Source organism: Callithrix jacchus, chromosome 2 (assembly GCF_049354715.1).
Source record: "Callithrix jacchus isolate 240 chromosome 2, calJac240_pri, whole genome shotgun sequence".
NCBI lineage: Eukaryota > Metazoa > Chordata > Mammalia > Primates > Cebidae > Callithrix > Callithrix jacchus.
In genome coordinates this window covers 48,791,790-49,065,043 of record NC_133503.1, presented here as the reverse complement: position 1 = coordinate 49,065,043, position 273,254 = coordinate 48,791,790, and the positions used below count along the sequence as shown (strand labels likewise).

Here is a 273,254-nt window from a genome sequence, read left to right as displayed (position 1 = left end):
CATGATCTTGGCTCACTGCGACCTCGGCCTCCCAGATTCAAGCGATTCTCCTGCCTCAGCCCCCAAGGAGCTGGGATTACAGGTATGTGTCACCATGTCTGCCTAATTTTGTATTTTTAGTAGAGATGGGGTTTCACCATGTTAGCCAGGCAGTCACAAACCTCTGATCTCAGGTGATCCAAATGCCTCAGCTTCCCAAAGTGCTGGGATTACAGGCATGGAACCACCATGCTCGGCCTAGATTTCTTTTCTTAAATTTTTTTTTTTCTTTTTAGAGACAAGTGTTTTGTTCTGCTATCTTCCTCCAGATTAACTGGGACTACAGGCACACACTACCATGCCCAGCTAATTTTTAGAAACTTTTTGTAGAAACAGGATCTTGCTTTGTTGTCCAGGCTAGTCTCTATCTCCTGACTTCCAGTAATCCCCCATCTGCCTTGGCCTCCTAAAGTGCTGGGATAAAAGGTGTGAGCCACAGAAGCCGGCCTAGATTGTGAAATAAGACATTTCAAATAAATAAGAGCATCTCAGTTCATTTTCCTTCCCTTTGCCCAGAGATAGTCACCAGCTCATTCCCTGAAGTTGGCATGAGTTGTTTCTAAACATGTTTATGCATATAGGCTATACATGTATTCATTCAGAAAACATGGAAAGTGTTGCTTTGTAGCTTTAAACTTTTTGTAAATGACATAATATTGTGCATAGCCTTCTGTAACTTGCTTGTTTTCATTCAACGTTGTGTTTGAAATTTATCCACATTTGATGTGCAGAGCACCAGTATACATATATCCACTGTTCAATCAATTTCATTGTAGGCATGTACTACAGTTGATCAATCCATTCTCCTGTTGATGGGCAGTTGGGTGATGTCCAGTTTTCCACAATAAAAACTGCACTGCCGTGACCATCCGCTTGTGTGTCTTGCATATGCCTGGGGAGGAATGGCCGGGTGTGTGAGCATCTTGGGGCTCCCTGCCATTGCCTGGCTATATCTGAAAGGGCGAGTTTCTGTGGCTCCACATCCAGACTCGAGCTGGCAATAGTCAGATTTTGGAATGTTTGTCACTCTGATGGGGACCAAATGTCTCTCATTCTTGTTTTTAAGTTCTCTTTCTCTGATCAGTGGAGTTAAACCTTTTTCATAATTGTGCTGGTGGTTTGGATTTTTATCCTCTTCTGTGGATTGCCTCTTTACCCTCTGTCCGTGTTTCCATGGTGCTGTTTGTGTCTTTCTTATTGATTTGCAGGAGCTCTAATCCTGTGGTTTGCTGTGACTATCTTTTGCCAGTGTGTGGATTGTTTTCACTTTATTTATGCAGCCTTGCGATGCACAAAGGCTTTAGGCTTGAATATAATGAACTGCGTCAATGTCTTCCTCTATGGTTTGGGGTTCTGCAGTCCACAGCAAGCTGAGGCCATTTCTTGGCTTGGCACCCTCCTCAGGAGGCTTTGATTTCGGGTGGAATGTTAGGAGCGTGGGCTTTAGAGCAGGGCCCACTAGGGTTGAAATTCAGGCTGGGTGATTTACAGGCTGGTGAATTTGGGGTAAAAACACATTTTACCTTTGGGTTTCAGCTTCTTTACTTGTAAAATAAAGATGAGAACTGTCTTGAGCTCTCAAGGATGCTATGAGGCTGGAGGGAGCAGGCCAATGCACAGTGGGGCATCTTGAAATCCCCTAGGGAGAGGGGGAATTCACTGAGAAAAGCCTCAGAAGACACTGCTCCCTAAGAGCTACCCAGTGTGGTTGTCCTAATCTTGCCTGGCCCCAAGAGCTCAAAGCAATGTCTCCAAATCTAACTTTGCATCTGCAAGTGGAGCTGGGTCTCTGGAGGAGCTGAGGCATGCGAGACACAAGACACCAGTCCCCCTCCTCTCCCTCCCACCCATGGCCCTGGGTTCTGAGCTGTTCCTGGGGCCATGGTTGGTGACTCCGGAGGCAGGAACTTATGGAAGTAGCATTTGTGATGTCTCAAGAAAACCAGAAGATGACAGGGAATGTATTCCATGGCCTCCATATACCACGGCCACTCAAAGCTGCCCAGTCATCCTGGCAGCAGGGTTGGGAGGACATCTGGAGCCTCCAAGGAAAACATTTGTCTGGAGAAAGAAAAGGACACACGTGCCTGGTCACTTTCACTCATATGTGACCACATATCAGCCCACACAAGCAAGTCACTTGAGGCCATGGCAGGGGGGTACTCAATCACCTCTGAGCAGTTCATCCTGGGCACAGAATACACAGGAACAGGTTTGGGGGTAGGTGGGCAGAGGCCTCTGGGACCAGCAGCCTCTTGGACAAGGCCACAGAGCCCATGGCCAATAGGGCTGGACGATGCCTCCTTCCTCCTTCCACTTACTGACCTCGAGTCACCCTTCCATCACCACTTCTGATGGGTCAGCCTGCTCATAGGGCCAGAGCACTGGATGCCAGTGAAGAATGTAGTTCAAAATTGAAGCCTATTTTTGGAGTAGACGAGGCATACTCATGATACAAACATGTAAAGGTATGCAAAGGGTACAGAGAAAAGGCCTCCCACCCTCTGTTTCCCAGCTTCTCAGTTATCTTCCCAGGAGGAAGCAATATTACCAGAGCTTAGATATGACTGTGCACGCGCGTGCGCACACACACACACACACACAGACACACACACACAATATTGATAGTAGTACATTATATACACCAAGGTAAACCTTGCTTATTTTTTCACCCCATCTTCTCTCCCACAAATTTAGGGCCTGGAACATAACAGGCGAGAGTGAATGCAGAACAGATGGATTAGTGGACGAGGTGGAGGAAGGATGAACAACATCCATCCAGGTGCAGGCTTTTTCTACTCTGTGCTTTGAGACTTACCCGTCCCTGGGAGGATCCCTCTCCTTTGGTATGTTGCTGCAGGTGGGTAAATTCAGGGCTTCTTGACCCTGGCACAGAGCCACAATGGGGGAACTAAGTGAACCAGGCAGCTGAACAGCTTAATTGTCATTTCCACCAGCAGATGGTTACCAGGGAAACTCAAAGAATGTTAGAACCGGGAGGGGTTTTCAGGCAATGTAGAGGCAGTGTGATAGAATCTCAGAATGGGAAGGGGGACGGTTCCAACAAGTTCTTCAAGAGTTTAATTTTTAATTTTCATTTCAATGATAATCTAAAATAATTAAACACTTTAGCTGGACACAGTGGCTCACACCTGTAATCCTAGCACTTTGGGAGCCTGTGGTGGATGAATTGCCTGAGCTCAGGAGTTCGAGACCAGCCTGGGTAACACAGTGAAACCCCGTCTCTACTAAAATACAAAAAATTAGTCAGGCATGGCAGCATGCGCCTGTAATCCCAGCTATTCAGGAGGCCGACACAGGAGAATTGCTTGAACTTGGGAGGTAGAGGTAGTGAGCCGAGATTGTGCCACTGCACTCCAGCCTGGGTGACAGAGCAAGACTCCATCTCTAAAAAAAAAAAAAAAAAATTTTAGGCCAGGCAGGGTGCCTCACACATGTAATCCGAGGCCGAGGTGGTGGATCACCTGAGGTTGGGGTCAGGAATTCAAGAGCAACCTGACAAACATGGTGAAACCTGCCTCTACTGAAAATACAAAATTAGCCTGGTTTGGTGATACAAAATTAGCCAGGTGTAGTGGTGGGCGCCTGTAATCCCAGCTACTTGGGAGGCTGAGGCAGGAGAATTGCTCCAACCCAGGAGGCAGAGGTTGCAGTAAGCAGAGATCGCATCATTGCACTCCAGCCTGGGCAACAAGAGTGAAACTCGGTCTCAGAAAAAAGTTGTATTTATGGATCATTTGAGCATCTGCTTTATAACATTGTATGGACATGTGATTTCAGTGCTGTGTTGATGCTTGTATTTGTGATCACATTGACGCTGGGAACATCAATGACTTCACAGCCACCTGAATAAACCAAGATTTTGCTGTAGATTAAATTTCTTTATCTTCAGACTCCTAAGATTTCTGGACATGTTCTTAGGGCCAGTGAGAATGGTTTTGGAGGCATCTGTACGTTACGCAACTATGAGAAACCCTGCTGAGGACAAAAGGACCCCACGTAAGTGTTAGGAGCCTGCCTTCGGCTCCTATCTCTGCCTTTTATGGGTTGGGTCACTTGAACTCTTCTGTCTCCTCTGCTTTAATTTCTCCTCCAATAAAATAGGATCAAAATGCCATCTTCACAGCATATTATGAACAAAAAACGCGACAGTGAAAGTTCTGACTTTATAAGCATCAAGCATTTCATGTTATAAAGGAGGGAAGCAAGACTTGAAGAGGTGAAAGGACTTTTCCAATATCATTGGCAGAGCTGGGCTGGGAGCTCGGGCTGCTAACCCTCCGTTGCTCTGGGCACATTGGCCACTAGCAGTAATGGCATGACTAATTCTGGAAAGCATAATAACATCTCAGGTGGGGCCTGTTGCTATTTGGGCAAATATGCTATCTTTATTTTTATTCGTTAAGGAGATTAAATTAGGGAAGCCAAACAAATAAATAAGCACATTGAATTTCCCACAGCTATACCTCTCTTCCCAGAGCAAAAACAAACTCTTTCCTCAGGCAGAAGGTCAGACAGGAGGCATGTGGGGACAAAACACCCAGACGCTATAGTGCCAGCCTCCTGGATTTGCTGTTTTGCTGGGTTGAAGGGCCACTGAGCCAGGCGTGTGTGCTTCATGTCAGCACCCGGCTGCTCTGAGGAATGTGTTTCAGGGTTGGGGGTGCCCAGGGCAGGCTGAGAGATCCAGAAAGCAGGGACTGTGTCTGGCTACTGCTATTTCTCCCAAACTCAGCTCAGTGCCTTGCACATATGGGTGTGCAATCAATATAAAGAATAAGGTCAGGTGCGGTGGCTCATGTCTGTAATCCTAGCACTTTGGGAGTCCAGGCAGGTAGATTGCCTGAGCTCAGGAGTTTGAGACCAGCCTGGGCAACATGTTGAAAACCCATCTCTACTAAAAATACAAAAAAAATTAGCCAGGCGTAGTGGCACATGCCTGTAATCCCAGTTACTCAGGAGGCTGAGGCAGGAGAATCGCTTTAACCCAGGAGGCAGAGATTGCAATGAGCCAAGATCATGCCACTGCACTCCAGCACAGGGGACAGAGCAAGACTCCATCTCAAAAAAAAAAATTTTTTTTTAAAGAATCATAGAAGGAAGGAAGCAATGACTAGAGTTGCAGTGTTTGTGTTTAAATATTTGGAGTGGTCTCTGAGATGTACCTTACAAGTCCAGGTTCAAAATCAGGAAATCAGGAAACAAGGAATCTCAGGGCAAAATGCTCTTCTGGTCTGGATTTCAGGAATCGGGGAGATAAGCAGGAAGTGAGGCCTAGTGCAGAGGCTGAAGTCAGTCACAACAGATTGATCGACTGCTTTGCTGTATCACAGTCTGTTCACTGAGCATCTTCCTGTTTGTCAGGTGACACAGGAAGACAACTTGGTGCTAGCTGCAGGGCATCCCAAGTGGAAAAAAGTCCCACAAGCCAAGATATGGTAATGTGCCCATAGTGATGAAGAAGAGTCTAGGCTTTGAAATCACATAGACATGAGCTCAAACCCTAGTTCTACAGTATTGACGCTGGGCAAGTTACATTACTTCTCTATGTTTCATTTTCCTTACTCGTAAAATGGGATGAAGAATGCTAACTGCTACCTTGGATGGTAAGTAAGACACAACCTAAGGCACAGAGTGAGCATGACCAGCTGCCTGGGCCTGGATCCTACTAGAAGATGATCCCATTTTGGATCACGATGTCAGGAGTTCAAGATAACCCTGGTCAACATGGTGAAACCCTGTCTCTACTAAAAATACAAAAATTAGTCAGGTGTGGTGGCAGCACCTGTAGTCCCAGCTACTTGGGAGGCTGAGACAGGAGAATTGCTTGAACTTGGGAGGCAGAGGTTGCAGTGAGCTGAGACCCTGCCATCGCACTCCAGCCTGAGTAACAGAGTGAGTCTCTGTCAAAAAAAAAAAGGAAGGAAGGAAGGAAGGAAGGGAAGGAGGGAAGGTGGAAGGGAGGGAGGGAAAGAAAGAAAAGAAAGAAAGGAAGGAAAGGAGGGAGGGAGGGAGGGTGGGAGAGAGGCAGGGAAAGAAAGAAGGAAGGAAGGAAGGAAGGAAGGAAGGAAGGAAGGAAGGAAGGAAGGAAGGAAGGAAGGAAGGAAGGAAATGAGCCCATCTCTTCTGTCTGCCCTGAACCTGCAGGAGCTTCTCTAAGCTGACAGAAGGAAGCAGCTTGGATGGGCATCTCCCTTCCGTGGACCTGAGGTTATTTATATTTGTTTGGTTATTGTGGTTGTTGTGGTTATTGTTGTTTCTATTAAGAATGTTGATTCTATGAATAACCTTGTGCATTCCTCTTGGTGCATGTGAGGAAGGGTTTCTCTAGAGTGGACACAATAACAATAAACAACCAGAGAGGTGAGGGCACTGAGCAGTCAGAACGGATGCTGTGGAGCTGGAATGTGGTCCTGGGAGTAGTCGATGCTGTGTTAACCTTTTAGTTGCTGGATCGTAGGGAGTTTGGGTGGGTACCTAAGGGAAAGACTAGGGGCAGTTGGATCACAGGGGGTTACATGGTAAAAGGATGGGGGAGACTTGGAGTAGTAGCTATTTACCAACTGGCATGGAAGTATTTCAAGATTCTAACAACCCGTGTGGTCACAATAGTAAGCATGGGTGTGTATGTTCCTGGGAGTATATGTTGTTGCCTAGGAGTGGAACTGTGAGGCTGCCGGGAAAATGATCGTTCAGTGTTACAAGATCATACTGGATGATTTTCCAAGTCCCTTATTCGCATAGACATTCCTTCTAGCAGTGTATAAGCATCTAGTTGATCCACATCCTTGACCACGCTTGGTATTGTCAGGGTCCTTAATTTCTTGCCAATCCAGTGGGTGTAAAAGGATCTCATAATGGTCTCAATTTGCATCTCTCTGAATTCTAATGAAGTTGAACCTCTTTTCATACATTTATGGGCCTAGAGCTGTTTGCTTAAAAGTCCTGTGTCCTGTATGTATTAAATATGTGCAGTTTTTATATATAATCTACACCTTAATAAAGCCATTAAAACACACACACACACACATACACACCCCAAAAGCCTATAATTTTGTCCCTAATACTACGGCTAACAGTAGGTGCTCAATAATATTGAATTTTATAAAAAAGGGGAGCCTATTCCCTCATACCGCAGTGAACATTCCACTACATGCCTTGGACAGCAGCCAGGTAGAGCGGTAAGAGCACTGGACAGGGAGCTAGGATACCTGGGTTCTTGCCTCAGGATGGCCACATCATTACTCTGTGGCCTTAGGCAAGGCGCATTGTGTTTTCTGACCCTCACATTTATAATTGGTCCAATTTATAATTGGGGAGAGGCTTAGTCTGCTCACAGGGAGGGCAGTTAAGGGATAAAGTGAGATCATGAAAATGGATGTGTTTTGGGGACTCAAAAGTCCTGCAGCAGTCAGGGATTAGTGTTCCCTCTTTGAACACAATTTAAGAAGGCTCTGGAGCCCAGGGTAGCAGGAGCAGCCAGCCAACCTCCAGCAGGCAGAGAGCATCAGCACCAAGGCTTAAATGTATACATCTTCTTCCTTTACACAGCCCTCATCTCCAGGTACCCAGCAAGCAGGGAAGGAACAAAACTCCATTAACTCCTAGCCTAAGTCTGCCTTGGGCTATCCAGAGGATCCATGGGAACCAAAACTTGTGCCAGCCTGCTCTAATATGAAGACAGTGACCCCTTGGTACCTGGACCTTTCCTGGGAGACCCGACACTGCAGGCTGTTGGACCCACAGGCGGCCACAAGCTTAGCTCCTTAGGCCAAGATGCAGCAATGTGGCCAAGCCATGAGGCCTAATATGTAGGCACATGGCTCTGTCCTCTGTTCCTCTGGCCCCACATGCCTCACTTGTTCAATGGCAGGAGTGTTAACGACAGAGACATTTCTGAAGGCATGTGTTGTGGGACACTCCCCACTGTGGATGACGGTTAAATGGGGCTGGAGGAGGCATGGATAGGGGAAGTTTCTGTGGTCAGATGGAAACATTGAGTAAAATTATTTATGCAGCTAATATTTACTGATTGTGTCACATGCTGGGCTAGGCATTTAATAAACATTGTCCCTTGACTTTTTTTTTTTTTCTGAGACGCAGTTTTGCTCTGGCCTGGGCTCAGTTTTGCCCAGGCCAGAGTACAGTGGCTCATCACAAACCTCCGCCTCCCGGGTTCAAGCCTTACTCCTGCTTCAGCCTCCTGAGTAGCTGGGATTACAGGAGCATGCCACATACCCAGCCAATTTTTTGATTTTTAGTAAAGATGGGGTTTTACCATGTTGGCCAGGCTGGTCTTGAACTCCTGATGTCAAGTGTTCCACCCTCCTCAGCCTCCCGAAGTGCTGGGATTACAGGCATGTGGCTCTGTGCTGGCCATTCCTTGACTTCTTATGTAACTTTAGGAAGCAGAAACTATGACTGGCTCCATTTTACAGGTAAGGAAACAAGCTCTGCAGGTTAATGATTTACCCAAGGATCACTCAACTGATAAGTGGCAGAGCCATGATTTAAACCTAGGCAGCCTGTTTCTAGATCTCTCATTCTTTACCAGGTTGAATGAACAGGACTTGCTGACTGGTCAGAGCATGGGGGCTTGGAGAAGGAGAGGGAAGCATTCATGTATCTTTCTTTGATTCAGCTCAGCGTCAGTGTCCTGGCAGCTGGTAGAGGCAAGTAAGAGAAGAAAAAGGCCCCATCTCTACCCTCCCAGAAAGAATTTCAGGTAAGGAGGTAAGTTCAGAAGAGCATGGAGGCACACCGAGGTGCATTTTGGGAGACAAGTCTTTCTAGTGTGGTCTCTTCCAAGCCAAGACTTAAGGGACCATCAACCACATGAATATCTGGAGAAAGGGAGTATCAGGCAGAGAAAATGGCATGTGCAAAGGCCAGGAGGTAAGGGAGAGCATGTCAAGTCACATACTTAGCTAATTGAGGGACGGGACATGGGAGGTGAGGCCAAATGTCAGAAGAGGCCTTAACTTTTTTTTTTTTCTGAGAGAGGGTCATGCTCTGTCACCCCGGCTGGAGTGCAATGGCATGATCATAGCTTGCTGCAGCCTAGAACTCCCAGGCTCAGGTGATTCTCCTACCTCAGCCTCCCAAGTAGCTGGAACTACAGGCACGCTCTCCATACCCAGCCAACTTTTATATTTTTGTAGAGATGGGGTCTTGTCATGTTGCTCAGGGCTGGTCTCTAATTCCTGGGCTTAAGTGATCCACCCACCTCGTCCTCCCAAAGTGCTGAGATTACTTGTGTGAGTCACTGCGCCGGCCCAAGGCCTCACCTTTGAGGTTTCTAGATTGGCATGGAACAAAGGAGGGATGAGAATTTGTGAAAGTACCGGGAACAGTGGAGCTGCTGGCTGAAACTGGAAACCTGAGTGGAGGAGCGAGTGAGGGGCTGAGGAGGTGGCAATAATGAGCTTGGCATTGGCCCTGATTTTCAGGGGGTCTCTGCTAAGGTCTGTCCCAGTGCTGATCTTCTCAATGTCCCTGGAAGGAAGGATCATCTCACTGTGGCCCCTCCACCCCCAAATATTCTGGGCAGGAAGGAGCAGGATCTGTTTTGTCAACGCGGCTTGCAATAAAGAGTCTCATTCAGAGAGGCAAACAGCTGCTTGACTATTAATAGGCAGGGCGGCAGCCACAGCCTGCTGGGAGGGCCTCCGCATGCAGTTCTGAAAAGGTGAATCGGTTCCTTCTGCCTGTCTGGGTTTTGCACCCCGTGGTGGGACAATTGGCCAGGTGCATATTCCTCAGAAGGTCAGTCACCCCCAGTCATTTCCTGGGGCAGCTTGGGAGCTTCGTGGCCTAACCTTGATGGGATGCTGACTCCCCCTCAGACCAAGGGAGAAGGGGTCCAGAGTCCCCAGAGCTGACCAGAGCAGCAGGAATCCAGGGTTCTGGGGTTGGGGGTGATGTTTGGGTGCGGTCTCACAGCTGCTCCTGTGGAAAATCAGGCGCCCACCCTTAAGGGGATTATGAAAGGTCAGAGTTGGGTGGCTGGAAGGGAAAGGGGTCAGTCAAGAAACAGGAGGATTGATAGAGGAACTGGGGATAGACAGGATGGAGGTAGAGCCTGGGCTCAGGGAGAACCATGAGGCATCTCTGATCATGAGCCAGGCCAGGCCAACGGGAGCCTGGGAGTCCAGACGTGAGAGGGTGAGGCCTAGGAAAGGCCACAGTCTCCTTCCAACCACCGCCATCATGATGCATGACCTCATTGTGGCCTGGCCAGCCAGATCGCCCATCTCAATGGGCCTGCAGAGAGGGTGGCTGGGAGTGAGCTAACAGCAACCTGACGGGCGCCCTGGGCCCCACTAAGGCCATTCTTGCCGTCAGCTAGAGGCCCCATGGCTGCAGCACAAGGGGGCGCGGGGCTCACAGGCTCCCGTTGTTACCCGCCACTCAGGTGGCTGCTTCAGGTGGTGGCCACTTCAGAGAAGCCCCATTTAAAGCAGAGCCTCGCCTCAAGTTTCCTAAGGGCCCTGTCCAGGCTAATGAGATCATTAAGAGGCTCCTTGTTAAACGGGTTTAAATAGAGTTTGCCTGTAAGGCCTCTGGCTGAGCCCTGCACCGTGGCTGTATTTTTTTTTTTAATGTATGTGTATTTGTACCTGTGTCTGCACTTAACAGAGTGCTGGAAAGTGTAGGCTCTGGCCTCAGATGGCAGAGAATCCTGGCCTTAGAGCTTTCTAGTAGTGTGACCTCTGGCCAGTTACCTAACCACTCCTTGGTGCCTCAGTTTCCCATCTATAAAAGCAGACTAATAACGGGTACCGAATTGTACTGCAGAACCTTCAGTGGCCCCCCATTGCCCTCGGGGAGGTGTCCAGCTTCCTCAGAATGCTTAGACTTCCACAGCTTGCCCTTGGTCTCCTCAATAGGTCCATGTCTCACACCTGTCTCCGTGATCATATGGACCAGCCCTCTTGGTCCAGCCTTCAGTGTGCTGTTCATATGCTCCTTCCTTTCACCGTCCTTGGCCTCACCCTTCTCCTTCAGGTCTCAGCTGAAGTGCTCTTCCTGGGAAGCCTCTGCTGATGGGCTACACTGGTTCCAGTGTGTCTGCCGTGACGGTGTCCACCATGCTGTGCTATCACGCCCTGCTATTGTTGGCTTTCTGTGCTGGATGGTAAACTCTATAAGGGCAAGGACTATGCCCCACTCTTCACCGCATCCATAGGCCCCAGTGCTGCTTGTGACAATTTCAACAATTGTCTGCTTGCTTCAGTTGATTTTAAGATTAAGGCTCTGAGTCTCCTTCCATTAGCTGTTCCTTGAAGTTGCTTCCTACTCCTCACCTTCACACTGGCCTTGACTTAGAGCCTCACTGTCGTGAAGCCTGTACCAGGAATGGACACAGGAAGGCCCAGACCTAAGTGTCTACGCGCATCCCATCTGGAAGCACACTACCATTTCCTTATCAACACCATCCATGATCTCCAGCCTCCTGATACTCAGCCTACTGAGAATTCCAATGGAATGCAGAGCATTCCAAGTCTTTGTGATTTTCTTCCAGAGTTCCATGACATAGCAGGTGCCTAGATTGATCCATTTGTATGATCCTGGTGGGCAGGAAGGTAGTGTGATATAGCTGGCCTAGAATTAGAACCAGTACAATGCCATTTTAAAATGGGAAAACTGTTTCCATTCTCCTCACAATGACTGCTAGCCATGGCTTCTGTAAACTACTAAGATTACCTTGCAAAATGCAAAGAGAGGAAAAGCTGCATACTTTCTCTTATCTGTAACTGTCAGAATTGCTGGCCTTTGTTTACCAAAGCAAGCACCCCCAGATAATTCCATCCTGGCGCCAAGTAACCTAAAATTATGTGGACCCCACACCTGTCCAAATAATGTATAAACTAATGTTTATCTTGACCTCTGTAAACCACTTGAGCGGCAATCGGAATGACAAAAGTCCCCTGGCCCTTGGAATATCTGGAGCCCCCTCACCCTCGTCTCAGCCTAGGAGGTGATTGACAGCTTTCATTCCCATCTCCGCTCCTCACCCCCACTCCCAAGGTAGTTTTGTGGGTATAAAAAGGTCTTGTCTCTTTTCTTTCGGGGCCACGGGTTGGAGAGACATGAGTCCTCCGTGGTCGCCGGCAATAAACCCTGCAAATTTGGCATACTTTTGTTCTGGTGTTGACTTTCTGTGCTAAGTTCAATGCAACAGTAGGGAGGCCTACTGGGTGATACATAGCTTCTAGTGGGAGGTCTACAGGTTGTCCAGCCAGCAGGAGTCCGGTTACAGTCATTACTGAGGGAGTAAAGCATTTTTCAAGTCAAAGGGTAGGAAAAGGGTAAAAATGGAAGGCAGAGTCAAAAAACAAAGGTTGGGATCAGGGCAACCAAGAGAGAAGCAGGGCCAGCTTTGAGAAGCACGTGAAGGCTAGTGGTTCTGGATTAAGCCTGTGAACAGAGCAAACTCGTATCTAACTTGTGCTACACCTGGGCTAGATACACATCTCTCCAAGAAACCTGGAACTCCTCAAGAGGTGGGACCATTACCCTATACCCTTCATCTCTGTGTCCCCTTTATTACAGAACGAATCACAACTCCTTTCAGGAAGTCAGTACTTAACGGGAATAGTTCTGTCCCTGAGGTGCTTGAAATTGATGATACTATACTACTTACTACTAATAAAAGTAGATATCATCTGTTGAGCTCTTACCAGGTACCAGGCACTGTGCTAAATACTTTACATCCATCATCTCAAAGACCGTCACATCCCCCAGAGCAGGAACTGAGTCTGCTTTGTCTCACCATTGTATTCCCAGGGCCTTGCACAAGCCTGACACATAGTAGATGTTAACAGATGTTTATTGAATAAACAGATAATCCTGCCTGTTATTCCTCCTTTACAGATAAAGAGCTGAATCTCAAACGGGCTAAGTAACTAAGATTATTCAGCCAGTGGGATAAGGAAGCTGAGATTTGAACTCAGGCCTATCTGACCCCAGAGTCCATGGATTTAGCTGTGTTCTGCTGTCACTGCCATTATCTTGGCCTGGGAACCAGCATCATGGGCACTTGTTGGAAATGCAAAATCTCAGTGGCATCCCAGTCCTATTGAATCAGAATCCACATAGTAACAGGATGCTGGGTGACTCAGATATATATTAGAGTGGGAGAAGCTCTGACTCGGAGTCATTCCGGGCCCACAGTCACTCAGAGGGTCTGTGTCATTGGCTCAATCAAACTACACTTTGCTATTGTGTCCTTTGTCCTTTGCTACGAGACTGCTGAATGTCAGTGGTGTTTAAAGACCATAGCCTTTAAAATTATTACCACTTCAGGATCAAAAGCATATTTTTACCTTTTAAATCTGGTTATATGTCCATCAGGTTTCTACCACCCCAAGCAACTCATTCATGAGAACGGAGGCAGGGTTTTCTAGCCAGTGGCCTTGCCTCTGAATGGGACCATCTCAGATGAGGTCTCATTCCCACAGGGGCCCTTCTTGATTCCTTGCCTGTCTACATCTAATCATGGAGGTTGTGGATTCTCAGCCTGATCTCTATTTGTTATGAAGAGATGATTTAATTTGTAAACTATTGCCCAGTGATTTAAGAGGCTCTGCTTGTTTATGTGTTGAAGCTTGTGAGTTTGGTCTTCTGAAACAGCATAATAAATTGCTTCATCTATCAGAAAAAGCAGAGACAGTGGCTTAAGGCTTATTTCACCCAAGCGTCCCTGTGCCACCTTCTCTCTGATCAAGACCTCTCAGGTCCTGGGGCCATCGATCCCAAAGTGTCTCTAGCCTCTCTACACCAAAGCTTGTATGGTGCCCTTTTTCAAGAATTCAAGTTAGGGATTTGCTCCAGACTTGTCTAATTTCTGCTTATGGGTCTATCTCTAAATCAATAGTTCTTAACCTTGATTAAGAACTGAGCTGGGGGGGTAGGGGAGAGACAATGGGGGGTGGGGAGGGAGAGGAGGGTGGGGAAGGATAACAAGGGGAGAAATGCCAGATATAGTATGCACCTGAAGTAAATTAAATAAATTAAAAAAAAAAAGAACTGAGCTGGGTTCTGTGTGGTGAATTTGAAGGCCTGTGATCACCCAGCAATTGTATGTAAAGTTTGGTGCCTTTTGTTTGGTGGGGGTGAGGAGAGGCCAATAATTCTCTCCACTTCTCAGTGGTGTCTATGGCTTCTAAGAGAACTTTCTGGCTTTTACTGTCTCTCCTGCCTCTGAACTTTCAGGACCCACATCTGTTTCTTTCATTGTATTCAAGTTGCTTGGGTGATATGTTTTCTAGACTGTAAGCTCTGTGCAAGTCAGGATGATAGCCGGTGCCATTCACACCAGAGCTTCCACCCTTTCAAGTGTGAGGCCCATCAAGTGCAAAGTGCATTAGCCTCCTTGCTCCAACACACACAAAAGCAATTGTAATTCTGTGTATTATTTATAGATAACGCTTCATGCATAGACTACTTCCCAGACCACTTAACAAAAATTCTAGTCCCTCCGCTCTGGGAATCTGTAGCTCACAGGTTAAGATGTTGATTACAGATAATAAGAAAGGAAACATCCTCAGATATTAACAAGTCTAACCCTCCATTTTACAGATGAGGACACTAAAGCCTAGAGAAGAGAAGTGATTTGCCCAAGATCACACGAACAGTTCCTATCAGAGCTGGGCTGGAAACCAAGTATTCGGGCTCCTCTAATTCTATGCCTGTCCTTCACACTCTCTTTGTAGCTCCAGCTACACAGATATTCTCAAGTAGGAAAGTTAACTATCGGGTACTGGGCTTAATACCTGAGTGATGAAGTAATCTGTACAACAAACTCCCGTAATGCAAGTTTACCTATGCAACAGTCACATGTATCCCGGAAATGAAAGAAAAAGTTAAACAAGAAGAAGTGTTTGTGAAATCAATGCATGAATACTGGGAAGGGTGAAAAGCTATTTAAAAGCCTTAATATGCCCATAGTTTCGAAGTTTTTGGCTGGGCGCGATGGCTTACACCTGTAATCTCAGCATTTTGGGAGGCCAAGGTGGGCGGATCTCTTGAGGTCAGGAGTTCGAGACCAGCCTGGGCTAAATGTCAAAGCACATCTCTACTAAAAATATAAAAATTAGCCAGGTGTGGTGGTGTGTGCTTATAATCCCAGCTACTTGGGAGGCTAAGGCACAAGAATTGCTTGAACCCAGGAGGTGAAGGTGGCAGTGAGCTGAGATTGCACCACTGCTCTCCAGCCTGGGCGACAGCGCAAAACTCTGTCTAAAAAAAAAAAAAAGAAAGAAAGAAAGAAAGAAAGAAAATTTTCTCTAGATAGCTAAAATAAGTTAATGGAGCCTTGTTCAACTCTCTGTCCCTGGCCCCAGGCTCTGGCTGATGCTGCAGTTTGAGCCTGAAGGAAAAGAAAGAAGGGGGCTTCTCTCCTTGGAGCTTGAAGTCAAGGAGCGTTAATTTGATTGCATTTGGCTTCCACTTCAGTTTTCTAGTAAGGAGGCTTATCATACTGCCCAGTTCAAGCATATGTGCATTTATTTGATCATTATTTATTGAGCAACTTTTATGCATTGAGCACTCTACAGATGTGAGGGTGAGTAAATTACACATTACCCCTGTCCTCTGGTTGCCTACAGTTTATGGGATAAAGGCAATACACTGTACACATAGGCCATCGCGCCAACTGTCCCTATTCTTCTGATTCCAGGCATGACAGGGTCTTCATTGAGCAGTTTAGTCTAAGCAACTATGGTCATTTCCTTTCCATGGTGTGCACTACTGCATCTGCCATTGCCAACGCCAGGACTAGAAGGAGCTTGGAGGTCATGCAGTTCAATCCTTTTATTTCACATGGGGAAACTGATGCCCATAGCAGCCAATCAGAGAGTCCGGGGCTGAGCCAGGACTATCATCTGGGTTTTGGAGGTTGTTTCTGAGGGCTGGATCAAGCTATGGGAAGAGAGGAGGACATTGTAGGGGAAGGCAAGAGCAAGAGCAAAGCCTGGAGGTGGGACTCTGCATGCGGTGACGGGAGCAAGGGAAAGGCAGCCTTGGTTCCTCATATATTGTTCTTGAATCAGACAAAGAAAGTCTGTCTTTGATGTGAGGCCAATGTCACTATCACAGAGAAGCCACCAGGCCAACTACAGAAACTGAGCCCAGGCCAAGGACTTATGCTGCCCTCAGGTACCAGGGTGCCTGGGAGGAAGGAAAAAGAAATATTGTTATCAAATATATGGAGTACTTCTGTGTATGAAAACATTTCTATATGTTGCCCCTGTCAATGAGAAAATTGTTGCTCATCTCACCCCTTCTCAAAGAATCGTGAAGACCAAATAATAATTACTGGTATCATGATAATAGCAGCAGTCATTTATTTGGGTGCAAACATGTGCTGAAGATAGAGCTGTGAGCCAGCAAGCATTCTTATACCCTGCCCCTCACCGAGATAGTCAGAGCCATTGTGTGCTCCCTGATTGTACAGTGAGGATGTTGGCCTACAGAGGAAAAAGGACTTGCTCAAGGTCACACAGTGGGCCAGCAGCAGATGGGATTAAAACCTGGGTTCTCCTGCCCACAGGTCACAGCCTGGCCTGATACCACCCTGGCTCTGCAGCCAGACCCACAGAGGATGAGTCCAGCCTTGGACCTCCACAGGTATGCTGAGTTTTTCCAACAGGCTCTTCCTGCAGACAGACCCCCATTCCTGACTCTGCGGGCCAGCACCCCCGGATCTGTGTCTGCTCTCTCTGTGCCACCAGCAAAGGCATCACTTACAGGCCTAGCTGTCACCAGACCTGCACTAAAGCAAGTGCATTTCTGTCCAGTGGAGTCCTGTCGGCAGCGCCAGAACCTCTGATGTCTCTGACAGTCTCCAGGTGATGGGCCCGGGGGAGTTTCTGGTCTGCCTCTTCTCATCCAGGGGAAGACCAGCAGAGGGAATCCCCAGGCCTGAATCTGAGGGACTGCTTTTGCAATAATGCAAAGCTCTTCCAAGCTCAAAGAGAAGAAACCAACTGAACTCTCTGGACAATGTTTGTGTGGCCTGAAAGGCAAGAGTTTAGGTTCTTTTACCACGTAGCAGAACAGGGAGTTTTACACTAGGTAAACCTAGTGAGGAGACATGCCCCACAGTGAACCTAGGTGGTGCCCAGGTACAGCACTGAACAACATGGAACCACTTCATGAGAAAGAGATGAAAAGTTCAGTTATATTTTCAATCCTTCCCATTATACCTTTTCAATTTGATGCTAACATGTCTTTAAACCTCTGTAAACCTTGCACGTGTGTGTGTGTGTGTGTGTGTGTGTGTGTGTGTGTGTGTGTGTATTAAAACGTTTTTAAAGAGCAAGCCTTGGGCTTGGAGTCTTTGGCAAGCAACAGTATCTAGTTAGAATTTAATAGCATTGTTTTTATTGTATTTATTTTTACTTTTAGCTCCTATTTATGGCAGGTGAGATTGGTTTTCCATTTGCAATAGTGATATAAAGTTTCCATTTTAAAGACATTTATTTAAGTTAAAAAAGTGTCTATTTAAAGAAAAATACTAAATGAATAATAATACAGGTGGTATGCAGACACAGTCTATGTGCTAAAGGTGGAACAGGAATGAGTGAAATCTGGGAAACTCTGACATATGCAATCATGGAATGAAAAAGGTCATCTACTCTGAGAATCAAAGACCATTGAATTTTAGAAACTGGGGCTTCTGGAATCCCAGAGCACAGAATCTTAGCACCATAAATCCTAAAACGAACAGTATAATCTATAATGCCATGAAACATAGTCTCTCACAAAATATTAGCATGTGGGAGAGAAAGCCTTGAAGCCATCTGTCAGTTCAATTCCCTCATTTTGATGTGAAGAAACTGAGGCCCCAAGAGGTTCAGGACAGAATGAAATAACATATGTGAAAGAGCCTCATGAAACATAATGTGTTCTTTAAATATTAGGATATTTGTAAAGGGCCCCCCAAAGTCACAGGGCTTTCCAGCAGAGATCTGGGACTGAAATCAGCGTTCTCGATGCCTGTCCCTGCAGATGGTACTTTCTTAGGCCCCCTCAGAGATGGCGAGGCTCTCAAGGCTCAGGCCTGGCCTCTGCTGGAGCTGGGAGCAAATCTGTTGAGGGATGGCATGCTGGGCCCCCTCCAGAGAAGAGAGCAGAGGCCACGTTCAGGGGTCGTGGGCAGAGGGTCGTGTGGAGGGGTTGGGGCATATTTAGTCCTCTCCATTTTTGGAGCCATATAGTCCTCACCTGTAAAACCAGTGTGTTGCCAGGTGGCCTCCAAGGGAAAATCTGTTCTATGAGTTGAACTCAGCTTTTTTTTTTTTTTTTTGCTGAGGCCTCAGTTTCTCCTTCTGTCTAATAGACAGGCACCTAAACACTCTTCCTGTCCCTCAGGCCTGCTTGTGGATTTCTGGGGTCTTATCTGTAAAGAGAGTAGGGTTTCATTCCATGGAGTCTTGGAGAGTCTCAATGGGGTCCTTGACGTTAAGGAAGGCCAGGTCTTGAGAACCATTGATGTGGTGAAGGGAAAAGAAATCCATCACCCAGCTGGGAAAGAACCCTATCTCCCTGCTTCTGCAGGCATGGACTTCATTTCTTCATGTACATGGAATTTATGGGCCCTCTTTGGCCTGGGGGCTGCTTCCCTGGAAATTGGGACTCCAGGGTGTGGTTCTAAGTTGGGCCATGTGGTTAGGTCAGAGACACTGTTCTGATGTGGTATTTCTGGGTACCCAGCTTCTAGAAATGCCCACCTAGCCACAGGCACAAAGTGTGGCCCCATCAGGGTCCAGGCCTTCATCACACCACAAGGAGAGAGGGGCCTCTGGCAGGGGGTGGGGTTCGCGGGGCTGCGGGGGGTGGGGGGGGCAACAATTTCCTCTAACCTCAGGCACAGTGCCCTTCCTCCTGATGATCGAATTGAAGAGGATTCCTTTAATGAAGTCGCCAGGTTGTACAAGACCACAGAATTGCCCCTTTTTTGTGGCTAGCACTTTCTCTGCCAGGCCCAAATTTTCACAGCCACCTCTGAAGTGTGTTCTCTCTCTCTGTCCCCCAAGAACTGTTTCATGTGGCTGCTGGGAGGGGAAATACCAGGGGTAGTTGCTTCTCTCTAGCTGCCTGGCTGGGACTGCAGCAGCCCTCTCTTCCTGAGGTCGCCCGCAGCCCACCTTCTGGGTGCCAGGGGCCCTGGGTGTTCAGTGATGTGGATTCCTGTGCAAGTTCCAGATGGCCCCACAGCAGTCCCCACCAACACAACTGACCCTTCCCTGCCACCATTCTCCAGACAGGCGCCTGGGGAGGAGGAGAAAAAAGACCACTTCTCTTCACCGGCCCTCAAAATCGTCTAAGCCATTCTCTCCGCATTAATCATGGAAAAGACAGCGTGCCCCAGCCTGGGAGGGAGAAAGCACCTTTTTCATCTGTCTCAACACAAAGTTCAGTCCTGGCTAAGCTCTCACTCCTGACAGCTGTCCCACCTTCTCTGACCCATCTCACCTTCTTCCACCCACACCTTCAAAGGGTAACAGGATTAAGTCAATTTCACTTTTCTGAGAAGCCAATCGATAGCCTGTCTTGTCCACTGTGCCCAGCTCATGGCTCCTTGGCACCCATCTGTGGGCTCCCCGCCCTCCCTGGCCATCACCCTGGGCTGGGCCTGTTAAGTATTTCCTCATTAAAGCTCTGGCAGCTCCATTCAGGTCTGCAAGCCAACACCAATAGTTACAACTGCCCCGGAATGTTTGGACAGATTTCTGCAGTTACGAGTTTATGAAGTTGAAAGATTTTATAGATGGGAGAGCATGTTGGTGTTAAGGGAGACCATTTCTCCAGGGGCCTGGGTCTGCTGTCTTAAGATCCTAGCAGCAGGAAGAGGAGACGAGAAGGCCAGAAGGAAAACCGGGGGCCAAAGAAGGAGCAAGAATAATAGAGCCAGGCCCCTCCAGCCGAGGGGGTCGGCTGAGTTAGGGACAGGAGTGTGGGAGGGGGCACCGAGACACACTTTTGGCTCCAAAGGAGGAAATATAAACTCCACAAGGATGGAGCACCAAGTCCTGAGCACCTTTTACAATCAAAGGAACACCCATTTGATCTTTGTTGTCTTCTGCTCCCAGATCTGAAAACCTCAGAGCACGATCACGGATTCTGGGGTAGGCTTCAAAGGAGCTGGGGACCTCACTGGATGCACAATGTTATGTGTGTGCTTTCCTGAGCAGAGGATCCCTACATTTCATTATATTTTAAAGGACATCTGTGACCTGCAGCCCCCATCCCCCCGCCAGAGGCCCCTCTCTCCTTGTGGTGTGATGAAGGCCTGGACCCTGATGGGGCCACACTTTGTGCCTGTGGCTAGGTGGGCATTTCTAGAAGCTGGGTACCCAGAAATACCACATCAGAACAGAACGATTGATTCTTCTTACCCTCTAATTGTATTGCTAGGCACATTGCGACCCATTCACTCATTCATCAACTATTTGTTGACTGTCTAAGCACTGAGGGCACAGTGGGGAACCAGACAGTAGGTCGCTGGCATGGTGTTCAGTGTCATGGGGGACATGCAAAGATAATGAACATGAGAACATATAAACAGGGAATGTTAGATGATAAGTGCTGTGAAGACACTGACCTGGGCTCATGAGATAGAGGGCTGTGTAGCTAGGGAAACCTCTCTGAGAGTGTCATTTTGGCTGAGGCTCAAAATCCAGAGTCAGTTAGGTGAAGGTCTGGGGAAGAGAGTTCCAGGCAGAGGGAGCAACCAGTGCAAAGGCCCTGTTAGGGGAACGAGCTTGACACAGAAGCAGGGAGGTCAGTATGGCAGGTGGGGTGTGAGCAAGAATCAGGAATGGAAGCAGACAAGGCTGGCAGAATGGACTGTGGAGGACCATGGGAAGGAGTTGGGAGTTTATTCTGGAGGTAGTTGGAACCATGGAGAGTTTGAAGCAGAGAGGACAGGGATCTCAAGAGGGGCAGATACTGCTCACTGTATCTGAGCACCTGAGTTGATCTTCAACTTAGATTTCCTCTTCCCACTGTACAACACTGCCTCATTCCAGACTGCCCTGCTTCGCTCCCTCTCTGCTGTTTGTGGAAAAGGAGGAAACTCAGGAAAAGTTCTTGGTGGCTGGAATTGCTTCCTTGACTGTTGCAGTCATTGAGCTGTAGACCACACTGTGTTAAAGGACCCCACTGTAACATCAGGCTCAGAGAGGGAAAGGGACTTGCTCAAGGCCACACAGCATATGCCTGGCAGAGCAGGGACTATGCTCAGTTTCTCTTCCACGGCTGTGGTCTCTCTGCTGGCCCACATGCTCTGGTTGATCATAATACACTCTTGTCCTGACCATCAGTCATTGATTAGAGCCAGGATGGGAGCCTGAAGTGGGGTGGCAGGGGTCCAGAGTCAGAGAGATGATGGGCAGAGAGAAGTCAAGTGGTCCTGGAAGGGAAGCGAGGGAATGGCCAGGAAATTTATACCTTACCATGCCTCAGTTTCCTTGGATGTCTGATGGTGCTAACTGGAGTACACTCATCACAGGACTGTGGGAGAAGGATATGAGATCAGCATCTGAGGAAGCCCTTAGACACGCAGGTGTCCTCTTAGGACAGGTTCTGCTGCTGCTTCCTTCCCTCTCCCTGGAGTTCTCCTTGGTTGTAGGGGTGAGGTGGTACCTGCCTTCCACAGATGCCCAGGGATGGATTCCCGCTCTGAGAAGCCTTCCCAGGATTTGCATCTGCAGCGACTGCCCCTGAAGCACGCTCTGCACTTTGGTGGCGTCCTATGAGGCCCCTGTCTCTACTACAGGGTATGATAACGTGTGTCCACCTCTTTCCTCCTCCTCAACTGAAGAACTGAGATTTCCCTACCCAGGCACATTCCAAAAGATTAAGAACTGGGAGACTGAGGGAGGATTGCCAACTACTCTTTTTTGCTGAAGACACTTTTAAATAACTTTTGTTTACCATAGTCACAAATTCCTTAAAGAAAGGACTTTTGACATCAAACAAAGCAGGGAGGGCATAGCCTGCATAAAAGATGATTCTTTCAAAGGAGGGAATGGAGCTTTGGGAAAATCCTTTCCTACTGCCCTTTACCACACAGCTATGAACATGGTCCCTGGACCAGAGTTTGGGTCTGTCCCTCATCACATTCTGCCTAACCAGACCCTTGGCAGGGCTCCGGATGGTTTTCTTCCCCAGACCCCAGCAGCTGTGATGTTCAAGGGGTTATTTTTCTCACCTTGAAAGAGTAGCAGGGTCCATGGATTCCAAAAACTGTGATTAATCCTTAAAAACTTCCAGGTTCCAACCAAAACGTGGATATGCTTTTAAATGTTTGTAGTGCCTCCCTCTCCCTCTCAGCTTTCAAGAAGGGAGGACTTCAAAGGCCATTTCCTTGCTGAAATAAACACTGGGGCTGGAGGGAGGGAAGAGAAACATGGGCTTGTTGAGTGGAAAAGAAAATTGTATTTTTCTTCTGCAAGGGATCTAGACCCATCACTGGGTAAGTGGCCTCTAGACTGGAGGACAAATGTTCGGAAGGTTGAGGACAGGGGCTTGGGGTGTCTGTGGGATGCGATGATCCACCCTTTGTCCCTGTGTGTTCCAAGTCTTGGGTTGAAGGCAGCCTGGACAAAGTGCGATGTTAGTGACTGCCTGAGAAATGCTTCAGGGAGGAGCTTGACTCGAGAGCCTGCTGGGTTCGCTTGCAGCTCCACCACTTAGTAGCTGTGTGGATGAGTTTCCGTGCCTTGATTTCCTCATCTGTAAAGTGGAGAGGATAGTTCTTGTGAGGACTGAGCCAGTTAATGCAATTGCTTAGAACAGTGCCTCGCACAGAGTAAGCACCGGGCGAATGTCAGCTCCTGCAGTTATTAATATTTATAAGAACCTTCGGAGGACAGGATCCCTATCTAATTCCCTTCTCCTAGGTCTTGCTCAAGCTTGGAAAGTTCTATGATTCAAGTCCCCTCCCAACCTTATCCCACCCCTCTCGTTAGAGGAAGCAGCAGGAGTCTCTGGAAAAGGAGCAGGCCTTGGACCAGCCCCCACAGTGTCATGGAGTATATGGCCTCCGAGGCCACTGCCCTTCTGGAGAGGCGTGGAGTGGAGGGTTGCCCAGAAGCCTTTGGTGTGGTCCCGGTTTACTACATAGGTTAAATGCTAACTTGCATCTTCCACAGAAGATTAAGGCCAAAAAGAAGGCTGGGGCATCAGGTTCACCTTCAGATCACCTGGGCTTAGCTGGCCAACCACACATATTGGCTGAACAGACAAATACAAGCTAAAAAAGACATAGCCTAGCAACAGCAAGGGTGAGAAAGAAAAGGCATTTTACATGATCTTAGGCTAATTTCATACAGATAGGTAAAATCCTCCTCCCTTTCTCCCTCCTTCCCCACTCCCTCTTTCCTTCTTCCCTCCTTCCCTTTCTTCCTTCCAAAATACATCAAGTAGCTACTAGGTGCCCAGCTCTATGTTAGGCACTGAGGTGCCGTGTTGAATAAGTTAGAGAAGATCCCTGCCATTATGGGGCTTATATTCCATTAGGGGGCTGGCATAAAGACAGGATGCTAATAAATGTGCAGTATGATATCAGGTAATGATCAATGTTTTAGGGAAAAAGACTATCAGGGCTGTGTATATGCACGTGACTTTAGGTTGCATGGAAAGGAGAGGTTCTGCTGAGTAGCGAAGACCTGAATGAAGAAATGCACCATGTGAGCACGGCGGGGAACAGTGGTCCTGGTGGAGGGCATAGCAGGTGTTAAGACCAGGTGGCAAGGGTAACCATGCCATGTTCCAAAGGTGCTGGCTATTGGACTCCAAAAAAGCCAACCGGGAAGGGCTTTCATTCAGGGCAGACTCCTCTGTGATGGCAAGGGAAAAAGCCCTAAAGAAGGGAAGGAATTGGCTGGGCGCCATGGCTCACACCTGTAATTCCAGGACTTTGGGAGGCTGAGGCAGTCAGAACACCTGAGGTCGGGAGTTCGAGACCAGCCTGACCAACATGGAGAAACCCTGTCTCTACTAAAAATACAAAATTAGCAGGGCATGGTGGCACATGCCTGTAGTCCCAGCTATTTGGGAGGCTGATATAGGAGATGAAGGTTACGGTGAGCCGAGATCATGCCATTGCACTCTAGCCTGGACAACAAGAGTAAAACTCTGTCTCAGAAAGAAAGTAAGGAAGAAAGGAAATAAGGAAGGAAGGAAAAGAAGGAAAGAAAGAAAAAGAAAGGAAGGAAGGAAGTAAGAAAGGAAAGAAAAAAGGAAGAAAGAAAGAAAGAGGAAGGAAGGAAGGAATTGCTCAAGCATGTCAGTGGCAGAGCAGGCACAGAACCTGGCGTCCTGGCCTTTGTCTGAACTCCTGCCACTGTGCCTATCCTCAGGTCAGGAGCTAAAAGTGTCCTAAAGGACCACCCCAAGCTAAAATCACACAAAAAGAAAGGTGGCAGGGCCTCTCAGATCACTTAAAGCCCTCCCTGTACATACTGCAGACAGGAAGACTAAGGACCAGAGAGAGCGGCCATTCCCCAAGCCACACAACAAGCCACTGGTGTTTCCAAATGAGCAGAGCCCGTCCTCTCTGAAGCCTGGCAAGGAGCTAAGTAGGGCTGAAGCAAAGGCTGCTGGAAGGGTGCATCAGTGAAGGCCCCGGGGTTTAGTAGACAGGCAGTGGCTGCAATGCTTTGTATTGTATTTCCATATGTCGCATGTGCCATTTCTCTGTGGCGATGATGCGTGCTTCGATAGAAAATCAAAGTAATGAGGGCCAAGGGAATAGCATCAGAAGCCTCTAATTAGTAAGGTTGTGTAGAAAAACTGCCCTTGCAGGAACTCTCTGCCAAACTCTTGGGTAAAGCGTTAAGAGTGCAGTTGGGGCCTAGGAGAAGGTCTTCTCATCTGTGCCCGGTGTTTGGGCTGCAAAGCATTTTCCTACATTCATATTCCCTACCTTATTTGAGTTTCACAAGAACCTATCTGGTGAGGGTGGAGGACGCTTTCTCTCATCTTACCATCAAGAGGAATGAGCTGAAGGCAGAGTCCAGGTGTCCTGGTTCCCGGGCTACAGCTCCACAATTCACCCCTTCTCTCCTAGTTTCTATGGCCCCCATGGGGGAAGCCCAGAGGTCCCAGTCTCTTGACTCCTGGTGTTATGGATTGAATAGTGTTTCCCCAAAAGGTATGTTGAATGCCTAATCCCCGCACCTGCAGTCGTGAACTGCATAATGATGCTTTGGTCAGCAACAGCGCTCCTGTAAGATTATACTGAAGCTAAAAAACTGCTGTCATCTAGTCATGTCATAGCACAATGCATTATTGACGTGTTTGTGGTGACATGGCATACACAAAACTATTATGCTTCCAGTTATATAAGAGTATGACACATGCAATCATGGGCAGTTCATAATACTTGATGATAAACAGCTGGTATATCACTGGTTTATGTATTTACTATACCTTGTTATTACTATTTTATTTTTAGTTATTTATTATTATTATCATCATTATTTTAGAGTGTACTCCTTCTACTTATACATGAAATAAAAAGTTGACCTGGTGCAGTGGCTCATGCCTATAATCCCAGCACTTTGGCAGGTGGATTGCTTGAGCCTAGGAGTTTAAGACCAGCCTGGGAAATATGGCCAAATACCATCTCTACACAAAGTACAAAAATTAGCTGAATGTGGTGGCACATCCCTGTAGTACCAACTACTCAGGAGGCTGAGGTGGGAGGAGTTTGAGAGCAACCTGGGCAACACAATGAGATTCTATTTCTACAAAAAAATGAAATAAAATTAAAAGTAGCCAGGTGTGGTGACACACATCTGTAGTCCTAGCTACCCTGGAGGCTGGGGTGGAAGGATTAACTGAGTCCAGGTGTTCAAGGGTACAGTGAGCTATGATTGAGCCACTGCACTCCAGCCTGGGCAACAGAGTAAGACCCAGTCTCAAAAGAAAAGTTAGCGTAGCCAAAGTGTGAGGTGTTTATAAAGTCTACAGTAGTGTACACTAATGCCCCAGGCCTCACATTCACTCACCATTGACTCACTGATTCACCAGAGGAACTTCCAATCCTGCAGGTTCCATTCATGGTAAGTGCCCTATACAGGGGTACACCTATATAGGTGTAATTTTTTTAAATCTGTTTTGTCTTTTTTTAGAGTTAGGGTTTTGCTATGTTGCCCAGGCTGATCTTGAACTCTTAGACTCAAGGCTGAGTTCCAGCCTCAACCTCCTGTAGCTGGGATTACAGGTGCCACTGTTCCCAGCTTGTTTTTTTTTTTAATTAACGTGTACATGGTATTTTACTGTGTCTTTTCTGTTGGCTATGTTTAGTTACGCAATTACTTACCATTGTGTTCCAATTGCCTACAGTATTCAGTATAGGAATGTGTTGGACAGGTTTGTAACCTAGGAGCAACAGGCCTATCATACAGCCTAGGTGTGGAGTAGGCTATCCCACCTAGGTTTGTGTAAGTGTACTCTATGATGTTCACACATGATGAAATTGCCTAGCAATGTATTTCTCAGAACATATCCCAACAGTTAACTCGCACATGACAATATTTGGAAATAGAGTCTTACAGATTAACTCAAGATGAGTTGTACTGGATTGGTGGGGAAGGCTAATCCAATGTGATTGGTGTCCTTATAAGAAGTGAGGAGAGATACACACACACGGAATTCCACATGAAAACACAGACACACGGACACACACAGGGACGATGCCACATGACAACAGAGAGAGCGATGTGTCTACAAGCCAAGGATTCATGGTCGCTACCAGAAGCTAGGAAGAGGCAAGGCCGAATTCTGCCCAGAGCCTCAAAGGAGCATGGCCCTACTGACATCTTGATTTTGGACTTCTAGCTTCCAGGACTGAGAGAATACATTTCAGCTGTTTAAGCCACCCACTCTGTGGTTCTTTGTTATGGCAGCCGCAGGAAGTGAATCCACCTGTATTCGGTCTTGCCACCTGAAAGTTAGGGAGAGGGCCCCAGGCTTTTGATGCACTGACTTGATAAGACTAGCCCCTCTCAAGAGGCACCGCCAAGACCCAGAGCATTCTTGTCCCTGCATGAACCTCACTGATACCCAAGGTACCCCTCCCTACCCTGGACTATTCTGTTCAATGTAACCCCCACTCCTTGGTCCTACTGTGTGCTGGGCTGTGTGCTGCCACTGTGAAGGGAGGTGGGGAGATCCCGATGATGAAGATGTGACTCTATCCAAGAAGCTGAGGCCCTAGGGAGTTTGAAAGCACTAGGCAACTTGCCTTGAGAGTGGGCAGAGTGCTTCCATTTGGGGGATTGCAGAAGGCTTCATGGAAATGGTGCAATGTAAACTAGTCCTCAAAAGGTAGGCAGGATTTCAGCAAGCAGGGCTGCTACTGATAGCTTAATGCTTATAAGTATCTTACTATGTGTGAGACATTGTTCTATGTGGTTTCCAGATGTTAACACACGAAATCCTCACAATAGCTCTGTGAATAATAGAGTCACGACTATCTCATTTTACATATTAGGAAACCAAGGCCCAGAGAGGTTAAGAGCCTAGCTCACACAGCTGACAAATAACAGAGTCCACGTCTAAACATAGGCAGCCTGTCTCTTTACCATGTCGCCGACTGGGGCAGAGATGGAGGCATGTATCATTCCTGGCAGAGAGGAAAATGTAAGCAACACTCTGAGATGGGGAGAGTCAAGGACACTTTGGGGAAATGGGTAGTTTTCCAAGGTAGCAGACTTGGGGAAGGAGAAAACAGCAAAGGTAAGAGCATTCCACAAGGAACATGAAGACTTTGCTCCGGCCTCGGCTTGGTCAATGTCTAGCACAACACAGTAATTAAGACTGTGGGCTTTAAAAACGGGGGCTGCATCTTTAATGTGATTTTAGATGCCATGCTGTATGAGTCAGAATAGCTTAGATTACACTGCAGTAAATAAACAACCTGAAAGTCTTAATGACTTGTAACATCAAGCTTATTTCTGGCTTGTGTTACATAATCACTGTGGCTTAGCTGGGGGCTCTCTCTCCTCTGCACTGTCCTCACTCTGGGACCCAGGCTTTGGACAAGAGAGGGCTGGCTGGCCTCACACCAGGAATTAAAATGTTCTAAACCAGAAGTAATGTGCCATTTAGAAATGGCCAGAACTGGTCACATGGCCCCGCCCAATCACAAAGGAACCAGGAGGTGTCAACCCTCCATGTGCCTGGGAGGCAGAAAGCCAGAAATGTTTGCTGAACAGCACTAATTATGACTACGTAGCTAAACCGTATTAAATAACAGTGAGGCACACAGTGAAACACTGATTTCCTTTTCAATCTCATTTTAGCTTTCAGATGATTTCAAGAGAAACCCTGACTCAGTTCAATGCTTGTGTATCATCAACACCTTTCTAACATTTGTTCATCTCTCTTGTTCATCAGTTGAATCAAGGTTTCGGATTCAGCTCTTTGAACAGCAATAGTAACTAGCTGGAATTTACTAACATTATTTTATTTTCTTTGCTTTTATGTTTACTTTTGCCTAATATGTGTTTCCATTAATAGCAGTATTATGATAAATTCCCTTTGGGGGAAAAATTAATATAAGGAAATAAAACACAATGAAAACTAGAGTGAGCTCTAGAGTCAGAAGGCTGGGTTCAAATCTTGAGTCTCCTACTTAGCAGTTGCTTGATCTTGGGCTTGTCATTGAGTCTCTGAAGCTTCAATTTCTCCATCTGTAAAATGGCAGTAACACAAGTAACCACACCAAATGTTTGTTAGATATTGCTCAAGCTCTGACCATACTGGCCGACCCATAGTAAGTTCTTGATGTTAGCAATTGTTATTACCTAGCTGGGTAGCCCCGTCCCTCTCTGGCTTCAGGGGATGATTTGTGGCAGGCTGTCTTCCCTGCTTGGGATAGTCAAGGTAGATGCAGGTCCTTGAATGCCAGTGTGACTGAACTTTGCAGGCAGGGAGAGGACCCCAGCAAGCCTGGGCAGTCCCTCCCCTGCCAGGCCCAGGCCCTCCTTTGCAGGTGTTATGCTGAGCCTCTGGCTGACAGCTGTGTTTTCTCTGCTCAGCAAAGGCCTTAACCATAAACAGCAGAAATCAGGTGACCCTCAGCCCCTGGAAAGCCTCACCTCAGGGGCCTGGGTGAGAAAGGGCTCCTTGTGTCTGAGGTAGGGGTGGGCTCTGCATTCCTCAGGTTCAACCATTTGGGCAGATTTCCTCCTGGAATGCAGCTGGAGGGCCCGGCCGCCCACCAGAAATAGCACAGTGCAGGGTGGCTTTCTGTGGTGTCCCTGCCTGCTTTGGGGAGGGGCTCACTCCAAGGTCCCTGCTGGTGCTGAAAGGGCTAATGTTCACAGTCTGGTTGGATCATGGATGGCCCTCAGAAAGATGGTTAAGCTCTTCTCAGCTTAGTTCTCATTCAGGCATTCGGGAGTCTTATTCTGGACTCTGGCCTACAAAGGCATGGAACTGCATTTAGCAAGAAATGCACACGTTTTAACGTGGCCCACAAGGTCCTGCCACTCCTTGCGCTCATCTCACCCTGCACCGCTCCCTTCTCCTTGCAGTCTCACTGTCTCCTTGCTGTGTCTTCACAGCAAAGCCTTCTCCTGACACTGGTGCCTGCCTTGACCTTGCCCTGCCTGAGACACTCCTCCTGCCTCTTCACAAGCCCAGGCTCCCCACATGGCTCAGCCCTCCTGGCTCAGGAAATGTCACCTTCTCAGAGAGGTTGCCCCTGCCCCCTCCATCTAAAGTGGCCTCTTCCCATCACTCTTCACCATATCTGTTGTTTTCTTGTTTATTGTCCATCTGTCTGTTTCCCCTCATATAGAATATAAGTTCCATAATGGTAGAAATCATGTCTGTTGATATCTGCATTTTCTTTGCTCAACGAAGGGGTTAACCATGAACATCAGTGATATGGTTAGGCTTTCTGTCCCCATCCAAGTCTCCTCTTGAATTGTAATCCCCATAATTCCCAGTGTCAAGGGAGAGACAAGGTGGAGGTAACTGGATCATGGTGGGTGGGTGGTGATAGTGAATTCTCATGAGATCTGATGGTTTTAGCCGGGCGCGGTGGCTCAAGCCTGTAATCCCAGCACTTTGGGAGGCTGAGGCGGGTGGATCACGAGGTCAAGAGATCTAGACCATCCTGGTCAACGAGGTGAAACCCGTCTCTACTAAAAATACAAAAAATTAGCTGGGCATGGTGGTACGTGCCTGTAATCCCAGCTACTCGGGAGGCTGAGGCAGGAGAATAGCCTGAACCCAGGAGGCAGAGGTTGCAGTGAGCCGAGATCGCGCCATTGCACTCCAGCCTGGGTAAACAAGAGCGAAACTCCATCTCAAAAAAAAAAAGAAAGAAAGAAAAAAGAGATCTGATGTCTGATGGTTTTATAAGGGGCTCTTCTCTCTTTGCTCAGCACTTCTACCTGCTGCCTCGTGATGAAGGTGATTTGCTTCCCCTTCATCTTCTATCATGATTGTAGCTTTCTTGAGGCCTTCCCCAGCCATGCTGAACTGTGTGAGTCAATTAAACCTCTTTCCTTTAAAAACAATTTTTTTTTTTTTTGAAATGGAGTTTTGCTCTGTTGCCAGGCTGGAGTGTAGTGGCACGATCTTGGCTCACTGCAACCTCCCTGTTCTGGATTCCAGCAATTCTCCTGCCTCAGCCTCCCAAGTAGCTGGGACTACAGGCACGTGCCACCACGCCCAGCTAATTTTTATACTTTTAGTAGAGACAGGGTTTCACCATGTTGGTCAGGATAATCTCCGTCTTTGACCTCGTGATCCGCCTGCCTTGGGCTCCTGAAGTGCTGGGATTACAGGCATGAGCCACCGTGCCTGGCCATCTTTCCTTTATAAATTACCCAGTCTCAGGCAGTTCTTTATAGCAGTATGAAAACGGACAAATACAGTCAGCAATTGAGTGACCGTCAGTCACCAGAAAGCCTCACCTCAGGGGCCTGTCCCTGAGCTCTGCCCCTCACCCCTATTGTATTGAGTCATACTCAATACATAAATACTCATCAAATGAATGAATGAGTGAGTGAATGAATGAAAACAGAATGTGAGAAGAGACCCTGGATAATGTCTACTATAATATTATCTAAATAATAGCTACCAATTGCCAAGAGCTTTATCAGTGTCCCACACTGTGCTAAGTGCATTACATACATTGTCTCATTTAGTTTTGCAGTAGCAGGCACTGGTTTTCCCAGTTTCCCGTTTTCAGAGGCCCAGAGAGGCTAAGCAACTCCCCAAAGTCATGCTGTAAGAGACAGTGTTAGGACTCCAACCCCAACCTAGGTTTGTCTTGTGCCAAAACCCATGCTCTTAATACTCCCAGTCACCCAGATATGGAGGGTGACTTGTCCTCAAAGGAGTAAGGGAGGTTATCAGGGAAACTTCTCATTCCTCCCACCATCCCTTCCCAGCCAGACAGCTGCTGGAACTTTCTGCCCAGTGCTACTTCACAGAGAGCGCTCAGGGTCAGTGTCCAGCTTCTGGACAACATGGAGGCAGCTCTGAGTCATCTGAATGCCGGTGGACCCCAACAGGTCAGCTCTCAGGCCATGACCGGAAGCCACTCATACACTGACTCTTTTACTCCTAGCCTAGCTGGAGGATGTGCCAGGCTCACCACGGTACATGGGAAGGGCCCTGAGGCTGAGCTGCACTGCTCTCAGCTGCAAAGAATGTTGCTGACTCACAGCAGTGAGGCAGGCAAATGGTGACTCAGGCAGGGGTCACACAGGCACAGCCTCTAGGGAGGAGAGGAGAGGGTCTCGTGGTAGGATTCGGATCAGGTCCCAGTTGATGGCCTGACATACAGTGAGGCCTCTCTCCATGCCAGCGATTATTACCATCTTGCTGAATGATTCAGTCTGCCTTCCCCTCAGTGGGCCTTGACCACCCTGCCTGTGAATGGTGCAGATGCAGAGGATGCCCTATGATGGGATGCCATCTGTGATTAAGGTAATCAAAGTGGGTGAGAACCAGGTGTTGCAAAGCCGTGAAGAATCGAGATTGGACTTCCTGGAGGCCAAAGCTCAGACCGGAGAGTTAGGAGTCCTGGGTTCAAGCCCTTCCCTTTACGAGGACTCATTGTATGAACTTGGTAAACATTACCTTGCCTCTTTGAGCCCTGATTCTTGCATCTGAAAAGCCAGCTTCTCATGGATAGAGTGTCCCGTCACCAACTTGACTTTGTCCACACTCTGTCCTCTGCTGAGAACGCCCTGGCCACCATCTCAGACTCCTGATTCTTCAAGGGCCTGTTCAAATACCACTTCCTCAAAAAAGTCTTACAGAATCTCTGGTTCAAAATTAATTTCTCACTAATATTAAAATGATGACATAAAAAATGTCCAAAATATATTAAGCAGGAAAAAAGCAGGAGACAGAATAAAATGCATTTTAATCTATGTATATGTCTATGAATGGAAATGCATAGGGAAAAAACGGCCTAGAAGGATATATATAAATGTTAACTATGACAATCTCTGAGTCATGGAAATTATGTCTCGGTCTTTAATTTTCTTAATATTTTTTGAGGTTTTCTAAATGGCATGCAACAAGCATAAACAAGAGACAGTAGAGCCTCTTCCCAACTAAAAACATCATCTCCACTTTTCCTACACTAAGCCCTGAGTGTTGGTTATGGCTGCGGCCCTAAATTGTTGCGTGTGCTTATAGAGGTCACCTCACCTCTTTAGACCTCATTTTTCTTATCCATAAAATGAAGAAGTCAGCTGGGCACGGTGTGGCTCACTCCAGTAATTTAGCACTTTGGGAGGCTGAACCTGGAGTTCAAGAGCAGCCCAGCCAACATGGTAAAACCCCGTCTCTACTGAAAATACAAAAATTAGCTGGGTGTAGTGGCGGGTGCCTGTAATCCAGCTACTCAGGAGGCTGAGGCAGGAGAATCACTTGAACCCGGGAGGTGGAGTTTGCAATGAGCTGAGATTGCGCCAATGCACCCCAGTCTGAGTGACAGAGACTCCAACTCAAAAAAAAAAGTCATACTCTGCAGTCTCTAAATTAATGTTCTCCAAATAGAACTTTCTGTAATGATAGAAAATGTCTACCTCTTTGCTGCCCAGGAATTGAATTAATTTAAATCCAACTAGTGGCCAGCATATTGATGGAGCCGTTCTAAATTTTCTCCTATCTCCAATGTTTGGTCGTGCCACATCTTATTTATTAAACTATAGTTTAATAAATCATGTTTGATTGTGTCATATCTTATTCAAAATATAGTTTAACAAATAAGAACTCTTTTCCAAGAGAGTACTCTGTCTTCCACCCTGCAAGAATGTACCACCCCCAACTGCAGCCGCCTGACTCCAGTGGGAGCTGCCCTTTCTTTTGTGAGTGCCACCCTAGACCCTGTTGATTGATCATCATTTCAAAAGGAAACCCTCTCCATTCCCCTTTCCCCTAGACCCTGGCAACCACCAATCCACGTTCTGTCTCTATGAATTGACCTATTACAGATATTTCACACAAATGGAATCGCACAATAGATGAAGTTTTGCATGTGGCTTGTTTCACTTAGCGCCATGTTTCTGAAGTTCGTCTGGCCGTGGTGCGTATCAGGACTCCGTTTCTGAAGTTCGTCGGGGCCGTGGTGCGTATCAGGACTCCGTTTCTGTAGTTCGTCCGGGCCGTGGTGCGTATCAGGACTCCGTTTCTGAAGTTTGCCCGGGCCGTGGTGCGTATCAGGACTCCGTTTCTGAAGTTCGTCCGGGCCGTGGTGCGTATCAGGACTCCGTTTCTGAAGTTCGTCTGGGCCGTGGTACATGTCAGGACTCCGTTTCTGAAGTTCATCCTGGTTGTAGTATCCGGATTGTGGTATATATGAGGACTGAATTTCTTTATATGGCTGAATAATATTCTACTGTGTGTATTTACTACAGTTTGTGCATTCATCCACTCATAGGACATTTGGGCTGTCTCTACCTTTTGGCTATTGTAAATAATGCCATTAGGAACATATATTTGAGTCCTTGTTTTCAACTCTTTCAAGTATATATCTAGGTAGGGGTGGAATTGCTGGGTCATATGGCAATTCTGTGTCTAACTTTGTGAAGAATCGCCAAACTATTTTCTACCATGGCTGTACCATTTTACTTTTCTCCAGCCACGTCTAAATTCTCTAATGCATTTTTACTTGGACCTGGAGAGTGGCTTAGTCCCTTCCTGGTCATGATGAGGGCTACTTGTCTGGAAGGATAATGATGCCCAAATAAATGTAAAGGTGAAAGATGGAGACAGTTCAAGTCACCTCTGAAACTTGACTCCATCCTGTCTCCTTCTTTGTGGTTACACGAGTCAGGAAATCCCTCCTTTTGTCTAAGCTGGCAAGTTGTGCTTCTGCCACCCAAAGAGTTTAGCCTGATGTCCGCTCAGCGCTGGGTTCAGAATCTTGTATTTCAGGATGCTCTAGGTAGAACCATCTATAATGTCAGCCACCAAATGCCAACCTAGATCCTGCAACTGAATCACTTTTTGGTTCCCTCTGCTCTTCCCCAGGTCCTGAGCTGAGAGCTCCAGACAGAACCCTAAGGAAAACTTGACCCCTGGCAGGTCACCTGAATAAGAGAGCAAGCCCAAGAGGCTGGTGGCAAAGGCAGGCCCGAGGTAGGTTGGAGGAGGAGAAGCGGGCTGGGGTCCCCTGAGGACACTGTGGAATAAGGAAAACGGAAGGGAGTCTGGAGGTCTGGCCAGGAGGAGGAGGAGGAGGAGGAAAAGGTGGAAAGAAAAACCCAGCAGAATCACCAATGTTTAGATGGCCTTTCCCAGGGTAACTGAGACAGCTCGTCTGTCTGTGGCTAAACATGAAGGTAACATTTTTTTCAGGTTCTGAGAGGAAATAACTCCAATTTCATTTTCTGGCTGGGAGAAAGGAATGAAAAGTGATGAAGAAGGGCAGTTTTGGAGACAGAGTCCAGGCCACTCTGATCCCTTAATTCTCTAGAATCTCAAATCTGAGATCTGGGCCATGGGAGCAGCACCCAGCCAGTTGTTTCTCTAAATAGAATCTGGACAGCAAGCACACTCAGGCACCAGGGAAGTCCTAGCTGCAGACGACAGAAGAGGGCCCAGATGCAGGAGCAGTGCAGTGTTTGGAGGATGAGCATCGGCCACAGGTGTCACCATAGTCTTGATAGGAAAATGGTCTTGTAATCATTTTCTAAACATAGGATAAAAAGACAATCCACTCTTCCCTCTTGCATGGTTAATTTAATTTTTCTTTTTAGTATTTGGTGGTTGCAATGCATAAAACATGAGATGTAGTCACTGAGCGCAATGCTGCTGCTGGTTAGTGGCCCACAGACACAGGTTTTGTGATAAATTCTCCCTCATGTGCTATTAGCTTGCTAGGGCCGCCATAACAAAACACCACACACTCAGCAAGAGATTTAATTTATCAGTCCAGGAGGCTAAAAGTTGGAGATCAAGGTGTTGGCAGGGTTGACTCCTTCTAAGGCCGTGAAGGAATCTGTTCAAGGCCTCTCCCCAACCCGGTGGTTTGTTGGCAATCTCTGGGCTCCCTGGCTTGGAGATGTGTCGCCCTATCTCTCCTTCATCATCACTTGGTGTTCTCCTTTTGTATGTCCGCCTGTGTCCAAATTTCCCCTTTTTATAAGGACATCAGTCATATTGGATTAACGGCCTACACTAATGACCTCATTTTAATTTGATTATCTCTGCAAAGACCCAGATAAGATCCACATTCTGAGGTGGAAAAACATATCTGGTTTTTCTGTTTTGTTTTTTTTTTTTGAGGAGTGGAGACATAATTCAACCCACAACATGATATTCATCAAAAAAAGAAAAAGAAAGCAAAAGAATTCCGGATGTGTTAGCTCACGCCTGTAATCCCAGCACTTTGGGAGGCTGAGGCAGGTGGATCACTTGAGGTCAGGAGTTCAAGAACAGCCTGGCCAACATGGCAAAACCCTGTCTCTACTAAATATTCAAAAATTAGCCAGGTGTGATGGCGGGTGCCTGTAGTCTTAGCTACTTAGGAGGCTGAGGCAGGAGAATCACATGACCTGGGAGGCAGAGGTTGCAGTGAGCTGAGATCATGCCATTGCACTCCAGCCTGAGAGACAGTGAGACCTTGGTCTAAAAAAAAAGGAGGGCTAGTTAAAAAAAAAAAAAAAAAAAAAAAAAAAAGGTTTTGGTGTGTGTATTTATAATGGTATGCACTATATTGTAGAATATTCCTGACAGGAAATAATTTCCATTTTGTTTAAGCATCTTTGAGCATGAGTCTTTTGCTCAGAATTTTACAGGTCTGAGAGTTGGAAAAATATTCCACAGTCTAGCTCCTGGCTCCTTACATTTCAAAATTGTCCCTATTCTCTGACACATATACTTCTATTGCCAGGGACTGGAAGACACCTTCACACTGCCATCCAAGCTTGGGACCTGAACCTTTGTGTCATTAAACATCAGGTGAGTCAGCTCAGCAGACAGCAAGAGCCCTGGAAGACATTTCTATACTGAGACAGCTGACTTAACTATACATGTATATCCAGTTCAACTTCCCATGAGCCAGACCCCCAAAATGCCACGGCCCTTCTAAAGCCATCTGTCCTGAGGAAAAATGACAGTGAGGAGGTCAGAGGGAAGAGTCATTGATCACAATTGATTGCAGTTCAGATGATGGGCTCAACTTTCACAGATACATGATCATGTGAACACATCATTGGGGCCCCCCTTGGGGCTTGGCGAGGTCCCTGTGCCAGGGAGGGGTCTGGAAGCTTAAGCTGTACTAGTTTCATGGTCAGTCTGTCTCAGAAAGGGTGCTTCTCCTCATCTTAAAAAATCCTGTGAATGGGCTGGGCATGGAGGTTCACGCTTATAATCCCATCACTTTGGGAGGCTGAGGTGGGTGGATCACCTTAGGTCCGAGTTTGAGACCAGCCTGGCCAACATAGTGAAACCCCGTCTTCACTAAAGATGTAAAACATTAGCCAGGTGTGGTGGTGGTGCATGCCTGTAATCCCAGCTACTTGCGAGGCTGAGGCAGGAGAATCACTTGAACCCAGGAGGCGGAGGTTGCAGTAAGCCAAGATCAGGCAATTGCATTCCAGTCTGGGCGACAGAGTGAGACTCCATTTCAAAAAAAAAAAAAATCCTGCAAACATTCATGCGATACAGCTTAGTCATCTACTACAAGCCAGGGTCTGTACTAGGAACTAAGGAGGCAGAGACAAACTCAGCCAGCTGAGTGCACACCCAATTTCTAGATATCACAACCTCCATGAAGGGCCTGGCCAGGAGGGCCTGGGTTTGCCCAAGAGACTAGGCTCTCCTAAGGGTGGGTCATGGGATAAAGGGAAAAAACCTAGGTTCAGGTTAGGCTCTAACATGGGGCTTTTCCTTTTGATAAGCATATTGAAAGCTCCTATGAGAAGAAGCCTCCCTCCAGCGTAATCTTGATGCTGAAAGGCCCCTTCACAATCAGAATTCCAGACCAAAGCGAGTCTACCCATAAAGCCAGGAGCATGGGAATTGACACCTTCAAATGAGACCTCCGGGCCATGCTGCTTGCAGGAAATGATCCCCTGCCGGGAGTCCTGGATCGGGGAGACCAGGGCCTCAGCCTCCAGGTCCAACCTCCAGCCTTGGTCTGGAAGCTTCCTGCTGAGCAGAAACTCACAAATCCCTAAACCAGCCCTTCCAGCCAGTGACCAACCAATCCCCGCTGCCTGCCTCAGCTCCAACCCAGCTTTATGCAGGACTGAGGCACTCTTAATCATGTGAAAGACTCATATTTTGGGGCACTCTCCTCTCTAAGCCTCAGGGTCTTAAGTCTAAGGGAATGACAATGGACCATCAATTCCAAAAGGACCAGGTGGTTTGTCTTGTCCATATCTGAAGTCTTAGTCCCAGTGAGTGAAAGGCCCATAATAGTTGCTCAGTAAGTGCTTGTTGAGTGAATGAATTGAATAAACAGATCCTTGATTTCTGTGTGGATAAGATAGCATTCTTACAGTAAGTGGTACTCATCCAGCAGCAAGTGACAGATGTCAACACAAATTGGTGTAAGAACAAAAGGAATGTATTGTTCCCATAACTGAAGTCCAGGGGACTTCTACCTTCAGGTGGGACTGGAAAGGATCCATATACTCAAATGGTGTTATCAGGGATCTCTCTCCCTTTACCTCACATTTTCCTTTCCTCTTGGTTGCAGTGAGCTCCAGGCTGGTCCAGGCTTCCAATCCTCTTGCTCTAAGTCTAATAGCAAAGTGACAATGTGCAAGGTTAACACAATGGGCAATCTTCTCAAAAATCCAAACAAAATTCTCAGAACTGAGTCTCACTCACTGTCTTAGGTCACTTGCGCATTCCTGAACTAATCCCTTTGGCCAGGGACATTTGATGTTCTAATTGTCCAAGCCTGCTCCTGGAGTCAACCCATCAGTGGAAACCCATCAAGGAAAATCTAGGTTCTGTTTCCAAGAAATGCGAGCAGCTGCAAGGTGGACAACAGGTGCCCACCATGGTATTTGACTGAAGTCTGAACATTTAGGCAACTCTTCCCTTCTCTAGGTCTCTATCTCTTCATTTGTCATTGATAACAGTGATGACACTAACAAAATTCCTGCCCATATTTACATCCTAAAGCTTTTGTGAGGTCCAAACAAAATTATGAGTTATGAAAATAATTAACATTTATTGAGGCATCACTGGACATCTGGCCCTGTGCTAAGTAAACCCTTTACACATTTAGTCTTAGCTTTACAACAATCCACATTACTGATGAGAAGTGGGTTGAGAGGCTACAAGGCTTGTATACTAGTCACACAGCTAGGAAGGGTAGAGCTGGGGTTTACAGTAGTGCCCTCAAGCATGAAGCTATATATAAACTGTAAATAATTTTACAAGTATAAGGGATTATTAGTAATGGCATGTACCATTAATAATAGTAATGTTTTAAAACCCTGAAAGGAAATTCAAATAAATTCATACAAATGTTTGTTTAGCACCGACTATGGGCTGATCACTCACCAGGGGCTCAGAAAGAGACACATAAATAACTGTGAAACAGGCAGGTTGTGATCTAATAGAAGCATAAACATGCCTCAGGGGACCGTGGAGAGCAAGAGATTGACTCTGAATGGGGAAGGAAGGGAGGAGGAGGTCTGGAAAGATCTCTTAGAAGTGATGGGATTTGAGCTGCACTTTAAGATTAAAGGACTTCAACAAAGGAGGGGAAAGAGAAAATCAACTTTTAAGAGATCTGGAAGGATCTAAAGACTCAGAGCAGAGTTCTTGGATAAGGGTTCAGCACTTCTATGCAAAATAACTTTCGCACCAGCAGGAACTTCAAAAGTGATTGACTTAGCCGAGCACAGCAGTTGCCATGGGAACAGGCAAGCCTCATCCCTGTCATTAGTGAGCATCTCTGGCTTCGAGCAGTCTAGCCAAGGCCAGGAGGCAGTGGGGGCTGGGTTACACTATCCCTTAGAAGAAAAACCCAGAAAGATTGCTGCCTGGGGAAACCCACTCATTTCACACGGAGGTAGAGCTGACAGGTGACACCTGGGTTTGAGAAGATAGAAAGCCAGAGGAAGCCTCTCCCTTGAGGGCCTTTGGGACATCTTGAAGCTGTTTGAGCAGACAAGGGAGCCTAAAGGAGGGAATGGGAAGGCAGGGAACAGGCCTGAGAGCAGTTTCCAAGACGGATCCATTCCCACTCAGTCCTGGAAGAGGGGAGCAGTGCTGGAGGCAGCTCCACCCAGGATCCCAGAGTGGCAGGGGGTGGAGGGCGTCTCCCAGAGCATGCATCCATGTCACTTCTAGGCCCACTCGGACCTCCCAGGCCCTCTGCCAGGGCATTCCACTGCATTGGGAGTGTTGGCATCTAACCACTCAAGTACAGAGGGAACCTCATTCGCAGGCTTGGTGACAGGAGCACATATGGTAGGGAATTTAATGTAGCAGGCAATAGGTTTGATACCTAGATTCAAATCATGGCTTTGACACGTTTTTTTTTTCCTGAGATGGAGTCTTGCTCTGTCGCCAGGCTGGAGTGCAATGGCACAATCTCGGCTCACTCTAACCTCTGCCTCCTGGGTTCAAGCAATTCTCCTGCCTCAGCCTCCCAAGTAGTTGGGATGACAGGAGCGCACCACCAAGCCCAGCTAATTTTTGTATTTTTAGTAGAGATAGAGTTTCATCACGTTGGCCAGTATGGTCTCAATCTCTTGACCTTGTGATCTGCCTGCCTTGGCCTCCCAAAGTGCTGGGATTATAAGCATGAGTCATCGCACCTGGCCAGTTTTTACACTTTCTAGCTGTGTGACTTTGGGCAAATTACTTACCCTTTGTGTGTTTCTCAGTTTCTCCTCCGGTAAGATGCAAATAATGATAATAATCTTACCTGCCTTCTAGGACTATGCGAGGATTTAGCGAGATAATGGATATAAAGAGTTGTGCATGGCACTGGCACAGATTTTCAATCAATGTAAGCTATTATACTATTATTATCACTTCCGAATTTCAATTTGGTATCAAATCAAATCAGGTGGTTATTTTTTTTTTCAGGCAGAGTCTCTTATCATTTGTGCCAAAATCCAGTTTCTCCAAGTATAATAGACGATGACAATGACAGCAGTAATAGTAGTGATGGGACCCATTTACCTTCCACATATCCGGTGATGTTATCATGAAGAAGGAAGGCAAAGTTCTAGTGCCCAATGCCAGGCTAAGCGCTTGAGCTTTTTACTGCAGGCAGCTAGTGGCTATGGAACATTTTGGAGAAGAATAACTTGATCAGGGAATGTAGATTTTTGCCCTGAGGCAATACACTTGCAGAAATAGAATCTAAGTATAACAACAATAATGCTTAGTAACAAAAGCAATAATAGCTACCATTTTCAGAGAGCTAATTGTTTATCAGGCACTGTGCTAAGAGCTTCAGAAGCCTTGTATGTTGTAATCTTTACAACAATCTCATGAGATTATATATTCTTCCTCCTCTTCCTTTTCCTCTTCCTCCTCCTCCTCCTCCTTCTTCCCATTTTACAAATAAGGAAACTGGGCCAGGCGCAGTGGCTCACACCTGTAATCCCAGCACTTTGGGAGGCCAAGGGTGGTGGATCACTTGAGATCAGCAGTTTGAGACCAGCCTGGCCAACATGGAGAAACCCCGTCTCTACTAATAATACAAAAATTAGCCGGGCTTGGTGGCACACGCCTGTAGTCCCAGCTACTCGGGAGGCTGAGGCACAAGAATCACTTGAACCTGGGAGGCGGAGGTTGCAGTGAGCTGAGATGGTGCCATTGCACTCTAGCCTGTGCAACAAGAGTGAAACTCTGTCTCACAAAAAAAAAAGGAAAGGAAGGAAGGAAGGAAGGAAGGAAGGGAAAGAAAGAAAGAAAACTGGGCACAGAGAGGTTAATTCAGGTAGCTAAGTCACACAGCTAGCAAATGGCAGAGCTGGGCTGGAACACAGGGAATCTGGTTCTAGGAGCCTCACATTTAACCAGAATGTGCTTTTGTTGGGGGGCAGCTGCCATCCTCACTTTTGAGAGCCCCTCCGTTTTTCTGCATCTGAGCACTGCCACTCTGTTTGATTCTCTGGGACTTCACCTCTTTCTTTGAAAGTGTGTGTGTGTATGTGTGTGGGTGGGTGTTTGTATAAGAGAGAAACTGCAGCTGACCAGTGATGACAGAAGCCTCTGGACATCAAAGTGGGCAGAGCCCTGGATGGATGGGCTGGAGGCAGGCCTGGGTCCCATTAGGCTAATTCCTCTCAAGGCTGGAAGAGACCAGGGCGGGAACTTCTGAGAACATGGAGAACAAGTCCTTTCATACGACCTCCCTTTGAGCTGGCCTCGGGGTGGGACCGGGGTCGGGTGGGTGGAGGGTGGGGGTGTGCGGAGAGGTGAGGCCGCAGTCAGGCTGGGCAAACAGATTGGGCAGCGGCTGTGAGCACAGAGTGCCCATTGTGTACCCAGAGCTCTGCTTTCAATAATCTCTGAAGAATGTTTCATTGAGCGCCAGAGAAAGGAGCCATTGAAATGCCAGGGCTGGGTCCTCTGAAGGGTTAAAGACAAGGAGGCCATGGGTACCCGGGTTCTTGCCACTGGCTCAATGACCTGATATGGGGATCCTGATCACTAAGACAAGGGGCACTCAGTGAGACCACCCACAGGTCTGGAAGCAAGGGTCAGAGGGGCATGTATGTCTGCCGCAGAAAGGCTAAAAGGGGTGCCCTAGTAACAAGGAGGAAAACCCCTTTCTTCCCAGAACCATTTTGCCCAAGTAATAGCCAGCAAGATGTTAGATATCTCCTCAGATACCCGCTCAGCCTGCCTACTGTGGAGAGCAACTCGTCGGGCAGGTGTGTCTGTGTGTGGACTTCCTGCATGGACCCATACCAGGGCCCTGCAATCCGTTCTCCACAACACAGCCAGCGTGGCTTCCTTAAATACCTCTGGCCTTTCCATTAATCAGTAATTAATTGGCCGGGTGTGGTGGCTCACACTCCTAATCCCAGCACTTTGGGAGGCCAAGATGGGCAGATCATGAGGTCAGGAGTTCGAGACCAGCATGGCCAACATGGTGAAACCCCATCTTTACTAAAAATACAAAAATTAGCTGGGCATGGTGGCATGTGCCTGTAATCCCAGCTACTCAGGAGGCTAAGGCAGGAGAATCACTTGAACCTGGGAAGCGGAGGTTGCAGTGAGCTGAGATCATGCCATTGCACTCCAGTCCAGGCAACAAGAACAAGACTCTGTCTCAAAAAAATAAAAATCAGTAATTAATTATAATGAATGATGCTCTAGCAGAGAGTGTGGGAGTTACAGTAAGAACCAGTGGTCACTAAACTAGGTGACCAAGGGAACATACAGAGTTTTCTCTTCCAAATAAAAAGAACTACTCACTAGAAGGATATGGCCTGTCAGAGAGGGCACCAGAATGGGATTCTCTGCTCCCACGCTGACTGCCACACGTCTTTGCCAGCTACAGAAGCTCGTGGGGGTAGAAGTGTGGGTAACACCATGCTGGCCTCTGTGGGTGGCACAGAGGAAGCAGAAGGTGGATGAGAGGGGCTTGCCTTTGAGGAGAGAGGGCACTCTAGTTGGGCAGCTGAGAATGACCTCCAGCATCACCATGGAACCCGCTGAAGATGCTGCTTTCTCACTAAGCCTGTGTCTGCAGAGAGGGTGTTCTGCAACTGAAGCAGACCTTACTCTATGAACTGTTCATATTAACCATTTTGGATGGAAACCTTGAAAAAGAGATAATGCCTTTCTGGCTTTCTTAAAAAGAGGATCCTCAACTGGATCTAAACCGGAGGACGACCTATCATTCACTTCTGTGCTGGACGGTGATTTGGCCATGTTGCTGCGTCTGTTCAGGTGAATATAGCCCTTGGCTCCTGGACCAAAAAAACCGAAACTCCCAGGCTTTTGGAATTTATCAGTTTTTTTTTTTTTTTTTTTTTTTTGAGACGGAGTTTCGCTCTTGTTGCCCAGGCTGGAGTGCAATGGTGGGATCTTGGCTCACTGCAATCTCCGCCTCCCAGGTTCAAGTGATTCTCCTGCCTCAGCCTCCCAAGTAGCTGGGATTACAGGCATGCGCCACCACGCCTGGCTTATTTTATATTTTTAGTAGAGATGGGGTTTCTCCATGTTGGTCAGGCTGGTCTTGAATTCCTGACCTCAGGAGATCCACCCACCTTGGCCTCGCAAAGTGCTGGGATTACAGTCTTGAACAACCGCGCCTGGCCCATCAGTTTGATTTTTGTTTTTTTGTTTTTGTTTCTCCTTAATTTTTCACTGTGAAACATATGAACATATTTTGCTGTAAAATAGGCAAGTGTCTCAAGTCACTTTCTTATATACTCCATCTGAGCTGCTTCTAATATTCTTGGACTTGGAAAGGAAATGATTGGCCTTGTAAGAATTGTGAATGAAGTTAAGAGTCAGTAGGTTTAGACTGGGGAAGGCCTGAGGAGTTCTCCTCTGAGTTCAGTGACTGAACTCTGATATTTTGACTGTTCAGAGGCCTTCCATGTTTTCTTTTGGTCTTTATTTGATCCGGCCTAGACGAATCGACCCCTAGAGAGAGGGCGATAGCATGCATAATTTGTGCATAAGGTTTTTCCTAAGGGCAATAAATCAGAATGAAATAATATTGGTACGTAGATAATTTTAGTTCAAAGATGGCCAAACATACACATATACCTAGCCTAGCCACTAACATGCACATGTGTGCACGTGCCACACACACATACACACACACACACACACACACACACACACACACACACACACAAACGCCAATGAGAGACAAAGCCACAAAACCAACTTGCCCGGTTTTTCACTTTTATCTCAGTTCCCTAAAAAGTTGTCTGGGAACAAATAATTAAAATCACAACATTTTCAAATGGGAAAGAGCTTTCAAAGTGCTTTAGTTTTGCTCCCCCTTTTTTTAGTTCAGGAATCTCTTCTATTCCCTCCTGGATAGACGGGCACTTTAACCCCCTTCTTGCATGGATCCAGTAATGGGAAGCTCTGCTTCTGTACATATGAATGGTTATGATGATTGTTCTCTGCTTTTGAGAGGACGGACTAAGTCCTACGGGTGAAATTTACTTTCTGAAGTCTGATTTCATCAATGGAAATCTGTGACAGGAAGTAACAAAACTATACCCCCGCCACATGTGATCTGCATTTTGTATGCAGATATTAGGCTTTCTGTAGTGTTCTAATGTGGATGTCCTTTTGGAGTTAAGTGATGACAGCACATCTGTGTGAATGGGGGACAGATCCTTCCTGTGTGGGGTGGACATTCCTGGGGTCAATTGTCTTGGAAACACTGAGTTCTGAAAGAGAAACTGAAAAGGCTAGTTTAACTGGCTGGAGAGGGAACGTCTGATTCTCTGAGTCTTACTTCTTAGGCCTGAACTCGAGAAATCTTGAAGTTTTGAGAATCTGTGTGGGTGAGAGTAGGGCTGATGAACATTATCCCAGGGAAGAAGGCAGGTAAGCACCTTGTCTTGTAAAGAACACAAATGGAAGTTAAGTGAGCCGATCTTGAAAGCTATGACCATGATTAGCATTACAAGTTGTGTTTATTTCCCCCTTGTCATCCTTGAGCCTTTGGAAATGTCTGGTTTAAATGTTCCAGCCCTGCCTAGCTGTGTAATGGCATCATTGGAATTGCTGAGGGTCAGCGTTTATTTCCCTAGAACATTAGAGGGAGGATGGTGCTCTCTGAGGCCTCTGTGGGTTTTGGTGATTATGGAGACTCTCAACAAAAAAGTGAGTATTAGGGAACAAGAGTTGGACCCAAGGTCTACCCACTCCTTTCCACATGGTGATTCACCCATCGCTGCCATTCTTAAGCAGTGGCCAGATTTCCTACAAAAGCAATCCTGTAAATTGGTCTGAAATCTGTCTTCCTGTAACTCTCACTCAGAGGACTTAGTCCTTCCTCTCAAAAGCACAGAGAGCAGTCATCACAAGCATTCACATTCACCAAGTGCTTACTATGAGCTGGGCACTTTAATGAACATTGTACTATATCCCATATAAACTATTATCCCATTTTACAGATGAAGAAATTGAGGCTGAGGGAGGTAAAATAACTTGTGCAAGGCAAGACCCCAAATGAGTGGCAGGATTTGAACTCAAGCAGTCTGATATCAGAGCCCACTGTCTTGAACTCCGGAGTCCTGCTTGTCTCAATGACAGAGATCTGCCTCCTGTGATCTTGCCTCCTTGGCCTTTTTTTTTGGTCCAGGGGTAGAATCCCCACCCCAGCCCCTTGCTGTTTCTCTTTGTGCATGGAGTAGAAGGAAGGCATCCCTGCCCAGTTCCTCTTGCCCTGGGGCAATGGAAAGAACGAAAAACCCTAGTCCACCTGACCTCCAGTGACTTGTCCCACTTCGACCCCCAGGACAGCCTCGTGGAAGCCTTCGGAAGCACCGTTTTATCGGCCTTCCCTTTAGGAGGCTGTATTTTTCCTGTCTGTCCTCAACATGTCTTCTGCCAGAACAACAAGCTCAGTTTTCCCTTCTGATAAATCTGGTCACCCTAAATATGGGGCTTTGAGCAAATGGGAGCGGCTGGCCCCACGCAGCCCTCATTTCGAAATGCAGATTCACACGGGCTGCTATTTTGGAGGTCTGGTTTCTTTCCCCACACGCAGTGGTTTTAAGTAAGAGGGAAGGGATCATGACAGAATCTTGGCAGGGGAAAGATGCTAGGAGAGAAGATGCACCTGGGCAGTCTTTGCTTTCCAAAGTCCCCAAACACTGGCCCTTAAAGAAGCTGGGGGGTGGGGGAGAAAAGAGGGTCCACGGTCACATAACACTGGGATATACAGCTTACCCAGCCCCTCCTTCAGAGCAGCAGTATGCATGTTAAACAGTTGAAGTCCTAGCAGTAAAGAAGCCTAACTGGTTTTGTTTAGCCCAGTTTTTCCATTTAAAAATGTAGCCTAGTAAAATTTTGCAAAACAATGATGCAGAAAAGAGCTTGCAAACCAGTTCCGATGGTCTGATTTATTCCTAGGAGAGGTTTGATTTGGCCTATAAAGGGCTTAAATTTTGCTTTCAGTTAGTCACTAACATTTCACAACTGGAATATTTCTCTAATAAAGAGTGTATTCCTCTTGAAAAATCGGAAGATTACGGATCTGGAATCACCGGTCCGTATTCCTGCCTATGGTCAGCTGGAAACCAGGCTGTGATTTTTAACTTGCTGTAGCCCCTGTGTCTCCTTAGGGAAAGACAGCTATCTCCTGCTCTACTCATTTCTGATGCTCCTCGGGTTCCAGAGTCCCCCAAGCTTGCCTTCTCTGGTGTGGAGGTTTCCGTGGGTAGGCGTTGGCTTAGGTGACCACTGGGGCCCATTCATCCATTCATTCATGCAACAGATACTGATCGAGCTTATACTGTGTGCTGCACCCTGTGGATACAAGATGGATAAAACAGCCCCTGCCCTCTGGATTCCAGCGCTGGCGTTCTAAGATTCTAGTTGGGAATTGCAGAAGGAGGAGGAGGGAGGGGTTGAGGAGAGGGGAACTGGCAAGGCTACAACCAAGCTTCCCGACTAGCCCTGCGTGTTTGCCAAAGGCTTGCCATTCTCCATCGCTTTCTCCACTGGCTCACTGAAGGGCGCTGCCCCTCCAACAGCCACTGTGCGCCTTAGAGAAATAGCCACTAACTTGCTCTGTGACTTAGACGCGTTGCGGCTCATCTCGGGGCCTCAGTTTCTCCATCTGTAGAATGACCCGGATGGACTAGAAAATAATGGGCTTTCCTTCCAGGGCTGGCATTCAGAGAGGCTAAGACTCCGTGATCGAGGAATGTCTGACCCAGCTATTCCGGAGCTGTTCCATCGAATTCCAAGCAGCCCCACTCCCTCCTTTCCCCATCCCGGCCAGGGGCGGGCGCTGGAGCCAGCAGGCCGGGAGGGCCTGGGCTTTCCGCCCGGGGGTGGAGCCGCTGCTCTGCGTCCCGCCTCTCCACCTGGGGATCAGCCCCGGCAGATGTTACAACTTTTTCGAATTCTCTCCCGCGTTGTCCCCTCGACCCGCCCAACTCGTGCCTCCCTCCCCTTCCCTTCTGGGGTCCTGCCCACCTCTCTGCGGGGAGCTGGACTGTTCTGAGGACTCCGGGTGGGGTGAGAGGCCGGGAAAGCAGAGGCGAGAGAAATTAGGAGGCGGGAGAAATACAGGGCAAGAAGGAAGAGGGGAGTCAGAAAATGGTAGAGAGCACTTTTTGGAAGCCGCCACGCCGCGTCTCAGGCTGGCCGGGCTGAGCTGGGGAAGAGGGAGCGAAGGCGGCGCAGGGCCGGCGCTCTGGCAGCCGGAGGCAGCTCGGCGAGGGCCTGACCTTCCCAGAGCGCCCCGCTGCGGCCGCGCAGATCTGGCCCCGCCGTCCGGCAGCCGGTTCCGGACCTGACACTGGGCCGCCCCCGGGGGCGCTGAACGCCCTCGCAGCATCCAGGCCGGCTGGCGGGTGGTGCGCCCTGGGCGCGCGAGGCGGTGAGGCCCCAGGTGCTCTGCGCGCCGGGACGCGCGGGCCGGCTTGGCGATGCACGCCCTCACTGGCTTCTCCCTGGTCAGCCTTCTTAGCTTCGGCTACCTGTCCTGGGACTGGGCCAAGCCGAGCCTCGTGGCCGATGGGCCCGGGGAGGCCGGCGAGCAGCCCACGGCCTCTCCGCCCCAGCCTCCGCACATCATCTTCATCCTCACGGACGACCAAGGCTACCACGACGTGGGCTACCATGGTTCAGATATTGAGACCCCTACGCTGGACAGGCTGGCGGCCAAGGGGGTCAAGTTGGAGAATTACTACATCCAGCCCATCTGCACGCCTTCGCGGAGCCAGCTCCTCACTGGCAGGTAGGCGTAGCTTAAGACCTTGGGGCTGGGCACCTAAGCCCTAAATCAACCCCTGCCAGTACCACCCAATGCTGGGATCTGGGAAATCTCCTATTGGCTGTGTAATCATGAGTAAGTCCCTTGCCCTCTCTGGGCCTCCATTTCCCTTCCCTTACGCTGAATGGGCTTCATCATCTTTGAGGTCTTCTTGCTTTCCTGTTCCAGGACACTCACATTCCACACAATGTGGAGACATCTGGTCATCCCTTTGTTAGAGAAACATGGCAGCCTCCGACATTTACTGCTGCTTCTATTTATGGACCCTGAGCAAGTCATTTAATTTCGCTAAGCCCCAGTTTTCTTGCCCATAAAATGGAGCAAAGAACAGTTTTCATCTTGAAAAGAAGTGGCAAAGGTGGAATGAGTTGTGTGTCACCTGCTTGGTTGTCAATATATGGCAGGCTCTATGTCACCTGAGGGATTCAGGTCCCCATACTGTTTGATGAAGACATTGGGAGAAGACCAAGGAATTGATAGGTGGAAAAGAAAGACACATACGATGTCATGACCTGTGTAGTCTTAGGCTGGTTAATTCATTTCTCTGAGCCTCTGTTTTTTCATCTGCAAAATCCTCCCAGATTGGCTGGGAGCCCCAACCAGATATGCTGCTTTTTCAGTAAGGAAATGTCCACAGGTGAGGCAGCAGGATTACAGGATGAAAAAAGCAGGGAAACAGGAGGTGGGGGTATGGAAGGCAAACTCCGGCCACTCAGGAGAAAATCCTTTGACAGAGCGGAAGCTAATTCTTCTTGGATAGGGTCCAAGGCATGCTTTCTCCCAAGTTCCACCCAAGTGCCACTAGTGTGATCTCAGGAACCAGAAGCCTTAGTCTCCCTGTTTCTTAGTCTCTCTATTTTTTGGATGGGAGCAATTGAGACAAGGACTCAGGGAGGGCCCAGCTTTGGGGCCTGTGCTCAACTTCAGGGTCTGTGGGAGATGGGATTGAGAGGCCAGGTGTTTGGCAGGGGTGCTGGAGCTGGGAATCAAATGGTGCCCTTTCTTCCTTTGATCTGGCATCCGGCGTTTAGATTCAGGAACCAGAAGGAGAAGAGAAGAAAGAAGGAGGGGTGTGTATGGGTTGGGGTGGTGTTGCAGGGTGGTTGTGTAGTGGTGAAGACCCATGTTGACCTGCAGAAGAGGGAGGAATCTGCATTCCCAAGAGTTGTACACAACTTAACGTTTCTCTCCTAACAGGTGACTTTTGGTTTAAGCAGCGGAATGAACAGACAGCAACAGGGCAGTGCTCCAGTCCCCTGATCTGTGTGGTTGGCCAGTGCCTGCCCTCCACCCCCTGCAGTTGGCTCCATCTCAATGATGCTTATAGTGCTCATTAGTGTTTGTTAACACATCCAGTTGTGTTTTGTGATGCTGGAGAGAGGCAAAGTTTCTCATGTGACTCACTTGCAGATGGGCTTCGGTGACTCTTAGCTGGCCCATCCGCTTTACAAACCAGTGCTCCATGGCACTCCACCTCTATGAAGACAGGCCCAGTTGTGACTCAAGGCCCTGGGGTGCTTCTCATCTCAATTCCCATCACTTATTAGCTTGACTGAGGCTTGGAGAGGCCGTTATCACCAAAAGATTTTGAACATGAGTTGAGTAGACCCGGGTTCAAAGCTTAGCTCCACTGCTTGTCAGCTGTCTGAACTTGGCTCGTTGCTGCACTTTTGACTCAGTTTCATCATATGTAGAATGGGAATGGTAATAAACTTCCCTGCAGGTTTTTAAAATGAGATTTAAATTACATAATGTGTGTGTGTGTGGCACAATGTGTTTAAAATGGCCAGTAGCTAATTATAGTTAACAACAATATCAGCTTTAAGATAAGGAAGCCAAAACAGAGAAACTGGCTCCTGTGCTCTGGTTGAAGATGTCAAGTATTCAGGGCTTGGCTTAATTTGGATGCCTGGGGGTGAAAAAAAGGTGTGGGATTCTAACATACTTGTGAAGTTCCAGGCTTCTTATTTACTCTGGAACTTTTAAGACTTGAGGAAAGGCAAGACACCATAAGCAGATCACTTGGGGGCCTTGACCAGAGGAGGAAGCTGGGATGTGAATGAGTAAGTGAGGAATTCAGGATTTGCCTAACCATTCACTCCTGCCTCAGGATGATAGCCTGGAGCAAGGGTCATATGAGCTCACTGGCAGGCACATGGGAGCTGGTCTTGAAAAACTGGGAAACTAGTTGAGTCTTAGATCTATTTCCCATTTCAACCAACTCCTACACAGGAGCAAACTTGAGGCCCCATATGGGAAGAGACATGGCAACCCAGTTTGCTGAAAAGGAGTCCCTGCTTGGACTCTACTTGTATTTATATTCAAGTCCTGGCTCCGTTCCTGACCACTGAGTGACCTTGGGCAAGCCCCTTTCCCTTCCCTTAAAAAGACCTTAGGTCCTTTTTAAGATGAGATGAGTAAATAGGGGATGAATTGGGTCCCTTCTGGCTCTAAAACCCTCTTGAGTGTCATTCATTTATTCATTTCATAAATAATCAAGTGCTCTTTGAACATCACTTGGGTGCTAGGAATAGAAGGTTGAATAAAGGACAGTCCCATTACATGTCACTGGGCCCAGAAGCATGTGCAAATGAGTATAATCCCATGGCCAAGTAAGAAAATGACAGTGTGTACTAAATGCTAGAGCAACCCAGAAGCAAAAGTGACTAATTCTTTAGGAGAGTTATGAAAGACTTTATAGCACGGATAACATTTGGGCTGAGCTTTGAAGAGTGAGTTAGAATTTGCCTGGGAGAGCAGAGCTTGCTCTAGGCCCCAGAGCAAGTTAACAGCTTACAGCTTAGGGATTCTGGAGCCAGACTGCCTGGGTTATAAATCCCACTCCAACTACTAGCTGTGTGAATCACCAGGTAAGTAATTTAATTTACCAAGCCTCGGTTCCCTTATTTGGAAATGGGAACAATAATATGTACCTTCTAATTTGTGGTGAGGATTTGGTAAGATAATTCACGTAAGAGGCTTAGTGTAATGCCAAGCTCACACTGAGTTCTTGCTAGTAGCTGTTATTATTGTCATTATTAACCTGGGTTCAAATGTTAACTCCCCAACTTCCTAGCTGTTTGATCCTAGGTGAGTGGTTTAACCATTCTGAGCTTCAGTCTCCTCAGCTGTAAATTGACAATATGATCGACTTCCAGTGATTTTGAGGATTGGATGAGATAATGCATTTGAGGTGCTTAGCACATTAGATAATACCTGGTGGTTGCTATAATTATTTTTGCTGGTAGCGCTGGGACCAGAGCCCACCTCACAGTGGTATTGGAGACTTGGTGGCCAGAGCAATGGTCTGTAGCTCACCCGTGCCTTCTGTGCCTTCCCCTCTTCCCCACCAGGTACCAGATCCACACAGGACTCCAGCATTCCATCATCCGCCCACGACAGCCCAACTGCCTGCCCCTGGATCAGGTGACACTGCCCCAGAAGCTGCAGGAGGCGGGTTATTCAACCCATATGGTGGGCAAGTGGCACCTGGGCTTCTACCGAAAGGAGTGTCTGCCCACCCGTCGGGGCTTCGACACCTTCCTGGGCTCACTCACAGGCAACGTGGACTATTACACCTATGACAACTGTGATGGCCCAGGTGTGTGTGGCTTCGACCTGCACGAGGGTGAGAATGTGGCCTGGGGGCTCAGCGGCCAGTACTCCACTATGCTTTATGCCCAGCGTGCCAGCCATATCCTGGCCAACCACAGCCCACAGCGGCCCCTCTTCCTCTACGTGGCCTTCCAGGCAGTGCACACACCCCTGCAGTCCCCTCGTGAGTACCTATACCGCTACCGCACCATGGGCAACGTGGCCCGACGGAAGTACGCGGCCATGGTGACCTGCATGGATGAGGCTGTGCGCAACATCACCTGGGCTCTCAAGCGCTATGGTTTCTACAACAACAGTGTCATCATCTTCTCCAGTGACAACGGTGGCCAGACTTTCTCGGGGGGCAGCAACTGGCCGCTCCGAGGACGCAAGGGCACTTATTGGGAAGGTGGCGTGCGGGGCCTAGGCTTTGTCCATAGCCCCCTGCTCAAGCGAAAGCGACGGACAAGCCGGGCACTGATGCACATCACTGACTGGTACCCAACCCTGGTGGGTCTGGCAGGTGGTACCACCTCAGCAGCCGACGGGCTAGATGGCTATGATGTGTGGCCAGCCATCAGCGAGGGCCGGGCCTCGCCACGCACAGAGATCTTACACAACATTGACCCACTCTACAACCATGCTCAGCATGGCTCCCTGGAGGGGGGCTTTGGCATCTGGAACACAGCTGTGCAGGCTGCCATCCGCGTGGGTGAGTGGAAGCTGCTGACGGGAGACCCCGGCTATGGCGATTGGATTCCACCACAGACACTGGCCACCTTCCCAGGTAGCTGGTGGAACCTGGAACGAATGGCCAGTGTCCGCCAGGCTGTGTGGCTCTTCAATATCAGCGCTGACCCTTATGAACGGGAGGACCTGGCTGGCCAGCGGCCTGATGTGGTCCGCACCCTACTGGCTCGCCTGGCCGAATATAACCGCACAGCCATCCCAGTGCGCTACCCAGCTGAGAACCCCCGGGCTCATCCTGACTTTAATGGGGGTGCTTGGGGACCCTGGGCCAGTGATGAGGAAGAGGAGGAAGAGGAGGAAGAGGAAGAGAGGGCTCGAAGCTTCTCCCGGGGTCGTCGCAAGAAAAAGTGCAAGATTTGCAAGCTTCGATCCTTTTTCCGTAAACTCAACACTAGGCTGATGTCCCAGCGGATCTGACGGTGGGGAGGGAGGAAACCATCCTCTGGATGTTCTTCCTCACTCCAGCTTGGCCCTGCTCTTTCTCAGGGAGAAGCCTGTCACGTCTCCATCTATAGAGAATTGGAGAGTGTAGAGTCCCTTGGTCGAACTGGGTGGGAAACCTAGTTGGGGGTGGGAATAAACCAGACTGGGATATCTGTGTCTCAGTCCTGCCTCTTCACTGACTTGCTCTGTGACCTCAGGTGACCCGCATGAGCTTTTGGCCTTGGTTTCCTCATCTGTAAAATGAGCTTTAATGACTTTGTGACTCTGTGGTGTGGCCCTGGAGCCTGGGGCCATGGTGGAATTCCTGGCCGGCCTTGCCACCTGGCACCTCATTTAAGGCTTATCCCTTAATTCGGGATCTTTATGGTGGTGTTTGGGTGAGGGGCCACATGGTGGGGATCTCAAGGCCTGGCCCCCAGCGGAAGGAAGCATGGCAATCTGGCTGCTTTCTACAGGGACCCCCTGAGCGCTGAGGGTGGAGGCGCAGGGATCGGGGCGGGGGGGTTGAACCTGGGTCTTCACATGGCCTAGGTCAGTCCTCAGGTCAGACTGGTGTCGGGGGCTGTGGTGCAAAGCTCTTCTTTCTGCCCCTCCAGTACTCAGAGAAATCGGCTGGGCCATCAACCACTGCAGCACCGAGGGTGGTGGAAACAGCTGTGAAGAGCCCCCGCACCAGTACTCAGGACACCTGGGTTCTCCTCTTGGGCACAGTTCTTCCCTTTTAGGCCTTGATTTCCCCACCTGTAAGTGGGGGTGTTAGCCCTGGCTCTGCCTCCCTCACGAGGCTGGGGAAGACTGGCCAGAGTGAGGTTGTGGAGGAGATTGTGAACTTGATTAAAGTGTCATGAAGTGGAAGCGAGGGATGCAGTGCTGACAGTGAGCACGTGTGAGTGTGCGCAGGTGGGTCCTGGGGGCAGGTGTGAGCTCACAGTTGGCCGAGTGAACAGGAGGGGAGGTGGACATCCTGGCTAGGAGGTAGAAGGGATGGATGGGAGTCCTGCCGCAGACCCACTGTGTGACCTCAGGCAAATCTCTGACCCTCTCTGGGCCTCAACATTCCACTCTGTTCAGTGGATGAGCTAAGAGCATTTGACCATTCTGGGCTAGTGTGCATGTGTGCGCGTGCATGTGTGTGTGTGCATGTGTGTGTCTCTGTGTGTGTGTGTTGGGGTGGGGGGCAGGCTGAGTGGTGGGGAGGAGGCCACGGTGGTTGCAAAGCCCGCCTGCCGCCTAGCGCGCCTCCATCCGCACACTGCGTTCTGCATGTCTCCTTCAGGTTCCAGTCGGCGCAGTGTGTGTAGGCGAAAGCCCTGCTGTGAATTTTGAAAATAGTTATTTTTGTCACTGGCAAAGGAGGCCTGTTAGGACTCATCAGCTTGTGGATGAGCAGGATGGGTGGGGTGGGTGCGGTATGTGTGGGGGTTCAGGTATTGGTTAAAGAGCTGCATCCCCACCACAGAGATGGTTGAGTCCAGGAGTGAGGGTCTGTCCTGAGGCTGCTGGTTGGAGGTGACCATTCATGTGCTAGGCCCCTTCCTCCTGGCCCCGTTCTTTTTACCCCTTAACACCTCCCCGCAACTAGAATCCTTCCCTGCCTCCATGATGTTGATGCCTGGCTGTGGTGGGCAGGACCCAGGACAGGCAGAGGCCTCTGGATTCCAGTGAGTTTCAGTCTGCTCGGGAGGGAGGCTCTGAAGAAGTCATCTGCTAAGGCAGTGGCCCAGGCCTGACACACCCTGGGAGATGAGCTGTCCGTAGCTCGCCCACTCCTCAGGGTACTCCAGCTCTGCTGGGTGCTTGTCCAGCTGTGTGGGCAGGGCCTTTCCAGGGTGGCATGGAGCCAGGGCTTCCCTGCCACTTCAGGCTTGCACGAGTTGTATGGAGGCCTCTCCTGTGCCTGCTGAGTCAGCCCTGCCCCAGGCCTGCCCTCCAGCTTCAGTCCCCACTTCTTTCCCGAAGCCCCTGCCCTTTGGGGTCACAAGTGCCCTTTCTGCTGTCCCTTAATCACTGAGGCTTACTCCCCCTGTCACCAACCTAAACCAAGAAAGACCAGCTGAGGAGGGGCTGGCACCTCTTCCTGGTGTCCTAAGAAGGAGGCTTGGTCCCAGGTCTCGGTCCAGTCTCAAATCCAGTCCAGAACTTGGCTGGCTCAGCGTCCTACCTAACCTAGCGCCCAGAAAACAGCCTGGTGGCCCCACACAAGCTTGAGCCTGCAACCTGGTCTAGGAAAGCTGGCGGCTGGCCTAAGCCTGAGATTGGTGGAGTCTTGGGTGCCCCAGAGCATTCAAGCACTACAATGACAGGCTCAGCCTGTTGTGACTTCTGCTCTTCCCAGCAATTAGCATGGTTCCCACCGGCCTCCTCCCATCTCCTGTGGCCCAAGTTTCCTCCAGCCGGGGCACCTGGGTCTGGACTCTGCCAGGCTGCCAGTTGACACTGCCAGGCAGGTGCTCGTGCCATTTGAGCACCTGTGCTGGTGGGGAGGGAAGGGAAGGCAGATCAGAGACAGCTCCGGCCCCTCAGCCCACAGATCTGGGGAAGTGGATCCCAGAGATGCCTGGTGAGACCCCCTGTCTCTCCCTTGGCTGTACCAGATGGCAGCTGATCTGCCAGCTATAGAGGCCAGAGCCAGGGGGCAGCCTGTCTAAGCTGGGCCCTGCCAGTGGGGTCGTGGGCTCTGGTGACCCATCTCCCAAGGGCCAAGAGATAGCGCCTTACCTGGGAGGGCCGGTGCTCTGGGCTCCATCCTTCTCAGGAGAAAGTGGAGGTTCCACTGGGGAGACATCCTGCAAGCTCTTCCAGGACTCGAACTCAGGCCCTTTAACTGCAGGGCGTGCTGTGCGGCCCTTGGCCCAGGAGCCACTGTCCTCTGTCTCATGGCTGTCTGCTTCACTCTCCCCTGCACAGAGTGCCTCCTGTGTGGCGAGGCATCAGGGACAGTGCTGCTCCCTGACCCCTGACTTCCCCCACTTCTTCATGTAGGCCTAGCCTTACTGCAGTGAATGAATCCAATCACCCTCCAACCAGACCCTCAGCAGGACCATTTCTCTCTTGGCCCACTTTCTACCATTCTGCCCCCTACCCTCACTGCCCTTAGTGGGACAGGCCTGTGGGGACCCTTTGGGTGGCACGCTTTCTGTGGTGCCTACCCAGGCCCTTCAGGACCCCGAGGCATTCAAGCATATATGTGTGAGTGCGTGTGTGGGTTGTGGAAGGTGGCATTTGAACCAGCTGTCACAATGCCGCTGGGGCTACAATCACCCACCATGGAACACAGCCCTGCTCTCCTTTTGTCCCTTCTTTGTCCATTGGGCACTGCCTGTGTTCACATACCAATCCCTATTCTGGCATGTCAGGGCTGGGTTCAGCAACCTCCAGGGCTCCCACCCCTGGCCACCAGCCCATAGCATGCGGGCCTGCTCTCGAGCGCCACATGCATGTTGCAGATGGGGGCACACGTGCTGCCTCTTGTGCCTGCCTTGGCCCTGGGGAGTGGGGAGTTGGCAGGAAAAATCCCCCTGATGCAATCATCGGCTCATTCTCTCAGCACCACAGAGGCACAGCTGGCTCTTCAGTGCCCGCCACCAGCGGGCACAGCTGCTAGCTTCACGGGCTCAAGGGAGGCGTTGGATTAGCAGTCGTGCCTTCTCAGCAGAGTAGCTCTTACCCTCAGGATGGGGTGGTGCCTATCCCAGGCAGTGCCCACACCCCTGAGCTGAGCTCTGGAAGCCTCAGAGGCTCAGAGGGGCATGTCTGTGTGCTCATGTACAAGACTTTCAGAGGGGACTTCTTCCTCTTCTCCCTCCTTTTCCTCCCTCTTCTGCCTCTCCAGCCATCTCTCCACCACCAGGGTCCTGCAGCCGGCGACTTGCCCATCCCCCAGGACCACATGCATAGTTCAGGCCAGCAGGGGAGGGAAAGAAGAGTTACAGAAAGAGAGGGAGATGGAAACCAGAAAGGAAGTCAAAAGGATGAGAAGGACAGAGAACGGAGAAGGAAAGATGCAAGGGAGGGAAGAGCGAAAATGAGGGGGAGGGGAAGGCAAGAGGAGAGAAGAAAGGAGTGGCTCACATCTGTAATTACAGAACTTTGAGAGGCCCGGGTGGGTGGATCACAAGGTCAAGAGATCAAGACCATTCTGGCCAACATGGTAAAACCCCATCTCTACTAAAAATAGAAAAATTAGCTGGGTGTGGTGGTACCTGACTGTAATCCCACCTACTCGCAAGGCTGAGGCAGGAGAATCGCTTGAACCCAGGAGGCGGAAATTGCAGTGAGCCCATATCACGCCACTGCACTCCAGCCTGGTAACGGAGCAAGACTTTGTCTCAAAAAAAAAAAAAAGGAAAGTTTGAGAGTTGAAAGGAGAGATGTGGAAGTAGGGAAGAAAGACAGAGGGGACAGCAGCAACTGTGCTGGCCCTGCTCCCAGTGGCCACAGAGGCCCCCACCATGGTCCCCATCACAGACACGGAGAGAGGTGGCCATCTTCCTGCCTGCATTCCTTCACACCCTTCTCTGAGGGACCTGATGCCAGGGCTTTCCCCACATACTCTTCTCACTTCTGAGCATGCTCCATTTCATCAGGGGGAATAGGGAGAGGAAACAGGGGTCAGACCAGCACCCAGCCATGCAGGACTGTCCCTACACTTTGATTAATACAGCATCATAGTCTCACAGCATAGTTGCTTTTTTGTTTTCCTGGTGAATTTTTAAAGCAGCATCATCGTTCCTTTGGCACTCGATGAGCTGGAGAGCCTTGTGATTCCTCTCCTAGCTCTAGTCCTTTGTTCTATGGAAATTGCTGCAAACTAGGCTTAGACAAGGTGATCTCCAAACCATGAGCTAAGTTCCCAGTGCGGACTTAGGGAACAGTGCCCTGGCGTGCGGGAACTTAAGACGATGGTGTGTGCTTCCATGATTCAGGGAGGGGGGTATGAGGAGAGAGTACTTTTGAGTTTCTTGATAATAATTTCCCACTGTTGAGCATGTATAGTATCAGCCACTGTGCTTGTTTTATTGAATCCACAGAACAGCCTGGAGGTAGGGAATATTATTGACCCAATTATGCATATGAAGACACAGAGGCACAGAGAAGTTAGGATATTCATCCAAAATCACACAGCCTGTAAGTTGTGGAGTCACCCTAACTACTAAGCAACACTGCCTCTCCTGTCCCTGTGCAATGGCAGGTGACCTCAGTGGTCACTAAGGGCTCTTCCAGCACTTTCTTGTGTGGAAGCCATACCGTCCTAGGGGACAGGCTAGAGGGTCTGGGGCAGGAGAGGTAGCCCTCCCCTACCTCCCCACGGAGGCCTGTAGCTTAGCCACTGTGTTCTGTGCCCTGCCCACCGCCCACTGGCTGTGCAGCCCCCAGGCACGGGCCTCTCCTCTCTGCCTCTGAATTGCAACGTTGGCGGCAGAAGCGGGAAGCTTATTGTGCGCAGAAACAAAGCTGAGTGGTTTTCCCTTTTTCTGAAGGTGGTAATGGTGCAATTAGTGGCTAAGCCATTACCCCCCTCCTCCCTTGCTCGCTTCCCCTCTTCCCCTCTGCCGCCCTCCCTTTCCTCTCCTGGGATCAGTGGCTGAATGGGAGAGCTCGCCCATCATTCTCCCCGACTCCCCACTCCCAGGAGGAGGGGCAGAATGGAGGGGTTATCTGGATGTCTCCAGGGGCCCCTGGATGTAGGATAGTGAGTCAGGGACTTTGGGGGGTTAGAGAATCCCAACAAGCAGGTAGCAACTCCTGCAAGTGAGAGGACTAGCAAGGCGATGCGGAGGCTCAGAAGGGGTGGGCTAGAATCACTGAGGGTCTGGATGGCTGGATCCTTTTTTCCAACCCATGTTCACTGGGGGCAGGTGCTGGCATGAAGCCTCAGCCCACCAAGCTGTGAAATGAGCCAAGGCACCCTCTTTCCTGAGTGCAGAGGGGAAGGGGTATGCAGGGTCTGAGATTCCAAGTCCAAGCTTGAGTGATGGGGTGGTCATGGGCCTGCTTTAAACCTTCATTTTCCTATTCTAGAACCTAGCAGAGGCCTCCTGTTTATATAGTTCCCAAAGGACTTTACAGCCCTTAGCCCACTCCATCTCCATGGCCTTCCTCTGCAGGGCATCTTCATTTCTCTGTTGTGTAGAAAAAGAGGTGGAGGCTCAGAGAGGATGAGTGACTTGCCCATGATCACACAGCTAATAAATGTCCAAGAATCAGAGCTCAAACTCAGATCCTTAGGCTTAAATTCCAGTCTCTTTTCTTCTTAACTCCAAGACCTTGAAGCAAGATCTTGTGGCTGTGGGTATGGCTGATGACCTGAAGAGCTGAAGTTGGCAGGGAAGGTGCCCACAACATTTGGGAATGAAGATTTCAGGGCAGGTCTCCGGCCAGTGGCCTAGCCCGGGTAAGCCATGCCATGCTCACCTCCCCACAGCTGCCTCTCACCTCTTTTACCTGGAGTGGAAGCACAAGCAGAAACTGGGACATGAGCCCCAGGAGACCAGATCTCCACGATCCCCTTGGGGGCATGGAGTGGGAGAGAGGTTGTAGAGGAGGAATCTGGAGGGGAGCAACTGTCACAGGGGTGAGCAGGGCTTAGGGACAGGAGAGGCAGTGCTGCCTAGTGGCAACATTCAGGGCTGCTCCCTCCAGAATCCTGGGGTGTCCTCTGCACTTCTCTGCCAAGCTAGAGTGCTAGTGTGATAGATACGGTGGTAGAAGAGCTGAGAGAGCAGAAGCATAACAAGAAAGACAGAAGCAGAAGCCAAAAAAAAAAAAAAATACAGAGGGCAACAGAGAGACAGTTACAGAGACTACAGTGATCCACAGAGGGAGAGCCATCCCCGTGAATTAGCCATCGTTTCCCTGTAAACCTTAGAACCCAGCTGTTGCCAGGGCAACGGGGCAATACCTGTCTCTCCAGAGATGAAGTTGCCAGGGTAACTGCATCCTGTCATTCTTTCCTGGGGACCATCCGGAATGCGGCACCCACTGGCCGTTACCATGGCAACTGCCTTTTTGCCCCACTTAATCCTATCCCGTCTGCTACAAGGGCCCCACAGTTGGAGGTGGGGGAGGTGGGAAGAGAAGAGATCACTTGTGGATGAAGTTTGTTCTATTCCACCTCCTCCAGCCCCTCCTTGGGTCCATCACCCCAGGGGTGCTGGGTCCATCCACCCCCAGGCCCACACAGGCTTGCAGTATTGTGTGCAGTATGACCAGGGCGACCGAGAGCAGTTTTCGCAGTGGAAGGCAGGCAGGTGTTGGGGAGGCAGTTACCGGGGCAACGGGAACAGGGCGTTTCGGAGGTGGTTGCCATGGGGACCTGGATGCTGACGAAGGCTCGCGAGGCTGTGAGCAGCCACAGTGCCCTGCTCAGAAGCCCCAGGCTCGTCAGTCAAGCTGGTTCTCTGTTTGCACTTGGCAGCACGGGCAGGCGAGTGGTCCCTAGGTCCGGGAGTAGAGCAGCAGCGCCCCAGTCCTGGTCCCTCAGTCCCAAGCCTCGCCTGCCTGCCCAGCGCCAGGATGGCCACCATCACCTGCACCCGCTTCACGGAAGAGTACCAGCTCTTCGAGGAATTGGGCAAGTGAGTTGTGCCTCAGGGAGTTCTGGAGGGCATGGTCGGGCGGAGGTCAGTGTCTTGAGCAAGGTGCGTGTGCCTGCCGTGCTTGGGGAGCATTCCTGTGTAGACAGAGGAAGGCAGACTACATGAGTTTGGGGGTACCTGCCTGTGCACAGAGCATCCAGAGTCGGGCATGGGTATGTTTGTGGGTGCATAGATGTGCCAAGCCAGGCGAGTGTGTATGTAGGGATGAAGGGTTGACAGTGTATGCCAGAACACACGCACACACATACACACACATGCACACAAGTACACACAACCTGGATACACACAGATTCTTAGAGACTCAGGGTTAAAAAGGGATTTTCCTAGTTATCTGGGACCAAAGCTGGAATTCCTTCTCCAGTTTTGCTTGAGGTGGCCATTTGGCTTCCACTTAGATACCTCCAGTGACAGAGAATTCACCAGCACCCGGTAGTTCTTCCTGACTTTAGACACCTACAGTGACTGTACAGAGTGGCCAACTTCTCCTTCCCCACCTCCCCCTTCTCAGCTCCTGCCAAGAGTGAAGGCATCAGTACAGTAGGGGTTAATATCTGAACACGACAGGCTTCCTGGGTGTTGGGAGGTGGGGAGGGGCAATCAGGCAAGCTGTAGCGGGGGCACTGCTGTTTCAGGGGCTGGGGGTATGAGCTGCAACGGCTCTGGATCTTTGGCAAAGTTGCCCAGCCCAGAGCTCATTTTCTGTCCTGATGACTGCTGTGGAGAGAAGGGAGGGAGGATGAGAAAACGGGGGAGCCCCTTGTGGGTGGCCCAGTAGGCTGTGGAGTGGCAGGGAAGGGTTCCTGGATGTCCCAGCTGGGTTTCTGGAGGATCCTGGGATGGGTCAAGGGTTGGGTGCATTTTGGAGGCAGAATTTGCCTTGTGGGCAAAGAAGCAGCGATGCCCTGTTGGTTTCTGCGGTGGCAGCAGGAGCACGGGGGGAGGGGCCCTGGAGGCAGGTGTGTGCTGGTGTGAGTTCTGAATGTGTTTGCACCAGTGTGCATTTTGAGGAGGAGTGATGTGTGTTGCTGTAAAAGGACTTTTGAGGGAAATTGACTGTGACACTGGGGTACACTGGTGTGGCCCGAAAGGGTGTGCAAGCATTCATGCCTGTGCACCAGGAAGAGGTGCTTCATGTTTAAGGCCTGAAAATGCAAGTGCCTGGAAAGGATGCATGTGTCCTGTGAGTATCACAGGAGTGCTGTTGGTTGGGTCGAATGAGAACAAGGGTGTGGACGTGACTCATTATATGTGCACATGTATGGTAGGTTAGAGCTCTGTGCACATAGGAGAACACATGTGTATGAGGTCTGAGGGTGTGTGAGGATGCTCATGTGAGATGCGGACACAATGGTGTTCCTATGAGGTCTTGACATGCACATCTTTGAAAGCTGGGGTCATGCACACAGGAAGATGTACGGGAGTGTGCACACGCATGTGTGTGCATGTGTGAGGCCTGGGCTCACAGGCTTGTGTGGGAGTATGGGTGTTATAGGCATGTGTGAGCTCATGCTGGTGTCTGCATGTGTAGGAAGGAGGTGGCCCTGTGACTGTATACAAGAAGACTGCTTGCACACACACACGCACACGCACGCACACACACACACAGACTATCCTACAGGCATATACCGCCTCCCATGAGCACACATACCCATGTGTAGGTGTGTGTTCACTCTTACCTGCAGACTTTCTGCTTTTCTGAATGTGTTTTTATTGGGGGTAGGGGCAGAAACAAAATGTTCCTTCTCTAGAGGACTGAGGCTGTCTACAAACTTGTGCAGGGACCCCTCTCCAGGTGTTTTCCAGTGCACGCCTAGAATCCAAGAATTCCCTGATTAGCGACGATACTGCCTTTCAGGGAGTGACCAAGACTGGGTTCCGGCAGGACTGCGTCATGAGTACAGTGAGATGGAGTAGAGATGTGACTCAAGCACTCAGAGTGAAAATAAAAGTGATGTTTTGCCCCGAGAGGAGATGGATATCATTAAGACTGGGTTTTGTGGGGACAACTTGGCATAGAGACCCTTCGTGAGCCTTCACAAGGAATTTCAGGGGCAAGGGAGTCCTGGTGTGGTCATGGCAGGACAACCGAGGGTAAAAGGCATGGCTAGGCCTTCTTTAATCAATTTCAGGCTTCTTCCTTCCAGAACCATCGGTGCTCTTAACCTTTTTTAGGTCACATATTTCTCCAGGAATCTGATGAAAGTCTAAATCTACGTTCCCCAGAAAAACGCACAAAGCTACGAAATGTTGCATGCAATGTCAGGAGCTTGCAGGACGTCGGGAAGGCTGTGTATGAGCCGAAGGCTGCGGAAGCTTGTATTGGAGAAAAGGGGATGAAGTGGCCTGGTTCCACACCTCTGATGTCTGTGTTAAAAAGGCCAGAGCGCATCACTGAGGAGGCTGGGGTTCCTGCTCTGCACAGCAGCTTCGGTCTGAGCATCCAGTGGTGCAGGGAGGGGCAGTGCTCTGCATGGCCATTAAAGACACAGGCTCTGTCACTCACCACCCATAGCTCTGTGACACCGGGCAGGCTGTGCTACCTCTTCCCCCCTACTTGTAGTCTAGAGATAAAAAGGGCTGTGAGGACTCAATGAGATGGTGCATGTAGAGACACAGGCTTGAGCCTGGTGCATGATGGGCCCCCAGGGCAGATTGCTACCGGGGTGACTGTTGTTGTTCTCAAAGGCTGGGCAAGGCTAAAAAGCGAGGAACGGGACCCACTTCTGCCTTTTGTCTGGAGTCGGTCCATCCAGGGCTGGGAGGAGATTGACAAAACCATGCTTCCCTGGTGGCTGGCTGGGAGGCAAATACTCCTCTTCTGTGGAAGGAAGCCGTGAGGGTACCTGCAGGGCCTGTCCTTCAATTGATGACCCATGGTTCCTGCCAGCTGGGACACTGCAGTCACCACTCAAAAGCTGAGTCCCCATCCCAGAACCCACTTCAGATCACTTGCAGGGTGACTGAAAGAGGCAGGCAGGTTGGCCCTCAAAGGGCACATGGGAGCCTTTGGGTCTCCCTCTTCAAGGCCTTGGGCTGCCCAGCTGGAGAGGCAGGCAAAGCCCTCTGGAGGGCTTCTGACATCCTGCCCAGTGAGGTCTGGCTCAGGACTGCAGGCCTTTGCAGAGACCCAGGTAGGGCTGGCTATGGATGTGAGAGGAGCTGCTCTTCTCAAGCCCTGGTGGGCAGCCCTCTGGGAACCTGTGACTGGGGTGGGTGCCGGAGCCCTGGGCAGGGCTTCTGGAGCCTCTTGATGCTACTGGACTACAGGTTCCACTGAAGCATATGAATTCAGATAAGTCAAGAACTTGATTCAGGTCCCCTAGAAGGTTGGGGTGGGGCTGTCTCCTGGGATCCAGGATGAGCTCATCCTTCCTCCTTTGACCCAATCCTCTTCTCTCCTGAGGATGAGAGAAATAAAAGCCCAGACCCTAGAGGCACAGAAGCCTGCAGGAAGCATGCTGGACCAGCTCCAGGGTTCAGTGTGGACTGAAGTGGCCAGGCTCGAGCTCCCAGCATACCCAGTGTCCTCCAAAGACCTCTCTGAGAAAGGGAAGAATGCTGGTTATTGGGAGAAGGGGTGGACACAGATGCGCCAAAGGGCCCAGGGAAGGGGTCACATTCAAGGAAGTGGAAAATGAACCTTTTCCAGACTTTGGCATTCTCTGGGCTTCTGATCCTTCCCCCAGGAGGGGTTAGAAAGGCAGAAAATTGCCCTGCAGGCTGTGTCATCACTGGGCTGTATGGGAAGAGTCTCCGAAGGAGATTTTACTTGAGAGAAGGAGAGGGAGGGAGGAAGACAGACTGGAGAGAGAGCTTAGCCCACTCTTTTCTCTCTAGAAACAGAGATTTAAAACTGACTCAAGAAAGAGCTGGGGTTGGAGATAGGGTTGTCGGGGCTGCAGTTGGCCAGCCTGGTGGACAGGGAGGAGAGGACACCTTCCTCAACCTGGGCTTCTTCTCACCTGGGCTGATCCATGGGTGGCAGTGTGGCCCAGAGGCAGCTCCCTACACTGAGGTTCTGGGGCCTGGGTGCTCAAGTCTTCTCGTGGGACCCGAGCTCTAACATCTGTAGAATGTGCTTAGTAATCCTGCCTTTCCCAGGCAGATCCGATGGGGGGATGGACAATGTCATGTTGGAGCGAGAACACTGGGCATCCATGCACCCGAAAACTGGGGGCCGTACTTTTCCTCCACCTCTTATACCCTCTCCTATCCACTTTGGGGCCGGTGAGGCTCTTCATCCATGAGCTCATCTCTGGAGGAGGTAGGCAGGGCTTACTCATCCATCTTACAGATGAGGAGACCGCAGCTTGAGGAGGTGGAGAGACTGGCTCAGGGGATTGTGTCCAGGCCTCCAGCACCCTGGCATATGGGGAAGACTGCTGAGAGGGATTGCAACTGGTGCCATAGCTGGAGAACATCTTTCCTCTTGCCCACTAACAAGGGAAGAGGAGCAGTGGCCGCATGGGCAGGGGAACTTTGATGTTGCTGATTTTCCAATCATGATTCCGTCTCTAATATACTGGGCCATCCTGGGTGAATCATTTGCCCTTTGGGTGCTTCAGCTTTACAATCTGTAAAATGGACAACATAATACCTCTGGAGATGCCTGTGATGCCCCATTAGAGATGCCACCCTCTGTAGCCTCCCTCTGTGGAGGACACACATGGGAAATTGCAGACCCCCAGAACATCAGAATTGTGAGGACCATGGAGATGCTCTGCCCATTGCATAGATGATCCTTGCCTTGTTCTCTGGGATCCAACACTTAGAAGTGGCTTGGTTGGTCCAAGGCCACAGGAAAGACAGGGCCTGGGCTTGGGGACTAGATGATGTGCAGCGACCAGAGGCCAAAGGATAGGAAATTGAGGGGCAAGACCTCAAGGAAGGGGTGGCAGGAACAGGGAAGGGACAAGCTTTCCTCCCTCTCCTTCAAGCCATCAGAGCCTCAGGCACGCACATGTTCTGGTGCACGCTGCAGCCCTCCACCCCCGCGCAGCCGCCCCCACACAGGCTGAGACACACTGACACTCTGCTGAGCCTCCCTCCCTCCCTCCCTCCCTCCCTTCCTCCCCACCTCCCTCCACAAGCACACAGTGACACTGCCGCCAGCATCCCCTGCAGTCCAGGCCATGGCGGTCTCTGTGGGTGTGGGCAGAGCCTCAGAGTGCAGCACCTGCATCCTGTTGCTGATGTCTGCGTGCTCACACACACCTGTGCATCTTCACACAGCTCACAGGAGCACACACATGCACATGGACACACATACACACTGGCTGTGACAGGGCATAGAGCATCGGTCCAACTCCCAGTGCAGGGAGAGCAAGATGGCGCTGGCTGGGTTTCTGGGCTCTCTCTGACTCTGTTTGTCTCCCTCTATGCTCGTCTCTCCATCTCTCTGGTCTCACTGTCTCTGTCTCTCTGCCTCTGCCTCTGTCTCTGTCCGCCTTTGCCTCAGTCCCCTTTCTGCATGTGAACTGCCTGTGGTCCTCTCTCCCAGCTTCTCCATGGCACTGTAAGAAGCCTCCCACCCCAGGCAAGCCTGGTGCAGCTCACCCTGCTGAGACCCAGTCCCGGTCCTCTAGGTCCTCGTGTGGCATGGCTGTCCACTACGGAGTCAGTGGGGGCTCTAAGGCCAGTGAGACTCTCTGTGCTGGAGAAGGTTGAGGGCCTTGGTGTCTTGGGGTCATATAAAAGGAGGAACACACTGGGCACCGTGGCACATACCTGTAGTCCCAGCTACTTGGGAGGCTGAGGCTAGAGGATCACTTGAGTCCAGGAGTTCTGGGCTGTAGTGCACTATGCTGATCAGGTGTCTGCACTAAGTTTGGCATCAATATGATGACCTCCTGGGAGTGGGGGACCACCAGGTTGCCTAAGGAGGGGTGAACTGGCCCAGGTCGGAAACGGAGCAGGTCAAAATTCCCATGCTGATCAGTAGTGGGATTGCACCTGTGAATAGCCACTGCACTCCAGCCTGGGCAACATAGTGAGAACCTATCTCTAAAATAATAATAATAATAATAAATAAAAGAAAAAAAATAAAATAATAAAAATAAAGAAAAAAATTAAAAATAAAGAAATAAAAAAAAAAAAAAAAAGGAGGAGCACATCCAGGATCCTTGCATCCTTTCAACAGATAGTTTCTGAGCATGGACTGTTCCCAGCCCTAGGTTGAGCCCAGCATGTACCACATGCAAAACTTATGTGATCTCTGCCCTGGCGGGGCTCACAATGCGGTGCAAAGCCAACATTAATTAAATCACTTCCGAAATCATTACTTAAATGCAACTGGATAAGGGCTTTGGCCACACGCATGGAATTGTGAGCTGCAAAGAGACCTCAATTAGTTGGGGTGAGGGAGGTATCAGGGCAAGTTCCCTGAGGCTGTGACATTAGGGAGCCGGAGGCTGAATAAGAGTTACCTGGAGGTTAGCTGGGTGTGGTGGCTCATGCCTGTAGTCCCAGCTACTGGGGAGGCTGAGGTGGGAGGATTGCTTGAGCCCAGGAGGCCGAGCCTGCAGTGAGCTTTGATCATGCCATTGCACTCCAGCCTGGATGACAGAGCAAGACCTTATCTCTGTTTTAAAAAGAGAGAGAATGTGAGAGGAGGGAAGAAGAGCTAACCAGAGGGAAGAGGGTGGAATAGTGTTCCTAAGAGTGGGAACAACTCAGACAAAAGCTCTGAGGTATGTATTTCAGTGCAGCATGCAGCCCTAGGGGAATCTGGGGTCCTACTCTTTTCTGGCCTGTTCAGCCTGACCCGAATTTCTAGATGCTGGGTCCTAGCAGGACTATTAAAAACCTGTAGATTGTCCAGAACAGGGGACCAGGCAGGGTGGTGAAGGTCTGGAAGCGGAATCAAGTGAGAGAACACCGACGAACTGGGGGGCTTTAGCAGACAGAAGAGACCTCTTGGGGGCTACCTCTTCCTCCTCCCCAACCAATCATTTCTGCAGAGATGTCCTGGGGCTTGAGAGGCCATAGAGGCAGAGCTGCCTACTTTCTAGAGTAAGGGAGGTAGCTTTCAGCTCCACAGAGGGAAGACATTCTTATGGTCAGAACTGCTCCTGCATCCCAGAGCTGGCTGTGGCCTCAGGAGCGAGTGCTCTGGCAGCAGAGATGTGCAAATTCCCACCCTCATTCACTTACCTTCCTTGCATGCCTCCTGCCCAAATCCCTACCCTCACCTGGGGAGATGCTTTGCTACAGGAATGAAGTGGGAGACGGTTTAGGGCCAGGGTATTCCATTTATCATATTGGAGGGAAGAGGGCTCCGTTGTCTTACAGATAGCAAGCTAAGGCCCAGAGGGGTCGAGGGCCTTGCCCATAGTGACACAAGCCAGTGACACAGGAGAACTGGACACTCCAGCCTCTGTCCACTCCAGTGCTTGGCTATCCTACCCCTGGAAGCCTCTCTCTCTCTGATGCTTGGACCTCTAAAAGCCTTTGTGGTGTATACTCTGGACAGGGTCAGGCCATCAAAGACTGAGGAGAAAGTCACGCCTTGGCATGTCCCCTGCCTTGCTGGGCTGTAGCTCTGCCTTTAAGCACTGTAAAAAGAAAATTGAGGCTGGGTAAGGTGGCTCACACCTGTAATCCCAGCACCTTGGGAGGCTGAGGCTGGTGGATCTCCTGAGATTCAGAGTTCAAGACCAGCCTGACCAACATGGAGAAACCCCGTCTCTACTAAAAATATGAAATTAGCTGGGCATGGTGGCACATGTCTGTAGTCCCAGCTACTTGGGAGGCTGAGTCAGGAGAATTGCTTGAACCCAGGAGGTGGAGGTTTCGGTGAGCCAAGATTGCACCATTGCACTCCAGCCTAGGCAACAAGAACGAAACTCCATCTCAAAAAACAAAACAAACAAACACCCAAAAAACCCAAGAACAACGAAAGAAAATAGAAATTTTTCTGTTTTTCTTTTTGTGACCCATTCAAAAAAACCCTTGCGCAGCCAAAACAAGGAATCTGTTGGAACTTCTGTTGGTTCAGTGTTCCCTGCAGCAAACAGATTCTTCCGGTTCCCAGCCCTTCTGTGTCCCCCACGAGACTTCTGCTGAGTTGGTGTTTGGGGGTGGGGGGCAGTGTGGGATAGCTCGAACACACTGCGTCCCTGCAGCATCTTCTAGAGTCTGGGAGTGGGTGGCTGCAGGCGGTCGAGAGGATGGAAGGGGTGTGGTTTCAGTAACAGGTCCTGGGATTTTCTGGCTGTATATATAATGCTTTGGTCTGTGGAGTTCCGCTCACAGAGCTGGGAAGAAGTGGGGAGAGTCAAGCAAAGGGGATGGTGAGCACCCAGCCCCATCTTCCCAGAGCTGTTTGCCATTTGACAACTTGCATAGCTGTGTTTTGTTTGTTGATTATTAAGAAAAGGTACTAATGCCTCAATAGGAATAAAAGAAAAAGAAAGAGAAGGCTTAAAAATTACTTACCAAAAAAGGTTAAAAAAAGAAAAAAATAGAAAAGATAAAAACGAAAGAAAAAAAAACTAAAAGAAAAAAAAAACAAAAAAGATTATTTATCAACAGTTGATTTCAACTTCAGCTGGATAAGCTGAGGCCTAACAGCTTCTCATTGTTTCTGAATGAATTAGACCCCAGCTTTTTAACTGTGTTGGAAATTAGGAGCCTTCAGAGAATCTCACCTAAGCTATGGGTACTCTCCCCCTCCCAAAATGCACACTCACTGTGACACGCAGAATGCTGTTATTTTCCACAGGTCCTCCTACTCTAAAGCCCAACTGTGGACCTTGAGGTCAGAACCCCTCTGATCTGAGAGTACTGCATATTGGAAAAAGCAATGGACTATGAATCAGCAGTCCTGGGTTCAAAGTCTTGGCTCCAGTTTCTTCAGCTTTGGAATGGGAGGGGGTGGACTGCAACATGATGGGCTATACCAGGTTCTGATGCAGCCACATGTGGCCCACACTCTAGGCCAGTGCATGGTGCTGCCTCTGTGGCCAACCGCAGCTCTTTCCCTTTCCCCAGGCATTCTAACCCTGTCTATTCTGGGTTCCACGTCCTGGGTGATCAAATCAACCAGCCTGGGCTATGTGTTACTGACCACCAAGGGGTTTTGGATGCAGATTCTCTCACATATAACAGATCTATCTGCAATTGACCAGGAACTTTCTGAAATCCTCCCCAGTTCATCTCAGAGAAGTGAAATGCATAAGTATCTTAACCGAAAATGGGGAAATTTTGGGGAGGAGACTGGGATTTGATTATGAGGTGCCTGCCATGTAGCATCTAGGCAAGATAATGAGTAGCTAAAAATACGGGGCTAGAATTCCAAAGACAGGAGAGGGTTCTGCATGTGGATTTCAGTCTTGGGCGATGGTCAACAGCTTTAACTATTTGGGGAGTCATGGACTCCTTTGTGGAGCTGATGACTACGCATCCATTTTCCAGAACAATGCACAGACACAGAATCATTTAAATACAGTTTTAAGTGGGTTCTCAAATGCCCAGAGCCTCCCCAGAGATCACAGCTAATGGCCCCTGGTAAAGGGGACGGGCGGGAGTGGTAAGAGGGCGGGCAGAGAGAGGCCGGGGAGCAGCAATACTAAGGGAAGGTGGGGCAGGGAAGGCATTGTCAGTGATGGGGGAGGCCGGGAAAGCACTGCAATCTAGAAACAAAAGGAAGGGTGAGCTCAAAGCTGTGTTCCCTGGGGCCAAATGCTACCTGGGGTGGGGCAGGCAAGGTGCATTAGGCTCCCCAGGGCACTGCAAGGGATAGTGGTGAGGGTGGGAGGAGGAATGGGTGGGCGAACCTGGCGCCGGCATTTCTTCCATGGGGCCCTGGGGGCGGCAGCCAGATTGTGGTGGGTTCATGGAGTGTGGGAGGTGGGAAGAGGAGGCGGCGGATGTCGGACATTTGTTCTGGAAGTTTGGCAGCAAAGAAAAAGGGAGGAAGGAAACAGCCCAGGCTGCTGGGTCGAGAGAAAGGTTCTTGGTGGTTTGTTTTATTTGAGGGGGGTGTTTTATTTTTCTGGAAGGAGGGAGACCTGAGCATGTTTGAAGAAACAGTCAATGAAGGGCAGATAGTAAAGATTACCCTAAGAGGCCCAGACAATCAGACCCCCACGGAGCCCAGAGTGGAGGGAAGTGTGTGCGGTGAGTGTGCTGTCCCCAGAAGGCCGCAACAGATAAAAAGTGCTCCTGTCTGCTGAGACTCACAGGTATACCATGGGCTCTGAGTGGCTTGGGGTGAAGGTGAAGAGGCTTCCTTTCGAGAAAGTGGCAGCAACCAGTCTTTGGTGGCACAGACCCCTCACAAGTGGCCCCAGAAGGGAGGCGGGGCTGGTGTTCCTCACCCTGTCTTTCAACTGAGGAAACTGAGGTCCAGAAGAATAAGCAAACTGGTAGCCAAGCTGCGTGAGGCTCAGGGCTTCTGACTTCCCATCTAGTGCTCCCGGAGCCGCACTTCGCTGCATGTCAACTCTTCCTGCTGTTTCAGGCCAGGGAGGGCAGTGGGCCCCTGTGCACTGCCAGCCAGCTACACCCAGGACACCTTGCCTGCCAGGCAGCCAGAAAGCAATTCCCCAGCGTGAATCTTGCTTTTCACAGCCCATTAGCACGTTCCCACATTCTCAGCCGCGCACCGGACCCACTGTCACTGTGCCCTCTCGTCTGTCTGCTGGAGTGCCGGAGCAGGGCCTCCCTGCCTGCCCACACTCCTGCTCGTCTACCCTCAGGGGCAGGCTGCTCAGCCACCTCACTGTGGCTCCCACAACACCTCCACCTTGGCTTTCTTCTTCCCCAAGCTTGGCAAACAATGTCTGTTTTGTTTCGAATGATGCCAGCTGTCCCCCTCCCTTTGTGGATAATGATGCCTACACTAGGTATTGTTCCTTGAGCATTTACTATACCCTAGGGACACTGCCAAACTCATTGCCTACCTTATTATCTCATTGAATCCTTGAAACAACTGCATAGGATTGGTGCTATTATTGTCCACATTTTGCAGGGGGAGGAGACAGGCTTACTGAGGTGAAGTAGCTTGCTAGGAAGTAGCTGACCCATGATGTGAACTCTGCTCTTCTCTATGTAGAACCACACTCTCCATCACCCACATACTGTTATTTAAATTAAATCAAATAAGAAATTGGGTGCCTAGTTCCACTGGTCCCATTTCAAGTGCTCTGTAGCATCTGTGGCTAGTGACTGCCGCATTGGACAGCTCGGAGTGTTTCCATCCTCGCAGGAAGTTCTCCTGGAACTGGTATCAAACACTAGAGCTGGAAGGCCACTGCATTCCTGAGCCTCATCCCTACCCCAGCCTCCACATTGCAGTTGAAGAGACTGTGGCCCTTACTGGGGCCAGTTCTTGCCTAAGTCCTCCCAGCAGGGCTGAGGGCTGAGGGCTGAGACTCGGTTCCTCCAGTGTCTGACTGTCTGTCTCTCCCCCACACACTCCTCCCTGCCTACATTCTGTGACCCTCTGGCTCGCATGGATGCATCATACTTAGGGTGATATATGTGTGCTTTGTCTCACCTACAGCCCCATAGCATCATACGCTTAGGGGCTAGACCAGGTTGCCAATACATGCCTATGGCTAGACACCCACCCCTTGCACCCGGGAACACTTCTACCACCCCTCCTCCTTTGTACCCAGGGCCACTCCCCCACACCCCTCCAGGAATTCAGAAACACTTTCACAGACACTTCTAGGACTGCCCATGGCCATCCCCCACAGCCCTCACACCCTTGCCCTCCCCACCTTGGCCTCCTTGCCTCTCCAGCCCTGTCTGGTTCTGAAACTCCAGCCTACCCACCCATCTGCTGGCCACCTGCTCAGCTCAGGGCCACAAGAGGAGTGGGCTGGCTCTTCTGTTTGCCAAGGTTTCTGGGCTATGGCCACTTTTTCATGCAGGACAAGAATATAGAAATATGGTTTTTTAAAAAACAGAAGATAAAAAGAGAGTTTAGGGCTGCCGACTCACTGCCTTCACTCTCATTTTTGCTATGACTTTCCTCTGATCCCCACAGCCATGGCAGGCAGGGATGGAGCCTGAGGCTGCCTAGGTAGCAGCCCAGCCCCTTTCCTTGCCTCATTCAGCCCTCCTTTCTCCCCCCGCCATGTCCCATGTGCTTGGTACTGTGCCAAGTGTTTCATGCCAGTTACCTTACTTGATCTCCTGAAAAACCCGGGAGGTAAAGGCTATTGTTGCCCTCTAATAGGAAGACACAGAAAGGTGATGTGTCAAGTTCAGCGTCACATATTTAGGGATGAGCTAGGATTGGCCCTCAGGTCTTTGTGACCCCAGAGCCTCTGCTCTTGAAGACCATTGTCCTGTCTTTGGTTGAGTCAAAGGAAAAAATGCAAGTGACCTGGATTCTCTTTACAGCCTCAATTTAGAACATGTCTGCTCATGTGAGGCCTCAGTTTCCTGATCTGTTAAATGGGAGATTAGAATTCCAACTTCACAGGATTGCTGTGAGGGCCCAAAGGGTGCTTAATGGTGAATGTACATTTGAAGGGAGGAAGACTTCTGGGCTTGTGAGGGGCTGGTACTCTCTGGATCAGCGACTCTAAACTTGTTTTGAGAAACTCCTCCCTCTGAGCATCTGATAAAAGCTATGCACCTTTATCTCCCCTCCAAAAAATGCACTTGCTTATACTTGGATGCACCGGGTGTCCTTCAAGGGTTCAGGGTTCCCACACTGCCCGACCTATGGCATGGACCCCTGGTGAGGAGCCTCTAATTTGCACAAAAGCTTGTTGTTGTTCTGAAGAGGAAGTTCAGCAAGTGTAGCTTTTCTTGTTTTATAGACGTGGCTCTTACGGCCTCTGCTCACTGAGCCAGGGCCCAGGCTCATGGGGCCCATCAGGCCTCCCTGCACAGAGCGCTCACTGGCCCCCACCTGGGCTGATTTCCAAGGGAGGCAGGATATGCAGCAAGACTTCCCCAAAAGGCATCGGGCAGTGCTGGGCTCCCTGGGAAAGAATCACCCCTAGATGTAGTTAAAATGAAATTGCAGATTTCCTGGGCCTACACCCAGATGTACTGATTTAGGAGGTCTGGGTGGGGCCTTGGAATTTGCTTACTTTTTCTTTTGAGACGGAGTCTTGCTCTGTCACTCAGGCTGGAATGCAGTGATGCAATCTCAGCTCACTGTAACCTCCACCTCCAGCACTTAAGTGATCCTCCTACGTCAGCCTCCTGAATGGCTGGGACCACAGACGTGCACCACCACGCCCAGCAGTAGAGATGGGGTTTTATCACATTGCCCAGGCTGGTCTCAAACTCCTGGACTCAAGTGATCCTCTCAGCTTGGCCTCCCAAAGTGTGTGGATTGCAGACATGGGCCACCACTCCCCAGAATCTTTTTTTTTTTTTTAAAGATCCAGCTGGGCCTGGTGGCTCATGCCTGTATTCCCAGCACTTTGGGAGGCTGAGGCAGGCAGATCACAAAGTCAGGAGATTGAGACCATCCTGGCCAACATGGTGAAACCCATCTCTACTAAAAATACAAAAAACTAACGAGGAGTGGTGGCATGCACCTGGAGTCTCAACTACTTGGGAGGCTGAGGCAGAAGAATCGCTTGAACCCAGGAGGCGAAGGTTGCAGTGAGCCAAGATCATGCCACTGCACTCCAGCCTGGGTGACAGAGCAAGACTCTGTCTCAAAAAAAGAAAAAAAGGAAGAATATAAATAAAAGATCCTCCAGGGGAGTCTGAGGCAGCCAGTTTGATAACTACTGATGTAAGGTCTTTACTTAGAAGGGCGTTTTGCTTCTCTAATGGAGAAATTATCTTCATCCCTCCCTCCCTCTGTCCAACCATCCCTCCCTCTATTCCCTCATCCACCCAACACATATTAATTGAGCTCTAGCTTTGGACCAAGCTTTGGCAGTTGCTGCTGAGCAGGACGAGACCCAGCTCCTGCACTCTGGCGCTTATAACCTTCCTTGCCTTCCTCCCTTCTCTTCCTGGAGTTCTCAGAACCTTACCCAGACATGGCCACTTTCAACACTTTTTCTCAAAGGGCTTTTGAGGATCATAGACCCCAGCTAGACGGGGACCTAAAGGTCTTTGGGTCCATCCCCATGCCTGGGTAGGGTGGGCACCTTTGAGAGACCAGTTGTCCCCGACTTTCCTCAGATGCCTTTTCCTGTTCCTAACATGCCATCTGAAAATTTCCTCTCCTGTCTCATGTCGGTTTCTCATTCTTGCTGAAATCCACCTCCTGCTCCTGCAGGTAACACTCATGGAGGCTCTACTGGCACCAGACACTGGGGGCAGAGAGAAGAAAGTGAAAGTCCTGGCCCTCAGATACTCACTGTCAGGGTGGGAGAGGTAAACAGGAGGAAGAGCCGCCACCAATCTGAGCTAGATGGAGATGTAGGGTTATGATATTATGATGTAATAAGAAATATAGAAATATATATTTGGTCATTTTCCCTGGTTCTTGACATAGAGCTCCCCAAACTCTTCAGGGCACTAATAGTGTCTTTTGTTCTAATATTTGGTCTCAGAACCCAGTTCCTGCCTTGGAACTTCCTGGGTGATGAGAACATCTTTTGTTCTAATGAGGCAGCTTTGGGTGGGTGCCTGTATGGGAGCTGGTCACAGAAAGACCAAACCATGATCAGAAGCTTGGAACTTTCAGCCCCTTCCCCCATTCTCAGGGAGAGGCAAGGGGCTGGGGATTGTGTTAATAATCAATCGTGCCTAGTGATGAGGCCTCCATAAAGGACTCTTAAATATGGAGCTGGAAGACCTTCTGGGTTGGTGAACACATCCACATGACTCGAGGGTGACACACCCCAACTCCATGGGGACAGAAGTTCCTGTGTTCAAGATCCTTCCAGACCTTGCTCTGTGCCCCTGTTCATCTCGCTGTTCATCTACTCTTTATCATAACCTTCATTGTAAACACACACACACACACACACACACACGAGTAAAAGTAAGTGTTTCTCTGAGTTTTGTGAGCCATCACAGAAAATTATAAAAGGAGGGGGATGTGGGTAACCTGATAACCCACTCTTTGTGATTGACATCTGAAGCAAGGGGACTGTCTTATGGGACTTAGCCCTTAGCATGTGAGATCTGGACTAACTCTAGGTAGTTAGTTTTGTAATTGAATTATAGGATACCCAACTGGTGTCCAGAGAATCAGTTGGTGTAAAAAAAAAACTCTCCATAGCTGGTGGCCAGAAGTGTGGGAATGATGGAAGAAAAGTGAATTTTTTTCTAAGCAGGGGTGCTCTGGAAGCACAGACGAGGGGCCGCATAGCAGAGGAGAGTCTCTGGGAAGAGCTCAGGGTCTTGCTACTTTCTTCCTGGTAACATATGGGCAGACTGCACACCCCAAGAAGGACCCACAGCTGCATGAGGCCCTTTGTGTGCCCATGAATTCTGGCCCTCTCTAGCTTTCATACAAGGTTATATTTCTTGGTCTCTAGTCTGTATCCTGGCTCCTTCCTTCTCATCCTTCTGCAGTTTCCCAGCCGCTCATTTCCTGCTGCCCAGACATGAAGCCAGTGCTCAGGGCGGTGTGCAGAGCAGGCATCTGTGCTAGCCTGCAGGCTTCCTCGGTGCCTGCCAGCATCCTCCTCTATCTTGTCAGCCTCATCTTTTTGTGTGCTCAGAGGTGCCCATAAGCTTGGGATGGGGGATCCAAGTTTGGAGGATGTGATGGGCAAAGTCATGTCAAAAACCTGGGCATGGCCCTGCATGCCAGGAAGTGGAAGCCTTACTTGGTGTGGAAGTCACATGGAGTGCTAACATCTGAGTTCTAGACACAGCTCTGCCTGTTAGGAACCATGTGATCTTGAGCAATCTACACTGAGCTGCACTGGAGCTCAAAGTCTCAAGGAATCAGAATCTGCATTTTAACAAGGTGCCTGGGTGATTTCCATGGACATTTAGGTTTGGGAAACCTGCCCAGGAGACTCTTCTTGCCACTAGCATGGTGTTAGGGTGGCAATAGTGGTGACCCTGGTCAGTATCAGGCCCTTGAGAACTCTTCTCTGTATACAAAGGGGTTGGACCACATGGCTTTTGTGGCAAAGGGTGCAAAATGGCCTCTAGACTCCAGATCTAGCCTTAGACAAGTTTTGTTTGGCCTAATACCATCCTCAAATTCTTTTGGAACAGGTGGCAGTGTTTAAAAATTGGGCAATTTCTCATCAGTATCTAAACTTGTAGTTTTTCCTGAAAAATCAAATGAGGTAGGAAATAGGCCACATTCTACATGGCAACAGTATTTTCCCCTGTGAGCTGGAAAACTCACAGCCCTTACCCCAAGTTCTCTTCTAATTACTAACAGTTTGAGGATAAAATCCCAAGGGCCTCTTAAAACATGAAAAGATGCTCAGCCTAACTCTTAATATGACAACTGCAAATTAAATTATAGCAAATTGCCATTTTCCACCTGTCTCTCTAGCAAAAAATGTTGGGTAATACACTGTGTCAACGAGGGTAAAGGAACTGGTCCCCTCGAATGCTAGTGGGAAATTAGGTTGGTACAATCTTTAGTATGGACAGTCTCTCAGTATCCATCAAAATCAGCAAACAACACCTACCCCTTGACCAGATAACACAAATTCTGGAAATGTATTCCACACAGGCACAGGCATACAAAGGAGATATAATTCAAATGCACACATACTCAGCTAATCTTTGTAGCATTGTTTGTGATGGCTATAGATGGAAGTTAATCTGAGCGCCCATCAGTAGGGGACTGGCTGAATAAAGGATTGGACAGCCATACAATTACAGACTAAGTAACAAGGAACTCTTAGGTTACGATATGGAATGAGGATCTCCAAAAATATATTATCTACTGAAAAAAGGAAGGTGGCGAACAGTATACAAAGTCCAGTACCATTCATGGGTGGGATACCATCTGTGGAAAGAGACTAAGGACATGGTGACCGTGGTCATCCCGGGGAAGGGGATGTCAGAGGCTGCAGTACAGTCGTGGGAGGGAGTCAGTTTACTACCTATACCTTTATATCTTCTAAACTTGGAACCGTGTCCATGTATTACCTACTCAGAGAATAAAAAACTAAAAACTTTCAGAGACATGGATTCTGCAGTTCTAACACTACATGATTCTAATGTTTTATAGCACGGTGACCCCAACTTTCATAACATTGGCAGCTCCTCTCACTGGAGTCCAAGCTTCTAATCTTCTGCTTCTGGGGCCATCTTCTGGGTCTCTCTGGCCTCTGTCCCTGAGTTGGGCCACAGAAGCCCCTGTGAGCTTGAGCAGCTCTGATGAAGCGCTCCCTTTAGCTTGGGGCAGCCATGTGAACGCCAGCATCTCCTAGGGACATAGCGTTGGGGGTTTCCTCACCCTTTCCACCTTCTCCGTCCTCCTAGGGGAGCCTTCTCGGTGGTGCGAAGGTGTGTGAAGGTGCTGGCTGGCCAAGAGTACGCTGCCAAGATCATCAACACCAAGAAGCTGTCAGCCAGAGGTAGGTGTCTGATCTCTACCCTGCCTGCCCTCTGGGACTCTCCTCTCTCCTACTCCCTGTACTGTTTGGTTTAGAACCCGGACCCGGGGCTGAGCCCCTGGATGATACTGATGGCAGGGATGGGGGCTGCACTTCCTGGGGGTGTCATGAGAATACACCTTCCCTTTTTCTTTCTTTTCCTTTTTTCGAGGCTGGAGACCACAGCCTCACCCAGACAGGCCAAGTTCTGTGCCCCGACAGGTGAGGGCTGAGGCACCAGATGGGCCCTCCTTTCCTTGCTCTCCTGCCACTCCCCTTCACTTCTTCCCTCCAGACTTCTACTCTTGCCTCTGCCTGAACGCCATCTCCTGGCTCCTTTCATGAATGGCTGTTTCTCAGTCCTCTGGTCTCAGCTCAAGGTCACATCCTTTGAGAGGTTTTCCTGACCCCCCAATCTGAAGTGGTCTCCTCCTCCATATCTGGCTCTCCCTCTCTCTCTCTCTCTCTCTTTTTTTTTAATGAGATGGAGTTTCACTCTTGTCGCCCAGGCTGGAGTGCAGTGGCGCCATCTCGGCTCACTGCCACTTCTGCCCATCCCCCGCCCCGCCCTGCCGCCAAGTTCAAGTGATTCTCCTGCCTCGGCCTCCTCAGTAGCTGGGATTACAGGTGCCCACCACCAAACCCAGTTAAGTTTTTTCTTTGTATTTTTAGTAGATATGGGGTTTCACCATGTTGCCCAGGCTGGTCTCAAACTCTTGATCTCAGATGATCCGCCTGCCTCGGTCTCCCAAAGGGCGGAATTACAGGCATGAGCCACCATGCCAGGCCCATTTCTCTCTCTTATTACTGTTTATTTCCTCTATAGTTTTTCCTGACCTAGACTCTAGACTCATCCTGTTTTCTGATTAGGCCCCTTTAATATCCACCTCCCTTTTTGGGCTGTAAACTCCAAGAGGATGGGCTACTCTGCACCCAGCACCTGGGGCAGCACCTGTACTCAGAGAGTGGCCAGTGAACTCCAAGTGTATTTGGCTTCAGCTGCGCCACTCTCTGGCCCTCCAGATAGTTGATCTGGGGTGTGATCTGGGTTTTGGAAAAGATGTCCAGCTAACTCTAATTTGCAGATGAGTTTGAGAACCACTGTCCTAGGACCTGAGAAGTGGTCCTGGGCCAGTGGCATCAGCATCACCAGCAGCTTGTTAGAAAGGCAAAGTCTTGGCTGGGTGCAGTGGCTCATGCCTGTAATCCCAGTAATTTGGGAGACTGAGTCTGGTGGTTCATGAGATCAGGAGTTCTAGACCATCCTGGCCAAAATGGTGAAACCCCATCTCTACTAAAAATGCAAAAAATTAGCCGGGCATGGTGGTGGGTGCCTGTAGTCCCAGCTACTTAGGAGACTGAGGTGGGGGAATCCCTTGAACCCAGAGGTGGAGATTGCAGTGAGTCAAAATTGCGCCCCTGTATTCTAGCCTGGTGACAGAGCGAGACTCTCTCAAAAAAAAAAAAAAGAAAAGAAAAAAAAGAAAGGCAAAGTCTTCAGCTCCATTCCAGACTCGAAGAATCTGAATCTGCATTTTAACAAGATGCCTGGGTGATTGTGGACATTAAAATTTGGGAAGCCCACCCAGGAGACTCACTTCTTGCCATTACTGTGTGTTTGAGACAGTGATGGTGACAACAACGGTCAGTGTGTTGGAGAGGGTTATCTTCAAAGATCGCAGCCCCCACCCTGAATGAAATGGTATATAAGCTTCCCTAGGGACCGCCTGGTGGTGGAAGGAATTTTGTTGGGTGAGGTGGGTGCAGGTGTGGGCTGTACAATCCACCATTTGTACAGCGCAGGAGGTGTTGTGTGAGGGGCTGGTAGTGTCCAGGTGCTTGACGGGCGCAGCTGTGTGGGGCCAGCGCCCGGCAGTCCTCACAGCGGCTGGTACAGGAGGCTCATGCTGCTCCCTGCAGGCCTCCCAGCAGGCCCCGTGTTGGCCTGTGTGTTTCTTCTTTGCTGTCTTTCTTCTCCGGCTGTGTTGCTGGGAGCTCAGCAGTTTCTTTCAGTTACCAACCTCCCCCCATGTCTTGAAGGTCAAAGAGGATCAGCAGAGGGGTGACTAGGGGTAGGGTGGGGGTCTCTGAAGGACCAGGAGCCCCACATGGACCACGGTCAGTGTGAAAAGTCCAAGCTTATGGAAGGTTGGAAGCCATAGACAGGGTGGGCAGGAATGCTGGCAGGGGTGCTGCCTCATGGCCAGATGCCTGGATTGGCCTTGTCATTGCTGTGTGACTAGCAGCAGTCTGGTGCCCTTTCTGTGCATTGGGTGTCGAGTGACCAAGGGAGATGTCCCAATCCCTGAGGTACTGCAGGGACAGGTGGTGATGCGTTAAGGTTGTTTCAGTGAGAGAGAGGGTCAGGCACCAAGGTCGTCCTGGATGCTGGGGATCTCGGGTTAGTTCACCGCACTCTTGGGGCACATCCGCACACACACTTGCAGAGTGACCAAAAGAGACAGATGTGTATGGGAGAGTGGAAGGGCCACGGCTCCTGTTCAGCAGGTGACTAAGCTCCCCTGGGACAGTGCAGACCCTGGGCTATGCAGACAGTCACTACCCAAGCCACCTCTCTTTGGCAACTTGTTGAGTCCTTGACCTCTTGGAAGGCCCCGGCCTAGGTGAATGTGGATGGTGGGGGTGGGGAGGTTATCAGAGAACCTTCTGGCAAAGTCTGCTAACTGCCAGGCACTTTTCTTCCCAGCGGGAGAGGAGGAACAGAGCTTCTTTTAGCAGATTCTTTGTTTGCCACTCGTGGTGCCTCGGGGGCGGGGAGGGGGTTTAATGCTGAGTATTTGGCAACACACTCTAAGCGTCTCCTGCTGGTGCTCCTGTGTGACTTTTGGCAGCACCCTGCAGGGGCTGTGCCCACCCTCCAGGGAGCTGTGGCTTTCTTTTGCCCACCCTGCCCAGCCTCTTCTAGCGAGTGGTTCCCAAACCCAGAAGATATTTTTATATGTATTTTTAATCTAGTCTTTAAAAAATATTCATAGTGTAAACAAGTCAAAGAAACTATGAAGAAATGAAATGAAAAGTAAAATTTTTGCCTGGTCCAATCCCTGCCAAATATCTTTGGGAGCTTTTTAAAAAACGCAGCTGCCTGAGTTCCACTCATGAGGGTTGGATTGAGTAGGGGAGGCCCAAGTCCCTGCATTAGAAAATTCTATCATCGGTAGCAGCAGCTATTAACACCAACTTAATACAATGATACAGGCTCAGCGCTAACTCCCAGCAGGTTCTCTACAGCCTCCTAGCTCGTCCTCCTGACGACATACACAGAGGTAGCATGCTAAGGGTGCATTGGGCACATGGAGGAGGCTGGTGCAGCCAGAGATGACTGGCCTGGGCACTGTGACCTCCACAGGCCCCACTCTCCAGCTTGAGTATGAGGGGGTCACTTTCTCGGCTCCCCAGTGACTGGTCTTGGGGCACCAGCTGGGGAGCATGGCATGAGCTCATCCAGGCTGCACTAGACTGTCATTCAGGTCCCTGCAAGGAAGCCTCTGAGGGGACAGTAAGACACGTGCTTCCCATCTCTGCTGTCCTCCTCCCCACCCCTTGCCTGGCTCTCTTCGTTCTTGGGATGATTGCTCTGGCCTCCCAGGATTGGGATGTCCTTTGCAGGGGGCGGGTACTCCCTGATCCCAGACTTGAGGTCTCTTTTTCTCCTGGCTTGTGTGCCTCTTGCTGGAATCTCAGGCTGCCTGCCTGCTGGAATCCACTCCCCTCTGGAGGCAGAGCCCTGCCCATCTGCGTGATTGCACATCCTGTCAGGCCTGCAGTGACTGTCAGGCCTGCCCTGTCCTGTCCCAAGCTGCTGGAACTGTCTGGCCCCAGGGACCTCACCCCAGAATGTCCATCCTCCCCTGTCTGCTGAGCTCTGCTGAGCCTTAACTCCCACACCCTGAAGGTGATCCCACCATCCAGGAAGGAAGGGAGAAGTTTCCTAAGATACTATCATGGGCATTGGGGAAGCTCCCCCAGGTACCCAGGCAGGAGGCTGAAGACTTCTAGCTTCCCTCAGTCCTCTCACCATTGTGGAACTCTGATGAGCTGATGGATCAATTCATCAATTAATTAATTATTAGAATGGGGCTGGGCTTGGTGGCTTATGCTTTTAATCCCAGCACTTTGGGAGGCCAAGGGGGGAGGATTCCTTGAGGCTAGGAGTTCAAGACCAGTCTAGGAAACATGGCAAGACACTGTCTCTATTAAAAATACAAAAAATTAGCAGGGCATGGTGGCAGCACCTGTAGTCCCAGCTATTTGAGAGGGAGGCTGATGTGGGAGAATCACCTGAGCCCAGGAAGTGGAGGCCGCAGTGAGCCATGATCCTGCCACTGTACTCCAGCCTGGGCAATGAGAGTGCGACCAAAAGTTTCTTAGAATGGGAAGCAATATAGTATAGTAACTATGTACATGGGCTGGAATCCCAGCTCTGCCACTTGTTTACTGAGGGACCTTGGACTAACTGCTTAGCAGCTCTATGTCCCGCCCTGGGAACGTGGCAGTGACCAGCAGAAAAGGTCTTGCTCTCATGGTGCCCGTTTTCTAGGGAGTGAGACTGAAAAAAACACTGAACACATCCATCAGCTGGGTAGCTTCAGGTAATGACAAATGTCAACCAAGAAAATAAGACAGGGTATGGGGAGGTGATGCGGCAGGAGGGACACACTTAGAAAAGGCAGCCAGGGAAGCTCTCCAAGGAGGTGACATTGTGCAGGACCTGCCTGGTGAGAAGACCCAGGGAAGAGCTTTCTGGGCAGAAGGCACAGCAGGTGCAGAGGCTGTGAGGTGGGAAGGAGCTTGGTGTGTCAGGCTACAGAGGAGGCCAGTGTGGCTGGAGCTTCCTAGCCGAGGCAAGGCTGGACCCGGCGAGGAGCTTGGATTGCGCTCTAAGTACATTGGGAAGCTGTTGGAGAGTTGGAAGCCAAGGAATGACAGGATTTAATTGATGTTTTAAAAAGAGCTCTTTCATGGGGCCGGGCCTGGTGGCTCACACCTGTAATACCAGCACTTTGAGAGTCCTAGGCAGGCAGATAACAAGGTCAGAAGTTCAAGACGAACCTGGCCAGCATGGAGAAATCCCATCTGTACTAAAAATTCAAAAAATTAGCTGGGCATGGTACTGCGCGCCTGTAATTCCAGCTACTCGAGAGGCAGGAGAATTGCTTGAACCTGGCAGGTGGAGGTAGCAGTGAGCTGAGATCGAGCCACTGCACTCCAGCCTGGGTGACAGAGCAAGACTCTGTCTCAAGAAAACGATAAAAATAAAAAGGAGCGCCTTGGCTACATGGACAATTGGCTGAGGGGAGGAGTGGGAGGAAGGTGCAGGGGTAGAGGCTTCAGAGCTCTGAGTTTTCAGAGTGATTTTGGTGAGCGATTTTTTTTTTTTTTTGAGACAGAGTTTCGCTCTTGTTACCCAGGCTGGAGTGCAATGGCGCGATCTCGGCTCATCACAACCTCCGCCCCCTGGGTTCAGGCAATTCTCCTGCCTCAACCTCCCGAGTAGCTGGGATTACAGGCACGCGCCACCATGCCCAGCTAATTTTTTGTATTTTTAGTAGAGACGGGGTTTTACCATGTTGACCAGGATGGTCTCGATCTCTTGACCTCGTGATCCACCCGCCTCAGCCTCCCAAAGTGCTGGGATTGCAGGCTTGAGCCGCTGCGCCCGGCCCTGGTGAGCGATTTTCATAAAGGGACTGCTCCTTTGTCAACTGGCCTCGGTTTCTCCATCTGTGTAACAGAGCACAGCCTCTGAGGTCAAAAGAAACATTGTCTCCATATGTCTTGAGGTTCTCTGTATCTTAGAAAATGAAAACGTTGCAAACAGGGTTATAAGAAATATTGTATAATGTATATGTTTACACTCAATAAGATGAACACTTTACAAAGTGACAACGCAGCTTAATTGCACTATGCACAGGATGATGATGAGATTTACACAATTAGTTCCTAGCATTTCCAGCAGTGAGGTCTGCTAACCAGACACAAGCTGGAAGTTCCTTCTTTCAATTCTGTCAATGTTCTCTGCTCCTGGGTAACCTCACAGGGAGAAAACAACAAAATTCCGGATATGGGGCTCCCACCCCTGAATGTATAGCCTAGGCCAGAAGCCCTCTTTCCCCTCTGACAGGCCTGACCTTGACCTGCCTGAGTTCTGGTTCTGCTGTGGGTGGATTGGGGGGGTAGGGCATAGGGCGTGGAGCAGGGGGAGGGCCCCGCCTGGTCAGCTCTGGATGGGCATCCACTCCTCTGCCCAGGAGTCAGCCTCCCCTACCCTGGAGGTTATGAAAGGAGCCCACTTAGGGAGGGGGAACAAGGGATGCCCCCACAACTTGGTCACACCTCCTCATCCCCAGCTTGCAGCCGGTCTTCACCTGGAGAGTTGAGCCATGGAAACTGAATTGGACTTAATTGCTTTGCTAGTGGAAAAGCCACCTTTCAGTATTGATTTTGGCTTCTGCAGCCCTTGGAGGACAGCCAGTGATTGCTGTAGTGAAGGGGGCAGGGGGAAGGGGAGCTGGGTTCCTGGGGACAAGGGCTGGGACTTTCTCCATTCTCACCACCCCCACCCACATACCTGCCTACTCTGAGAGGCCAGGGTTCTAGTGTGGGCTCGGCATCTGGGTGCTGGCATGAGTTTCCTTTTGTGGGCTTTAATTTTCCTGCTTGGGAGTTGGGGGCAAAGGGAGGTAGTGATTATGAGTTGGGGCACAGAGAACAGTATAGCCCAGGATTGAAGGCCCAGCTCTGGAGTCTGACTTTCTGGGTACAAAGCATGGCTCCACTGCTCACTGAGGGATTGAGTTTGGGCAGGTACTTAGCCCCTCTGAAGCTCTATCTCCTCTGGAAAGCCAGAAAAATGATAATAACTCCCTCAAGGATTGCAGTGAGGGCTGGAAAGGCATATAAAGCCCTCTGCACAGTTTTGGCACAGAGAATTTCAAAAGGGGTTTCTTTTTTACGGTTTTGTTTGTTAAATTAAGGTGTTAACTACCCAATTGTGAAAAAAGGACCAAAAAGGAAAATGAGAAATGCATTTTCAGTTCCAGCTCTGCCACCATGGAGGCTTCATCTTGTTCAGGCTGTGGTTTCCTCATCTTTAAAAGGAGGAGAGTGGTGCCCCAGCCCGGGATTGTTTGGGGGCACCGGGTAGAGTCATGTGGCCTACTGTTCCCAGCAGCAGAAGAATCAGAAGCCACAGTGGCAGACCCCGAGCAAGGCTTCTCCCCCGGGTGTGTGGGGAGCCCCAGGGGACTCACACAACAGCTCAGAAGGCAGGTGGGGGAGCTCTGGGTCAGCCCCTGCAGATTCTTTGGGGGTCTCTGTGTCCCGGTCCCAGAGTCTCCTGAAAGGGAGTTGACTTCTGGGAATTAACACAGCCCTCTGGAGGAACAGCCACTCCCTTAGAAAGGTGCATTCATTTAATCATTTATTTTTTCATTTGGTTCCTTCTTTTTTTTTTTTTTGAGATAAAGTCTCACTCTGTCGCCTAGGGTGGAATGCAGTGGCATGATCTCAGCTCACAGCAACCTCCACCTTCAAGTGATTCTCCTGCCTCAGCCTCCTGAGCAGCTGGGATTACAAGCAACCACCATCATGCCCAGCTAATTTGTGTATTTTTAGTTGAAATGGGGTTTCACCATGTTGCCCAGGCTGGTCTTGGACACCTGAGCTCAAGTGATCCACCTGCCTCGGTGTCCCAGTGTATTGGTATTATAGGCATGAGCTATCGTGCCCAGCTTCATTCAGTTATTTATTGAACACCTACTAAGTGCCAGGTGTTTGGGTAGATGTCAGGGGTACAACGGAGACCAAGTCCCTGCCCTCAAGGAACTAGATGTCCATGGGACTGAGTGGGACATGCTGTTTGGGGGCTCTGAAAGCACAGAGGATGGGCACCTGCCTGCCTGGTAGTCGGGACCTGCTGCCAGGGGCCTGAGACATCTAAGGGTTGGTAGGAGTGAGTGATGCCCAGTGAGCAGCAGGTGGGAGGTAGAGGAAGTGTTTCAAGCTGAGAGAATTGCATGTGCGATTCCCAGCTGCTCAGGAGACTGAGGCAGGAGAATTACATGTGCATGTCCCGACGTGAGAGGGCCCAGTGGGGTCTCCCTGTAGAGGTGAAGTTCAGCCATTCAGTCTGGCCATAGCTTAGGGCCTGAGAAACAGACCTAGAGGTGTCCTGGAGAAGCCCCTTATTTAAGAGCTGTGGAAATGGAGGCCAGAGAGGGCGAGGAATGTGCTTGAGTCACTGCAGCCCAGGCCTCTTCCTCTTTCCCCTGCACCCCACCGTCTTCCTGGAGAATCCAGAGGCCCTGGCCAGAAGGTGAGCTTTCCCAGAACCCAGGGGTTGCCCTGGGAGGTGGAGATAATACTAGGCTGTGAGGAGGGAGAGATGGAGGGTGGTGGTTCCTCCCTCACTGGGGACTCACCTGAGCCTCTGTGTTTCAGACCATCAGAAGCTGGAGCGTGAAGCCCGCATCTGCCGCCTGCTGAAGCACCCCAACATCGGTGAGCCTTGCGGGATGAGAGGGGCGCGGTGGGGGGACAGGCCCTGCTCCTTGCCCACCCTGGCAAGTGGGTGTTTTTGGGTTGGGTGGAGAGCAGCTGCTCTCTTCTCCGGGAATGGAGGCAGCAGAGATGGGAAAGGGGGCGTCTTTAATGGTTTCCACATTCCTCAGAGCCAGCTTGTTTCGGGGGAAGGTGAAGAAAGGCCCTTCCTCCCATCCCACACTGCCGGCAGCCTCCTTCGGAAAAGCTGTTTCAGGAAAACTTCTAAAGCTCTGGGAGAGATGAAAATAGGCCAGGGGGAAGCGCATGGCCTTGACCGCTGTGGCCCATTCCCCAAACACATCCCCATGTTGATTCAGCCTGGCAGCGTGGCCCTGCCCTCCTCCCTTGACCTGGCACCTGCCTGCCTACAGGGGCAAGCTCCAACTCAGGCCCTGGCCCACAGGCCGGGCATGGGCTGTGTGGAGAGGCTGGGCCACCGTGGGCTGGGACAGAGCGAGAGCAGCAGCACCCATGGGGGTGGGCTCTGAAACAACATCTCGTTGCCTGGCCCCCTCCCCTAGCCCTTGTACAATTGCAGGGCTGATCCCCGCCTGTCAGGGTCCTGAGTCATGAGGGCAGGAAGTGTGGCTTTGAGAGCTAATTCTGTCAGGGAATGGCTGTGTGACCTTGGGCAGGAGCACTGCCCTCTCTTAGTCTCTTTTCCCCATCCTCATGAGGGAAGAGCTGTTTGAAGCAGCATCTTGGACACCTAGTGAAAAGGTGGACTTGGACTTAGTGGGCCGGGTATGGGGCTGGAATTTTGCAGTGCTAACACGCCTCGAGGAGATGTCAAGCCTGACTCACAGACCACACGGAGGAGCAGGGCCTGGGTAACCCCTATGGACTCTTCCAGCTCTGACAGCCAACACGCCTTACCCACAGGCAGGGAAGCCTCTCCCCGTGCCCAGGGCCCCAAGGGTTAACTCTCCTGCCAGAGAGAAGCGCTCCATCTGCTATTTATACCCAGAAGGCACCTCCCCTTCCCTGTTCAAACAGCAGCCAGAGGCTCCCCAGCCAGCATCAGAGAAGACGCAGCACGCAGCACAGGGCTGGCTGGAGCAGCCCTGGTTGAACCCTGGTCCCTGACCTACTAATGTCCTCACTGTGTGGCTTTAGGCAGCCCCTGCCCATTCCAGGCCTCCAACCCCCCAGCTGTGTGATGGAGAGGGTTGGGAGTGACCTCTGACTGTAAGAGTCTATGGTTCTTAGGCGGTCAGCTCTGGTGGAAGGAGGAGAGTGTGTGTAAGTGTGTGAGTGTGTGTGAGTGAATGTGAGAATGTGTGTATATGAGTGTATGTGAATGTATGTGTATGTGACAGTGTGGAGTGTGTGTACATGAGTGTGAATGCTTGTGTGTATGAGTGTGTGTAAATGTGTGTATGTGTAAGTGTGTGAGTGGTTGTGAACGCCTGTATGTGAGGGTGTGTTGAGTGTGTGTGAATGCATGTGAGTCTGTGTAGGTGTGTGTGAATGCGTGTATGAGTGTGAAGTATGTGTGAATGCATATATATGAGTGTGTGTGGAGTGTGTGAAGGTCTGTGAATGCATGTGTATGTGTGAATGTGTGCATGTGTGAATGTGTGTGTGAATGTGTGTCTGTGTGTGAATGCATGTATGTGTGTGTGCATGTGAGTGTGGAGTGTGAATACATGATGTGACTGAATGTGTGTGAATGTGTGTAAATGTGTGTGAGGGCATATGCAAGTATGTAGTGTATGAATGCATGTATGTGTGTGAATGTGTGTCTGGTCTAGTGTATGTATGTGAGTCTGTGTGTGTGAATGTGTGTATGTGAGTGTGTGTGAATGTGTGTATGTGAGTCTGTGTGTGTGAATGTGTGTATGTGAGTCTGTGTAAGTGTGTGTGTGTGAATGTGTGTATGTGAGTCTAAGTGTGTGTGTGTGAATGTGTGTATGTGAGTCTGTGTGTGAATGTGTGTATGTGAGTGTGTGTGAATGTGTGTATGTGAGTCTGTGTGTGTGAATGTGTGTATGTGAGTCTGTGTAAGTGTGTGTGTGTGAATGTGTGTATGTGAATCTGTGTAAGTGTGTGTGTGTGAATGTGTGTATGTGAGTCTGTGTGTGAATGTTTGTATGTGAGTGTGTGTGAATGTGTGTATGTGAGTCTGTGTGTGTGTGAATGTGTGTATGTGAGTCTGTGTAAGTGTGTGTGTGAATGTGTGTATGTGAGTCTGTGTAAGTGTGTGTGTGTGAATGTGTGTGTGTTGCTGTGCAACTGCAACTGTCTCAGGTCAACACTGCCTCCTCCTGTTCACACCTCCCTCTCCCTCTCATTCCCAGCTATAAAATGGGGGGGCAGTGTGTTTTGGCTTTGGACTGACTACCGCTCAAATCCTTGATTTGCTGCTTCATTGCTGTGTGACCCTGGACATGTTGCTCAACCACTTTGAAGCTCCATTTTATCTGGAAAATGGAAAGGACACCTACCTCCTAGGATTGTGATGATGAAATAGAGCGTAGCATCATGAGAGTCATTATCATTAACCTGTCCCCTTTCCCCCAGTCAACACCTTCCCTCAGAACAATCTTGTCTAAAGACATCCTCTTGCCTGAAATTCCATAAGACTGTCATTCCTCGGGGCCATCAAGGTTTTTAGTTATCTTTGGAGGCACTGCATACAACATGGTGGTTAGGAGAATGGCATTTGCAGTCAGGTGCCCGGTTTCAGTCTCAGCTCTGCTGTTAACAAAGGGTTTGAGCTTGGGCAGGCTGCGAACCTCTCAGCCTCAGTATCCTCCTCTGTGAAGTGGGGATAATCACAGCAGCCACCTCCTAGGACTGTTGGAGGGTAAAATGAGATAGCGCGAGTAAAGCACTTGGCACAAAGCCTAGCATGCGGTAAAAGCTCAGAAATGGTAGCCATCATCACCATCATCATCGTCATCGGGTCATTTACTCCTCCTTCATTCCCCTGATGTCAGGTGCATTATAGACCCACCACAGGCCAAGGTCTCTGCAAGGCCCTGAGAATGTGCAGGAGAAGTGCAGATGGGAGATGGGAGCGGGAGTGGTGGCTGATGCACAGGGGATTAGAAAGCAGAGCTGAGCATCCGGCACAGGAAGACCCCAGAAGAGCTTTGAGCTGCTGTCAGGGCTGGAAGGGCCCTTGGAGGGTGCACTTTCCTGTTTTTCCAGGCATCTTCCTTCAAAGTAGGTTGTAATCTTCCCAAAGCTGTGCAAAGAGGTACAGATGTGGGCTCAAAACCCGAAAGGCGAGCCTGTGCCTAGAGAAACTGGACTGAGTCCTGTTCGGCCTGCTTGGCCAATCTAGACAAGGTTACTGGTCACTGCTTCCTTGTGGCCACTGTCCAGTCCCCACGGGACCATGTCAGTGAGGTCCCTGGCTCAGCACTGGTCAGTCCAACTGTGCTGTGCACAAAGTGTTTACTTCCCAGATCCTTCTTGGGAGAGGTTGGTAACCTGCTGTCTGTGCCATCACCACCTGAAGATGGGACAGACCCCAGAAGGCCACTCTGAAGCACAGTCCTCCGAAGGACTGTGCTAGCGACAACCTGAAAGCTTAGTAGGTGATTTGCAGTGGGGAAGGGAAGTATGGTAAGTCAGTGATGAAGACGATAATGTCTCCATTTATTGAAATCTTCCTAGTGCCAGGTACTGTGCTAAGTGGTTTACAGGAATCATCACATTCATGACCACAACAGTCCAAAAGTATTGGCACTACTGTTTGGAATGGAGGCTCAGAGAGGTTAAGTCCTTTGCTCATAGCTACACAGCTTGTAAGAAGTGGATCTGGGAGGCAAACTCAGCAAGTCTGATTCCAGAGCCCTCGTTCCCAGTCCTTCTATTTAGCTTCCTGAGTGGATATCACAAATGTGGTGTCAGGGGACACGAAAATAAGGGAACAAGTACTATCCTTCAACTGCCAAGAAAAAAATGCACTGTTGGAAAATCACAGGAATGCCAGAAGTGCATGAATCAAGCTACATAAATAAAAAGCTGGGTTGCAGATTTGTTTGTTCTATGACAATATTTTAAACAGTCAAAAGTGACAGCATGACTCAATGGGCACAGACATGTCAGTCATTCCACCAGGAGACAGGACCGTGATGAGAGCCTGTGGCCCTTGAATCTTGGGCTCTGGCTGAGTCGTTTCTCAGGGCAGCCTCCACTGATGGGAGGGGAAGCTTTGTGTGGGAAAATGGCCCTGGCACAAGAAATCCTGTCTCCTGGGCTCCGAGGTGTGACTCGATGCCCCTCAGGGACTGAAGCCAACTCTAGTACCATCACGCAGGTGGTGCACTGCAAAAGTGGGGGCTGAATTCCAGACCGTGTGCCCCTCGCCCAGCTGCTCAGAGGGATGGCTTCTTATCATCAGCACAAAGCCGTCATCTGAGTGACAGTCAGCTCTGGAGAAAACCTCCCTCAATTCTGTCAATTTCCTTGAGACCCAGGGACTTTCTCTAAAGGAGCTGAGGCCCCAGGTCGGAGGGTAGATCTGCGACCCCAGTCTTCTTGGGGCTCCTTCTAAAGCCTGTGGCTGTGGTTCTAAAAGTCCCTTCTGAGATGATTCCAGCTGCAGCTTGGCTTCTCAGAGCGTCTGAGATTCAGGAAAGGGAAGCCAGAGACCATGGTTCACCAGAAAGAATAGGAAAGGGGTCACTCCCCAGAGACCACCTGGAGGAAGGCAGGGAGAGGGAAGAGTCTTTTGCAAAACTTTACCTTGATACACTAACAATGCAAGTTTATTGCAGATAAATGAGAAGACATATACTTTTTAAAGTATCTCCTATAACCTCACATTTAGAACTAACATTTAATGATATGTGCTTCCATATGATATATGACATATGTGCCTTCTCAAGTACTGTGTACACATATCATCTGAGGTCAGGTTCCCTGGAAGCAGAGCCTGAGTCAGGGATTCAGGTGCTATTAGCATCCCACACTCCAGCACCTGGGGTTTGGATGCACTGACTTACCAAAGGGATTCTGGGCAATGTTCAGATGTAGAATTGTCAGATTCTACACACCAAAAATGCAGTTAAATACACATTTACACTTTAAAAATTCAGCCTGCACTTACTTAGAAATGTACTATAAATTAAATAAATCAATGGACAGAGGAATGGTTAGAAATGTAGTAATGCAAGTATAGGAAACATTAATGATAGAATCTAGATAGTGGGCATCTGGGTGTTCACTTAACTGTATATTTGATTTTTTGTTGTTGTTGTTGTTTGAGATGGTGTCTTGCTCTGTCCCTAGACTGGAGTGCAGTTGTGTGATCTTGGCTCAGTGCAACCTCTGTCTCCTGGGTTCAAGCGATTCTCCTGCCTCAGCCTCCTGAGTAGCTGGGACTACAGGTGCCTGCCACCACACCCAGCTAATTTTTTTATTTTTAGTAGAGACAGGGTTTTGCCATGTTGGCTAGGCTGGTCTCGAACTCCTGACCTCAGGTGATCTGCCCGCCTCAGCCTCCCGAGTAGCTGGTATTACAGCCATGTGCCATCACACCTGGCCTGAATTTTTTATAATAAAATTTTGAAAGGAATTAAAGCAGAATTATATATGCCTTTAAGATTTTGTTTTAGAATATATTTTAACATCTTTCAGTTATTGTTTATAAATGTGTCATCATTGAGGAATATTTTAAATTTGCATTTTATTATCATTATCATTATTATTTTGAGACATTCTCACTCTGTTACTCAGGCTGGAGTGCAGTGGGGTGGTCTTGGCTCACTGCAACCTCCGCCTCCTGGGCATAAACAATCCTTCCACCTTAGCTTCCCAAGTAGCTGGGACAACAAGAGTCTGCCACCCTGTCTAGCTAATTTTTGTATTTTTTGTAAAAATGGGGTTTCACCATGTTGCCCAGGTTGGTCTTGAACTCTTGAGCTCAAGTGATCCACCTGCCTCAGCCTCCCATAGTGCTGGGATTACAGGGTGAGCCACTGTACCTGGCCTAAATTTTTATTTTATCTTATTTATATCTTATCTTATTTATTATTATTATTTTTTTGAGATGGAGACTTGCTCTGTTGCCCAGGCTGGAGTGCAGTGGCGCGATCTCGGCTCACTGCAACCTCTGCCTCCCGGGTTTTGTCACATTGGCCAGGCTGGTCTCAAACACCTGGCCTCAGGTGATCCACCTGCCTCAGCCTCCTAACGTGCTGGGATTACAGATGTGAGCCACTGTGCGTGGCCTAAATTTTCATTTTTATTTGTGCCCCTTCATTCTCCATCTCTGGTGCCCATCCCCCTCTTTCTACAGGCACCAGCTCCTGGGTATCTGATGCCTGCCTCTCTCCAAACTTTATGTGCAAACATGTGAGCCATGAACAATTCATACTGAGTCAGAAATATATGCACATGGCAAACATTCAGATGGCACTTGGATTCATAGAGAAAAGTGGGTCTCCTCTCATGACCCAGCTCCCCCAGTTTCCCTCCCGAGAGGCGCTCCCAGCGCCTGCTTCTCTTTATTCTTCCAGAGAGACTTATGCCATATATAAACGTAAATGCATCCTTATAAAAAAGCACTATGCATACTGTTTTGTGCTTGGCTTTTTCACCGAACGACATAATTTGGAGATGACTCTGAACTGGTAGATACATAACTGCTGCATTATTTTAGCAGCTGTGCCATTTTCCATTGTGCGGACGAATCGTCATTCACTGAGCCAGCACACCCCTGCATGGACATTTTTAGGCTGTGGCGCAGGGAAGGATGTGAGCTCTGTCCTGTGAGAACTTGCTCTTGACTGACAGGATGCGGCCCCGGAGTCAGCCCCAAGACTCAGGCCCTGCCTTCTAATAGCTCAGGGGTGCATGCTGGGAGCTCCAGGCTCATGGGAGCTTTGCCTCTGTTCTGGGTAAATGGAGTGTGAAGAGATGCCAGCTCCTCAGTACGCCACAATGCAGGGACCCTGTCACTCCTGCCTCTGGCCTCCATGCTCCATTATCTCCTCAGGCTAGGGGGCAGAGCAGGATATTAGCTCCCGCAGCACTGAGTGAGCACCAACTGTGTGCCTCCTGGAACTCTCATGACAAACCTGCAAGTCTGGAAGTTTCATTTCCGTTGTCCAGGCAAGGAAAGAGAGGCTCAGAAAGGCCTAGCAACTTGCCAGAAGTCACACAGCTGAGAAGTGGTAGACATTGGAGCCACAGGCTTTCCATGACTTGGGCCTGGCCAGCAAAGAAACAGGGTTTTGGAGAGGGGAGGGGACTAAACTTTGACCTAAACAGGTATTTTTCGCTTTTAAGCCCAGGCCTCTCTCAGTAATGCTTGAGGTCTATGCGGACTCAATACAGTGAACCTTTGTTCACTGGTGCTTGCCAAAGCACCTGGCACCTGGTATGTACGCAGTGGCTGTCTGGGAGCATGGGATGTTGGATATAAGCGGGAGGGGAGGAAGGGAGGGGGCCTGGGCAGCAGTGTGTCCCGGTGTAACAAACTGCCTCATCCTGCCCACAGTCCGACTCCATGACAGCATCTCGGAGGAGGGACACCACTACCTGATCTTCGACCTGTGAGTTTGGCCCCATCTTGAGATGTGCCAAGGGTGTCGGGGCAGCCTAATCAGGGCTGACCTCGTTGGACCTCTTGGGCTGAATTCCTTCCTGTGGTCCAGAGTTTCCCCAAAGTGTCGGGCCTGCTACCCAAGCAGTGCAAGCTGACTTTCCTAAAACACCAACAAACGCTTTTAGCTTTCATCCTATATTTATTTTTGTTTCTCCTCTATTTGTGGCCAGTGATGCTGGTTTTCCATTTTCAGTGGCAATATAAAGTTTCCTTCTGGAATATGTTTAATTATTTTTTGAAGAATGTTGATTCAAAGAAAAGCAATAATGAAATGATAGGCCTCAGTAGTTCCTGGGATGGCAGCGAAAATCAGTGCTGGGGCCAGCCTCATTGATAAAAAATAGCCCTTGAGATATTGATCACAGGAGATGCCATAGGCTTCCTAATGAGCCTAGTGATGTGCTCTGAATGTTCCTAACCTCCGGACTCCAGCCTGGCCCAGGTTGGGAGGAAGGGCCAGGGATGGCAGAGGAGAGGGGACTGGAGTCAGTGAAGGGTGCAATGGAAGATGGGAAGGGGACTGCAGCAGGGGACACCCCAGTAGTCCTGGGGCCCCTCCTTTTGTGACTGAGGTCCTGAGGTCCCTGAACCCTATCCTTAGCTTCCTGGAGACTCCTCCAGATGAGGCAGCACCTGGGGTTGCCTCTACTGGAGGGTAATTCCATACCTGTCTCCCCAGGGTCACTGGTGGGGAATTGTTTGAAGACATCGTGGCCCGGGAGTATTACAGTGAGGCAGATGCCAGGTGAGTGTCAGGAGCTGCCTGGCAGTGGTGCCCAGGGACAGGGCATTCTTGCCTCCTGTCAGCTTCCCAGGGGAGGCCTGTGCTCACACCACTGTGACCCCTTCCTCTCTCTCTCCCTAGTCACTGTATCCAGCAGATCCTGGAGGCTGTGCTGCATTGCCACCAGATGGGGGTGGTGCACCGGGACCTGAAGGTGAGCAACCCACCGTGGGTGCGGCTTACCCAGGAGCCCCTCTCCCCTCTGCACATCCCTTCTCCTGCAGAGCTGGACATGATCAGAATCCCTTTAATTTCTCTGAGTTAGGCTGGAAGCGTGTGTTGGGGGGGGAGTGGCAAGATTATTTTCCTCACTGTTCAGATGAGGAAACTGAGCTTAGGAAGGTAGAGCTGGAGGGGCTTTGCCCTGAACCCAAGTTCTGCCATTTGGAGCCACATACAGACCAAGCCTCCAGCTTGGAAGATCCCTAGAGGGACTCTGGCAGCTTTGTTGTAGCTGCTGAGCCCCTGCAGTGTGTAACCCATCCCTGCCACACTCCCACTGGAATGTGATTTCCAGGCCAGCCTCACCCTGGGCATCCTCCCTGGGCATGCTCCCCTGGGTCTAGGTCCCTCTTGGGGGCACAGTGCTCTGAAGATGGCCCTGCCCCTCTCTGACCATCCTGGGCAGGCCATGGCTTCTCTTCTGAGCCCCAGGCAAGCTTCCTGTGGCTCATTCTAGATGAGGCAAGTGTGCACTTGAAGAGGGTCTCCAGCCAGACTGCAGTCGGCTCTCCCAGAGGGCCTGTTCCCATTATAGCTGCAGCCCCTGCACTGGAAGAGGAAGGAGGAGAGGCAGCCCAAATTTAGGCCACTCTGGATACAATAATTAGTGACACATTCATCAAATCAGGGCAGGACGGCTACTGAGACCCAGGACATGTTAGGAACATTGTCCCTAGAGAACAAAGGATGCCTTTGAGCCAGGCAGGCGGAGGAAGCTATATTTGTTTGGGTCCAGCCTACCTTCAGACAGTGAAAGGTCAGAGATGGGACCCTTCAGAAGTCCCACTGGGAAGGGGGTCAGAGGAGGACTGGAAACCAACAGTCTTCAGAGACTCTGAGCCCCTCTCCAAGCAGAAAATAGGAGTACTAACATTTACCAAGCACTTACTGTAGGCCACAATGAAGTGCTTATATCAACTCTCTCAGTCAATCCTTGCACCACCCCATAAGGTAGGCATTTTTCTCACAGGAAACTAAAGCTCAGAGAAGTGAAATAATTTGCCCACATGTCATGGCATAGAGGTGGCAGCATTGGGATCAGAAACTGGGACTATCTAAGTCAGCCCACACTCTTAGCTCCCCTCCATCCTCAGTCCCAAAGTGCAGGGATCAGCAGGAGGTGGAGAAATTCTGGAGGCTGAGCCAGTGCAAAGCAGCAGCCTCAATGCCCCAGAGGCCAGGTACGGGACCTTCCCAAGTCAACTGCTGGCCCCTTATATAAGCCCCACCATCTTTCAGCCTAGAGCAGTTAAGATGGGATCAGACTTTGCCTCCTGGCTCTTTCCCCTGCTAGCTGCGTGATCTTGGCCAAGTCACTTAACCTCTCTGAGCCTCAGTTTTCTTGTCTTGATATACGTGATGAATACTTATTAAGTGCCTGCTGTGTGGCCCTGCAGCCTAGGTGCTGGTGATAAAGTGGTGAACAGCGCAGAGAAGGAACTCACATTCCACAGGGCTGACAGATAATGAATGAGCACATAGACAGATGGGGGAAACATTGCAAATTGCGATGAGATCTATGAAGGTACAAAGAGGAGTAAAGACGGGGGCATCTGAGGGCTTCTCCTCTAGAGGTTAACCGTGGAGGGCCTCCTTGTCAGGGTGACATGAGAGTGAGGGCTGGACAAAGTAAAGGGGCCCGCCTTGTGAAGCTCAGGGGAGAAAAAATTAGAGGAGGGAAACAGGAAGTGCAAAGGCCCTGAGGTTGAAACAAGATGGACTGTTTCAAGGGGCATAAGGCGGCCACTGGGAAACATAGGTAATAATACCTACCCGAAAGGGTCATTGAGATGATACATGAGATGACGCATGCAGAACACTTCACCCAGTGGCTGGCACGTAGTAGGGGCACAATCAATGCTGCTGCTGCTTTATTGCCATGGTGACCGTATCACCCCGCCCTCACCTCAGCCCAGCTCCAGACCATGAAATGGGGAGGGAGGGGTGGCTGATGGAGAAAGGGTCATTCGGTTGTAGCAGATGGATGTCTTGCCATAGGATAGTCCCTCTCGGGGAACTGAGACTCAGGAGCCTGAGGCAGGGCTGGAGGTGGGGGCAGAGGCCCTGGGAGGCCACTGGGCTGCTCTTCCTATAAGCCCTGGCCCCCAGAGATGAGGCTCTGAATCTGCTGACGGTCTCTTGGTGCTTTTCTCCCCTTCCTCCCTCTTCTCTGGTCCTGACAAGCCTGAGAATCTGTTGCTGGCCTCCAAGCTCAAGGGCGCTGCAGTGAAGCTGGCAGACTTTGGCCTGGCCATAGAGGTGGAGGGGGAACAGCAGGCATGGTTTGGTAAGTGGGGTGTGCTGGCAGGAGTGTAGGGGGTCAACATTCCTTTGTGTTTACACATTAGCTTCTGGGAACCCCCTGCCCGAGTGGGTATGGCTGGAGATGCTGTTGGGCCAGCCAGCACTGTTAGAGCAGAGGCCCTGCCCTACCCAGCCTCTGAGCCAGTGGGCAACATCCATCTGTGTCCCTGGGGGCCAGGCACGGGACCCCACGGCCTTCCACAGGGCTCCCTGGGGCCCCCTCTCTCCTTTCCTGTCACTCCCCTCTGCCATCTCTCCTCCCTATGGTTGAAGGGCTTAGGGAAGTTTCCACAGAGCTGCCCTAATAGTCTAGGTGCTTGAGATCATCATCCTGATTTTATAGATGAGGAAAAAACTGGCAAGAAACTTGCAGAAGGTCAAGAAAGTTTAAAAGGGGTACACTAGGACTTAAACTTAGATGATCCAGCCTGCTTTGTGATTTTGGTATAACTGGGTCTCTTTCAGCTACCTGGGAGTACTTTTTAGTGGGCAATGGTTAAGAACCAGAGTTTTGGGGTCAAATCCTGACTCTGCTACTTATAAGGTATGTGACTTTGGCTAAGTCACTTCACCTCTCTGTGCCTTCGTTCCTCATCTGTAAAATGGGAATAAGAATTGTATGTTCCTGCCAGGCCCTCAGTGGCTCACACCTGTAATCCCAGCACTTTGGGAAGCCGAGATGGGCAGATCACCTGAGGTTGAGAGTTTGAGACCAGCCTAACCAACATGGAGAAACCCCATCTTTACTAAAAATACAAAATTAGCCGGTTATGGTAGCGCATGCCTGTAATCCCAGCTACTGGGGAGGCTGAGGCAGGAGAATTGCTTGAACCTGGGAGGCGGAGGTTTCGGTGAGCCGAGATTGCACCACTGTACTCCAGCCTGGGCAAAAAGAATGAGACCCTGTCTCAAACAACAACAACAACAACCACACACACACACACACACACACACACACACGAATTGGATGTTCCTCAAGAGTGGTGTGAGGATTAAATATGACCAAGCATATAAAGTGCTCAGCCCAATGCTCAGAATATACGTGCAGTAACTCGTAGCTATTAAGATTACTTGTTAGAATACCTTGGGTCTTCATTATTTCAATTAACCCTCTCAGTAACACTGGGAGGCACTTAAGACAGGAATCCTTAATCCCTCATTTGACAGATGAGGAAACAAGGACTAGACGTTAAAGAGACCTACCCAAGGGGCAAAGTCAGAGTTAAGACAGGCCTCCCAATGTCCCATGACCAACTCCAACAAGGGGGTGCAGAGTGGGCCAGGGCCGACCTCTCAGCCTGGGGCTGACACGGCAAGTACATTTCGTCTTGAGGCCACCAGCAATGGATCACTAGTGGCTCCCGGAAGAGTGGTGCTGAGAAGTTGATGATCCTGAGTCAGGACTCAGTGGGAAGGAGCTCTGTGACTGATGACTGCTATCTACCACTGGCTCTGGAGTGGGAAGTGGTGACAGGTGTGCTAGTTGTCGATCTGATCTAGAGGCTTTGCTGGCTCATCAGGCTTATGTCTTGGGCCCACTGGGGTTGCACAAGATAAGCCCAAGTGCACCTGAGGGGCAGGGGCTGTTTTCCTCCACTCCAGAGCAACCCTCATCCCCTCTTCCAGCAGGATCTTGCTGCAGGTTACTTATGAGACAACCTCTGTGTATGTGTCTGCCTGTCTGTGTGTCTGGGAGCAGGGTTTGCAGGGACTCCTGGATACCTCTCCCCAGAAGTGCTGCGGAAGGACCCATACGGGAAGCCTGTTGACTTGTGGGCTTGTGGTGAGTTCATCCTAAGGCCCTTTTGTGCCCCTGGCTGCCCCCTGGCATCTGGGACCCCTCTTTCCTTTCCCATTGCCCCCCTCCCCCTATGTCTTTGCCCCACAGGGGGTTGAAGTTTCTCTGGTCCTCTCTCCAGGGGTCATCCTGTACATCCTGCTGGTTGGGTACCCCCCATTCTGGGATGAGGACCAGCACCGCCTGTACCAGCAGATCAAAGCCGGCGCCTATGATGTGAGTGTCGCTCCCCTCTTCAGCCCCCATCATCCTCTGGTGTCCTTTCAATGAAAGCCGGCGCCAAGCCACTGTCTAGTCCTAGCACAGGGGTGAACCCCAGGGGAGCATGAAGACTGACCAGGGCCAGGTGGTTATCACGCTGTGCCTAATGATTGGAGTATCCTGTGAGACCCCGGAAGGCAAGAAGTGGCAGCAAAATGGAGTGAGGAGTAGGGGAGAGGCAGCCTCCCAAGCCAGGTTTTCTCTTTCTCTCTCATCTATACAAATAATCATAATAGCTAACACTTCTATAGCACTCTTCTGAATGTTTTACACATAGTATTACATTGAATCCCCACACCAATCTATGACATAGGTACTGTTATTATTCCTGTTTTACATATAGAGAAGCTGAGATACAGAGAGGTCAAGTAACTGTCCAGATCACATAGCTAAGAAATGGTGGAGCTGGGATTTGAACCCCGGCAGTCTGGCTCTACCATTAATGCTTCTAACTACTAAGCTATATTGCTTTCATGCAGATAGCTATTAAGCTATGTGCTGTATGTTTCATATTGTATTTAATTCTCAGAACATCTCTAGGGATAGCTCAAGGGGTCATGTGACTTGCCCAGGTGACACAGCCCAGGAGGCAGAGCCAGGACTTCAACCCAGACCTTTTCATTCTGAAGTCTGGCTAAAGCCCCTGGCTGGCTGCTCTCCAAATAAGGCACAGTCTCAGAATGACAGATGGAGGGAGGCCTCCTTTCCCTTTGCCGTATTCTGATTTGTATGGGGTCAGGACGCCCTGCCCCTCCCCTGCAATGAGGAGCCCCAACTCCTTCTGGTGTGGATGCCTGAGTGGATGGGCAGTAGGACCCCTGCCTGCTCCCCTGCCAGACAGGGGCTGGGGGATCGCAGGGGTGGCCTGGGGCAGGCTGGGCAAACCTGGCCCCTCTGCCCCTTCCAGTTCCCGTCACCGGAATGGGACACCGTCACCCCAGAAGCCAAGGACCTGATCAATAAGATGCTAACCATTAACCCATCTAAACGCATCACAGCTGCCGAAGCCCTTAAGCACCCCTGGATCTCGGTGAGCCTCCCTCAGCAGGACCTCTCCCAGGAGCCCCTCCAGACCTCATGGTCCAGGCCCCCACAGAGTTCTGGCCCTGTCCTTGGCCCATGGGGGCCGAGAAGACTTAATCCAAGACACTACCCCTCCCGTCGTTCTCAGGGGTAGTGTTGAAATGAGGAGTGTTAGTTGGCTTACAACTGAGGGTGCTACTGGCATTGAATGCCTGGCTCCAGGATGCTAAGCACCCCGAAACATCCCCTAAGACACCCTGCTGAGGGGTACCCTTGGGTGGGCCTGTCTTCCAGCCTGCCTTCCACTTACAGCCCTCTCCCCAACTTCCCCCAGCACCGCTCCACCGTGGCGTCCTGTATGCATAGACAGGAGACCGTGGACTGCCTGAAGAAGTTCAACGCCAGGAGGAAACTGAAGGTAACAGGTCCCCACCCTTCGCAATCCCAGACGTGGGACTAGCTCTGCCTGGGTCTCCACCGAAGCCAGGAGACTTGCTCACTAGTTCTTTCCTTCATTGATTCAATAAGCATTTATTGAACACCTACTACATGCTGGATGGTGGGCTGGACTTGGGGAATGAGCAGTGTGTGACTGAGCCCTTGCTCTAGAGGAGAGGACGACAAGAACCTGGGACGTTACAGGGCAGTAGTGAGTGTTGTGCCTGGGCAAGCCTCAAGGTGGTGGAGTACACAGCTGGGCAATGGCATTCTGGGTCTAGAGCCAGGGGCATTTAAGTGAAGACCTTGAAGGATAAGCAGATATTAGCCAAAGTTAGAGTCAGAATGGGAAAGTGTGGCCAGGTGCGGTGGCTCATGCCTGTAATCCCAGCACTCTGGGAGGCTGAGGTAGGCAGATCACTTGAGGTCAGGAGCTCTCCGAGACCAACGTGACGAAACCCTGTCTCTACTAGAAATACAAAAATTAGCTGGGCACAGTGGTGCATGCCTGTAATCCCAGCTACTCAGGAGACTGAGGCAGGAGAATTGCTTGAACCTGGGAGGTGGAGGTTGCAGTGAGCCGAGATCATGCCATTGCACTCCAGCCTGGGCAATAAGAGTAAGACTCTGTCTCAAAAAAAAAAAAAAAAAAAAAAAAAAAAAAAAGGGAACGTGTTCCAGACAGAGGGAACAGCCTGTGCAGAAGTCTGGAAGTGCACATTACCCCTTAAGGGTGCCACAGTGGTTCAGAGTGCCTGGGGAGAGTTTTTGGGAATGAGATGTGACTGGACATGAGATCCTGGTGTGGGAAGGTGCCCCAGCTGCCAGGTACTGCGGAGGAATGCCTGAGGCACTCACACAGTGATCATGGCCCCGAGGAGGCTCAGTGGGACCCAGGTGGGTCCAGAGCTTCACATGCTTGAAGGTTCTATGCGCTCTCAGGGCGGTGAGGGGCCCCTGGCCAGTGGAACAGAAGAGCCGTCAGCACACTGAGTATGTGAGGAAGAGGTGGAGGCCCCAGTGCATGTAGAACCTCCTTATCTGCTGCCTCTAGGCTTGGAGTGGAGGCTCAGGATGGGGACACACACCAAGGGGTGGTGGCTGGCATGATGCCAGGAGAACAGAGTCCCACCCCCATCCTGCAGTGGAAGCCATGTCACAGAGGAAGTCTCAAAATACCAGAATCAGGAACTCTTAACATCATACACAGTGGGATTCAGACAGTGTCAAGTCAGGTCTGAATCAGATGGCTCTGGAACCAGAGGGACCATCAGCCCCCAGCCTACTTATGGATGGAAGAGAGTTTCTCTACATTAAGAAACCTCCCAGGGTTCTCTGAGCCCAGGGGCCGTGGAGGGATGAACTAGTCCTGGAGCTGGTTGCTTTCAGCACGGGGCAGAGGGCTAAGAGGTGGAGGGGTCAGGGGAGGCAAGGTCTGCTGTTGCTGCCCAAGCAAGGGAAGTCGCTGGTCTTCAGGAGCCTCTGCTGGTAGGTGTCCCTCAAGTTCATCAGCTTGGGCCAGGCTGAGGGACCTATTAATATCTGCTCCTAGGATGGCCTTGTCCCAGGAGCTGTGCTGGCTAAAGCCTAGCTCACCCCAACTTCTCAGCGGGCAAGGAATGGGCTCTGGGCCAGGGTTGGGGTTGGGACAAATGGAGGGCAGGGCGGAGGCTTTGGCTTCCTCTCAGAATGCAGCACCTGCCTCTCCTTCCCATGGTCCTCCCGTCTCTCTGTCCCTCCTGTGTCCCCTTCCTCTGGCCTCCTCTCCCACTGCCCTCCTCTTATCTCTTGCAGGGAGCCATTCTCACCACAATGCTGGCCACCAGGAACTTCTCTGGTAGGTGGCAGGACCTTAGGGTCCCTAGTAAGCCCTGCACCAGTTCCCTGGGGGCACTGTCCTGTCGGATATCTGGGTGCCCCCAGGCTACGGGGCCTGGGGAGAGTGGGAGTTACAGAGGACTCTGTAACTGGGGGCTTAGCTCACCTGCCACAGCCTGTACCCAGAAATGAAGAGAGGTAAAAAGTCAGCAAGCCCAGGGCCCACCAGGACAGGTTAGGGGGTTAGTCTGGCTCCCCACTCCTCCAGCAATGCTGGGTGGCCAGGAGGGGACAGCTTCCGACTGCAGGGGTTGAGGTCTCGGCGGGGTGGAGCCAGGCTTAGGGAGTGACAATATTGCCCACCATGATTGGAGCCCTGTGCTAAGCAGTCCCATGCGTCCCCTCAGGTGGCCTTCATGACAAGGCAGCAGAGGGGGTGCCGGGGGTGCTGCCATCCCTATTTCTGGGATGAGGAAGCAGAAGCGCAGGAAGGTGAGCTCTGACTTGCCCCAAGTTGCATGGCTAGAGAGGCAGAGCCTGCATTCAGCACAGGTTTAACCAACCCCAGAGCAAGTGCCCTTACGTGGGCTAGGTCACCAGGGAGTCCAGGGCAGGAGCCTCCCAGACCCTTGGCCACAGTGGGCTGGTAAGGCAGGGAGTGCCCAATTACCTGAGGCATGTGGCCTCGCAGAGAGGAGGGAAGGGATTATTGTCAGGGTTTAGCAAGAAGCTCCTCTTGGCACGTCAGAGAGAGCTGGGCCAGTGCCAGCCAGAGGCTTCCTTGTGGGGAGCGCAGGCCGCTGGCGGGCTGCAGAGCAGATATAGATAGCAGATAGGGCAGAGCTCACCCGGAGGGCCCTCTGACTGGGGCTGGGGCCAGCCGAGAAGGCTTGTGGCCAGCGCCACGGCAAGACGGCAGCTCTGAGAAAAGGGCAGCCCGGCTGCATTGAGTAGGTCCACCTGCCCATGTAACTGGTTAGGAGAAGTGAGACCCAGAGGTGGGCAGATACTGGAACTTCTGACTGGGCTTTTCCCACCTCATTAAACTGCCTTCTCACCCTCTCCCTGGACAAGGATCCTGCCATTCGGTAAACTGAAAGATGAGCTCCCAGACAGTCAGAGTCTTTTTTTAACAACCGAAGCACCCTGGAGAACCCTGGTCCTGAGCTCGCAAAATGGCGGGCTGTGAGCTGGATTCAATCTTTTGATATGCTTTGTGGAGGGAGGGGTGTTTAAAAAATTTTTTTCTTGAATGAGTTTCTAACACTTAAAAATTAGGAGATTTCATAGAAAACCCCAGATTTCTGTCATCTTTTGAAAATCAGACACTGTGGCCTCACTGGACTCCCAATCCTGTGACAGTGGGCTGGGGCTGAGAGAGGCGTCCGCCTTGAGGCTGGAGGAGAAAGCACCCCCCTTGCCCCACTACCCATCCTAGTCCAACCTCCCAAAGCCTGTGGCAAATGGATGGCCATTCCCATCAGCTTTGGGATCCAGAGGTGGCCCCTGCCTTGGTTTCCAAGTAGGGAACTTTGAATGGGAGCCTTGAAGGGGTCATAGGTAGAAATATGGGGGTGACTGGGAAGGTAACCTGCCATGAGCCCCATCTTTCAGAGCCCCTGGGACATCAGTGACTCATACGGCCCTCCTCTCAGCTCCCCGTCTCAAGGCATCCAGGAGAAGCCTTATCATGGCTATCATTTCCTGAGCATCTACTGCACATGGGTCAAGTGCTGTGCTAAGTACTTCACAGATGCCCTGTTTCATTGAAGGTGTTTGCTTAAGTCAGAAGCAGACAGATGCCAGTGGGCAGGGCTGGACATTTAGGCTATTTCCTGGCTGATGCCCACTTCCAGGGCTCTGGCCGAGAGGTAAGGAGGGAGGTAAGGGGAAATGACAGCAGAGGAGGCCCCCCAGGGAGCTGTAGCTCTGCTTGTCCCTGTCGCCTGGGCTGTAGTCGGCGGCAGCATGGGGAGGCCTGTGTGGCCTGAGGAGAGAGGCAGGGGATGGGTGCTTTGGCAGAGTGGGCCCCAGTGGGGGCATCTGCTTCTTGTCACCGGCAAGACACAGCCTGCAGCTGTCCGGAGTGAGTAGGCAGGGTTGACACATGACCTCCGCAGCAGCATGGGGCTAAAATTAGAGAGGGCCAGGGCGGGGAGGGCGTGTCTAGCCTGGGGCCAGGCAGCCGGGCCTCTGGGTTGGCCGCCAGCACGGTGGGGACCAGGATTCAGAGGGAATCCCCAGGCTGAAACAGCAGCCTGCGGTCCTGGGACATGTTGGACACCTCCCTCAAACCATGAAGCCAGAGGGTTACGCTTGAGATTGCTGAAAAGTCCGGGAACCCAGGCCCACCCAGCGGGCAACTGGCAGTCCCTGGGTCGCCAAGGAGGGAGCTGGACGAGGAGGAGGCCTCCCCCAGGATCGCTGGGCCAGCTCTGCTCCCCGCGGTCTGCCTTCTGGCTGCGTGTGGATGCTGCTCTTCCTCGCCCTCTGGGCCCTGGTGCCCTGCCTGGTGTTGTTAACCCTCTACTTTTTCTCCTCCGCAGGAGGGAAGAGTGGGGGAAACAAGAAGAGCGATGGTGTGAAGGTAAGCCCCTCCGGGACCTGGCAGGGCCTGGTTCTGGCAGCGTTTCTGCCAATGGAGACAGGCTTTCAGGCCTGGAGCAAGACCTGGGCCTTGCTGATGGTGTCCTGGGCAGACATGGGTCACATTCGTGGCCAGCCTGTCTCCAGACCCATGACAGGGGCTTCGGTGGCCACCATCGCGCCGTGACTGTTGGGGGCAGATGGGAGAGGGGGGACTGGAGGAGGGTGGAAGTGACAGGTGTCCTGGGGCTGGGGCAGGTGCAAGGCAAGGGGCAGGTCAGAAGATTTCTGTGGTTCTCTAGGGCTGGAGAGCTGGTGTGCAAGAGATGGTGCAAGGAGGGGGCAGAAATGGTCATGGGGGTGACCTCCGTCCTGCCTATGCGTGGGCTGGGTGGAGCCCCTGCCCCGCTGCACACCCTAGTCCCACCCAGAAAGCCCATGGCGGATGGACAGCCATTCCTCCAGGCTTTGGGTTCCAAGAGATGCCCCCTCCCTCCAAGGCCGACTGGTGCCGGTTCAGTGCCAGAATCCCCTCCCCGCTCCACGGGCCTGCCCCAGCCCATCCCCAGAGCCCGAGTTACTTCCCTCCACTCCCTGCTGTCCTCCTTCCCATCTCTTCTCTCTTCTTCCTCTGCTCTCCAGGGCCTGGTCCCCTGCTCTCTGTAGTTCCCTCCTCCTTTGCCACTTGATCTTATCCGCTCTTGAGACCCTGCCTTTTTCTGGGCTCAGAGCCCTGCCTGGCTAGGGCCCCAGGGGTGGGGTGTGCCCAGGACACTGGAAGGTGTGGGCTGCTGTGTGGATACAGCCAGGTGTGCTGGTGGCTTGAGGGAGGGCTTTGTCTAAAGAGGGATTTGTGGTCTCCGGCTGCTGGTTTTGGTCTGTTAAGGTTGCATGGGAGGAAGTCTGGGCTGGATGTCCATGGCCAGGACTGGGTCTCTGCTCTGCCCTTAGCTTTCTCCCAGCTTGAATTTTCCATAACTACAATGAGTGGGGTGTGGATTTGATGATCATTTCCAAGATTACAGCTTTAATAAAAACAAAAAAGGCAACAAAATTCTATCTAATCACTCACCTTTCTCATCTTGGGTGCTAGAGGAATACATAATGATTTGGTTATTAGTCCAGGTCAGTGGTTTTCAAACTGAACTCTTTAGAGCCCAAAGGTACTGACTGGGGCAGCCGATGGGGTGCAGTGGTATTAGGGAGGGGGATGCCTGGTTTACACGGTTCTGAGCGTCTCATACCCACTTCAACCAGAATATGACCATGGTGAAGAGGGACCTGTGGCTTGCCTGCAGCTAGACCTTGGTTGGGCATTTCTATTCCCTGAGCCTGTGCTTCTTCATTCATGCAATGAGGCTAAAAGAGGTCTCCACCTCCTACGGCTGTTAGTGAGGATTAACTAATAAGAAGCACATTGAGAGTTTAGCATGGTGCTGGCGAGCAATCCCCACGCACTCGATGCTAGGCTCCATTATCTTTCCTCTGTTTCATATATTAGACTTCTGGGTTAGATTTCTCTCAAAAACAAAGTTTTCTCAAGAATATTTGAAAACCACAGATCTAAAGCGAACTCAATTTAGAAAGTTAACAGGTACGCATCCCAAATCCTGTAATGGAACCTGGCATTGAATTTTGGCTTGCCCACTGTTTTGGGTTACCCTGAGCCAACCCCCTGCCCCTCCATGTGTAGGGGTAATGGAGGGCTGTGCAATGTGGAGGCACTGCCAGCTTTGGAGTAGCTGGGGCCCTCTCTGACCCCTATGTGGAGACGCTGAGCTAGAGGTGCTGGACCCCCTGGGGAAAGCAGACTCCCTGGCCCTGGTTTGGGGGATCTGGGGACAGAGGCCACAGGCGCTGGTGGGCTGTGGCCCAGGTTACTGGAGGAGAAGGAGATAGAGAGAGAAGCTGCCGTGATCTGCTTGGCTCTTGGATGTGGCCCTGGTAGAGGCTGGGCAAGGGGTCAGGAGAGGCTTCCATTAGGCTGGTTCTTGGGAAGAAATGCTAATTAGCTCTTTTAGGGCAAGGCCAGGAGGCTGAAGGTTCAGATGGCAAGGACAGCTCACAGTATGGCAGGGCTCTGCGGGCCACTGCAGGCTTTCCAATGGGTACAGCTGAACAAAGCGTCGCTGCTTCCTGCGGCACGGGACAGACTTCTCAGGGCAGCCTGGGTGTGGAACAAGAGGAGCTCAAAGGCCACTCCTGGCCTGCCCATCTCTTTGTAGCTCAGCTTCCTTCACTCCCTTGGATGGAGGAGGGAAGAAGTCCTATTGGAAGATGAGAATAACCTGGGGGCCTGGCCCAGGATTTGGGAAGCCTGGCCAGCCATGTTTTGCTCCCGGAAGGAGCGTGGGGAGAATGGTGGAGCTGGGGGTCCAGGCACGTTTTCGGTACGAGTGAAACCGGACCGCAGTCAAGAAGCCATGGGTTCCAGTCTGAGCCCCACCAGTCTTTCCCCAGGGGACCCAGGCCGGAGGTTCTGCTGCCTGTGCAGGGGAGCACTGCAGCTCTTTGCAGAGTGCTGGTGAGAGGGTCACACCAAAGGGGCCTGGTGGAGCCACATCAGAGGCTCCTTTAACTGACTCACCTTCAGCCCGGTGGGGAGGCGTAGGTTCCTCCTACCGCTGGAGACAACCCCATTTCATCCTGGCTTAACTGAAGAGGCAGCGACTGGCTCCAGCACTGCAGCAATGGCAGAGCTATGATGCTATACGGTACTTTACGGGCCTTTAAGGGCTTTTGAAAGCTATTTTGACCGTACTCAGTTTCTATCATCCTTGCTAACCTTAAAACCATGCTTCCACATGTGGTTCTAGGAGAGGTGATTTCTGCTTTTAGTGAAAGAGGGAGATTTCTACTTTTGGTGAAAGTCCCTGTAAATTAAACTCTAAAGTGCTGGTCAGTGCAAGATTGTTGCATCATCGTTTGTGATTCAGGGAAGTTAAGCCTTCCTATCACCAAGAAGCAACGTCCCGCTCCCGGCCACCCCTAGGCCTGGACTTCTAGGAGGAAGGCCTACTGCTCACCCCACTCAGCCCACTCACTGCCCCTGTTGGTGTCCCATTGTGCATCGTGACCTCTCTCCCCATGTCCCATCCTGTCACTGTGCGTCCAAATCTGATGCAGTCTCTGCTCTGTGTTTCCTCCTCGTGTCCCGCCTGGAACCTCCTGGCCCCTGTGCAGCTCCTCAGGTTTCTGCTGACAGCTGAGCTGTGTGGGGCCTGGCCCCTTCCCCATTCTGTGCCTGGCCTGGCTCCAGCCAGGAAGGGAGGACAACCAGGGGAGAGGGGAGGGGAGTGGAGGAAAGAGGGGAAGAGGGAAGGGAGAGAGGAGGAGGAGATGCAAGGGAAGAGGAGGGGAAAGGAGAAGAGAGGAAGAAGAGAAAGGGGAGGGGAAGAGAGGAGAGGAAGGAGGAAAAGACAGAAGAGAGAAAGGAGGAATTGAGGAGCAGGAAGAGGAAGGGAGAGGAGAAGAGAAGAAGAAAAAGGAAGGAGGAGAGGGGAGAGGAGGAGGGGGGAGGGGAGGGAAGGAGAGGACAGAAGAGAGGACAGGAAAGAGGAGAGGAAGGAAGAGAAGAGGGAGGTGGAGGAGAGGGAAGAGAGGGGAAAGAAGAGAGAAAGAAAAGAGGGAGGAAGAGAGGAAGGAAGAGAGGGGAGGGCAAGGGATGGGAGGAAAAGAGAGTGGAGGGGAGGAGAGGAGAAGAGAGGAAGAAAACAGGAAGGAGGAGAGAGGGAAGGAGAGAGGGGAGGAGAGGAAGAAAAGAGGAAGGAGAGGAGGGAGGAGGGGGGATGGAGGAGAGGGGAAGGGAGGGGAGGAGAGGAGGGGCTGACTGCTGGTTGAGGATGGTGGAAGCCACACCATCCAGCCCAGCTGGGGAAGATGCAGGATCTGTGAGCATTTATGCCTCTGTGAGCACATGGACATTGCAAGTGCCCAGTGAGCCATCCTGTTCCCTCTGTGGAGGCCCTGGATGGAAGGCACAGGGCCTTGAGTTCCTGTCAGGCAGAGGCTCACTGGATCTTGGAGTCAGAAACCCAGAATTAGACCTGAGACCCTCAAGGCATATCCAGTGTCTCTCATGGTGAAGGCCTGTGGGCTCCTCAAGTCCCTTCTTTGTGGCAGGGAGACGGGCCTCCTGGCCTCTGTGGTGTAAGGGCATCTAGGATAGGATGAGCCTTTGGAGAGGGGTCGAGCTCTGGGTACCTGGAGACCTGGGCAGAGGAAAGAGCTCTGCAGGTAGGGCCTGGTTCTAGCCTCAGCTCTGCTAGTGGCTTGCTGCAAGGCCTTGGGCAGGCGACTGTACCTCTCTGGGCCTGTTTCTCATCTGTGCAATGCAAGAGTCAGTCTTCACTTGCTACCTTCTGTAAATGGGAGTCTTTAGGACTCCTGGCTCAGAGAGCTGAGAGAAGGAGAAGGTAATTTACATTTGCCCCCCCTCCTTCCTTGGTTCCACAGCCAATACAGAGGTTGCTACAAATCCCCAAAATGCTAGTATAGGCTAAATGGCAGGGCCAGAAGACTCAAGTTCTAGACTCAGCTCCTCCTCTGGCTGAGCCTCAGTTTCTCCATCAGCATAAAGGAGTGGAACAGGCCAGCCACCAGAAGTTGTGAGTGCAAGCTGGATCTCAAAGGCCGCTTAGTGGACTGGCTCCCACGCTTGGCCCTGCTTTGGCATCACCTGCAGATATTGTTTAAAATGGAGATGCTCAGGCCGCACCCCAGACCTAGTTATCAGACTCCTCAGGGGACCCGGTTCTGTTTACTGAAACAAGTTTCCCAAGTGACTATGACAGTCAATTGGGAATGAGGTCCTCCTGGCCAAGATGCACGGGGAGCCTAGGAGAAGACATTGGGCCTTACCTCCAGGCCTGAGCACACTTTGCCTTTCGAGAGCACTGGATTCTGGAGGCTTCCAGTGACTGGCATCCAGAGCCAGGGTTGGCTTTTGCCATCAGAGTTAGGCAGGATGGGCAGCCCTGGTCCCAGAGAGGCTTGGCCATGAGCTTGGCTGTTAGATGGCTAGACCCAGGCAGCGTGCATGAGGACCCAGAGCTACAGGCCAAGGACTGGCCCCACCAGGTCAACTTTGCTGGTGGCCTTGACTCCTTGACTACTTGTCCCGATGCCAAGCCAACAAAGGACTACAGAGGATGACCCTGAGGCCCATCCTCCTCCCAAACCTCCCCTGTCGTTCCTCTGCTCCCTGCCGTTTTCACGCTGTGTCTTTTCCTGTCCCATCTCTTCTCCTTGTTTTTCCAGAAAAGAAAGTCCAGTTCCAGCGTTCAGTTAATGGTGAGTGTCTGCCGTCTTCTAACGCCGGTAAATGCTGGGCCTCAAACCCTTGCTCCTGCCTCCCTCCTGCAGGCTGCACTGGGAACCTGGGGCGGGGAGAGGGTGCTCAGGGCGTGCTTGGTACGTGTGCCTTGTGTGACAATATGTGTGTTGTGTGTGTGTGTGTGTTGTTTGCGTGTTTCTGTTGACACCTCCAACTCCACGGACCAGACCAGCAGTCTGACAGCAGACCTGAGCCCTCCCTCGGTGTGAAGGTGGATCTGAACCTAATCCTACGTCCAGCCCTTGGCTTCTCGCTTCTCCCTGCCCCTCTGCTCTAGAACTCATCTCAGGCTTGGTTTGTGCCAGTCGCGGCGAGGGTGGGGCTTGGTTTGGCCAAAGTCGTAGGTGCCACAGAGGCCCCTCTTGAGCTGGTATAAGGCTACCAGGCCTGCCGGTGGCAGGGGGCCACCAGCCCTGCCTCTGTCTAGGGTCCAGCGGTGGCATGCTGGCCCACCTCCCTCTTCTGGTTCCATCGCTGTCTCACTCAGTCGTGCGGTTTTTCTCCCCTCTCAAGAGCGCACTCTCTCTCACACTGGGCCTCCCTCTCTCTCTCTTCCGCCCCCCAGCAGTGTGTTCCTCCTCACTCTGCAGCCGCCACAATGTCTCTCTGCCCCTCCACACCCCTTCTTCACCCTCTCGAGCAGAAAGGACCCAGGAACCCCCTCCTCAGCCCTTCCAGAAAGGCCAGGGTTCTCCTTGCAGCCATCCCGCTCCCTCACCCCGGCCCCCGGCCACCTGCTCAGCTGGGCACTCCCCGTCTTGAGGCTGAGAGTCCGACAGGGTTTTCAGGACAGCATCTGGAAGGCAGAGCCTGTGAGGCTCTCAGAAACCAGCCGCGTCACCAGGTAGCCAGGGCCTGGCCATGCCTCGTCCCGCTCCCAGGCAGGCCTCATCGTCTCCTGTATTCTCTTTGGCAGGAATCCTCAGAGAGCACCAACACCACCATCGAGGATGAAGACACCAAAGGTAGGGAGGGGCCTTCAGGCTCCTGGCACCAGCTGGGCGGACCCCCTCCCTGACAGCTCCCACCTGCCAACCTCGTTTGTTGCTCGTCTACAGAGAGCATCGCTCTGGTGCCTTATCAACGGCACACTGGCAGGCACCATTCCCACGGGGGGCGCTAGACCCACTGCTGGTGCATAGATAACTTTTCTTATCTTATTTATTGATTTTTATTTTATTTTTTTGAGATGGAGTCTCACTCTGTCACCCAGACTGGAGCGCTGTGGCATGATCTCAGCTCACTGCAATCTCTGCCTCCTGGGTTCACGTGATCCTCCTGCCTCAGCCTCCCAAGTGGTTGGGATGACAGGCGCCTGCCATCACGCCCAGCTACTTTTTGTATTTTTAGTAGAGACGGGGTTTTGCCATGTTGGCCAGGCTGGTCTCAAACTCCTGACCTCAGGATATCCACCCGCCTTGGCCTCCCAAAGTGCTGGCCAAGGCATGAGTTGCCATGCCTGGCTGGTTTTCTTATTTTAGAGGTTATATATTTAATATGTATTAGAGAAACATTTAACATATTAAAGTCATAAATGTATGGTAATGGTATACACGTTCCTTTTGAAATAAGTGTTTTTAAATTTGCTATAAAAGTGAATTTATTGTAAAAACCTGAAGTAACAGAAGGAAGGGAGAGCCAAAATTGAGAAAGCTCTGGTGGCTACAGTATGGGAAACACTGTGTAAGACCCACCAAAGATGCTGGTGCCACTGGAGCGAGTGGCCAGCAGTCCTCAAAAGCTCTTAGGTGGAGGAGGAAGCAAAGTGCCAGGTAACTGATAGGATTACGAGTGGGATCAAAACAAGAATAGTAATAAGCGCTGCCATTTATGAAGCATTTGCCATGCTCTAGCCCCAGTCCCAGCACCTTATCTGGACTGACTTCCTGAGCATCACAATAGCCCATGAAGTAGGTGCTGCTGTGATCCTCATTCTACAGCTGAGGAAACAGAGAACAGAGGGGCCGAGTATGTTGGCTTGTACTCTGGTCCTGTACTCTGTGGTTCTGTACTCTGTGGTCCTCATAAGGATGGCTCTAGGATTTGAACTCAGGCAGTCAGATTCTAGAGCCTGACTGGTAACCACCACTCTGAAGGCCCTGGTAGTAGAAAGTGGAGCTTGGAGGAAGGGGCAGGGACTGCTGATTTCTGCCTTGAGGACACCAAATCCTCCAAGTGTTAGCAGCCAGCCTCCTCCTTCCCCAGGACAGGGAGCTCAGTGGTTCATACACTTAGGTGTGTAGCAGAGATGCTTGGTCGTGGTAGTGGGGGCAGTGGTCTCCGAAATATAAAAAAGGCCATCGACCTGGAGGGAACTCGGCCGTACCAGTTTAGATATTTTGTCTTAGACTATAGAGATGGGAAAAAGCACTGTGTTATGGAGGAAACATTTTTGTATAATTGTGATTCAGGTTTTAAGGCAGTTTTGACACACCACATACCGCGGCTGCCTCATGCCGCTGCCAGGGTGCCTGGAAGATGAGCCCTGCCCCGTGTGTGTCCCTTCCTGGTCATTCTCAACTTGCGGCGTGGTGGGTACTCTATCACTACAACCTGGCCCTACAGCAAATCCATCTTCTGTGATGGCACCAGGGACAACCTTTAAAAATACATTATCTTGAACTACTCAGGAGGCTGAGGCAGGAGGATCACTTGAGGCCAGGAGTTTGAAGCTACAGTGACCTGTGATGTTGCCTGGGAATAGCCATTACACTCCAGCCTAGGCAACATACCAAGACCCTGTCTCTTAAGAAAAAAAAAAATGAATGACTGACTGAATGATTGAATGAATGAGAAAATACATTATCTTGAAGAATTTCCTGGTAGAGTCAAGTGAGCATTCTGAATTTCACAAAAGTCCAGTGTTCTAAACACATTCCCAGGCCTGCCTGTATGAATTCTGACTTCATAGGTATGTGGCAGGCCAAGAAATGGTGCTTCTAAGCCGTTCCCCTCATTTGAGGCTAGCTGTGCAATGATAAGAGTTGGGCTCTGGGGTGTTGAGGAGACTGGATGTAGCCACATAATCCTGGCCTCAGAACAGGCAGGGACTGTGGGGGTAATCTGCTCCATCTTCTCCACGGGAGTCCATTTACTGAATGACCTCAGACAACTTGCTTAACCTCTCTGAGCTTCAGTTGCCTTAACAGTAAAGAGGTGATGAAAACAGTACCGTCCTCAGAGGGCTGCTGTGCAGATGAATGAGAAGATGCATATGAAGTGCACATGTAGTGTTTGGCCCAGGGTAACTGTTTAACAAATCTCAATTTCTTTTTTTCAAACCGGAGTTCATGGTTGAATGATAGGAAGCCAGGTGACATTTTCTTGGAGCACCAATTTTACTCAAAGATGATTTTAAGGCAAATTTATATGTTAAACAGACTGATAAATATTTGGAATAGAATATAAAATTCGTATGTACTATTATTGCAAATTAGCCATCAAAGACATTTTTCTCTTGGGGTAATGGCTTTGGGCTGCATCGCTGAGGTCTCATATTTGCAATCCTTATCCTGTGCTTTACAACAATCAGGATGGGGCAATTTGTAGTCTTGAATTTTGGCTCACTTTCCAGATGGAAATCTGAGGCCTAGGAAGGAGAAAGGGTATATATGGCTTATTAATGGTAGGACTGTGCCCTTGTTTCCTGCCTCAATTTCCCCACATGTAAAAAAACTCAGAAACCATGTCTGATGGAAGAAACACTTAGCCAGGAGCTTCTCTCTGTGTTTGGCAGGAGAGAGGAGCCCATGTGCCTCCCCCAGCCTCTCCCGGCCTCAGAGAAAGTTTCCAGAGAACTATTTTCTGGTGTTAATTTGTTAAGTCTTCTTACAAAGTGAGAATAGCAGCTGGTGGGGTGGACTCTGACCTGACATGAAAGTTAATTAGAAATGTCACCCTCCAGGGAACATATTCCCCTGAGGAGAGAAAGAGACATTAATATTTCAGAGCCCCTCTGGCTCCCTGCCCTCTGGGCTGTGTGGGGCTCTGCCTTCTCCCCACTCCTCCATCTCTTCCTGATTTGCTCCATGAAAAATTAATTTCCTCTCCAACTAAAGAGCTGTCTCTGCTCTCAAGGCAGAGACATTCTGGGAAATATCAGTCAGGAATGCTGATCCCATCTGAGTCTTAGCGTGCTGTATTATCTTGAGAGAGTGTCCTAATCTCTCTGGGGTCTGGGCTTTCCCATCTGTAGGGGAGCATTCCCGGATTGTCTGGGTGAACAGCTGGCAGATGAGAAAGGCCAGCGGTTGCTACTGAGCAGCTGCTGAATGAACACAGCAGTGGGGCTGCTGAGGACATGGAAGAGGCCCAGAATCAGAGTGGACTTCTCTAGATGTAAGAAGCATCCAACCCCAGATATTCTGTCCCACAGAACAAAGCAAGGGAGATTCCTGCCCACTAGGCTTTATTGTTGGTAAACTCGATGTCCCGAGTAGCTGGAGGCACAGCCAAGTCAGGCACTGTCTCAGACTACATTAATAGAGGTATAATATCCAGAATTGAGGAGGATATAGAGAGTGCTACCCCAGACCTGATACACTGCATTATTCAGGCCAAACCTGAGATTGTATGTGCATGCTCAGAGAGGTGTCTAGACAGCTCCAGGACCTTCAAGGATTAAATTGCCAGCTTGAGTCAGTACACATCCTGGAGGCCCTCAGCTCTGAGAAGAGAAGACTGGACATAGAGGCTGAGGGAGCAGGTGTTCACTTCAGGGCCTCAGAAAGCAGATAGAAGACAAGAACTATATCTAGGGACTTTTGGAAGGGCAGATTTCAACTTGAAAGAGAAGGAAGTAAAAATAGCCACAGCCGTCCAACAGTGCAGCCAGCTTCCCCGCAGGCCGAGAGCCCGGGGTTCAGCCAGAGCCACACCCCTCACACCAGGCTGCTGGGAAACATCCCTGCCCTGGCTAGAGACTCCAGGATGTCCTCAGGAGGAACTTCCAATTCAGAGATTCCCAGATGATAATAACCACCCTCTCACTTCTCAAGTGCAAGGCACTGCGCTAACTTCTTTACATAATGCTGCATCCTTTACATAAGTGCGTCGATCTAAAGGACTCGGAGTAGCAGCTGGCTCTCTGTGAGGACCATGTACATGGTAGCTATTTCTGTTGACATAGTCTTAACTCACTTAATCCTTAGAACAACTCTATAAGGTAAGTACTATTAGTATCTTCATTATACATATAGGGAAACTGAGGCATGGGACATTCCCTTGCCCAAGGGAACAGCTATAGGGGAGAGTGGCAGAGCCAGAATTCAAACACAGGGAATCTGGCACCAGAATCCATGCCCGCAGCCACTATGCTAGACTCTGGGAGATGGCAGTGAGAAGCAGCCCAAGGAAATGAGCCACTGAGCACAGGCTGGTTGAATCATGAGCCAGAAGGGTCTTAAAGTCCATGCAGGGAAGGCAAGGAGGGTAACGCAGGTCCATATCAGAAGCACATGGATTTGCTCTGGTGGTCAGCCCTGATTCCATGTGGGAGTGGTTAGAAAGAGGTGGCTCTGGACCAGGCATAGGGCCCACGACTGTAATCCCAGCGCTTTGAGGCCGACATGGACGGATCACCTGAGGTCAGGAGTTCGTGACCTGCCTGGCCAACATGGTGAAACCCCATCTCTGCTACAAATACAAAAATTAGCTGGGTGTGGTGGCGCAGGCCTGTAATCCCAGTACTTGGGAGACTGAGGCAGGAGAATCACCTGAACCCGGGATGGGGAGGCTGCAGTGAGCTGAGATCGCACCACTGCACTCCAGCCTGGGCAATACAGAGAGATCCTGTGTCAAAAAAACAAAAACAAAACAAAACAAAAAGCATGTGGCTCTGGCTGGGCTAGGCTTCTTCCCATCCTCAGTCTCCAGCTTCTAGGAAGGAGGGCACAGGTCAGGTTCCAGATGTCCTAGCAACAATGGCTACCAGGCAACTTGGGCAAGTCCAAGGGGCAGGACAAAGATAGTAGCCCAGACCCTGGTTTGGTCCCATTCACTCATTCATTCATTCATTCATTCACTCAACACTTATGTATTGAGTGCTGCTTCTGCCCCAGCCCCAGACATCTCCACAGAGTGGGAGGTACAGCAACACCTGTGTGACCCAATGGCACTCATGGTCTAAAAATGGACTCATTCCCAGCCCAGGTGGTTCTGATTGGAGCCAGGAAAGAGAGAGCGAGAATTACTTATTCACAGTTGTGGATGACATTGAATGATCATCACTACATCTACCAAGGGTGGTGCTGGGCATGGTGTGGGAGAGTGTGATGGGCTTTAGAACTGCAAACTCTGATGAGGGTCCCAGCTCCACTGGAGCTGATTATTTAGCTTTTCTCATTTTCAATTTGCTCATCTGTGACGTGAAAGTGGAGTTGTGCTATGTGGCTCTGGAACTTGGTAGACTAAAGCACACAGCACATGGCCTGGTACACTCACTCACTCATTCATTCAATGATGAAGGCCTAGGGAGGCAGAGTCTGCTCCAGGCTCCAGGACACAGTGAGCAAGGGATGCACAGCCCAGCCCCCATGAGCTCGTCTATGAGTTGGGGTATACATAAGCATTCGGGCAAAGCAACTGTGTGAGGTTAGTGTTATGAAAGGCAGTGAGCCTGGGGCTCCAGGGGCCTATGGAAAAGGCCCTGGGCAAGGAATCCAGCTCTCCACCTGGTATGTGCCATGTCCTTGGGCAAATCACAACCCCCTCACTAGGCCTTAGTTTCTCTAAAGTTTGATAAGGAGGCTCTGGCCTCCAAGGGTTCTTCTAACCTGGATGTTCTATGATTCTGTGTCCTCTGGGCGTGAGGTGAATTCCTGTGTGGGATGGCGTGGCATGGGCAACCAGTGAGGACAGGGCTGGTGAGGGCCTCTGCTAGGCTTGGACTCCCTCCCAGTCTCCCAGACTGAGAAATGCTGAGGCCAGACTTGAGCTTGCAATCCAGGCAATGTTTTCATATCTTCACCCGAGACAGCTCCAGTGGGCCAATGAGCTTGCCAGGTTGAAAGCCAAGTGTAAGCCTGCGGAAGGAGGGAAAGTGGGCCTGCCTCTGGGAGACGTAGCAAGGCTTCTGATAGGCTCTGCCAGGAGCCAGGACACCCGGCTTCAAATTTCTCCATCACTGAGGCTCAGTCACCTCGTATGTGAAGTGGAAGGAAGCTGGTCTTTCCTACCTCCCAGGGTGTTAGTGAAGAGCAGAGGCAACCCCTCAGGGGCACAGGGAAACAGGACATGGCCGCACTTAGGAGGTGCATCCCCTGTGTGCCAGGCTTTGGCCATTGCTTCGTGTGCATCACATCACCCCACCCTCATAACCACCCTGGGAGAACACTATCATCTCCATTTGACAGACCAGCAAACCACCTTGTGGTCCGCAGTTGCACAGCTTGTGAGGACCTACACAGTCATTTAGGTGAACATCTGTCTAAGCTGAAGCCTGGATTCTTTCCACTATGTATTTGGCTCTGAATGAATGAGAGGTGGTGGTGTCCCCATTTTGCAGATAAGAAAACTGAGGCTCAGAACATCACACATCTAATAAGACTCCCATCTAACACCACCAGAAAGACCAGCCGTTTGTGGTGTTTCAATGGCAGACAGGAGAGGGCCAGGTCTCAGCAACTGGGATTCATTATTCCTAGAAAGTTCTAGACAGCTTGGTGTCTAATTCCTATTGGCACCCAAATAGAGCAAAAATCTCACCTAGGTTCAAGTGATGTGCATACCCTAAGACTTTTCTTTAGTGGTCCTGGCTTTGGCCATAAGGAAGCCCCTGTTTCATGGCTATCAGTGACAGTGCCACAGTTGATCCTGTTTTGATTTACATGGCAAAGCAAAGGTGGTAGGAATAAGTATCTGGGAGCCAAGACTTGGAGTCACATCCGGTGTAGAGTCAGAATGTCCACCATGTGTTAGAGGCAAAGACCGCCAACAGAGACACTGGCTCTGCCGTTTGTAGTTGAGGAACTTTCACACCTTTTTTTGCCTTTCTGGGCCTCAGTTTCTTCTGTGGAACGGGGGTGATGATGCCTATCCCCAGCAGCAATGCGAGGATAAATGAGATCATCTGCATGAGGCCTTCAAGTCCCAGCACAGGGTCTGGCACATGATAAGGACTCAAGAAGTGGTAGCTGGTGCTTCATTACCATCGCTATTACTATCATTATTTCTGTGTCCCCTTCTGCCTTACAGTGCGGAAACAGGAAATTATAAAAGTGACAGAGCAGCTGATTGAAGCCATAAGCAATGGAGATTTTGAGTCCTACACGTGAGTCAGCTGGGCTCATTCTGCATGTCCTGCCTGGATCGTTGTTCAGCGGGTACCGATGGCTAGCTTTGGGGATCCTCGTCTCCAACCCTCATCCACTCACTTTGCATGTGCTGTGAATCAGACTGAACTCACATTTCTATTTGCATCTGGACTTGATGCTTATATTGAGCTTTCTGTTCGCGACACTTCTCTATATGTCAGTCCTCCTCCTCCTGTCCTTCCTCCTCCTCACATCTTGTTCCCTGGGAGGAACGCCAACAAAACTCCCTTGCTTCCCCAAGGAAAGAGGGGGTGGACAGCATCATAGCATAGGCCTCCTCAGGAGATGAGCTGGGAAGGTGGGAAGCGAGACAGGCCCCCCTCATTCCTAGCCAATGGGCCTGGGCACTCACCCTACACTCCCTTGGACCTCTGACCTCAGATGGGCAGGAGCAGGCAGGATCCACAGGGAGTGTCCCTTTGGTGAGCAGGCATGAGCAGAAGTACCTCTAAGCAGAATCTGAACTCCTCTGAGAAATAAGGCAGCATGCACAAAAATTACATAAAATGAGACATCCCATACACACCTGGACTCGCCTTTGGAGGGGCAGCTCTGTGTGTGAGGGCTGAGCCGGAACATCTGTGCTGCCCACTCACGCCTTTCCTGGCCTGGCCCAGAAACAAACTTCGACCGGGCCCTCAGCTGGCCCCGGGGAGAGTAAATATTCTGGTCTTAGTCCTTAATAGTTTGGCCAGTGCTGACAAGGCCTGGGCCTAAAGACCAGACATATGATTTTTGGAGGACAAAGACTGCCCACCAGTGCAGAGTGATTTTTTTCCCTGCTGGGTTAAGGTGAGTTGGGCATAGCCTGGCTGGGGTTCGCTCCTTGGGCTGCCTGGTCCTGGTTTCCAAGGTGCCCAGAGCTGGTTTGCCTCTCAAAGCCTTGGCAGGCCGGGTGCATTCTAATTGTAGGAAAGCTTTCAGTGGCAGCAGGTGGCAAAGCCCCCTAGAAGGTCACTGGCTTCCTTTGGAAGAACAGTGGCTTGGAAGATGCATGGGTGGAACTGAGGGTGATGTGTGCATATGTGCATGCATGCACTTGTACACATGTGTGCACGTTTGGGACTGTGCACAAGGAGGGTGTGCAGGTGTATGTGCATATGTATACTGGAGTGTTGCACTGAAGCACGGAAATAGGCTGTTCAGCTGGTCTTGCAAGCAGTTCTAGAAAGAGTGAACTTGGAATGTATCATGCCAGTGGCTCTGGAAGGACTCAGCCAGGGAATGAAGGAAAGTGAGGTGGGTCCTGTGGTCCCCAAGCTACTCAGTGGCACTTCTGGGGGTTCTGGGGAACCCCTCACACCTATGGGATGTCACTTCCTCTGACATCAGCAGCCTGCTCTATGTTCTGACCCCTTGCCATGACCTCTGGGTCCAGGATGCCCTGTGTAACCCTGAATATGTTCCTTCATCTCTCTGAGCCTCAGTTTCCCCGTAGGTACAATGGAGTTGGGGCAATGGCCTCCAAGTCCCTTCACTCTAGGAGGCAGGAATACCAAGGCTCCTCCAAGGTTGGGGCTTCTTCAGTGGGGGTGTGTAGTCTCCCACATGCCAGACCTCCACCCTTGGGGGATTCTGGAGCTGAAAGCGTCCTGGGCACCCCGTTTGGTCTGAGCACAGTCCCCAAGCCCCTGGCATAAGCCATCTGGAGAATCTGGGGTCATGAGTAGAGAAGCAAGTTGTCTGGGGCCACCCAAACAGACAGAACAGAGCAGGGACAGTGCACCCTGCAAATGCTTGCTCTAGCTCAGACGGTGCTGGCCTGACACCCGCTCCTAGGTGTCTCCAATTCTACCCTGGGTTGAGAGCTTTGCTTGTCCTGGGACATTTCCTGTCCCTGGCTTCATTGCTATTGCCACGGGGGTCCATGTTATGCCACAGAAGATCCCACAGACCTGTTTCCCTGGAACGAGGAAAAGACAGCTTGTTCCCTTCCCTTGTCTGGCTGTCAGGGTCTCCCAGAAGACTAAGACTTGGAAGGGAACAACAGCTGAAAATACACAGCCTCCGTCATGCCCTGTGCCTCTCCTCCCAGATATTACCTCATCTAATGCTATTTTTCTCATCCTACAGAAGAGGAAACTGAGGCTCACAGCCAAGGCGGCTGGTAACAATAGGGAACCTTTGTTCAAATTAGCAAAACTCGCCCCTTCCAGGTGTATACCTGGCTTGATGAGCAGAAGTCACTTTTATGTGAAGGAAAAGGCAGTGCCCCCCAGTCCCGACCCCACAGGAAGATAAATTAGAAAAAGCTCCCTCTGGATCCACTGCCCTGAACCAGGGAGCGCAATTTGGAGAGTAGAGAGCAAATGGAATTTCCTCCCCACAGCACCGTTAGCGCACTGCGCAGCCCTGCACACCATCCATGGTGCTCTCGCTTAAAGCGGCTAAGCCACTTGCTTGGGGGTCTCAGAGCCACTGGTGAGCCAGGGCCTGAACTTAGGCTTCCTGGATCTAGATGACACACACCAGTCAGTCATATCCCATACTTTATAGCTTGCTTGCAAGCCCCTTCCCGTCCACTAACTTCAACTATCCTGTGAGGTGGGTGCAATCATTCCTATTTCACAGGCTCACCCTCCAAGGGTCCAGTGAGAAGCCGCCCCAGCCCCTCTTTCCTCTGGCTTCTTTCCCCCAGGAAGATGTGCGACCCTGGCATGACGGCCTTCGAACCTGAGGCCCTGGGGAACCTGGTTGAGGGCCTGGACTTCCATCGATTCTATTTTGAAAACCGTGAGCAATTCCTTCTCTCTGTGGTGCCTGTTGTCTGCTCTCGTTCCATGTCCTGCCGGATGGCACAGCAGGGTGACGGGCAGGGCCCCAGGGGCGGCTCAGGAGCCAGCGAAGAGGAAGCTCCCATGTGGACTGGGGTTGGTACCCTCTTGGTTCCCTCTCCCAGCCCTGGCCCATCAACTACCAGCTGCCCCTCCTGTGGTTGAAGATGGGGCAGGCGAGGTCCCAGAGACCAGGGACATTCAGGACAAGCCCTCCCAGGCCTCTCCTGCCGATGACTCTGGGCAGGGTCTGGGGAGGGCCTTGATTCCCATATTATAGATAAGGGAGCCTTCCCACTGGCACATACACCCAAGTTACAGTCATCTTGATGCCTAGGGCCAGCTGAGCTGCCCAGCTGGTCACAAGCTGGCTGGTGGGTTGTTATGCAAGTGGCCTCTGTGGGTGGGCAGTTTGGGAAAGAGGTGAGGACAGCGAGCTCACACTGCTGTGCCCCTGCCTGTTGTCTAGGTCTCTGTCCTGCATGTCTGTCCTTCCCCGGCCTCTCCTTTGCAGGAGAGACCTTGGCAGCTTTGCAACCAGGAGCCATCAGCGGGTAGAGGCTGGGCCTGACCTACAGTGCTTTCTGCCTGTGTCTGTGTTTCCCTAGGCCAGGGGTCAGGTAGGGATGAATTAAAATGCACACAGGTTAGAATCATGCAGCTTAGGACAGGGAGGAAGGACCTAAGAAGTGGTATATCCAGGGTCCCCCAAAGTCAAGGGCGTGTACCACTGAGGCTACACAGTGATTTCAGGTGTACGTGGGCACCACTTAAAACAGCATTGGTTTACACAGTGAGAGAGCTCTTTCCTTCTTAATTCTCTTTCAGTACTCTGGCTTCATCCGGGGAAAGTCTTTGCTAGGTGCTAGCCTGTCTTCAACACCTCTCTGCCACTTTGTAATTTCTCTTTATCAAAGAGAAAACAAATCTCAGGCTCAGATCTCTCTCAGGCAAGAGCGCGGTGCGAGGATTATGTAACTTTCTTTCATTTTCACCAGCCTCATTATTAGAACTTTATTCATGATACTGATTATTCATTAATGGTTATGTCAATAAGTTTTCTTTTAAAATAAATCTATAGCCAGGCACAGTGGATCACACCTGTGATCCCAGCACTTTGGGAGGTTGAGGCGGGTGGATCCCTTGAGGTCAGGAGTTCAAGACCAGTCTGGCCAACATGGTGACACCCCTCTCTTCTAAAAATACAAATATTAGCTGTGTATGGTGGTGGGTGCCTGTGATCCCAGCTATTCCAGAGGCTGAGGCTGCAGTGAGCCGAGAATGTGCCACTGCACTTCAGCTTGGGCAACAGTGGGTCTCGGTCTCCACACACACACACAAAATTATAGAAATTAGTAAAGCGAATCAATTCAGGGAGATACTTTTCTTTCTTTTTTTGAGACTGAGTCTCACTCTGTCACTCAGGCTGGAATGCAGTGGTGTGATCTCCCCTCACTGCAACCTGGGTTCAAACAATTCTCCTGCCTCAGCCTCCTGAGTAGCTGGGATTACAGGCACCTGCCACCATGCCCAGCTAATTTTTGTATTTTTAGTAGAGACAGGGTTTCACCATGTTGGCCAGGCTGGTCTTGAACTCCTGACCTCAAGTGATCCATCCGCCTTGGCCTCCCAAAGTGCTGGGATTACAGGTGTGAGTCACCACGCCTGGCCTGGGAAATACTTTAATGAAGTAAGTACAGGTGGCACTTGTGAATGGTAAAAATAACGAAGAAGGTACTTTAGTGACTGAAGTAGGATCTAGTCCAACTCTTCATCATACAGAGGGGAAACTGAGGCTCAGAGAGGGGAAGTGACTTGTCTAAAGGAATCCAGAAAGCCAGTGGCAGAACCTAGAGCTGACTCACCCCAGTGCCCTTTCCCTTCCCTGTAGCACCTCCTGCATCTGCACATTAGCAAGCCTCCACTGGGACTGACACTCCTCTCCTGGCTTGCACCCTCTCTGACTGAATTGTATAGCATACAGAGGCCAAGGACACCCTCCAAAAAGCTGTGAAAAAGAAAGCAGTATCTTCCTTTAGTAAATCAAACGAATTCTCAAAGGCTAACAAGGAAGATTAAATTCTTGGCCGGGTGTGGTGGCTCATGCCTGTAATCCCAGCACTTTGGGAGGTCGAGGCGGGAGGATCATCTGAGGTCAGGAGTTCAAGACCAGTCTGGTCAACATGGTGAAATCCTGCCTCTACCTAAAAATATAAAAAGTAGCCAGGTGTGGTGGCACACGCCTGTAATCCCAGTTACTAGGGAGGCTGAGGCACGAGAATTGCTTGAACTTGGGAGGCAGAGGTTGCAATGAGCTGAGATGGCGCCACTGTACTCCAGCTTGGGTGACATAGTGAGACTCTGTCTCAAAAAAAAAAAAAGAGATTGAATTCTTAGGCAAAGAGAGGTGGCTGAACCCCGTAGGTTCTATTGCCCTGGAGCTCCCGCACTGATTACGGAGGCGACCATCCTACAGTCTGTCCTCTGGGGGCACCAGTCCCGAGGGTAAACTTACAATCCCCACAAAGCCGAGACCAGGCTAAGTCCCAACTGTAAAGGCTGAAGGATGACAAAATGGAAATCATCACAGAGAGGAAGCCATGCAGCCCTTTGCCTGTGTCTATACAGAGGCCCCTCTTAGCGTTGGTCCCCCAACTGCAGGCTTAAACATCTCACCTCCAATGCAGAACTCACAAGGGCAGACCCAGAGTAACTGCTCACTCCTGGCCAAGCCCCACCTTCCAGAGCCCTATTTTTTCCTGTTGACGACTTGGCTCTGTCTCCCACCCTATGCACAACGATAGATATTGGAAGCCTCCTGTCTTTTCAAAAGACACCACATCAGGTGGCATTTCTTTACAAATACCTCTTAAGACCCCAGCCATTGCTGACTGTAGCAAGGCCGAGTGCCCCCAACAATGCTAAACTCTGTTTGTACCTCCTGGGATTGTTCTAGATTGTCCTAACCGAGTCTCACTTGGAAACTGACTTCTTTTTTAAAAAATAATTTTATCTATCTATCTATCTATCTATCTATCTATCTATCATCTATCAACCAGGTTATGAAACTGGCTATTTTTCATATTTTTCATAGAGATAGGGTTTTGCTTTGTTGCCCAGGCTGGTCTCAAACTCCTGGGTTCACTTGATCCACCCACCTCAGCCTCCTAAAGTTCTGGAATTACAGGCATGAGCCACCACTCCCGGCCCAAACTGACTTTTTTTAGATTCCACTGCACTTTTTTCAGGAATTAGCCTGGCCTGGGACAAATCAGATTGCTACGCTGGACCTTATTTGCATATCTGTGGAACGGATATGTTGAATAGATGGTCTTGTATGCCTCCAGCACTGAACACTGTCAGGGACACTTACAGAGCTCTCCTCAGATTCTACAGTTGGGCTGCTGGATGACCTCTGACCTCCGAGGTCACTCCCAAGTTTATGATGCTAAAACTCTGCATTCTACATGTCCAAGAGCCCAGAATTCTGTTACTCTACGAGCCTAAGACTTGGTGAAGTCCTTTACCTAAAGCCTGGGTGTAACGTGTTCTAACAGGAGATCGGTGCTATTGGATACTTTCTGCAATCCTTAAAAAAAAAAAAAAAAAAAAAAAAATACACACACACACTTTATATTTTTCAGAAAATAAGTGGCTCACAAACCTGGCTTGGCACCAGGGTCAAGGGGTAAGGAAGGAGAAGGGAGATTTTTAACATTAGAGATTCTTGGCCTCTGCTCTCTAAGGGTAGGGTTGGGGAAGCTGTGTTTAAAGTCAGCACTTTGCATAATTCAGGCCTGCATTCAGGCTACACAAATAGAAGGGTTCCTCTCAAGCCCCAGATACAGATCACCACTCCTCCCTGGGTCATTGTCTTTCTATGCTTTCATTTTCTACCTTGAGGAAAACATCGAGTTTCTAGAATCAATTTAATAATAGTAATGGCGGTGTCTCATTTCATGCGGTGGGATCTGGTGTCAAGGACTTTGTCAGCCCTATCGTGACTCCAAGAGTTATGTATTGCTCCCTAACTCTGGAAAGCCCCATGACCTTGTGATGACCCCCATGACCGCTAATATCATCCTTATCATTTCAAGGTTCTAAGATTCTGAAATTCTCATATTCCCCCAAGTTTCCACAATTCTTTTTTTTTTTTTTTTTTAAGTTTCCACAATTCTATATGTATCTACAGTAGAAGCGGCCAGCAGGCCCACGGACTGTGTCTGAACTACAGATATATTTCACATGGCCTGCATGATGTTTTAAATTTGAATTAGATGAAATTTAAAAATGAAGAGTTTTCATATAAAAATTCAGATTTCCAGATTCTCTTGAAAAACCAGGTGTGTCAACACCAGTGTCACTCACATACCAGCCACCGGGAAGCTGTGTGCGGGATGCCCTCTTTAGGTGGGACAAGGCATTCTGTTTGCCACTGTTTCCCCATCACTCCCCCGACCCAGAGGTCAGTTGTCATTTAGCATCTAATACCCGGCTCAGCCCCTGCTGTTTATGTGCCTGCCTGGCACCTGGGGAGATCTGGCTTTGAGACTGTGCTTGGAGCTCATCTGGTTCTATAATCATCTGGGCTTACTTCCATGTGGCTAACAGTCTACGATTCTAACATTCCATTTTCCCATGTTGGATGAATTCTGCATGTCTGAACTCCACTGTATCTAAGCTGGGATGTGATGTCCCAACCATCTAGAAGTTCTACCTTACCCCAGGTAGCTGAGCCCTGACACAGAGGCCCCCTCCCTGCAAATGAAGCAGGCAGGGTGCCTCTGCTGAGAGGGCTGCTGGGAGTGGAGAAAGTGAAGACAGTGAGAAGGAGGCCCCCAGTTGCATCTCCTCTGCCCTTCCCATCTCCACCTCCAGTGTGGTCCCGGAACAGCAAGCCTGTGCACACTACGATCCTGAATCCCCACATCCACCTGATGGGCGATGAGTCGGCCTGCATTGCCTACATCCGCATCACGCAGTACCTGGATGCCGGCGGCATCCCCCGCACCGCCCAATCGGAGGAGACCCGCGTCTGGCACCGCCGGGACGGCAAATGGCAGATTGTTCACTTCCACAGATCTGGGGCGCCCTCCGTCCTGCCCCAGTAAGAATCCCTCCTTCCTGCTTCCCAGATTAACATAAAGGATGGGGTGTTGCCCTGGAGGGGGTTACATCGGGGAAGCTGCTTGCTTCGGCTCTGAAAGGTTACAGAGTGGGAAGACCCCACTCTGCAGGTCTAGGGCAGACCCCAAGAAGGAGAACAGGCCTGCAGGTCTGGGGAAAGAACTGTGCAGGAGCTACGGGGACCGCTTGGACTCCATCTAAGGTGGCAGGGTGGGTGGGTTGCCCACGCAGGAAGCACCATGCCCTGAGAAGCACCCTGTGTGTGTCTTACAGCTGAGGGACCAGGCCAGGGTCGCTGCGTTGCTGAGCCGCAGAGATCCACTCTGTCGTGGAATGGAGCTGCTGGTTCTCCCGGGTGGATTTTGCTGGAATTCCCCCATCTCATCACCCCACCACTGTCACTTCTGTACCTGCATCAAAAAATCCGCTTGTCCACAAAAGTCATCGCAACTTCAGAGCCAATGGCCACATCTCTCCACCTCTCACCCCCACCCTCTCCCCGGCCAGTCTGGGGCTTCCTCAGGCCTGAGTGCCCGTGGCACTGGCCCCCTCTCCCCCACCCCAGTGGCTGTCTGCTTGGCCTGCCTTGGGCTGTAGGCTAGAATGCCTGGGCTGTATGCCCACCAGGGGCTGGGGAGAAGTAGGGATGGCACGGTGAGGAAGGTAGCATCCGCCAGTCCCTCTCCCGGACTTTTCCTCTTCCAGATGTCCAAGGAAGGGCAGATGACACCTCCTAGCCCCCTAAGCCAACCGCCCTGAAGGAGTGGGGAGAGGAGCAGACGCCAGGAGCCTCCTGCCTCAAAGCCCTCCCCCAGTCTTCTCCCTCCTGTGCTGACCTCAGGGTGGTCTGACCCTTCCCTCAGTGTGGGGGTTGCGGCCCTCTCAGGTGCCCTATTGCTTTCTGCTTCCTTCTGGTGAAGTCCGCCTCCAACATTCACCCCACACCCCCCGCCATTGTCCCTGGAGAATTCCAGCCTCGTCGTATCTCAGAGAGGAAAGCAAATTGGTTTTTGGGGCAAAAGAAAGCAACGTTTAGGTATCACTTCTACTTGGACCGCATGCCTTTTTATAGCCAAATTTCTGTGTATTTCGTAAATGGATTTTGCGTTCCTGGATATTTATGTAATAACTAGACTTCTCAGATTATTGTGAGAAGGGTCGGGTTGGAAGGGGTGTAGGAAGAGGAATGAGGGGTAATTTTTTTCTGTTCTAGTTTTTAAATTTTTTTTCGTCATCTCTGAGATGGACCTTGTCACCTGTGGTTTTTAGGGCCGAGGCGAACTCAGCTCCAGAGAGAAGGGCCTCTCTGCCATTTCGGTCCCAAAGTAAGCTGACACAGGCATTCCTTTGGGGACTGTGGAAGCATCAGATGCCAGTGCTGACTCAGGAATAGCAAGTCAGGGCAGAGAGGAGGAGGGAGGCTGTAGGGATGGAAATATCTGGACTTTTCTTTGCTTCCCTCCCAAACTGGGGTCTTCACTACTGCACTTCCCAGAATTTCATCTCACCATATCTGCGTGCCGCCCCCAGCGCCCCCCACCCACCTCTGGGGGGCCCATGAGAATGTGTTCTCATTGCCTCTCCCCCCATGGTGTCTGATGACCACAGCAGAGCACTGGGAATTTCTACTCTTCACGCGTCATCCTGCAGCCTCAGGTTCGCATCCTCTCTTTCTTTTCCTCTTTCCCTCTTTCCCTGGGATTGACTCTGAGTGGAATACCTTGGCACATCCACTAGGATCTACTGTCTGCACTGTTTTCTTTGCATGACTTTATATGCAGTAAGTATGTTGAAAACAAACAAAAAGAAGAAAACACTCAACAAAACCAATCTACATGTTTTGGACTAAAAACAAAAATAGAGGTTGTATTCTCAGTGTCCGACTCGGAATTATGTTGCTGCCTCTCTGTGCTTTTGGCCTCTGTGTGGCCGTGTTTTGCCAGCATGAGATACTGTCCCCTCTGGAGGATTTTAGGGGAGGAAGAGCCACGTCCCCAGGGATTGGAGGAGGCTCCGGTACCCTCAACCCTCCTGGGTGCTGGTTGGAGCAGAACTGGTGAGGATGTTTGATCCAAGACTTTCTTCTGAGTTCTCCCCAATCACCAGCTATCTGCTGGGTTCTTAAGTCCTGCTGCCCATACCCAGGTGACACAGGCAGTGTCAGGTCTGCAAGCCAGGAGAGATGCTGCCCAGGCCTCCTGGTTTCCAAGCTGGTCCATCACTGGCCTCTGTCCTTGGCAGAGACCTTGCTGCCCAGGAACTGGGTGGGCTCTTGGCCTGTCCCAGGCCCAGAGGGCTTCCCAGTAAGGCCCAGTGATCCCATTGTCCCCGGGGCAAAACCACCTGTCCCCCTTGTGAGCTGCCGGTTCCCTACAACCATCCCCAGTCAAGTGTGAGGGTGTGGCCTTCACCAGGGGCTGCTGCAATTACCAAGCAAGGTCTGAGCTCTTCTTCAGCCTCAGTTTCCTCATTGGTTATAAGGGTTCACTGCTCCCATCCAGCTGATGAAGGAGCAAGCATCTGGCGATGTGAAGCCTAATTTACCCACAGGAGCTGGCAGCGATAGTCACTGGCAGGACTCCTGTTTACTTCTAGAACTGGCCAGGCCCCATGCCTTCCCCCACCTGCCCCAGATTCCCCTCTTCGGTGCCTGTCAACTGCTTTTCAGCAGTGGACTGCAGGGGAAAGAGCAGTGGTTTGGGGTGAGTAGGCTTCAATTCCCAGCTCTGACCTGACTTGCTGTGTGACCTTGGGCAAGTTTCTTCCACTCTCTGGAGCTTGGTTTCCCCACCAGAGGAAACTGAGCCGGAGGAGCCTGAGGTCCTGCCTTTCAATGGCTGACACACCTCCTGTCCACTGTGTCCCTCTCCAAGTGCCAGAGAAGTGGAAGCAGGTTGCTACCCCAGGCTGCGATGGCCCCCACTGTGAAGGCCAGCCTGTGGGTGGGCAGCCACCTGGTGCCACCATGGGGCACCAGGGATGATCCTGAGGCAGCAGGCAGGGGAAACTCACAGAAAAAGCTGCCCAGAGCCCACCCTCACCAGACAACTCTGCACTCCTCCAAAACACCCTTTAGATGCAAAAAATAAATAAATAGATCCAAACCCAAGTCAAAACCTTGGCTCCAGCATGCAAACACGTTTACAGGAACGTCTTCTCCTGGGTTTGTGCCCACAACGGTGCGAATCCTGACCCAGGGCCTCCTGTCTCCCTTCAAAGGGAGACCCTTTGGGGGGATGAGTTTGCCAGACTCCCCGTGCTGGTTTCTTTGTTACTATTTGTTTGGGGGTTTGTTTTAGTTCTTTTTTGTTTTTCTTTTCTTTTTTAAAACTATGTGGCTGTGAACTTGAATGACCACTGCTCAAACTTTCTGCTATTTGGGGGGTGGGATGGGAAGAAGGGGCGTCTGTTTTATTCTTGGTGTTTTCAGTGCAATAAATAGCTACAAACTTCTGTGCACTCTGTGTGTTCCTGTCTTGGTCAAGCCCCTGCACTGGAGGTTTTCGTTGGTTTCCAGTTCTAGGTCTGACCCAGGGCAAAATAAAAGTCTCTGTCTTCATTCTGATTGGGCCAACTATGGTCACGTGCTCAAAGCTGAACCAGTCACTGTGGGATTATGCCTGGACCACAGGCCCCACCTGTAGAGCCAGGGAGGGGTCAGCTTTCTCCCAGGGACATGGGCCACCTTCAGCAAGAGCCAGGGGGCGGCTATGGGTTGCCTGAGCAGCCAAGAGCTAAAGTCTCCCTCAGGCCTTGGGGCAAGGTTCTTTTCCTCCGGGCCTCAGTTTCCCCATACAATGTGGAGGTTATTCCACAAGTCCCCCACCCGTTCTCTTCCCTCAGCCCAGCCTCACAGTCAAGCACCCAGGACTCAGCACACCAGAGAATGCTTTAAAGAATGGAGAAGGGAAAAAAGGTTATCTTCATTCATAAACATATGCCTGGGCCAAGTGCCTGGGACACTTTGGTCTTTGGAGCCCAAGCTGCTGGTCTCTGGCGGGGCAGAGTCAAAGTGGTGATGCAGAGGCTTTGGCCACCTTCAGACCATGGCAGAGTGATCAACCTTCCCAGCTACCTATGTGAAATGTTCAATGCTAAAACCAGGACAGCACCAGGCCAACCAGACCAGTTGGCCACCCTGAGCCGTGATCTCCATTGCCCAGAGGCCTAGTTGCCACGGCGCTAAGGGAAGGTGCCCATGGGAGCCCACAGTTCTCTCTAGACCATACTCCAGGTGCCTGAGACTCCAGAATCCCTGCACCAGCTGCTTTCTGGGTCTATCCTCGCTGCTAGTATGTGGAATGGCCAGGGAGGTGTCTGTGGGGAGTGTGCCCTCGGCACATAGGGGAGGACCTTCACAGTGAGAGCACAGGCCAAGGCTGAGAAAAGCAAGAGGGGCTTGGGGGCTTCCATTTTCCACCCTTGCCCCAGAGTCTGCAAGGGTTAGTGCCAGGCGTCCTCCCAGCCCTGCCTTCACTTGCCCCAGTGGCTCCTGCAGAAAGTCCTGAGGGCTTGGATAGCCATTGTGCCTTTTTACCAGCAGGTGGCAGCACAGGAGCAGGTTTCAGGCAGTCCTTGGCTCCAGCATGTCTGCCTTGCCCTGGGAGACATCCTTTAACTCTCAAAAAGTACTGACTCCACTTAAAACACTATTATGATCTCACAGGAGCATGATACTCTACAGTTCACAAAGTGCTTTCACAACACCTCTTGTCCCAGTTGCCACAGTCTTATTTTGAAGATGAAAATATTGAGACTCAAAGGCAAAGAGGCTTCTTGCAAGACTGTGACGGGGACTCACCCTTTCTAAAACTCCGAGCACGGCACTCTGTTCCCTCCAGGGGCCTCCCCTGCCCTGGTCTGTGCTGCCCTGCCCCCATCTCTGAACAGCCAGCCAGGAGTGAGTGGGATTCTTAGGACCTCCTCCCTTTTTGGCCCTCTTCCCCTTCCAACCTCCGCCCTCTCTCACCGTTGTCTACACCCGCAGTCTTCATACCCCAAAACGCACTGCAGAGGGCCGTTTCCCCCTCATTTTCCAGTTCAGCACACTGTGAAACCTTCTCAGCCTTCAGAACATGGCTCCAGCATCTTTTCTGGGAAGTTCCCCTGCCCTCCCCGGCCTCCCCCACACGCTGGGCTAGGTCCCTCCTGGGCTTCCACCATCCACTCCACCGTCCTCACCACAGATCTCTGGTTTGAAGTCACCTAAGCAAGTGTCTGCAGAACTCTGTGCTCTTTGAAGGCAGAACAGCATCTTATCCATGCTCCAGATGCACGCAGCAGATGCTGTCATTCTTGCACAGAGGAGACCCCCGCAGATGTGTCCTGGAGGCTGTGCGGGCATGAGTACTCCACCCACCCAGAAATAACAACAGTGAACACTTACTGGGGACGGACCGACGTCAGGCACGCCCTACCTCTTTTATAGGTACTCTCTCAATCCTCAGCACACCCCTCCACTGTGGGCACTATTATTCTCTTCATTCTGTGAATAAGAAGACTGTGTGCCCAGAGGGAAGGAACCTGCCTAAGATGGCTCAGGGCACGAGGGAGGGAGGTGAGACTGAGGCTCCCAGCCTCGGTGAACACCTGCTTCCCACACCTGCTTCCCTGGGGCGTGCTGTGGCTGGGCTGGGCTCCAAGGAGGGCTCAGAGATGAGCTAGACCTGTCTTGTGTCTCCTGTCCCCCAGGAATCTCCAGTGCCATTCCAGACAGTGAGAGACATGCAGAGAGCAAGAACTCAAGGCAGGCTGGGATGGGGGCTGGATCTGCAGGTGCAAAGGGTGCAGGAACCCAGAGGAAGGAGAGATGGCGATGGGGCTGGATGAGGCTTTTTGAGGGCGCTTCGTGGGATGGAGGCAGGGCAGAAACTGGGATCCCAAAACTGTGGTGGCAGGGTGAGCAGAACAGGCTCAGGGGGAGGCTGCAGGGGCTGGAGGTGTCTAAGGACCGAGTGAGTCCCGAATCTGCCATGATATGGCACCCTCTCAGGGCAGGGGCAGGCTCCAGCAGTGGAAATGGCCTTCCCCAGGAGTGGGCTGCGGTAATCTTTCAGGAAACATCCCCTAGCAGGTGCTGGGTGTGCACAAAGGGCAAAGTGGAGCAGGTCCAGTCCTGTGGAAATGTCCTCCGCTCCTTGTCCTTCCTCCTTCCATGCCTTCCCAGACCCAGGGCTTCAGCTGGAGGTGGAGGGAGATGGAGGGGGACGGTTCCTTCTTTCCAGGAGAAAAGGGAGGATTGTCAGCATCCTCTCCCAAAGTGATGTTGGAGGAGTCGCATCCCCTCTCTGGGCCTCAGTTTCCTCATATTACAATGACACGGAACCTGTGGGCCCCAAGTCTGGGAACTGAGCTGGCTGCTGCAGACTCACCAGGGAGTTTGTGAAATACACAGATGTTTCAGGCCCCACCCTCAGAGAACAAGAGCCATTCTTCTGGGCAGGGGTCCAGGCAGCTGTAGTTTTAGTAAGCAAGTACCTAGGTTTGGGAATTTGCATGGAGCATCCCCTTCCCTTCCCCCATTGTCCCCACCCTGTTTCCAAAGTCACAATGGCAGCCTGAAGATGCAGTTATCAGGGCGCCCCACCCCAGGCTTCCCACTTCCCTGTCCTCCCCTGACTCAGCTAGATCAATATTGACTATAGGCCCCTCCCCTGCCTCTAAGTCATGCCACCTTAGCCCTGAAGTTCTCTGAGACCCTGACCTTGGATCCACAGAGTCAAGGTCAAGCCAGGCTTGGGACTGTGAGGATGTTATCGCTGTGCCCAAGCTCCCCCTGTACCTCCTACTCCCAGTGATTGGGGGCAGGGCATCTGGCTCACTGGAAAAACCTGCAGGCCTCCTAATCCTTAAACTCCTCCTCCTGGAGGGATGAGACTTCCTTCCGCCCAGATGGAGCCAATCCCAATCCATCTCCGAAGAGGGATGCTGCTCCCCTCCCTAGCTCCCATGGTGTGGTCCCCAGCAGAAGGCTGCATGGAATGAGTGGGGGTAGAGAGCTCCCCTTTGCTCACCTCCCTCCACCAAGGCCTCTGCAGAGCCCTCTGTCCTTGTTCAATCCATTTGTTTTACAGATGGGGATACTGAGGTCGGGTCCTCAGGGCACACCAGTGGTGCTGGCAAGCCTGGCCTCGAGCTTAGCCAGTCCCTGGCTCCAGGCACACCAACTCCCAGCCTCCTCCTCCCCAGGCTGTTTAGAGGTGGGAGCTGAGCCTCAGTTTCCTTACTGTACAAGAGACGGCTGGCTAAGGAGAAACATCCCATATAGACGGTTTCTGCATGCCACGTTTTGTGCTAAGCACTTTGATTGCTCTTTTATATATACATAAAAGAGCAATCTCGGCTCACCGCAACCTCCACCTCCCGGGTTCAGGCAATTCTACTGCCTAAGCCTCCTGAGTAGCTGGGATTACAGGCACGTGCCACCATGCCCAGCTAATTTTTTTGTATTTTTAGTAGAGATGGGGTTTCACCATGTTGACCAGGATGGTGTCTATCTCTTGACCTCGTGATCCACCCGCCTTAGCCTCTCAAAGTGCTGGGATTACAGGCTTGAGCCACCACGCCCGGCTTTTAAAAATATGTATTAAGCATCTAATTTGTCTCATTGAATCCCCTGCAAAGGGAAAGCTATTCTCTCCTTTTCAGTCAGAGAACACTGGGTTCAGAGAGGTGAAGCAGCAGGTTCAGCGGGGCCGTGGAGCCAGGTCCACTCTGACCAGCCAGTCCAAGGCCTCGTTGGCTCCTACTGCCCACAGTTTTCTTCTCTTTAGAGAAGGGTTCTTACCCTGTCACTCAAGAGATCCGGCTGGGTAAGATGACTTAAAGCTCTAATCCTACCCAATACTTTGGAGGCTGAGACAGGATGATTGCTTGAGCCCAGGAGCTCCTGACCAGCCTCGGCAACAAAGTGAGACCCTCTCTCCGCAAAATAACAATACTAATATTTAATAATAAAAAGTAGCTGGGTGTGGTGGTGTGCATCTGTGATCCTAGCTCCTAGGGAGACTGAGGTGGAAGGACTGCTTGAGCTTTGGAGGTCGAGGCTGCAGTGAGCTGTGATTATGCCACTGCACTCCAGCCTGGATGACAGAAGGAAAGGCTGTCTCAAAAAACCTCTACAGAACAAAAAACAATCCTCCTGCCTCAGCCTCCAGAGTAGCTGAGATTACAGGCACAGACCACTATGCAGGGCTATTTAAAATTTTTTTTTTTTTTTTGTAGAGGTGAGGTCTTGGCACATTGCCCAAGCTAATGTTGAACTCTTGGCCTCAGATGGTCCTATGGCCTCAGCCTCCTGAGTAGCTGGGATTGCAGGTGCCAGCTCTCTGGATTACAGAACCTGGCTTCCTGGCTGCAATTTTCTAGGGTTGCTGCTCACAGAGCCTATGGACTTGAGCAGGAAAGGGCTTTCTTTCCCAAAACAAAAAGTGATTCTGAACGGGGGTGCTGAGAGGAGGCCTCCCCGTGGCCAGAGGGGGCAGGCTGCTGCTCTGTCCTGGGGGAGAAGGCCAAGGCGGCAGGAAGTCAGGCGGTGACAGAGCAGGGGGGAATGCTGGCTGAGGATCCAAGGACGGGCAGGCGGCCCTGGACACCCTTCCAGGGCAGGACCAGCTTTAGCGAGGACTCAGGCCCTGGAGGGAGTGGCCTGGAACTCAGAGAAGCAAACTTTCCATGAGCCACCAGCAAAAAATGAGTCTGGAAGAGCCTGTCCACCGCAGACCCTGGGGCTCAGCAACTAAGGGTCACGTGGAATTGAGAGGGGCCTGCGGCTGTCTGAACTCTTTGCTGGATATCCCCAGAACCACCAAAGAACCAAAGAACTGTGTTCAGTTTGATGCTCCGTGGTGCAAAGCTGTGAACCAGCCTTGTGGAGTCACTGGGGCCACTGGGAGATGAGAAGAGTCCAATCCCTGTCCTGGAGGAGTTGGTAGTGGGGCAGAGGTGGTAGACACAAATGTGTTCCTCTAATCAATAACTGTATCGCATGCCCACCAAGCCCCTGGGTGATGCTGCTACAAGGCAGGAGTTGTCATTACCCACATTTTACAGGTAAAAGAATGAGAGTTTAGAGAGGCTAAGTGACTTCCCCAAGACCACACAGCCAGGGAGGGGCAGGGTTGGGAATGAATCCAGGTCAGTGTGGCTGAGCAGGCTGAGTCTTCTGCACCATGCCCTGCTGCAGCCCTAAAGTGCTCTGGAGTCCAAGGAGCATGACATAAGAGTCTTCACTACATGGAAACAAAATGCTTTGTCTCAAAAGGATGTGAGAGCCCTGGGCAGGCAGGGCTGTGCTGTCAGGACTCACCAGATGCAGGGCTGAATCAGACCCCCTGAAGATTCTAGACGTCCACATCTGGTTAGGGAATTGAGGAAGGCTTACAGGGGAGGGCATATTTAGGAGGGACTTAAAGGATGGCTAGGATCCCAATGGGTGGGTGGGAAGACACTGGCTCAGGATGGAAGGTACTGCCTAAACCAGGGTTGGAAGGCAGGACAGCCTGGATCTGCTCAGGGTACACTGGGAGCATGAGCTGTGCTTGGGTGACCTAAGGGAACATAGGGCTTGGGGGCCACTGTGGACCAAACACTCAAGTAACCAGTGTGACCCCTGAAGCCTGTTGACCCTCCCTAGGCCTCAGGAATATGGCTTACCTAATGGTGTGTGGAGGAGCCCTGCCCCTCCACTGCTTTCCCTCCTTCCTTGCCGCAGAGAACACATGTTGGCTGTGGCTGCAGATGGCCAGGCTCCTCATCTAAGCATTTCCCGGTGCCCAAGGGCACCCTCTGACCAGCCCCAGAACAGGAAGGAAAGGCCCCGGGGCACCTTACCCCACACTCCAGCCAGGCACCTACAATGCCTCTCAAGGCCCCACACCAGCCTCCCAAGTTCAAGGGTCCACACACACACAGATCAGAAGAGACAGGATGTAGAGGGCTGTGAGGGTGGAGAGCCCTGGGGCTTGACCTCAGCTCTGGAACATTCTCCCCGTGGGACCTGGCAACCCCTCTGGGCTGCTCATCCCCTGAAATTGCAGAGTAGTCAGCTGCAGAGAGGCCGACAGGAGGCCCTGATTTCGCCGTGCTTACAATTTTTTTTTTTTTTGAGACAGAGTTTCGCTGTTGTTACCCAGACTGGAGTGCAATGGCACGATCTCAGCTCACCACAACCTCTGCCTTCTGAGTTCAAGTGCCTGTAGTCCCAGCTACTGCCTCAGCCTCCCGAGTAGCTGGGACTACAGGCACGCGCCACTATGCCCAGCTAATTTTTGTATTTTTAGTAGAGACGGGGTTTCACCTTGTTGACCAGGATGGTCTCGATCTCTTGACCTCGTGATCCACTCGCCTCAGCCTCCCAAAGTGCTGGGATTATAGGCATGAGCCACGGCCTACCTTTTTTTTTTTTTTTTTTTTTGAGATGGAGTTTTGCTTTTTGTTGCCCAGGCTGGAGTGCAATGGGGTGATCTTGGCTCATCACAACTTCAGCCTCCGGGGTTCAGTTGATTCTTCTGCCTCAGCCTCCTGAGTAGCTGGGATTACAGGCATGAGCCACCACTCCCAGCTAATTTTGTATTTTTAGTAGAGACAGGGTTCTCTCCATGTTGGTCAGGGTGGTCTCGAACTCCTGACGTCAGGTGATCTGCCCGCCTGGGCCTCCCAAAGTGCTGGGATTACAGGCGTGAGCCACCATGCCTGGCCTCTTACAACTTCTAAATCAGTCATCCACATTGCACATTGGGACATTGCTCATAAAAAAATCCAAATTTCCAGCTGTCATCCATTGGGATTCCAGAGAGATCTGGCAGCCTGGGCCCACACTTCTGAGAGGTGGCCTCCCTCTTAAGCTAGGTGTGCTTTCTTCTCTAGTTGGCCACAGTCCTCACCACTCCCTCTTGTCTCTCCAGCAATTGCTGAGGGTCAGTTGCATATATTCTTCCGCTCAAACCAACAGCTTTGCTCACCCAGGTTCCTGCCTGGCCCTATAGGCATGTGGGTTTGCTGCCAGGTAGGGTATTCAGGGGTAGCAGGCTGGGATCCTACTCCAGACAGGGCTGATGTTTCCTCTGAGCTGCGGGCTCCCTGTTTCCCAGTCAGCTTCCACTGTAATCAGGGTCAGGCTGGTGGCAATTCTGAGCCAGGGAGACCGAAAGTCAATACAGGGATCAGGACAGGGCAGTTGGGAGATGTTGCCGGCGACGGAGGGAGAAGGTGGGGTGGCAGGAAAAGCTGTCTGAGAGCAGGGGAAATGGAAAAAGCAAGAGAAACTGGGAGACTGGGTCAGGGGGGCAGGACAGGGACCGCAGGCCCAGTGGCAAGAGTGGGGCAGGGGTAGAGGGGGCAGGAGGAAGCGAAGCTGGTGGGACCCACGAAATCCTAGAACCCTCCAACCTCACACTTGGAATCTGCGGAGAAGGGAAGCCTGGACTCCCAAGATGCTCCATTCCTGCTCCAGGACATCTGGCTTCAGCTGAGAGCCTGGTGAGGAATATTTGAAAGTCCATGGCCCCTTGCCCGTGCCTCCCCAGACAGGGCACGCAGAGAAGGCTCAGGACCAGGACGCTGCCAGCAGGGCTGAATGGAGCCTGCCCCGTGGGAAGAAGCACCTGAATTCTGAAGGCCATTCTCACACGCTTTGCAAATTAGCAAATTCATCTCTTTCCCCCCACCCAGAGCCCCAAACAAAGAGGAGTGGGAGGGGGCCTGGGCCTTTGTTAGGGGGAATTTATTAATATCTGAAATATGCAGCCGCCCTTCCTTTCCACCCCCAATCAAAGCCTTTGTAAACACCTGCGCCTTGCATTTGAAAGACCCTGGGGCTCTTTTATATGACAAGGCCCTGCCAGGGGGTGGGTGGAACCCGGAGACTCTTCCGGCCTGGGAAACTCTTGGCTTCTCCTAGTCCTGGTCTTCAACTCCAGCCTTCACCTGCTGGCAGGGCCAAGGAATGGGAGAGGGAAGAAGGCGGTGGGCCTGGGTAAGGAGAATGCTCACCGGGTCTGCTTTGCAGGCCCCCGCTGCCCCAGGCTCTGCCTGGTTTGACTGGGTGGCCTTGAGCAAGTCTCCTTCCCTCCATGGGCCTCAGTTGATCTGTCTGTATAACAAGGAACCTTAGTAGTCTCTAAGGGCCTGGAGTTTTCTTCCTTTCTGAGTCCCACCACCCCCGCCCCCCACTGCCATAGGGGAAGGTCAGAGCCAGGGTAGAAGCCAGGAGAGCCTGCTTCCTCCCCATCCACTGGACAGCCCTATGCTGCCCACCTCATGGCTCTCAGCAGTAAGGAGACAGGGTGAGGAGCATGACCTCATTTTATTAACAATAAACCAACAGAACACAAGGGGATGGGGGGACAAAGCCGGAAACAGGCACAGAGGCCTGCCACACTTGCATGGGGGAGCCCTCTCCTGCAGGAGGGAGAATGCTGTGTGCATGAGTCATGCTGAGGCATTTCTGCACCCACCCTCCTCCCTGAGGGACTCACGGTACCAAGGACTACCCTCTGCCCTCTGGCTCTACCCCAACGCTGGGCCCAGGGCCCATGTCCTGGAGCAGGGTGGGTGACCTTGTGAATAGCCAGCCATGTGTGTGAGCTGCTTCCTAGCCTCATGGTTGTCCTGTCACCAATAACCAAGGCCAGCTTCCCTGTAGCTCCTGGAACTGGAGGAGACACTGAAGGCCACCAGGACAAGGGAGATGGGAAGAGAGGGGCCCTGGGCCCTAACAGTGACCCTTCCTACCTCCCCAGCTTGTGCAGCTTGGGGTCCAGTGGGTGAAGGGGTGGCCTTCTTTGAAGTGCTGGGGCCTCCTTTCCCCACCCGCAGCCCCAGCACTCTGGCTCAGGCCACCAGCACCTCTTTCCCACTCTTCACAGGCCTCCCCGCTCCACCCTGTCCCCTCCGATCCCCCGTGCATAGACCCGGAATGATATTCTTCATCATGCAAATCCCTGCCCACCCCACCAGCCCTGGCTCCCCCTGTTAGTTTTCCTTCTGGCTTGAACCCTCCTGTAATCTGGTAAAACCAGTGTCTCCAACCCTCTTGGTCTCTGCCCAGGCAGCTCAGCATCCTCTGGCCCAGAGCCCCTCCTCACCCTGCCCTCTTCCTCTCTCTGCAAACCTTCCCCATCCTCCAGGGCCCTGAGCTCCCACCTCCTTCAGGAGGCCGGCACACGGGAGCCCCAAGGGATCTTTCTCCCTATCTAACTCACTGACCCTTGATCCCCAGGGCCTCGGAGCATTGAGAACCTCTGTGGCCCTGACCCTCCCTGCCCAGCTCAAGATTCTGGTTGTGCTGAGGTGTGTGGGGACAGGCTTCCCCCAAAAAGGGAGGAGTGTAGGCCCTGAAAAGAGATGAGAAGGTGGTGCCAGCTGCCCCATGGGAAAGGGAGCTGGCTGGTCAGGAGGTGTGGGGTTAAGTCCCCTCTGCCACATGACCTGGGGCAAGTCCCTCCCCTCCTGGTCTCAGTATGTCCATCTGCAAAGTAGGGCTGAGCTGGATCATTCTCAGCTTTGATGGGTCTGAGTATGTCTGTGTGTGTGTAGGGGGTTGTCCGAGGTTTCAGGAGAGGCAGAGGCTGCAGGAGAAACTTCCACTGGTGGACTGGTATCCCTATGGCAACCTCCCACAGCCTCTCAGAATCCCAGAGGGCACAGCTGGCCTTTGCAGGCTTCTAAGACAGGACTGTGAGGTCCTGGGCAGGGCCTCCTGCCCACCTGCCTCCTCCCTCACATCATGGACTCCTCCTCCTCTGCGATCTCGCGGTCCACCTCAATGGCTGTGTTCTCAAAGCTGGTGATGCCCCCGTACTTGCGCATGTGCACCATCAGTGGCTTCGGTGACTGGCTCCCAGCCAGTGTGGCCACATACATGCCCGTCCGGTTCTCCTCCAGCGATGGCCCCCAGTCCATGGCTGGCCGGCTGGCCTGTTGGAGCCGCTGCAGCAAAGCAACGTCAGCAGTGAAAACAGGAAACAGGCAGTAATGGTGTAGGGTTCGCTGTGGCCAGGCACCCAGCAGAGACCTGATGACATCATCACCTGGTGAGTCCTGGCCACAGCCCCCCGGGGGAGGGGGCAATATGACGTCCCCCACCAGGGGAGGGACCCACCTGCTCAGGTGAGACTCCTGCTCTACCACTTCAAGCTGGATGGCTCTTGGCAATGCCCCTTGGCTTTTGGTGCTCTGCTTCCTGATCTCTAACTTGGGAATCCCAGTCCCGTCATAGGGTTGTTGTGAGGGCACTGAGATGACGCACTTAGCAGGGTGTGGGAATAGAGTAAGGCCTGGGAAGTGGCGGCTGTTGCTATAATTATGCGGCAGGCCCCTCCTCTGAGCGTCTGAATGCCTATCCAGGAGGCTTCCCCTAAATGCTGAGTCTTAAGGAGCTGGGGGTTTTTGGAAAACAGCTGTGAACCGGGAGAACTGAGGTGCGCTTATCGCTGGCTTTCCTGGTTCCTTCCAGCCCCGACCTGCCTCTTTCTGCCTCTGACCTTTCCCTCGTGGAGCCCCAGTTTCCATGGATGGAGGATGATGACTAAGATGATGACTAAGCCTGGAGATTACAGAGTTGCTTCTTCCTCAACCACATTCCCAAAGCCCTCTGCTTGCCCTGCCAGGGAGAAGAGAGAGCCCCTGTGTCCTTAAAGAAATGAGGCAGTTAACATTTGGGCAGCCCCCTGGGCAGGTTCTAAGGGAGATACCATGTGTGATGCCCTCACCTGGGGTCTCCCACAGCTCAGTACTCACAGCGCAGTGATACTTAGGAAGATGTGTTGAGAGCATGCTACCCCACAGCTCAGAAACCTGCCAAAGGCTGCTCATCTCACTGGGAATGAAATCCAAAGTGTGCAGCAGAGCCTCCAGCTCCTGGGCCCTGTCTACCTCCTGATATCAGCTCTACCAGTTCTCTTCACCCGCTCTGCTCCAGCCGAAGCACTGGCCTCCATGTGTTCTCAAATATGCCAGCCCCCTGCCCCAGGGCCTTTGCACATGTTGCTTTTCTGCCTGGAATGTTCTCACCCTAGATACCTATGTGGATCACCCTGTCGGTTCAGTCAGGTCTGTCACCTCCTCAGAGTGGTCTTCTCTGACCATCCTGGCCAAAGTACCATTCTTCATTTATTCCTGTATTATTCTTTTTTTTTTTTAGACAGAGTCTTGCTTGTTGCCCAGGCTGGAGTGCAGTGGTGTGATCTCTGCTCACTGCAACCTCTGCCTCTGTTTCTCAGGTTCAAGCAATTCTCCTACCTCAGCCTCCTGAGTAGCTGGGATTACAGGCATGCGCCAACACACCCGGCTAATTTTTGTATTTTTAGTAGAGACAGGGTTTCACCATGTCGGTCAGGCTGATCTGGAACTCCTGATCTTGTGATCCGCCCACCTCAGCCTCCCAAAGTGCTGGGATTACAGGCATGAGCCATGGTGCCCGGCTTCTTCTTTTTTTTTTTTTAAGTGCAAAAATTACCTTTGTATATTTGTTTATTGCCTGTCTCTCACGATAAAATATAAGCTGCCTGAGAACAAGGACTTCAATTTGTTTCCAGCTGAAAACTGGGGCGCTCAGACCAAAGTTTCTCTGCCTGAGGGCCCTGACATTTTGGTCTGGAGAATTCTCTGTTGTGGGGGCTGTCCTGTGCGTAGAAGGTTGTTCAGCAGCATCCCTCAGCTCTGTCCACTGGAAGATGGGACAGAGACCCCTTGTACCCTTCTCCCCTCCGTGACAACCAACAATGTCTCCAGACCTTGCCAAATGTCCCCCAAGGGCAAAATCACCCCCTGTGAGAACCCTGGTGTAAAACTGAGCACCCACTGCCCTCCAGCTCTGTGCTGAGCTCTGGCTAATTTAATCTTTACAGTGTCCTGATGAGAGGAGTATCTACTTTTATCATCTGTCCGCACTGTTATTATCTGAATGTTAAAGGTCAGAGAGATCAGTTAAGTTGGCCAAGGTCACACAGGTGGGAAGTGGTGGCTCTGGGATTTGAACCCATCCTGACCCCATCCTGAACCTTTACAGTATTTTGCTTTTCTGCCTTTCACAGTGCAGACTATATTGATAAGCTCCTTTTCTTCTCATAGCAGCCCTAAAAGTAGGTATCACTGTCTCCATTTTAAAGACAGAGAGACTTAATCCCAGCACTTTGGGAGGGTGAGGTGGGCGGATCACTTGAGGCCAGGAGTTCGAGACCAAGCTGGCCAACATGGGGAAACCCCATCTCTACTAAAAATACAGAAATTAGCTGGGCGTGGTGGTGGGCATCTATAATCCCGGCTACTTGGGAGGCTGAGGCAGGAGAATCACTTGAACCCGAGGCAGAGGTTGCAGTGAGCCAAGATGGTGCCACTGCACTCCAGCCTGGGTGACAGAGCAAGACTGTCTCAACAAAAAAATGAATAAATACAATAAAAATAAAGCCAGAGAAGCTGAGGTTCAGGGCAGTGCAGTAACTTGCTTAGGGCCACAAGGCTGGCAAATGGCAGAGGCAGGATTCTGATCCTAGGGTGAGTGCTGGAAGCCTTGGCCTCTGAAGCTGGCACTCCTGAGCTGGGGAATGCCTCCTCTGCAGTGCTCAACACTCCTCTTGAGTCCCCAAAACATGTCTCTTCCACCTGGCTGTGGGACAGGGAGCAGGGCAGCAGGGCAGTGGTGACTGCTGGGGAGCCCAGCATTCCCAGTGGCTCATTAGCAAGGCTTGGGGAACATGAGCTTCCTAGGAGCTGGAGCCTCCACCCTGAGCAACTCCCCAGTCTTTCTTCCCTTTGCAGGTACCCTGGCTCTCAAGCAAGGAGCAGAGGTGCGGCTCCTAAGGTTCAGAGAGGGGAAGGAGGTTGCCCCAAGTCACACAGCAATTGGAGGCAGTACAGAGGCTAGACGTCGGGCTGCGCCAGTGGTCTGGCTGTGGGGTAGGGGAAGCATAAACCACTTCAGCCTCTAAGCAACCCCTGCAGGTGGAGCCTTGTAGTGGGGGCAGCTGAGGGGTGGGAGCTATGCGGGGGAAGTGGAGGAGGCAGTAATGTGCTGGTAAGCAGAAATCGGGCGCAGGGGAGGCCCACTTTGTAGCCATTTTCTGTGGTGTAAACATCTCCACCATTGCCAATTTCTAGCTACCAATGGTTTAACGCCTAGCTCACACATTCCTGAATATTTAAGGATTAGCTCTCATGAATCAGTACTAGCTGGCTCCAGCCCACTTCTGGTGGGGTGTGTTTGTTGTGGGTGCCTCCATGCTCTCTGGATGCTGTCCATCACGTTCACTCAAGCTGCTTTCATGATGGCCTCTTGCCACCGGAGGACACCACACCAGCAGCAGCAAAAGTGCAGGGCTCAGTGTTGAGAGGGCGCAGTGAGGCTCAGAGCACACCACTTCTGCTGGCCCACAAAGGTCACTACTCCCCTCTTCCAAGGCCTCAGACCCCATCGCAAATGAGTGCACTCTATATGTTTATCTGAGTCACTCCCAAACCCTAGGCATGGGCAGGACTCACACCATCATCTATCCCGGGCCACCAGTGGGACGCAACAGGACTCCTGGGCACAGGAGAAGGGTGACAGCCTGCCCTCTGGGGTCCTTCACTGTCGCCATTTGACCCTGAGTTCCAGAAGCAAGCTCTGGGCTGATGATCTGAGTTCAAGACCTGATCCCCCAACCCAACCCATGGTGGGACCTGGGGCTGGTCCCTCGTGAACAGTGGTCTTTGGCTTGTGCCAGCCCCTCCCCCAAAGCTTCACGTGGTACAAAGTGCCACAGGGCAGGACTCCAGCCCCTGAATCTGCCTCAGCCCAGGTGGGTCTCCTCAGGCTCAAAGAAGCTGGATAAGGTGTGGGTGCAGGTGTTTTCTGTTCCAGCAGGGGGACCCAGCATCAGACCACAGGTCAGGAAGGCTGAGAGTGGGCAGGGTGGGCAGACTCACCTCCCAGAGTGAGCCCTCTTCTCGGAGCACAGCCACCAGCATGCCAGCTGGGATCATGAGGCAGGACAGCAGGCCCATCAGGATACCCAGCAGCTCAGCCCAGGGTGGGAAGCGGTAGCTGCCATACTCCGAGGGCTGGTACTTGACGATGCTATACACCAGCAGGGCCTGCAGGGTGGGGACTCCCAGCATCACTGCGGGTTTTTCTCTAAAATATCTTAGGGCCTGAGGTAGCCCAGTCCAGTGCCAGCCCAAGGCCTGAGAGAGTCCAGCCCAGAGCTACCCAGGATCCTAAACTGTACCGGAACTGGAGTGGTCCATCTCAGGAGCCTTTGCAAGGCTTGAGCTAAACCCAACACCAAGACCCACAGGAGCCCAGTTCTGACGCATCCCAATCCCTGAGCTGCTCCAGCCCCAAGACAGAAAGCACACCTAAAGGCTCCAATCCTGAGGCCCTGGGGCTTGGGAAAGACCCACCCATTTAACCAGTGGGACTAGGGCCACGCCCAGCACAGCTACAGAAGCTGGGGTCATCGGGGGAGGGGATGGACTAGGGTTTTGGTACCCACCCCACAGTCCTTCACTGTGGGCCACGGTGGCCCTACCGGACTCAATGTGCAGAGAGGACTCCTGGTCTCAGTTCTGGGGCCCCACCCAGCCACCCTCCCACCCGCTGCAGTTACCAAGAGCGTGGCTGGGGACAGGAACAGCCAGCAGGCCCTGAAATAGAAGCCCGGCTTGAAGCCCAGCATCATGTGGATGTCTCGGCAGAACCTCTGAATGCCTGCACAGGAAAGGGAGGAGGAATGGCCCCACCCTCAGGCCCCATAAGCGCCAGCAGCCCCTCCTCTACCCCAACTGCCCCCGCTGGAAACCCTGGCCCTGAGGACCAGGGACTCAGGTACTGGGGGCCCCCAGGGTAGACGCCCGTTCTCCCACTGCGGAGAGCCTCCACCCCGCCTCCCATGGCCCTTCTCACCATACACCCGCGTCACGGCGAGGCATGTGGTAATCACCACCACCATCAGCCCAAAGCTGGCGCTGTAGTCATCCAAAAGAACCAGCCAGTACATGCCCCCCTAAAACACAAGCACAGCTCTGGTGTCCCCTCCTCAGGCCTCGCTCTCTGCTGCAGCCCCTTCTCTTGGCAAGAAGTGAGCAGGAAGCAGCCATGCTGGCTGGGAACAGAAGATGACAGGGCGACAGCTGGCTGCCAGCTCAGCCCTTCTAGGCCTCGTCTTATCTGAGTCCCATGACAGCCGTCTATTATAGAAACCTCCTTTCACTGATGAGGAAAAACAGGCTCAGGGAGGGGAAGTCATTTATCCTGAAGCCCCCTCAGCAGGTGCAGGAGTGAGGTTTGAACCCATGTCTTGCAGACTAAGTTTCCAAAGCCAGGACTCTGGGTCACAAGGCCAAGCTGCTTCCCTTGGGAGATGGGCCCGGGAGGGTCTAGGTTCCTCAAAAAGAGGAAGACAGAGGTGGCCCAGGGACTGCTCTGTCGGGCCAGAGATCTTGCTGCAGGCATCTGCCCTTGTCCCGCCCACCTGCCATCCTCGATGCAGCGCCACTCACATCAGTGGTGAGGATCAGCCCCATCAGGTACATAGCCATGCAGATGAGCCCTGAGAACACCGCCTTCTTAGGCCGCAGGTAGTACGGGAACTCATCCGTCACAGCTGTCACAATGGTCTCCAGAAAAGCAAACTGGGGCAAGAGGAGGGGCTGGGGGTCAGATTTCTACCCCCCCCACACACACACTCACACACACGCACACACACGATACCTGCTGCCATAGATGAGGCTCACCTGGCTGTCCAGGCCGAGAGTCAGAAGCATGAAGAAGAAGAGGAAGGACCAGAAGGGCGACAGAGGCAGCATGGTCATGGCCTGCGGGTAAACGACAAAGGCCAGGCCAGGGCCTGGGCCAAGGGCACATGGGGTCAGCAGCTTGGGGCATGCAGTGGGCTCCCATATGTACACTCAGACACACACGGCTACTTACACCCATTTGGACCACTTGCTTAGCCTAACCCAGAGATGATCACTTAAATGCACCCCTGATACTTCCTTAACTCCCAGGACATAGGCCAGCACATTGTAGGTGCTCAATAAACATAGGCTGATAGAATCAATCAGTTAATTAGTACATGAATAAACAAACACAAGACCCCAATATAAAACCTCATTGAAATAAACGTATGCGCACAATTATTGGTACAAATAATCCCACTAACACACACACTTACATGCATCCACTGGCACAAGACACAGTGATTCACAAGATTATTCTTACCCTTTTCACTTGCACATAGACACCTCAACACACTTATATAACTTATTTGTACAACCAAGGCACAAAACAAGACAATCTTGCACAGAAACTCATTTACCTCCAGACATGGGCTAATGCACACTCATTTGCTCACCCAGCCCCTTGCACATGGACTGCCAGAGACCAGCTAGGCCATGTTCCTTTGCATGTACATATGTGCATATGTACACACACGACATATCCATCCACAATCTTTTTTTTTTTTTTTTTGAGATGGAGTCTTGCTCTGTTGCCCGGTCTGGAGTGCAGTGACCCGAACTTAGCTTACTGCAACCTCCACCTCCCGAGTTCAATCGATTCTTCTGCCTCAGACTCCTGAGTAGCTGGGATTACAGGCATGTGCCACCATACCTGGCTAATTTTTGTATTTTTAATATGATGGGGATTCACCATGTTGACCAGGCTGGTCTTGAACTCCTTACCTCAAGGGATCCGTCCATCTCAGCCTCTCAAAGTGTTGGGATTACAAGCGTGAGCCACCACACCTGGCCCCCATCCACAATCTTGCTGGTCCACCAGCCCAGCCCCAGCTCTGCCCGACACACACGCTCACCCCACCGAGGCCTGGCAGCCTGCCCACCTGCTTTGGCTACTTGGTCCACAGGCACGCCCAGCTCCTGAGACATGTAGCCCAGCACGGAGAAGATGGCAAAGCCAGCCAGGATGCTGGTGATGGCGTTGCCCAGAGTGACGATGAAAGTGTCTCTACCAGAAGAAGTCCAGGTGTGGGCCAGGGTGAGTGGGCCTTCCCTTCAGCCTGTGAGGCCCTCCCTGGCCAGCCACTCTCCTCCCTGCTTTGGACCCCTGGGTCTGGGAGGCTGTGGGGCACTGACCTATAGATGTTCTGGTGAAACGTGTTGTAGGAGGCAAAGGTGAGGAGCCCCCCGAAGCCCACACCCAGGGAATAGAAGATCTGAAGAGCAGCTTCAATCCACACCTGTGCCGGGAGGATGGAAAGGGAGGGTGTGCAGAGGGTCAAGAACAGAGAAGGAAGGTGGTGAATGAAGACATTGTGACAGGTCCAGGGATGGCATGGTCACGAGCCTCATTCACAAGTGACATGGACCACGAGCAAAGCCTGCCCCAACACTTACACGGTGGGATGTGAGCAAGCCCCTTCCCCTCTGCAGGCCTCAGTTTCCCACCCAGGATTTAGAAGATGATCTCTAAGCTCGATCCAGTTCTGAAGGACATAGAGCCTAACGGAAAGCGTTCAGGGGATGTGTACTGGCAATAAGCCTGCACAACACCTTCACTTTCTTTCTGGAGTCCTGGGACCTGGATTTGGACCCCAGCTTCACAAGCACTTTCTAGCTGGGCAGCCTGAGCAAGCCAGGCCGCCCCTCTAAACTGCAGGATCCCCGTCTGTAATCAGGGGATACAAATAGTGCCTAATTCATGGGAGGAGCACGGATTAAATCACTACATGCATGCAAAACACTCGGGCACGGTCAGGCACAGTCATCAGTCAATACATATTAACCTTGGCTGTCAGTAGCATCGTTATCACCATCGTCACTAATGCCCACCTTGGGTTTTACAGTCACACAGATCTGGGCTGGGATCCCTGTTCTGTGATCCCCTAGCTGTATGACCTTAAGCTTATTAAAAATTCTTTCCGGACTCAGTTTACTCCTCTGTAAAATGAGGATAGTGTTTACAGGATTGTTAAGGATAATAAATGAAGTATAATATGCAGCTGATGACACTATATTGTATTTTTGGAGACTGCTAAGACAGTGGATGTTAAGTGTTCTCACCACAAAAATGATAATTATGTGAGATAATGCATATGCTAATTAGCTGGATTTCACAGTTCCCCCAAGTACATATGCTTCAAAACATCACGTTGTACATGATAAATAGAGAACATTTTACCTATCAATTTAAAAATAGAAAAATAAGTAATAAAAAAGACACAAGAAGGGCTGAGTGGAGTGCCTGGTACTGGGGCATCCCGGGGAGCCCTCTTTCCACTCTCCAGCTCAGGCCTGATCCCCACCTGCATCCCACCCTGAGGGGCTCACCTTGGAAGACAACAGGTGATGGAACTGGGGGGTGAGATAGAACTGGATGCCCTTCCAGGCCCCTGGGAGGGTGACTCCGCGGACCAGCAGCATGAGCAGGATGAGGTAGGGGAACGTGGCCGTGAAATACACCACCTGAGAGATAGTATGTGAGGAGCCAATGGTACCAGGGACCTTCTCTCTGTGCCACTCCCTGTAAATTCATCTGTGTCACTTGCCTCCCCAGCCTTTGGGTAGCCCAAGCCAGGAACTGGCCTCCATCCATGAGGCTTCTCTTTTGCTCCCTCTTCCCTTCACACACCCAGCATCAGCAAAGCACCATCACCTTGCTTCTGAGGGCCATCTCCACTGCAGCCCCTGGTCCAGGCCGCCATTGTTGGTTATAAAAGCCTCCTCCTCCCCGTGTCCACTACCTGCCCTTACAAACCCACAAGGCATCATCCTCAGACATGCAACATTCCCAAACTCATTCCGCCCTCTCTCCTTTTCCCAAACCTCCAGCCACCCCTTCAGCAAACACCATCAGGTCTCAACATCCTCACTGCCTTGGCTTTGACCATAAGCTCTCCTCTCTTTCTATAAGGTTTCTACCCTGTCTTTTTTGTCTTGAATGGCTCTGTTCCTTGTAAATCATACTTATATCATCTGCGCCTTGCAGAGAAGACAAGTTCTGATTTATCAATGATAGAGCAAACCATCCTGAAGTTCTCTGAGTTTTTTCAAAATGGCTTTATTATCCTTTCCACCCCTCCATCACCTAAAGTAGACATCCTTGGTTTTTGTCTTCCAGTCTCTAGTTTGCCTTTTCAGATAACAGTCCCCTGCCTTTCCTACCATGGAACTGACTCCATTCCCAGCTCTAGGGGTGGATATGTGACCCACGCCCAGCCAAGCAGAGCACTCCATCCTCCCAGCCACAAGGATTAATTCAGGGATGGATGCACAGCCCTGCTCATCCAATGAGACTCAATTCTAGGATATTTGCAAACTGGGGAAAGACAACCCTTTACCAAGCTTAGATGTACACTTAGAGCTGCTAGGGTGACCTCAAGAAGAACAAAGCCAACCTAGAAGGAAGCATTACTGAGAGACCCAGAGAACCAGCTTCCTGATGATGCTTATTGAACGCCCTGGACTCGGTTGCACCTAAAACACACCCTCTGGACTTTCCAACTGAGTGTGATAATTGGGTTCTAGTCACCTGCATCTCAAAGAGCCTGACTCATGTACTCGTACTCCAAGCGTTCAACAAACTCTTGCTGAGTTCATTCAAAATGCCAAGCACTGGGTCGGGATACATCTGAATGTAGACCCTGCCATGGTGAGCTTCCATCTAGTAAAGCAGCTGAGCCCCTGTGCGCCCTCACCTTCACTCTGTTCAGGCAGCACTCATCCCCAGTCTCCATGCTCTCTCCCTTCCCCTCTTCCCAGCTGAAGTCTCAACACCTTCTCATGCTCAGGCCATGCCCTGCCTTCTCCAGGAAGGCCTCATCCCATTCAGCCCCTCACAAGGCTTCACCTTGCCTGAAGACTTCACACCCTTGAGGATACAGAGGAACACGATGACCCAGGCCAGCAGCAGGCATAGGCAGAGGTTCCAGCGGATCTCCCCAGGGCTGCCAATGCCCTGGCTGCCTTGGATGTGGAGGACATAGCGGCTGTGGAAGACAAAGGTCTCAGTGTCCCCTGGTCACCCCACCAGGCTCCAAAGACGTCGAGTCAAGCCATGTCCAGCCCACAGGGACACACACACACACACACACACACACACACACACACACACACCATCCGGGGCCTGGCCATGACTGTGCTCTTTGGGCAGCCTCTCTTCCAAGGCTCTGATTCTCTCCTGGTTCCCTTCCATTTGCCTCTTAGGTTCACGGGTGGTGACAACTCTCCCTGTTGCTAGTCACTGATGCTTCATTTTTCCCTGTGGCTTCCGTGACCCTTTGAAAAGTCCCTTCACTAAACTCCCTTCAGTGAAACCCTCTGACAATCCAGCTGCCTCCTGCCTGCATCCTGACCCATGCAGTGGGCTGTGACATGGCCATGGAGAGCCCTGGCAGCTGCTAGTGATTGTATCAAATCCTTTGGCTTTAAGCTGCAAACCCAGGCCAATCCTTTCCCACTGGTTCGATCAACTCTTCAGCAGGTGTGGACACTTCAAATGGACTTGAAGTGGACAAATGAATGAACTGTGTGTACTACATGCAGGTTAAAGACCAAAACCTTTCAAGACACGGAGCCTATCTGGGAGAAATCTCCTAACAGCAGTCCTTTGTAGGTGAGGGGATGGGGATATAGGGTCTGTGTTCTCTGGAACATTCTAGAATGTTCCAGAACAGGATCAGGACTCAGGAGTCCTTAGTGTCATTACTCCCTCTGTCACTAATTACTGAGCAATATTGAGCAAACCTCTGGGCTTTCTTTTTTTTTTTTTTTTTTAAAGAATGCAGTGACAAGGTTTTGTTTTCTTGATCATAAAGTGGGGCATTGGGATAGGCTGGTGAGTGCAACGTTTTTCTGACACACACCATTCCCAGAAGGACCCACCATGTGCCTGGCACTGTGATAATGATTTCACCTGCTCTATGTTGTTTAATTCTGATGGCAATCCTTTACTCTATTATAGTTCTATCTCTGTTAGACGAGTCTGAGATTGTCCTTACTATGTATGGTCCTGGCCTTATGCTAAGTGCTTTACCTATGATATAGCAGTTGCTCAATAAATATTAATTAAAAGAATGAATGGGCTGGGAGAGGTGGCTCACACCTCTAACCCCACCACTTTGGGAGGCCGAGGCAGATGGATTACAAGGTCAAGAGATCGAGACCATCCTGGCCAACATGGTGAAATCCCATCTCTACTAAAAATACAAAAATTAGCTGGTTGTGGCTGTATGCACCTGTAGTCCCAGCTACTCAGGAGGCTGAGGTAGGAGAACTGCTTGAACCCAGGAGGTGGAGGTTGCAGTGAGCTGAGATTGCACCACTGCACTCCAGCCTGGGTGACAGAACAAGACTCTTGTCTCAAAAAACAAAAAAATGAATGAGTGGGTAAATGACTGACTGGATAACATCTTATGAAGCAGGTACTGTTACCAAACCCTGTTACAGAGGAGGAAACTGAGACTCCAAAATGTTACTATTAGTGTCAGCGTCATCATCATCATCATCATCATCATCATTCTCAGCTAGTATTTATTGAGCACTTACCATCCAGTCCAGCACCAGACTGGACTGCATGATGTATTTATATATGCTTCCTTTCCTTTAATCCCCACAACAACCTTTCTGAGATACCTAGTATTATTGCCCCCATGCTACAGATAAAGCAACAGAAACCAAATAAATAGTTTACAGTCACATAGCTGGTCAGGTGGAGAGCTGGGATTAAAAGCCAGGGTCCACCTGCCACCAGCACATGCGTTCAGCATGGACCGCCAAGATGAGCTCACCCTTCAGAATCTGGCTCATCTTGTCGGTGCACGCTGAGCCCCCAGGAATGCCCTCTGGCTACCCTCAGTGGCGCAGGGTCCCCTCAGATGCTGCGGGAACAGCAGCTGCCTGACCTCCAGTACTCCTCGCTGGGGCTGACGGTGTAGGTGAGGTTGAGGGGCAGGGCCCCATTGCCGTCCTTGGAGCCTCTGTGCTCCAGGCAGAGCTCTGTGTTCCACCAGTTGCCACAGTGCTCCCAGGGCAGGTCGCTGGTGAGGGAGGCGAAGAGGTAGAAGAGCACGTAGGCGATGATCATATTGTAGTAGATGGCCACCAGGCCCACGATGAGCAGCATGGCTGCGCCGGCGCCTGGTGTGGGGAGAGACTGCTGGGCTGCCCTGGCCACGCCCTCTGTCAGCCGGGTGGGGTGGCCTCCGGGGAGCTGGCAGCTTTCTGGGTTTCATTTCTCTCTCTGCCTGGAGCTTGCAGGGGTTCCGGGGACCACCTCTCTGCCTCCCCCAGACCCGGAGCCCCTTCCCTCCCTGAGGCCTCACCTTTGAAGAGGGGGCTGATTTTCCAGACGGCCAGGGGCCCTAGGCTGGAGAACTGGCCCAGAGAGAGCTCCAGGAAGAAGAGGGGGATGCCACAGATGGCCAGCATGAGGAAGTAGGGCACAAGGAAGGCACCTGCCAGGAGTGGGGTGGTCAGCAAGTGTCTTGGGGGCAGCCCCCACAAAAGCCCAGCTCTAGCCCGCCCCTCCCCTGGCCTGCAGACCCCCTGCTCACACCTGATGGGACACTTCTTTTCTCTTCTACACCAGACTCCGGAGGGCCAGAGTGGCCGGCAGGGGTTTACTCACCTCTGGAGCCCCAGTGCCCAGAACAGTGCTGGGCTCAGAGCAGACACTGAGAAACGCCTGCTGAGGGAGTGAATGTGTGAATTTTCTACTGAAGAAAGTGCAGGTTCCTCAGTACAGAAACCAGCACCCTTCAGAATCTGGCTCCACTCTATCTGCCTGCTCCTCCCTACCATGCCGCCTCAGACACTTGTGACTGCCACCTGTGGTTCCATGGGCCCAACAGCCCTTCCCCTTTGATTCTCATATTGGCAGTCACTTCTTTAGAGAACTGCCCACCACCATATGGCTCTGGAAGGGCTGCCAGTCACATCGACCAACCCCCTCCTCGGCGACCTTGGGCAGAACTAGTTGGAAGTGGTTTATAGTAACCTGAGGCTGGGAGGAGGGAGTTCATCGCCCTCTCCACCTTCCCCAGTGGGCTTCTAGCCAAAGCCAGGCCCATAAGAGACCTTCCCTCCAATTCTGTACAGATTCATTCAGACAGAGCAGTTCTGCAAAGCTCTCGGGTTGCTAAACCCATTTGAGGATGAAGTCATCACAGAGTTGTCCGTGGCCACCTCCCGCCGAGGCCTGCCCCCACCAACTGCAGAGAGGAAGCCTGTCTCAGGACAAAATTAGGCCAGCACACAGAGAGGAAGAGTAAGGACATGGGGAGAGGGCTTGCCGAGAGACACCGGGGGTAGCATCAAGGTCCTGGAGCTTCAGAGGCTAGCTCTAGTCCAACACAGCCTAGTCATGTAAATTTATCCTTTCTTTGCTTCATCTAGCTTTATTTGGATTTCTCTCACTTTCTCAATATATGCTTCCTTCAAGAGTTTGCTAGAGACAGGAGGCGGTACAGAGTATTGGTGAGAATACACTGGCTGGGGAGGAGACAGTCCTGGGTTGGAATGTTGGCTCTGCCACCCTGTGACCTTGGGCAAGGACGTCGGTCTCTTCAAGTTCCAGCTACCTCATCATATCCACGGTGCCGACCCAGTAGGGTCATCACTGGGGGTAAATGAGATGGGTGCAGAAAGCGCCAAGCCCAGGGCCTGACAGGTGGTAAGCGCTCAGCCTTAGCTTTTGCTAATGAGACTTGGAATAGTCACTTGATGGAGAAGCAGGGACAAAAGGAAATTTGTTTAAGATGAGAGAGACTTTGTGTTTGCAGCCTGAATGGAAGGAACCAAGAGAGGAGGAAAGATTGGAGACTCAAGAGAGGGAATGATTGATGGAGCACGGCTCAGGAGGAGGTGGGGGAGGAGGGGGTGGGGAGAGCACTGAAAGCGCAGTGATCAGTGATCGTGGCAGGCAGATACAGCTCTTTATCACAAAGCAGAGGAAGATCCCTCTGCTCACTGTGCAGGCGTGGCCAGCCTTAGAGAGGGAACCCTGTGGGTACCCTTCCCGGGGATGAGAGGGAGGAAGGGAGGGCCTGGGTGATATGAAGGACAAGATGGGGTGGACTCCCTCCTCCCAGCCCCAGGTTACTATAAACCGCTTTCAATGAATTCTGCCCAAGGTCGCCTAGGAGACAGTGGCTGAGGCCACCAAAAAGCTCATTCTACCCTAGGGCCTTGGCCCATCACCCCAGACACCCCCAACAGGACCTCAGACCCATACCTCCTCCGTTGGTGTAGGCTCGATAGGGGAAGCGCCAGACGTTCCCCAGGCCCACACAGTAGCCAATGCAGGACAGCAGGAAGTCCAGCTTGCCAGTCCAGTTCCCCCTGTCTGCAGCAAAGTCCATGTCCAGGTCGACATCACCCTGGTCACTGGGGGTCATCAGCAGGTCTGGGGTGACAGGCTGCCAGTGAGAGAGACCAAAGAGGCGGGGGAGAACACTGAAGCCAGGCTAGAAATGCAACCTCAAGACAAAACTCTGGACTTAAACAGGACTAAATGAAAAGACACTCTCAGTCCAGATAATCAAGCGCTCTTAACTGGACTAACCCAGTCTTATGAACAAGAGGCTCAGAATTTTAGGTGACCACAAACTTACTGAGCCGGAAGGGTACGAAGACACTAACAAAGCTACCCTGTTTAGCTTGGCTAACACAGAGGTCAAATCAAGGGACGGTTCTATTTTGATGAGGATGACGATGATCTTAGCAAGAGTTACTGTAGATCAAGAACTTACTCTGTGCCTACTGCGCTAGGCATCTCACTCACCTGATTTCATTCTCAGAACAACTCTTTGAGCTGAATAGTCATCTAAGCTCCGTTTTTACCATGAGGAAAACTGAGGCTCCAAGAGGCGTCATGACATACCCAAGGTCTCTAGCAGATTGGTGAGTGGAAGAGTTAGGTCTGGGGCCCAAGGCTTCCTGATGCAAAAGCCAGGTCTCCTCACCCACCAGTGCTGGAGTTTGGCTACTCCGTTCCGGGCACTGTATTTTAAGAAAGATGCAGATGATATGTCCAAAGGGCAGGTGGCCAGACTGGAGGGGGTTCAGGAAAAGAGGTTAAAGGAGGACAACAGGAAGAAGCTGGGAGCCCTCAGCATGGAAAGGAGAGGACTCGGAGGGACCTGGGGCTCCCCTGAGGGAGGGAGTCCACATATGCTCCGTGGCTCAAATGGGGCCTACTGAGAACCAAGAAGATCTGACTCTTCAGTTAGGACTGGTACTTTTCGGCCAGAAAGCTTCCCCCCAGTACTTCCCCTCCCCACACGCTGACAGCTTGGTTGGGAGGTCCAACCCCCCAGGCAAGGTGGGAGAGCCTGAGGTCTGGGTGAATTTTATGAATGTTGGCTCATGAGCAGGAAGAAGGTACTTAAGTGTGATCTGTCTCAGAAATTCATAATCTTGCTGTCCCTGGAGGAGAGACACATGGGCAGAGGGGAGTGGAGGCCAGCTGTCCCTAAGGTCTCCTTTCATGTTTCAAAGTGAGTGGGAGGTCCATGGGGCATTCTCCCTTTGGAAACCCTCAGTGATGGTGACCACAGTAGTGATTTTGCCTGAAGCTGGCTATTGGCCACAGGGGCCATGGTGACAGGGACAGCCAGGCATTAAGATGGGTGACAGTGACAATGACAGAGCATGAAGAGCTGTTTTTAAAGTAACTAGGCTTCAAGGGTTGGAACAAATACATGCCTGGCAGTTCTTCAGCTGTGATCATGGACATGCTGAGGTGACAGGAGTGGCAGATCCCAGACTTACATGAAACTCACCCCTTCCCTCTGATGCCCCTTTCCCTGAGGCTGCCTCTCCAGGTGGGTGAGCATCAGCCTTCAGGAACCTCTCACTTCCAGGTGAGCTCTGGGAGGGATGAGGTGGCGGCCAGTTGACACTGGTCCTGGTGTCAGGTGGTGAGGAGGCCTATCACCCTGAGACCCCACCCTGCCCCCCAGCACCATTCAGGCCAGTTAGCAGGAGGTCCCAGTAATGAGGCTCCTCTGATCCCTCCAGAGAAGCTGCCCTTTCCATGCTCACGGAGCGGTCCAGTTCCCTGTTTCCATGGTGACAAGAGTTCCAAGAGCAGGATGCTGCCAGCTCGTCCCCCTCCTCCCCCAATCAGAGGGAAGCCTGCTTCTGCTTCAGGGGCAGGAGATGGGGTCCTCAAAAGCTGAGCCAATCAGGAGCCCAACTGGAGTCCCCAACCCCATCATGGGGTGAATCCCAGGAGGCTGGCACAGGGAAGGAGGGACTGGCTGGGAGACGGAAGAAAACAATCAAATAGCTGGGGCAGGGTTGGAAGCTAAATGAGTTGCTTCATACTCCTGCCTGGATGTGAGGTTCCCACTCCAGAATCTCCCACTCGCTACCCCAGGGGCACGAAGGAACACACACCTGAGTTTGTTAGACCTGCATGCTCACCTTTAGGGACCCACAACAAGGGCTGGGAGACTCAAGACTGCCCAAGGCAAGGCTCTTCAGGACAGACAGAGAAAATAGGAATCTGGAGTCCAACTTCATCATTGTGCAGATTAGGAAACCAAGTTTCAGGGAGAAGAGATAAGCCCAAGGTTAAACAGCTAGTTAAAGGCGGAGCAAGACTTGGACCTAGATGCCCTGACTCCAAGTCCAGTGCTCATCGCTGAGCACTGCCGCTCCTTTGCTGAAACCTGGCATTTTCTCATTCTCTGCCCACTGCTTGAGACCAAGGGAGAGGACCCTGAGAGGAGGTAGCAACCTAGAACCAATGCTCTGCCCTGCTGGTTCTAGGTTGCTTAGCCTGCCTGCAGGTGAGCAGTCATTCTCACCCCTCTGTGCCTCAGTTGCCTTATTTATAAAGTGGGACTACTAAGACCTAGCCCCCAGAAGTATTGGAGTATTTAATGAGATAAAGCTTGCTAACCCTCCAGCCCAGCACCCAACAAGCGCTGAGCAAAATATGGCTATTTACCTAATGTGCGGCCCTGTGGCAGAGAGGGACAGGGCTTCTTGTGGGGAGGGAGGGCGGAGAAGGAAGAGAAGGAGAGTGGAAAGGAATGGAAACAGGACCCAAGAGACCCCCAAATGGTCCCAAGAAGTCACTGATGTCAGGGAATAAAAAAAACCACACCACAGTGATTCCAAGCCCAGCTGCCTGAGGGCAGAGAACTTAAATGAATGAATGAATGAATGAATGTGTGTGTGTGTGTGTGTGTGTGTGTGTGTGTAGGGTGGTTGATAACACCAGCCCCTGAGAACAGTCTTCTCACATCTACCAGCTCTTTTGAATTCTTCCCCACCCATCACACAGCCAGTGGGGCCTGCTTTGGTGCTGACTTCGAGGTTCAGGTTAGAGAATGAACTTCTCCTAGGTCACCAGGCAAGTGGGAGCTGCAGAAATAGTACTCAGGAGATTTGACTCCTTGGTTAGGACAGGCATAAGCCAGAAAACTTCCCCCAATATTCCTCCTTCCCACAGGATGACAGCTTGGCTGAGAGGTCCAACACCACCAGGTAAGGTGGGAAGAGCCTGAGGTCTGGGTCCCTGGCTGCTCTCCTAACCCAGCTTCCATCTTCATTGCCCATATCCTGGGGCCTCCTGTAGCCCCTCCCTGTCTTTGCCTCCCTTCAGCCCTGCTGAGGGGCGGCCTGGGGTCTCAGCAGGAAAGCCCAGGGGGCGGGGAGGGAGCAGGTGATATGCCAGCAGGGAAGGAGCAGGCAGGAAAGAGGAGAGTCCTCTGCAGGCTCAGGGATCCTGCTTCAGCATGGATGACCGCCAGGTTCATACCCCCACCTCCCCAAGCTCAAATGAGTCCAGCCCAATGCTCAGGTATTCCAATACCCCTCACACCCGGCCATCAGCCCCTGGTGGGGAGCAGCTGGGTGGAATTGGGACTAGGGGGAAGTGGGTGCCTGGCCTTGGCAACCCCCACCACGCGCCTCCCGGGGCTGCAGACACCTGTTCACAGGCCTGGCCCAGTGAACCAGGGCTCCCCTCATATTACACCCCGAACCCCAGATGGCGGGGGCAGAGGTGGGGCGCAGACCGTGACCCTGACCTTCCCTGTAATCCAGCTGAGCCCGGCTTTCCCCAGAGCCCGAAGCCGGTCTGGGTGCGCCCTCAGATCCTCCCCAGGGGCCTCGATGGGGGTGGGTCTCTCCAGCTCTCCTCCAGGTGCGCCCCCGCACCCCCCGCCCGGGTGCCTTACCTTTCGGAGGTGAGCTCTCTGGAGCTTCTTCATCTTGGAGGGCGGGTGGCTGGGGCTTGGCAGCTCAGCTGCTCCGGAGCAGAGTGCAGAGAGCGAGCGCGCAAGAGATGGTCCGCGGGCCGCTGCGCCTTTGCCCCCGCGGCTCCCGCGCACCGGCTGGGGCGGGCACGGACGCAGGCGTTGCCGTCTGGCGGCTGCGGTCGTGGAGCGCGGGCAAGGCGCTGCAAACGCCTTGTCTCTCCCTGCGCAGCGCCCGAGGCTAAGGAAGGGTGCACGGCTGCACCCGCGTAGACACCCAGACAGACCGGCTGACGGACGGACGGCTGGGGGATGCGCGCGCCCCCGCACGCAGAGCTGCGGATTGGAGGGCCCCGAGCGAATGGGGAGGGGGTTCGCGACGGAAACCCTCGGTCTCCTGCGTGACCTTGGGCAAGTGACCTGCCCTCTCTGGGACTCCCTTTCCACAGTTGGGCCACGAGGGAGGCCAGCCACGCGTCTGGACACTGATAGCCCACCCCGCTGCTTCTTCTTTGCTGTGCGACCTTAGGGGATAATAATCTCATGTCCTGAAGGAATGTGAGGAATTCAGGAAGATGGAGCATAGAAAACATCTAGCACAAAGGGCCTGGCACTTAGTAAGTGCTCAGTTAACATTTATTCACTGACTGTGAGTTGCCCACGCCACCATTAGTCCAATTATTCAATCTATCAATATTTATTGAGCACCTAAAATGTGCAAGGTCCTGAACTAGATGTCCTATTTTCTCAACCTGGAGAGGCAGGTGTTGTTACTCTCATTCTACAGATGAGGAAGCTGAGGGACAAGAAAGCTAAGTTACTTACTCAAAGTCACAGGGCTAATGAGTGACACCAGGGACAGAGTCAGGCTGTATGGACCTTAAGGCTAGGAGTGGTCGTCAACTCCCCTCCTTTCCTTAAGATGAAAGTGAAATGGGGAGGTTTGGGTGAGCAGGAGGGAAAGGCAAGTGCCACAGTGTCACTTGTGATCTGTGGCTTAGATCATCAGTAACTGGTTTTCTGTCCAGCAGCAGTACAGACTCTGGAAAGTTCTAATTTCAAATCTGTAAAATGGGCCACAAGCTAGCCCATGCATGGCTGCCTCAGAATGTTCTGAGGGTCCAGTGAGCCTGTGGCTAGGATGGGTAATTATGAGCTGGAGCAATGGCACACATTGGTTTGCTGAGACTGGCTGATATACACTAGCGGACCAGTATATACATTACAAATTGTGCCCTTTTCACTCTTACAAGGGTCCCAATTCAGATATTACTCACACATCTGTTTGGCCTACCATCAGGTGACATGTGGGGAAGTCTCTGGGGAGGAATGAGAATAAGGGTTTGCTCTCTCCCACCCCCGAGCTTGAAAAAAGGTGGGAGGGGTTTAAGTCAGAGCATGGGCTTGGGTAAAGGTCTGGCCAGGCTCCAGTCTACCTCTCCCCCGGCCCAGGTCCTCTCAAGCTGCTCTCCCCTTTAGCCTGGCCATACAGGGTAGGCTAGTGGCTCTCCAGACCCAGGAGAGAGGTATCTCCTCGGCCCCTGGCCTGCTGACCCATATGGGGCCAAGAGTGGCTGTGAGTGTGAAGAAAAGCAGCATTTATGAAGCCCTACTGTCTGCATTATGAAGGAATTTTACATCCAGTATCTAATTTCTAATTCTTTCCAACAGCCTGGGAAGACAGGTTTGTGTATCTCATTTTACACCTGAGGAAACTATCCCAGAGGAATGAAGTCATGCACTGGGCTTTGGAGATGAAGCCAGGAAGGCTGTGGGTCATGGCTAGGGGAAGCAGAAGCCAAGGGCTCCTGAATCCAAGGAGGCTGAGGCAGGACCCTTCCCCATCCCTCACCCACGGCTTGTCAGTGCATCTTGTACAAAACAGGCAGTAGCCTTGCTCAACCCCTCCCTCCCATTGGCACTTGGATTTCATGAGACCCCTTGGAAGGCACAGAGAGCCACAGGGACAGCGAGCAGGGGTGAAGCAGTTGGCTCAGGAGCAGAGAAGACTGGTCTCTTTTTGACCCTTCTTAGCAGCACCTGCTCCCCCACTTCACAGGCCCAGCCCTGGGGGAGAAGGAGGGAGCCGGCCAAGACTTTAGCCTCCCTTGAGCAGACACATCAGAGGGTGACCATTGAGCCTCCATGGCAGTCACTGAGGCTGTGATGTACAAATGGGTCTAGGCCCAGGCCTTTCAGATGGGGGAAACTGAGGCCCAGAGGGGCAGGACTTGCAAAATCATTCAGTGATGTAAAGAAAGAGTCTGAACCTAGGAATCTGACCTCACCCAGGCCCTGCCCTCCAGCTCATACCTCTCTGCCAAATCTTTTCCATTCTTATAGCCCTGATGGGGAAAGTCTGCCCTTTCATAAAACAAACAAAACTCAATGATCCTTCCTTCCTTCCTTCCTTCCTTCCTTCCTTCCTTCCTTCCTTCCTCCCTTCCTCCTTCCTTCCTTCCTTTCTTCTTTCTCTTTCTTTCCTTTCCTTTCTTCTTTCTTTCATTCTTTCTTCCTTCAACAGAGTCTCATTCTATTACCCAGGTTGAGGTGTAATGGCTCCATCTTGGCTCACTGCAACCTTCGCCTCATGAACTCAAGCAATCCTCGCACCTCAGCCTCCCAAGTAGCTGGGACTACAGGCGTGTGCCACCATAATTGGCTAATTTTTGCATTTTTTCTTTGTAGAGTTGCGTCTTGCTATGTTACCCAGGCTGATCTCGAAATCCTGAGCTCAAGGCATCTGCCGGCATCTGCCTCCCAAAGTGCTGGGATTACAGGTGTGAGTCACCATGCCTAGCCCAACCTCCAAAATTTTCTAAAAGACATTATCCACATAAATCAATCTACCCACTGAAGCTCCAATTTTATGATCATACAACAGCCAGGAGTCTGGCGACCAAGCACGTTTGACAATTGCTGTCGCCACCATCTCCTCTCCCCCATTCCAGAGGAGGTTTGAACAATTCTTGACAAAATGACTGCTTAGAAATCCAAATAGTAAATATTCAGTCTCCCTTTCCCCCTTTCCTCCCCTCTGTTCTGGTCTCATATCAAACCAGAAGTGCAATGGAGATGTGTGTGCGTGATTTAAGGAAAGTGTCAGATGAAATGTACTTTCTTTTATTATGTAGGGAGATATTTTTAAATGTATATAAATAAACATTTTTAATTTGCTTAAACGTTCAGATTTTATCACAGTAGAGCATGTGTTTTATCACACCAGGGAGTGACGACTGTGAAAAACAAGGTTCCAGGCTGCTAGTCCATCTGGAGTGGTTCAGAGGAAGTGATCCCAGAGCGGCCTGGCTGGGGCAGGATTGCCCTCCAAAGCTGCCCTGGCCGAGCCTGCTGTGCTCCCCAGCTCTGCAGCCCCCGACAGATCATCTCAAACACGCAGAGCCAGGTTGATTTCCTCAGAGCTCCACAGTCTTCCTGTTCTAACCAATGTACCCCTATCACAGCCCACCCCCCCACCACACACGCATCCTTAGACACACACACACACACACACACACACACACACACGCACACTTAGCTACTGGAGACCTCCTCAACCCCGCATCCCTCTCTAGAGTAGCGCTGCAATTGCTCATCTCAGTTCCCACCAATCTCTTGGCAATCAATGATGGGCTTGGCTTTTCCATAAGACTGAGGATCTCAACATAGGGTTAGGAGTCAATAGACTTCCTGAAAATGTATGTAAACAGTGCGGACATGCACAATTCTGATTTGCTAGAGGACATAAGCAGTCTGTGGGCCTTGGAGGGCCAGCACAAAGTCACTGTATGCAAAGCAGCACAAGTCATTCCTGATAGGAGAGCTGAATACCTCTTATCCCTGGCTGTGAGATTTGACTAGACTTTTGGGGTCTCTTTCCTGAGCCATTACAGCCCTCCAATCTCTGGTGGAACTCTGGGTGACAGGGAACTCATAAGATGCAAGGCAGCACGTTGCACCACTTGGAAATTGCCTTAGATGAATTTCCTTTTTCATGGGGCTAAACGCCCATTGGTAAGTGATCACCAACCCAACCTGTGGGTCCCATCCAACCTCCTGCCTCCCATGTGGGCAACTGCTGCAGCTCACCCTTTGATATGGAAATGTGCCACTGTGACTCTATCAGAGGAGGGGCCACTGACCTCCTGCCAGGCAGAGGTCTTCCTAATTCGGAGACAGGCTGGTCTTCCTTCAAGTGGGTAGAACATCAGCCAGGCCTGCCAGCCTCACACTAGGAGTCAGCAGTCCCGTAAGCAGGTGGTTCAAAAACAAGCACTTGCCAGGGGCAGTGGCTCACACCTGTAATCCCAGCATTTCGGGAGGCCAAGGCGGGCAGATCACCTGAGGTCAGGAGTTCAAGACCAGCCTGGTCAACATGGCAAAACCCCGTCTCTACTAAAAATACAAAAATTAGCTGGGCATAGTGGCAGCCACCTGTAATCTCAGCTACTAGGGAGGCTGAGGCAGGAGAATTGCTTGAACCCAGAAGGCAGAGGTTGCAGCAAGCCGAGATCGTGCCACTGCAATCCAATCTGGGTAACAATAGCAAAACTCTGTCTCAAAAAAACCCCCCAAAAACAAAAGCAACAACAACAAGAAACAAGCACTTACTATGTGCTGGGCCCTGTGTGAAACACAATTCTAAGCTCAGTTAAGTCTATTTTATTTCCATTTGACACATGGGGAAGCTAAGGCTCCAAGAAGCTAAGTAACTTGCCTGAAGTTTTGTATCTTGGAAGTAGTCACACTGAAATCCAGGCCATCTGACTATAAAACCTGCGCTAAATACTGAGTCACGGAGAAGGTGTGGCCCTCCAGCCCGAACATCCCAGCACTGCAGAGTGTGTGGAGTTCAGTGGGATGCTGGGAGGTGTGAGTAGGGGCCTCCTAAGGTAGCAAAGCTTGGGGAATGCCAGATGAAAGAAAATTCAAGGGGTTTCTTTGCTGTGGGCTTGTCAGAGACTTTGATGTGCAAATGACCCACTGTGACTCTATCAGAGGAGTGGCTTTTGCAGGATTCCCCAAACTTACTTGACCAGTTACTTCTTTATGGTAGACAAGTTCCCCAATGTCACAGATACGGAAATGAAGGCCCAGAGAAGGGAAGCTATTACCCTAGGGTCACAGAGCACATTTTTTTGACGATCAGAAAACTCTAGTCACTCAGTGCCACCCACCTTTTCACCAGCCCCTCCCGCTCTGCTCTTGGAACCCTGGACTTTTCCCAAGCTTCAGGTGTCCACCATTCCTAATGGAGCTCCACTGTCTCCCAGTGGTAGGAGGAGAGAGAAGTGCCTGCTGCTCTTCAGGGGCCTGTGCCAGGCCGGGATCTACCTTGTATGCTGTTATCATGTGCCCCGGGGGCAAAGGGCGATGGCAGGCAGGCTGTGCACACTTTTTATGGCCTGGCCACCTCCCAGAACAGTAAACAGAGGGGCAGGCAGCTGGCACCAGAGCCCCTGGGGAGAGAAGGCCCCAGGTAGCAGATTCCCAAGAGTTCAAAAAAATTAGACTTTCAGTTCATATTGCTCAAGTTCCTTTTCTCCTTTATTCCCTTCTTGGCCTGACCCACACCCACTAGTCCTTTCAGTCTCAATTCAACATTACCTCCTCTGGGAAGCCTTCCAGAATAAGCTAGGAGTATGCTCTGCTCTTCCTGGATGCTCTGTCTCCCTTGACGCTCAGAGCATAGCTCTGATTGGCCCTTATCCTGTTATATTAGTGTGATCTGTGTGCATGGCAGTCTTCCCCACTGGACTGGGGACTTCTGAAGAGCAATTCAGGATCCCTGAAGTCAGACCCTGAAGGGGGATTTGTGGCTTCTCTCCTGCTCCAGCCGCCCAGACCACATGAACCCTGAATGCATTCACCCCCTCTAGACCTTGCTCCCCTACCCTGGAGATGCCCTTCTCTATAAACTTCCCCCTCCACATCTTCCCAGACCATGCTTTCACACCCCTCCTCCAGTCTAAGGCAAAGGACTGTGTGCTTCCCAGGCTGACACGCCTGGCACATGGGGGTGAGCAATATATGCCATCTATTGAAAGAAAAACCTGGGAGACCGAGGCGGGTGGATCACGAGGTCAAGAGATCGAGACCATCCTGGTCAACAAGGTGAAACCCCGTCTCTACTAAAAATACAAAAATTAGCTGGGCATGGCGGTGCGTGCCTGTATTCCCAGCTACTCGGGAGGCTGAGGCAGGAGAACTGCTTGAACCCAGGAGGAGGAGGTTGCGGTGAGCAGAGATCGTGCCATTGCACTCCAGTCTGGGTAACAACAGCAAAACTCCATCTCAAAAAGAAAAGAAAAGAAAAGAAAAACTGGTCAGATGCGGTGGTTCACGTCTGTAATTCCAGCACTTTGGGAGGCCTAGGTGGGTGGATCACCTGTGGTGGGGAGTTCGAGACCAGCCTGACCAACACAAAGAAACCCCATCTCTATTAAGAATACAAAATTAGCTGGGCGCAGTGGTGCACGCCTGTAATCCCAACTACTTGGGAGGCTGAGGCAGGAGAATCGCTTGAACCCAGGAGGTGGAGGTTGTGATGAGCCGGGATCATGTCATTGCACTCCAGCCTGGGCAACAAGAGTGAAACTCTGCCTAAAAAAGAAAGAAAGAAAGAAAAACCTGAACTGAACATATCTGAAAAACTCAAAAGACTGATAGATTGAGTCTGATGATTCTGCTTACAAAATGAACTCACATTTTTACATAGTCTCACAGACCTACTCGAACAGTGTCCTGTTCTGATCTTTCAAATGTGTTTTAAAGGTGACCTTGTTCTGGGCCTAAACAAATGGGAAAGGAATACACAATTGCTGGGGAAGGCGAGGATGATTTGTACTTCTCAAAAATCTTTCTTTAATGCTACGTATAATGATTTTTATACATTTTTTAAAAGAGAAGAAAAATTTATTCTTGAAGCTGCATCCAAGAGATTCCACTCTGTATACAACACCTGTCCAGTTGTGAGCTCTGCTTGGTCCACATAAAGTCCTCTGGGGGCTACCTGGACCCTGATGGACAGCCTGGTGGGGTATAGAAACCTGGTAGGGTAGACTCTGCCCGCTCCTCCCCTCTGGGGGCCTCCCTCTCAATCCAGAGTCCTCACTGAGAGTGATCATGAGGGCTGTGGTTTTGCAACCCAGTGGAGCAGTCAGAGCCAGTGCTGTGGGCTTTGTGCTTAGCAGCCAGCCTGGGGAGGGCTCAGCGCTCTTATGATGGGGGCAGGTAGAGGTAAGGCTGCAGGAAGAGGCAGGTGTGAGTTGACCACGTTTCTGCCTCCTCAGGTCATGCTCTGCAAGCATCCCATCTTTTTTAGCTCCACCCCTTTTCTCCAGGGTCAGTCGGGTCCCTATAGCAGCCTTCCGCCCCACCCCTGAACCTGTGGAGGAGGAGATAGAGCCTGGAGCCTTGTCTAGGCCCCTCCCCCAACCATCTGGGGCTTTAGATGCCCACAGGAGATTGAGATCATCCACCCTGGACTCTCTTATCCCCCAGAGGTCTAGAGCACAGGCCCTGGAAGAGGTCTTTATCCAACAGGCTTACTGCACAGATGGGCCAAGAGGATGCAGAGCATAGATTGGTCACTGTCCACCATGTCCCAGAAGGTCACTGGCAGGGCTGAGACTCAGATTAGACCTCCTGGGCCCACAGGAGCCATACCCCTAGCACCCGAGTCCCCAGGTTCCCCAGCACACAGGCTGGGCATGGGGCTATGGCAGAAACTCCTCTTTGACAGGCATTGGGGAGGAGGTGCCCAGGAGGCTGGTGTTACTGGGGCACAGGCCCCCCAGGGACGGCCCTGCTGGGGTGGCTGTGATGTCGTGGGCTGTCGGCGGCTGTGCGGGCTGTTGCTGCTGCTGCTTCTTCTTGTTCACTTTGCGCTCCTTTGCCCGCCGGTTTTGAAACCAGATCTTGACCTGTGGGGTTGGAGGACAGAGAAGTGGCAGCAGGGAGAGCAGAGGGGAGAGTGCAAGAAGGAGAGACAGGACAGCAAGCCCCTATTTCTCCATGTGGCTTTGTGGCTTACCTCCTCTCCAGCCACCCAGACCTCATGGGTCCTGAACTCATTTCCCCCCTCTAGACCCTGCACCCTTACCCTGGAGATGCCCTTCTCTGTAACCTTCCCCCTCCCCATCTTCCCAGGCCACTCTTCTTCCAGGAAGCCTTCCCTGTTATCTCATGACTGCTCCCCTGATGTAAACAGCATGTACACCTCCTACAGCACTGATCATAACCTGCTGTAGCCTGTGGCTAATCAGATCTCCTTACCCCTGCCTTTGAGGACAAGGATATTGGGATTTATTGAGGGAGGGTGCTAGCAGCACCTCAGTTTCTGCTGTGCTATGTGACAATGGCCTGGACACTCAACCTCTCTGTTTTCCTTCTACTGAACTCTGTAATCTGCTGGCAGCCTGGAGACCATAGTCCTGGAACTGCTCCTATGGCTGAGATGGGAAGACATACACACCTGCCGTTCAGTAAGCCCCAGATTGGCAGCCAGCTCTGATTTCCGCCGGATTGTGATGTAGCGGCTGTAATGAAACTCCTTCTCCAGCTCCAGGCGTTGGTGGTCAGTGTAGACCACTCGGTACTTGTCCTTGGTCCGAGTCTTACCTGAGAAGCAGAAAGAGCCAGGAAGGAAGGTGAGTTGAGAGGCGGAGACTGCAAAAAAGGACCCCCAGGAGGAAGACAATCCAGGTTCCCTGAAGTAGGACCCTGAGATGGGGAGAGACATCTCAGAAGCAGAAAGAACCCTAGGTAGGGTTCCCCTCTGGGGAACAGTCATTCCCCAGACTCAGACCTGCAGACTCACAGCATGGGAGGCAAGTATTCTTCCCAGGCTGGTCAGGGAGGCAGTGAGGCTCACAGCAGGAAAGCAACTAGCTCAGGGTTACACAGCAGGCTGCTGATGGAGCTTTGGCTTCAACCAGGTCTCCTGACCCGGAGCCCTATTTTGAAGTCCAGCTCCAACAGCTTTAAGCCAGCAGCTTCCAGAAGTGGCTTCAGAACAGATATTCTCCAGCTTGTGAAGAACACGCTTCAGGGCATCCCTGACCAGTTAATCAGAAAGCTTGAGTGTGGAATTCGCATTTTTAACAAACTCCCCAGGTGGTTCTAACTTTGTGGTCAGATGTCAGACAGGTTTGAATGCTGGACAGGCAAGGGTGATGGAGACTAATGAGATGGCAGCTCGCTCCTTCCTCCTGTGCAAGCGCCGCAGGTGGAGGCAGAAGCCGAAAGAATCTGGAACTGTCCCAGGCGTGGGCTCCCAGTTGCTGCCGAATGCCTGGGGATGGCCTCAATGTCACACAGGGAGGACTGGGGCTGCTGGTGGACCCCTAGGACCTGCCAGTCACCTCAAAGGCTCTGGCTTACGATACCACCGGAGGCTGATCTGCCCAAGCCATCCACACTCCCTGCTGTGTCCAGACAACAGGCAGGGGAGATGCAGCTCATCCCACATGTCCTCATTGAGCTCCTGCTGTGAGCCAAGCACTGGGCTATAGCACTGAGCAAAATTAAGCAAACCCCTGTCCTCATGGTGCTTATGTTCTAGGGGAGGGAGATGGGCAAAAAGAAAAATAGACATGGAAAATATTCGATATGCTAATTCATAAGTATTTCAGATGAAAAGGATGCAGGGAGCCCCAGCATGGTGCCTCATGCCTGTAATTCCAGTAATTTGGAAGGCTGAGGTGGGTGGATCACCTGAGGTCGGGAGTTCAAGACCAGCCTGACCAACATGGAGAGACCAATTAGTCGGGTGTGGTGGCGCATGCGTGTAATCCCAGCTATCTCTGGAGGCTGAGACAGCAGAATCACTTGAACCCTGCAGATGGAGGTCATGGTGAGCTGAGATCACCCCATTGCACTCCAGCCTAGGCAACGAGAAAAATTCTATCACACACACACACACACACACACACACACACACAGAAAGGTAGCAGGGAAGGATGTCTGGGAATTTAGGGAGGAGGCGGGTTGTGATTTTAAATAGAATGGGCTGTGAAGGCCTTCCTGAGAAGAGGAATTTTAGCAAAGGTCTAAAGGAGGTAAAGGAAAGAATCATGCAGGGCTGGGTGTGGTGGCTCATGCCTGTAATCCCAGCACTTGGGGAGGCTGAGGCAGGAGGATCACCTGAGGTCAAGAGTTCAAAACAAGCCTGGCCAACATGGTAAAACTCATCTCTACTAAAAAATACAAAAATTAGCCGGGCATGGTGGCATATACCTTAACCCCAGCTACCGGGAAGGCTGAGGCAGGAGAACAGGAGAATCACTTGAACCTGAGAGGTGGAGGTTGCGATGAGCCTAGATTGTACCACTGCACTCCAGCCTGGATGACCAAGTGAGACTCCGTCTCAAAATGCAGACGTCTGGGGAGAGGGTTCCAGGCAGAGGGAACAGCAAGTGCAAAGGCCCTGAGGTGGAGCATGCCCGCTGTGTGCCTGCTATCTGCTGCCATCTGCCAGTGAGGAACTGTGAGGAAGCTGCTGGAACTGAAGTGCAGTGAGAAGGGGGACAGGACAGGAGACAAAGGAGGGACTATGGGTTTTCCTCTGTCTGGGATGGGAGCCATTCCGGATTCTGAGCAGAGGAGACACAGAGTCTAATGTAGGCTTTAATATGACTCTGGCTACTGCACCGAGAACAGATTTGCAAGAGGAAGGGGAAATGCAGGGAGAGCTGCCATAACCCAGGAGAGAAGGCAGTGGCTTGGCTTCCTTGTGGGACTCAGAGCTCAATTTGAGGACCAACTGGGATTAATGTCAGGGCTTTCTTTGGGACTGGGATCAGAGGTCTGTCTGGAGAGAATATTAAGAGTCATGCTTGGCCTGGGCTGGTGTGGGGCCTGGCTAAGCACCAGTTTCCTTTATAAGAAGCTGAGCACGTGGCTATAAATAGGAGGCGCAGGCAAGCACTTCCAGACCCACACATGCTCCCACCAGGGTATGGTGGGTCTCTGAAAGACCATCAACCCCTCCTGCCTCTCCCAAGTGCCCCCACCACCGCCCAGCCTTCACCTTCTTGGGGCTCAGTCCCAACCCTGCCTGTCCCTCAGCACCCCTACACTAACCACCCACCCACCCCCATTCTGACACCTGCCCCCCTTCTAAGCCCACGCAGCTTGGCAGGACAGCCACTGGGCTCCCCGTGAGCCAAATGGCTTTGTGGAGAATGGGAGACAGCAGATGTTCCTGGGCAGCTTTTCCCTGTGTTTCCTGCCAGAGCAGAGGAACCGCACCGGACGCTTCCATGTCCACTGACCTCAGCCCGCTGCCTAGCATAGCCCGGGATAGCCTCGGCCTTCTGCCAGGCCTGGCCCCGGGAAAGGGATAAGGGAGTGGCTGCCCAGGCCTTGGCTCCAGATGGGACCTCTCCTTGGCCTAGAAAATGCAATGCCGGCTCAAAAACAGTTCTGCCTAATGCCACCGGCATCGGAGCCCAACATGGCTCTGAATCCACAGACCCACTGGATTCCCTGGGCTAAAGCCGGAAGGGATTGTGAGAGTTTAGGCTCCTCTCATTTTACTGAGGAAGACACCATGGTTCACAATGGTTACATGGCAGCTGGAGGGCCAAAGAAGAGGCCTGGTGAGCTCTTCTAGTCTAACCACCCTGGGCAGTCAGGGTCAGCGGAGGCCCAGGCAGGCACAGGCCTGGCCAAGGCCATGCCCCCGGTCTAGAGCTCTTGCTGCCTCTCCAGTGCACCACTCCTCATGCTGCTGTATTTAGGGTCCACTGAACCTGCCATGGAGCCCCCAGAGTGCTGGTAACAGAAGTTTGAACAGCAGACCACTCCTCCATTGCTACATATGGAAAAGGAGGGCTCAGACCGTGGTGAGGGACTGCCGCTGAGAGCCCCAGGCTGGAGGCCCTTAAAATGCCTGGAGGACTCGTAGTCACCGTCAGGAAGACGGGCCTGAGGCAGGGCATGAGGCTCCCTGCCCACCCAGACCTTGGCCTAGAGATCACAGGCAGTGGTCCTGAAGGTGCCTTTTCTTTACAGTCCTAGCACCCACTCCTGCTCCTTTTGCTGAGCAAGCCCAGACCCATGACAGGCATTTCATAGGTGTGGGAAAATGGGCTCAGAAAGGGCACTTGTGGAGGGCTGTCCTGACTGGTCATGGTATGAACCAGGACTCAGGTGTTCTGACCTCAGACCCAGGTCTTCCACAAGTGAAGGGGTCAGGGGTGACACCAGATGGAGATAGGGTTTAGCTGTACCATTTTCCCTCTCTGTCCTGGCAAGGTTACCAGGACAGACCTGGCCCACAGGCCTTGTCACCCCTCTCTGGGCTCTGAAGAGGGGCTGGTGGGCTCAGGAACCCACTGGCCAACTTCTCTCTGGTGGAGCTGCTTGAAACACATAATTTTATTGCTAAGAAAATGGCTCTGCCAAAGAACAAAATGTTTGCTATCACACTGTGTGGCTCGGAAACCAGGGAATCCCATATGCTCTTCCAGGAGTGAGAACCGAAACATACTCCTTAGCGCCCAACTTGGCGATATCTAGCCTCATTCAACAGGCGCATACCCTCTGACCCAAGAATCCCACTTCCAGCAACTGATGCCACCACTAACTGCCCAAAGCTACATCTGTTTCCGATAGCACAAGATGAAAAACAATGAACATGTATGCAAGCAGGGAGCTGGTTAAATAAGGGATGGTGCAGCCATAGAGAGGAGCATTATGCAGTCATTAAAAAGAAACTTTAAAACCCCATATGTCCCAATATGGAGCAAGTTCTAAGATGTGTGAAAAAAAAGCAAGACAGAATAGTGTAAATAGTATGTTGCCATTTATGTATAAAAACGGGGGAGACACACACATACACATCTGTGTACCCATATAGTTCTTTCTTAAAGAATATACAAGAAACCAGTAATAGGGGGTGCCCCTGGGGGGGCCACTGGAGGTTGGAAAGCCACAGGTAGGAGGGAAACTTTAGGGTTTTAAAATCTTCACCAAGCCTATGTTTGAATTTGTATTTTTAATGACAGCAGGGAGCCCTGGGCTCTAGTCCCAGCTCTGGGCTGGAACTCCTGACTGCCCCAAGACACCTCTGCAGCCTGGGAAGGAGGGGGCAGGGAGGTTCGTGAGAACAGTGGGGTGGGGAGAGGGCTCGGGATGAATTATTTACAGGCTCCTGGGACGCTGGAGCTAAGGGGGAAGTTCAGGCTCCTATAACAGGTGTCTGCTGAGGGGCCAGCCACACCCAGCCACCTAATGAGTAACCTCTGGGCCAGATGCCAGCATAAATGGGAGGGAGAGAGAATGAGGAGCCCCCTCAGCTCTTCAGGGGTGAGCACAGAGGGGCCTTGAGTAACCTGCCCAAATTCGAGGCTTTCTCTCTGTTCCGGTTTTGAGATATGCAGAACGCCCCATCCATATGATCAGGCCACCGTGAGAGGTAGCAAACGCCTGTCTCCTAGAGTATGCGCAGTACAGGCCAATGGCTCCCAGCACCTGGCCAGCAGCCTTGGAACTGCCTGGGGAGCTTTTTCACAGTGCAGATTCTAGCCCCAGAAATTAAAATTCAGTGGGGCTAAAATGGGGTTCAGAAGCTTGGTACTTGGATAGTTTCCAGGTGGCCCTGAGGTATGGTTAACTGGGCTTTAGCTGCACAAACACTCATCTCTGTCCTGGCAAGGCTGCCAGTGAAGACCTGGCCCACAGACCTTGTCACCCTTCTGTAGTCTCTGGAGAGGGACTGTGGAGCTCAACAGAGGTACACTCTGTGATTGTAGAGGCGCCTTGGGGCAGTCAGGAGTTCCAGCCCAGGGCGGGAACTGGAGCCCAGGGCCCCTGGATGTCATTAAAGACAAACCTCTGTGGTTGTGGAGTGCAACTTCTCACTGGCTGGGTAACCTAGGACAGTCTCCTCACCTCTCTGAACCTCATTTTCTGAATTTGTAAAATGAGGGAAAGTGATATTTTAACAACCAACATGTCCATGTGCCAGGACCTTTGTATACATCTCTCAATGACCCATGGAGTTGGGCAACTGCTACTCTATTTTACAGATGAGAAAACTCAGAGAGGACCACACATCAGGCAGGTGCGATTCAAAGCCAGGTCTATCTGGCCTCAGAAACAACAATAGAACCTATCAATCAGATAGTACGAGGTCTCTGCGGCATACAGGGGCTCACTTGAGATGGATGGGCGACATCTAGCACAGCACCTGGAATGCAGGAGGTGCGTGGGGAAGGTCTTACTCGTTTCCAACAGTGGTGGGATGACCATCTGTCAGGAATGCCAGGAAACAGATCCGTGCAATGGGCAGTTTGCTAAAAAAGGCCATTTACTTATAAGGTCCCTTCCAACTTGGAAACAACCTCCCAATGTTTGCTGATTCTCTGATTTTGTTTGTTATTGTAGCTGAAAGAATTCTAAGACCAATTTCAAAGTCTGAGAGTCTAGACACTGGGCCTGCCCAGCTGGAGGATGGGACAGGAGCCACAGTGGCCTGCAGTAGGGGGTCTCCATCCAGCCTGGGCCAGGCAAGGACAGAGTGTGGCCTCTGCTCCAGCACAACCAAATGGCCCTTAGGTCAGCACTTCCTTTGCCCTTTTCCTGCTGGGTGTGTGGCCCTGGGGAATGACCAGCTTTGGCCCTCAGGGCCTAGACCACAAATCCAGCCCCCAAAACCTTCGTGACTCCTCCCCGGGTGGTCCAGCCCCAACTGGCTGTGCTTCAAGATCCGAATCCCCAACACACATATGCACACAGGCACGCACGTCTGTACACACAGGGGCTTGCTAAAAATACAGATTCCCAGGCCCCAGCCTGGACTGACTGCATCATAATTTCTCAGTCATCTTTCCTTTTTTTTTTTTTTGAGACAGAGTCTCGCTCTGTCACCCAGGCTGGAGTGCAGTGGCATGATCTTGGCTCACTGCAACCTCCGCCTCCTGGGTTCAAGCAATTCTCCTGCCCCAGCCTCCTGAGTAGCTGGGACTACAGGCACACGCCACCACACCCCGCTGATTTTTGTATTTTCAGTAGAGATGGGGTTTCACCATATTGGCCAGGCTGGTCTTGAACTTCTGACCTCATGATCAACCTGAATTGCCTCTCAAAGTGCCAAGATTACAGGTGTGAGCCATCATGCCTGGCCAATTTTTCAGTCATCTTTAAAAAGGCCCCTATGGATTCTGAACCACCAGCCGAAGTCAGTAGGTCTTGGTCCCAGTTCCATGCCATTTGTGTGGCCTTGAATTAGTTCCTCCTCTCCTCTGGGCCTCGGTTTTGCCTGCACACCAGTCCAAGTGCCCTCTAGACTCTGTAGCTTTGAGCCCTCCCTTAAGGATCAGACCTCTCCACTCCCAACACCTTGCTGCCTGCCACCCTGGGCAACCCCTACAGAAAGCACACGCCCAACATACCCTCCAGCCAAGTCTCTCGGAGAGCCACACTGCATGCAGCAAGAGGCTATGGAGAGCTCACCCATGTCTGTGATGCCAGTGTGGGAATGGCAAATGGAAGGGCATAGGGCTTTTGGCAGGAGGGGATCAGGGGTGGGGGGAACAGGGTAGCCAAAGAATCCTGCTGCAAAGAGCCCCCTTTTCCAAGATAAGGAAGTCCAGAGAGCTTGCAGGTCACTTGCTGTGGATGGCTGCAGGGCCAAAAGGCAAAGGAAAGGGTGGGAAAGAGGGACTCAGGAGGACTGATCTCCCTGCCCCAGATAACACATGTAGGAGTGCTGCAAGGGTGGCAGGGCGTGGGCCAGCTCAGAGGTGGTAGCGCTTCTGGTGAGGGGTTTAAATTGTAGCAGTGTCACACTCTACTGAGGTTTGGTAAAGGCTGGGTGTACAGGCGAGCTTCCAGACCTTGCCTGGTGGCAGAGAGCTGGGCTGTGGCCCAGCCTGGCCCTCTTAGTTGAAGGACTTGACAAGTGACTGAACTTCCCTGGGCTTTCCTTATCCTGCCTGGGGAACAGAATGGCTGCGAGAGCAGTCTGGAAAGGGCAAAAAGCTATGGAGACAAAAAGGAGAAAACAGAGCTATTTGCAGAAGGGTGTATGTTGGTGGAGTCCCTCGCGCAAGAGAGGAATGTTGCCTAATGGGAAGTCACAGGGCCAAGAAGACACTGGCCTGGTAGTGGGGAGACTGGCAGGCCCACCGGCTGGACATGTGATCCCTTATTCGGGCCTGTTTCCCCATCTGTACCACCAGGGGGAAGGCCCTCCAGTGTGCCCTAACCTCACCAGCTCCACAATGGAAGGATGTCCTTCCTGGGACATGAGGCATTCTGCCTGACCCACAATTGAGTCCTTGTCCTGGCTGATCTGGCAGTCCCAGACTGCTAATATCAAGGCTCCTCACTCAAGCCCTGAGCAGGGATGAAGTTGGCATGGGGGTGAGGAAAGGGGGACGCTGGCCAGGCCAGCTATTTTGGTAGCACTGCAGCCTTAGCCAGATTCTCCTCCCCACCGTCAGCCTGCTTCCTGGTTCTTCATCATCTCTGCACCCTCCTCCTCCAGGGCCACCTTTGCATCATCTGCTGCCCTGTCTTCATCAAGGTCCACAATCTGAACTGGCTTCAGGAGGTAGCAAAGAGGAAGGGACTTTAGAGTCAGACAGAGACAAGTGGCTCTCCCTGAGTCTGGCCATACGCCAGTGGTATGTCCCTAGGCAAGTTGCTGGACCTCTTTGAGTTTCAGTTTATTTATCTTTAAAATGAAGACATGAATGCTTTCTTCATACGGTGGTTATGGAGACCAATGTGATAACCTACTTAACAAAGTACTTATTAATAAAAACTATGATGATGAAGATGATGATGTTACTACAGAGACAAAGCAGCTGAAAGAGGCAGGAGAGTGGCCGGGCGAGGTGGCTCACGCCCGGAACTCCGGGAGGCTGAGGTGGGTGGATCACCTGAGGTCAGGAGTTCAAGACCAGCCTGACCAACATGGTGAAATCCTATCTCTACCAAAAATACAAAAATTAGACAGGCATTATGGAGTGTGCCTGTAATTCCAGCTACTCCGGAAGCTGAGGCAGGAGAATAGCTTGAATTCAGGAGTCGGAGATTGTCATGAACTGAGATCATGCTATTGCACTCCAGCCTGGGCGACAAGAGCAAAACTTCATCTAAAAAAAAAGAAAAAAGCCGGGCGTGGTGGCTCTCACCTATAATCCCAGCACTTTGGGAGGCCGAGGCAGGCGGAACACAAGGTCAGGAGTTCGAGACCAGCCTGGCCAATAAGGTGAAACCCCTGTCTCTATTAAAATACAAAAGAATTAGCCGGGCATGGTGGCATGTGCCTAGAATCCCAGCTACTCTATGGGCTGAGACAGGAGAATTACTTGAACCTGGGAGGCAGAGGTTGCAGTGAGCTGAGATTGTGCCACTGCACACCATCCTGGACAACAGAATGAGATTCCGTTTCAAAAGAAGAAAAGAAAAGAGGCAGGAGAGATTCCTCAATGCAAGAACAAGGAGCTCATGCAGAATGGATTTCCATTCTGGGAACTCTTGAGAGGGATTTTTCTGCACTGTCTAATATGATAGCCACTAGCCACATTAATTAAATATGTTTCTTAGTCACACTAGCTGCATTTCCAGTGTTCAACAGCCACGTGCAGCTGGTGGCTAGCCTACTGGACAGCACAGATACAGAGCATTTCCATCATGGCGGAAAGTCCTACTGGTCAACACTGCTAGATCAAACTCCTACCAGGGTCGGGACGCCCACACTGCAGCACACGCCTACTCGCTGCAAAGCAGCTGGTTCTTGCATTTGCCACCCATTTATATCCTTCCTGAGTTTTTCCACAGGGACACCCTCAGCCTTGGACAGCCCTTTCAGATTTACAGACAGCAACTGCATCCCTTCAGGTCTTCTCCTAGGCTGAAGAACTTGAGGCCTTTCTGGGCTGTTTCCTGGTGGAGTTTCCAGGCCACTGCTCACCTGGCCATCTTCCTCTAGTCTAGACTGGGAGTGCAGCCCTTGCTGCTCCATGCAGGTGTGGCTCCTGAAATCTCACATTCAAGGTGGGGCTGCAGTGAGGGGCCTCCAGCCCCTTCCTACCCCTAGCTGGCTACATGGCCTTGGTGAAGACCTTCCCCTTAGGCCTTGGCTCCCCAAATGCTCTTTGAGGCTAGGGCCATGCCATTTAGCTCACCAGCACCTATCACGTGCCTGACACACACAGTGAGTACTTGATGAATTCTTGGTGAATACATAAAACAAATCTGCTACTTTCTCTGCTTCCTTAACTCAATAAATAGCACCTCCATCCTCCAGCCATTCAGATCACAAGCCAAGGTGGCACCTCTGAGTCCTGTCTCCCTTGCTCCCCACGTCTACCCTCACAGTGGGCAGCTCAGCCTCCAAAGCACAGCTTTCCGTCTGTCTCCATTGCTCAAAAAGCTTAGTCTGAGCCATTCCTCTAATGGAGAAGAAATGTGCTGTTCCGGGGACAGAAGTCTTGCATTTGAAAAAATGTTGAATGTACTGAGCACTGAATAGATGCTGGTTCACATCATGATTACCATAACTGCTCAGTACTTATTTGATAGTTTATTATCTCCTTCATGGTGGGGGAGGCAGTAGATTAAAAACAAACAAACAAATGGAATAATGACAAACTGAGATTCTTAGTTAGGAAGGAAATCGAGCCATGAGCTAAACTGAATGGGGAGGTAGGGGGAAGAACCCTACTTTACTTAGCTGGGAGAGGTCACCAGGAACAGGCCTTATTTATTTATTTTGAGATGCAGTCTTGCTCTGTTGCCCAGGCTGGAGTGCAGTGGCACAATCTCAGCTCACTGCAACCTCTACCTCCCTGGTTAAAGCAATTCTCCTGCTTCAGCCTCCTGAGTAGCTGGGACTACAGGCACCCGCTACCACGCCCAGCTAATTTTTGTATTTTTTAGTAGAGATGGGGTTTCACCATGTTGGGCAGTGTGGTCTTGAACTCTTGACCTTGTGATCCTCCCACCTTGGCCTCCCAAAGTGCTGCAATTACAGACGTGAGCCACTGTGCCCAGCCAACAGGCCACATTTAAGCCAAGACCTGAGGTTGAGAAGGAGGCTTCCATGTCCTGAAGAGAGAGGGAGATTGCAGGAAGTGAACAGCACATGCAAAGGCCCCCAGGCAGGGAGAAGCAGAGTGAGGGCAGAGAGGGCAGCTCTCTGTGTGTAGGTGGACCCGTCTGCCTTGTACAGACCATCACCTCCAATGCTTAGGAGCATGTTCATCACAGAAGACACCCAGAATATTACTGCTTGTCTGCTTGAATGAATGAATGAGAGAGGCACAAGATCAGGCTAGAGAGGCCAGCAGAACCTCTAACAGAGAAATTTGAATTTGGTTTCAAGAGCAACAGGAAGCCATGGGAGGGTGTGGAGCTTGCTCCTTCTTTCTGTTGATGGGGGGATCCACGTGGGGTACCCCCACAAGCCTGAGGGGTGAGCACGGCATGGGGAGGGTCTGGCACGCTAACATGGTGATTGCCCTGACTCCAGATGTGAATGTTGTTTCCACATCTCAGGAGCTCCAAAACAGAAACCTGAGAGGCTGGGCCATTAAGATAACTGCCTACAGACACGACAGACCCTGCTGCTAACAAACCATTTTGGACATTCACAATGATTCCCTAAGCTGTAAACGGCAATATCTGCCAAAGCAGGGGAGAGAAAACACCCAACCAAAAAAAAAGCCTTCTGCCACCTTCTAACTGGGTCATTCCCTTTCCCAGCTACATCTGAGCAATGAGGTGTCAAATGTAGCTTCTGCCTGGAGAATCGGTTCTTAACAACCTAGCCCCTGCTGGGCTCCCTCCTCCAGCAGCCTCTTACAGTACCTCCCCTGCCTAGCCTCCCTTCCCCTCCACCTGGCTGGGATGCCCATGGGGAAGGGGGGTCTTAGGTTCCCCTTCCTGAGTGTGTGGCTTTATTTCACAGACACTTGCTGGGCTGTAGACTGGGTGTGAACACTGTGCTGCCGTGTCCTAGCTGTGTGAGCTTGGGCAGGCCCCCTTGCCCTCTCTCAGTCTTGTTATCCTGATCTATAAAATGAGTCTAATACTAGATCCTTACACCACACAGGTCCATCATGAGACTTAAGTGAGATCACCCACACAAAGTTCCTGGCACAGTGCCTGGCCCATAGTAAATATTTGGCTAATGCCACAGTTATTTGCTCTATCATGAGCTCCTACTATGTGTGAGGCAGGGCGGGTTGGTAGGTGGCAGGGATAAACAAGACAGTTAAAGTAGACAGTCAGTGGTAAGTGTCATGAAAACAAGGGCCTGATACAGTGCTTGGGAGGGAGAAATAAGGGAGGGCTTCCTACAGGAGACAGCCTTGGAGAAGGAGCAGCATTTGAGCTAGTGAAGATGCAGGAGAGGGAAGGGAGGGCAATGCAGGCCTAGGGACCAGACTGGAGAGGCAGGGAGTGTGAGGTGTGTGCTCCAGTGCACCTGCTGAGGTCTGGTAGAGGTGGTCACAGGCACCGATGCCCTAAGCACCTACTGTGTGCCAGCTGCAGAGCTGTACTTTACAGTCTCTTCCGAGATGCAATCCTATTATTATCCTGTTACAATGGAAGAAGCCCAGGCTCAGAGAAATGATCCTAATTAATTTGCCTGAGGCTATACAGCTTCTTAAGGAAATGCAATGCCAGGTCTGAGACTCCCCAGCCCTGGCTCTTAACTTGCCTTATCTAGGCGAGGTAGGAGAATGGCTTCAATAGATGGTTGAGGCCAGCTCTCAAGAAGGCTCTGAATGCCACAGTAATGGAGCTAGATTTTACAATAATGAAATGGCAATTCCATATCAGTAGGGAGCCACAGAATGCTCTTGAGCAGGGCAGGTACCTTGAGAAGGTAAATATGGCAATGGTTTTAGAAGCTGGAGCATCACAGAGAGGCTGAAAGTGAGAGAGCAGGTTGGTGGCTGTGGCAATGAGCCAAGGGAGAGGGCCTGCAATGTGGGGGGAGAGGAGCATTCATCCCCTTCGTGGGCCTCAGTTTCCCCATCAGAAAGCTGAAGGAGTTGGACCAAGATCTAAATCTTGCTCCCAGTCGCATCCCAGTGAACCTCTTCCTAGTCCTGAGACCTCAGCCACCCCAATGGGCCATTAACCTGTGGAGCAGTTTATTCAAAGGAATTGGAGGCTGAGCCTTCCACAGAGGGGTGATCTGTAACCCTCCTAATGAAAATGCTGATATTTAAAAGGTTCCTCGTGAAAATGCAAAGAGAGAAGGAAAAAAAAAAAAGAACGCCTTGTAGTCATTTCCTATCCCGGCCTCACTCAAGCGATACTGATCAATCGGAACCGACTAACATTCTCATTAGAAATTGAAGACCAATTGAAGCCCAACAGCTTCTCTCTCATCTTTCCCTTTGTCACCACCCGCCTCCTTAGAAGAAACTGAAGTCTTAGTCCCAGCCTCAGCAAATGCACTTCCCCATGTGAGTCAGGGTACCATCCAAGTGGAGAAACAGAGGCAGCCAGGTTTCCATTGACCTGAACTGCTTGGCTGGACAGTCACAGGTCCCAATCCTAGGGCTGGGACCCCAGAAACCTGTGTGAAGGCCAAGATCTCACACACTCCCCTGTTCCCCAGAAAAGTCTTCTGTCTTTATACTTGCCCTCTTCATTCACTCAACAAAATATATTGGGCACCTACTAAATGCCATGCACTGAGCTGGGTGCCAGGATGCAGTGGTGGCTTAAGCAGACATAGCTCTGGACCTCATGGGACAGACAACATACAAACAACAAGTGTAAGGAAGTGAGTAGATAGAAATTCGTGCTCTGAAGGAAACAAAGCAAAGATTCGCCATGGGTGTAGCGAGGAGTCCACTTTGGGAAATGATGGAGGGCTTCACAGAGGAGGTGACGATTAAGCTAAGATCTGAAGGGTAAGCAGAATCCACTCTTGCAAAGAATCAGGGGAAAGAGCTTTCCCAGAAGAGAGAACAAGACCTGCAGTAGGACTTGGCAGGTCTCAGGAATTAAAAGAAGCTGGAGTTGCTTGAGCTTGGAAGCCAAGGTGAGAGCAGCTGGGGATGAGGTCAGGGAGGCAGACAGGTGCAAACGCTGTTGTCTTGTAGACCTCATGAAGGAGGGTAGGGTTCATCCTACACATGATGGGAAACCATCAGAAAATTCTAAATCGACTCTTCTGACATCTAGCCCAGTTTAGCCCCGCTTGTGTGAAACTGGAACATTCCTCACAGTCTCTGTACCTTGGTGTCCTCATCTACATGTGTGGTCTCTAACTGTCCAGTTTGTCCATTTTCGAATGCTCAAGGCTCAGAAACAGGGGAAGAAGGGGCTGGCCAGGATTGGTGGCAGGCTGAAGACCTGGTGGCCAGTGCCAGTGGGGTTTGGGAGGGCAGTGGCATGCACTAACCTTCCTTCAGCTGTCCCGGACAGCAGCATTGCACGGGAACCATTCCTGGAAACCCTATGACTTCATTGCCCAGAAGGAGAAACAGAGGCCAGAGACAGGAGAGGCTGGCCTCTATCTCAGGGAGAGTCAACAGTCCCAACCCAATTCTGCCCCCACTTAAGAAGCACTGAATAGAGAGTCAGATGCCCCGGGAAGACAGGCAGCACCTTCTAGCTTCAGGAAGGTCAGGGTTCCTGCATCCTCTGCAGAACGGAGCTAACATTCCTGGAGCCTCAGGAACCCCCAGAACTCCTTCTGCCTTTTTCTCTACTATGAGAGAGCAAGGGGGGAAATGCTTTTTTGCCTAGGGCAGACTTATCTGCCTGCAGGCAACAGTTTTCAAGCAACTTTTGAGACCAGAGGCCGAGCTGGGTTCAGCAGCCCAGAGACATGAGGTGATTCGTATGGAAGCTCCTCCAGGATCCCCCAGTCCTCTGACACCCACTGGCACACTACTTTTCCCCATACCAAGTCCCCACCCATAGAGAACTTCCCCATTCATCTCCAAAGTCACCCCATGAGCAGGAAGCAGCAAGTGGAACAGAGGAGCAGGAAAGGCAGACTGAGAACTGCAGAAGCCTGAGCACTGGTGCTGCCAACTCTTCTCATATCATGCAGGGTTCTTAACCCCAGATTTACAGATAATGCCTCTGGAGGCCTCCAGAACCCCTGAAACTGTCCAATGACACAACATTTTTTCCTAGGGAAAAGATTTGTCCCTTTCAGCAGATGTTTCAAAGGAGTCCTTCTGTAACTTAAACAAGGGTTACAAACCACTGCAGGACCCCTTTCTCTAATTTCACAGATGGGAGAACTAAAGCCAGAAACAATGACTGATGCAAGAGGAGCTGTTGTGTAGGGGATTAGAGCACAGACTTGGTGGTCAGTCAGCCTGGGTTCAAATCCCAGCCCCACCAGTTCTGGGTTACATAGCTTTATGCAAGTACTTAACCTCTCTGTGACCTAGTTTCTTCATCTTAAATGGGGTGATAATAGTACCTACTATGATGTTTTAAGAGTTAAATAGGTGAATACATGCAAGATCTTAAGTCAGTACCTGGTCCATTAGGAAGTGTTCCAAAACATTCGCTGTTATTTAATCAAGGCCACAGAAGCAAGTGGCAGGGCCTGGTTCGCTGTATCTCCCTGGAGGCAGATAGGAGGTTCTGTATCCCTGGGACTTCCAAGAGGGGGATATGATTATGGCCAGAACCTGTAGCTCCTGATCAAGCCCCCGAAACCAGCATCTGCCCTGAGGCAAGCTGGGTGTGTGTGGGGAGATGGGGGTGAAGAGAACGAGGAGGTGGGGGAAAGTCCCAGGCTCATTCCCAGCTGGGGGAAGGGGAGGAGGGGCTGGACATCAAAGGGTAGGCAGGCCAGCTTCCCGCCCCCAAGGCCAGGTGGCCTTTGTCAGGACAGGCCGGACACAGTCGGGACAATGGAACGTCGTGTTCACTTTCCTGCCGGCAGGAGTCACTACAGAACCAGGACAGAGCCAGTTACATGACAAAGGGGGACCCATAAGGGAGGTCAAGCCGCCCGTCATTAAAGTTGGGCCCTTTGTCCTGCCCCCTCCCCGGCCTTTGAAGAGGGCAGATCAGAGAGGCCTGCCTAGGGGCAGGAGGTTCACAGGCTCAGGAGCCAAACAGTAGCCCGCTTGGCACTGCTGGCGCTTCCCCTCCCCCGGGGTCAAGAGTTCAGGGAGGACTCTGGGAAGGTAAGGTACAGACCCCTTGCCCCGGTCTGGCCAAAGAGGGCTCTTTTTCAGCCCGAAGGATATGACCCACCGATCTCTTGACTGTGTGATGGGGAGACTCAGCCCTGGCCAGCAAAGTCACCTGCCCTGTTCGCACAGTTAGCGAACCGTCCCTTCTGGGGCGAGTTTGCCGCCTTTGCAAATTTGGCTGGGTTAGGAGTGGAAGAAGCCGATGGAGAGCACGGAGTCTGTGTTGCTAAATGAGTGTGGGACAGAAGTCTGGGAGCCTGCGTTCTGGTTTAGGCTTTTCTCCGCGGCCGCAGGCGCATTTCCGCACTTTGCAGTGGGTCTCGGTTTCCCTATCTGTACAGAGAGAGGGTTGGGCTGTGCTGCTGCAGGCTCCGACAGCCTGAGACTCAGGAGAGGGAGCCCAGAGAGCTGCCTGGGGGGCACCCCAGGGCGAGAGTGGACAGGAGGTCCACACTCCCGGGAACCCGAGCAGGGCCGGGGCAGAGGTCAGACAGGGGGCGGCCTGAGGCGCGCCCGAGCACCTGCCGGTCCAGAGGCGCAGGGCGAGGGAGGGGTCCTTACCGCTGCCACCGCCGCCTCCGGCCGCCACGCTGCGCCGCATCCACTCGTAGGGCGTCCGCCTCTGAGCTCCGGGCGAGGACTGTGTGCCCGGGCCCCCGAGGGGCTGCGCCAGGAGGCCCGGGCCGGACCCAGGGGGCGCAGGCACCGGGCTAAAGTCCGGAGGGGGCCCGAATGCCAGCGGAACTGGGCTGGCGGCAGGGGCCGCGGGGCCCGGGCCGTAGGCGGCGGCCCAGTCGTCCTTGGGCGAAGGGAAGGGAGCCCCCCAGGCCGTTGCGGGGGCGGGGGCCGGCTCCACGTGAGAGTAGCTGGGGAAGTCGGGGTACTGCGGGGGCGCCGGGGGCTGGGCCGGGGGGCCGTAGGCGGGCTGGCCCAGGCCGAGGCTGGCGGGCCTGGCGGGGCCGGGGTACACGGGCGAATCCTTGTCCAGCACATAGCCCACATACATGGTGGCCGCGGGGCCCCCCGCGCATGCTGGGCCCTGGAGCCGCCGCAGCCGGCCGCCCCGACGACGAGCAACCGCTCACCTGAATTCGCCGGCCTTGCCGCCGCGCCCGCCCCACCCAGGCCTTTTATAGCTCCAGGCCGCCCGCGGCCCCAGCCCAGGCGGGTTTGCATTTCAAAGCGGGGGGAAGCCTCCGGGCAGCGAATCAAAGGGGGAAACCCGTCGGGGGCGGGGGGTTCAAAAGGAGACAAATTGCCGCCCCAAGCGGGAGGTGGACTGGCCAGGGCCTGGAGGGGGTGGGGACGCGGAGGGCGCGTCTCGGGCGAGGGTCGAGGCCGCGCTGCGAGTGGGAATCGCTTAACAGGGGGCGGCCTTGAGGCCTGAGCACCTTGTCCTTCAGTGGCCGCGTGGACCGCTCTGCAGCCCCATTTTACAGGTGGAGGAACGAGCTCCCAGGGGCCAGGGGATTCTAGGCCAACTTCACACAGTGACCAGTTTGAGGTGAGGGGCAACGCAGACTTCAAACAGGGCTCCCGTCTGTAGGATCGCAGGTCCTTAATCTTTTGGCATGGAGGGGTCACGACCCCTCTGGTCATGGAAGCTGTGGATGGTTTTCTCGGGTGATATGCACATATGCACACACACAAGCCTTCCTTACAGTTGGGGGACTGCCTGGGTTGGCCACTAGAGAAAGTTCTTAAAAGATATAGTGTGTGTGTGTGTGTGTGTGTGTGTGCGCGCGCGCGCGCGTGTGTTGGGGGGGAGTCTTCTGGGAACATTACAGGAAACTTTTAGCAAATTATCTTGATGACCCCCACCCTCTTTTTTAATTGAGAAGTTTCAAGCATACACAAAAGTAGAATTGTATAATGAACTGCTGTGCACCCATCACCCAGCTTCAACAACTATTAAGGTTTCGTCACACTTATTTCATCTACTCCCCACTTTTCTGAAGTATTTTAAAACAAATTCCAGACATCATGTCATTTCACCCCTACATACTTCAGCGCGCATCTCTAAAACACACGGACATTTTCTTACATAATATGCCATTATCACGTCTAGCAAAATTAAGGCAAATTCCTGGGTATTTCCTAACACACCGTTCAGATTCAAAGTACTCCAGTTGATTCAAAAATGCCTTTGTAGCAGTTGGTTTGTGTGAATCAGGATCCGAAAGCCCTGATCCATTTATGATGGCTGGGACCCCTTGGCATTTTAAATGCCTTCTGTTCCTCCACCCCATGTGAAGGACAGCTGCCTAAGGGGGAGTGGAGGCTGGGAACATTTGAGGGAGTGTCAGTGAACTGGGAGTGGGGGCAAGATTTGGAGAAGTATTCATGAAGGACAGGGATCTGGGTCAGGAAGTCAGATGGGGTCCACCCCACAGGGCTTTTTGTTTTTTTCTTTTTTGAGATGGAGTCTTGCTCTTTTGCCCAGGCTGGAGTGCAGTGGCACAATCTGGGCTCACTGCAACATTCACCTAGTGGGTTCAAGTGATTCTCCTGCCTCAGCCTCCCAAGTAGCTGAGATTACAGGTGACTGCCACCACGCCCAGATGTTTTTTTTGTATTTTTTAGTAGAGACGGGGTTTCACCACGTTGGCCAGGCTGGTCTCAAACTCCTGACTTCAGGTGATCCACCAGCCTCGGCCTCCCAGAGTGCTGAGATTACAGGCATGAACCACTGCGCCTGGCCCCCACAAGGGCTTTGTACCACAGGGAGCTGTGCAGAAGCCCCCTGTGAGATCGGATGGGCCCACATTTCCTGGGTTCCTCTCATTGTGCAGGGGTGTGTGGTCTCCAGAAGGTCAGAATCAGTGTCTTACTGTTCAACCTGTCTCTCTCTTGGGTGACCATATTAGCCAGGGTTTGTCAGTATCATCTCAGGGCTGGGCGGATGCTTCAGGATCAGGACATAACTTACAGGTCCCAGAGCAAAATTAAAATATGAGGTTCCTTATTAGAAAAGGATTAAGGATTTCAGGATGGTGGCAGCAGAACATTCATCTGAGCTCGGCCCTTCCACACACTGGGATCTGTGTGACTGTACTGGTGACCCACCGATGAAGCTTGCCCTAGTGAGATGCTTGCTCTTCTGGAGCTCTGATATGTGGCAGAGTTGGAGACTCAGCCAACATAGGGCTCCCTCCACTTCCTGCTCACAGGAACCCTTTCCATTGCACAGGTAGAAGGACTGAGGCTCAGAAAGGAAAAGGGGTAGTGCCCAGTGTTTGCAGTAAAATGGAGGCTGCTTGTAGGAGAGGGGAGGGAAGATCCTGGCTGTTGCTGACCGGGTGGAGCCCTTGGCTACCTTGCAGGAGCACATGGCTGTCCACATGTGTGTGGGTCAGCACATGACACAGATGAGCATGGCTGCCTCAGCAGGGACTATCCCACTTTCACAGGTCAGGAAGCGGATGCGGTGCTGAAATGTTTCTCAGATGTCATCTGGAGCTCTGGGCTCTGCTTAGGACTCCAGTTTTCAAGGGATTGGTAGGAAATTGCAAGTGCATAGAGGAGGGAGAAGAGGCCCAAGAGGACTGACTTCCACTTTCTGAGCTGAGATAGTTGGGACTGCTTGGACTGAAGGAAGAGAAGACCTGGAATGGGGTCTAAGTCTGGGGAGGAAGACAGGACCTCAGGGAGGAAGCTGCAGGCTACAACATGGATTTCAGCCCACCCATATGTAGGAAAGTGCTCTGTAAGGGGCCTTCTGTCAGGAAATGGGCTGTCATGAGAGAGAGTGAGCTCATCATCGCAGGAGGTATGGAAGTGACTGCTGGAGGTTGGTCTCAAGTTAGGGATGCCAGAGAAAGGATGCCTATCCTGGGGGAAGGGTGCTTTCCAGGTGCCCTCTAATTTCAAGAGTATGCTCTGTCAGGACTAACTGGTAGGCTTAAAGGTTGGAAATAGGCGTATGAGTAGTCAGGCATGGTGGTAGGTGCCTGTAATCCTAGCTACTTGGGAGGCTGAGGTAGGAGAATCATTTGAACCTGGGAGGTGGAGGTTGCAGTGAGCCAAGATTGCACCACTGGTCTCCAGCCTGGGTGACAGAGCGAGACCCTATCTCAAATAAATAAATAAATAAATAGATAGATAGATAGATAGATAGGAAATAGGCATACGAATTCATTTTTTTAATGTATTCATTCATTTGAAAAATAGATTTTAACACACCTCCTTTGTGCTGACACTATGTTGGGTACTGAGTGAGGCCCTGCCCTTGCAGTGCTTAGAGTTGGGGTCTGGTGGGGTGGACAGGTATGAATGGAATAATCACAAATAAAGGTAAAATTACATCTTGGCAAGGGCCACGAATAGGGAGATTTGGCCCAGAGGGAGGAGTCAGGGAAACCTTGCAGGAGGAACTGACATGTGAATCAAGGCCCCAGGGAGTGGGGAAGAGCGTCAGGGGCCAAGGGTCAGTATGAACAGAGGCCCTGAGGCCCTAGGGGGACACTTGCTCCCCTAGCACTGAAAGGCCAGTCTGGAGCGGGAGCGGCAGGAGAGGAGTCCGGCAAGGGGCAGAGCAGGCCCTGGTGGGACAAGCCTGATGAGAGACGTGGGAGGGCATTATCTAGGGCTTAGAGTGGTGGAGGGCAGTGGCGGGAAGATAGCTGTGACTGGTGTGCAGAGAATGAGCCAGAGGAGAGCAGGGCGCCAGAAAGCAGCAGGAAGTTAGGCAGGGGTCCAGGAGTGATGGAGATGGTGGCCAGGACTAGGCGGTGGCTGAGAGATGGGGGCCAAAGTGGCAGTCCTTTCCCAGCAGAGCAAAGACTGTTTTCCTGATCAGGCCAAGGATCCCCAAGGGCTGGGGACCCCCTCCAGGGCTCTGTGGTCCCTCAGTAGTGTGGCCTCCCAGGGTGGATGCCCCACTCCAAGGATACATCCTGGGGCAGACCCCCAGCCTTCCTGTGGATTCCCCTGTACTGGGCTTTCTGACTCCTAGCTCAGTTCTCTCTGAGATTGCAGGGTTTGGTCCTTGACTTCCTGCTGGAGTAATAATAACAATAACAATAGCACTACTATGTATGAAGCATTTACTCAGTGCCAGGCGTCAGGCCAAGTCCTTTGCATGTGTTATCCTCACTGTAGCACAAGGAGGTGGGGTTGATTGTTAGCCCCATTTTGCAGGGGGAGGAAGCTGGAGCTCAGAGAAGCGAAGTCACCTGCCTGAAGTCACACAGAAGTCAATGTCCTATCTGGTAGTTTTTCTTTCCTCTCTATATGGCTCCCACTGCCAAGACAGTGAGCTGTGTGTGCCTCCCTGCCCCCTAGTTTGTTAGCTGGAATTTTGCTTAAACAAATAGTTGGTTCCTCTTCCTCCTTTGACTTCTTCATGCAAAAAAGCCTCTGCACTCCCTTCGTCCTCACCCCTAGGTGGACCCCCAGTGGAAGTCCTGATGTGGCACCCCCAGCTTCCCCCCACCAGGAAACTGTAACCTTGTTGAAAAGACCCAGGCTGGGAGTCTGAAATTGCAGGTCCTCCCTGACCTTGGCTTCTGACTCAGCATGTGACCCTGAGCCCCTGGGCCTCAGTCTCCCCCTGTGTTCACTGGGTCTGGTTGCCTGGGATAGCAGCCCAGTGTGGCTCTGTGTGTGGAGAAGGCCCTGTCTGCCCTGTTCTGTGGTCAGCCTCTTCCTCTCTGACAGCCCCTGTCCCTGGGAGTGGCTGTTTATTGGACCCCTCCTTCCTCTGGCTCCCGGGTAGGCCCCTCTTCCCCTTGGAAGCCCTCCCTCCAGGCTGTTTTCACACACACAGCCAGGGCCTCCTGGGGTGGGGCACAGAGCTGATGGCCTCATAAAGATCTTAGTGATAACTTGGTTTTTCAATCAGGTTTATGGCCTTAGAAGAGACAAGTTTCTGGGCTCAGCTTTCTGTTGGAAATAGGTTGCCTAAGAGAAGCTGGTGGGCACCAGGGCCAACTCTCAGGCACAGGCCCACTATGCCCCACTGCCAGCCTCTTGAAGCTCTCTCTGGATTGTAGTGCAAGGGCTTTGGACTGGGGGTACATTCCAGCGAAGCCTCAGTCTCGCTCTGTGACCCTGGACACGTTAACTCCCCTCTGAGTCCCTGCTTCCACCTCAGAATCCGGGGTGTTAATTCCTGCCCCGCTCACCTCCGGATTGGGACAGATGTGGGGGGCTCCTGTGAGGCATCTTTGCCCTCCAGAAACCTCTCTCCTTCCCACACCTTTCCTCTTCCCCTCTTGCCCCTCTAGGGGCTGGGGGCGCCACCTGCTGGCACTCCTGGGTACTGCTGGAGGACTCGCTGACCTGTAGTTGCCTTGTCTCAGTGAATGCCTGGATGTCACTGATTGTCCTAGGGAAACAGAGGTGTAGGGAAGGGTGGTAGTCCCCAGGACACAGACACTTAGGGAGCAGAGTGGATGCTAGAACCAGAGACCCAGGGTATAGATATCCTTATCAGAGGAGCACCATGTCTGACCCCCTATGCAGAGAAGACAGAACCCAGGAAAGGAAGGCTATACTGTAAGTCAACTGGCCAGGTGCAGTCTGGGACCCAGAAGCCCAAACTCCCCATTGAGATGCATTCCTGCAGCCTCTCAGGTGGATGAATAATTGGGGGCAGCACGGAGCAGGGGTGCGTGTGTGTACAGCATTCAGTCCATGGGCGACCATTGCAACCTCCACACTTGCCCCCTGCCTCCCTGCTGCCCCCTTTAGTCCATTGTCCATAGTGCACCTTGGTGACCTGGTCTCATCAGTCCCCTGTTTAAAATCCTGCAGTGTCTCCTACTGACCCTCAGGATAAAAGCCAGACTCCCTAGGGCCCACAAGGCCCTGAAGCCTGGCCGCTGACCACCTCGCCAATCTTCCACCCCACTCAGCCTGCTCTCTGCTCCAGCCATTCTTTTCTCTTTGTTGAAACACATCAACATCTCTCTGGCCTCCAAGCTTTTGCAGATGCTTTTCCCCCTGCCTCGATCACTGGTCCTGCTCCTGCACATGTGTGGCCTCACAGGCCTGTTCCTTCCCCAGAGAAGCCCTACTGTACCTAAACAAGAACTCCCAGAAGCCCTACTCACAGAAGCCCTACTGTACCTAAACAAGAAGCCCTACTGTACCTAAACAATCCACCCAGCGCATTCTCTCTGCCTTCATCACACTCACAATTTGCCATGATTAATTTGTGGTTTCCTGGGTGTTTGCTTGTGAACACCGTGAGGACAGGGCACACAGTAGGTCCCCAATTAATTTCTGTTCATGGATGGATGGTAGGAGGAACCGGGTGGCCTGGGTGTTAGAGTGAGAGGCCCCCACCCCCAGGCCTGCTATGTACCCTCAAGCAGGTTCTGGCGCTCTGTGGACCTTAGGAGCCAGTGCATCCAGTGAGGGTGAGGTCCCCACTCTTCTAGGGATCTGTGAGCCGTCTGCGTGTACCAGACGGGACACACTCCAGTGGCCCACGGTCCTGGGGCACTGAGAGGGAGGCCAGCAAGGCCCGTTCAGTGGGGAGAGGCTGAACGGTCAATGTCTCGAAGCCTTTATCTCCTGGGATCCTGGCAGGCCTCGGTGGCTATAGTCTGGCTAGCTAAGAGAGTCTAAGATGACTGTGTCAGCACCAGGGATATGTGTGCTGCTTCCTCATCACCCCCACCCCATCCTACAACCCTGCCTGGGGAGCCTGGAAGTGGGGGCAGAGCTGGGAGCGTGGGAGAGCCAGATGTGGTGGCCGCTGGCCTGCCTGAGTGAGGGCTGAGCAGCCTCCTGGGAATTCTCCCACTCAGATTCCCTTTCCGGTTCCCTCCCCCTGCCCCACTGCGAGCTGCAGCTTCCGGCTCTGACAAGCGTGGGTGGGAAGGGGGGGTCTTAGCACAGGGGTCTGCTCAGCCTGGCTCACTCCTCTGGGGAAGAGCATGGGCCTATGAGTCTAGACAGCAAGCCGAGGTTCCAGTCCCAGTCTGTGGCTGACACATCGCAAGGCGTTGCCCAAGTTTTTTTCCATCATTGGCGTCAGTCATAGCAGCTGTGAAATGAGCATGTCGGATGAGCTTCCCTCCAGCCCTGATGGTGGACTTCTGTGACACCTGAGGATCAGTCACCTTTTGTGGCACTTTCTTGTTCTGCTCTAGGACTTGACAAAATGCCTAGGGGCATGGTTTATTCAGGCCTCTCCATAACCCCGTGAGGTAGGTGCATGTGTTCCCATTTAACAGTTGAAGGAACTGAGGCTCAGGGAGCTCAGGCAATGTCATTGCCCATCGTCACACACCTGGGAAGTGGTGGAGCTGGGTTGAAGCTGCCAACATCAGAGTCCAGACATTTAATTCTTGAGTGTGCCACCGTGCTGTGGGGAGGGCAGTGTGGAACCCTACAGCCCAGAGCCCCCCCTCCCACTGCACCTCATCCAAGTCCACCTCAGGCAGGGCTCCTCACACTTCATCCTCTGCCCACCTACTCTCAGCCCAGCCTTCCCCAGGACAGCACTGTCCAAGGCTGGACTGGGCTCCCCAGATCTGGGCAGGTGTGAGGATGCTCATAGCTTGTCCTGTCCACAGTGGGGCTGGGGGCCACTCTGACCACCCCAGGGTAACAGCACTGCACTGCCCATGTGCCCCGTCCATTGTCTATTTCTTCAGAGTGCACACAGGGAAACCAAGGCCCAGAGAAGGGAGGGCTCGGCCCAGGAGACACTGTGTTGGAATGCTGCTCAAATGAGGGAACTCACCATTTCAGTAATAAGACTTCCAGGCAATGTACTAAGTCCTTCTTACAAACCTAAGAGGCTTATGAATCAGTCTTTGACTTATCTCCATTTTCCAGAGGAGGAAACCAAGGCCCAGGAGTTTCAGTGACTTGCCTAAGCTCATGTAGCTTGAAAATGGAGCAGCTGGGATTCGAACCCAACTCCATCTCTAGCTCTCCAACCTCCCCTCTCGATCATGACACTTTTGCCTCCATTGTCCTGCCCTTGGCGAGTGCCCTGGGGTGCTCCCTGTGGCTCTGCACCTCCCGCCCATATCTCAGTTGAGAGGAGGAGGAACAGTCCTGGTGCCCACCAAGGGTTAATGGTGGTAGGGGCTAAGTAATTCCAGATGGGCCTTAGGACGGCTGGGCTGGCCGGAAACTGGAGGCCGCCAGCTTCCCAGGGGAGCCACCGCCAACTGCCCCTCCCCTCTGTGCTGCATGTCTGGCCCCCAGCTATACCCCCGCCCTAGGGCACACCATCCTCCTCTCTCTTGCTAGAGTCCAGCTCTAAGGTAAATTGCAGGCAGAACATCCCAAGAGCCTGTTGCCCAGCAAGTCCATCCCTGCTATACACAGTTAGGGAAACCGAGACTCAGGTAGGACAGGGGACCTATTCAAGGCCTCCCAATAAGTCTGTGGCTAGGTCTTCTGACCCCCAGACTAGCTTCTTTTGGGACTAGGGGTTGGTGTGTCTTCTATGTCAGTAAAAGAAGTCCTTCAAAGCTTAGTTGATGATAGTATGGTTGACTGTGAGAGGATCGGAACTTCTAATTATTATTGGGCTTTTCCAAGTAAAGCTCTTCATGCAAAGAAGCGTAAGTTGGAGACTCTGAAATCTCAGTTGTCTGAGGGAAGCCAAAAGCATGCAAGCCTACAGAAAAGCATTGAAAAAGCTAAAATTGGCCGATATGAAACGGAAGAGCGAACCATGCTAGCAAAAGAACTTTCTTCACTTCGAGACCAAAGGGAACAGCTAAAGGCAGAAGTAGAAAAATACAAAGATTGTGACCCACAAGTCGTGGAAGAAATACGCCAAGCAAATAAAGTAGCCAAAGAAGCTGCTAACAGGTGGACTGATAACATATTTGCAATAAAATCTTGGGCCAAAAGAAAATTTGGGTTTGAAGAAAATAAAATTGATAAAACTTTTGGAATTCCAGAAGACTTTGACTACATAGACTAAAATATTTCATGGCGGTGAAGGATGTAAATTTTAAACTATTATGTAAATAAGTGTACTGAATTGTCATTTGCCTGTAACTATATGTAGACTTTTGTTAATGTTAAATAAAGTGCAAAATGCAAAAAAAAAAAAAAAAAAAAAAATAGGTCCTCTGTGGCTGTCTTGGCCACAGAGGTTCAGCCAAGGCTTCAGAGGTGAATGGCCCAGGCAGATGCTAGGAGGAGAGTTGTACATTTCTGACGGAGTCTTTGGGCACAAGAAATCCCTGTGCTTGTGCCCTGTGGGATCTTTTCACATTCCCTATGACCCTGCTGCCACAAAGACCTGGCCAGGCCCCCTCTCTTGGGTACTCTTATCGTCCCCACCCCGTGGCGGGGAGCCAGTCTGAAAACACTTCTTTTTCCGTGTGGTCCAGGCCAGATTCTCTGCTGGGCAATCCCTATTGGGACTAGACCAAGAAATGATTGCAAGATAGATGATTGTGGTTGGCATGGAATTCCAGCTCAGGCAAATGCCCTGCTCTGTGAACATGGGCCTGGGGGAATCTGAGGAGGAAGGACTTAGCAGTGCAGAGGGGAGAGTGGAAGGAGGGCAGAGGCGCCTCTACCTGTGTCACCTGGGACACCTTTCTTCACCCTCTGGGATTCAGTTCTCCATATGCACAGTAGTGGGAGCAGGGATGGCGAGCCCACAGTATATGCCCTTCTGAAATAATGCCCTTTGCCATCCGCGGGCTAGGAGTCTGTAAATGAAGATGTCCTTGATCTGAGAAGCCCAAGGTGGAAGAAGAGACCCAGCCCGGGGCACTGGAGGAGTCTTGGCAAACCCTGGTGGGAAAGGAGAGCCAGAGAATGGAAATGGAACAAAACAGATACTTGAAATTATCTTGTTGAGTGACTGAAGGAAAGAGCCACAGGGGGAACCTAGGAAGAAAGCAGGGCTGGGGGCTCATCTACACTGGAATCGGGGAGTCTTGGGTGGGGGTCAGATGAATTGTGTCCCTTCTATCATGTGACTCATGAGATCTAGTTCTGCCCCAGCTCTGCCATTGCTGTGTGCGCTTGGAAAGCTTATTTTGCTCCTCTGGGACTCAGTGTCCCCTTCTATAAAATGGGGTAAATAATCCTCTCCTTGCACCCAAGGGGCTTTGAGATTCAAAAAGGAATATGTCTGTCAATATCCGGATATATCCAATCTGTGCTGGGTGACCTTGACCAAATCACATTCTCTCTCTGTGCCAATTCACCCCTGGGCCTTGGTTTTTCCTTCTGAAAAATGACTGATCAGCTTGGAGGATCTTTCCATCTCTTCCATGCCACCTCTTCTCAGCAGTGCTCTCTGATTCTCTCAGGCCTCCATTAGGAGTCCCTCTAAATGCACTCTCAGCTTTCTGTCTGCCCACCGGGTACCTGCTTGCCCACTGAATGTCTCACTCACTAGCCTGGGTGCTTGAGGTCAGGACCATGTCTTACTACTGTGTCCTGGCACTCAGTACAGTATTGGAAGGTAATAAGTGCTCAGTATGCTTGCTCAATGAATGAATGTTGACTGAATCAACCACAGAGATGATCAGAATCTCCTTTATAGATGGGGAAACCGAGGCACTGAGAAATGACTCTCCCCTGGGTGTCATGAAAAGGGGAGGCCACCACCCAAGATGGGCATTGGGCAAGTGGGGCCCAGGCCACTCTTTGATAAAAGTGACTCAGCTACTGGTGGCTGGCGTGGGCTGTGGAATTTCTAAGCATCCCCTCACATCCTGAGAGAACGGGCGACGAGAGGGAGGCAAGCAGAGGGAAAAGAAGAAAAACAAGAAACTTGGGGGAAAAGAAAGAGAGGGGAAAAAAACTGAAATTGAAAACAGACGCACGCGTTCACCCTCCCTGCCCCACTGCCCCCCTTCTCCCCAGCTGGGCCAATCAGAAGCCACCCTGCAGCCTTTCCCCCAAAGTGGCGAGGGGGAGGGGGCGGGCGGGAAAGCCCACGGTGGTGTGAGTTTCTGGGGCTGCCAGCAACCAGCAGTGACCGCCCGCCCTATCTGGGACCCAGGATCGCTCTGTGAGCAACTTGGAGCCAGAGAGGAGATCAACGAGGAGGAGGAGAGAGCCAGCCCCTCAGCCCAGCTGCCCAGCAGCAGCCTGTGCCCGCCCTGCCCAACACAGACAGCCAGACTCAGGGCGGCCCCTCTGGCAGCTCTGCTCCTCCTGGAGGATGCTTGGGGAGTGAGGCGAAGCTGGGCTGCTCCTCACCCCTGCAGCAGCCCTCTCCCTCCGTCCCTTCCTTCTCCTGAGCCTTCAGGAGCCTGCAACGGTCCTGCCTGTCCTTCTACCCAGCTATTACACACTCTGGAACCAGCAGTCTTTCTGATAACGGGGAGACAGCAGTAAGGAGGACTTCCTGGAGGGGGTGACTGTCCAGAGCCTGGAACTGTGCCCACACCAGAAGCCATCGGCAGCAAGGTAAGTGCTGGGAGGGGTGGGAACCCTAGCCCCATGCCCTGTCCCTTTGCCCTAGCCTGTGTCTCTTTGAGTAGGTAAAACAAATGGAATATATTTTGAAGAAAACCGGATGAGAGGAGACTGGGAGACTGTGGGTGATGTCAGGGCTGGAGGAGCCAGTTCTCTCCTTTCCCCTGCTCTGGGGTGAGGGGCCTCCACCTCATCATCCCTGCTGCTCCTGCCTTCATAAAACAATCCCCAGGGGTTTCTGAGTGCTGAGTGGGGGCCTCCAAATCACAGCACAGTCAATGGGGGGGTTGGCAGGAGAGGGGAATTGGGAGAAGATAGGCAGGTACACCGAAAGCAGGGGACGAGGACCGCAGGACCCACTCCGCAGTTCCAGTTCTCCAGTTCGTGGCCCAAGCTGTGTTTCTAAGAGTCAGTCTGGCTTTAGGCCAGTCAGCCGCCAGGCAACCTTTGGAGATTTAAATGGATTTGCAAATTTTCTAGATTCCTAAGATATCCTTCTAAACCCCCAGCAGCTAGAAAAGTTTGAGGGCTAGGAAAGTTTGAGGGCGATGGGGGGCCATGGCAACCCCCTAGTGGTCATGCTGCTGGGGCTGGGGTCTGGGGTCTGGGACCTGGCCATCAGATCTGGGGACTCCTCTGTGAAGTAGGGGTCAGCCACTGGCCATTTCCTTTGGCCCCAGGCAGCTGCTCAGACCTCCTCTTTGTCTCCCTCCTTCTGGACTCTACCCCTTCTCCATGCCATTCTAAAGCATAAATCTGATCACACCACCTCCTGCCCAGGATCCGCCTGTGGCTCCCCAGTGCCTGGAGAAAATCCCAGCTCCAAACAGAGGCTGCCACTGATTGATACTTACTGCACGCCGCGACTGCGCTGAGTGCTTTATGAGGCTGATATCATGTCATGCTCACCAGCAACCCCAGAGGCAGCGACTGTTTTTACCTCCACTTTATACATGAGGAAACTGAGGCTCACGCGGCACATAACTAGCCACACATCTAGAAAGTGGTACAGCCTGGAGAGGTTGGAAACTGCTTGTGCCCCATTACTCCAAACTTGGGCCTTTTGTTCCCTCCAGTCAGATCCCAGCATTCCCAGAAGGAATGTGTACTATCCTGCTTGTGGGCATTTGCCCCCCTCTTTTCTCCCTTCCTGGAATGCCCTTCCTCAACACTTTTCTTTCAGGGGTATTCTGTACTCCACCTCTTCCAGGCAGCCTTCCCAGGTTCTTCCTATCTTCCAAGTGCTAGCCATGCATTTTGTGCTGAAGCCCTGCCACTTGGCCCTCTCCTGTGAGTGATCTGTTTGTGTTTTGTTTGTTCATCGGAGATTGTTCAGGCCCCAGCAGTCAGACCTGAGGCTGCACTTTCTGCTGGGGAAAGGTTTTACCATCCTGTGCTCTGCCCCCAGTGCCCAGCCCTGGGTAGGCAGTGGGGCTGAGACGTCCTGGTGAAAGGGAAGAGGAGCTCACTGAAGACCTGCTCCCAAGTGTGAGACTAGACCAGCCCCCCAGCCTTCGCTTCAGGTGCCCCTGCAGGACATCGTGTGGCTCCTCCAGGTGGCATTTCTCCATTGCAAGCAGGGAGGAGTATCTCTGCTTCCCTCTGTGACCCCCTGAGAGCACAGAGGCCTCTAGTGACAAGTTCTGAAGTCATGCAGTCCACCACCGAGACTGTATGTTCCTGAATGCTGTGAATTCAGGGTCCAAGCAGGAGACCCTGAATTCACAGCATTCAGGACCATACAGTCACAGTGGTCCCTGTCCCTGAACACCTAGCCCATGCAGGCATAGAGCCTGGCACCTCCCACACCTTGGAATCCTCATGGCAAGTTTTTGAAATCAGTGTTATGATCTCCTTGTAGATGAGGAAGCTGAGGTCTGGAGAGGTCAGGTGACTCTGCCAGGGCCACACAGTGGGTTGAGGTGGTGTTTAGGCTGAAGTCATTCTGGCCCTAAAGGGGCCTTGTGCTCCCTGGGAAGCTCCCAGTCAGAGGGAAGAATCTCCATCCTCCTGCAGAGCCTGCTCCTGGCTTCAGCACCTTCCCCAGCAAAAGTGCAGCCTCAGGTCTGACTGATCCAAGGTCCGCCCAGGCCCTGGCTTGGTCCTGAGAGAGGAAGGAAACCATCTGGTTAGCACCCTTCTCCCAGACAGCAGTTATCAGCAGCCCCCCTCCTCTGTGGGAAGAAGAGCTGGGACTTGTAGTTGCCCACAGATGTGGGGCGGGCAGCAGAAAGCACCGTGGACCAAGAGTCAGGAGACCCAGTGCTTGCCCTGGCTCGACTCAAATCCACAGTGTGACCGACCTCACACCCCTTACATCCCATCTCTGAGCTGCTTCCACAGCTGGGAGGCAGTGAGCACTGTGGGTAAACAGCACTAGGCTTGGGGGATCAGATGACTATACATTGACACTGAGTCAGTTTCTGGCTGTGTGACCCTGGGCCAGCGCCTTGCCTCTCTGGGCCTCAATCTCCTTCTCTGTGAGCAGCAAGGCCACATGTGGGCTCCATGAGACAACAGCATTGGCAAGGCGCTGAGCACAGTTCCTGTACTTCACAGCTGGACCTCTGGCCACTGGCTGAGAGAGCCACTGCTCTCCCGGCCTCCTGCATTGGACCACTTGACCATGATATTAGTCTGCAGCCTGCAAAAGGCTCTGCCCATGGAAGGCACAGGGACATCATGCATGTCCTAAAGATCTGTGTCCATCCTCCAGGCACAGGCCACAGTCTGACTCTGAGACCAGCTGCCTCCTATGCTAAAGGAGGGTGGTCTGGGCATGTGCTGAGAACAGGCTGCTGTTGAGTGCACTGAAGAGGGAGAAAGTGATGAAAGGGTCTTCTGAAATGCCTACCCATTTCTTGCAATTGATTCAGAACCCAGTGGGCAGTGTGTTCTTGGAATGGGAATATTTTTTCAGTGCCTTCGTCTTATGACCAGAGTGTTAGGAGGGAAGGGAAGGGGTGTTGGGCCCCTCCCCAGGGTCAGGGCTTATAGCACCTCAGCTAGGAAGCAGTGTGAGCAGGATGATATAATAGGAACCAACCTGTCCTTAGCAGTTTCTGTGTCTACTTCAATTCTGCTTTACATCCGATACCTTGAAGTTATTGCTGTATTCCTCAGCGCCTAGAACATGCTTAACATTCAGGATGTTCTTAATAAATACTTACTAGATAAATTTAAGCATTACAGCAACCTCAAAATTAGATATATAAACTCTCCCCATTTTTTTTTTTTTTTGAGATGGAATCTTGCTCTGTCTCCCAGGCTGGAGTGCAATGGTGTGATCTCGGCTCACTGCAACCTCTGCCTCCCGGGTTCAAGCGATTCTCTTGCCTCAGCCTCCTGAGTAGCTGGGATTACAGGTGACCCCCACCATGCCTGGCTAATTTTTGTATTTTTAGTAGAGACGGGGTTTCACCATGTTGGCCAGGCTGGTCTCAAACTCCTGACCTCAAGTGACCCACCTGCCTCAGCCTCTCAAAGTGCTGGGATTACAGGCATGAGCCACTGTGCCTGGCTAAACTCTCCCTATTTTACAGCTGAGAAAGTACATAGTCAGTTGCCTAAGGTCCCACAGCTCAGAAGTGGCAGAGCCAGGATTTGCTCTTGGGTGTTTCTGACTCCAGAGCCCCTTGATGAGAGGCTGGATGGGGCCTGGGATGCCCCTGGGGATCCAGTGTAAACCCTGAGAATGTGCCTCAGCTGTGGGGGCCCTCAGCATTTCGCAAGTAGTCATCAGACCCTAAAACCCTATGGACTGTCCACAAGTCGATCCCTCTTGGGGCCTCAGTTTTCCCATCAGTCAAACAAGAAGGCTGACCCAGATGACGGCAAAGCTTTCTTCCAGCCCTAAAACAATTTCAGGATTCCAAGCCACACCAGCCCAGATTGGCAGCTGCACAAGCCTTGCTGTGTACTCAGGGATCATGCATATTTAACTTCACAATGAAAGAGTTTTTTTTCTTACCCTGTCTCTACACATTACAGAAAGAGGTCAGGATCGATGACCACTAATGGAAAACTTTAACCTGCAATAACAAGGAGGAACCGCCTAACAATTAGTGTGTCCCCTTAACATGCTCAGTTTCTCGAGGAGCTCAGAGGGTTCCCACAGAGCCCACATGCCCATTTTCCTGGGATGCTGAGCAAGGAGGGCCAGGGAGGTGGACCCACAAGGGGCTGTGTGTGGATGTTGTAACCCTTTAGAGCCCTTCCTGTGCTGAGTTTTTGAACCTCATATGCTCTAATTTCAAGAGGAAGCAAGGCTTTGGCCCAGATGAGTGATGGGATCCAGAGGTGAGGGGAGAAATGGGCAGGGGAACCTACCTTTAGTGGGAGTGGGTGTGAAATTCACTTACTTGTTGCTTCTAATGTAGAAGCCACCTCACATCCCTCCTGAGCCCCCAGGCCCAGATCCTCAGGATAAAGACTTCCTCAACCTCCAAGGCGTAGCTCCAGAGCTCACCCCTGCCCCCCACATCCACCAGATGCTTCCTGGAGCAGCCCACCCCCGGCCTGAAAATCAAAGTGTATTGCTTTAACCACATTAAAATCCTCTCCTCCCCTCAGTGCAGATCAGAACTATTTGATGTCTCAGGTGCCCAAAACCTTTTATCTGCCAGAGATACCAGCTTCTCTGCCCTATGATTGAGAGGGCTATCTCTTGGGAGGGTCAGAGGGTCTGAAAGTTCCTGAATGTCAGAGATGAAAAGGACTTTTGGGGGTCACCTGATTCAACTGCTTTATTGTATGGACAGGAACTAAGGTCCAGAGAGGGGAAGGGTTGCACTTATATTGGTGATGGCGGTGAGCTTGGGACCTGAGGTCCCTACAGATCACTGGTGATAGGAGTGAGCCTGGGACCTGAGGTCCCTACAGATCATTGGTGATGGCAGTGAGCCTGGGACCTGAGGTCCCTACAGATCATTGGTGATGGCAGTGAGCCTGGGACCTGAGGTCCCTACAGATCATTGGTGATGGCAGTGAGCCTGGGACCTGAGGTCCCTACAGATCATTGGTGATGGCAGTGAGCCTGGGACCTGAGGTCCCTGCAGATCACTGGTGATGGTGCTGAGCCTGGGACCTGGACTCACCTTTGTTCCACTACAGGTGCTGTATCTTCACCATGGCTCTGAAGGCCTAGAGAGACCCAGCTCCACCTCTGTGGTTCAGGGCTCAGCCTCCAGTTCTCTCTGCACAGACTTTGGGCTGAAAAGGAGCAAAGCTGTCCCAACAAGAGATGGGAATCTTCCTGGGTAGTTTGCTGGACCCCCAAGCCTTTGTTCATTTTAATTATAGTTTCCTCTTACAATAAAATGGAGAGAAGCTGAGGGAGATGCTTAGTGACCCCCAGATGTCCATTCAGCTCTGCCCTTAGTCCCTGAGAGTTCCTACCATGCTTTCTGTGGCTGTTTTAGCACATTCTTGTTGCTGCTATTCTGTTACCTTCCCTTCTGAGAAGTGAAAACCCAAAGGCAGTGGCCCCACCAGCTTCTCCACTTGAGGCTGAGCCTCAGTGGTTATGGGGTGGGGTGGGGTTTCCAGTTATCCCTAGAGGGGCAGGGCTCAGCTTTCTAAACATGTCACAGAAGCCCTGGCCCTTCCTGACCCAGAGCATTAACGGTAAAGTTGTAGGTTTGACCTGGTGGACTGTCGGCGGCTCCCATCTCACCTGTATCTGCGTCTTTGTCAGTTCCCAACCCGTGGCCTATCTGCTGAATGGATAAGTGAAATAGTGACTAGAGAAGTAAATGTATATAGAGATGCATAAATGGATTGGTGGGTGCAAAGATGGGTGGGTGGATGGATGGATGGATGGATGGAGACAGACAGATGGCCTCCCTTTTAGTCCGGGGCACAGAGATGACTTCATGAGCACTCATCCTCATGAAGGCCTATGTTTGGTTTAGTGCTCTGTAGTCATCATCTTGAAATTCTTAATAATTTTCAACAAGGAGCCCTGCCTTTCCATTTTGTGCTTGACCCACAAATTATGTAACTGGTCCTGCCAGGAAGTTCAGGCTGGGTCTGGGATGTCTTCATCCCCAAAACTGTCCTTGCTGCCTCCACTGTCCCCATCCTGATCCACAGCCTCCCACTAAATGCCAGCTTGCTGGTGTCATCTTCCTGCCTGGAGGACCCCTCCCCACAGAGCCTGGAGTTACAGCTTTGCCCTGCCCAGCCAGCAGTTACCACCCACCGTCACTATCAATGCCCTGAAAAGTTGGCTTCCTGGTTTGTCCAGAGCAAATCCTCACACAGCACCGCAGACCTTCCCCAAAGTCTCCCTGCCTCCTTCCCTGGCCGTCACCTACCTGTTCGCTGAAGATCCCCAGTTTCTAGCCTAACACATCTCTCCCTGCCATTTCTCCCAGCTGCCTTGCCATCTCCCACAGAGCCCTGGCAATACTGTTCCCTGGCATCTTCTGCCAAAGAACTCAATGAAATCCTGAAGGCCTAGCTCAAAGCCACCTCCCTCAGGAAGCCATGCTCCCTCTCCCCACTGGAGCAATCATAGACTCATACAAGTTACCATTTACCAAGCACCCACGATGTGCCAAGTGCTGTGCATCATCGTCTCTGGCCCTCCCAGCAATGGAAAAGGAGGTCTCTCATGCCATTTCCCAGGAAATCAAGAATCAGACAAGCTAAACTCAGAGAGGTCACCCAATTACAAGGTGGAAGACCTGGGGCTTGGTCCCAGGAATAAGTGGCTTCCAGCTGGAACCAGGCTCGCAGCCTGGCGGGGCTTCCATGCCATTTCTCTGCCCTGGATGGCATCAAGCACAGCCTGTTGGCTTCAGAGTGCCATATGTCTGTTCTGCTGTCACCAGCTCATCCCATCACCTCCCTGGAAGGAAAGAGTCACTAGCGTCTGCCCATGTCATGTCCGTAGCCTACTGAATCCTGTGTTATTAGGAGGCAGCCGAGGCCCCGGGACTGAAGAGCTGACCCTACAGAGCCATGTAATCCCTCATACTGTGTAAGCATTTATTGAGCACCTACTGTGGTCCTAATTTCATATTAAGAACTTGGAGAGAGTCCAGATCGTTGTTAGGTAGGTTTCCTGGTTTGTGGGAAGTCATATTAAAGGACTAAGGCAAAAGTTCAGGAAAGAAGTAGGTGACAGACAGTGGACTGGCAGTCATTAGATTTAGTTACTAAATCCCTGAGTGTGCTAGGATGAGACCCTCCTCACTGAGCCCTCAGTACACTGAAAAGGGCTGTTGCTACTGATCGCACCAATAATCATAGCAGCTGCCTCTTCCTGAGGAGTCTTTTTTGGGAGAGGCCTTCCTGCACCGTCTCACTTCTGACATGCATCCCTTTGCTGAGAAGCCTACTCCTGTGGAGCCTTGGCTGTGTGCAAGAGGCTGACTGAGTGAGTGACTTCTCCCTCTAGTGAATGAATAATAATAATGTGGCCACCAACTTTGCAGAGGGCTGTGTGCCAGGCCCTGTTCTGAACATTTTGCTTGTGTTAACTCCTTCAGTAGCCCTGACAACTCAGTGATGACCCCCAATCTACAGATGAGTAAACTGAGGCACAGAGGGGAGGGAAAGTGAATGACCAAAGACGGGGTGGGAGGACCGATGCTGAGACAGTGAGAGAGAGGGTCAGTGAAATGGGGGTTTTCTGCCCTCCTGCTCTGCCGCCCAGGAGGGCACTGAGGGGAATCTCAGTGTTGGGTAATCGACACTGACAAGTGGAGGGTTTACTCATTAGCTAGCTCCCCCTCTCCTATGTGCAGGCTCTGGGCCTGTGGGGGAAGGCTGTGTGCTGGTGGGTCAGTGTGAATGGCCCAAGGCCTGCCTGTCCCCTGCCCACGTGGCTCTGAGAATCCATTCTATTTGCGGCCCCCACCCCTGCCCATGGCTGCTCCGGGCTGGCAGCAGCCCGGGGAACAGAAGGTTTGCTTGTCTGCGCCTGCTGCACCCCCCTCCTCAGGCTCAGCCTGGGACCCCTCTCAGGGGCTCCCTTGGCTGCCAGGGCCTGGCACTCTCCGTTGCCATGACACCGGTTGGAGATGAGGCTCTGGGGGGTGGGGGCGGGGAGGGCAGCTCGGGATGGTGGAGGCCTGGAACTCTGCAGTTACAGAGGCCCTGGCCCTCTGCAAATAGTGGAAGAGGGTGCTTGGGCCCCTGCAGGGGTGGGCCTGGACCCTGAGCACAGCAGGCCTGTGGCAGAGCTGGCCACACACCTGGGCTGATTGCCTGGATGCTTTGTCCCACAGGAGCACTGGCCCTGCCAGACTCTGACTTTCCCAAGCAAAGACCCCTGTCCTCAGCCTTGTGTGCTGAGCCTCAGCCTCTGCAGTGAAGTTGCAGAAAGGTCCTGAGTTCTATCCCTAGCTTGACTTGAAAATTCTTGGTGACTCAGGACAGGTCCCCTGTACACACTGCCCCTCAGTCAGAGCAGAGGTGGGACCCAGACCCCTGAGGATCTTCTTACCCCTGAGATGCTAGATTCCATGTGGACGCCATTAGAGGGAGTCTGGACAGATGGACAGAACTGTTTCTGGATAGGAGATAGGCAGTCTGGCGAGTCGGGCAAGAATTCAGGTTTTGGCAGTTGTGGTGATGCACATCTATAGTCCCAGCTACTTAGGAGGCTAAGGTGGGAGGATCACTCCAGCCCAGGAGTTTGAGGCTGTAGTGAGCTGTGAGCTATGATTGTGCCACCACGCCGCTGTACTCCAGCCTGGGCAACAGAGCAAGACCCTGTCTCTAAAAAAGAAAGAACACAGGCTTTGGAGTTAGACCGGCCTGAGTTTGCATGCCAGTTCCTTCGCATCTTACTTGTTGTGTGACCTTGGGAAAGTTACCAAAAGTCTCTGAGACTCAATATCCTCCTCTGCAAAATGGGAATAACAAGTGTACCCCCATCACAGGGTGGTCATGAGGATGAAACAGAATCTCCAGATGATCTCATTTAGCAGAGTGCCTGGCTCTAAATTAGTAGGGGCTTTTGTTTGTTTCCAGATTGGGGGGATCAGAACAATGACTAGGGAGATGTCCTATGTTTGGGGAGAGGGTGGTTGGGGGATTGAAGCAGGACCAATAAGCAGAGAACACAGTGAGATAAACTGTACTTAGTGTAATTAACAATTCTCAATGGTCTGACCTCTGAAGATGCTGAGCGGGCTAAGAATGAAATGGGACACAGGTGAGGTGGTGAGATCCCTGTCATGGGAGGCATGCAGTTGCAGAGAAGGTCGGGGATATGTGAATAGGGGAAATGTACTAAGATTGTAGGGCTCTGTGAAACATAGTGTGACTCTTTTCCACTCAAACTGTCAGCTTCAGCTTTACCCAGCTCCAAAGAGAGCATCAAAGAATGAAAGAACTTGGGACAAAGAAGGTGAAAGAATGAGGCTGACGACTTTTATTTTTTTATCCAAGCTTCTTCTGTGCCAGGCACCAGGCTATCCTTTCCGTGGGGCTCCTCGTCTTTGCATCCTGCCCCAGATGGACTGTCACACGGGCAGTGGGCTGTGTGTTCTGGAGTCTGTCTGCCCAGGATCGAACACTGGAGCCACCACTGGCAAGCTCTTGGGCAAACAATGTAACCACTCTGTGCCTCAGTTTCCTCATCTGTAAAATGAGGAAGTAATATTGATGCCATGGGATTGTTCTGAGGACTCAGTGAGATCATTCACATGAGGAGCTTCGCCCAGATGGTGGGTGATAAGTACAGCGGACCCTTGAACAATGAGGGGGCTCAGGATGCCCACCAACCGCAAAGTCGAAAATTCATGTATAGCTTTTGACTCCCCCAAAATTTAACTGCTAATAGTGTGCTGTTGGCCTCACTGATAACGTAAAGTCAATTAACACATGGTTTGTTATGTATATTATATACTGTGTTCTTATAATAAAGTAAGCTCAAAAAAAGAGCAAAATACATTCCGTATTCATTAAGTGGAAGTAGATCATCGTAAAAGTCTTTTCCCTCATCTGCACATTAAGTAGGCTGAGAAGGAGGAGGCAGAGGAGGGGTTGGCCTTGCTCTTGGCATGGCAGAGGTGGAGGAGGTGGCACGATAGGAAGGATGTGAATGTTTCACATGTGCAAAATATTCACGTGTATGTGGACCTGCACAGTTCAAACCTGTGTAGTTCAAGGGTCAACTGTACTAAATCAGAGGTAACTATTATTATTATTGTTATTTTTAAGGCTGTTGGAGGCCCAAATGGGGCCGGGGTGAGTGGGGGGACTCTGGACCAGGAATCCACAGGGCCCTGGGGGTGACCCTCAAGACGCCGCAGGAGGCAGGAAGTGTGCTTGCTGTGCAGCCACTGGGTAGGAGTGTGCAGCGGGCCTCCCTCCCTCACTGACCTCCTTCTCTGGCTGGTTCCCAGCCTTCCTGGGGACCCAGGCCTCCTCCCTTGGGCCCCCAGCAGCCGTGAGGCACACAATGAGTGCTTTCCCACGCGCTGTTCCAAAGAGCCGGCCGGCCCCACCCCCAAGCACATGCACTCTGACGGGTGAGGGGGTGTGTGCTGCAGGAGAGGGGGCTTGGGCTGGGGAGATCAGCCCGTTCTTTATCAGCCTGGCTCCGTTCCAGACAGATGTTTCATCTTATTTTGGACTTCCAGAAAATAGGTCATTTCTTTCCATTGAGCTCCCTGGGGAGGCCTCATGGGGAGAGGAGCACAGAGTGAGTGACGAGTGTGAGGGCCTGGCTTGGGCCTTGGGGAACTGAGTTGAGGGGGGCTTCCTCCCTCAATTGTGAGGGAGCTATCAGGGCCAGGGCTGGAAGGTTCTCAAAGGTTGGGTGGAGAAGCCAGTCTGCTCTCTTCCCTGGCTCCCAGGTTAGGGCTCCCTGACCACGTGGCCAGATCACACCCACATCTCAGCCTGCTTGGGGACAGCCACATGGGCCAGACTCACAGCCAGGCCCAGGCCGTGCTGCTGTCCCTTTCCTACTCACTAGCTGCTGGCGGGAGGACTTCATCCCTGGCTTCAGATGCCTCTTGCCCCCACACACTCCCAGGCCTGAACTGGCAGCCTTCTCTGAGCTGAGTCATGACATCCCGGCTGCGGCCCCTCCCCAGCACCCCCACCCCGAGCCCAGCATTCCAACTCTACACAGCTGCCTTCCCGGCATGGAGTCCTGAGGCCACAGCATGCCATCCCTGAAAGTGCTCTCAGGACAGTTTTGCCCACCCTTTTGCACAGATGGGGAAACTGAGTCTCAGCAAGGGACAGGACTGGACAGTATTTGCCCTTATCTGCAGTTTTGCTTTCTGAAGTTTCAGTTACCCCAGATCAACTGTGGTCCAAAAACATTAAATGGAAAATTCCAGAAACAAACAACTTACAAGCTTTAAATTTTGTGCTGTTCAGAGTAGAGTGATGAAATCTTGTACTGTCCTGTCTGTCCCGCCCAGGAGTGAATCATCCCTTTGTCCATATACACTACCCTCCTGGTAGTCATCAACAAAGGCCACTCCTGACACCCAGCCATCAACATCATCATGGCTCAATGGTCCAGGATCACCTGGAGCAGATGACATACATGATCCTTCTGATAACATCTGGAGGTCCGTAGTAGCCTAACGCTACTTCACAGTGCCTGCCATCACCTCACTTCATCTCATCGTGTAGGCACTGTGCCATCCCGTGCTTTCACAGGAAGAAGGATGATACAGTACAGTAAGATATTTTACTGCAGAGACCACATTCGCATAACTTTTATTACAGTATATGTTATCATTGTTCTGTTTTATTACTTAATGTTGTTCACCTCTTACTGTGCCTTATTTATAAGTAAAACTTCATAATATGTATGTATTTGTAGGGAAAAAAACATAGTATGTATAGGGTTTGGTGATAGGGTTTGGTTTTTTGTCTTTTTGAGATGGTGTCTCACTCTGTCTCCCAGGTTGGAGTGCAGTGGCGCGATCTCGGCTCACTGCAACCTCCACCTCCTGGGTTCAAGCAATTCTTCTGCCTCGACCTCCTGAGTAGCTGGGATTACAGGCGTGCCATCATGCCCCACTAATTTTTGTATTTTTAGTAGAGATGGGATTTCACCATGTTGATCAGGCTGGTCTTGAACTCCTGACCTTGTGATCCACCCAACTCAGCCTCCCAAAGTGCTGGGATTATAGGCATGAGCCACTGTGCCCAGCCAGGGTTTGGTTTTATCCAAAGTTTCAGGCATCTACTGGGGCCTTGGGATGTATTCTCTGCAGATGGGGGACCACTATTCTATAAGTGGGTGTCACAGCTGACACTAGAATCAGGTGTCAGGCTGCCCACCCCAACCCCCTGCCAAAGTCTGTCCCAGGCCTGTAAAGTATCCGAAGACTGGACTGGGTCAGGAGCCTGGAGTCTGTGGCTCACTTCTTAGCAAATTACTTAGCAAATTACCTCCTCTGAGTCCCAGTCACCAATCCCTGCATGGCTGGGCCTGTACAGAGAAAGTGACTTTGAAACAAAGGTTAATGTGTGTTAGGACAGGTGTGCTGTGGAGAGGGTGGGGCAGCCGCTGTAGCCTGCACCTTGGAGCCTTGAGCCACCAGCCTTACGTCTGAGCAGGGGCTGGAGGCAGGGAGCTGTGCAGGCAGGCGAGCTTCAGCCCCACTGACCACCCAAGCCCATCTTGTCTAGGCCAAAACAGTGGGACTCTCACTTTCCTTCTCTAAGCCTCAGTTTCCCCACCAGTACAATGGAACACAGAACGGCCACTGGATAGGATATATGATCCCTGAGGGCTTTGGCGTGCTGACATTCCAAGACTCTGACCCCATAACCCCACAGCCAGGCCTCCTCCTTCCTCAGGCATTTGGTTCATTCAGAACATCCCTGGCCTGAGACTGCCTGCCCCCAGCACCCCCCTTCTCCCTGCGGCAGGGTGGCCCTCTCTCATCCCATCTCACTGCTGTTTCTACACAGCCTGTTCCTGGCCTCCAGACTGAGCATCCCTTTGTCCCCTCAGTGCCACAGACTCTCTGCATCCTAAACCAGCTCAGTCTCAGCTCTCACTCCTGCTCTTTGGCCTCATTCTCATGTCAGAAAATGGCATTGTCCCCTCAACATGCACACATACACACACACACACATTCCTGCCTCCTAGTATTTCAACCCAGATACAGGAGTGCCTACCTCCCTCTCCAGCACCTCAGTTTTTTTTTTTTTGAGACGGAGTATCTCTCTTGTTACCCAGGCTGCAGTGCAATGGCACAATCTCAGCTCACCGCAACCTCCACCTCCTGGGTTCAAGCAATTCTCCTGCCTCAGCCTCCCGAGTAGCTGGAACTACCGGTGCGCACTAATTATTGTGCCCAGCTAATTTTTGTATTTTTAGTAGAGACGGGGTTTCACCATGTTGACCAGGATGGTCTCGATCTCTTGGCCTCGCGATCCACCTGCCTTGGCCTCCCAAAATGCTGGGATTATAGGCATGAGCCACTGCGCCTGGCCCCAGCCCCTCGATATTAAATCACCCAGTCCTGTCGATTCTCAGCTAAGTAACTCTCAAATCCATCTGTTTCTGAGTCCCCACTGCCTTCTCCCTAGGCCCAACGAAACATGCATATTGGTCAGAGAAGCGGTGGGGCTGGTAGCATCGAGCATGGAATCACACCACTTCACTTTAATGTCTGCTCTACCCCTTCTGGCTCTGCATTCCTAGCCCCATAATTAAGTGCTCTGTGCCTTGGTTTCCCCACCTGTAACATGGAAATGTATCTACTTCATAGTGTTGACTGAGGATCAAGTGAGCCAATACATGCCTCAGAATGGTTCCTGACACACTAACACGGGCTTTCTGGCTTGTCTGTTCATGCATATGGCTGTGTGTTCCTGTGAATCTGGGGATCTGTGTGCACAGTTCTGTGCATGTTGTATGTGCTGCATATGCACGTGAACTGTTGCACATGGGTGCATCTCCACGTGTGCTGGGCACAGTGAAAGCTGTGTGCATGTGTTTTGTGTGGGTGTGCACATGTTTGGTGCCTGCATGAAAGCTTGGCACACACGTGGCCTGTTGCATACGTATGTGTTTCAGAGGAGCGTGTGAGCGAGTGCGTAGGCAGGTATCTGTGCATCTGTGCTGTGTGCATGTGCTCACCATGTGCAGGCTTCCTCTATCAGCCCCCGCAGCAATGCAGGGCCCCCTCCCTGGCCTGCCTGTGTCGTGGGAGCCTCAGGACCCTGAGGGAGGGAAGCTGTTGCTGGCGGATGTGGCCAAGATGGGCTGGATTTATTTAGATTAAGGCGGTGGGAAAGGAGTGGAGAAGTGTACTGCTGGGAGGAGGGAAGTCTGGGCTCTGAGAATGACTCCTCAAGCATGCTTGCTCTCCTGGACTTGGGGCACCCACTCCTCTCCCTTGGACTTTGGAACCTCACTCTACTCCTTTGGACTTGGGCCCCCACTCTGCTTCCTTGGACTTGGGGTCCTTACTCCGCCCCCATGGACTTGGGGCCCTCACTCCTCTCCCCTGGACTTGGGGTTCCCACTCCTCTCCTCTGGACTTGGGGTTCCCACTCCTCTCCTCTGGACTTGGGGTTACCACTCCTCTCCCCTGGACTTGGGGCCTTCACTCATCTCCCATGGACTTGGGGCCCTCACTCCTCTCCCCTGGACTTGGGGCCTCCCTTTCCTCTCCCCTGGACTTGGGGCCTCCACTCATCTCCCCTGGACTTGGTGCCCTCACTCCTCTCCCCTGGACTTGGGCTCCCACTCCTCTCCCCTGGACTTGGGGCCCCCCTTTCCTCTCCCCTGGACTTGGGGCCCCCCACTCTTCTCCCTTGGACTTGGGGCTTCCACTCATCTCCCCTGGACTTGGGGCCCCCCACTCCTCTCCTCTGGATTTGGGGCCCTCCACTCCTCTCCCCTGGACTTGGGACCCCCACTCCTCTCCCCTGGACTTGAAGCCCTCCACTGCTCTTCCTTGGACTTGGGGCCCCCCACTCCTCTTCTCTGGACTTGGGGTTCCTACTTCTCTCCCCTGGACTTGGGGCCCTCCACTCTGCTCCCCTGGACTTGAGGCCCTCCACTCCTCTTCCTTGGACTTGGGGCCTCCCACTCCTCTCCCCTGGACTTGGGGCCCCCCACTTCTCTCCCTCGGACTCGGGTTCCCACTCCTCTCCTCTGGACTTGGCATTCCACTCTGCGCCCCTGGACTTGGGATCCTCACTCTGCTCCCATGGGCTTAGGGTCCTCACTCTGCTCCCCTAAGGGGTCTGTCCCTCTAAGTCACATGAGGAGCTAGGCGTGATCTCCACCTTGGGGCTCTGAGCCTCCAACCTGGCCAGAATAGAAGGAATCATGAGGGGTTCCTGGCATACAAAACTTCTCTTCATGGGCAAAAGGGGGACACCTAGGGGTTCTCTCCCTCTCTCTACTCCAGAGGGCTCCTGGGCAGGAGGGACAGGAGGTAGGGGAGTGCCTGACCTCTGAATGTGACATCCAGGTTGTCCTAGGTGACCCTTCCCTGGAGTACTGTCCTCCTAAAGAGGGGAAGTTGTCACAGGCAAGCTCACCACCATCAAGTCAGCTGCCTGGGCCTCCCTGGGATTGGCTGGAACCAGAGCAGCCTCTGGGAAGCACAAAGAGGTCCCTAACACATTGGGTGGACAATGAGGGGGTGTCAGGGAGTCATCCAAGATGGCCTGAGAGGTCATGTCTGGGTGCCCTAAGCCCTACTCTGCCCTCCCTGGCCCTCCAGCCTGTTGTCCCCACCACTCTTCCCCTGCCACCTCCTGGGGTTCCATATCACCAGCAGAAGTCCCCTGAAACACTGTTGTCTAACTCTTAATTGTAGAGATGGGGAAACTGAGGCCCAGAGAGGGAAACAATTGTCAAAGCCGGCACAGCAAGTCTATGGCTGAATAGTCATGGAAATTCCATCTGCGGAGCAAGATGGGTAGTGGATTCTCATGGGACTCTAGCCTTAGGAATGCAGCTCCCACTGGCTTACTAGCCCCCACCTCCTCAAAACACCCCAGTAAGATTCATGGTGACTAGAACCTTCTCTTTGGCCAGTCAAAAAGACAGAGCTGGCCTGGCATGGTGGCTCACACATGTAATCCCAGCACTTTGGGAGACTGAGGCAGGCAGACCACAAGGCCAAGAGATTGAGACCCTCCTGGCCAACATGGTAAAACCCCATCTCTACTAAAAATACAAAAGTTAGCTGGGTGTGGTGGCAGGCGCCTGTAGTTCCAGCTACTTGGGAGGCTGAGGCAGGAGAATCACTTTAATCTAGGAGGTAGAGGTTGCAGTGAGCTGAGATAGTGCCACTGCACTCCAACCTGGCAACAGAGCAAGTCTCCATCTCAAAAAAAAAAAAAAAAAAAAAAAGGCAGAGCTTCACCATAGGCACAAGTCTTAGAGATTACACCTGCAAACCTTCTGTATGGATGGGGAAGCAGAGTCCAGAGAGGATGGAGGCTCGTTCAGTCTCACAGTGGGTCCCAGGGCGCTTATGAAGGGAGCTGATTGCTCTATTCATAGCAAAGCCAGTCTAAGATCCCCGGGGTGCCTACACCCTCCCTACAACATCCACACTGTCTGCCTGTCCTCTCCACACAACTGGAATCTGCCTTTTTGCTTTGTGATTGGGGCATGCTTCTGTCCTTCTCTGGGCCTCTGCTGCCCATTCGAAAACATTCCCCCTAGCTCAGAGTCTCTAAGCCACCCCCAGCCCCAGGCTGGGCAGGAGGGAGCCTGAAGGGAAGAGGATGGAGTGCCACATGGGAACAGGGTTGGGGGCTACATGCCATGAGGGCTCAGCCCACACCGCCAGGCCAGCCTTCCAGAGCCAGGCGAGCCCCACTGCAATGACCTCCCTTCTCCCGGCCAGGCGGCCAAATTCCTGTTTTAGAATAATAAACAGTGTGGCCAGCCAGGGAGACTGGGAAGGGAGGGGCACAGAGGCTGAAGTGACCCCCTCCCCCAGCCTCGGCTGCTAATGATTTTCTTTGGCTGAGATCTCTAGCAGGAAGGGGGCAGCCAAAGGGGCACCCATGGAGGGGCAGATGGGCCTCTGTGGGGGCTGCTGGCTCCACCTTGGCACTGCTCCCTCCTGACCAAGGAGGCCTGGCGTCCAGCTGGAGGGGCTGGGTCAGAGGGATGGTGGGGAGCAGTGGCTGTGGAGGGGGTGTCAGAGGGCTGGGCTTTGAGTCGGGAGCAATTCAGAGAGGGGAGAGGAAGAAATGAGGAGACCTTCCCGCAGGCAGTTGAAAGGGACTGGGAGAAGAAGAGCTGATTTGCTCAGAGTGCTTCTTGGGGTACTGGGCAGAGCTAAGACTGGGGGTCCATGGGAGGGGGAGCCTCACCACTGTCCCACCCCTGACATGGGAATGCAGCCTGGTAGGTGTGCCACTCACCATCAACCACTTTCAGAACTGAGGACTTAGGCCACGGGGAGAGCAGTGGCACGAGAGGTGGTGTGCTGGGGCCCAAACCTGGTCTAGCAGTGGCACGAGAGGTGGTGTGCTGGGGCCCAAACCTGGTCTGCAGCCCTAAATTGGAAACCAAAAGGGGTGAGATGGGGAGGTGGGGGCAAGCTGGGCATGGCCTTAGAGGCAGGCCGGGCTGGGCAGCCCCACGGCCAGAGGAGCCTCCTGGTTGTCTTGTCACATCACCACCTCCCAAACTCAAGCTCTGTGACCCCCATCCTCTGGCCTCTTTCCTGCCAATGCTGCAGGTGGACTTTCGGCAAACCTAGCTCCTGGTGGTCTCTTAAAACCCAAGGTGTGTCTTCCAAGTTAGGGAAAAGCAAGGGCCGCCACATTCAGCCTGTCTCTGTCTTTGTCCTTGCCTCTGGCTCTCAGTGCCTCGGGTCCTGTCTCTCTGCGCACCCCCTCTATCTCTGTATCTTTATCTCTTTCTGCTTCTGCTTCTGTCATTCCAGGTCTCTCTCTGTGTGTCTTGCTCTCAGACAGGCTCTGCTGTGGAATTTTGGGCAAACTTCTCACCTTCTCAGAGCCTCAGTTTCCCCATCTGGACCCTGGGGGTTGGGGTGCGAAGTCTGGCTTCACTGGCCTCCAAGGACCTGTGAGTTCTGGCTGCTTGATGGGGCCTCTCCTGGGCCCAGCCGCTCTGCCCTGGGCCTCCCTGTATGCTCTGGGCTGAGCAAAGGGGTCCAGGCCCACCCCCCACATTCCACAGCCCCGGCTCCCCCACTTCCCTTCCCACAGCCCACAGCCGCTTCCATTTCCTGTTGTGCTTGTGGAGCTGCGGGAGTTCTCTGGGGTCTGGCCTCCCCACTCCTTCCCCCAGGCCTTTCATCATACTTTCCCAAATATTTGTCCTGGCAGATAAGGGCCTGGTACTGGAACTGTCACCCGGAGGACAGGCTGTCAGACCTGGCAGGCCACTGGACACCATCCAGCCCAACTTCCCCTTCCTCACTGTACAGATGGGGAAACTAAGGCCCAGAAAGAGGCTGGGGACGCAGCTGAGGCCACATGAGAGTCACAGGCAGAGCCAGAGCAGGGGCCAGACCCCCGCCAGGGCTGAGTCCAGGATGGAGAGTAGAGGGCCTGTGGGTATGAGTGCCCTTTCAGGCTTTGTCCTTGCCTTTGACTTCAGCCCTTTGGACATGAAGGCTGGGTGGCCCAAGCTGGGGCTCATTCTGCAGGAGCAGGTGGTGAGATAGGCCCTGGCACTGCCTCTGCCTGCCCTGGGCCCTGACTCCTGTTTAACTCTGCAGGACACCATGCAGCTTCCGGGTGTGATGCCAGCTCTGGCCCTCAAAGGTAGGTAGATGGGAGATAAGGTAGGGGACCCGGGGGGCTGTGGAGTGGGACCCTGGAGCTGGCAGGGGTGATGTGTGCTGGCAGCAGGGCGTGAAGCGCCAGGCGCACTGTTCTGCTCTCCGGCTTCAGTTTCCCGGATTTCCAGGGGGCTCTGTGGAGGCCTCCAGCTGCCAGCCCTTCAGCTCAGAAAGCGTCAGTGGGCCCCTGCTTGTCCAGAACCATCAGCTCAAATCCTTTGATTGGCGCCCCAGACCCCACCCCACCTTCTGGCACACACCCTTGGCCTCCTATCCTCCGTCTGGTGGGTCTGTGGCATCCCGCTTGGACCCCTCATTGGCCAGGAGCTTCCAAGGCCCTGCTGGGCTTCTCAGCACGCCCCACTGCTCACTCCTGCCCGTGAACGTGTTCTCAGCTCTGCAGGGGCCGAGCGGCTGACCCAGCAACTAATGACCAGCCAGCAGCCTGCCTGGCAGACGACCGTGAGATGGACTAGCTGCCTGACCGCCCACTCCCCTCCTGATCTTTATCACCAGGGGGCATGGAGGGCATGGCCTACAAAATCCTTCTCCAGGGGATGTCATGGAGGGGAACCAATCACTTGACACATGCACCCCCAACCCCAGTCCCCTCCAGCCCACAGGGGCCTCAGCAGCTTTTCTACCCCCACTCTGAGCTACCTGAGCCCCTCCCTCCCATCCTTCTCCCACCCAGAGCCACTTCTGGGCTTTGGGCAGAACCTGGGCAGCAGGGAGGGTGGGTGCAGCTGTAGGGAAGAGGCTCAGAAAGTGACCTGGGAAGCAATGCAGGAACTGGAGGCCAGGGAATTGCTTCCCGAGGATTTCCTGGCCCTTTCTAGTGCCTACTGCCTGCACATAGCACTGCTGAAGGACTCAGAGGCTGGGGTCCAAAGGACTGACATAGGCAGTCTGGAGGAGTCCCTGGCTCCCTGGAGCTGGGGGAGTGGTTCTCAGAGCTAAGGTTGGAGAGCCCCCGTCTATGTTGGATAAAGGAGCTGTGCTCTTCAAGGACTTGAGGGCTGTGCATATGTGGTCCCTGCTCAGGCTCAGCCCTGGGAGAGGTGCTGAGGTCCCTGTGCCCTGATGTCTGATACGTCCTCTCTCAAAGGCCAGCTGCTGTTGCTGCCCCTGCTGTTACTGCTGGAGCCACAGGTCTCTCAGGGCCTGGTCATCACACCCCCAGGGCCAGAGCTTGTCCTCAATGTCTCTAGCACCTTCGTTCTGACCTGCTCGGGTTCAGCTCCAGTGGTATGGGAACGGATGTCCCAGGAGCCCCCGCAGGAAATGGCCAAGGCCCAGGACGGCAGCTTCTTCAGTGTGCTGACACTGAGCAACCTCACTGGGCTAGACACGGGAGAATACTTCTGCACCTACAATGACTCCCATGGCCTGGAGCTCGATGAGCGGAAACGGCTCTACATCTTTGTGCCAGGTAAGCGCCCCCAGCCTGTGTACCCACTCCTTACCCCTCTTTTCAACTGAAGACATCAGGGGAAGTCCAGAGAGTGCTTTAGTTTGTTGTGAAATACAGCCATCTCCCTGCCAGTCACCCCATTCCTGCCTCCCAAGAACTCTATATTCTCAGCTGCTTCCAATCTGCTCCCTCTTGGCCCCCACATCCCATCTTCTCCATTCTCCAAGCCCTAGATATCAGCCGCACTTCAACTTGTGACTTGTCTCCTTTCTTACCCTGGCACTGTCAATATCCAACATTAGAGCTGGAAGGGACCAGCTCTACCATTTGATTTATGCTCCTCTGGGAGCATCCCTATTCTGTCATGGGGAGACAGAGGGCTAGAGAGGGCAAACGATTTGCCACATAGCAATTCAGGGGATGGCCAGAAACTCGGTTCCCCTGACTCATTCATGGCTCCACTCCCGGCAGATCCCACTGTGGTCTTCCTCCCTAATGATGCCGAGGAACTATTCATCTTTCTCACGGAAATAACTGAGACCACAATTCCGTGCCGAGTGACAGACCCGCAGCTGGTGGTGACACTGCATGAGAAAAAAGGGGACGTTGCACTGCCTGTCCTCTACGATCACCAACGAGGCTTTTCTGGTATCTTCGAGGACAGAAGCTACATCTGCAAAACCACCATTGGGGACAGGGAGGTGGATTCCGACGCCTACTATGTCTACAGACTCCAGGGTGAGCTCCCTTTCTGGCCCGATGCTCAGCAGAGGCAAGTATAACCCTCCACAGAGGAATAGCCCTTTACAGTTTGCAAAGTGTGTGGCTCCATTTCTCATAGGATTCTCACCACAGCCTTGGAAGGGAGATAGTGTTTTCCCCATGTTACAGGTGAGGAAACTCAGGTGCAGAGAGGGTGGAGTTTGCCCCCTGTTGCAGAATACGATAATGGCAGAGCTGGCCTATATAAAATGGTCGGTGAGGTCGCAAGCTTCAGAGCCAGCTGGGTTGAAATCCCAGCTTTACCATTTTCCGTCCTAGTGACTTTACACAAAGCACATAATCTCTCTGAGCCTGCTTCCCCTCTTGTAACGTAAAGATAACAATGACTGCTTACCTCATAGGATCATTGTGAAGTTTAAATAAAATAAAAGCTGGAAAGCACCTGGCACTTGGTATGTGCTCAATACATGTCTCCTGTATGTAGATCTCCAGAGGGTACTTTGATTTCCAGACTATTACCCCTTCTAGAATATCAGCTCCATGAGAACAGAAATTTGGTCCATTTTGTTCACTACTGTAGCCCCAGTATCTAGAACAGTACTTGACATGTAGTGGGTATTCAGTAAATACTTGTCGAATGAATGAATCTTCTACATCAGTCATCCTTTCCCTCTCTAGCCCCCTACCCTATCCCCAAGGTGAAGTGCTAGTGGCTGGTAGTGACTTCCCAGCCCTAAGCCAATCTCTCTCCACCAGTGTCATCCATCAACGTCTCTGTGAACGCTGTGCAGACTGTGGTCCGCCAGGGCGAGAACATCACCCTCATGTGCATCGTGATTGGGAATGAGGTGGTCAACTTTGAGTGGACGTACCCCCGCCAAGAGGTAATGTGGGGCCAGGCAGGATCGGAGGAGGGGCCAGGAAGGGGTGGATGTCTGGCTTGCAGACTGACTCCTCACCGGCCCCTCTTGATTGGGGGGCCTGCCTAACCTGTTCCTGCAGAGCGGGCGGCTGGTGGAGCCGGTGACCGACTTCCTCTTGGATATGCCTTACCACATCCGCTCCATCCTGCACATCCCCAGTGCCGAGTTGGACGACTCGGGGACCTACATCTGCAATGTGACAGAGAGTGTGAATGACCATCAGGATGAAAAGGCCATCAACGTCACTGTGGTTGGTGCGTGCCTTGGGCTCAGCCCAACCCCCAGTCTGAGCTGGACCCAGAGCCTGTCACAGCTCTGGGGGTATAGTCAGCCACACTCCAGTGCGGCCCTAGCTAGCCTCTGTGCCAACCAAAACCCCAAATCCAGGATAAACCCAAACCAAAATGCAGTGTCAGCCCCAAATCCAACCCTATCTCAACCTAGACTTTCTGACTAGCCAGAGCCCCAGCCCCAACCTGATTTCCAAGCCCAGCTGCTGTCCCAGATTCAGGAAGCCCCATCCGCAAATTCAGCCTCGTCACTAGCCCCAGGCTCAGCCACAATGCTGATCCAGAACAGAGAACTATTGGTACAACTCTGGTCCCACCCCAGGAGCCGGCCCCAACATCAACATCAGCCCCAAATTCGGCCCCTTCTCTAGGCCCTGTCCCCATCCCGATTTCAACCTCAGCTCCAGAAACTCCATGGCTGGCTGGCCAGCAAGGTCCCTAGGCCTGAAGCCCTGTCCCCCAGGCTGGCCTCCTTTGGGATTCAGTTGGTGTCCTGCCCCCAGGACCCTGCCCCTGACAGTCGCTCCTTGCAGAGAGTGGCTACGTGCGTCTCCTGGGAGAGCTGGGTGCTCTACAGTTTGCCGAGCTGCACCGAAGCCGGACGCTGCAGGTAGTGTTCGAGGCCTACCCGCCACCCACTGTCCTGTGGTTCAAAGACAACCGCACCCTGGGTGACTCCAGCGCTGGCGAGATCGCCCTGTCCACCCGCAACGTGTCGGAGACCCGGTGAGTAGCCTGCTCTCCCACCCCATTCTTGAAGTTATGTTTCTTTGCAGCCACTAGGCAGCCCTCGGCATGTGGCCACAAACCTAGGCCCAGCTTTCTGAGAGTATATTAGGTGCCAGGCATGGGGGATGCTGCTGCGACCGGAGCTGACTCCCTCCTAGAGTTTCTGGTCTAGTGGAGGAAACAGGCGCCAGTCAGATGATCACCCAGATGTTTAGTTGTCCTTGTGATGGGTGGGGCGAGCCGTAGCAGCCAAGAAGTAAACGGCCAGATGACTGGGGAAGAGGGTGCCAGGCAGGCCACTCATGGCCTGTGGTATCCCTGAGGCTAGAGACTTGCTGGCTGACAGAGACTGAGACAGGTTAGGATGGGGCACTGCCTGGCCTTTCTGAAGGGGAGAGAAACAGGACTTTTCCTTCAACGCCGCCCACCCCCACCCACAGCCCATCTCAACCCTCCCTCTTGGCTAGGGGAACTGCCTATGGGCAAGGATTTAGGATACTGGCTTTGAGTCCTGGCTCTGCTACCAATGTCTAGGTGATCTTGGCAAGCCCTTTCCCTCCCTGGGCCTTGTTGCTGTTTATGCCAGGAGAGTGAGGAGGACCGTAGAGTTCTTCCAGCTCACAGCTGCCTGTCCTGCTCCCCAGGTACGTGTCAGAGCTGACCCTCGTTCGCGTGAAGGTGGCAGAGGCTGGTCACTACACCATGCGGGCCTTCCATGAGGATGCTGAGGTCCAGCTCTCCTTCCAGCTGCAGATCAATGGTGATGAGCACGTCCCTCCCCATGTCCCTCCTCCTTCCCCTCCATGCCTCCATTCCCTCTCCCTTTCTGCACTGTCCACCCACCCATAGGAGGAGTGGGAGAGGGAACCTGGAACTCAGGAGATAGATTCTAGGTCACTGACCCACTGCCTTGTGAACCTGGCCTCTGGGCCTGTTTCCCAAGCTGTATGAGGAGGCCATCAGGCTAGATTGGTGTTTCTGAAACTTCAAGCACTTTTGTACCAAGGCCATGGTTTTTCCTTCTCAGATTCCACTTATACTATACTATTAACTTCGTGGGTATTTATTGAGCAACTACCATATGCCTGTCTGTTCAAGGTTCTTGAACTTCCCTCCCTGCCTTTCTGCAGCTTGCATCCAAGTAGGGAAAGACAAACACTGAACAGTAGGGAAGAAAACCCCAGCAAATTACATAGGTTAGAAGTAACTAACACTGTGGGAGAGGAAAAACAGGGGCCGGGTAGGGAAGATTGAGATTGCTGGGCGTAGAGTAATGGCGAGAGTTGCACTTTTGAGACAATGATCAGGGCTCAGGAAGTGATATTTGCATGAAGACTTGAAGACGGTGAAGACATTAGCTCAGTGGATATTTGGGGAAAGGGTACCTCGGGCAGTGCGAAAGCCAGAGCAATGGCTGAGAGGCCTGTGTGGTCGGAACGGGGCTGGTGGGAGAGTGGTGGGAGATGAAGTCAGAACAGGGATAGGGGAGGGGGCTGGGAGAAGGGCACATCACAGGGGTCTTTGTGGGCCTGGTACAGATTTTGGCTTTTACTGTGACAGAAATGAAGAGCCATGGCAGAGTTTTGAGCAGAGGAATGACATGATAATGACTTAATGTTTTGTCAGTTGACTTTCTAAAAGTAAACTTATTTTGAAAGACAAAATGTAACCTCTCTATTGTAGATGGAAAATCAGTGTCACATGTCATAAACATAAAGCAACCACCAAAATAAACCCAGAGAAGACTAAACACTGCTATTAGATGCTGGCTTCGTGGGCTTGTCAGCCAGGGACTCTGAGATGGAGGCCTAGCCTCTCTTTGTTAAAAGGGAAGATTAGCAAGTCTCAGAGAGGTGTTAAAGACAGACTAGCACCCTGCTGAGGCGCTCCCTTTGAAGTACCCAGAAGGAACCCATTGGCTTTCACACTGATTCCTGGTATTTGATGTTCACCTGCAGTCTGCAGCCCTCCTCCCCCAGGAGAGACTCTGGGCCAGGTCCTTCCTGAGGACCTGTCCTGTTGACTGTCCTGACCTTCCTACCTCCTGACCCAGTGCCCTCTCCATGCAGTTCCTGTCCGCGTGCTGGAGCTAAGCGAGAGCCACCCTGACAGTGGGGAACAGACTGTCCGCTGTCGTGGCAGGGGCATGCCCCAGCCGGATATCATCTGGTCTGCCTGCAGAGACCTCAAAAGGTGAGCAGACCCGGGCCTCAGTCTTCCGGGGTCCCCCAGCTGGCTAGAAAAAGCTCGTGAAGGTTATCGAGTCCCACCTGTTCTTCTTGGCTTATTGTTTCAGGCATAGAGTTGCGTCCTAGGAGGCCAGGTCACCACGTCCTTGTCCTACTCTGCATGACCTAAAAGGTTCCTTTTCCTTACTTTTACCTCCGGGCAGTTTGGCCTAGCACAGTGCAGGGGCTGTGCCCCAGAGACCTCACCTGCCCTGTAGCTCAGTTCTGCACTCTTGGCCAGGCTGATTCTAAAGTAGTGGACAGGATTGAGCAGGTTCTGCCTCTACCCCATACACTGTGTGACCCTAAGGGTCAAAGAAGAATGGATTTTACAATCAGTGTTGTCAGTTCTGGGGTAGGAGCACCCCCTGCTGACCAGTAGAGGGACCACAGCAGGAGCCTACCTGGAATCAGGCTGTGGCACATAGCAGGAACTGGACACATGCTGGCTCCTTCCACCAGCTTCTCTTCAGTTTCCCTGCCTGCAAGGGGAAGGGGCTGGCAGCCAACCCTACTGGTTCTCCTGGCAGGTGTCCACGGGAGCTGCCGCCCACGTTGCTGGGGAACAGTTCCGAAGAGGAGAGCCAGCTGGAGACGAACGTGACATACTGGGAGGAGGAGCAGGAGTTTGAGGTGGTGAGCACTGTGCGTCTGCAGCACGTGGATCGGCCAATGTCGGTGCGCTGCACGCTGCGCAACGCTGTGGGCCAGGACATGCAGGAGGTCATCGTGGTGCCACACTGTGAGTCCCCAGCCTCGGTGGCCCCTGACGATCCCAACCCCCATCTTAATTCTGCCTAATTGGTACTATGTCCATGTACCCACAGCAGGCCGAAGGAGCATGGTAGCATGCCTGGGGCAAACAGGAGCATTGCGAAATGCTGTTGTGTACATGCATAGGAACATATACATTCCAGCGTACACATTATGGGTACACATGTGTACAAACACAAGCCTATAGACCGTGGATATGAATAGCACTGTCTCCTTAAATGTAGTGTACATATGCTATATGTATGTCATGAGCCATGTACATGAGCATTCCTCTTCCTTGAACACAGGTGCAAACCCTCTGTGTGTAGATTTCTAAGTCGTGTACTGAAGAATGCTCGATCCCCAGATACTCCTGTGAAGCTAGAGTGTATGCATATCTGCATACATGTGCACCCTGTCTGTCCATGTGTGTAAACCCACCACATGTTTATTTGTAAGCCATGTACATGAGCATGCCTAATCCCCAGATGTGTGTTTAAACCTACAGTGTATGTCTTTATACAGGTACCTGTGGGTACATGATTCCTATACATGTATACAAGCAATGTATGTACAGTTCCTTTGCATGCATGCAAACTGGCATAGTGCATGTCTGTACGCATATAATTGGAGCACCCCTTTCTAGAAAAGCGTGCAAGCATAATTCCTATCTACATAGGCCTGCTGTAATTTTTGTGCATATAAACAATGCCTACCAGTGTCTTGATGCCTTTGTGTGTCTACCTGCTCATCCTTATGCATACATGCACCTGTATACATGTGCTTCATTTATTCACCTTTCTTCTTCAGTCAGTAAATACAAGGACCCAATTTTTCATTGAAGGACAAAGGTCAAAGGGCGCAGCCCTGTGTGGCCCTCCTAGTGCCCATAGTCCAGAGAGAGAAGGTAGACAAAGAACTTGGCAATCCGCCCCCGCGCCCCCGGGATCATCACATTAAGGGCAAAGCCTGGAGGGAGAAGGGGTCCCACGCCCAGCTGTGGGATTCAGGAAAGTATTCTAGAAAAGGGACATTTAGGTCAAAACCTTAAAAATGACGAGAAGTTAGCCTGACAAGGAATGGTGTCCCAGGCAGAGGGAATGGCCTGTGTAAAAGCCCAGAGGCAAAATGAGTTCCTAGAAATGAAAAGAATTCAACTTAACCTGCCCGGAGGATCGAGTATGTGGAATTTAGGGGTTGGAAGGGTGGCAGATAAAGGGGAAAGAAGTGCTGAGGGATGGTGCTACAGGGGTGGGCAGACCCAGAGCAGGCAGGGCTCCAAAAGCCATGTGAGGTGTCTTGGTCCCTGTGTGTGCAGGTCCTTGGGTGTGTCCATGCATGTGTCTGTCTAGAGCTGCCTCCTGTTCCCTGCCCTGTGGTGGATGGGTGGGTGGGCTTCTTTCATATCCTCATCTCACCCATGCTGTCACACGTGCACACACCTTCCCTGAGCATGTGGGCATCTGGGCAGACAATGTGGACAGCCTGAGTGGAGGACCCCAGCTCTGAGCCAAGGCAGATGAGACACTTTTGTGTGACTAAAGCCTGAATGAGAAGCTGAGCCCCAGCACACAGAGCCTGGGATGGTTGCAGGAGGGCTCCTTCATGCCTCCAGCAGTGGCTCCTAGAAGACACAGGCTTTCCTCCCAGTTCCAAGATGTGTGATGAGTGGAGGAGGGAGGAGAAGAGGGATGTTGGTCTGGGACCCTGAGGAGGAAGGTATGGAGAGGATGGGTAAGGGTAAGGGAGAGTGGATACATGGTGAGTGACAAAGCTGGAGATGGAAGCAGAGATAGTCATGAAGCCTCTGCCTTATGTACCATTTTAGGAATTTGGTCTTTTTTCTTTACTGATAACATGGGAAAGCATCCAGAGGTTTTAATCTTAAGAATGACATTCACTTAGTAATTCAACAAATAGGGAGGTGGCTCACACCTGTAATCCCAGCACTCTGGGTGGCTGAAGAGGGTGGATCACCTGAGGTCAGGAGTTCGAGACCACCCTGACCAACATGGTGAAACCCTGTCTCTACTAAAAATACAAAATTAGCTGAGCATAGTGGTGCATGCCAATAATCCCAGCTACTTGGGAGGCAGAGGCAGGAGAATCGCTTGAACCTGGGAGGCAGAGTTTGCAGTGAGCCGAGACTGTGCCACTGCATTCCAGCCCAAGTGACAAAGTGAGACTCTGTCTCAAAAAAAAAAAAAGTGTCACTACATGGAGCTGAGCATGGTGGCTCATGCCTGAAATTTCAGCACTTTAGGAGGCCAAGATAGGAGGATCATTTGAGCCCCAGTGTTCAAGGCTGCAGTGAGCTATGGTTGCACCACTGCACTCCAGCCTGGCCACCACAGCAACACCCTCTATCAACAAACAAACAACAACAACAAAACAAATAGGATCACGTACCTACCATGTGCCAGGTGTGGTTTTAGGGACTGAGGTTATAGTAATGGATGGGGAGGAGGAGGTGGGACAGGTCTCCCTCGGAGAAAAGAAGCACAGATGGGGGACAGAAGAGGAGGGAATGAGTTCCAGGGTGCCTCATGGGTGGCCAGTGGGGCAGGGCAGGGGAGATGCAGGTCTGACACTGGTGAATGGGGAGAGTGGGAAGCTGTATAGCAGAGAGGCTGAGGCCTGGAGGGTGGAGGAGACTCGAGGCTTGGGGGCACTGGTGTGAGCCCTACTCTGTGACTACCGTCACCACCCCAACCCCAACTGGGCCCTTTGGGTGAACATGGGAGAAAGCAGCCTCCACGCTGAGGTCTGGATTCATCAGGCTGGGGATCTCAGCCATTGCTCCCTCAGTGGCCACTCAGTTCACTGGCCACTGGGTCAGGCATGGAGCTTGGAGTCTGACTGAGCTGTGGCAGTCCCAGCAAGCGTGTGGACTCGGAGGAGAGGTGAGGTGAGCCACAGCCCAGCCCTCAGGGGCTCCTGGGCTAATGGGAAGTCCTGGCAATGGACAGGAACCCAGAGCAGGATTTGCACCCCATCTAGAGCTCTGGCAGCAAGGCCAGCCTGACTGGCAGGGCTGAAGGGATGTGGAGGCCGGCAGTGATCTGAGTAGGGGTAGTTACTGAGGGGAGGGCGTATTTACAGGATAGGCTGAATGTGTGGCCTAGAGGGAGAGGCTGAGGGTCTGACTCTGCAGGCTGACGGGGAGGTGGGGCTTCTGTTCCGGACAGGATGTGTACTGAGGGATCTGTGATGCCAGAGGTGGGGTGAGGGGAGGGCAGCTGTCTAGTTTGCTCATGGCTTGCTCTCATCTCTGCTTGCAGCCCTGCCCTTCAAGGTGGTGGTGATCTCAGCCATCCTGGCCCTGGTAGTCCTCACCATCATCTCCCTTATCATCCTCATCATGCTTTGGCAGAAGGTAAGCCCCTCCCTAGCCTAATGGGTGAGGACTGGCACATCATTATTGTGCATGAATTCCACCCCTCTGACCTCCTGGAATGCTGCGTGATCTGGCCACAGGCAGGGATTAACTCAGGTAGGGACTTATGTAGAGTGACGCTGGGTATCCGAGGTGCCTCCACCCCCAGCAGTCTGGGTCAACCTGAGCCTGGCCCAAGCTATCCAGGATTCCCTGTCCCTTCTGTGTCTCTAAGCCCCTGGGTCCTGCTGAGGCACCATTCTTCTCGTCCTAGCCATGGAGCATGGGACCTCTGGGGTGGACTCCATGGGCTCCAGAGTTCTTCCAGCTCTCACCCATGGAGACCCTATGATTCTACTGAAGTCCATTCTGATCCTATTAGGCGGCAATTTCAATGTTCTGTCTTGAGATTTCACCATTCTGTGATTCTAACATTTTAAGTTTCCTGAATCAGGATTGCAGCACCTCATGATTCCATCATTCTAAAATTCCAGTCCTGGGTGGTTCCACCACCCTAAGATGTCAACATTCTTTTTTTCTTTTGAGATGGAGTCTTGCTCTGTTGCCCAGGCTGAGTGCAGTGGCACAATCTTGGCTCACTGTAGCCTCTGCCTCCCAGTTTCCAGAGATTCTCCTGCCTCAGCCTCCTGGGTAGCTACGATTACCGGCCCATACCACTACACCTGGCTAATTTTTGTATTTTTAATAGAGACGGAATTTCACCATGATGGCCAGGATGGTCTGGAATTCCTGACATCAGGTGATCTGCCCATCTCAGCCTCCCAAAGTGCTGGCATTACAGGCATGAGCCACCACACCTAGCCAGATGTCAACATTCTGGGTTTACATCTTTCTGATTCACCCAGCATGGGGAGGGTCATCTGCATCCAGCCAAGTGCCCTACCTGGTGTCACTTTCTGGGGTTGCCTGCTTTACCACTTCCATCTGAGGAGCAGCTAAGGCTAGGAGAGAAGCTGGAGAGGAGGTTCTCATGAACCAGGCCCTGAGCTGCCAGTTGCTCCTCAGTCTGCCAAGTCCTGAAACCTCCTCTGGGAGCCCTTGGTCCCTGTTCCCTTTGAGCCCATGAAGACGTTGGCTCAGTTGAGCACTTGCTGTGTGACTTCAAATATGCCCCTGCCTCTCTGGACCTCAGGGTCTCCTGCCCCATGTGTCCTAGATGGATGGACCTAATTTAGGGCCTCAAGGCCCGAGACCCCCTCTAACAACCAATTCCTGGGGTTGGTCCTCCAGAAACCACGTTACGAGATCCGATGGAAGGTGATTGAGTCTGTGAGCTCTGACGGCCATGAGTACATCTACGTGGATCCCATGCAGCTGCCCTATGACTCTACGTGGGAGCTGCCTCGGGACCAGCTTGTGCTGGGTCAGTCCTGGGAGGCCTCAGGTGGCAGGGTGGGGACTTGAGTTGGGCGGGAACTCTGAGGTCTGGTCACAGCCTTGCCATGGCTAGCTTATGAGACCTAGGGCTGGTGTCTTGCCTTCTCTGGCCCTCCGTCTCCTACTATGTACAATGAGGACAAACCATCCCCCAGGAACTGCCCAGCATTGAGGTTCTATGATCCTGTGACCCTGAGAGATGGGACCCCTTTGTGGCAAAAGTGGAAGGATTGAGGGCAGGCTGAGTAGCAGGCCTGATCTGACTGGGGAAGCTAAGGCGGTACAGAGGAGCGTGCTCCCTTGGGGAAGGAAGAAACCTTCCAGAGATTAAAGATGGGGCAGAAAGCAGGCCAAAAGTTGCTGAGACACCAGCAAAGATGGACGCAGGGGCATTGTGGTTGCAACAGCGTCTATTTAGGGAATACCTTGAGTCCAAGGGGGTTTAAAGAATGTCTCAGTTGACCTAAGAGAGTGGCTCTTTCCCCTCATTGGGCAGGAAGGGTGGAAGGGGGGGTGTGCAGCTTCCTGGTGGGCCAGGAGCTGAGGGATCATCTTTGCACTAGGACGTACCCTCGGCTCTGGGGCCTTTGGGCAGGTGGTGGAGGCCACGGCTCATGGCCTGAGCCATTCTCAGGCCACAATGAAAGTGGCCGTCAAGATGCTGAAATGTGAGTAGTCTTGGAGCCCTCCACATCTGGCCCCCACCTCTCCCTGCCCCTCCCCACACACTTAGCCTCTCCCAGGGTGGCCTGATGCTGATTTACGGGCACAAGAGGGGTGGTCACATGGCAGTAGGCTCCGCTCCCAAGTCTGGTTTGGGAAGCGGGTTCCTCAACCTGGCCTTCTTGGCCCACCTCCCCCTACCCTGGCCTCTTCCCCTCCTCAGAGTGTGAGTGCTCACCTCCCACCCCCGGACTGCCTGGGTCTTGCAGCACAGGGTGGGGCAGAAGAGTCAGAAGAGGCTCCCATGGTGGGGCCTCCATGACTGGGCCTGGCCTGGGGCCGCCACTTTCCTCAGCCACAGCCCGAAGCAGTGAGAAGCAAGCCCTTATGTCGGAGCTGAAAATCATGAGCCACCTTGGGCCTCACCTGAACGTGGTCAACCTGCTGGGGGCCTGCACCAAAGGAGGTACAGAACCCACTGCCCCAGAGGACTCAGGGAAAGTGCCCACCACCAAGACCAGGCCCCACCTGCCCCCTCCTCAGGCCACACACAACAGCACATTCCCGCTGGAGGGTCCATGCCCATCTGCTCCAGCACCCTCACTGCACAGTCCCAGAGGGCAGTGGGGTTTAGAAACTCACAAAATCTTCGGGCGCAGTGGCTCACACCTGTAATCCCAGCACTTTGGGAGGCTGAGGCAGGCAGATCAGCTGAGGTCAGGAGTTTGAGACCAGCCTGATCAACATGGAGAAACCCCATCTCTACTAAAAATACAAAATTAGCCAGGTGTGGTGGCGCATGCCTGTAATCCCAGCTACTTGGGAGGTTGAGGCAGGAGAATCACTTGAACCTGGGAGGTGGAAGTTGCAGTGAGCCAAGATCATGCCATTGCACTCCAGCCTGGGCAACAAGAGGGAAACTCCATCTGAAAAAAAAAAAAGAAAAGAAAAGAAAGAAAGAAACTCAGAAAATCACAACACATTCATCACTGAAGGATTAGTCAGGTCACCAGTCCCAGTGGCTTCCAGACCATGGTGTTGGCTGACACTTTTTTATTTCCACAGAACATTTTGAAAATCAATAAATGACAGCTCACATGACATTAAGATGAGTTATACTCCCACCATTGGAGACCACCAGCTTGCTAATTGGGAGCTAACTGATGACAGAAGAGAGTCTCTGTGGCTAACTGTATTTATTTGAAGCTCTGATTGCCACTTAGGCTGAAAAAAAAAATGGTATCACCATTTGCAGCTGTTTATTGTGAGATCTGGGATTTTCCTCAGCATTATGCAACCAAAACAAAATACAGAAGTGTGCTGGGTACACAGACTGACTGACGTCTGCAGCCAACACTCATTTCAAAACTTTTGTTTGTGTAGATGCCTTCAGGCTCTCACTGATGGACTTTAAGTAGATGTGCTCTAGTTGAATTTAATTACTAAAGTGATCATTGTCCACAGTGGCCTTTATCTGCTTTCTATACTGGGCTCCAAAGTAAGCTTTAGTCTGAAAACACATCAATAAGAGCTAAGACTGCTGGCCAACAGAGACATTATCTCTTTAACCCTCATGACAGCGCTTTGTGGTGGGTGGAATTAGCCCCACTTAACAGGAGGGGAAGGTAAGGCTCAGGGAGACTACGTACCTTGCTCACTGCCACAGACGCAGGAAAAGAACCCTGAGTTGCAAGGCACAAAAGCCTCCTAGCTGTCATGCCAAAGTGCCTCCCCACATTCAGCCCCTGATTAGCCTCGTGGTCTTAAGGGGACACCTGAGGGCTCCGTAGGGACTGTCTCTGAGCCTGTCCCTCCGCAGGACCCATCTATATCATCACTGAGTACTGCCGCTACGGAGACCTGGTGGACTACCTGCACCGCAACAAGCACACCTTTCTGCAGCACCACTCCGACAAGCGCCGCCCGCCCAGTGCAGAGCTCTACAGCAATGCACTGCCTGTTGGGATCCCACTGCCCAGGTACCAGGAGGGAGGTCAGGGACTGAATCTTTGGGGAACCTGAAGAGCACTGCTCCTTCTCCTCCCCTCGTCCAGGAGGAGAAGCTGAGGCTGTGACGGGGCAGTGAACAGAATCACTTGGAATAACAGTCATGCCAGGCCCTGTGCTAAGCCCTCTACAGATGTGATGTGCCATGCCTGTGTCGTGGGTGTTTGCCCTTCTGTCCAGGGCACACAGCGATGGAGGAGCAGAGGCTGTGGTGAGACCAGAGCCGGGCTTCCCAATGTACGCAGTGGTGCTCCAGGCTGTGTTCCTCTCTGCAGCCTCTACACATCAGCCTCCACACTGCCCCTCAGGGAGCTTGACTCCTGTCTTCATCTTTTCCAAAAAGAACATTTCTTAGTTCTTTTGCTGCCTACAAAGCCAAAGACAAGAGTAGCTTCAGAAAAGCATACAGAAGACATGAAAACTCACTCCTGCCCTCTCCCACATTTTAATCAATTTCCTTTTCATCTTTTTCCTGCTCATAGAGACAGATGTGTGTAGAGCCCCACAGCTCTTTGGGGAGCTGGTGCTACAGGCATAGGTATCGGGGTGACTCCTGGCTGCCCACGCTGGGTTGCAGCCAGGCACGACCATGGCCGGGTGGTGCTGGGGAGGTCACAGAAAGGCGCCTCTGTACACACCCAATTTGTGACCTTTGTCCTGGGGTGCTGTAATTGCCTCTGGGTGTGAGCTGTCTGGGTTCTAACCGTCATTTTGGCAGCCTCAGTGCCCAGCTTGGCCCAGCAGGTGGGTTGAAAAGGCTTGATCCGTGGGCATTCCTATTGAGATAGATTAAAGGAGGATGAGTGAGTGTGTGCGTGAGAGAAGAAATCCATGAGTGGCCAGGGGCAGGAAGGGAAGGAAAGGCAAAGCCTCCAGGCTCTCCTGTGATGCTCCTCTATCCACAGCCATGTGTCCCTGACCGGGGAGAGCGACGGTGGCTACATGGACATGAGCAAGGATGAGTCTGTGGACTACGTGCCCATGCTGGACATGAAAGGAGATGTAAAATATGCAGACATCGAGTCCTCCAACTACACGGCCCCTTATGATAACTATGTTCCCTCTGGTGGGTGGACGCAGTGACATAGTATCCCACACCCACACAGGCTCATGGCCTTCACATGCCTAGCTTTGCCAAAAACCCTGGGAAGAAGGGAGCCTTGTATCCATTTCATAGATGTGGAAATCGAGGCTAGCAACCTAGCCAAAACTGCTCTGTAGTGGACCCCTAAACGGAAGCCCTGTTTATGGGTCCAAAACAGGCACAGAACCCACAAGGAGGGAGAGAGTTGGCGTGTGGGAGGACCTGGGCTCTTGGGATGCTAGGGAAAGTGACCTGCCCAGCTCCAGCCCCAGGCTGGCCTAGTGTCCCTGAAAGGCAGACAGGCCAGGCGGGGCAAAAGTAGCCTAAGGGCTAATGCCAAAAGCGTTTCTGTCCAATGAGGGCATGGATAAAGTAGGAGAGCTTTGAGTTTGATATTAAGAAATCATTCTCATCTGGCCAAGTGCGGTGGCTCATGCCAATATATTGGGAGTCTGAGGCAGGTGGATCATGAGGTCAGGAGTTCAGGACCAGCTTGGCCAAGATGGCGAAACCCCATCTCTACTAAAAATACAAAAATTAGCTGGGCGTGCTGGGGAGTGCCTGTAATCCCAGTTACTTGGGAGGCTGAGGCGGAGAACAGCTTAAACCCAGGAGGCAGAGATTGCAGTGAGCTGAGATCGCATCATTGCACTCCAGCCTAGGTGACAGAGTGAGACTCTGTCTCAAAAAAAAAAAAAATCATTCCTTTTGGGAGACCTAGATGATTAGTAGCCACTTGTCTTAGACATTCAGTCCCCCAGGAGCCAAAGGGCAGGGGTCCTGTGGGCCAGAAGGAGATATGAGATAGCAGGTGACCCTTTGCTTCTCCTCTAGCCCCTGAGAGGACCTGTCAGGCGACTTTGATCAACGAGTCTCCAGTACTTAGCTACACGGACCTCGTGGGCTTCAGCTACCAGGTGGCCAATGGCATGGAGTTCCTGGCCTCCAAGAATGTACGTGTGGCTGTGGTGGGGCAGAGTGGGGGCTGTGGGGAGGTGGCCCACCCTCCCAGCCAGTGTCCTCCAAGAGTGTTCGCACACCAGCGTGGCCCTTTGTACCTGGGCAGTGATGTATTTTCCCAAAGTCCTTCATATGGAGGGGTCTTTCCCCACAATTGTCCACAAGGCCTCAGCTCCCCTCTCCCCAAACCCAGTGCGTCCACCGAGACCTGGCGGCCAGGAATGTGCTCATCTGCGAGGGCAAGCTGGTCAAGATTTGTGACTTTGGCCTGGCTCGAGACATCATGCGAGACTCAAACTACATCTCCAAAGGCAGCGTGAGTACCTTCCCCACCCCTGCAGGGCTGTCACCATGTGCCTGTGACCACAGGAACAGTTTCCCTCCCAACCAGTTTGGCTGCAGCTCATAGGAGAGCTGTGTGGGGCTCCTCGTGGCTTGCCTGACAGCGGTGATGGGCTGTGCCTGCCCAGCTGTGTATGCAGGGACAGGAAGGGGAGCCACCCAGGAGTGCATGGAGCAAGTACAGCAGTGGGGAAGGCTGGCTGTAATGAGTCCAGGGTGGGGGAAGGGGGAACAGGCTGAATGTGTTGTCCCAGCAGTGGTGGGCATAGGAAGAAGCACAGGTGACAAGGCAGGACAGATGAGCATGTCACACGCAGTAGCTGGGATTGGTTTGGTTAAAATGTGACCATCCTGCCTGTCTCTCACTGCCCCACTTTTCAGCAAACCCCGGATGGTGGCATGCTAGGCCCAGAGATCAAAGGCAGCCAACATGAGAGTGGGGGGTGCCTTCACAGGTCTCTGGCTCCCCCACTTCACTGCTCAGACCCTGAGGCTTTTCCCCAGGGACAGGGGCTGCCTTGTCCATAGCTAGTAAGAAACAGCCTCTAGTCCTCTGGACAGCAATGGGTAGACATGGGAACTGTGCTGGGCAGAGACCAGGTCCCTCACAGGGAATGGGAGGGAGGAGTGGTTGTGGGTGGGACCCACCAGGTACCCTCCTCCTGTCCCAGGTGCATAGTGGGGCTGGGGTCCTTCCTTGCACTCAGCACCCATCCTGACCCTCCCTACAGACCTTTTTACCTTTGAAGTGGATGGCCCCGGAGAGCATCTTCAACAGCCTCTACACCACCCTGAGTGACGTGTGGTCCTTCGGGATCCTGCTGTGGGAGATCTTCACTTTGGGTGCGCTTGCTTCCTCCCCCAGCCCTCGGCATCCTGACATGGTGTCTACCTTGACCGTTCATGCCTCTGGCCTGGCAGGGCTATGGATGAGTCTGACACAGGGATTCTGGTTCAGGTCCCAGCTCTGCTGCCTTCTCTCTGCTGTGTGATGTTCTTGGCCCTCTCTGCGTCTCTTTATCTCCCTGTCTGAGTATTGACGGGTTTGAAGAGTGACATCAGAAAGCCTGCTTGGCTCTCACATTCTGGCTGTCCATCCTGGGGAGGGTTGCGGTTTCTGCCATCTGGAACCCATGAAGGAGCCCACACTTCCCAATGCCACGGCCAGCATGGCTCTCCTTGTCCTACAGAAGAGGGTGCCCTGCCACCTTTCCACCCCTGAACCTGTGTATCTCCTGTCTCTGCTCCCCAACAGGTGGCACCCCTTACCCGGAGCTGCCCATGAACGAGCAGTTCTACAATGCCATCAAGCGGGGGTACCGCATGGCCCAGCCTGTCCACGCCTCCGATGAGATGTGAGTGGAGCCCCATGCATGTGGAAAGATTTTATGCTGCAAACAATAGATATCTAACTCTACTGGCTTAAACCAAAGATGAGAGATTTGTTAGCTCAGCGATCTAGAAAGCCTTGGAGTAACTGGATCCAGCCATTCAAAGGGTGGCATCAGAAAACTCTTGTTCTAGCCCTGAGCTCTGCCTTGCTCTGTGTGGCCTCTTTTTCAGTCCAGCATTGCCCAAATGGCTACCAGAAGGGTCAGCCTCATGTCCGACTGCTTGCTCCATAGTGCCAGCAAAAGTCCCAGAGCTGACCTTCAAGGGCTCAGATGGGGTCACCCCCACCATCAAGAACCAACCGCTGAAGCTGCAGGACTGAAAACTATAGGCCAAGCTTGTATCCTATGCTCACCCACGCCTAGTCAGCCCATGGGACCATGTTGGGTGGGGGTGCTGAGAGACCTCCCAAGGGAACACCCAGAGGCAGGACCTCTGGATACACCCATCCGCCACTTCCCTCCAGCTCCTTTCCGTGGCTCACCTTGTTCTGAGAGGCAGCAGCCTCCAGCTCCCCCAGCCCTGCCTTGTCCACTGGCACCCTGGGCCGGAGACCCTGACCCTTCTCCTTGTCCCCAGCTACGAGATCATGCAGAAGTGTTGGGAAGAGAAATTTGAGATTCGGCCCCCCTTCTCCCAGCTGGTGCTGCTTCTCGAGAGACTGCTGGGCGAAGGTTACAAAAAGGTGTGTTGAGGCAGGGTGGGGGTGCAGCATAGAGACCTCTGTGTTGTTGCAGCGGTGGTGGGCAAAGCAAGAAGTCAGACACTGAGTACAAGGCTCTGTGTGATGGGCTGGCATTTAGGGGACCAACCTTTGTCCTCTCTGGGCCTCAGTTTCCCTGCTGCTTCTAGGAGGGGATGGGCTGGCGCTATGAGTTTATTTTAGCATCACAGAGCTTTATGAAATGGAATCCTACATGGAAGCTGATTGATTTGATGCAGGAAGGGGTCCTATAGCACTGTCTGTCTTGCTGTCTCCCTCCTGCCTTTGCCTCTATGCCGAACCATGGGGCTCCTTCAGGAAGTGTGAATAGCCCCAGATTACATGACCATGAACGGCCTGGACACTTGGATCCTGTTACAGGATTGTCCGTCCAAGGCCCGTGGAGCCAAGAGGACCCTGAAACCCTGCCCTGTCCAGCAACAGGGGTCCAAGTGAGGAGGAAATACACATGGCCTTTAACACAGAGGCAGCTCCTTCCTTGGGTCCATTTCCCGCCTCCACATTACCCCCTGGGGATGGTCCCAGGGACCTGGGAGATGGAGTAGGGTCATTGCCACTTCACAGCAAGAGAAACTGAGGCCCTACAGAAAGAGGCTGAGGTAGCATAAGAGCCTGTACCTGTCTGCTCTGAATTTGGGGAAGAGTTAGAGTCCTGGGTGCTGGTCTGATAACCGCCCCTCCCTGGGTGGTCCTGAGCTCACCATGCCTTGTGAGATTCTATGGGAGGTGGGAGGGCAGCTCAGCCATGTGGTCTGGGCAAATCTCTTTCCCCTCTGAAGAGTGGGGCCTTCTTTATACAAAGGAGGATGGGCCAGGTTAGAAGATCCCTGAAGGCATTTCTGGCCTGACCATCCCTGTTTCTTTGGTTCTCCCTGCCCCGGGAGCAGAAGTACCAGCAGGTGGATGAGGAGTTTCTGAGGAGTGACCACCCAGCCATTCTTCGGTCCCAGGCCCGCTTGCCTGGGTTCCATGGCCTCCGGTCTCCCCTGGACACCAGCTCCGTCCTCTACACTGCTGTGCAGCCCAATGAGAGTGACAACGACTATATCATCCCCCTGCCTGACCCCAAACCCGAGGTTGCTGACGAGGGCCCACTAGAGGGTTCCCCCAGCCTAGCCAGGTAGCTACTCTGGCCTGGGGCCAAGGAAATCACATGCATTGTGTGTGTGTGTGTGTGTGTGTGTGTGTGTGTGGTGTGTGGTGTGTCAGAGGTAAGTTACCTAGGGTAAGTACTGATTCCTACCAATGAATAGAAGAGAGAATGGAACTCATTTGAACTTTGATGCCCTGAGGTAGAAAGGGTAGGCTAGTAAAAAAAATGTATGGGCTGGGACTTATTTGCAAGGTAACTTTTATTTTAGGGGGGCCCCCAGAGGTTATCTATACTCTCTCATCTCTAGGCCCTGTACTAGCCCCAAGAAGCAGCAAACCTACTTAGCATCTCCAGCACCCCTGTTGTTACTGTGGGTCCTGGCCAGCCAGAGGCCTGTGTTCTGTTCTTCAGCACCATGCCCTGGGGCCAGAGGCAGCCTGCATGGTTGTAGGAATCAGAGGTGCCTACAGGAATTCAGGACAGAATCCAGACTGGGAAGGAGATTTGTGGTTTTCTTTTGCTTTGGGAAGTGGTGAAGTGACAGCTCAGAGGGCTTTTATAGGAGGACTCTGCTGTTGCCTGAACTTAATGTCCACACAGGATCTCCTCTTTCTTTTTTTTTGAGATGGAGTTTCGCTCTTGTTACCCAGGCTGGAGTGCAATGGCGGGATCTCAGCTCACCGCAACCGCCGCCTCCTGGGTTCAGGCAATTCTCCTGCCTCAGCCTCCTGAGTAGCTGGGATTACAGGCATGCACCACCGTGCCCAGCTAATTTTTTGTATTTTTAGTACAGACAGGGTTTCACCATGTTGACCAGGATGGTCTCTATCTCTTGACCTTGTGATCCACCCACCTTGGCCTCCTAAAGTGCTGGGATTACAGGCGTGAGCCACCACAGGATCTCCTCTTAACTGGAGAGAAGGGCTCCCCACGAGGCCACACCCATCTCCAAAGCAAGATCCAGCCTAAGGTGAAGTGGCTGGAACCCTAGGCTGGGGTTCTGTCCCAGCTCTGCCAGTGGCCGCTATGAGACCTGGGAAGACTTCTCCTCTGCGAGCCTCTGTTTCTTCATATGTGCTAGGAGTGCACACAGGCCTTAGAAGGCCCCTGAAGGCCCCCATTGCTCCACCATTTGGAAAGGCGAACTGTCGGTGAATGGTACAGAGGAGGGAAGTACAGTGCTCACACAGCTTGAGGTGTGAATGCCCGCCCTGTTTTGTGCCCTCAGACAAGCTGCTTCACTGTCTAAACATTGGTGTCCTCTTCTGTAAAATACAAACGGTAAAAGTACTTCTATTAGGGGTCATTGCGAGGATTAAATGAGATAGCATACACCTTTAGGCATGCAGAGAAGGGAAATGCTGGCGGGTGGGAAATGAAGTTTGGAGCCAGCTGACTCTGCTCTGAAGTTCCAGCTCCTGCCCTTCCCTGCTGTGTGAACTGGGACAATGACTTAACCTCTCTGAGCTGCACTTTCCATGCAGTGCAGGCCTTGCATAGTTTTCACAAGGGTTAAATGAGCCGGAGTGTGTAAAGTCCACGGCGCAGGGGCAGATGCTCCAAAGGCCCTTCATGGCTGCTGCTATCATCCTCGTGGGCTCCTTCCTAGCCCTCACGCACTGCCTCCTTCCTCTAGCTCCACCCTGAATGAAGTCAACACCTCCTCCACCATCTCCTGTGACAGCCCCCTGGAGCCCCAGGAGGAACCAGAGCCAGAGCCCCAGCTTGAGCTCCAGGTGGAGCCGGACCCAGAGCCCGAGCTGGAGCAGCCGCCGGATTCAGGGTGCCCCGCACCTAGGCCAGAAGCTGAGGATAGCTTTCTGTAGGGGGCTGGCCCCCACCCTGCCCTGCCCGAAGCTCCCCCTCTGCCAGCACCCAGCACCACCTGGCCTGGCCTGGCCTGGCTGGGTCTCCTGTCAGCCCTTATCAGCTGTCCCCTTCTGGAAGCTTTCTGCTCCTGACATGTTGTGCCCCAAACCCTAGGGCTGGCTTAGGAGGCAAGAAAACTGCAGGGGCCACAACCAGCCCTCTGCCTCCGGGAAGGCCAAGTGACTCTGAGCCAGGGTTTCCCCCAGGGGACTCAGTTTCCCCATATGTAAGATGGGAAAGTTGGGCTAGGTGACACAGAATCTAGGATTCTCTCTCTGGCTGATAGGTGGGGAGGTGGAATCCCACCCTGGGGATTCCCTCCTTGGGGTTATTGAGGTGGTAAATTAACTTTTTTCTGTCCAGCCAGCTACCCCTAAAGGAATCATAGCTCTCTCCTTGCACTTTTATCCACCCAGGAGCTAGGGAAGGGACCCTAGCATCGCTGGCTGCTGGCTAAGCTGGGGCCTAGACTTGGGCAGTGCTGTCTCATCCACAACAAAGCTAGTCTCCTCCCTATGCTGCCAGTCTCTGCTTTCCCTGGCCTGAGCTGGTCTGGGCCATTAGGCAGTCTAATTAATGCTGGAGGCTGAGCCAAGTACGGGACACCCCCAGCCTGCCGCCCTTGCCCAGGGCACTTGGAGTGCACCTGGCCATAGCAAGTGCCCGCGTCTCTGTCCTTCAGGGCCATCAGTCCTGGGGCTTTTTCTTTATCACCCTCAGTTTTAATCCATCTACCAGAGTCTGCAGGGACTGATCGGCCCCGCATCTGTGATGAGGATGTTGATGTGCCAGTGTGAAGTGGCCAGTATGTGTCCCTGGCTCTGCATTGGACCTGCTATGAGGCCTTGGAGGAATTCCTCACCCTCTCTGGGCCTCGGTTTTCTCCTTTGAAAAACGAACAAGTCAGACTTAACTCCAACGGCCTTGCCAGCACTAACATTCTAGACTATTCCAGGTGGTTACACATTTGTCCAGATGAAGCAAGGCCATATACCTTAAACTTCAATCCTGAGGGTCAGCTGGGCTCCTGGGAGATTTCAGACCACACGTCACACTCTGATGACTCAGGAACCGTGCCCCTTCCCCAGGACCCCAGCAAGTCTCAAGAATGCAGCTGCCCAGACCTTGACTTAGAGTGACAGCCAGTGTCCTGAAAAGCCCCCAGCAGCTGCCCCAGGGACATGGGAAGACTGTGGGACCTCTTTCACTACCCACAATGACTTCCAGGGGTATCCTGGGCAAAAGGGACAAAGAGGGCAAATGAGATCACCTCCTGCAGCCCACCACTCCAGCACCTGCGCCAAGGTCTGTGTCGAAGACAGAAGGGACGGTAAAGATAGTTATATCTTGTAAAGGACAAGAAGCTTCAGACGGGTACCCCAAGAAGGATGTGAGAGGTGGACACTTTGGGGGTTTCCTTCTCACCCACCAGCTGCCCCATCCCTGAGGCAGTACTTCATGGGGGTATGGTTTTGTCACTGCCCAGACCTAGCAGTGACATCTCACTGTCCCCAGCCCAGTGGGCATTGGAGGTGCCAGGGCAGTAAGGGCTGTAGCCAAGACTCCCTGGCACAGGAAGGATTGGGAAAGGAGCGCAGGAAGCTCAGCCCTTCTGGGCACCAGCCCTGCATTGCAAGTTGGCACCTTACTTCCCTGGGATCCCCAAAGTTGGTCCAAGGAGGGAGAGTGGGCTCTCAATACGGTACCAAAGATATAATCACCTAGGTTTACAAGTATTTTTAGGACTCACGTTAACTCACATTTATACAGCAGAAGTGCTATTTTGTATGCTGTTAAGTTTTCCTACCTGTGTATGGTTTTTTAAGGGAAAGATTTTAATATTAAACCTGGTGCTTCTCACTCACAGACTTTGTGGTATCGCTCAGGTTTGGGTTCCTGTCCCTGGGGGATGGGGAGTTTGGAGTAGGCACATGCAGCTCACTCAGACTGGACCCCAGACAGATCCCTTCAGCTCCGAGTCTCATTACATTCATCTGTAAAGTGGGGATACTCACTCTCCAACCCCTTGTTAGGAGCTGGGCCACCTAGACCTTGGACTTGGTTTCCCAAGGTGAAAAACAGGCAGGCTTTTCTGGCTCCACGGAGCCTGGCCTGAGTTGGGCAGGAGGGTGTGGGGCTGCAGGGCTGTTTGGAGGCTCTGGTGCTGAGCCTCACTGCCCCCACCCTGTGCTTTGGCTTTGGCTATCAGCTGGGACACTGTCCCCTCCAGTGCACCCACAGGCCCAGATTGAGGCCAGTGCAACCTGTGACAGGCAGCTGCCAGAGCTCAGATTCCAAGTCCACGTGAGTCATCACTCAGATTCCAGGCCCCAGGTAGGAGCGCAGCAGATAGAGTGCCCAAGAGCATGAGAGCAAGAAGTGAGGAGAAAGTGGGGAAGAGAGAAGAGGAAGAGAGGAAGCGGAGGGTAAGGCCAGGGGAGGGTTAGGGTGGTGGCCAGGCTGTGGCTGTGAGGGCAGAGGGCTGTACACCTGGCAGGCCCGAGACCCCTCACAGCTGCAGCAGCTCAGCTGACCCTTGTGGGGCCAGCATGAGCCATACTCTCTCCTGCCGAGTTGAGGCCTGTGGGACCCTGGCAGCCACACAGGGCCAGGGGCAATAGGGCTGCTAGGGGCAGGGGGCACAGTGCAAGGAGTCTCAGACCCAGGCAGGCGTTCGCGGCCCTCCCACCTGGGCCCAGAGTCCTGTACTTGGCTCACTTCAGGGGGACTGGGTGTCAGCTTGAGATCCATCACTGTGTGTCCTTAGGCCCTCCCTTGCTCTCTCTAAGCTGGGAAAGGGTATCTCCGTTTGGGTGGGTTGTGGAAGGACCTAATTTTGGAGCCAGAGGCCTCCCTGGACTGTGTCCTGGAGTCTGGGGCTGTGGCTTCAAGGGGGGAAAGGAATGAAGCTGTGGGGCAGCTCTGACTCACAGGCCCAGTTGCCAACTCAGGGGCAGCTGAGCCACACCAGGAAAAATACCCGATGGCTGTAAGGCCTGGCCATGCAAAGCCCACCATCTCAGGGGTCCTGGCTTCAGAAGACACTCGGAGCCTGTGCCTTCTCTTCTAGCCCAGGCAGGAGCTGAATGAGGCGATACCCAGGTCTGCTCTATAAAGGGAATAACTACCCCACATTCCAGACAGGGATTGTCTCTGCTGATGCAAAAGCCTGTCTAGAGGTCGGAAGATCTCAGCTCCCTGTGCCTGCAACCTGCTCCTTACGGCAACTTGAGTGGATTACACCACGTCAGCCCTCAGTTGTCCTATGGGTAAAAGGAGCTAGGTGTCACAATAAGATGAAGGATGACAGAACTCTGGCCCCTATGTATCCAAGTTACTATGCCCCAGGGCAGTTTGGTGGCGTCACACACATTTTCTCATTTTACCGGCACGTCAATCCAATGACCCAAGTCCTACTATTTTCTCGTTACAGATGAGATGCCAGTCCAAGGTTTTTTGTTTTTTTTTCCTAAAGACGTTCATTCCAGAGCAAAGTGTGAGGGCAGTAGGAAAACAGGGAAACCAGAGAATAGTGATCAGTGCTTCCCTGTGTGTGGTGAGGTGAGGACGGTTTATACCGCCAAAAACAGGGGCGTGCAACACGATTACAGTTTCCATACAAAGGTTAATATAGAGAATCAAGATTTGATTGGCTACTATTGATTACACTTTAAGGGGGCTGCTTAACACTCATTTGTAAAGAGGTAAGGATCATCAGGTGTCTGTCTGCCAGTCATTTAGTCCAGGTTTGAATAAAGAATCAATCAGGGGCTGCCTGGTTAACCTATAACAATCTCAACACAAAAATCAGGAGGAAATGGTCAGAGAGCGGTCCTGTTATGTGACTCCATTTCCAGGGCCTAACTTGTCCCATTGGCATGATAAATTGGGTAGGTCCTGAAAGTTTGTTTTATTTTCACAATTTTGATTTGCATTCAAATCAAATCAAATGTGCATTCAGGGAGGTTTTGAAGTGACTTGCTCAACATCATCTGGTCAACGTGGCAGGGATGGGATAGGAGCCGAAGTTGGACTGACTCCCAAGTCAGCATTCAGAGAGGTAAAGAGTTCACCCCAGTTTGCAGAGCCCGGGACTGGGGAAGCCTGTGACAAAACTCCTGTCTTCTGTCTCCAGACCTGCTGGGGCTGTTTCCCTGAAAGAAACGATAGGAAAGGGCTGGATGAAAGAGGAAAGCTAAGTTCATCTGAAAGCTAGAGAAAAATAATAAAAAAAACATTTAGAGGAGAGTTTGGGCCTCTCGGGCCCCTGTGCAGAGGGCAGGAGGGTTTGGGGTAACCATAGGTCGGCCCCTGCTGGACTGCTGCCTCCCAATCTCTCCCCTCAGGCGGGCCCAGGGAAAATGAGTGAGCTGGGATTTTCCTCCCAGACAGATGAGGCACTTGGACTGCACAATTCTTCCATCACCACACTCACGGCCAGGGTCCTTGTTCCTGGAAAAAGGGGAAAGACTGAAGGGAGCTATTTCTGCCAGGGCCCTGACCTGCAGCTGATGAGGGCCTCACAGCCCCCATTCATGTCCCTTCCTCTTCTTTTTTTTTTTTTTTTTTGAGACGGAGTCTTACTCAGTCACCCAGGCCAGAGGGCAGTGGTGCAATCTCAGCTCACTGCAACCTCCATCTTCCAGGTTCAAGCAATTCTTCTGCCTCAGACTCCCTAGTAGCTGGAAGTACAGGCATGTGCCACCACACCGAGCTAATATTTTATTTTTAGTAGAGATGGGGTTTCACCATGTTGGCCAGGCTGGTCTCAAATTCCTGACCTCAGGCGATCCGCCCACCTTGGCCTCCCAAAGTGTGGGGTTCACAGGCGTGAGCCACAACCCGATCATCCCTTCTTCTTCGAATTAGGGCACCGTCTCTAACAGGCCTCTCTTATTTTAGTTACAGTGTTCGGTTTTACAATTAAAACTTATTTTCACTGGGCATCAGGACATTTCCTTGTCTTTGAATATGCCTTTCGTTTCTAATTTGTGTAAGTCTAAGTTCTGTGTAACTATAACTCTGTGTGTATGAATTTATCGTGTAGCAATTCTGCTTCTCACTATAAATAATTTTTCAAGGTTGTTTTTCCTTTATATCCATACTAATATTCATATCTGTACCTATCTACATAGAATGTAGCTATAATTTTCAACAAAACTCCCACTACCATTGTGCAACTGGTTGTTTTTCAGTTAACAATACATCATGGGCATACTCACAGGTCCGTGGGAAATACAGATATTCATTCATTCATTTTGAGAGACACGCATAGCTTAAAAGCAAGCCTGTGCCAGACATTATTTAACCAATCTCCTGAGGGGCATTTGGGCTATTTCCCATTTTTTAGGGTTATAAATTATGCTGCAATGGCCATGATTTATAAAATATATTCATTTTTGCATATTTAAGTATTTGTTTCCATAGGATAAATATGTAGACATAAAGTTGTTGAGTAAAGACATAAGGATTTAAAATGTTACTGAACAGGTGTGGTGGTGGGTGCCTGTAATGCCAGCTACCAGGGAGGCTGAGGCAGGAGAATTGCTTAACCCAGGAGGCAGAGGTTGCAGTGAGCTGAGATTGTGCCACAGCACTCCAGCCTAGGCGACAGAGTGAGGCTCCATTTCAAAAATAAAATAAAATAAAAATGTCACTGAAGTGTAAATATTCCCTTTAAAATACATATTATAGTGCTCTGGGAGGCTAAGAAAGTTAAACATAAAAACAACAGAAACAACGTTATTTAATTCTAGCTAAGTGCTCTGGACTGGTGGAGGAAGTATGGAACCTCTTCAGTTTATTGAGAAAAGTCATAAGCTGGTGACAAAAAAGAGTTGAAGACAGAAACGCGCCAAGCTGAAACATTCTCCCTGGCATAACCGGAAGCGCCAAGAGGGCTTGGCAAGGCAGGAAACTTCCCTCAGTACAATTCAGCTCTGCTGCCGCTCTGCTAAGCCATCACCCCAGATGGGGCATCCCACCATCAGGAATTCCAGCCTTCCCTCACCACCCTGCTCTGCCCCAGTCCCTCGTGGTGTAGTATTATGCTCCTACCGGTGGTCCCATCTGATCCTCACAATTAGCCTATGAGAGGAGCCAAGGGGCAATCAGCCCAGATGAGGAAGTTGAGGCTCAGAGCCATCAAGTGGCTTGGCTATGGTCACCAGAGGGAGGCTCTTGCCTGCCAGCCTCCTTGCTCCTACCTTCCCCAGGGAAGTCTAGATCCAGTTCCAGATCTCAGAGTGGGCAGCAGGCTGAGCCCTGCGGTCAGGGGCCAGCTGCCTACACAGAATGTGGCTCCTGGGATTTCCTGAGGGGGTTCCTCCTTAGGATGGGGTTCTGGGGCCACTCTGGGCCATGAGTTTCCCACAGCTCTGAAGAAAATCTGCCACCGCTGTGTAAGGGTCTGGTGAGGGGTATTGGCCTAGGGCAGGGACCTGGGGACATCACAGAAGCCAGACTGTCTGCCTGTAGCACCTCCTCCCAGCAGGCTCGTTCTTCACCCGCATGTTCTTGGCAGGGAGGTCTACTGCCTCCAGCAGCTCCCACCCCCGACCCGCTCAGGGGTCCTCGCCTTCTCCTGCCAGGCTTCACAGCAGGCTGCTCTTGCCCAGCTACCCTTTGTTTGCAGTGCCACAGTCTCTGGTTTCAGATTTGTGGGTCTTCACTCCAGGAACTCAAAAAGTCACAAACATGGAGAAGTATCAGAGTTTCTGGAAAATCACAGAAGTCTAAGTCCTCTTTTCCCTCTCTGAAGAGACAGAGGGAACCTTCCACATCTGAAAAATTTTCTTCTTCATTCTTGATCTTTCCTGAAGCATAGTGATGGTCTCGGTGCTCCCCTGCTCAAACATCTTCAATGGCTCCCCATGGCTCAATAAAGTCCAGACTCCTTCATGGAATCTCCAAAGCCCTCTCCTGTCTGATTCCAACCTCTCCTACTGCCTCTCCCGCATCTACCCTCCAAGGCCCATTCACCCTGTGTGGACCACAAGCCTCCTGACCTCTGCACCTTTTTGGTGCCACCCTCACCACCTAGAATGCCCAGTCTTCCACAGCTGAAGGCCAAAGTCTTGCTCAGTCTTGCTGCCCAGCAAAAGCTACTTCCTCCAAGAAGCTTTCCTGACTCCTCAGCTGAAAGTGATTTCTCTTCACACCCTGTGCCTCTTACGGGCCCTCGCATCTGTCCAGCATTTAGCCTCCAGGCCATGTGCACTCTTTTGCCTCTAGGCCTTCACTCTGCTGTTTCTCCTTCTCAGAACATTCTCTCCTCCTCTCCGTATCACTCCCCCAATTCCTCACCCTTCTCACTCCGTCTCAGCTCAGATAGAGCCTTCCTGGACTCCTCTCTCCTGTGGTCCCAGGACATCTTGCAACTCCCTCGTTGGCCTAGTTCCTCTCCTGGCTCTGACGATAGGCTGTGATCTGCAGAAGGGAAGGACCACACCTGACCTGTTCACCACCATGTCCCCAGAGCCAGGGACAATGATTGGGAAATACCTATTACATGCCCTTCACCTGCATTATTATCTCACTGGGTCTGAGTCAATAGCCCCTTCCCCATTTACATATGAAGAAATGAAGCCTTGAGAGGCTGGGGACCTGGCTGTGGTTAGGGGTGGGGAATGAATTCCTGGTCTTTCTGGTTCCAAAGCCTAGACTGTTCCCCTTTACCCTCAATCCTCCTGAGAGCCCCAGCCACTGATGAAGGTCAGTGGTTGAACATGTGGGCTGTTGCTCTGGGTTCTTGGGTTCAAAACCCAGCTCTGCCACTTAGCTGTGTAACTCCAGGTGGGTCACTTATCATCTCTGAGCCTTTCTTCTGTTGTAATATGGAGTAATTATAGCTCTCCCCTAAGGTGGCTGGGAGGATCGATGAGATGATCTGTGCAAACAGCTCAGTCCAGAGCCTGGCATGAAGAGTGTGCCCAGTGGACAGGATGACCCAGAACAGTCCTTCTTCATGCTCCTGTGTTAATGCAATTATTAATAGCGCCCCTTTCCTCGGCAAAGTTTCCAAATTGGATGATAAATTGTGTTAATGTCCATAGATGTCAGGTATTATCAGCTGCACTGTATAACACCTCTTAGCTACTTGTCTTACCTCCCACCATGCAGTGAGGTCCCTGCACGTAGGAAAGTGCTCTGAGCCTTGTCCTTCCTGGGCCCAGAACAAGACCTGACACATGAAGCATTTGCTGAATGAATTGCTTTTAGAGAGTGGAGAGCTTCTACTCTCTCTTCATTCATTCATTCATTCATTCATTGGATTGTTTACACTTGTCTTCATGCATCTGGCATTGACTGAGCACTCAGCTCCCAGGCAGGGCCAGGTGTAGAGGGTATAAAGATGACCAGAAGGGAGATTGGCCCTAGCAGGAAACTCCTGCTGCAGAACGAGGGGGTCAGAATGATATCACACCAATAACCACCCTCATAACTGTGATTCTGTTGACAGTGAGAAGTGCCTGGAGGCTCAGGGAGCCACAAAAGACTACAAGACAGGGACTCAGGCAAAGGGAGGCTTATGGTCCAGGTGGAAGCAGAAGTATGTGGAACAGGAAGAAAGAGTATGGGGGTGTATGCAGGAGCTGCAGGGGTTCAGTACAGCAGGGAGGGTGGATGGAGAGAGAAGAGGCAGAGATCAGATTGCAAAGGCTCCTGTAAACCCTGCTACAGGGTATGGCCTTGATCTGCACTATGGACGTGGAATAGTAATGGGAGCAAATACCTCATAGTACTTTAATTCAGACACTAGAGCTCAATGCTCAGCCCTAGAGATAGGTGTGGTTGAACCTTTCTGGCTGAGGTCAAAGAGGAACCAGCTGCCAAACTGTCATGATGCTGGGTCCCTGGTTCCTATCGTGGGCCCACCCCACTCTCTGATGGGGGACCTCCTGGGTCCTGGGGCGTCGGCTGCAGTTGGGGTTCTCTGGGCGGAAGGGCGGGGGCTAAGCTGTCCTTGACCTGGGTTTGGAGGTTTCAGGATCTAGGAGCCAGGCAGGGAAACAGGAACTAGGTTCTCAAAATGTGAAGTGTGACACGACCCACACATTCACTTCAGAATTTCCTAATCCTTGGACTGACATGCAGCCTCTTCTCAAAGCTCCTCTGCCACAGGAAGGGGTAACGTCAATCTGGGATTCTTGTTGGTCACCTTCCCAGCAGCATCCCCAAGTCTTCCTGAGTCAGGGCTTACCCCACTGAGCCCCAGGGCACTTCCACCCCATGTCCACTGGCAGTCAGCACACCCACTGCTGGGGGAGGTCAAGATCATCCTGTGCCGTGTGGTGATCATTAGAACGGGCTCTGCAGCCAGGCTGCCTGCTTCCAATCTCAGCTCTGTCATTCCCTGGCTCTGGGACCTTGGGCAAGCGAGCTAACCTCTCTCAGCCTTGGTTTCCTCATCTGCAAAATGAGTTAAAAGCATTAAATTAGATAAATATGGAAAGAGCCTGGTGTGGTACCTGGCACATAAATAGGACTCAGAAAATATTAGGGAGTCCCGTGTGCTGGCTCCCACATGTAATTCTAGCCCTTTGGGAAGGCAAGACAGGAGGAGTTTGAGACCAGCCAGGGCAACACAATGAGACCCTGACTCGACAAAAAGAAATAGAAAATTAGCCAAGTAAGAGGTGTGCACCTGTAGTCCTAACTACTCAGGAGTTTGAGGCAAGAGGATTGCTTGAGGCCAGGAGTTGGAGGCTTCAGTGAGCTATAATTCAGCCGCTGTCTCTAGCCTGGCAACAGAATGAGAATGGCCTATAAAAAAGAAAGAGAGAGAGAGAGAAAAAGAAAAGAGGCCAGGAGTGGTGGCTCATGCCTGTACCCCAGCACTTTGGGAGGCCAAGGCGGGCAGATCAGCCTGGCCACATGGTGAAACCCCATCTCTATTTAAAACATTAAAAAATTAGCTGGGCATGGTGGCAGGTGCCTATAGTCCCAGCTACTCGGGAGGGTGAGGCAGGGGAATTACTTGAACCCGGGAGGTGGAGGTGGCAGTAAGCCAAGATTATGCCACTGCACTCCAGCCTGGGTGACAGAATGAGACTCCATCTCAAAAAAAAGAGAAAAGATTGAGCCTCTAAATGCCACTTTTCCAGGAGGACAGAGTACCTTCCTGCTCACAGAGCTTTGGGATACAGCATTCATTCACTCTTTATACATCTAAAATCCTGGGATGCATAATAAGGATACCCGCCCATTGGGCAGGAATAGGGAGGCTTCCAGGAGGTAGCGAGTCTGAAGGAGCTATAGGAGTTAGCTGGATGGATAGAAATGACAGGACTAGCAGCAACCTTTGATCTTGGGGACAGAGACAGGTCCTGCCAAGGTGGCCTCGGCCCTCCCTCAGGACCACTGTAACCTCCACCCCTCTTGCTGGTTATACCCCTCCTTCCCCTAAACATGTGCCACCAGAGGGGGTTCTCTGCCAGCCTGGGTCAAGGACTTGGTGAGAATTACATGAAAGCTGGGCACACTTCCCCAAGATCACACACAAACTTTGCATCCATGTTAGGGATTCCCAGCTTTCTTCAAGGCCATCCAGGGGCTTTCAAAGGCAGTGGACTCAGCCATGAGTGAGCATGGGAATCTGCTAGAGAGCTTTACCTGTACAGGTGCCCACCTCCCACCCTCAAGTCAGCAGGCCTGGGATGGTCCTGGAATCTTCATTTTAACAGTTACCCCTGTGATTCTGAGGCTGGGGTCCCTAAACTTCCCTTAGAGGTGCACCCCTCTGGAGGCCTCCAGGCCATTAAGGACCCATGGCCCATGGGATCAAGCCCAGGCACCACACCAGGTGGTCAGGGACCCTTAGCACTTGGACCTCACCTCCTTTCTACTCTCATCTCAGCTCCATTCCTTCACACTCTTGTTGGCCCCAGGGAGTCCTGATTTTTCACCCTCTCTGCCCCTGTGCTATTCCTCTCCTGGGATTTCCTTTCTGCCTGAAGTGTTGCTACTCCTCCTTTAAGGCCCAGCTCTAATGCCACTGCTCTGGAAGGCCTCACAGACTCTCCATCCTCTTTTCCCCAGTGGCATCTGATTGTGCCCATGTCACAACACTTAGGGGCACAATCCAAGTGTGCCCAAATGTGTTGGACTTAAGAAGCTAGTGTCACACTGATGACCTTGCATATTGTTGATCTGGTGAGAGTGAGGGTGGCCAGATGTGCTTGGAGACCATGTCCCAGGAGGGACTACTAAGAAGCCAGAGTGCTCAACCTGGAGAATTGGTAACTCCGGGGACCACAAGGGCTGTCTGCATCACTGGAGGCCGGTTGAGGGACAGGGAGCAAGGCTGCCTGAGGGTCCAGAGCAACAGGTGGGTGTCATAGGGAGGCAGATCTGGCTCAGATAGAGAATCATGGGCTAACTGCTTCCCATAACAGATGGATGTCAGTGACCTATCAGAAATGCTCCAAGGGGCACAGGGGTACTGGCGAGACAACCCAGGTAGCGGGAAGTGGTGTCTGGCTACCTCGGCCTTCAACTCTGAAAATTCAGATTCTGGCTCTGAGTCTTCCCCAGCATAGCTGTGTGAGCTGAGATAAGTCACTAACCGTCCTTGACCTTCTTTTTTTATCTATACAATAGAGTTATGCACTTCACTGATTGCCTGGGACCCAAATCTGTATGAGAAAATGGAAATGAAAGTGTCTTGTAAACAATAAATGGTTCAGCCTTCTTCAGCAAGATATGAAACCCAGAAGTCAGAAATGAAAGGACAACAGATCTGACTACACAAATCTGTTTTTACAAATTAAAAACTTTGTGTGAATACAAAAACCAAAAGAACATTAGAAGTGACAAACTGATGGAAAATATTTTCAGCATTTCTGATAATAGGGTTAGCAGACATAATACAGATAATAAATAAATAGTCCAATAGGCCTTGTGCAGTGGCTCACGCCTGTAATCCCAGCACTTTGGGAGGCCAAGGCAGGCAGATCACTTGAGGTCTTCTGGAGTTCTAGAACAGCCTGGCCAATATGGTGAAACTCTGCTTCTACTAAAAATAAGAAAATTAGCTGGGCATAATGGGGGTGCCTGTAATCCCATCTACTTGGGAGACTGAAGCAGGAGAATCACTTGAACCTGGGAGGCAGAGGTTGCAGTGAGCCAAGATCATGCCACTGCACTCCAGCCTGGGCAACAGAGTGAGACTCAGTCTAAAAAATTAAAAATAAATAATAAATATTCCAATGAATCAATAAAGGCAAAAAAAAGCGCCAAATAGAAAATAGGACAAAGGATATCTGTAGAAGAAATACCAATAGCCAATACACACATGGAAAAAATGCTTATTTCACCACTCATACAGAAAGTGCATATGAAACCTCAATGAATGAACATTTTTTCCTCTCAGACTGCGAACAATTTTAAAGATCAGTGATACCCAGCATGGGAAGAATCAGTGATGCTGCATTTCCCACACATGGTTGGTGAGACTGCACATCCAGTGGGCCTTTTTGGGGGCACAATTTAAGAATATCTCCATGTTTTAACGTAACTACCCTTTGACACGGCAATCCCACTTTTATGAATGGATCCTGCTCCAATGACAGCATATTCGCACAAAGATTCATGTGCAAGGATGTCCACTGAGCATTGTTTGCAATGGAGAAAAATTAGAAAGAACTAACATGTCTATTTGTTAGAGGAATGGTGAGATAAACTGTGGTACATCCATATCATGGAATACAGTGCAGCAATTTAAAAAACATGGTAAATCTTTATGAACTAATATGGAAAGATTTCTAATATGTGTTGAATTATTTTTAAAAACCCAATGTAATAAATAACATATAATACTATTTTTGAAACTATAAAGTAGGGATGGATGGATGGGTGGATGGATGGATTGGTGGATGGATGGATGGATGCACATGTCAGTGCCCAGGCAGATGCTGGGAAGAGTATATACATACTCTTGCAAGTGGTTGAGGCGGGGATAGGGGCTGTGATTAAGAGAATAAGGGTTTGTGGGGCCTTCCATTTAGGGTGACTGCATACCTCTTTATGGATAAAAATCTTACAGTGACCACCAGTACAAAAATAAAGAAGAGTGGGAGGGGATTGCCAGCACCACTACTCTCTGCCTGGGTCCCGTGATGGCTGGTGGCGACTAGTAGGCCTGCTGACTACCTTTGCTGTTCATTTCTTTTCAGATGCCCTTCTTTCTCTTCCCTGCCTCTGGCTGGCAAAATCCAACCCTCCCAGGCCTACTCCCTCTATCAGTTGGCTGTTGCATAGCCAACAAACAACCCTTCAAATCTGCAGTGACATATACCAATAAACATGCATTTCTCACTCATCTACATTATTCAGCATATCTAGCTGGATTGCTAGGGTTTACTCATACGTCTGGGACAGCTGGGGACTCTGCTGTAATCTAGCCTTAGCCATGCCAGCTCAGGCTTATCTTTCTCACAATGACGTTAGCAACATCTGCAGGCAAGGAGAACCCCATGCAATGCCTCTCTGGCCTAGACTTGAAACGGGCACACCCTTACTTCCATCTCATTCTGTTGGTTAAAGCAGCTCCCGCACAATCAAGCCCAGATTCAAGGGATGAAGAAATAGGTATCACCTTTTTTTCTTTCTGAGAGGAACTGCCAAGTCACATGGCAAAGAGCTCAGGCACTGAAAGAAAGAATGGGGACCATTAGTGCAATCTCCTATGGACACCATAAATAGGGAAAAGACAAACCACAGAGTGGGAGAAGGTATTTGCTACCATAGAGCCAAGCATGCATATAATTATGTGTAGCTGCGTTTCACTTGTTTGTTTGGTTTATATTATACGATCGTATAAATACTACTTTTTACTAATCTGTTCCATTATTGATGGATATTTAGTTTTTTTCCAGTTCTAGACTATAATGACAAAGCCTGCTATGTATCTTAGTACACATGTGCACACATTTCTATTGTAGGTATGCCTGCTGGGGAGTAGAATGTGTTGGATCGTAAGATAATGCACTTTTTTCAACCTAAGTAAATCATGCGAAGCTGTTTTTCCAAGGGTTTGTGCCCTTACCAGCAGTGGATGAGATTTCCTGTTGCTCCAAAGCTTAGTCAACACTTGGTAAGGGAGTTAATTTCTGTATATGTTGTTAGCCGGAAATGAAGTGTACTTAAAAAAAATATGGTGAGCCAATGATCTTAGGTTCACTTAAGGCTGTCTTTCCCTCCCCTGTCCCACCAGTTCTATCATTTGTCAAGTGTCCATATCATCCATATCTAGGACTTTTTTTTTTTAAGAGATGGGCTCTCACTATGTTGTCCAGGCTGGACTCAAAAGTCCTGGGCTCAGCCTCCTGCCTCAGCCTGGATAACTGTGACTACAGGTGCGTACCACTGTGCCCAGATATAGGGATCTTTATTCTGCACCACCAGTCTATTTGTCTATCTGTGAGGCAACATCACTGTCTTAACCATCTTTATAATATTTCTGGATATCTACCAGAGAAAGAATTCCCTCTTTTTTTTTAATTTTTTTCAAGACTGTCTTGGTTATTCTCGGCCTTTTACATTTTTTTCCCATTTGTTTTATAAAAATTTAATTTATACACAATAAAATTCACCCTTTTTAGTCTACAATTCTGCTACTTTTGAAAAATGTATATGGTCATAGTTATCATTGTCATAATCAAGCTATATTTCCATCATCAAAAAAATTCCCTGTGATCCTTTGAAGCTCTCCCTTTACCTCCAGCCCCTGGCAGCCAATGATGTATTTTCTGTTTGTTTGCAAGAGTGCATATAAGTAAAATCATAGAGGATGAAGCCTTTTGAATCTGGCTTCTTTCACTTAGCATAAAGAATTTGAGTCATCCAAGTCAACGAGTATGTCAGAAGTTTGTTCCATTTAACTGCTGAGTAGCATTCTATTATATGGATACACCATAGTCTGTTTATCCATTTAACAGCTAAGGGACCTTTGAGTTGTTTCCAGTTGGAGGTGATTATGAATAAAGCCACCAGAAACATTTATTTAGAGGTTTTTTTTTGTGTGTGTGTGAACATCAATTTCCATCTTACTTGGAAGGCCTAGGAATAGGATTACTGAATTATGGTAAGTGTTTCCTTTTAACTTTATAAGATACTGCCAGACTGATTTCCAAAGTGGCTGCTCTTTTGCATCCTGACTAGCAATACATATATGAGAGTTCAATTTTCTCCTTTTTTCGCACAAACTGTAAGAAACGGCATTAAAATGAGAGTTCTATTAATAGTTGTTAGTGGCCAGACGCAGTGGATCACACCTGTAATCTCAGCACTTTGGGGGGCTGAGGTGGGCGGATCATCTGAGGTTGGGAGTTCAAAATCAGCCTGGCCAACAGAGCAAAACCCCATCTCTCCTAAAAATACAAAAAAAAAAAAAAAAAAAATTAGCAGGGTGTGGTGGTGGGTGCCTGTAATCCCAGTTACTTGGGAGGCTGAGGCAGGAGAATCGCTTGAACCTGGGAGATGGAGGTTGCAGTGAGCTGAGATTGCGCCACTGCACATCAGCCTGGTCAACAAGAGCAAGACTCTGTCTCAAAAATAAAAGAATATTTGTTTGTATCCTCATCTTTATTAGGACTTGAAACTGTCAGGTTTACTGATTTTTGGTTTTAGCCATTTCAATAAGTATGCAGTGGTATTTCATTGTGGTTTTAGTTTGTATTTTCCTAACAAATATCGATGTTGAGCATCCCTTTTGTATAGCAAATTATCTTATCATTTAAATATATATTCTTTGTTCAATGTTTTTCTCATCTTTACTGAATTATTTATTTTCTTATTGAGTACTGAAAATTCTTTATGTACTCCTGATATAAACCCTTTATAAGATATGTGATACCAAATATTCTCTCTTGGTCCGTAGTTTGTCTTTTAACCATCTCTTTAAAAGAGTAGAAGTTTTAAATGTTGATGAAGTCCAATTTGTAGATTTCTTTAAGGTTAGCCAAGTGAAACAGTGGGAGTGGAGAAGGAACAAAGAAATCTGGGACTAGTTGTGATCAATTTGCTGTAAACACCACTGCACTCAGGCAGCCTAATTTTTTTTCTTGTATAGATTATATGGATCTTTTTAAGTGTTGTGTTGAAGAAATCTTTCCATAACCCTCAAGGTCACACAGATTTTTCTCTATTTCTTGTAATAATCATATGGTTTGCATTTAGATCTTTGATCCATTTTGAGATAATTTTGTATAAGGCTTAAGTTATAGATTAAGGTTTTCTATGTTAGTTTGATTTTTATTTTTGCTTTTGGCATGTGGATATCCAGTTGTTCCAGTACCACTTTTTGGAACGCCTATTTTTTATTCATTTATTACTTTTGCAACATTGTCAAAAATCAATTGGCCACATATGTGCAGGTTTATTTCTGGGCTCTGTTCTGTTCCATTGATGTACTTGTCTATCCTTTCACTAGTACTATATTATAGCTTTATAGAGTCTGTCAACCAGGTAGTATGAGGGCTTCAACTTCATTCTTTTCCTAAATTATTTTGGCTAAACTAATTCCATTATGCTTTCATATAAATTTTAGAATCAGCTTATCAATTTCTACAAAAATTCCTGCAGAAATTTTGATTGGCATTTTGTTGAATCTGTAGGGTAACCTGGAGAAGAATCAGCATGCTTAAAAATATTGAATTAACAAACTCATAAACATGACATATCTTACCATTTATTTAGGTCTCATTCATTTTCTTTCTTCACTGTTTTATACATAGTGTACAGATTTGCACATATTAAGATTTATATCTAAGTATTTCATGTTTTTTTATGCTATTGTAAATAGTACTTTAGAAAATTTTCACTTTTAATTTAATTGATTTTTCATATTGACTTTGTATTCTGTGGTCTTGCTAAGTTTACTCACAGTTATAGTAACTTTTTTGTAGATTCTTTGGCATTTTCTATGAAGACAATTATTTCATCTCCAAATAGAGACCTTTATATTTCATCTTTTGAACTCTCTCTTCTCTCTCTTTCCCTTCCTTCCTTCCTTCTTTCTTTTTCCTTCCTTCCTTCCTCTTTCTCTTTCTTTCTTTCTTTCTTTCTCTCTTTCTTTCTTTTCTTTCGTCTTTTTTTCTTCTTTCTTCTCTCTCTCTCCCTCCCTCCCATCCGTCCTTCCTTCCTTCCTTTCACCCTTCTTTCTTTTTTTGAGACAGAGTGTCACTTTCTCACCCAGGCTAGAGTGCAGTGGCATAGTCCCTGCTCACTGCAGGCTGGACCTCCTGAACTCAAGTGATCAGCCTCCCAAGTAGCTAGGACTATAGGCGGGCACCACCATGCTAGGTTATTTTTTATTTTTTATTTTTTGTGGAGACAGGATCTGCCTATGTTTCCGAGACTGGTCTCAAACTCCTGGACTCAGGTGATCCTCCTACCTTGGCCTCCCAAAGCACTGAGATGACATTGTGAGTCACCACACCTGGCCTTTTTCTTTTTCTTGCCTTGCTACAGTGTCTAGGGTCTCCAGTACACTGTTGAATAATTCAGTATAACGTTGAACAAATATCCTTGCCTTGTTTCTCATCTTAGAGGGAAAGTATACAACCTTTTATCACTAAGTTTATGTTAGCAGTGGGGTTTTTACAGATATCCTTCATATTGAGGAAATTTCTTTTAAAAATGAACACTGAATTTTGTCAAAGTATTTTTCTGCAGCTACTAAGAAGCCTATATAATTTTTAAAAAAATTTTGATATGGTAAATTATATTGCTTGATTATTGAATGTTGAACATTTTAATCTTTAATTCCTATAATAAATGCTGTTTGGACCTGATGCATTATATTTTTTATGTATACTTAAATTTCGTTTGCTAAGATTTTCTTCAGAATTTTGCATCTATTTTCATAGGGGATATTGGTCTATAATTTTATTTTCTTGCAATATCTTTGTGTGGTCATGATATTGAGATACTGCTGGTATCATACAATGAATTAAAAAGTGTTCTCTCATATGCTATATTATCAAAGAATTTTTGTAGAATTGGTATTCTTTTTTTTTTTTTTTTTTTTTTTTTGAGAAGCGGTTTCACTCTTGTTGCCCAGGCTGGAGTGCAATGGCACTATCTCAGTTTACTGCAAGCTCCACCTCCTGGGTTTGAGCAATTCTTCTACCTCAACCTCTCAAGTAGCTGGGATTACATGGATGTGCCACCATACCTGGCTAATTTTTGTATTTTTAGTAGAGACGGGATTTCACCATGTTGGCCAGTCTGTCTCAAACTCCTGACCTCATGTGATCTGCCTGCCTTGGCCTCCCAAAGTGCTGGGATTATAGGCATGAGCCACCGCGCCTGGTCAGTATTATTTATTTCTTAATTGTTTGGTAGAATTTGCCAGTGAAACCACTTGGGCCTGAAGAGGTTTGTTTGTTTGTTTATTTTTTGTTAGAAGCTTTTTAACTACAAGTTTAGTTTTTAAAAATAGATACAGGACTGCTTATGTTATCTATTTCTTCTTAAGTGAGTTTTAGCAGTTTGTAAGTTTCAAAGAATTTGTCTGTTTTATGCAACTTACTGAATTTGTTGATCTAGAGTAGTTCATAGTATTTCCTTATTATTCTTTTCGTGTTGGTAGGGTTGGTATTGATATCTACTTTCCATTCTTAATATTTGCAATTTGTGTTTTTCTTGTTTTTTTTTTCTTGGTAAATGTTATCAATTTTTTTTCAGTGAAAAAGCTTTTGGTCTTATTAATTTTCCTTCTTTTGTTCTGGATTTTATTGATTTCTGCTTGTGTCTTTATTTCCTTCCTATGGTCAATTTGACTTTAATTTGTTCTTTTTTAAGTTTCTTAAGGTGGTAGCTTTAGACCATTGTTTTCTTATTCAATTCAAAATGTTTTCTAATTTCTCACATGATTTCTTCTTTGACTCATGGGTTGTTTATAAGTGTATTGTTCAATTTCCAAATATTTTCAATTTCCCAGATACCATTTTGTTAATAATTTCATTTGATTCTGTTGTGATGCAAGAAATATTTCGCATAACTTAATTATTTAAACTGTTAAAGATGTATTTTAAATGATAGAATTTGATCTGTCTTGGCGAGTGTTCTCTACGTCCTTGAGAAGAATGTGTATTCTGCTATTGTTAGGTGGATAAATATCAGTTAGGTCAATGGTTTATGGTTTTATTCCAGTTTTCTTTTTCTTTTTTTTTTTTTTTTGAGACGGAGTTTCGCTCTTGTTACCCAGGCTGGAGTGCAATGGCGCGATCTCGGCTCACCGCAACCTCCGCCTCCTGGGTTCAGGCAATTCTCCTGCCTCAGCCTCCCGAGTAGCTGGGACTACAGGCACGCGCCACCATGCCCAGCTAATTTTTTGTATTTTAGTAGAGACGGGGTTTCACCATGTTGACCAGGTTGGTCTCGATCTCTCGACCTCGTGATCCACCCGCCTCGGCCTCCCAAAGTGCTGGGATTACAGGCTTGAGCCACGCGCCCGGCCTTTATTCCAGTTTTCTATATCCTTACTGATTTTGTTGTTGTTGTTGTTTGAGATGGAGTTGTGCTGTTGTTACCCAGACTGGAGTGCGATGGTATGATCTCAGCTCACTGCAATTTCTGCCTCCTGGGTTCAAGCAATTCTCCTGCCTCAGCCTCCCGAGTAGCTGGGACTACAGGCACCCACCACCATGCCCAGCTAATTTTTGTATTTTTAGTAGAGATGGGGTTTCACCTTGTTGACCAGGATATTCTCGATCTCTTGACCTCGTGATCTACCCGCCTTGGCCTCCCAAAGTGCTGGGTATCCTTACTGATTTTCTCCCTACTTGTACTACCTACAACTGGGAGAGGAGTGCTACAGGAGATTTTTATATCTCTCCTTTCAGGTTTATCAGTTTTGTTTCATGTAGTTTGAAGCTCTGTTCTTAGGTACATATACATCCAGGATTGTTATGTCTTCTTGTAAAATTGATTCTGTTTTCACTATGTAATGTTCTTCATTATACCTAGGAATATTTCTTGTTCTGAAGTCTGCTTTGTCTGATATTAATACAGCAACTCCAGCTTTCTTTAAGTTTTATTTTATTTTTGATTGACACATGATAATTGTACTTTTTTTTTTTAAATGGAATTTTACTCTTGTTCCCCAGGATGGAGTGTAATGGCGTGATCTCGACTCACTGCAACCTCTGCCTCCCAGGTTTTGGCAATTCTCCTGCCTTGGCTTCCTGAGTAGCTGAAATTACAGGCATGAGCCACCACCCCTGACTAAATTTGTATTTTTTTTGAGACATAGTTTCACTCTTGTTGCCCAGGCTGGAGTGCAATGGCATGATCTTGGCTCATTGCAACCTCCGCCTCCCAGGTTCAAGATTCTCTTGCCTCAGGCTCTCTAGTAGCTGGGATTTTACAGGCTCCCACCAAAATGCTTGGCTAATTTTGTATTTTTAGTAGAGATGGGGTTTCACCATGTTAACTAGGGTACTCTCAAACTCCTGATCTCAGGTGATTCACCCACCTCAGCCTCCCAAAGTGCTGGGATTACAGGTGTGAGCCACTGCACCTGGCCTAATTTTGTATTTTTAGTAGAGATGGGGTTTCACCATATTGGTCAGGCTAGCCTCGAACTCCTGATCTGGGGTGATCTGCCCACCTCGGTCTCCCAAAGTGCTGGAATTACAGGTATGAGCCACCACACCCGGCCTCAATAATTGTACATATTTATGGAATACAATGTAATGTTTTGATAAACGCATATATTGTATAATGATCACATTCGGGTAATTAGCATGTCTATCACCTTAAACATTTATCATTTCTTGTGGCGAGAACATTCAAAATCCTCTCTTTTACCATTTTATTAGATGTTTTCTATTTATTCCATCTGGTCTTCTTTCTTTTCATCTTCATCTGTCTTCCTTTGGATTGAGTATGCATTACGTCTCCATTGCTTTTCCACTATTGGCTTATAATTTATATCTCTTTAAAAATTTTTTAGTGATTAAAATGAGAAAAAAATTTTTAGGAACTGTCCTAGGTTTTACAACATATATCTTGATCAAAGTCTACCTTTAAATGATAACATGTTACTTTAAATATAGCATGAGGGCCAGGGTGCCATGGCTCACACCTATAATCTAGCATTTTGGGAGGCTGAAGCAGGCAGATCATCTGAGGTCAGGGGTTCGAGACCAGCTTGGCCAAATGGTGACACCTGTCTCTACTGAAAATACAAAGATTAGTTGGACATGGTGGCAGGTGCCTGTAATCCCAACTACTCAGGAGGCTGAGGCAGGAGAATCGCTTGAACCTGGGAGGTGGAGGTTACAGTGAGTCAAGATCATGCCACTGCAGTCCAGCCTGGGTGACAGAATGAGACTCCATCTCAAAAATCAAACAAAAAATATGCATATGGCATGAGGATCTGACAACGGTATGCTGCACACCCTTCCTTCCCGTCTTTTGTAGAGCAGCAATTCCTCCTTATCAGCAATTTCAGTTACCTGTGATCAATCCAGGCCACAAAATATTAAGGCACTTGGAGTGAAAGAAAGACTACATTCATATGGCTTTTATCACAGCATACTGCTATAATTGTCTTATTGTATTATTAATTGTTATTGTTAATTTCTTACCTTGCCTAATTGATAAAGTTTATCATAGGTATGTAGGTGATATGGTTTGGCTGTGTCCCCACCCAAATCTCATCTTAAATTGTAATAATCCCCACCTGTCAAGGGTGGGAGCAGGTGGAGATAATTGAATCATGGGGGCAGTTTTCCCCATACTATTCTCGCCGTAGTGATTAAGTCTCACGAGATCTGATGGTTTTATAAATGGGAGTTCCCCTACACACACTGTTTTGCCTGCCACCACATAAGATTTGGCTTTGCTCCTCCTTTGTCTTCTACCATGATTGTGAGACCTTCTCAGCCATGCTGAACTGTGAGTCAATTAAAACTCCTTTCCTTTAGAAATTACCGAGTCTTGGGTATGTCTTTATTAGCAATATGAGAACAGACTAATACAGTTGGCACAGGAAAAAACAGCATATCCAGTACTATCTGCAGTTTCAGGCAGACACCTGAAACTGGAATTGTCATAAATGCATATGTAAGGTAGTGTATGACAACAATATATTTCACTTTTAATCTGCTATAAATATACATTACTACTACTTTTGCTTTAAATTAGATATTGGCAAACTATAGCCTATGGACCAAATGTAGCCCGCCTCCTGTTTTTGTAAATAAGGTGTGATTAGAACATAGCACTTTCCATAGTTTATGTGTTGGCTAAGCTGCTTTTGCACTGCAATTGCAGAATTAAGCAGTTGCCCTAAAGACCGTATGACCACAAAACCTAAAATATTTACTATTTGGTCCTTGACAGGAAAAAATTTCTCAATGTCTGTTTTAATAGTTATCTTTTCAAGCATTTAAAAGGCAACAGTTTTGTTTTGTTTTTCTAAGACAGAGTCTAGCTCAGTCGCCCAGGCTGGAGTGCAATGGCGTGATCTCAGCTTACTGCCTCCACCACCCAGGTTCAAGCAATTCTCCTGCTTCAGCCTCCTGAGTAGCTAGGACTACAGGCACGTGCCTCCATGCTTAGCTAATTTTTTTCTGTATTTAGTAGAGATGGGCTTTCACCTCATGATCCACCCCGCTCAGCCTCCCAAAGTGCTGGGATTACAGGCGTGAGCCACCGCACCCATCCAAGGCAACATTATTTTTTATGCTAACCTTTATTCCATTTCCAGCACTTGTTATTTTTAAATGTATATCCAACTTTCTAGCTGGTATCATACTCTTTACCTGAAGAACTTCCCTTAGCATTTTTTTTGTATTGGTCTGCTGACAATTAATTCTGTTAGTTTTTGTTTAAGGTAATCTTTATCCTTTCTGTTTTTTTGAGATAAAATTTACATAACATAAAATTAAACATTAACCATTTTAAGATGTACAATGGCATTTAGGACATTTACAATGCTGTGCAGCCATCACCTCTATCTAGTTCCAAGACATGTCATCACCCCAAAAGAAAACCTCATAAACAACCACTCCCCATTCTCCCTTCCCACATCCCCTGGTAACCACTCATCAACTGTCTGCCTCTCTGGGTTTACCTGTTCTGGATGTTTCGTATAGATGGAATCACATGTCATTTTGTGTCTGGCTTCACTGATTTAACACAGTGTTTTCAAGATTCATCCACATTGCAGCAGGTATTCATACCTTTTTGTAGCTGAATAATATTCCATTGTATGGTCACATCATATTTTAGCTGTCCATCAACTGTTTCCACTTTTTGGCTACTGTAAACAGTGCTGCATTGAATATCTGTGCGCATGTATTTGTTTGAGGTCCTCTTTCCCATTCTTTTGGTTTTACCTACAAGTGATATTTTTGGATCCTATGATAATTCTATGTTTAACTTCTTGAGGAATTGTCAAACTGATTACCATAGCAGCTGCACCATTTTTCATTTTCACCAACACTGTACAAAAGTTCCAATTCTCCACACCCTCACCAACACCTGTCATTCTACAATTTTTTTTATTATGACCAACCTAGTATATATGAAGTGGTATCTCATTGTGGTTTTGATTTGCACTTCCCTAATGATTAATGATGAATTTTTTATATGCTCTGGAGAAATGTCTATTCAATTTTTTGTCTATTTTTTTAAAAATTATTTTTTGATTTGGGAGTACATGTGTATGTGTATTACATGGGTACATTGGATAATGGTGGGAATTTGGCTTCCAGTGTACCCAATACCCAAATACTGACCATCATACCCAATAGGTAATTTTTCACTTTCTTTCTGCCCCCTCCCATTCCCTTCTATCCTTCCCCCTTTGGAGTATATTCTCTCCATCTTTATATCCATGTTTAGCTTCCATTTATAAGTAAAGACATGCAGTACTTGAATTTGCCTATTTTTAAATTTGTCTGTCTTTTTGTTGTTGAGTTGTAGGAAACACTACAACTTTCATTCTACATATTTGTTCTGGATATATTTATTCTGGATATAAATATTCTGTGTGTTTTTGTTCTCTTGACAGTGTCCTTTGATGCACAAAAATGTCTAATTTGGATTAAGTCCAATTTATCTATTTTTCTTTGCTTGCTTGTGCTTTTAGGAAGAAAGCATATCTAAGAAATCATTTCCAATTCCAAGGTCATGAATATTACCTCTATGGTTTCTTTTAAGGGTTTAATAATTTTAGCTTTTATATTTAGGTCTTTAATTCACTTTGAGTTAATTTTTTTATGTGGTGTAAAATAAGGGTTCAACTTCATTCTTCTGCAAGCAGATATGTAGTTCTTTTAGCACCTATGTTGAAAAAACTGGTCATTCTCCATTGAATGGTGTCGTCACCCTTGTTGAATATCAGTTGTCCATAGATGTGAGAGTTTACTTCCTGACTCTCAACTTTATTCTATTGATCCATACAGCTATTCTTATGTTGTTGCCACACTATTTTGATTTCTGTAGCTTTATAGTAGGTTTTGAAATTGGGAAGTGTGACTTGTCCATATTCTCCTTTCTCAAGACTGTTTTGCATATTTAATGTCCCTTGAAGTTCCATATGAATTTGAGAGTCAGCTTTTCCATTTCTGCAGAAAAAGCCTGTTGGGATTTTGATAGGACTTATTTTGTACCTATAAATCACTTTGGGAGTTCCTGCCATCTTATTAAATATTAAATCATCCAACTGAGGTAATTTTTCATTTATTAAGGTTTTCTTAATTTCTTTCAAGAGTATTTTGTAGTTTTCATTGTAAAAGTCATGCATCTCCTTGGTTAAGTTTATTCCAAAGCATTTTATTATTTTTGATACTATTGCAAATTAAATTGTTTTCTTAATTTCCTTATTGGAGTATTGCCAGTACCATAGAGTTATGTTTGTTGATCTTGTATCCTGCAGCTTTGCTGAATTTGTATATTAGCTCTAACAGTTGTTTTTTGTGGATCTTTTAGGATTTTTCTATATATAGGATCATGTCATCTGTGAACAGAGATAGTTTTACTTCTTCTTTTCTAATTTGGATGCCTTCTGTTTCTGTTTCTTCTTGATTGCTCTGGCTAGGACTTCCAGCACTATGTTGAACAGAAATGGTGAAGGCAGGCATCTTTGTCTTGTTCCTAAAGGAACCAGCTCTCAGTCTTTTACTATTGAGCTAGTTGTGCTTTTTCACATGTGCCTTTAATCATATTGAGGCTGTTCCTTTTTATTGCTAGTTTGTTGGGTGGATTTGGTTTTGCTTTGATTTTTTTTTTAATGTAGAAAAGCAATTTATTCCATTTTAAGCTCTTACACAGTTAGTCATGGAGAGTAACAGGCCTGCTGGTGAAACAGGTCACCCAAAATGGAGATGGCATCAAATAGTGGTCAAGGATGAACTCCTGAAAAAATAAAGCAACTTTTATCAAGCATTTATTTAATTTTTAAAACAAATACAAGGTATTGATTCACTCTTCTCAACTTGACAGTCTACCTGTGCATAACTGTCAGGTAAAAATGTACATCTTTACAACTTGGTGGTCCCAAGTTAAAAAACAAAAACATCATTTCACAGAAAGGAAAGAAACCATATGAAAACAGTTCAAGAAACACACTAATGAGCAAAAGTATATGGGGAAAGAGGAATGTGTAGTTCTGACTTAACTGAAGAAACCAAGAGGAAACTGGTCTACATATGAAAATCTGCATCCTGGAAAGTCAGGTGTCAAGATTTTTGAGTAGGAATCTATATGACTTGAGTCCCCGTATTTCCCGAATGAAAGTGAAATCTTCCAGTATTTATACTTCATGGCTCAGATACCTACCTCATTTGGCTCTATTCCTTACTCACTCTAGCCTTTACTTAAATGAGTCTGAAAAGCTTGGGATATAGGATAAGAAGAAAAATAATCACACATTCCCCTTTCTGTAGCTATTTTAGACCTGGATTTGTTACTAGAACATTCCTGAAGAAAATGTCAATGTAAGTCTCTGGCTTTGCTGACTCAAGCCCTCCCACTAATATTTAGAAAACACTTGCTGTTTGGGCTAATCGCATTATTGGTGGTACCTGTTATATAGAAGGATAGCTGAACAAAGTCAGTGTCTCAAAATGAGTGTTAAATCAATCTCAGGGTTGAGAAGAAAAGAAGGGGAGTCTAAAATCACAAGAAATAAGGACATATCTAGGACCATTGTCCTTTTAGATCCACGCTTCCTTCAGGATCTTCATCGTTATAAATGTTCTCTGCCATTTGCCACACTTGCATGATATTGTCTGATAAAGGACAAATCACCCAAGGGTCACTGGGATTCCAGGAGAAATCAGGTATCTTGGCAATGTGACCACCATGAATGAAAAATAACTCTGCTGGCCTGTCTTCTGCATCTTCTAGGGGTTGTTCCTCTCCAGTTTTATTCAAATCCTAGACATTCAGTCTGCAATGAGTACCACTGGAAGCCAAAATAGTCTCATTGTGAGGTGACCACTGAACCTGGGATTTTTCATCCTTATGTGATTCAAAGGAATGCAACTTAAGTTTCAGATTTCTCAGATCCCATAAGGCAACAGTCTTGTCAGCTGATCCTGTGGCAAGAATGAACTCACTGTAAGGATCGAAAGAGAGGCAGTTCACTTCAGCAGCATAAGCAGAGTGGCTTGGTTTGGAAGTATTGTTTGAACGAGTATCCCAAATCATAAGTGCCTGATCAGCTACTGACCCAAACAGAGACTCATGGAGCAGATGCCAGGAAACATCTTCTGCTACTGCTCTATACCCTCTAAAGACGGTCTTCCCACCCACCACTTTTCCCTCCTTTGAATGGCACTGATGTCCCACAGGCAGATGGTGTGGTCATCTGAAGCACTAAGCAAGTGCCCACTGAGATTTGGGTTCCAAGAAAGCCCATAGCCTGCCTTCTGATGTCCACAGAGTCACAAATTGGGGTTGCACTCTCCAGGAGGGTCTGGTTTAGAAGGATGTTTTGTATAGTCAAAGACAAGAACATCACTGGAAGGAGTCTTTGTTGCAATGATACAAAGGTTCTGGGGCATATAATGGGCCCTATTTACTTCTTCTTCATGGTTGATCTTGATTTCTATTTCAATTTTTCCACTAACTGAACCCAAACCTCCAAATTCTCTTTTTTCACGTCGTAGTGTGATGCATCAAACTGAGCATCATCATTAGGGAGCTGCACACTGGCTATAACTAGATGGTTTTGTTCATCCCATGTGTGTGTCCACAGGACGAGTCGATGAATGCTGAACTCTTTCCCTTCTGGTCTGGTTACACCTGGAAGCCACTGGGCAGTTAGACCGGGTAACTCCAGAGCATGGGTCATCACCAAGTCATAAAGAAATGTGTGTTCTTTTTCCATGTTTTATACCCCTTGTTGATCACTCGTTCTTCCATTGCATTGTTGAAGGTTGCTTCCTTGTTGGCCATGGCAGGCAGGTGAGTGGGAAGGGAGAAGGGGAATCCTGGAGTTGAGCGTTGCAGGAGGGGTGGGAGGCTGCAGGTCTGTTTTGGTTTTAATGAAAGCATGTTGGGTTTTACAGTTACATCGACTGACATGATTATATGAAGATTTTTTTCATTCTATTAATGTGATATATATGTTAAACCACCATTGTATTTCTGGGACAAATCCCACTTCATCATGGTGTATAATCATTTTAATAGGCTGTTAGATTTGGTTTGGTAGTGGCTAGGTGCAGTGGTTCACACCTGTAATCCTAACACTTTGGGAGGCCAAGGTGGGCAGATTGCTTGAGGCCAGGAGTTTGAGACCAGCCTGGCCAAAATGGTGAAACCCCATCTCTACTAAAAATACAGAAATTAGCTAGGCATGGTGGCACGTGCCTGTAATCCCAGTTATGCGGGAGGCTGAGGCACGAGAATCACTTGAAAGTGGGAGGTGGACGTTGCAGTGAGCCAAGATTGCTCCACTACACTCCAGCCTGAGTGACCCTGTTTAAAAAAAAAAAATATTTTGTTGAAAATTTTTGCATTTAAATTCATTCATGCATTTATATTGGTCTGTAGATATCTTTTTTTGCAATGTCTTGGGTCTGGCTTTGGTATTAGGAAAACGCTGACTTTATAGAATGAGTTGAGAAGGATTGGTATTAATTCTTCTTTAAATGTTTGGGAGAATTCACCAGGAAGCCATCTGGTCCTGGGTTTTGCTTAGTTGGGAGGTGTTTAATTACTGATTAAACCTGTTTCCTTGTTATAGGTTTATTTGGACTTTCTTTTTCTTCTTGAGTCAGCTTTGATTGTTATTCATGATTGCTAAATGTTCAAAATGCTTTTCTGAAGAAGTAAGTACATATATATCTATACACACGCACACATTCATACATACAAATACACACATACACACCACACACACACCTGAGTACATGGGAATGATCATTTTCCTGGATCAATGTTATATCAGAATTTTTCAATTTCAAGAAGTAACTTTAGCCTGAGTATGGTGGCTAATGCCTATAATCCCAGTACTTTGGGAGGGCAAGGTATGCAGATAGCTTGAGCTCAGAAGTTCGAGACCACCCTGGACAACATGGTGAAACCCTATCTCTACCAAAAATACGAAACTTTTCCAGGAATAATGGCACATGCCCCTGTAGTCCCAGCTACTCAGGAGGCTGAGGTAGGAGGATGGCTTGAGCCCAGGTGGTGGAGGTTGCAGTGAGCTGAGATCACTGCACTCCAACCTGTGTGATAGAACCAAACCCTGTCTCAAAAAAAAAAAAAAAAGAAGAAATGACCATGTTCTTCAGAGATAAGAAGTAAAGTAAAGTAACAAGAGAATCAACTAAAAGAGGTAAAAGCAATTGCCTTCGGGAAAAGAGGGAGCAAAGGAATGCTATATATTTTTTAAGAATTATGCAAAACACTTAGATTCTTTTTAAAAATAAACAATGTAAGTAACCCATGAAAGACAGTTTTACAACCAGACTGCTGGGATCCAAATCCTATCTCTACCATTTGGTAGCTGTTTGAGCATGGACAAGCTCAAGGTGCTCGATCTCTTTGAGCTTTAGTTTTCCCATCTGTGAAATGAGCATGGCAATAGTACTCACTTACATAGTTTTGCAGGACTAAAGGAGACAGTGAATGTAAAGGATTTGGCTAGTAAGTGTTCCGTAAATGGAAGCTTATTGCCAGTATTATCAGACTCTCCCAGACCAACCTGTACATGTGAAAAAAACAAACTCTGCTTGTCCTATAGTCTCACAACACAAAGTACTCTGACACGAAATGTGGGGAATGAATGGGGCAAATTGCCCCATTAGATCAAGCAATCAACCAATTGTTCAGATTCTGCAGCAGACACAAATCTGGCGCCCTCCAATTCAATTCGAACACTATTTACCTAGAGATAGCATCAGCTCTCACAGGTTGAAGGCTTGAGCCCAGGAGTTTGAGGCTGCAGTGAGCTATGATCAAGCCACTGCACTCCAGCCTGGGCAACAGAGTGAAACTCCATCTCTAAAATAATAATAATAATACATTTTTAAAGGACACTTATTACTTTAGAGATTCCAAGGATTTTAAGGGTCGTAAGCCAGGAAATGGGGACGAAAACCATATATATATATTTTAATTTCACAGTATCACACAACCTGTCTTCTCTTTGGGCTCTACCAGAGCCGCCTGATCACTCTGGAGACCCTCATTTGTGCTACTGACTGCCTGGCTGCTCTTGGACATGTCTCTTCTCTCAGGACCCCTTGCAGGTGGCTTTAGAAGGGCCCCAAACTTAGCTAGCTCCCTCCAGGCTCAGACGGGCCCTGCCCCAGACTCCGACTCCTCCCTCTTGGGGTCAAAGCTTTGTTTTCTTCTTAAAAACCCAAGATTTCCAAACTCTGTGGTTGCCTTGCCTAGCTAAAAGGGGAAGAAGAGGATCAGCCCAAGGAGGAGGAAGAGGAAAACAACACAAACAACCAGTGCAGAGGAGAGGAACGTGTGTCGTGTCCCGATCTCTGCAGAGCCGTAGCTGGGAGCTCCGTGCCCTGGGTACCTCCCAGCCCTGCACCTGCCTGCCACTTCCGCACCGAGGCCATGGGCCCAGGGGTTCTGCTGCTCCTGCTGGTGGCCACAGCTTGGCATGGTAAGAACAAAATGGGGTATGGGGGACTTTGGTGGGGGTGTGACGGAAGACTCCCCCATGAAAGGACTCAGCCCTTGCCCCTCTCTGGGTATCCCCAGACTGTGTTTTCATCTCCCCAGCACTGGGCTGCAGGTTTGTGGTATCTGCTTTGGAGAGGTAGTGGGGGGAAAGGATGTGGATGGGGTGGAACTGGCCCAGCTGGGGCTGTGGATCTGTCCCAGCTCCGCCATCAGCTCACTGCATGTCCTGAACAAGCCTCTGATGCTCTTGGGGCTTCAGTGTCCACTTCTATTCAATTGCAGGTGTTGGGGGCCAGGGGAAAGTGATAGACTGGACCAGAACAGTGCTTTTCTTTTCTTTTTTTTTTCTTTGAGACAGAGTTTCGCTCTTGTTACCCAGGCTGGAGTGCAATGACACGATCTCGGCTCACCACAGCCTCCACCTCCTGGGTTCAGGCAATTCTCCGGCCTCAGCCTCCTGAGTAGCTGGGATTACAGGCACACGCCACCATGCCCAGCTAATTTATTTTTTGTTTTTTGTTTTTTTTTTTAGTAGAGACAGGGTTTCACCATGTTGACCAAGATGGTCTCGATCTCTTGACCTCGTGATCCACCCGCCTCGGCCTCCCAAAGTGCTGGGATTACAGGCGTGAGCCACTGCGCCCAGCCCAGAGCAGTGCTTTTCATACTTTCCTGTGCATACAAGTTACCTGAGGATCTTGTTACAGGGCAGATTCAGACTCAGTTGGTCTCAGGTGCGACCTGAGATTCTGCATATCCAACAAATTCGCCAGAGATGCGAGATGCCAGCACTGCTGGTCCAGACCTATGCTGAGTCAGGAGGACCTGGAGAGCCCCTAATGGCTTTACCAGCTCTGCAAGCCTGTGATTCGAGATTTGATGCAAGACCTGACCTGGAAGGGCCTGATGGGGTGGTGGTTCTTCTTTGGAAGGCTTGTGTAAGGGGTTGGAGGAAGAGACAAGAGGTTTGCCTCTCTGGCCCAGGGCTCAGGAGAGGGGAATTTGGGGTGAAAGGGATATAGGGCTAGAGGAGGGATTGGGAAAGGCCAGCGAGAGTCTGCTCGGCCAGAGCCCTCCTAGACACAGGCTGCAAAGTCTCAGGAGGTCCCCAGATAGCAGCACTTCTGTAGAATTTCCATCTGCATGGAACATGACTAGAGGTGAGGGGCTGCTGTGCTTGGCTTGTTAGCCCAACAAACATGTTTCTATTCTATTGCCTGCTTATTCAAAAGGATCTTGGGGGAGGATGGGGATTGAAGGGGAAAATGGGCAGCCTCACACTGGCCTCTTCATGGGAGGACCCTTGGACCATGGCGCTTCTGGTACCCAATGAGGAGGAAATGGCCCACTCACCATGTTTCTGGCCCAGGCAATCTCACTAGGCTTGAGTGTTTGGAGTTGTGTTTTTGTTTTTGGTTTGAGATGAAGTCTCTGTTGCCCAGGCTGGAGTGCAATGGCGTAATCTCAGCTCACTGCAACCTCTGCTTCCTGGGTTCAAGTGATCCTCCTTCCTCAGCCTCCCGCTGGGATTACAGGCACATACCATCATGCCTGACTGATTTTTGTTTTTTTAGTAGAGATGGGGTTTCACCATGTTGGCCAGGCTGGTCTTGAGCTCCTGACCTCAGGTGATCCGCCTGCCTCTGCCTTCCAAAGTGCTGAGATTACAGGCATGAGCCACAGTGCCCGGCCTGGACTTTTTATTTTGAGATGTAACTTACATACAGTAGAAAGCACAGGTTCTTAAGTTCAGTGACATCTGACAAATGCACACACGATGTACCCTCCACCCCCATCAAGAGGGAGACAATTATCCTCATCTCGGAGAGTCCCATGGGTTTGATTTCACTGCCTTGTCCTGTCCTCACACCTAGAACCTGCCTGTGGGGCTTAAACCAAAAAGTATCTGAGCCAGGTCTCAATCAAATAGTTTATATTTTATTTATTAAGATGGAGTCTTGCTCTGTCACCCAGGCTGGAGTGCAGTGGCACAATCTTGGCTCACTGCAACCTCTGCCTCCTGGGTTCAAGCAATTCTCTTACCCCAGCCTCTTGAGTAGCTGGGATTACAGGTGCCCATCACCATGCCTGGCTAATTTTTTTAAAAAATTTTGGTAGAGATGGGGTTTCACCAGGTTAGCCAGGCTGGTCTTGAACTCCTGAACTCAAGCAATCTGTCTGGCTCAGCCTCCCACAGTGCTGGGATTGCAGGTGTGAGCCACTGTGCCTGGCTCAATCAGTTTAGAAGTTTATTTTGCCAAAGTTAGGGAGGACATGTTGGCGAGAAAAAAACATGGAACCACCGAAGCAGTCTGTGGTCTGTGCCATCTGTGCCATTCTCCAAGGATGAATTCGAGGGCTTTAATATGTAAAGGAGAATGTGGGCGGGAGGGAAAAGGGGAGGGTGTGGTGGTCCACATGTTGCAAAAGAAAAGGAGCAGGTAGGGGAACAGTCAGTTATTTCAGCTCAGTACATTGGCTCTTTATCTAGGGAAGGTGAACGTAGAGGAGCTGCCTGTGGGATATTTTACCTTTTTTTTTTTTTTTTTTTGCCAATCAGTTTGAGCTTATGAGGTTGCTCAGGTTAGCCTTGAACTGATGACCTCACCTTTGTGAGCACCATGAGCTCCGGCGGGAGCCACTTTGGACCCCTATTTTACCTTTTATCTGTTGCTATCTACTTAGGAACAAGAGGCAAGGCAGCTTCTTGCATGACTCAGCTTTCAACTTGATTTTTTCCTTTTGGCAGAGTGAATTAGGGTCCCAAGTTTTTATTTTCCCTTCACAGGGGAATTGTGAGTGGGACAGGGGCCGGAGGGTTGTCCAGGGCCCAGTCCCAAGAGAAGGAAGAGATGGCGAGGCTGGAAATCTAAGTTTTCAGCCCAGTAGACCAATGGTGAGGGGATGAGGGGCCACTGTGGGGGGATGGGGATGGAATTGGAGGACCCTAGAGAGAGACAGGGGCTCGCTCTTCATCACTGCAATGAGATCCTGGGCTGAGGAGGAGCTGTGTCCAGCCATGATGTGCTGTGTGCGTGTGTGTGTGTGTGTGTGTGTGTGTGTGGAGAGAAGAGACTGGGGCATATTCTGGAGGGATGATGGAGGGGCTTCCAGGCAAGTGGGAGTTAGTTGGGGCATGGGGAGAACTAGGGAGTGGAGATGAGAGGGGAAGAATGGACAGGTACAGAAAGGGACCTTGGTTAGTGTTCATAAGCCCACACCCACACCCTGAGGAGGATGGGGGCCAAGCCAGCAGGGGAATTTGGCTTTGGAAGTTGCAGGTATCAGCCCTATCATGCATAAATATCTGGGACCATAGGATAGGACCAAATAGGACAGATGCCTCTCCCTGACCACATCTCCTGGCGGCCAAGGCAGGGTATAGAAAGACAGGCTGGGGGAAGGGAAAGGAGAAGCCCACTGTGAGATATGAGGCAGGTGTAGAAAAGGAACAAATGGAATCACAGAATCCAAGGTTAAAATCTTGAGATATCAGAATTGGCCCAGAAGGGGCATTAGAAATGTAACAGTTAAAGTAGGTGCCCAGGGCACATCATCTCATTCAACTCCCAGCCGACTTCTTTGTGGGTGGAGGTGGGATTATTCCCATCAGACAGAAGAGTAGCCTGAGACTCAAAGAGGTTAAGCAACTCATCCAGCTGGTAAGGGAAGAACCAAGTTCCAAACCCAAGTTGGTGTGAGCCCACACTCCAAGCCGTTTCCTGCTATGAAACTCCAGCCTGAGGGCCCAAGGTTGCTGCAGCAGTGATAGGGAAGCCCCAGCTCTGTTGAGATTGCTAAACGGCTGCTAGAAATGACACTTGTCCCTCTTCCTCATGGTTGCACTGCATAGGAGGTACAACCCCAGGTGGCAGCCTTGGCAGTATTCACAATTCACTCAATCCCTTCTGCTGATCAGAGTCTTGGGGAGAAGGGCTGTACATTCTGGTGAATACAAAATCAAAGCATGAATTAAGCCATCTTGAAAGCATTTGAGAGAGGAAACCTTTCCAATCCTGGGCTCTATGGTTGCCACGGCGGCGGGGGGGGGGAGGTATTCCCATTTCAGGGGGATTTGCAGAGAACAACGGAGAAACCCTGAATTTACCCGAAGCCCTCGGAGCTGGCCTGTCATTATGCCCCCATCACCGGGAATAGGAAGGGTCAGAGCTGAGGAGTTGGATGGCCAGGGTCAGCCAGTGGGTCAGCATCAGAGCCAGGCCTTGCAGCTGCCCTGCCAGTAGCACTCCCTCTAGCTGCCTGGAGAGAGGGTAATGCTAGGAGGCTGGGGAAGCAGAAGTGAGAACATTCCTGTAGAAGGGCCACAGGCTGAGCGGAAACCGGAGGCTGAGCCCGTCGCCAACAATATGTTCCCGCCCATGCAGGCTGGGGGAGCGCCTGGCAGCCCCTTGGAGGCGTGAATCAGCTCTCACTTCCCTCCTTTGCCCCTAATTTTAGGCCCCAGAAAAATGCTGATGCTGCAGAGGCAACGAGCCTTCTTCCCAGAGAGCCTGATAGGGGTTTCAAGTTCTCTTTCTCCTTCAAGAAAATTTTCCTTAAAAGAGATTGGCTTCCCAGTAAACACAGATGTGTGGGGGTGCAGGGGTGAGCTGCTGGGTGCAGACTAGGCAATAAACATAGAGACTAACTCTTACTGAGCCATTCATTTGGTGTCAGGTGCTGTTCCAAAGGCTTCCCATGCCTTTAAAATGCCTAACATACCAATGAGTGGGTATAATTGTCCCCATTTTATAGGTGGGGAAACTGAGGCACGGCACCTCCCATCCCACTGTGCTACAGACCAGATGTCCAATGGTGGGAGTGGGCACACCAGGAGATTCTTGGGACCTCTCTAACTCTGCTGGGCTAAGATCCTATATCTTTTTTTCTCCCCATATGAATTAAATCAGAGGACTTGGCCATGAACATTCCATTCATTCGTTTCTTCATTCGGTGGTAGGGATACATCTACTTTGTACACAGGGTTAAAAGAGTCCATTCCTGGGGAGAAAAAAGATGCCATCACAGCAGGGAAGACTGAGGCAGGAGTCTGAGGACCCCAGGGGACAGAGGCCTGTGTGAGAGGCTGAGCAAGTTGCAAGCCCCCTTTCTCAGAGGAGGGACCTCCTGGGCCTCAGAGACATTAGTCCATCCCTGAGCAGGTTGTGGGTTAGGAGCTGAGCGAATGACCAGAGGGCAGGGGCTTGTTCAAGGTGATCCCTTGATGGCACAGCACCATTCCTGCCAGGCTACCACACATCTCGGAATCAGGGACAGCCCATGGGGTACACCCCAGACCTCACTTTTATCTGCTGTCCCCCCTTCTTACCAGGTCAGGGAATCCCAGTGATAGAGCCCAGTGGCCCTGAACTGGTTGTGAAGCCAGGAGCAACGGTGACCCTGCGATGTGCAGGTAATGGCAGCGTGGAATGGAATAGGACCCTATCACCTCACTGGACCTTGCACTCTGATGGCCTCAGCAGCATTCTCACCACCAAGAACGCTACCTTCCAACACACAGGGACCTATCACTGCACTGAGCCGGGAGACCCCCTGGGAGGCAGCGCCACCATCCACCTCTACGTTAAAGGTGAGGAGTCTGAGCCTCCTCCCAAGAGGCCTGGCCCAGCAGGCCCCACTACAATGGGCTCTAAAATTAACAATCGTAACCATTCAGCTCTGCATTTACTGAGTGCTGGCTATGAGCATGGACCTGGAGCAGAGCTTCTAATGTAATGCAGCCGTCACAATAACCGTGCAAGGCAGGTCTATGATGATGCATTTTCTAGAAGTGCAGGGGGCGTTATCCAAGGTCATGCAGTATCATGTAATGGGACTAGACTGGAGCCCAGGTGCATCTGACTCCGGAGCGCCCACGCTGAAGCATCCACTGAACTATCCTGGCAAGATGTAACCTTAGATGAAACATCAGCCTCTCTCAGCTTCCCTGTCACCAATGTCCAGATACTCCTTTGCACAGTGGAGGGAGGGCAGTTGTAACCCTGTGCCCGCCTCTACCCTAGACCCTGCCCGGGCCTGGAACGTGCTAGCACAGGAGGTGGTCGTGTTCGAGGACCAGGATGCACTGCTGCCCTGCCTGCTCACAGACCCGGCACTGGAGGCAGGCGTCTCGCTCGTGCGTTCGCGTGGCCGGCCCCTCATGCGCAACACCAACTACTCCTTCTCACCCTGGCACGGCTTCACCATTCACAGGGCCAAGTTCATTCAGAGCCACTCCTATGAATGCAGTGCCCTGATGGGTGGCAGGAAGGTGACATCCGTCAGCATCCGGCTGAAAGTGCAGAAAGGTGCGTGGGGCACAGAGGGACTGGGGACCAGGCCTGGGGAGCAGGAACAGAGAGCCAGCAGCCACACAGGGGGTGGCTTGGGACTGGGCAGGATGGGGGATAGCAGGATGTCCTCACTTCTTCCCTCCAATGGTTCCACGATCATCTGTGGGGTGGGACTGACAAGGTGTTGGGGCAGGGAGACAAAGCACATGTGAGCAACTAACTCAC

General features: G+C 50.9%; 7 protein-coding genes, 2 long non-coding RNA genes and 1 pseudogene across 20 annotated transcripts in view; 6 read left to right on the top strand and 4 right to left on the bottom strand.

Moving 5' to 3' along the window:
• The first annotated feature begins 9,718 nt into the window (after window positions 1-9,718).
• LOC144581029 (uncharacterized) lies at window positions 9,719-12,197 on the top strand. The gene is made up of 2 exons (XR_013531547.1): window positions 9,719-9,825; window positions 11,068-12,197. It is a non-coding gene; the product is annotated as an uncharacterized LOC144581029 (long non-coding RNA).
• Window positions 12,198-47,571: 35,374 nt separating this feature from the next.
• On the top strand, window positions 47,572-53,450 carry ARSI (arylsulfatase family member I). The gene is made up of 2 exons (XM_002744367.6): window positions 47,572-48,451; window positions 51,841-53,450. The coding sequence occupies exons 1-2, from the start codon at window positions 48,141-48,143 to the stop codon at window positions 53,246-53,248; spliced, it is 1,719 nt and encodes a 572-aa protein (XP_002744413.4). The 5' UTR covers window positions 47,572-48,140; the 3' UTR covers window positions 53,249-53,450.
• A 7,192-nt stretch (window positions 53,451-60,642) lies between these two features.
• CAMK2A (calcium/calmodulin dependent protein kinase II alpha) lies at window positions 60,643-130,699 on the top strand. 10 transcript variants are annotated; one of them, XM_035288407.3, is made up of 19 exons: window positions 60,643-60,852; window positions 78,217-78,311; window positions 86,790-86,849; window positions 94,351-94,405; window positions 95,138-95,203; window positions 95,324-95,396; window positions 97,649-97,751; window positions 99,468-99,551; window positions 99,688-99,782; window positions 100,735-100,857; window positions 101,185-101,268; window positions 103,083-103,125; window positions 105,653-105,693; window positions 110,952-110,984; window positions 111,944-111,992; window positions 119,221-119,296; window positions 121,978-122,072; window positions 126,992-127,220; window positions 127,514-130,699. In XM_035288407.3, exons 1-19 carry the CDS (start codon window positions 60,791-60,793, stop codon window positions 127,515-127,517), a joined length of 1,470 nt encoding a protein of 489 aa, XP_035144298.1. In that variant the 5' UTR covers window positions 60,643-60,790; the 3' UTR covers window positions 127,518-130,699. The 10 variants fall into 10 exon arrangements, with proteins under 10 accessions (XP_035144298.1, XP_078218986.1, XP_078219024.1 ...); XM_078362860.1 differs by having other exon boundaries at window positions 60,643-60,897; XM_078362898.1 differs by lacking the exon at window positions 78,217-78,311.
• Window positions 130,700-131,143: 444 nt separating this feature from the next.
• On the bottom strand, window positions 131,144-131,849 carry LOC128930574 (uncharacterized). The gene is made up of 2 exons (XR_008478808.2): window positions 131,718-131,849; window positions 131,144-131,311 (listed from the first exon to the last, which is right to left on the bottom strand). It is a non-coding gene; the product is annotated as an uncharacterized LOC128930574 (long non-coding RNA).
• Window positions 131,850-139,525: 7,676 nt separating this feature from the next.
• On the bottom strand, window positions 139,526-159,694 carry SLC6A7 (solute carrier family 6 member 7). The gene is made up of 14 exons (XM_002744366.6): window positions 159,370-159,694; window positions 155,409-155,592; window positions 153,499-153,630; window positions 153,079-153,313; window positions 151,026-151,164; window positions 149,507-149,641; window positions 148,313-148,416; window positions 148,060-148,184; window positions 146,954-147,066; window positions 146,720-146,851; window positions 146,124-146,223; window positions 145,828-145,928; window positions 145,145-145,312; window positions 139,526-141,169 (listed from the first exon to the last, which is right to left on the bottom strand). The coding sequence occupies exons 1-14, from the start codon at window positions 159,400-159,402 to the stop codon at window positions 140,960-140,962; spliced, it is 1,911 nt and encodes a 636-aa protein (XP_002744412.1). The 5' UTR covers window positions 159,403-159,694; the 3' UTR covers window positions 139,526-140,959.
• Window positions 159,695-166,224: 6,530 nt separating this feature from the next.
• On the bottom strand, window positions 166,225-184,647 carry CDX1 (caudal type homeobox 1). The gene is made up of 3 exons (XM_002744365.6): window positions 184,104-184,647; window positions 167,864-168,009; window positions 166,225-167,312 (listed from the first exon to the last, which is right to left on the bottom strand). The coding sequence occupies exons 1-3, from the start codon at window positions 184,546-184,548 to the stop codon at window positions 167,106-167,108; spliced, it is 798 nt and encodes a 265-aa protein (XP_002744411.1). The 5' UTR covers window positions 184,549-184,647; the 3' UTR covers window positions 166,225-167,105.
• A 2,633-nt stretch (window positions 184,648-187,280) lies between these two features.
• LOC100406781 (meiotic nuclear division protein 1 homolog) lies at window positions 187,281-193,534 on the top strand. Its single transcript, XM_078365970.1, has 6 exons — window positions 187,281-187,311; window positions 188,020-188,086; window positions 188,928-188,985; window positions 189,201-189,254; window positions 190,928-191,020; window positions 192,925-193,534. The coding sequence occupies exons 1-6, from the start codon at window positions 187,281-187,283 to the stop codon at window positions 193,441-193,443; spliced, it is 822 nt and encodes a 273-aa protein (XP_078222096.1). The 3' UTR covers window positions 193,444-193,534.
• A 1,929-nt stretch (window positions 193,535-195,463) lies between these two features.
• On the top strand, window positions 195,464-238,482 carry PDGFRB (platelet derived growth factor receptor beta). 2 transcript variants are annotated; one of them, XM_035288403.3, is made up of 24 exons: window positions 195,464-195,902; window positions 207,308-207,572; window positions 214,586-214,631; window positions 215,757-216,080; window positions 216,534-216,800; window positions 217,542-217,669; window positions 217,788-217,962; window positions 218,532-218,724; window positions 219,372-219,487; window positions 220,797-220,920; window positions 221,486-221,697; window positions 224,990-225,084; window positions 226,336-226,468; window positions 227,046-227,150; window positions 227,501-227,611; window positions 228,965-229,124; window positions 230,058-230,218; window positions 231,071-231,189; window positions 231,390-231,512; window positions 232,270-232,381; window positions 232,794-232,893; window positions 233,510-233,615; window positions 234,542-234,774; window positions 236,384-238,482. In XM_035288403.3, the coding sequence occupies exons 3-24, from the start codon at window positions 214,592-214,594 to the stop codon at window positions 236,571-236,573; spliced, it is 3,327 nt and encodes a 1,108-aa protein (XP_035144294.3). In that variant the 5' UTR covers window positions 195,464-195,902; window positions 207,308-207,572; window positions 214,586-214,591; the 3' UTR covers window positions 236,574-238,482. The 2 variants fall into 2 exon arrangements, with proteins under 2 accessions (XP_035144294.3, XP_035144293.3); XM_035288402.3 differs by lacking the exon at window positions 207,308-207,572.
• A 23,956-nt stretch (window positions 238,483-262,438) lies between these two features.
• Window positions 262,439-264,039, bottom strand: LOC100406416 (histone-binding protein RBBP4 pseudogene; annotated as a pseudogene).
• Window positions 264,040-266,475: 2,436 nt separating this feature from the next.
• Window positions 266,476-273,254, top strand: part of CSF1R (colony stimulating factor 1 receptor) — a 34,487-nt gene continuing 27,708 nt past the window's right edge. The window contains exons 1-4 of one of the 2 annotated variants that reach the window (XM_035288396.2): window positions 266,476-266,716; window positions 272,069-272,149; window positions 272,258-272,326; window positions 272,760-273,044. In XM_035288396.2, the coding sequence (XP_035144287.2) occupies window positions 266,668-266,716; window positions 272,069-272,149; window positions 272,258-272,326; window positions 272,760-273,044 (484 nt within the window). In that variant the 5' untranslated portion in view covers window positions 266,476-266,667. Of the gene's footprint in view, window positions 266,717-272,068; window positions 272,327-272,759; window positions 273,045-273,254 lie in introns of both variants that reach the window. The other variant, XM_035288394.3, reaches the window with a different exon arrangement.

Bases quoted from the DNA above. Each gene is read 5' to 3' on its own strand.
- ARSI (XM_002744367.6), top strand. From the start codon at position 48,141: ATGCACGCCCTCACTGGCTTCTCCCTGGTCAGCCTTCTTAGCTTCGGC. The intron at 48,452-51,840 runs GTAGGCGTAGCT...CTTCCCCACCAG, and splicing joins AGCCAGCTCCTCACTGGCAG to GTACCAGATCCACACAGGAC.
- CAMK2A (XM_035288407.3), top strand. From the start codon at position 60,791: ATGGCCACCATCACCTGCACCCGCTTCACGGAAGAGTACCAGCTCTTC. The intron at 86,850-94,350 runs GTGAGCCTTGCG...TCCTGCCCACAG, and splicing joins GCTGAAGCACCCCAACATCG to TCCGACTCCATGACAGCATC. The intron at 119,297-121,977 runs GTGAGTCAGCTG...TCTTTCCCCCAG, and splicing joins GGAGATTTTGAGTCCTACAC to GAAGATGTGCGACCCTGGCA.
- SLC6A7 (XM_002744366.6), bottom strand. From the start codon at position 159,402: ATGAAGAAGCTCCAGAGAGCTCACCTCCGAAAG. The intron at 153,631-155,408 runs GTATGGGTCTGA...CACTCCTGGCAG, and splicing joins AGCCTACACCAACGGAGGAG to GTGCCTTCCTTGTGCCCTAC. The intron at 149,642-151,025 runs GTGAAGCCTTGT...ACTATCTCTCAG, and splicing joins GTGTGAAGTCTTCAGGCAAG to GTGGTGTATTTCACGGCCAC.
- CDX1 (XM_002744365.6), bottom strand. From the start codon at position 184,548: ATGTATGTGGGCTATGTGCTGGACAAGGATTCGCCCGTGTACCCCGGC. The intron at 168,010-184,103 runs GTAAGGACCCCT...TCTGCTTCTCAG, and splicing joins CGGAGGCGGCGGTGGCAGCG to GTAAGACTCGGACCAAGGAC. The intron at 167,313-167,863 runs GTGTGTATGTCT...CCAACCCCACAG, and splicing joins TGGGGCTTACTGAACGGCAG to GTCAAGATCTGGTTTCAAAA.
- LOC100406781 (XM_078365970.1), top strand. From the start codon at position 187,281: ATGAGAGAGAGTGAGCTCATCATCGCAGGAG. The intron at 187,312-188,019 runs GTATGGAAGTGA...TTGCTCCCCTAG, and splicing joins TGAGCTCATCATCGCAGGAG to CACTGAAAGGCCAGTCTGGA. The intron at 191,021-192,924 runs GTGGGGAGAGGC...CCCCCAGACTAG, and splicing joins AGGCCAGCAAGGCCCGTTCA to CTTCTTTTGGGACTAGGGGT.
- PDGFRB (XM_035288402.3), top strand. From the start codon at position 214,592: ATGCAGCTTCCGGGTGTGATGCCAGCTCTGGCCCTCAAAG. The intron at 217,670-217,787 runs GTAATGTGGGGC...CTGTTCCTGCAG, and splicing joins GGACGTACCCCCGCCAAGAG to AGCGGGCGGCTGGTGGAGCC. The intron at 221,698-224,989 runs GTGAGTCCCCAG...CTCTGCTTGCAG, and splicing joins GGTCATCGTGGTGCCACACT to CCCTGCCCTTCAAGGTGGTG.